This window comes from Trichosurus vulpecula, chromosome 5 (assembly GCF_011100635.1).
Source record: "Trichosurus vulpecula isolate mTriVul1 chromosome 5, mTriVul1.pri, whole genome shotgun sequence".
Lineage (NCBI taxonomy): Eukaryota > Metazoa > Chordata > Mammalia > Diprotodontia > Phalangeridae > Trichosurus > Trichosurus vulpecula.
This window is the reverse complement of record NC_050577.1, coordinates 221639519-221927876: the sequence shown is the minus strand read 5'-3', so window position 1 is coordinate 221927876 and position 288358 is coordinate 221639519. Positions and strand designations below refer to the sequence as shown.

General features: G+C 39.5%; 2 protein-coding genes across 2 annotated transcripts; one reads left to right on the top strand and one right to left on the bottom strand.

The window, feature by feature from the left end:
* The first annotated feature begins 51656 nt into the window (after nucleotides 1-51656).
* Nucleotides 51657-122239, top strand: PLEKHG7 (pleckstrin homology and RhoGEF domain containing G7). Its single transcript, XM_036760713.1, has 16 exons — nucleotides 51657-52355; nucleotides 55492-55514; nucleotides 71010-71137; nucleotides 75132-75172; nucleotides 80265-80360; nucleotides 81931-82074; nucleotides 85452-85547; nucleotides 87842-87943; nucleotides 90313-90426; nucleotides 94691-94865; nucleotides 99259-99374; nucleotides 100502-100595; nucleotides 109471-109550; nucleotides 114268-114421; nucleotides 119238-119335; nucleotides 122010-122239. The coding sequence occupies exons 1-16, from the start codon at nucleotides 51657-51659 to the stop codon at nucleotides 122112-122114; spliced, it is 2265 nt and encodes a 754-aa protein (XP_036616608.1). The 3' UTR covers nucleotides 122115-122239.
* A 5079-nt stretch (nucleotides 122240-127318) lies between these two features.
* Nucleotides 127319-255226, bottom strand: EEA1 (early endosome antigen 1). The gene is made up of 29 exons (XM_036761429.1): nucleotides 255063-255226; nucleotides 231466-231558; nucleotides 212108-212226; nucleotides 209707-209761; nucleotides 209544-209609; nucleotides 206619-206658; nucleotides 205343-205456; nucleotides 204449-204570; nucleotides 201811-201966; nucleotides 195382-195498; nucleotides 182308-182646; nucleotides 176500-176649; nucleotides 172432-172551; nucleotides 171288-171491; nucleotides 168827-169027; nucleotides 163784-163897; nucleotides 162445-162600; nucleotides 160096-160235; nucleotides 157842-158172; nucleotides 154666-154761; nucleotides 154231-154425; nucleotides 148862-149044; nucleotides 141131-141316; nucleotides 140068-140199; nucleotides 138994-139179; nucleotides 133721-133959; nucleotides 133327-133447; nucleotides 130759-130857; nucleotides 127319-130239 (listed from the first exon to the last, which is right to left on the bottom strand). Exons 1-29 carry the CDS (start codon nucleotides 255084-255086, stop codon nucleotides 130117-130119), a joined length of 4221 nt encoding a protein of 1406 aa, XP_036617324.1. The 5' UTR covers nucleotides 255087-255226; the 3' UTR covers nucleotides 127319-130116.
* Between the last annotated feature and the right edge of the window lie 33132 nt (nucleotides 255227-288358).

Below are 288358 nucleotides of genomic sequence, written 5' to 3'. Positions count from 1 at the left end.
GTAAGTCACTTCACAGGAATTTTTCAAGGGAGAGAGAGACAGATACAGAGAGATAGGTAGAGATAGAGAGATTATAGATAGATCTGGTGAGATGTATATGTATATGTATATGTATATGTATATGTATATGTATATGTATATGTATATGTATATGTATATGTATATGTATATGTATGTGTATGTGTATGTGTATGTGTATGTGTATGTGTATGTGTATATGTATATGTAAAACCATACTATGCATGCTTCCATTTATCAGTTCCTATTTCTAAGTATGGAACCTCCCAAATGAAGCTAAGGGAGAAAGACTGCTCTATGCTTGGATTCTCTTCAGTGTTCTCTGTCTCTCGCTCTCTGTCTCTGTCTCTCCTGTCCCTCTCTCTCTCTCTTTTCATCTCTCTCTCTCTCTCTGTGTCTCTCTGTCTGTCTCTCTGTCTGTCTCTGTCTCTCTCTGTCTCTCTGTCTTTCTCTGTCTCTCTCTGTGTCTGTCTCTCTCTCTCTCTCTTCACCTCTTTCTCTCTCTTAACCTCTCTCTCTGTCTCTCTTCACCTCTCTCTCTCTCTCTCTCTCTCTCTCTCTCTCTCTCTTTGTCCCCCATCCTTTTGGGAACATGTCCGCACTTAAGTATCCCATGATACAAGGACAAGCCTGCTACGGAACACTTAAACTGCTCAACCTTGGGCTGAGCACCCCCTGGGCATTTTCAAAGTCACTCACACACAGCTGGAATCATCGCCTTGGTTACTAATGAATGGGCACTTGTCGCATAATTGAAAACAATCCTGACATGCTCCATTCATTACTGTCCGGGGAAAAGAAAGAAAGGAGTGAGAGCAGCATTTTACAAGTTGCCCTGGTCAATTTCCCTACATAAAAACTGGCCAGTCCCTCCACAGCCACTCCATCTTCTGAAGCTGTTTCTCCAATCAATCCCTTGGCACCGGAGATGAAAGGATCATTGTAGCAGCTTCATCCTGGAGGCAACTTCAGCAGGCAACACTAACTGGGGAGGAGGGAGAGTCTACTTCCCCCCACCCCTGCTAAAAACAGGTGGCAAAAGCCCCAGGGCACAGCTGGGAAGCTGTACCCCACCTCCCCAGTCCATGACCTTCCTCTTCAGCCCATGCCCCCCTCCCCAGTCCATACCCCACTCCCCAGTCCATGACCTCCCTCTCCAACTGACAAGAGCTATTCTTAGGCTTCCAAAGAACAGAACTCGATGCTACCATTGCACCCTGGAGGAGATATTGGCTGCCTGGATACAGCCTGTTGAGAAGCATATAGTGGCTCCATCCTACCCCTAGAATGAAGAGCAAGCTCAGCTGTTGGGCATCTATTTTCCCAGCTTTGCTGCACATCATTTCCATTCATGCACTCTATGTCCCAGCTAAACTAACCTACTTGCCCTTCCCCATAGAGGACATTTGATCTCTGACCTCTATGGGTTTTCAGAATGACTGCTCTCTTGTCCACAATGCGCTCCCTCCTCACCTTTGTCTCTTACTCTAGCTTCCTCCAAGACTCACCTCAAGTATGACCTCCTAGTCAGTCAACAACAATTCCTTAAGCACCTACTACATGCAAGACACATAGGTATGAGGTAGCTAGGTGGCTCAGTGGATCTGGAAGACCTGAGGTCAAATCTTGCCCCAGACACTTAGCTGTGTGACCCTGGTTGTTTGTTGTTCAGTTGTGTCTGACTCTTCATGAACCCATTTGTGGTTTTCAAAAGGTACTGGAGGGGTTTGCCATTTCCTTCTCCAGCTTCATTTTACAGATGAGGAAACTGAGGCAAACAGGCCAGATTTGAATTTAGGAAGATGATTTTTCCTGACTCCAGGTCTGGTCTTCTATCTACTGAGCCATCTAACTGCCCCATGTGACCCTGGGCAAGTCACCTAACATCTGTTTGCCTTAATCCACTGGAGAAAAAAATGGCAAACCACTCTAGTATCTTTGCCAAGGAAACCCCATGGTATTGGTCCATGAGGTCACAAAGAGTTGGACATAACAGAACAGCAACAATAATGGGCCAGATATTCTGCTAAGTGCTAGGGATACAGAGGAAGGCAAAAAGCACTAGGTCCATCCCCACTCCCAAAATTACTCTTGATTTGATTTCTATGTATTTGCTATTGACTTGCTTGGGTACATGTTATTTTCTTCCTCCCCCTAGACTAGAAGCTCCTCAAGGACAAGGACTATTTTTATTTTTGTCTTTGCATTCCCAGCTCCTATCACAGTGTCTGGTATAATAAATGTGTGAGAAAGGAAGGAAGGAAGGAAAGAAGGAAGGGAGGAAGGAAAGAAGGAAGGAAGGAAGGAAGGAAGGAAGGAAGGAAGGAAGGAAGGAAGGAAGGAAGGAAGGAAGGAAAGAAGGAAAGGGAAGGAGGGAGGGAGGAAAGAAGGAACTTGCTCTCACTGAAGAGCTTATAGAGCTTCATTTTTCCTTCACTCCTATCAGTGCCATTGCTTGGACATCCATTCTCCTTGTCAGTTCCCTGGGAAGTCTAAGAGGAAGCTTGATTTTTCCCCCACCCAGGTGGAAAACAGTCAAGAACCAGATGCTTTAGATGCATTGTCTACCTGAGCTTTCTGGCACAGATATATAAGCTCAGTGCAAAACATCTCCCTCTCAGGTCAGGCCAGTCAAAGAAAATTATAGTCTTCCCAGCTGTTTGGATTGATGTGGCAGGCATTTGCTGTAATTAACAAGTCCTACTGACTTCTTTGGCTGAAAATCTGAGGCTAAACTTTGGGCACTTATAGAAAACCCAATCCTCTCTTGCTAAGAGATTTAGTTGAGAGGCTCCATTGTAAGGGTGCATGAGAAGAGACATTGAACATAAGCTCAAACATCCATTGGAAAGCATCCAGGCCTTCCAGTCCCAAATCTCTCCACAGCACGATGTTTGCTTGCAAACGGAGCATGGAGATGAGTCGGACTAAAGTCCTTTCTCCACAGAGAGCTGTTCAAAGTATCCAGATCAGACCGATTTTTCTGAAGCAAGTGCTCCCAAAAGGAATGAAGGAAAACTAAGAGAAAGACTTAGCAGAAGTCTGGGGAAAGACTGTGCTGACTGGCACAGAAGAATATGGTTTTCTGTTTTCCAGAGGTACAAGTCTCTTTCCAGGGAAAGGATTCCAGAACCCCAAAGTTTCAATTGAACCTTTTATGGAGATCGGTATAACATCCCAGATGTACCTAGGAATTCAGCCAACTTTTAACACTCAATTCTTCTACAGCTACATTGAGTGGTGGCACAGATTTAACCAAAAGAGCATTGGGGCACTAGTCATCAGTCCTAGATTTTAGTCCTGGCTGTCAGTGACTTGCTGTGTGACCGTGGGCAAGTCACTTAATATTTCTGGATTTTCCCATCTATAAAATGAAGGATTTGGTTCTCAGAATCTCTACAGTCTGTGATTCTACATACCTCCAAATAGTCATAGGATTTAGAGCCAAATGGGACATGAGAGGCCATTGAGTCCAGCCCCCACCTTCTACAGATGAGGAAACTGAGGCACAAAAAGATTAAGAGATGTGCCCAGGATCATAAAACTAATAAGTTTTACGGGCATGATTTAAACATAGGTCATCCTGACTCCAAGTCCAGTCCAATCACACACATTGCCTTTCACAAATTATTCATGACATAGAGTCAATATCTGCCATCGGTCTCTGACAACTATAGCCAGAATCATGTTAAATAAAAAGGCCCAGGGTAAAGACACAGGATCTAGAACTGGAATGAACTTTATAAGTTATCCTGTCCAATCTCCTCTCACTTTAAAGATGGGGAAACTGAGGCTGGAGATCACAATTATTGTGCAGCAAAACTGGAATGTGAACCCAAAATTCCATTCCAGTGCTTTTCAGGGGCAGCTTGACATAGTAGATAATCTTTGGAATTTACAATCAGAAGGTTTGAATTCAAATATGGCCTCTTATAATAGGTAAAGCTCACGAGCTGAGCCATGAATATAGTTAGGGATTCCTACAGATGGAGATGGAGTTGAGGAGGAAGGGCATTCCTGGCATGAGGAACAGCCTGTGCATAAGCATGGTGGTGGGAAACAGAATATCATGTACAAAGACTAACAAGTGGACCAGTTTGCCTGAAATGAAGAGTACATGAAGAGGAAGAATGTGTAGTCTTCCTAGAAAGTTAGACTGGGGCCAGATTGTGAAGGGCTATAAGAGCCAAACAGAGAAGCATATATTTTATCCAAGAGACAATAGGGAGCCATTGAAGGCTCTTGAGGAGGGAACTAAGCTGGATAGATTTATAATTTAGAAATATCAATTTGGTAATGTCATGGTTGGAATGGAAAAGGGGAAAGACTGGAGACTAATTAGGAGGGTATTACATTAGTCCAGTTGAAAGATGATGAGGGCTTGCTAGGGTGATAGTATATGAGTAGAGAGAAGGAGACAGGTAGTAATATGGTTGGGTAGAATCAACAAGACTTAGTGGCTGATTGACCATGGAGGCAGAGAGGGAATAAAATCAAACATAACTCTGAGGTTGCAAACCTAAGTGACTAGAAGAATAATAATGCCCTCAACAGAAACAGCAAAGCTCAGAAAAGGGCTATGTTTGTGGGGAAAGATGGCAAGCTTGCTTGTTCCCCACAAGTTTCAGAAATCTTGGCTTTTACCCAAGAAGCACTTGGTGAGGCCAGGCTGGGTCATCTGTGACTACCCTCCCCTTTTAGAAATGAGATACAGAAAGATTAAGTGTTATGTCCAAGTTTGTACATTGAGTGGCGAGATTCCATAATGGTGCTTCCATAACTGATATCCTCCCTAGCCTACACTCAAAAATTTTACATGATTAACTAGAGAATCAGATCAGATCAAAACAATATATTGGGAGAAATCCAAGAGAAGGATAAGACCCACCCTGCTACAAATAGAAAAGGGAACTGCCTTTGTGTTCTCTCTTCTCGCCTTTGTTTTTTCCTTTCCTCTTCACTCCCAATGGTTTTCCCCTGTTTCTGATTAAGCTAGCTTTCTGTAGGCAGGGACTGAGGCTGATGAGATAAATGGGATCCCTGAAGGACACCCACTCCACTACCCAGCTACTACCCATTTAAGGGAAAGCCATTGCTCACAGTCATTGAAAGCTGGCACAGAAGTGTTTATTTGTATGTGGTTAACATGGGCTAAATGTGGTGAGTCTGGAGCCAGGAAAATGAGGCAAGATATTTAGTGGAGGTTTGCAGATGTTTTAGCTATCAACCCATTGACCTATGCCCAATCCCAAAGAAATAGAAACTCCAGCGTTTTAAATAGTTCATAACAACCAGCTATTTCACAGGGAGGGAGCCTTCCCTCCCTAAAAAAAATTATTTTGTATTTGTGCATTTATTTTGTATGCATTATGTATATGTTGATATGTTTTCACAAGGAGGAAGTCGTCTTTCCCCACAAAAAAAATTATCTTGTATTTATGCATTTATTTTGTATGTATTATATATATATGTATGTTGATATATTTTCACAAGGAGGAAGCCTTCTCTCCTCACCCCACCCCCAAAATATCTTGTATTTATGCATTTATTTTGTTTGTACTATATATATGATGGTATATTTTCACAGGGAGGAAACCTTCCCTTCCCCCAAAAAAAATTATCTTGTATATTTGCATTTATTTTACATACATATATGTATTGATATAGGCACAGAGGATTGTAAGATCATAAATTCTAGTTAGAAAAATCCTTGAAGTCCAACAGATTCATTTTACAGATGAGGAAACTGGGGGTCATAAATGTTAAGTGACTTGCCTACGTTCACTAGGCTAGGAAGTACTTTAGGCAGGATTCTAATCAATCAATAAACATGTATTAAGCACCTACTATGTGCCAGAACCTGTGTTAAGTGCCAGAGATACAAAAAGAGGTAAAAGATAATCCCTGTCCTCAAGGAGCTTCCAATCTAATCTCTAGGTCTTCCTGGCTCTGGGTCCAGCACTATTTACTACACAACACATTCTCTCCCAATAGAACATTAGCTTCTTGAGGGCAAGGGCTATTTGCTTGTTGTCCTTATGGCCATGAGTGACTGACTCAGTGCTGAAGGGCTTATGCTTTTAAAATAATGAAGTAATTCCCTTATTGACCATTGGGCAGGCAGAGTCAGTGAGTGATTGGCTAAAGAAAGTGACCCACCCTCAACCACTCACTTCTCCTTCTCTTCCCAGCTTCACATGTGGGAACCCTTCAAGCCTCTCATGCTGGTTATATAAGCCACCACATCCATATGGAAGCGAGAAGAGGGGGGTTCAATTAGGCGAACTTGATCCAGAGCCTCCTTAACTTTTCTGTTCTGTGTTTCTTTCCTAAGAACAAGGAACTAAACATCAACCTTGAGATGGATGTGTTGAGATTTGGAGTTGACCTTGTGTGTTCAAGAGTTCCAGAGGTACTGGTCCATTGGATGGAGCTGATTGGTAGGAAGGGGAGCATCTGCTTTGGAAAAGGTCACCACCAACATGAGCAGAAGCCCAAGCTCTGGCCTGGATGGCCAAGTGATACAAAGACTTCAAGGAGTCAGTATGGAGCCAAAGTGAGATGCGACATTACTTATTCTAGTGAGGTTAAGCGTCAGTCTCCCAGGGCAGGCTAGAGTGTCAGGCCTGGAGTCAGGAAGACCTGAGTTCAAATCTAGCCTCAGATACTTCCTAGCTTTGTGACCTTGGGCAAATCATTTAACCCTGTTTGCCTCAGTTTCTTCATCTATAAAATGAGTTGGAGGAGGAAATGGCAAATTATTCCAGTAAATTGGCCAAGAAAACCGCAAATGGGGTTACAAAGGGTCAGACAGGACTGAAAATGACTAAACAACAAATCAGCCTCCCAGAAGAGCACAACAGTAATTATAAATTAAGTTACTGAATCTTATTTTAAGTCTTCCAACAATCGAATGGTTATGTCTTATGTTAGCATTTCTTTTGTATATAGGAAATCAATATTTGCCCCTTGCCTGATTCATAGAATACCTTTCTACTCTTCCCTTTGGGGAAATCTTACACATAAGCTCAAAACTAAGCTATAATCATTCCCAGAGTGCCAAGGTCGGAGTGTAATGGACCAAGGAGCTTGAGAAAAGGTAACCTAACTCCCCTAATGGAGGCCAAGCTTGCTCCAGGATTGAATCTGGTCACAACATTCATGTGACCTGAGGGGATCCCCTTAGTGCAGAGGGAATGGATGACCACAACACTCCAGCTCCTCAGGCCCAGGAATGGTTATTATTGTTGGATAAAACTACCCAAAACAAATATAAGAGAATTGTTAGTGGAAGGGCATTAGCAGCTGACATATGAGCCTCCATTTAAATATTTGAAGATACCTAATGAGTTTTTTCTTCTCCAAATTAGACATTCTCAGTCCTTTCTACTGATCCTCATATGGTTTGTTCAGTAGGAAAGTTGTATTGTTTTTAAAGGGACACTCAGTGAATGTTATGTTGTCTGCAAGTCAAGTATAATGAATTTCAAGTCCCACAAAGAACAATATTGAGTATTCTCCTGCCTCTCTTACAATCCGAACTCTACCATGATTTTAGTCTTTCCTCTCCAGTGGTCTCAAAAGTAGCCAGTGTTTCAGAGGGGAAAGGCAATAAACAGAAGGCCCAGAGATTAGGTCAGCACATATCTCATGTCAAAGGCCAAACTGAAGAAAGCAAACAAATCTCCAGATATAAACTAATTAACGTATTTAATTAAAATTCAATTTTCACCCAATGGATTCTAAACTTCTGGGGGGCAGGCCCTGCTTTTTTAAAAGTTTTTTGTGGGGGGCAGAGCCAAGATGGCAGCTGGAAAGCATGGACTTGCCTAAAGCTCTCCCCCAGGACCCTCCAAACACCTATAAAAATGGCTCTGAACAAATTCTAGAACTGCAGAACACAGGAAAAAGCAGAGGGAAGCAGGGTTCCAGCCCAGGAAAGCCTGGATGGTTGCTGGTTAAGGTCTATCACACCGTGCTGGGAGCGGAGCAGAGCCAAGCCCAGCATGGGCTGCGCCTGGACCAACCAGACCAGGAGCTGGGAGGAACAGGCCCTAGTGCCCTGAATCAGTGAGCTGTGGCAGTTATCAGACTTTTCAACCCACAAACACCAAAGACAACAGAGAAGGTTAGTGATAAAATCTGCTGGGACTGAGTGAAAGGAGTTCACGGTCAGCCACCACCCTGGGGATGGAGGAGGTGGTGCAGCTCTGAGGCTGCTTATAGAGCTACAGCTGCAGTTGCTTCCAGCCCCAAGCCCACCTGGTGGGAGGAATTAAGTGGCAGATCAGAGCAGGAGTGCAGAGCCTGCTTAGATCTGAGTCGCAGCCTCAGTTGGCAGTTCTTGGGGGTGGGGGGAGGAGCACTGGTGTGGCAGAGCTTGCTGTGTAGAAATAGCTCTGCAAACAATAGCCCAGCCCCTCAAGCTTGGGACAAAGTACTCTCTCCTCTACAATCAGTCGTACCCTGATGAAAAACTCAAGGGTCAAGTAGTTGGCTGGGAACATGGCCAGGCAGTGAAAACGTACTCAGATTCAGACTCAGACTTTGGAATCTTTCTTTGGTGACAAAGAAGACCAAAACATACAGCCAGAAGAAGTCAAAAAGGCCAAAGAGCCTACATCAAAAGCCTCCAAGAAAAACATGAACTGGTCTCAGTCCATGCAAGAACTCAAAAAGGATTTGGAAAAGCAAGTTAGAGAAGTAGAGGAAAAATTGGGAAGAGAAATGAGAATGATGTGAGAAAACCATGAAAAACAAGTCAATGACTTGCTAAAGGAGACCCAAAAAAATACTGAAGAAAATAACACCTTAAAAATAGACTAACTCAAATGGCAAAAGAGCTCCAAAAAGCCAATGAGGAGAAGAATGCCTTGAAAGGCAGAATTAGCCAAATGGAAAAGGAGGTCCAAAAGACCACGGAAGAAAATACTACCTTAAAAATTATATTGGAGCAAGTGGAAGCTAGTGACTTGATGAGAAATCAAGATGTTATAAAACAGAACTAAAGGAATGAAAAAATGGAAGACAATGTGAAATATCTCATTGGAAAAAGCACTGACCTGGAGAATAGATCCAGGAGTGATAATTTAAAAATTATTGAACTACCTGAAAGCCATGATCAAAAAAAGAGCCTAGATATCATCTTTCAAGAAATTATCAAGGAAAACTGCCCTGATATTCTAGAGCCAGAGGGTAAAATAGAAATCAAAAGAATCCACTGATCGCCTCCTGAAAAGATCCCAAAAAGAAAACTCCTAGGAATATTGTCGCCAAATTCCAGAGCTCCCAGATCAAGGAGAAAATACTGCAAGCAGCCAGAAAGAAACAATTTGAGTATTGTGGAAACACAATCAGGATAATACAAGATCTAGCAGCTTCTACATTAAGGGATCAAAGGGCTTGGAATATGATATTCCAGAGGTCAATGGAGCTAGGATTAAAACCAAGAATCACCTACCCAGCAAAACTGAGTATAATGCTCCAAGGCAAAATATGGATTTTCAATAAAATAGATGACTTTTAAGCTTTCTCAGTAAAAAGTTCAGAGCTGAATAGAAAATTTGACTTTCAAACACAAGAATCAAGAGAAGCATGAAAAGGTAAACAAGAAAGAGAAATCATAAGGGACTTACTAAAGTTGAACTGTTTTGTTTACATTCCTACATGAAAAGATGATGTGTATATTTCATGAGACATCAGTATTAGGGGAGCTAATACATACATATATATATATATATATATATATATATATATATATATATAGAGAGAGAGAGAGAGAGAGAGAGAGAGAGAGAGAGAGCGCACAGGGTGAGTTTAATATGAAGGGATGATATCTAAAAAAATGAAATCAAATTAAGGGATGACACAGCAATATATTGAGAGAGGGAGAAAGGGAGATATAGAATGGGGTAAATTATGTCTCATAAAAGTGGCAAGAAAAAGCTGTTCATCAGAAAGGAAAAAGGGGCTGGTGAGGGGGAATGAGTGAATCTTGCTGTCATCGGATTTGGCCTGAGGAGGGAATAACATACACACTCTATTGGGTATCTTACCCCACAGGAAAGAAGGAGGAAGGAGATAAAAAGGGGAGACTATAGAAGGGAGGGCAGATAGGAGGAGGAGGTAATCAAAAGCAAACACTTTCCAAAAGGGACAGGGTCAAGGGAGAAAATTGAATAAAGGGGGATAGGATAGGAAGGAGCAAAACATAGTTAGTCTTTTACAACATGAGTATTGTGGAAGGGTTTTGCATAATGACACACATGTGGCCTATGTTGAATTGCTTGCCTTCTTAGGGAGGGTGGGTGGGGAGGGAGGAGGGGAGAGAATTTGGAACTCAAAGTTTTAAAAGCAGATGTTCAAAAAAAAAGTTTTTACATGCAACTAGGAAATAAGATATATGGGCAATGGGGCATAGAAATCTATCTCGCCCTACAAGAAAGTAAGGGAAAAGGGGATGGGGGGAGGGGGGTGACAGAAGGGAGGGCTGCCTGGGGAATGGGGCAATCAGAATATATGCCATCTTGGAGTGGGTGGAGGGCAGAAATGGGGAGAAAATTTGTAATTCAAACTCTTGTGAAAATCAATGCTGAAAACTAAAAATATTATATAAGTAAATAATAATTTTAAAAAATCAATATACTCAGAAGATTAAAAAAATAAAAATCTTTTTTGTCTTTGTATCTCAATCTCTAGCACTGTATCTCTCCCATAATAGGTGCCTAATAAAGGTATATTGAATGAAACTGAAATTTGGCTAGCCAAGGTTTCTGTTACATATGCTTCTCTAAAGCTTAAGATTAAATTTAGAATATTGCTATCCTAACCATGAGATCATGTTCTGGGCATATAGGTCCCCTCAGAGCCCTTTGCCTATCTGATTTAGAAAGTTCCCATGCTAAAGATGGCACTTCTTCCCTTAAAAGGTCTGACATGCTCCTCTCAGACAATCCAAGCCCCTCATAGTCAAGACTGCCAGTGCCTCCAGACCAAGATGAGACCTCCCAAAGAGCCCTGACCTGTCCCCATTAAAAGGTTGGCTCTTTTCCTCCTTCTAGGACAAAGCCTAGTGGTTGACTCTGATCTCAACCTAGCCCACTGTTTTATCACTTTTTTTCTCAGTTAACAAGCATTTATTTTCCTTCTCTTTCACCTCTCCCCACTCTTAAAAAAGAAAAAAATTCTTACCTTCTCCTAACCCAATTCATCCATGGACCAGTAACCCCACCATCTGTCCAGTGCAGACTCTGGTCCCTCACAGACCTGCCCCACCTAGGCTTTCTTTTCTCAGCTGAGACATATTGGAAGATTAAAGCATGGTAAGATGTATAATTGATATCATATTGCTTTCCTTCTCAATGGGTGGGGGAGCGGCTGGAAGGAGGGGGAGAATTTGAAACAAAAAAATTTTAAAGAATGCTTAAAATAAAAAAATAAGAATTTTTAAATAAAGACATGCTTAGAATTAAAAAGTAAAGATTTTGTAGAGACAAAAGATATCAATAAAAAATTCATTTAAAAAAGTATTCATCACAGAAGGTAGATTCCCATTCTTCATTTTGTACACATTTAGTAAGAATTTAGTTTGATTGTATCGAAGACACTCTGTTTATTCTCTAAGTAGCAAAGAAATGGCAAAAGAACCCTTCAGATAAGAATCTTGGATGTTATAGCTTTATAAAGCAATATAGTTTGAGAGACCTGAACGGATAGTATGCCCTATACAAGCATGTGTCTGGCTGGTGTTAACACGTTTTCCAATAGTTCAGATACAAATGAAAGATATTAACTAGACTTGACAAAGCTAAATTCCCTCAACTCAGGAAACTAAACACTGAAGAAAATATTTCCACATTATATTCAAGGATGGAAATGATTCCAAGCTTGCTTTGCTCACAGATCCTTTCTAATAGCCTAGAAAACAGGAAAGGCTGGAAATTAGTAACACCTTTTAGAGGATGAAACTCTGTAAATAAATAACAGTAGGCAAATTACAAGATTGCAACCTGTAGACTAAAAATTTTCTTTTAAAAAATTTTCTATTGAGATCATCTTTTTACTTTGCTTTGATCTCCAAAGAGACCCCTTCCTCTTCCTCTCCCTAACAAGCCTTCCTTTGTAACAAAGACTGGAGAGAGGGAGAGGGGAAGAGAGAGAGAGAGAGAGAGAGAGAGAGACAGAGACAGAGACAGAGACAGAGACAGAGACAGAGAGACAGAGAGAGACAGAGACAGAGAGACAGAGAGAAAGACAGAGAGAGAGACAGAGAGACAGAGAGACAGAGAGACAGAGACAGAGACAGAGAGACAGAGAGAGAGAGAGAAGCAGTTGATCAAAACTAGACATCAATTACATATGTACAATGCCCCCCACCTCTTCAGAGAAAAGAGGGAAGTCCATTTTTTCCTCTCTTTTGGGCACAGGGCAAACCTGGTCCTCATGATCACACAGCCTTCAGTTTCAGTATTTGTGTTGGGGGGGAGATTTTTCCTTTTAAATTGTCACATTCATTGTGTTTATCATTTTTGTGATTCTATTCATTTCTCTCAGAATTGAACTTTCAAAGTACATGTTAACATCTTAAAATATCTGAAGATGAGCCTAGTCTAAATTATGAGTAATCAAAAAACAAATAATAATCCCAAAGCACAAATAATGAATCAGAGCTCCCTCCCCACAACATAGGGAGGGACCAAATGTTGTATTTATTGGCAAAAGCTGTGAAAGTATCCTGTTTTTGCTTAATTGTTTTTCTTTGCTAAAGAAAAAAATTGTTGGGTGTGGGTCTGGAAAGGACATTTGCATTTCTACAAATGATTATGTTAAAAAAGGCATTAACAGTTTTTAATATATGAAGAGTAATAATGAAAATAATAAGTTCAAAAAAAGTTAAGTCAGAATTGAATAGGTCCAATAAAACTAAGGGAAGGATTTTGAGCAGTACCCGGATCTCTCTGAATTGTCTTCTAAGAGTCTCTACAATGCATATGTTCTTTCCCAGGCATTCTATACAGTATATTTCCCCATAACAATACTGAGGCCAAAGGAAGGGAGATTGGGTAAACATGATGGTTTTTTCCTGATGCCCATCCATCTTAAATGAAAGAAGCCCTTCCTCATTTCATCCTGATTTACAGATGATCTGCCCTTTTCTTTTTAATTCTCCCAGATAGAGAGCCAGCCTTAGAGTCAAGAGGTCCTGGGTTCTATTCCCACATCCAATACCTAATGACTGTGTGATTGTGGGGAAGTAACTTTACCATTCAGGGCACTAGATAACCATCCAAGACTACAAGGAAGAAGGAATTGTTTCACTAGGAGTTAGTTGCCTGGACCTATAAAATCTTAAGTACATATATAAATGTACATATGAATATGTGCATGTCTGTATATGAATATATCTATATTTTTGTTCAGTTGTTTCCATTGTGTCTGATTCTTCATGACCCCATTTGGGGTTTTCTTGGCAAAGATACTGGAGTGGTTTGCCATTTCCTTCTCCGCCTCGTTTTACAGCTAAGGAAACTGAGCAAATAGGGTTAAGTGACTTGCCTACAGTCACATAGCTAGTAAGTGTCTGAGGCCAGACTTGGGAACTTGGGAACTCTGGGAGCTCCCAGAATTTGGGAAGATGAGTCTTCCTGACTTCAGGTCCATAACTCTATCTACTGTGCATAGATAGATAGATAGATAGATAGATAGATTAGATAGACAAATGATAGAAAGAAAGAAGGAAAAAGAAAGGAAGGAAGGAAGGAAGAAAGAAAGGAAGAAAGGAAGGAAGGAAGGAAGGAAGAAAGGAAGAAAGGAAGGAAGGAAGAAAGGAAGGAAGGAAGGAAGGGAGACAGACAGAGACAGATAGCTATAGACAGACAGAACACAGGAATAAACTTCAACCTTAAAGAATTTCATTCAGTTGTCCATAAAGGCTCAGAATGGGGCAGAATATCAAGTGAATAAAATGACTCTCCCAAGAGACAAGTGAGGCAGTCACTGCAGGCTTCCCTTTCCTGCTCCATGAAAAAATCATCTTGCACAAAAACAGTGCCTGGTGCCAAGCTGAGCCAGCTGAGTATGTACATAGCTTTGGGATGAAAACTGATACACTGGGGAAAGGGTTCAGAACAAAATACATAAACAAGAGAGCACTTCCCTGAAGTTCTGAATTGTGTCAGCCCCGAACTGAGTTTTGTGAATTTCTGCCCTTTGCATGGCTCTGTGATCCCGTTGATAGATGAACGACTGAGCTGACTGATTAATTAATTAATTAAAAGGCATTTATCGTATTTTGCAAAATTCCAGCACTCAATGTAGATTGTGACCCATCCCATCCCCACCTTCTCTCCCATGTGTTTTGGTCATCATTCTATTATTACGATTTCCAGAGTTTTCTTTAAGTAAATAAGGATTCTTAATGACCTCAAGGTCTATCGCTTTTCCCTCTTTTGATTTTTAGGAACTCCTTTACTTCCTCCAATCTTGGCCTAGGGATGATGCTATGTATCACTCTTGTTTATGTTCTCTCTTAAAGCCTCCATAGCTGGCCAGTCCTATTGCCCAAATAAGGCTTTTCCCTAGAGGCGTCGCTATTCCCTGAATAGCAATGGAACAAAAAAACCGTTCATCCGTTGTCCCTCTTTCTTGCTTTGTGACCAGCCCGTTTTCATTTCCAGTCGCACAGATATCCCTCCAATCCTTTTTATGTTGCTTCTCTTATGCAAAATTTCACAGACAGCTTGGTGATGCTATGTATATAGCTCCAGGCCCCAGGGTCAGGGAGACCTAGGTTCAAATTCAGCCTCAGATACTCACTAGCTGTGTTACCCTAAACAGGTCACTTAATCTGCTTGCCTCAGTTTCCTTATCTATAAAAATAAGGATAATACTGACACCTCTCAGGGTTGTTGTAAGGTTCAAATGAGCCTTAATTATAAATAATGATTATAAGGTGCTTAACCCAATGCCTGGCATATAATAAGTACTATATAAATGTTAGCTAGCAGTAGTAGTAGTGACTTGCTTTGTATATATTTGTTTTTACATTGTCTCCCTAATTAGATTGTAAGCTTCTTGAGGGCAAGGACTGTTTTTTGCCTCTTTTATATCCCCAGTGCTTAGCATAGTTCCTGGCATATAATAGGTGCTTAATAAATGTTTATTGATTGATGTAGTAGTAATAGTAGTAGTTGTAGTTGTAGCAGTAATAGTAGTGGTGGTGGTAGTAGTGGTGGCAGTAGTGGTAGTAGTTGTAGCAGTAATAGTAGTGGTGGTGGTAGTAGTGGTGGTGGTGGTAGTGGTAGTAGTAGCAGTAATAGTAGTGGTGGTGGTAGTAGTAGTGGTGGTAGTAACAGTGGTAGTAGTAGTAGTAAAATGTTGCAGTGTCCTCATACCCACCATTTTTTTAACCATACCTGTGATTTCATCCCATTTAGGAACACGCCAGTGAGGAGGTTTCTTTACTTAAGCTGGTCAGCACCTTCTCTTTAACTTACAGTCTCACCAGAGAGGCCTAGTTCACCGTCTGCAATCCCTCAGCCAGCATATGTTGCAGGTGGGACTCAAATTCCGGACTTCCTCATTTTTAAGCCAGCTCTCTCTATCCCTTGCTACAACATGGCCCCTCTGCAGCCCATCACATACTTCTCTTTCACCTTTCCATTTCATACATATTCTTTTTCAATCGATCTCTACTCACATATTTTGTTTTTAGATCACCTGTATTTGCAAAGTTAGCTAAGTAGCACAATAGATAGAGAATCAGGCCTGGATTCAGGAAGACCTGAGTTCCAATTTGGCCTCAGACAAATACTGGCTGTGTGACCTTGGACAAGTCACAACCTCTGTTTGCCTCAGTTTTCTTACCTGTAAAATAAGGCTGATGATAGCATCTATCTCCCAGGGTTGTCGTGAAGGTCCAATGACCATATGATTGTAAAGCGCTTAGTACAGGGCCTGGCACGTAGTCAGTGCTATATAAATGTTAGCTGTTTTATTATTTTTTTATTTCCTCCTCTCTCCCTTCCCCTCCATATAATAGCCTTATTCCATAAACTGGATTCAGTCAGGTAGGACCTAATTCATATCCTGCCTCAGACACTCACAAGCTGTGTGACCCTGAGCAAATTACTGAACCTCAAACTCAGTTCCCCTGACTGTAAATGGAGAAAATGGCATCTTCGTAGTTTTGTTGAGATTTATTCAGATGATGATTTTTTTAATAAAAGAGTGCATTAATGTAGGGTATTGAGGTTCATAAAACAGTTTTTTTCCCATATCATCTCATTTAATGCTCACAAAAACACTGTGAGGTTGATGCTATCTTATGTCCATTTTACAGATGGAAAAACCAAGGCTGAGAAAGGATAAATGACATGCCTAGGGTCTTAGGACAAGGAAGTGTCTGAGCCCAGGCTGGAACTCAGGTCTTCCTGATTCCCAATCCAACACACTATTCATTGCCACCAGCAGAGTTAATATATGGAAAGTACTTTGCAAATCTTGAGCGCTATAATAACCCTTAGCTCTTACTGTTTTTATTATGATTAATTTCACTCCCTGTAAATTACCTTGATGCCCATTTTTCTTCCAAAACGATCCTTCTTTTCCTTTAAGTGACCAACGACATTTTGAGCTGCATAATTCAAAGGGGAGTGGGCAGAACCTACTGAGCTTATCTAGGATTGATGGGCATGAGTCATCTGATCTTTAATCCCTGGGCTGGGTATCACCCAGTGCCAGCCGCCACATATCATTCTCTCCCACATGACTTTGTAGAGGATTCAAGCCCCTACCAGGTCATCATTTCACCCTTTCAATCTGGAAAATTGGTCCTAAGACTGTTGTCCCACATAGTTACTCCAGTCTCTGGACACCATACTCTCAAGACATATATGTATCTGGGGTTGGGGAGGGGGTGTGGACAATATATCTGAGGGACATTGTTTTTGTGATTCAAAATAAATCAATTCCAACCACTATTAATATAGGGCTTCCTACACATAGAGCCCTGGAGAAGGAAATGACAAACCACTCTGGTATCTTTGCCAAGAAAATCCCATGGACAGTTGGTCCACTGGGTCACAAAGAGTCAGACAGGATTGAACAACACTATATATGACAGGTATACAGTACCTCACTAGATGTTAAAAGGTTTATAAACGTGGCTCCTGCTCTCATGGACTTGACTCTATATTAGACAGCCCGGTATAAAGGATAGAAGGTTAGACTTATAGACAAGTTCTGAATCCTACCTTAGATAATTCCTGGCTGTGTGATCCTGGTCAAGTCTTTTAACCTCTGAGTGATCTTGACACCTCTCTATAAATATGAATTGTAGAATAGTAGTTATTCTGTCTTGGGAGGGAAAGTTCCTCACTGGTTGTTCCCTATACCTATGAAATCACACAAAGGCAGGTTAGGGCAGCTAGGTGATGCAGTGGAGAGAGTGTAGAGCCTGGAGTCAGGAAGACTCATCTTCTTGAGTTCAAATCTGGATTCAGACACTAGCTGTGTGACCCTAGACAAGTCCCTTAACCCTGTTTGCCTCAGTTTCCTCATCTACAAAATGAACTGAAGAAAGAAATAGCAAATTGCTTCAGTATCTTTGCCAAGAAAAGCTCAAATGGGGTCACATAATCACACACAACTAAAAACAGCTGAACAACAAATGTCTTCTCCCCCAAAAGACACCTATCCAATTAAACATAACATAAGTTCAAATACGGGCATTCAAAAAACAATCATGTGATATGCCTGGTAAGTTCCATGAAACCTAATGACATGACCCCTGCTTCAATCCCCCCCCCACTCCTACTCCTTCCCCCAATGCATATACATACAGAGGACTGTGTTAAATATCTAACTGTGACAAAAATGAAAAAGAGAAAACTGCCTGAGAGACTGGGGGGTGGTAATTTACCAGCTAAATGGTTTTCCAACAGCTCAAAGAATACCAATAATGACTCTATTTTTTTATTGGTATGTTTCTATGATTTGTATCAGGCTGCTAGTCCTTTCAATTTCCCCAGCCTCCATTTGCATTTATTCTAGACGTTAATGGCATAAATATTTTGGGTTTTAGTAATTATCTCAGTAAAAAAGTACATTCTTGTTCTTCAGAGGAGCAATAAACAAATGCCCCATCCTTTGCCGTCTTGCTCCAGTTACATCAAGCACACATGTGGGAAAAGGATTTAGCATAGATGGGGTAAGAAGTATAACACATTTTGCCTTAGTCCTAGCTCTGGGGAAAATTAGATTATTGAGAGAAATATATTTTATGAGTTTAGCCTATTTCATTATTTGGAGTGCCCTTTTTTATCCCCCAAATGAATTTGGCTCTTGTTAAAGGAGGTCCTTGGCAAATAGCCAGCGTTGGACAACTAGCAGAAGATCCTCAGGGGTCTTTAAGAGACATTGTTCGGTAATGCAAGAATGATAAGACATGTGACCCTGAAAACTCACACAGCCATCCAGCCGCACAGTAGGCAAAACCTGAATGAAAAGACCACAGATGTTCTGACTACGGGCTGCCTCAAAACCCTTAGGGCAGTTTTCAAGCATTAAAAGCTTTTAACCCCTAAGAGCTTAAAACTGCATTAAGACTCTAGGAACATCTGCCTAGGTCCTGGTTGTTTCCCCACTGCTTAGAATGGAAGCTCCCTTCCAGTAGAGAATGCTTCATTTATTATGTTTGCATCTGCAATGCCTCAGACATAGTAAGCAGTCAGACAATAAACATTTGTTGCTGTTCAGTCGTTTTTCAGATGTGTCCAACTCTTCATGACTCTATTTGGGATATTCTTGGTAAAAATACAGGAGTGGTTTGCCATTTCCTTCTCTTCATTTTACAGAGGCAAACCTGGTTAAGTGACTTGCCCAGGGTCTGAGGCTAGTTTTGAATTCCCATCCTGACTCCAGGCCCAGCACTCTATCCAGTATGCCACCTAGCTGCCCATCAGTAAGCATATATTAAGTACCTACTATGTGTCAGACACTGTGCTAAGCACTGGAGACACAAAAGGAGGCAAATGGTAGTTCCTGCTTTTAAGAAGCTCACAATTCAATGGACTGACCAACCAGTCAATGGACTTCAGCCTTCTCTGAGGACAGACCACTGTGAAAAAGGAGAATTATAATAAAAATAATGACAGCCATAGTAGTAATGACAATAGCTGGCATTCGATTGTCTCAACAACCCTGTGGGGTATTGGTAGCTTCATTTTGCAAATGAGGAAACTGAGAAGTTAAGTGACTTGCCCAGAGTCACATAGCAAGTAAGTGAAGCAAAATTCAAACTCAGGTCTTCCTGACTCCATATTTATGATTTCATCCCATTTAAAGACATCACAGTGAAGAGCCCTCTATCCTTTATATCTTCTGTCTACTTCAAGAAGGAAGAAGGGATTGATTTCCCTGGTGATTCTGCTGTATTTGGTTGTAAGTGTGATGATATTTTGGGTCTTTCTGTCTTTCACCAACAGGTCTCAGAGCAGAATTCTGCCATAGTGAGCACTTTCTCTGTTATTGCTAGGTCCCAATTAGTGGAGGGCTTCTCTTGGCCCTTAAAGGAAAAGTAGCCTAGTCCATGTAAAAGAGGTTTCTCTCCTACCACATTCCTCATTTTAACAATAAGGAAATAGAGACAGAGTTTAAGTGATTTGTTTAAGATTATTTATGTAAGTAGAAGAGTCAGGAGTTTTAGCCAGGTCCTCGGAAAATTCTACTTTGCCATACTGCTTTCAACAAATGAAGAACTATTATTATTTTTAGAAAGAAGAAAAAAGGTAAAGGGGAAAAAAGGGAGTGAGAGAGAAAGGGAGAAAGGGAGGAAGGGAGGGAGGAAGGGAGGAAGGAAGGAAGGAAGAAAGGAAGGAAGGAAGGAAGGAAGGAAGGAAGGAAGGAAGGAAGGAAGGAGAAGAAAAAGAGAGAAATAATGAAAGAGAAAGAAAGAGGGAGACAGAGAGGGAGAGGGAGGAAAGGAGGAAAGATACGTTTCTTTAATATTTTATGATTTTCAAAAGCATGTTAAACACATTTCATTTGGTATTCACAATAACTCTGTCAGGTACGGTACATTAAACGAATATTATTTCTAAATTTTCAAGGTACTAGGATAGGTACGAGATGGTAGAGATACTAAATTTAGATAAGACACCATTCTCTTCCTCCATGCAGCATGCAATCTAATATGAGTACATAACCCACACCTCAAAGATCATTTTCAAGGAACTCTTCTCATTGGAGGTGCTTGTGTGAGAGGGTGAAATTAGCAAAGACTTGAGAGAAGAAAGACTCTGGTCTTTTGGTTTCCAGTTTCAAGTGGGAAGATTCTCTTCAGGTCCCTAAAAGGGAGATGAAGACTCCTTGAAGAAGGCGACATACAGAGTTGCCTGGAGAGAGCAAGTAGCTTTATTAATGATCCTTCATTATTTCTTTTTTTAATACTGATGTAACTTGCACATGGCAGGCTAGCAGGAAGAATGGGAAGCTTCTGGGTAGGATAGAAAGAAGCTTTGTGATACTTCCTCAGTGCTGGGTCTATGGGACATACAGTGAACATAGAGTAGATAGAGAGTGTAATGGAAAGGGCATAGAACTCAGAGTCAGAATTCCCAAGTTCAAGTCCCAACTCTAATATTTACTCATTATCAGGAACAATAAGCATTTATTAAGCACCTCCTGTGTGCCAGATACTATGCTAAGCACTGGGGATACAGAAAAAAAGTAGAAACACAGTCCCAGCTCTCAAAGACCTCCCATTCTCGTGTAAGAGACAACATGCAATCAACTATGCACATATAAGGTATACACAGGATAAATGGGAGGAAATCTCACAGAGGAGGTTTACTAGCTACGTCATTTTGGGGACATCATGTTCCTCCACAAGACAATCTCTAAGGTCCCTTTCAGCATTAGCATTCTATAATTTCAGAAGATCCATAAACTTAGATGAGAAAAAAATTACATCTTGTTTTTCCCACTAACCTCTAAATGAAATTTAGCATTTCCTTCCATCATGACTTTTTTTTTACAAAACAACAATATTCTGAAAAGGGTACATAGGCTTTGCTAGATTATCCATGACACATGCAAAAAAGAAGATATTTGTAAAGTAAAACAATATATAAGTGCTTATTGTTATCATAAATCCTAGAAAGTACACAGCAGAAGCCTCATAGCCATGACATTGTGGGAAAGGCTGGAGATACTTTTCAAAAAGTAACATCGTTAATTTCTTTGCATCTCAATTCTTTTTATCTGCAAAATGAGCTTTGGGGCAGATGATCACTGATGTCCTTCTCAGCACTAAAATCCCATGATTTGGAAAACTGTCAAACTGCCTTGGCTATGCTGGGCTGAAATACATACCAGGGAGCTGGAGATGACTTTGTGGAATGATGGTGGGAGATCTCACCCAGCCACATGACTCTATGCCCAGAGCCTCCCTAGGTCCACTGATTGGCTCTGCTCATGGCTATTTCCCCCCCTCCTCTCCCACAAAACCACATCAAAACCCAGCTGATCAAAGGAATCCTGGGCTTTTACTTTTTCCCTTATTGACCTCTAAGCCAGAGGGTCCTGGCCTCTAAGATTTCAGCCAGTCCTTTGATCTCCCAAGAGGTTTTACAGCCAATAGGGGCTTCCCAACACTCCAGGTTTTCAGTCTTTATCTATGGGATGCAGCCACAAGTTCAAAACACAGTCATGTAACTGCCAAGAGGAAGAGAGAAGAGAAGAGAAAAATAAGTCATGTAAATGGTATGGTGGGAGGGTGTGAGTAAGAAAGATAGAAGCAGAAACAGAGAGATTCAATGAGAGAGACAGAGAGAGGCAGAGAATAAGAGACAGACAGAGAGATAGAGACGCAGAGAGAGACAGAGAGACAAAGACAAAGAAAGAGAGATAGAGACAGAGACAGAGAGGAGAGACAGAGACACATAGACAAAAAAAGAGAGAGACAGAGACAGAGAAAGAGAAGACAGAAAGACAGAGACAGAGAGGAGAGACAGACATACAGACAGACAGAAACAAAAAAGCCAGAGATAGAGAGACAAAGACACAAAGACAGAGAGAAACAGAGAGAAGAGACAGACAGAAAGACAGAGAGGGGGGAAGGGGAGAGAGAGAGAGAGAGAGAGAGAGAGAGAGAGAGAGAGAGAGAGAGAGAGAGAGAGAGAGATTCAATGCAGTTGAATCCAGGGAAAGTGCTATTTCTAACCAGGCCAAGCTTGGCCTTTGCCCTGAGTTATGTGTTCCCTCAGAGGGCACTCACTGTACTTTCCCCTGATGTCAGTGGATTCAGGGACCTAGTGTTTCCATCCCTTAAATCACATGAGTAGAAATCAGGAGCTCCAGAGAAAGATTTGCCGCATCATAGGCCCCTGGCCTTGCAGGTAGTATACCATCCCATTCACTCTGTAGTAGAACGACAAATACATCTATAGCCTCCTCAGAGGAACCAATAGGAAAAGGCAAGATGTTTAGCTTAGATTAAGACTCTCACACCTGATAACTTATGTTTCCGATGTGCTTTCAGAGTATTGTCTCATTTGATTTATTTTAAAAAAAATTTTAAGTGAAGGAATGGACAAAGAGTGGCCTCAGATTTAGGAAGACCGGGATTAAATCCTTTCAGCCTGTGACCCCTCCTGGCTGTGTGACCCTGAACAAGTCATTTCTAGGGCCCTAGGAAGTTCTCTGAGACTTTAAGTTCCAGAGTTTCACAAACAGTGCTCAGGGAATTTCTTAATTGGGAGTTCCCTGTACCAATGAAATTAAGGTTTAGATAACATAATATAGATAACATTAATGCTACTAGTAATAGTTCAAAAAGGTAGCCCTAGTGGATAAAGAAGCAGGTTCAGAGTGAGGAAGACCTGAGTTCAAGACCTGCCTCTGACTCATCTGGATTGTCTGGGAATCATTAAACCCCTCAATGCCCCCAGCAAACCTCTAAAGACACAATTTGAAAAGCAGTTGTCAGTCTGCATTGATAGGTAGATGGGATTTTCTCACCAAAAGTTCCTAAAAATACTAAATCACATAATAAAATAAAATAAAAATAAATAAAATTTAAAAAATACTAAATCACAAATCCAGCAGAGACAAACTGACAACAGAAGTAGATAGATAGATAGACAGACAGATAGATAGACAAGAAGACAGATAAATAAGCAAATGAATTCATTAATAAGCTAATGTTTATATAGCCTTTTAAGGTTTATAAAACACTTTCAATCAGGATCCAAACAATGACCAAGTGGGCCTTGGCCTGGGACCTATTGTTAGCCAATCAATGAGAGCCAAAGCAATTTGGGCTTAAGGTATGGTCTTTAAGAAAGAAGTCTAGCCCTTAAACCCCAAGATATCTTGCAAGGTTTCAGTGATCAGAATTTGCATTCCTTTGAGCAGAGCACCTGCAGGGAAGGGTATGATGCCCTATATAGACAGCAGGAAGGGAAGGAAAAAAAGAAAGAGAGAGAGGGAGGGAGGGAGGGAGGAAGGATGGAAGGAAGGAAGGAAGGAAGGAAGGAAGGAAGGAAGGAAGGAAGGAAGGAAGGAAGGGAGGGAGGGAGGGAGGAAGGAAGGAAGGAAGGAAAGAAGGAAGGAAGGAAGGAAGGAAGGAAGGAAGGAAGGAAGGAAGGAAGGAAGGAAGGAAGGAGCTGTGTTGCCCAATTGGCCAGTTCCATTTGGGTCCCCAGTGGGGCAGCTCCTACTACTGCTCGCAGAGGTTGTTGTTTGTCCTTTGTTCTTGAAGAAGAAGACCATGACATCAGGGAGGTAATGCCATGACAAGAAAGTGAATTGCATTTAAGTGAGGGAGGGCTCTGCAGAGTCACCAGCCTCACTTTCTCCTCCAGAGCCATCTGGGTCCAGTGGGCAGACATAGATCAAGATGACTAGAGATGACCCCAGTGCTGTGGGACACCTTGGCCTTTTGAAGCTAAGGTCTTTCCCAGGTCTCAGTTTGACTGAGACAACACTCAATCAGTGATTAAGGCCAGGTAAGTCCAACCCAGGTTGGAGGAATGAGGCCAGAAAATGTACTATAAATACCACCAAAGAGATGTGTGATTGAAAAAGAAGATGGTGGGCAGCTAGGTGGCATAGTGGATAGAGCACTGGTCCTGGAGTCAAGAGGACCTGAATTCAAATCTGGCCTCTGACACTTATTATCTGTGTGACCCAGGACAAGTCACTTAACCCTGATTACCACCAAAAAGAAAAAGATGGCCTAGTCACATGGTGAGAGCAAGGGACAACCAAGTATACATTCGGTACTTCAAAAATGTACAGAGAAATTGAGGAAGTTCACCAGCATGTTAGGTCAATGCTCCAGGGAAATCTTATAAGACGACATGAGTGAGGAAAAGGACAATATATAATCTGTATCACTGGAGTTAATGTCCATACTAAGATTACAAATGCATTTCTGTAATACCCTGTCTTACTCAGATGGATCATAGGATTTAAAACTGCAAGGGATTATAGGATCATGCAATCATAGATTCAGAACTGGAAGAGATCATGGGATGTTATGTTTGGAGTAGGTGGGGACCTCAGAGGCCAAAGAATCCAATCCCCTCATTTTACAGAGGAGAAAACAAATACAAATTGGCAAAGTGAATTGCCCAAGATCATATAGACAGTAAGTTACAGAATTTGGACTCAAACCCAGGTCCTCTGGGTTAGGGAGATATCTTTTTTTTTATTGCAGACAGCAGAACAAAAGTAAGACATAGACAAGCAGGACAATTTTGAAAGCTGTCTGTTGAATTTATTGTGTTCTTTAAAAGAACAGTAAGGTATAATTAACATAAATCTCTAGTTTCATGTGAAATCTTTTTCTGTTCTGTATATGCAAATACCCTTGGGGACATTGTAGATGTTTGTTAAGTTCAGAATAAAAAAAAAATTAGTCCTCTCACTCCAAATTTAGTGCTCTGGTAAAGAAAACCCTTTTTACATCTTAAAACACCATGCAAAGTGGGATATCAGTAGTCATATAGGTGTATTCCAATTTTAGAGATGGTAAATCTATGCTCTAGAAACATGAAGTTAGTTGCCAAAGGCCACACAGTCAGTTAAGAGACAATGTTAAGGCTCAAATCCAGCTCTTTTGACTTCCTATTCAATGATCTTTCCATTGTACAATCTATTGTGGGGTTGGGGGGGAGAATGGCAATACCTAGGCCACCATGTAATATGTAGGTGCTAGCCACAGCATGAAAGGAAAATGGTGACACTTAGCTCACATCAGTTTCCTTTAGAGAAGCCTTCTAAAAAATAATATTATTCCTTCAAAAGTTAATGTTTTGAATAGAGAACAGGAAATTATCTATTTACTGTCTTAACACAGCTGCCTCTCATTCAGGAGAAAGAGGCCTGAAGCCAGCAATTCCAGCGGTAGTAAGCCATCAGGGAGATGTGGCGGGTGGGGCCGAGCCTACGTGTCCTTGTTTAAAAGCCCACAGATGTTCCAAGGCAAAGTGAACAGAGCAAACTGCTTTAGGGTCTGTGCCCTAACCAGAGGCCTCTTTAATTTCCTCCATCTGCCTCTCCCATCTTATTCCTTCCTCCCCTCCTCCATCCTTCTCTCCCATCATCTTTACTCCCAGTTTCAGCCTCCACTTTGGCTCTTCACTAATCCTCTCTGCCCTCTCCAGTTACTACCTAATGATTTGATCAATTCACTGTGTTATACAGACACACCTTTGCTGCCTCCCCCCTGCCCCCAGGCCCTTTGGATTCTATCTTGGCCAATCTGTTGCTAACCTCTTTATTGTGAACAAGTCTCAGCTACTGCTAGTTCTTCTATCAGCTGACCCCAGACCCATACTTTGAAACATTTAGCTGACATGCAGACAGGCTTTTGGCCACCCAACTGGGCTAGGCCAAGCTGAGCAAAGACAGAAACGGAATTCCTCTGGACAAAGGGACAAAATAAATCAATCAAGTGACCTGGAAATTGCTTCCTGTTCAGACTGACTCAGATCTTATCTTGGGGTACTGGGACCTTTCTGGTACCCCTGTGACGAAGGCTGATATGATACTCTGCTCCATGTTTCACTATGAGATACAGTAAAAGCTAGAGATTTGTTTTATTCTCTTCTAGAGACTAGAAATTCTCCTGTCTTGCTGCAGATGGCATTCTCTGCTGGCTTAAAATTGGGATCAGTGTCTGGTAATAATACAGCTAAGTCTGAACCTGCCTTCTGGGCTCTGGAAGAATTTGGGTTCTTTCAATATGAGATATGTCACTTAGAGAAACTTCCTCTCAAAGGCAATGTATACATGGCAGGGTAGGGTGGAGGGGGAAGGGGGATTTCATTTGCCATCTCCTCTCCTCTCATATCATCCTATGAGCCTAGCAATGAATTTGCCTTTTAGCTTTTGCATGTGACCAGCACAGTCTTACCTACTGCCAAATGATCAGTATTCAGTCTCTTCCTAACTTTCTCATTTCTCTTCCTTGTAATTCTGCCTGTGGCAATGCTAAGTAGATGGCCTAGAGCCTGTTGGGCAGAGATGCTTTGGTAATGGGATAGTTATTATGGCAGATTTTTGAGGATTTTGTCAGAAAAAAATGAGTGAAAGTACAGCTTGTACATAGAAAATGAGATGACTGAATATACATAGAACTGGGATTTGTTTCTGGAACATACCTCTGAAGAGACTCAGATTTGGAATCAATATGTATACTTAGGGAGAGAAGAAAGCCTTAAATCTCATTAGTTTCATGTTCACCAGAGCCTGGAAGTGGGTGAGTCAGACAATTCCCATCTTCTTCAGCACTTCCCAAATCCCCTTGGGTATATGGACTGTGGGTGGGACCTTCCTGTTTTCTTACTGGTATTATACATTTCAGAAGCTGAGACTCCCAGTGTACCTCTGATTTTGTGGGTCTGAAAACATCTTCTACCATTATTGACTTTATTCAGCATGGTATATTGAATAGAAAGCTGTCTTGGGAGCCAAGAAGACCTGGGTTCAAATCATGCCTCTAGTTGGGAGTGGGACAGCATGCCTTCAACCCCCGCTACTGGGGAGGTTAAGGCTGATGGATCCCTTGAGCCAGTCAATAAATCTTTATTAAACATTGAGTGTGTGCCAAGCACTATGCTAAGAGAGAGAGAGAGAGAGAGAGAGAGAGAGAGAAAGAGAGAGAGAGAGAGAAGAAGAAGAAGAAGAAGAAGAAGAAGAGGCAAAGAAGAAGAAGAAGAAGAAGAAGAAGAAGAAGAGGCGAAGAAGAAGAAGAAGAAGAGGCGAAGAAGAAGAAGAAGAAGAAGAAGAAGAAGAAGAAGAAGAAGAAGAAGAAGAGATAATTCCTGCCCTCAAGGAGCTCACAGTCTAATAAGGAAGATATGAGCAAACAAATATGTACAAACAAGCTATGTATAGGATAAACAGGAACTAATTAATGGAGGGAGGGAAGGGACTGGAATTAAGAGGAATTGGGAAGGGCTTCCTGTAGAAGATGAGAAGGAAGTCAGAAAATAGGAGTTAGAGAAAAGGGACCAGGACAGAGCCTTGGATACTCTCACAGTTATGAGGCTTGAAATAGATGAACAATCAGCAAAGAAGACTAAGAAGGAGTGGTCAGACAGGTAGGAGGAGAGCCAGAAAAGAACAATGTTTTGAATACCCAGGAAGAATAAATAAATAGCCAGTAGGAGAGGGTACTAAACAGAGAAAGGAGGATGAGAACTGATTTGTTCTTGGATCAGTGGATATTTTCCATAATCTCAATCACAATCAAGCAGAAAAGTGCCAGAAAAAATATATTTCTACTTCCTATGGCATCCATGCTCTATCTCAATCTTTTCCTGTTGGGGATGAGTAGTGGGGATGATCCCCAGGGTAGTGATCCTATCCCCAGAGTCTGATCAGTCATGAGGGCTTCAGAGCTAATGAGAACATTCAGTCATGGATTTCATCTCCGGCAGTGGTCAATAATCTTAGAAATGTGTGCTGCTGCTAACTGGAGACCAGGAGAGAGAGTGTGGATGGCTCAAGCCAAGCCTATCCCCACCACTAGAAAAGGACCAATCTCAGTGTCCTGTTGATGGCAGGCTGGGACCACCTTTTTCATATATGCTGGGCAGCAATAGTAATAATAGTGTTTATATAACTGTCCTTTAATTCTATGGTATTTTGGTAGATGAGAATACTTTTTAAAAAACTACTGTTTAGCCGATGGAGATTTAGGTTAGTTAGCTTCTTCAGCCTCTACACTGTTCCAGCTACCTTGTATCTCAATAGAGAGAAAGGGAAAACTTGATTTTCCTGTACCGGACAGCTACAAAATAATGTTAAAGCACATCCGGCAACAGTGTATCTTCCTCCAGAGTAAGAAAAAACAAAAAACTAGATCACAGTCTTTAGTCAGTTACTGTCATTTCACCAATGGTAGTACCTGCTAATAAATTTCATTTTAATTTCATGACATGGAGAAAAATTGAATGGCATAGACTTCACCCCAGCCTTGGCCATCTGCCATGGAAATTGGTCACAAGGAGAACTGGGCAAGAGAGTGTTGATGACTCAGTGCAAATTCATCCCCAGGCCTGCTAGAGTGGGAATAGCCCAACTCATCCAAGTTTTTCTTGTAGACCTTCTGGGAGGGAAAATCTATTGCCTTCCAAGACTTTGTGAGTGTTGTAACTCAAAGCACATGACGTGCCGTGGTGGCTCATGAGGACCAGCCTCATATATAAAGAACAAACACCTATTTACCATAGGGAATCCAAACTCTGCTCCAAAACAGACCTGCTCTTCCTTTTCTTGTGAGAGAGCGCCTCCCTTAAAAAGCCCTTTAAGCATCTCAAGGACCTTCAAAACACAGCTTGACATGGTTTCATACTTTTGTTTTATGTTTCTGAGTATTATTTACAGAGAAACAATGGGGTGTGATGAATAGGACACTGGACTCAGAGTCAAGAAGACCTCAGTTCAAGTGTCATCTCTGACACATATTGGCTGTGTGACCCTGGAAAAGGAATTTAAATCCTTGGTGTCCCAGCCAACTCTGAGACTGTAAATTCAGTATCCTTATCCATAAAATGAGAGGGTTGGTAGCTGGTAATCTGCATTGATAGAGGAAGTGCCCTTGGCCCATGAAATCATGAGCCAGATATACTATACCCTGGTTATAAAAAGATGAAAAAAAAAAAGAAACACCCTGACCTTGAGGAACTTATATTCTGTTGGGAAGAAATAGCATGTACACATGTAAGTAAATAAAATGAAAGTTCTAGGAGGAAGCAGTAGCATATGGGTAGGAGGGGTCAAAAAGAGAACTTTGAAAAGGAAACTAGGGATTCTAAGAGGGGGAAGAGGAAGGAGGACATTTGAAGGCATGCGAGTCCATCACAAAAGGGACAAGGTATCCACAACACACAACAATGAAAAATCAGTGACAATGAAACCATCCAAGGCAGTTGTCTAGCTATGCCCATGGACTCAACAGCCCAAATAATTTTCCTAAATCATCTCCTCCTCCACCTTGGGTGTACAACGTGGAAGAAGGATTAGACTTTTTCCACTTGGCCCCAAAGGGCAGAATCAGGAGCCATGGGTAGAAGGTGAAAGGGGTCAATTTAGCCTTGATGTCAGGGGAAAGTGCCTAAAAATTAGAACACAGAGCAGGCTGTCTATAAAATGTTGGATAACCTCTTGCTGGCCAATCCAGTAGACAGTATTCTGATGATCCCTATTGTGCTTTCCAACTCTGTGATTCTAGATTCAGGTCCTGAGTAAGGAAAGGGGATGGAATCAAAGGTAATGCAGAGGGAATTGCCTAAACAAGAAGTTGGTGATACTTCCATGACTAGAAGGATAAGAGAAAATATACCTGGTGTCCCAAAATCTTAGTACAGTTTTCTGTCAAGACTTTAAAAAAATTTTTTTTTAGTAAGTCCCTTGCAACTTCCGTTTCTTGATTTTTCATGCTTTTTCATGCTTCTCTTGATTCTTGTGTTTGAAAGTCAAATTTTCTATTCAGTTCTGGTCTTTTCACTGAGAAAGCTTGAAAGTCCTCTATTTTATTGAAAATCCATATTTTGCCTTGAGCATGATACTCAGTTTTGCTGGGTAGGTGATTCTAGGTTTTAATCCTAGCTCCATTGACCTCTGGAATATCGCATTCCAAGCCCTTCGATCTCTTAATGTAGAAGCTGCCAGATCTTGGGTTATTCTGATTGGGTTTCCACAATACTCAAATTGTTTCTTTCTGGCTGCTTGCAGTATTTTCTCCTTGATCTAGGAGCTCTGGAATAAGAGAGAGAGCAGACATGGGGTGAGTTAAAGATGAAGGGAAGATATCTAAAAGAAATAAAATGAAATTAAGGGATGAGAGAGCAACATACTGAGAGAGGGAGATAGGGAGAGATAGAATGGGATGGATTATCTCGCATAAAGGTGGCAAGAGGAAGCAGTTCTGTGGGAGGAGGGGAGAGGGCAGGTGAGGGGGGAATGAGTGAACCTTGCTCTCATCAGATTTGGCCTGAGGGGGAATACCATACATACTCAGTTGGGTATCTTACCCTACAGGAAAGAAGAGGGAGGAAGATAAAAAAAAATAAAGGGGGGGGGGATGATGGAGGGGAGGGCAGATGGGGGTGGAGGTAATCAAAACAAACACTTTGGAAAGGGGACAGGGTCAAGGGAGAAAATTCAATAAAGCGGGATGGGTTGGGAAGGAGCAAAATGTAGTTAGCCTTTCACAACATGAGTATTGTGGAAGGGTTATACATAATGATACATGTGTGGCCTAGGTTGAATTGCTCGACTTCTTAGGGAGGGTGGGTGGGAAGGGAAGAGGGGAGAGAATTTGGAACTCAAAGTTTTAAAATCAGATGTTCAAAAACAAAAAAAGTTTTTGCATGCAACTAAAAAATAAGATACACAGGCAATGGGGCATAGAAATGGGGAAGGGAAAAGGGGATGAGAGGGGAGGGGGGTGATAGAGGGGAGGGCTGACTGGGGAACAGGGCAACCAGAATATAAGCCATCTTGGAGTGGGGGGGAGGGTAGAAATGGGGAGAAAATTTGTAATTCAAACTGTTGTGAAAATCAATGCTGAAAACCAAATATGTTAAATAAATAAATTTAAATTTAAAAAAAAATTTTTTAAATTATGATGACACTGAGTTTGAGGAATGGAAACCGATCATTGTCACTATACTCCATGCAGAATACACCTATAACAAGGAAAGGAAATCTGGATGAGGTCCAAATTCAGTCTTGGAAATTGAATCACAGAGAGGTTAAGTGATCTTCCAAGGTTTTCCAGCAAGTAAGTGCCTGAAGCAGGATATCAATTCGAATCTCCCCAACTCCAAGTCCAGCTATCTATTCACTAACCTTATAAATCCTACACAAGTGGCACCCACGTCATCCTGGGGGCCTTTTTTGAGGAGCTATCTGCAATGAAGTGGCAAGAACACTATATTTGGCATCAGAAAACCTGGATTCTTAGATTTGCTACCTTCTACCTGTTTGACCTTGAACCATCATTGGGCCTCAGTATCCTCATCCATAAAATGAGAGGGTTGGTCTAGATGACCATCAAGGGGCCTTGCTGCTCTGACTTGATGATTTTGGGGTTTCTTGACATTGTGAAGATACCAATGGAACAGTTACCATTGACCTACACTACAAGACCAGCATACCTCCTTTTCCAATCATACATTTCTTCAATAACCTATGTTACACTGCTTTTGTTGCACAGTTCCTCACTGTGCATCTGCTACAGCCCACTCATACCCATTCCGAATCTCATTTCCCTTTTAGGTGAACTGAAACCTTCATTCATTGGAGACTATGGCATCCTCTGCTTCACAGACATACGGTAGCCCTGGAAGGGAACATTAGTGTTAAAGCTTGGGTCATCATTCTGGGGCGAAGCTTCCAGTCACTCTAAGTACTATGTCATCTCCCCAAGGCAATCCACTGGGCCAGAAACCATGTCACATGAGGAACTGTTGATGGAGTTGGGAGTGTTGATCTTGGAAGAGAGAACTTCATGACCATGCACAAGAAGAAGCAAATTTCTCCTGTGTTCCTTCAGAAAGAAGAAGTAGAACCAATGAAACTTGTAGTGGGACACAGTTCAGCTCAATAGAAAGAATGGTTCACAACAATTAGGGTGGTCCAACAAAAATATGAACCACCTTGGAAAGTAATTGTGTTCCCATATCTGGAAATGTTCGAACAGAATCTGCCAGGGTGTTGGAAATAGGAATCCTAAAACAGGGAGGCTTTTGAGGACTTTCACAACCTGGTCCCAATCTCTCTTTCTTTATTGTGTAATACTCTCCTTCTTTCACTCTGTGGGTCCACCCGACTTGGACAACTCTCCTTCTGTTCTTCACACACACAGCACCCTATGTCTCATCTCTGTGCTTTTGCAATGACCATCCCCTCCTCACCTCTGCCTCATAAAAACCCTCTTTTCCTTCAAGACATACTTCCTACCACTCTTTCTCCTTGATACCTTTCCCAATCCCCTCTCCAATGCTTTCCCTAACAATCTTGTATTATATGTGTGTGTCTATCTGTGTGTACCTAGTATCTCCCTCACTCAACCCCAAGAAAATGTTAACTCCCAGAGAGTAGAGATTATTTTATTTGTTATGTCTGTATCCCTAGCATTTGCGCAGTGCCTGGCACATAGGAGTTTCTTAATAAATGTTTGCCTATTGTTTGAGAGTCAGACTAGATGACAACTAACTTTCATCCAGCATCTTTAAGTTTACAAAGTGCTTCATGTAATCATCTCATTTGATCTATTACTCTAGATTTGTGGATGGGGAACTTGAGGCCTGAAGTAGATACATGATTTGCCCACGGTGTCAGAGGGAGGATTCGAAGCCACATCTTTCTTGACTCTGAAATCAGCACCCTATCCACTGCCTCACCCAACCCACACTCTCCCCTCTCCTTTAAAATCTTATGACTCTCTAATTCTCTGACATGCATTGCATTATGCTAAGTGTTGGGAGGAATATAAAGATGAATGAAATATAGCCCCTGCTTTCGATGATCTTAAAATGTAGCCATCTGTGTTGTCCAAGTGAATAATTTCCATTGCTGTCATAGATTAGTTCTCATCCGACTCATTCACAATTTTCCCAAGAGACTCAGAAGACCTGGGCTCTAGTCTTGACCAACACTTATGCTACATGACCTTGGGCAACCCATCTAATATATTGGAGTTTCACACATCAGTGAAATGACGATTGGACAAGATTTCCAAGGTCCTTTCCTAGCTCTATGATATTATAAGTTCTGTCTTTTCATCAAGAAGGCTCTCAACATCAGGATGGATGTAAAGGCTCTTCTCATTGAATTAGGTTTAATTCAATTCAGCAAGCATTTGTTAAGTCCCTATTTTCATGTCCCAACTCAGTACCTTTGTGCAGGTTACCCTAAATAGATGAAATGCATTTCCCCCTCACCTTCATTTCTTAGAATCCTCATTTTTCTTCAAGGCTGAGTTCAGGTACCACCTCCTCCAGGAAGCCTGTACTGATCATTCTTCTCTCTCCTTCCTCAAATACTACATATTTATTTGTTTAAATCTATTCACTCTAGAAGAGTGTAAGCCCTTCAGCAGCTATCATGTTTGGGCTTTTGACATTTCCCAGATTGGAATGGAATGTTACTGTGCTGTAAAATAAATGACTATTATTAATACGGTGAAGTATTGAAAGGCTTACATGAGTTGATACAAAGTGAAGTAAACAGAGCCAAGGAACAATTAAAAAATTAAACCCAACTACAAAACAATCCAAAATGACTGTTGCACAATTGCAAACAACAATTCTAGCCCCAAAGAAGAGATATGAAAAATACCTACTCCCACTTCTTTGCAGAAGTGGAGGGACAATGAGTACAGAACATCACATAAATTCTTGTGGGGTTGTTGTTGCTGTTTTTTGTGTATTAATCAATCTCCTAGGAGGGGTTTAGGTTTGGGGACATGGGGGAAGTTTATGGGTATAAAAATTAGTTTTTAAACTTTTAAAAATATATATAATTTGTGGAAGTAGAATTGACACGATGGCAATTAATTGGATGGGGGGTGGTGAGTGAAAGAGAAAGGTGAAGATGATGCAGAAGTTAGAAATGTTGGAGATTGAAAGGATGGTGGTACCCTCAACAGAAATAAGGGTGAATAGATAAAGCATTTATTAAGTGCTTACTATGTTCCAGCTTCTATGCTAAGCATGAAGGATAACCTTGCAAGTTTCTAACCATAAAGAAAAAAAGGAAGGAAGGAAGGAAGGAAGGAAGGAAGGAAGGAAGGAAGGGAGGGAGGGAGAGACAGAGACAGAGATAGAGACAGAGAGTAATGAAATTCTACTCATAAATTAATTGAAAAAAATTTTAAAAATTAAATACATCATATATCTTTCAACCAGAATCTTAGAGCCACTTGATGAATTGGGATCACTACTGTTAGAGCCAGCTTTCATCGGGGGTCTCAAGGACCTAGCTAGGCCAGGGATGACAGAGTGAAACCAGAGCTACTTTCTTAGAAATGAAGTCATCTGGCCTCCCCACACTAGTTTTACCATTTCTGGCTAGAAAAGAGGCACAAAAAGTGTTAGGTCACAGAATTTCCTGATGGATTTTGATGGACTAAGAAATACTGTTAAATAGCCAAGTTTCCAAATGCTTGTCTAAATAGAACTTTCTATCATTCCATAGACCTACACAAAATCTCTGCAGGGGCAATCAAAACTGAAGCATATGGCCCAATCCCTAACTCCTAGGCCTTCAGTGCTTCTGCCTGTAGTTTGTAGGAATGCGGGGATCTGGTCCAAGCCTGGTGGGGTACCAGAAATGAGCTTTTACAAAAGAGCAAACAAAGCAGTGAGTGGCCAGACTGAGCATCATGCATTTGTCCTTATTATATATGGGTTGAAGTGGATGCACTTCTGTAGGGTCTTGGTGACTTTATCTTGGAGGATGGACAGCTCCTTTGATGATAGATGTTCTCTGAGGTATTCTCCTCATTCGTTAGTTTCTGACACTAGATTCTACTGCGGCCCCTTCCCTACCTCTCCACACACCCCCAGTGGGCAGCATAGAGTCCCAGTCAGAGGAAGATTGAAGGAAATGCCTTACAGCTGGTAAGCCTTGCCTCTGACACTCCTGGGTCAAGTCATTTATCTTCTCAATACACTAGAGAACTCTCAGACTATGAAGTGCCAAGTCTGTATTGATAAGTTTTCTCATCTAGAAGTTACCAACACCAGTGAAATAATATCTCCAGCCCCTATTCCTATCATTCATCCACTACTGAGAAAGGAACTGTTCTTATAAGCCCACAGGGACTGCAGTATGCCCCAGCCCCCTGTTCTATACCCAACCATACAGGATGGACTAGTTCTATTCTGGTGAGCCAGCTTCTCATGAGAAAGATAAAGTTCCTCTTTCTTAGACTCATTGGCTCATTAAATCTCCCATGCAAATGACCTCTGGAATGATTTTAATCATAGTAAATTGCATCATAGCCCTCAATTCTAGGGGTTCTCCAAAACAGGAAGAAGTTTTTTTTTAAAAAAGTACTCAGGGCAAGTCCTCACAAGGTGGTCAGAAAAAGCAATAAAAGGACATGTTCAAGGTCTCTCTTAGGAACTTTGGTATTGATTGTGTGACATGGGAGACCCTGGCGCAGGGTGGCTCAGCATGGCATGGCCTCATCACAGAAAGTACAGAATTGAAGTAGCTCAAAAGAAATGCAAGATGTGCAGATTTAGAGAAATCACCCCAAATGTGGACTATTTGTGCCCAACCTGTGGTGGAACATTCCAAGCTTGTATTGGTCTGATCAGCCACAGTCAGACACACTGTGACTTGATTCTAACATAGGGATGCCATGTGGGTCCTCTTCAAGAACAAAGGACAACAACCAACCAACCACCCAATGTATAACATGAATCAAGTATGAGACAAGTAATTTATTCCTACACACACAAGAAAAAGCTTTAAAAAATCTTTGTGAAAACATTTTTTAAAAAGCTTCATAAACATACATTAACAGAACACAATTCAGTAGCTTATAACTGTGCTTTAAAGCAAATGATAACCATTATGGTGCAATCTGCTGAGAAGATAATATGTAATCAGAATGTAAAGCAGTTTGTTGAACTGCTAATCAGGCATTTTACATTTCACCTCAAGTAAGCACTGTCCAACCACTCCCTTTACACATCTGCTGGTAAAAAGAGACCAGGCTTGGGCCAACTTTTGTCTCTAATGGAGACAATTTCACAGCTGTGAGCCAGCTCCAACCCAGAAACTCGAGATATTCTGAACCCACAAGGCTGACTCCAATCCTGTACACATCCTCTCTGGGATGTTAATTTGCCTATGATCAAGAAAGAACAAATACCAAAAGGACAAAGGTAGCTTTGCCTTTGTCCTAGCTAAGTCCATGTTCCATGTGGGGTGTGGCAGGGAGGGCTCCTTGGTATCAGGCTGGAGAAAAAATCACCCTTCCTCACCTTTCACTGGAGTCACATGATGCCACCAGGAAAGTTGCTGTCAAAAAAGACAGCTTTTTGTACATCTACTAAATCACCAGCTCCCCCATATCATTCTTCATTATCTCTTATTGCAAAACCCTTAGCAATGTGTCGTGCATGGGCAAAAGCTGCCTGCCCTTCCCCATCTCATGCCTTCCCCACCTTCCCCAAGTTTCTACACGTTTCCCTGGACCAGGAAAGACTGCTCTATAAAAGGAACCTTTAGGCTAACTCAAACTCATTATATCCATATTTATGTTACCCTCTGATAGGTTAACCACATGGCAGTGTCCTTTAGTGCCTCAGATACCTATACTTTCTCCTCTGGCTTATGTTATATTTGGTAAGATTCAATGAAAAAAAAATCCTTCTATGTTCTGAAACCCCATCACTGAAATGTCATATTGATGGTCCTTTGGAGAAATGGTACAGAGTAAGTCCACTGAACTTTCCTATAAATAAATGTGATCCACACTCTAAGCTATGAGGCATAAAGCAGGAGGCAAAGATATAAAGGATCTAAAGAAAACACTCAGCAATATTCGTTCCCAAACCCCAACTCATTAATCATATATGGTTATTTTCACTTTTGCACGATGTAATAGACCTTGATTATTTAAAGGTCATCAGACATCATACATGCAACAGTGAATGATCTTACCATGGCACAAATCAATTCTGTAAATGTTTCAACTTCTGCCCCCATTCCAGACCTTTAGACCCTCTTAGCTAGGCGACTGCAATCTGTAATCTGGATTTGTCTCCCTGACTCCATTCCCTCCTCTCCAATCCATCTTCCATGAAACTGTTATTTGGGAACTAATATTCCTAAAACACAGATCTGGCCACATCAGTCCTTCACCCCAAAATCTTTAGTGGCTCTCTATTATATATGTCTAAGGCAAAATACAAATTCTTCTGTCTGGCATTGAAAGGTCACCACAATCTGGCTCCTGTTAACCTTTCCAGTCTTGTTTCATGTTTGGCCTATTCATGCACTTTCCTTTTCAATCAGGCTGCCTTGCAAACGTCCCTTGTACAAACCATCTCATCTCCTACCTCTCTACTCTTATATAAGTGCCCTCCCCATCCATGGAATGTACCCCATCCTTACCTCTGACTGTAGACTCCCCAGCTTCCTTCATAGCACAGTTCATATGCCATCTCCTACATGAGCCCTTTCCTGACCCCTACTCTCTAGTCCTCTTACAATTACTTTATATTATTTTTTGGTTATGTATAACATATATATGTATATATATATATATATATATATGTTATAGCTCACCCTTCCTTTCCCAGTAGTATATAGCTCCTCTTTTGTCTTTGAATCCTCTTTGCCTAGAACAGTACTTGACTCATATTAATGACTGGAATATGTCTGTGGAATTGAATTGAGTTAAATTCTCCTTGGTAGCAATCAGAGAAGTGTTTCTGTGGCCTCTGAGCAAATTAAGTCATAAAATCTGGTGTTTAACATGGATGATAGCAAAAGGCAAGAGGAAAACTTTTTAAAGATGAAGAAATAAGATGAAAATACTTCATGATGACAACAACTATATTAGAAAGTAAGCTTCCCCTCCCAGATCACCACCTTGTCATGGCAGAGGAGCTTGTGTAGCTCAATGAAACAATGAGCTATGATGGACAGCGTCACCTACGATGGTCGGATTATACTGGAGAATTCTGACAAAAGATGATCCACTGGACAAGGAAATGGCAAACCACTCCAGAGTCTTTGCAAAGAAAACCCCATAGACAGTATTGGTGTACTATGGTCCATGGTACAAAAGTTGGACACATCGGAATGATTGAACAACAAGTTCTCTAAGGTCAAGGACTGTTTTGATTTTGTATCTGTCTCCAGCGTGGAGTACAGTATCTACCTGTAGTCAACACTTTTAATAAATCCTTGTTGAATTAATGAATAAATGAATTGAATTAAAAGGTAACCTTAGATAGTATCCGTAGGCTATAGATTTGTTCAAGGTTAAAAAGAAAAGAAAAAAGTGTTTCTGAAAAGAATAAATGATATTTGACATTTATGTAACATTTTAAGGTTTACAAAGTATAATATACATGTACATGTATACATATATAATACATGTATGTGTGTATATATACACACACATACAATTTGATCCTTACGACAACCCTGAGGTAGGTGTTATTATCCTCATTTTACAGATGAGAAAACTGAGGCACGAAGCAGTTAAGTGACTTGTCCAGCATCATAGAACTAGTAAGTATCTGAGACAGGATGTGAACTCAGGTCTTCTCGACTCTAAGTCCAGTCTTCTATCCATGTGTTCTCAAACTGCCTCCTTCAATTCAATGTCTTCAGGGTATTATTGCTAATAGGAAGTATATGAGTCCACAGTCTGGTGAGCAAAGTGTATGCATCCATATGTACCTGATCACAGGACCATGCCGTTTATCAGTCATACTACTTACATCAAAGGGCAAAGTCGCCTCAGAAAACCTGCCTTTTGACCAAAGCTGTTGCAGTATGCCTCCCGACCATTTCAGGGATATTCCCCTGTTCCCTGTGTTCCAACTCCATTTTAAAATTCCCCCATTTCCTCTTTCTTGGTCACTTCTATGCCTCCTGTGCCTTCCTCATCCTGGGGCTGTACAGGAAGAGCAAGGGTGCTACATTCCTCACAGCCCACTCTGCCTTCTGACTTACTGCTCCCCCAAACCTATAACCATTAACTGCATGTCAGGCACTGGTCTAAGGGGGAGAGGGGGGATAGAAAGAAAGACAAAAGCATGGTCTCTGCCCTCAAGAAGCTCGTAGGTGACTGAATGCTTAGAAGACATACAAAGAACACATGAAGGTTATCTGAGAATGGACAAAGGGACCTGAAGATGCCTCCCGCAGAGGGTGGGGTATGAGCTGAGCTATAAAGGCAGAGTGAAAAGGCATCTCAGGCATAGAAAACAGTCAATGTAAAAGAAAGGAGATGTGTACTTAAGAAATTTCTATTCCTAATCTGCCCCAGCCTGTGGTTTACAATTACATCTCTCTTTTCCCAGGAGGTTATAATTTAGGCTAGGTGATCTCAGAGTTGAAAGGGACCTCATAGTTCCTTTGGAGCCACTTATGCCTGGCTATACATCCCCTCTACTACATACCTGACAGACTATGGTCATCCAGCTTTGACTTGAACCCTTCCTCAAAGGAAGAATTCACCATTTCCTAAGAAATCCCATTTATTCTATTTGGAGATAACTCTAATTCTTTGGAATTTTTTAAAAATTTTATTGATATCAAGCCTAAAGTTACTTCTTTTCAGTTTCCACCAATGGCTTTTGGTGCTGCCTTCTGGGGCCAAAAAGAAAAAACCTAATCCTTCTTGCATCAGATGGTTCCTCCAATATTTGAAGATAGTCCCTCCCTCTGCCCAAAGTTTCCTCTTATCCAGACTAAATATTTCCAGTTCCTTCAAATGATCTTCATATGCCATATTTTCAAGGTCCTTCATCATCCTAATTGCCCTCTACTTGTTATGTTCCAGCTTGCCAATATCTTTCCTTTAATGTGCACCCCACCAACACCTCCAGACAGAACTTTGGAGTGGGCACTCTATCACTCTCTTAGGTTCTCATCCACCTGGCTACACTCACCCCTTGACTCCAACCATTCATAGATAGTGTCAACTTCTTACGTTGGTCCAGAAAGCATCTGTACCTTCAAATCCAATCTGATTATCTCAAAGGCCCCTACCTACTGCCACTCTTATCCACCAGAGGGCACTGGGGCTCTTTGATCTACCTCTATCAATGTATTTCAGAAAAGCATTTAATCAAGGTAAAATAAATATTAATTCCAAATTCCAATCCACTTCAAACATTCCCAGATCCTCTCATCACCACCACCACCACCACCCCAAGTGGCAGGCAGGGCCCATTAGCCCTAGCTAAGAGCAAATAGTGGCTTCTACTCACAAAACTCACCCCAAAATAATCATGGATCAGTTTCACAACAATACAGTGCAGAAACTCAGAGTACACTCAGTGGGCAGGGGTATAGGGGTCTTCTAAAGATGGCATGGTTTGAGTAAGCAGGGTGCTACTGGGCTCTGGTTCACTTCCAAGACATCATATCTCCATCCAGCTTTCCTTCATGGTTTGCTAACAGATTCCTTTATTTAATTGAATTTTTATACTTTTAATTTATGACATGGAACATAAGTTGCCTGGATATCACAGTCCCTCCAAGGAACAAGGTGAGAGGTATTCCCAGGTCATTATAAGTTTGTTTTCCATTTCCCCAGTATCTCTCCCCAAGTTCAAATTCCAGTTTTAAATTTTCCCCATTTCCCCTTCCTTGGTTATCCCTGCCTCTTGTGCCTTCCTCATCACTGGGACTGTACAGGAAGGGCAGGGGTGTTACATTTCTCAGATACGGCATACAGAAATGAACATAATACTACAACTGTGGTCTAAACTGAAGGAATATCACTGACAAAAAGTTCCCACTGCCTGTTGGAGAGGATGACTAAACCCCTTACCCCCTCCAAGTTCTCCAGCAGGGACCGCAGAGACTTGGAAGTATAGCAACAATTGGAGCAGATCTCCAAGGAGTTGGCTCCTTTCCAACATTCATTTGAATTCCATCAGTAGCTTTAATCAGCTAAAAGCACTGTCCTCCCCACTGAGAACATTCTGAGTCCATCAAACTCTTTTGCCAGAGCAAGGAGAGGATCACTTAGAGTTCCTGGCCCAGGGCAAAGTGCTCATGAACCTTTAGCTAGTGGTGTGCTGGTAAATGTTTAACAAATATCTCTCTGAAAAGCACAATACACTTCTACATTTTATATTCATTTTTAGTATTTTCTCCATCTCTTTCTAAAATCTAGACAATTAACAAAACAACCAAGCAAGCACAGTTTTGTGAGTTGCCATTTCTGAAGAATTGACAGTTATGTTTCTTTGAATATTTAATTTTTCACACTGAATATTTAACAATTGGTTTTTGCAAGCTTGTTTGAGCTGACTCTATCATACTCCTACCGCTAGCCCAAACTATTTTTTATAGCCCAGACCACAGGGGCCTCCATTATATTCCATCTAATGGAGCAGCCTTCACATTATGTTGCCCCCTGCCTTATAGAAAATAGTCCCCTGTTGGACAATATGGAAGCATTCCTGAACAGTTCAAGACTTTTGGTACCAACTCCCGCCCCCCCCCCCATTTCAGGTCTGAGATGGCCAACAAATGAGTTCTCTGGTGCCAGCAAGAGCAATGGACCTTGGCAAAATTCAATTCAATTTGTTATCATATTAAATGTCTACACTATGCCAGTCATAATGCCAGGTGATGGGAATGCAGAGACAAAAATGAATAGTCTCTGCCCTCAAGGATCATACATTCTAATGGGGGGAGAAATACATACACAGATGAGTAAAACCAGAAAATAGGCAAAGTGAATATGCAGTATTTGGGAAAGGAGGGAGGAAGCACTATGAAGAGGGATCATAGAAGACTTCCTATAAGGGATGACACAAGAGCCAATATTTAAAGAGCTCTTGGGATTCCCAAAGACAGAGGAAGGGACCAAGAGCATTTTAGTCATTCAGAGAGCTGGTGGTCTTGGGCAATTCTGAGTTATCTTAGCCTTTGTCCATTCCAATATCTATAACCTTTTGCTTCACTGGAAGTGGGAAAAATTGCTTAGCATGTGGTCCAGACCTTCTTTATAGCTCTGATTGTATGGAATTTGCCAGTTCCCTCTTGACCCTGTGTCACAACTTAGCACAGGATATCCCTGCCCTGTTAAATCAATGTTTGGATACCCCTCCAGTCTATGATGAACTAGCCCAGGGAGACATAACTATCCATTTTGGAAGAAGATGTATGCTTAGTGGATCAAGTGCTGGATTTGGAGTCAGGAAGACCTGAGATCAAGTCCTAATTCAGACACTTACTGGCTGTGTTACCTTAGGCAAGTTACTTAACCACTCTATGCCTCAATTTCCTATTCTATAGAATGAGAGGTGGGACTTGATAACTGTTGCAACAATTTGGCTAGCAGCTGCTGTGGGGGTATAAAACCAACAACAACCAGCTCACAGAACACTGCAAGCCCAGGTTCTTTTGATCTGTTACTAAGGAATGCAACATTAAGGGGTTAACAATCTTACTTTAATCCAGTATACAAATATCATTCACTTAGTTCAGGGGAAAAAGTCAGCACCCTGAACTTCAGAGCAAATACAAACAAATTACAAACATCAACAGATAGACCTTGTCTGATTCCAATCTCAATGCATAGTTGCCAGAGTTTAACAAAGTCCAAACATCTGGGTTTACAAGCTGGAGGGCTCTTAACTATAGCTGCCCAGAGTTTCCATATCAGTGCACCACCAAGAGTGAGAGCCCTAAGCAAATAGTTCTGTCTTCCCTTTTTATGCACTCATTAGCCGTCATCAAACGGTCATCTAAGCCACTAGAATTTAAGCTCTTACTATTGCCTCCAGTCTTAGCAACTCTCCTTAGGACCCTGGGGGCTTCACACCCACATCGGCTTAGGGGTAGCTAGCTAGGGGTTTTGGGCCTACTTGGGAGCAAAGATATAATCAGACCTCCCTTCATTGGCCCCACCTTAGTTGCCAATGCAATAACATTTAGAGTCCCTCCATCTCCAGGGTCTATAATCCTATGATCAATCCATGCTCATCTAGCAAATATATAAAGGAAGTCCTTTCAGCGGACACCAATACTGTATGTAACATTGTGGAAGACCCTGATGCAACCCTTCCCCCATTCCTGTCCCATGCTGGATTCACCTCATGAGGTAGTCAGTTCAGTTTGGGCAGGGGGTCAGAGTGGAGGGAACCAGGACTGACATATACCTACCAGTCAGTCACCCACGTACCCAGCCTGACAACCACCATGTATAATGGATTTTGCAAGACCCTCTTTTCTACTCATCCCCATACTGACCAATCTTCATATCTTCTCCCATATTATACCTATTTCTGACCTTCCAAATGAAGTCACCTGACACTGAGTATGGAACTTTCCAGCAATGATGGTCTTGGGGGCCTCTGCAAACTTTATTAACTCAAGAGAGTAAGGACCCAAGAAATGTCATGCATTCAAAATGTCCAATAGGTAATTGGCCATGGAGTACTGGAACTCTGGAGGAAGAATAAGGCTAGATATATAAATCTGGGAATCCTTGGCATGGAGGTGATGATTGAACCCATGGGAACCAAAGAGATCACCAAATTACTGTACTGAGAGAACACAAGAGGGTCCCAGAATGAGTCTTGGGGTAGAGCCATAGTTAAGGGGTAGAATATGGTGATGATGCACAAGCAAAGCAGACTAAGAAGTGGCAGTCAGGCAGAGAGGTAAACTGAGAAAAACAAATGTATTGAAAACCCATAGGGAAGAGAGAAACTAGGATCAGAAGATGATCAACAGAGTCAAATGCTTCAGAGAGGTTGAAAATGGTAGGGACTGAGAAAAGGCTCTCAGATTTGGCCAGTGAGGAATTATTGGTATCTTTGGAGAGTACAGTTTCAAGTAAATAACAAGGTGGGAAACCAAATTACAAAGGATGAAGAATGGCAAGGCGGGAAGTGAAGGCAGTGAGAGGTAAGAAAGGCTTTTCTAAGAGTTTGGGTGTGAGAGAGAGGAGCGATATGGAATAGTAGTTTGGGGGCATGTAATCTATTTCCAGATTTTTTAAAATATCACTAACGTTATCCTACATATCTAATAAATCCTTTCTCCCTCACCAATAGTACAAAAATATCCAATTCAAAATGATCACACCTGCCTCACAAGACTGTTGTAAGGAAAGCACTTACCTTAAGGTGCCATATAAAAAATTTAATTATCATTACATTGTGGCTGCTATTTTCAATATTATTGTGGTCCACCCTTGTGATTTCATTGATGCTAGAATTTCTTTTGGGAAGACTTTCTCGATCAATTTAGATCAACAACTGCTTGGCCACTTACAGGTTTAGAGGGTTGCTTAAGGTACAGAGATGTCAAGTGATTTGCCCAAGGACTCGGCCAGTGTGTGTCCAGAGTGGGATCTGGACCAGGTTTTCCTGACTCCAAAGCTGGCTCACTCTCTATTACATAATATTTGCCTCCATATTTATCATTGTCATTGTCATTTTATTCTGTTCATCATTTTTAATGGAAATCAGATGTTAAAAGTACTGCATCATGTAGCTTTCTTGTTATTCTTTTATCTTTAATGTTTTACAAACTATTGCACAGGTGGAAAAAAAACTGCCTGATTTTGGTAATTAAATAAAAGCATCGGAGTGTATGCTCATCTTCTATGAGCTCGCTGGAAGCATCTTTGGGACGATTCCAGTAGCAGGCAGGATCATTCCGGTCCCACATAGTTATGATTCTTTCCACTAGGTCCCTATAATTTTGGAAGCTTTTCATTCCACATAGTCTGAATATTTAGCATAGAGACATCTATTTAAAAACCATTTTTCTTCAATGTTTGTGGGTCAAAGTTATGCCCAGGTAATTATGAGCAACAGTCCTGTCTGTGATTATCATCACTGCTATTATTTCATTATCATAATTCACATTCATATTATTACATCCTCATAGAATGCAATTCAGAAATAAAATTCCTAGAACAAGTCCATACCTCTCCATTCTTCTATATTTAAAGTTCTGTGGGCTATTTCATGTAAAATAATTGCTTTTGCTAATTGAATAAAAATGTTAGGATGTGTTTTTTACCCATGGGATCTGATAGAAGACCAAATGGATGGAGAGAGAGAAGACAAGAGGGTCCAAGACAGCCTTGGGGTATACCCACAGTTAGAGGATGGAATATGGACAAGAAAAGAAAAACAATAAAGGGTCATCAGCAGGTAGGTGAGCTCCCATGGGCCCAACTTCCGTAGACCCATTTACAGCATCCTCGGTATAACTCTCCAGAAGCAGACAGGATAATAGGGATATCGACCTCATCCTTGTCCCATGCCATCTTCAGTTCTTCCACTTGACTTCTATCTTTTGAAGGTCTTTTATTCCAAACAGTTTAGATGTTCTAAATATGTGCCCTCCAGATCCAGAATTTGACCCCTTATACTGCATTGTCTCCACAGCATTACCATCCATCATTATACACACAGCTAAGTGGTTCAGTGGAGACAACACTGGGCTTAGAATCAGGAAATCTGAAGTTCAAATCCTACCTTTATTTATTTAACCATCTTTCCTCATCTGTAACATGGGGATAATAATAGCACCTATCTCCCAAGGTTGTTGTGGGGATCAAATGAGATAATATTTGTAAAGCACTTTGCAAACCAAAAGTATGTTTGTATGTGTGTGTATATACATGTGTGTGAGTGTGCGTATATATACACATATGCATATATATGCTGCTATTCAGTCATTTCTGAGTCTCCATGATCCCATTTGAGATTTTCTTGGCAAAGACACTGGAGTGGTTTGTCATTTACTTCTTCAGCTCATTTTATAGATGGAGAAACTGAGGCAAGCAGGATTAGGGGACTTGCCCAGGGTCACACACAAGTGTCTAAGGCTGGATTTGAACTCAGAAAGATGAGTCTTCCTGACTCCAAGCTCAGCACTCTATCCACAATGCAGTCTAACTGTGATCGATTGACCAATCCATCTATCTACATACACCTATACACACACTCACACACATACATACATGCACACATACACATATATGTATATGCTATCATTATTAGCTATTATTAACATATGATAGGTCTTATTATTACAGGTATCTCCGAATAAGTGGGATCCAAATTATGTAGGCTTTGCCTTACTTTGAATCCAGAACTCTCACTTACTTAAAAAGAATAAACAGGATCAAACCCCAAGACAATCTCTCTTTTCAAACTCAACCCTTGAAGGTCCACACTGATGACTAAGAATATAATATGAGGGAAATAAAAAGTCAGGCTAGCATTGCCCACCCGGTATTGACCATTTTTTCAGATACAGATCCCTGGTGAGAAATTCTCTCTACCAACCAAGATCAACATTTATAGATAATGGCCACGGAAAATGAGAGGTTAACTGACTTGTCCAGGGTCACTTAGCCAGTAGGAGTCAGAGGTAGGACCTAGGTCATCCTGATTCCCAGGTTTTCCCAGACTGCCTTTCATTTTCCTTTAATTAGTAACAGCCATTACCACCCAGTGAATAATAAAAATCATCTGATCTATTTTAAAAAAAAAAAGCTGCCTTGGAATCTGGAGTCATTTCCCTGAGGCCTTTCTCATAAACAAATATCTAGAATGGTATTGAAGAAGGGAAAAGGCTAGTTCCTCATTTCAACAGCTCATCAAGGTTGCTTGCATTCAACAAAGCAGCAGATGCTGTGTCCGTGGTGGAGCGGGTTAACTGTGGTGAGTGCCTGGAAGCTCATTCTTTGGATCTGAAAACTTTCCCGAGGCTATCAGGAGACACCAGGGCTGGTGGCATGCTCTGAGTGTGCCCACCTGTCAGGTACTTCAGTCAGGGTGGTCAGGGAGTAATCTGTTTCTCCTGTTGACAATTTCCTATATACAATCTGAGTCTATTGCTTCGGGCTGTGGTTGGATGTGGTCACCTGTTATAGACCTATCTTAAGGCTTAGTGAATCATTAACTTGAGTAGCTTGCCTTAAGGGACAGAGAGACAGCTTCTCTCTCAGAGTACTATAGTGTGCATGTTTGTGTCCTTTCAGGTTATGGATCAACAAGGTAGGTGAATTTCATTTTTTGTGGCTTTGTTATTGGGTTGTTCTTTTCTGCAAATCCCAGGGATGGGGAATCTCTGAGCAACAGCTGAGAAAATCAAATTGATTCTGTTGACTTTCAGATTCATTGCCAGAGTCCCGGTTGATTTCAAATGCCCTGCCTATACAGTCCAACCTCCTCCTTTTACAAAGGAGAAACAGGACCAAAGAGATGGAGTGAATGGCCCAGGATCACAAAGCTAACGAATGTCTGGGACAAGATTTGAATAGAGGTCTTTCTGACTGAATCCTGCTCTCTGTCTGCTATATTCTGCTGTCTCATTTTACAGATGAGGAAACTGAGGCCCATGGAGGCTGACTGACTTGCTCTATGTAATACAAATATCGTGTCAGAGACAGGATATGAAGCCAGGCGCTCTGACTCCAAAGGCAGTATCCCTTTCATTACAACACATTTTCTTCCAGTCAAAGGAGCTTGAGAGGAAGATGGATTTCCAGGGATCCAGGGAAGATAAAGGAGTGACTGGGTTTTGTTGTTGTTTAGTCATTTTTTCAGTTATATTTGACTCTTCATGACCCCATTTGGGATTTTCTTGGCGAAGGTACTGGAGCAGTTCACCATTTTCTTCTTCAGGTCATTTGACAGATGAGGAAACTAAGGCAACCAGGGTTAACTGACTTGCAAGAGTCATACAGCTAGTAAGTGTCTGAGACCAGATTTGAACTCAGGTTTTCCTTTCTCCAGGCCCAGCGCCCTAACCACTGGACCACCTAGCTGCCCATGTGACTACTAGATCAGTGGATATAGTATTTCAGCTTTTGGGGGAGTGGGATGTTATGATTTCAGTGATGTGCAGAACTCCCCTAAATCAATCTACAATATTGGTTCATTACCCACCATGTGCCAGTCACTATGGATGCAAAAACAAAAATGAAATTTCCTTGCCCTTGGGAAGCTTCTATTCTAAGGAAATGTTCTGAACTCCATTTTAAAACTTCTCCACTGATACAGATCGATGTCTTATCCAAAAATTAAAATTTTCAGAGCGAGTTGCCTAGGCAGGGCTTCTTAAACTTTTTCCACTTGTGACCCTTACCAGCACTTCTTAAACTTTGAGTCATAACCCCATTTTGTGTGGAGACCCACAGTTTAAGAAGCAGCAGGGCACCAAAAGACAGGGCCAGCTAGGTGGTTCCATAGTGGATAGAGAACCAGGCCTGGAATCAGGAAGACTTATCTTCTTGAGTTCAAATCCAGCCTCAGACACTTGCAAGCTGTGTAACACTGGGCAAGTCACTTAACCTCGTTTGCCTCAGTTTCCTCGTCTGTAAGATAAAGGGGTTGCACTCAGTGGCCTTTATGGTCCCCTCTGGCTTGAAAAAGTCTATGATCTAAATTCTTTACAATATACTATCAACATCCCAAAGCATTACCATCTCTTCTCCCCATTAAAGGGAAGGATTTTGTCTGGACTTGGAATCCCAAATCCTGGGTTCTAGTCATAGTTTAGTCACTAGCCAATAGTTTGGCCCTGGGGAAAATCACTCAGCCTATCTGAGCCTCATCCTTTCCTAGGATTGTAGACAAAGTGGGAAGGAATCTCAGAGATCATCTGGTCCAATCTCCTCATTTTTCAGATGAAGAGACCGAAACCCCAAGAGATAAAATGACTTGTCCAAAGTCACATAGTCACTGGCTGAGATGAGATTCAAACACTGGTCCCTCTGACCCCCAAATCAGCATGCTTTAGACTGTATTTCCAGACCTAAGACTCAATGTCTAGTTCGTTGGGCTTTTTTTCCCCTATATACAGTAAACACTCCCTTTAAGGCGACAATAGGCAGTTAAGACAAGCCCAGGCACCCAGGTTATCAACACTCCTATTTGTTAAACATATTTGTCAAACTAAACATGACATGATGCCTAAATAAATAAGCCAAATGCCTTTGGCATTGTCCATGTGAAGAATGTGGACAAGCAGACAAAGAAGGAAAAGAATGAAGTTTCTGGGGAGGGAATCCACAGGAAAGTACTTCCCCTCTGAAGTCCAGCTGCTTCTTCATAGGGAGAACAGGGTCTTTTCTGATCTCTTAATGAAATCATCAAGTTTTCAAAAACTAATATTTGCACACTCTGTGTGTTCTTTTTAATAGTCGGAATGGGGGAAAAGTTGCTGTGATTTTCAATTTCCCCCTCAGGAAGGTGGGTACAAATGAAAAATATGGGATATGAATTTTTTATCCTATTTTGTTTCCCCCCTCCCACCCACCAAGTTGTATGTATGTATGTACATATATATATACACATACACACACACACACACACACACACACACACACAGAGGAACATATATCCCTATATATGGAAGGTGATGCCGTAATGCATAGAGCACCAGACTTGGAGTCAGGAAGACTCATCTTCCTGAGTTCAAATCTGGCCTCAGACACTTCCTGGTCGTGTGATCCTGGGAAAGTCACTTAACCCTGTTTGCCTCAGTTTCCTCATATGTAAAATGTACTGGAGAAGGAAATGGCAAACCACACCAGTATCTTTGCCAAGAAAACCCCAAATGGGTTCACAAAGGGTTGGACATGACTAAAACAACTGAACAACAACATATACCTATATGTACCTCTGTGTGTATATTTATATATGTGTATGTACATATTTTATATAATGTGTGTACATGTGTGTGCACATATATGTATTTATATGTGTATATACATATGTCTGTATGTGTACATATACATGTACATATATATTCATACATATCCAATAAACATTTATCAAACTACTACTATGTTCCAGGTAGGCACTGTGCTCAGTGCTAGGGATACAGTTAATAAAAAGATACAATCCCTGCCCTAAGGAACTTAAAATCTAATGGGGCAGAGGGCGGGGCATGGGGGCAAAACCCTAAAGGAGTCAGGAAAGGTCAGGGGGAAGACCAGGGATATGTGGAGCTGAAACCAGGCAGAGCATGTAGGTTTATATGTATCTGTGTGCATATGTGCATATGTTTGTGTCCATATACATGTTATATGTGTACATATAAAATGCTAGATCATAAATTCTTTCAAAGTCAGTTCTCAGCTCAGAACACTAAAATGCAAACTTAGCAACAGGAATTTCAGGCTTTTAAACAAGAATAAGCCAGTAAACTATACTCACTGTTTAAATCATGCAATGAAACTTTATCTGTCATTTTCTCCTATCTGAATCATATCTACAAACTATGAAGTAGAAGGGGAGAGAAAGGCTTCTTGAACTGGTAAAATAGGTGCTACCAAGTATGTATTCTAAAGGTTTTGTTGTTCAATTGTTTCAGTCATCTCCAACTCTCATCTGTAAAATAAGGGAATTGAACTAAATGATTTCCAAGGTCTCTATTCAGCTCTAAATCTATGGTCCAATGTTCTACAGGGGTAGGGAACCTGCAGCCACTTATATACCAGAGAAGGGGGCACAAGAGTAGATTTTTCATGTGTCAATATAGGCTCACCTCATCCCATCGAGGACTGAAAGTAACCAAGAATTGACTCTTGGAATAATTTTTATTTTCTTTAAATTTTTCTATGCACCATTCTTTTTTTTTTTTGACATGGAGTTATAACAGAAATGGTGAAGCCATTTCAAAATTGGCCTGAACTAAACTTTGTTTTGTGAACGGGATATATGCCTCTTCCTAGATTAGTTGGGGTTAAGGGGAATAGGGATAAGAATGACTTAGTAACTAATAATCATTGAAAACAGATCTCTAATTACACAGGGATGAAGAACATCCGGTGAACTGGTGGGAGGGGGGGAGTCCACTCAAACTATTTTCTTAAAATCAGGATTGATAAGATCACAAATGTGTTTAATAATGCTTTTCATCATAATCTCTAAAACCTTCCATAACTTAAACCCCAAGGAAAGTTCCCTGGCTTCCTTTGTTTATGTGTCCCTGAGAGACACTGGTGAGGGGAAGGGTGTACTGCATTTAAAAAAAATACCCACAACATCAGAACCCAAGGGAAATTAAATACATCTTTATACACTTACAGTGGAATCATCAACAATATGGGTTCCAAAAAGCCTCCTCAGTATCTTTATAATTTTTTTAAAGCTTTCTTCTTAGAAACAAGAAGGCATGTGATGCAGGCAGTAAATAGACTTTAATAACCATAGAATTTAGATCAAAATGGTGGGATCCCAAATGTTAATTATGGTGGTGGTGATTTTTATTGAGATGGCAATCTTACTATTTATCTTTCCATCTAGCAATGATGGTGAATCAGAAATTCCAGGCCTTCCCCCATGTCCCCTAATCTGACTCTCCAATATTGACAACAGATTCCAAGCTCTTGGTCCATCTCGTTTAAAAAAAAAATGCAACGGCATTCTCCTGACAATGCTCTGGAACCAAATGAAGGAGTTCACTTGTACATGGAAAATGAGGAGGTAGATCACAGTGAAAGCTCTTCAGAGAACAGCGATTCAGAGAGCATCCTGTGGACTCCCTCTGAAAATATGGACCTTGCCTCTAGGCAGGACAAAGAGTCTTCCGATACATTGATTCAGAGAAGAGGTCGTCGGGGTCCTCAGAACAAGTCTCCAAAGAGTCCCTCAGCAGAGTATGGCAGTGGCCAGGGTAGCCTCTTCCAATTTGATAGGCAAGCGCCCGGGCGGATTTCAACCTCTCCCACCTTGAGGCGGCTCAGAAACAGCACCTCTCAGCTGCCCCCTCATCAGGACCCTTTGGAAACATCTAATTGGGGAAACTGGAAGGGGGGCCTGGGTTCTCTGAGTTCCCCTTATGGAAGTCTTCCCAGAAGCCCCAAGGCTTGCTCTCACTCTCTGTCATACTTGAGCCTTAGTCCCAAAGCGTCTCCCCACTTGCAAACAATTACTTCATTCAATTTTACGAACTTCAGATCCAGTTGTCCATGTCCAACAAACAGCCACACAGACAACAGTGCTTGTCCTGGGCCACAGACCAACAATACCGCCCACTCCAACCATATTTCTCTACCTGGGAAAGAACATCAGCCTCAATTTGGATCTCTGACCCACGACAAATGGAATCAGGTAAGAAGGCTCAAGAGGAAAGGTATTTTACCTTGTCTTTGAAAACTGCTCAAATGTAAATAAGCCCCGTATCTCTAACCCCTGGACCTTCACTCAGTGATTCACTGTCCCCGGGGTAGACCCCAGTGATGCCCTTTTCCAGGGGCAGCATAGTCAATAGTCAATAAACATGAATTAAGCAACTGTTATGTACCAGGCGCTGTGCTACAATATGATGGAAAGCATACTGCATTTGTACTCAGAGGACCTGGGTTCAAAGTCTGTCCCTGTTACTACCCGTATATTTCTCAGAGCTCCATTCCTCACCTGTAAGACAAGCAGGTTGAACTAGATCACCTCGAAGGTCCCTTCCAGCCCCAGCCTTATGATCTCATTCTTCTGGAAAGCAAAGATGGTTCAAGCACGTATGTTTTCAGAGGATACAGGAGGAGCTGTAGGGGAAAGGAGGGGTGGTACAATCCCAACATTGAAGAAAGCAAACAGACCCCAGAGGGAAAAGTTTCCATTAAGTCTAGACTTCTGCTCTTAGTTACTGCTTCCATTTTTAATGGTTCCTATGAATCCATGGCTGTCCTGACCTGCCCAGTGACACAGCAGGCACTAAGCCATGAACCAGCCTTACCTAAAGTCCATATTATTTTGCTGAAGTAAGTGGTGCCATAGTGTATAAAGCACCCAGCCTGGAGTCAGGAAGACTCCTCTCCCTGAGTTCAAATCTGGCCTCAGACATTTCCTAGCTGTGTGACCCTGGGTAAGTCACTTCAACCTGTTTGCCTTAGTTTCCTCATCTGCAAAATGAGTTGGAGAAGGAAAGGGCAAACCACTCTAGTATCTTGGCCAAGAAAACCCCAAATGGGGTCACAAAGAGTTGGACATGACTGAAAAAGGACTAAACAACAAGATAAACATGAAAATTCACACTGGATTTGGGACATCCATTTGTAGCTTGCTAGAGTTGGGAAGCAACAAGTGACAAGCATGTATTTATTTTTTAAAAACACCCACTATTTGCTGGTCATTGAGCTAAACATCAGCAATAAAGCCCTTCCCTGGTCCCCAATGAAAACAGTCCCTGTCCTCAAGCAGCTTCTGTTCTACTGGGGGTGAGAGTGGAAGAGCATACCAGGTACACAAATATATACAGAGGAATTTCCGGGGTTGGATACTGGCAGTTGGGTCAGGACAAGTGTAATTTCAGAAGTCATAGTTGAGCTGAGTCATGTGAAGAGAGATGGGGATTCTATAAGGTAGAGATAAGGAGAGAACACACCCAAGGGAGGCTGTACATTGTAATGGAAAGAACGTTGGCTTTTGAATCAGAGGGCCTGGGTTCAAATGCTGACTCTGGTGCTTAGGACTATTTGTGTACCTTAGGCAGGTCACTTAACCTGGGCAGCTCTTCCTTTCCTTCTCTATGCAAGCAAGCGGTTGTACTAAATGGTCCCTGAGGTTTCTTTTAACTCTGAATCTATAATCCTTGAGGGCAGAAAATGGTTAGGTTTTTTTCTTTCTTTGTATGTATGCATAGTGCCTAGCATACAGTAGATGCTAAATAAATGCTTATTGGTTGATTGGTTACAAGTCAGAAATGGAATGCACGGGAACAACAGTCAGGCCAGTTTGGCTGGGATGCAAAGTAGAAGAGAGGAGTCATGTGAAATAAGACAGTAGATGTGAGAAACGTGTTTTGGGGGATCACCGGACTTCCTGAGCAGGGCCAAATCCCTGAGGAAGAGCCAGGTGATGGTCCCTTAGTCTATGGGGATCACAGGACCTCCCTAGGCAGGGTCAGGCACTGAGGAAGAACCACAGGATAACCCCTAAGGAAGGCTGTGCAGACCATAGGACTCCCAGAGGAAGACCAGGTGGTAGTCCCCCTTCTAACTGTGGGGATCACATGACCTCCCTAGGCAGGGTCAGACTCCAAGGAAGAACCACGTGATGGCCCCTTAGAACAGTTGCGGGGATCACAGGACTTCCTAGGGTTGGACCCTGAGGAAGACCCGAGTGATAACCCCCAAGCAAGGCTGTGTAATCCAGAGGAAGACCAAGTGGTAGCACCCCGCCTCCTTCTAACTGTGGGGATCACAGGGCTTCCTAGGGGTTAGACCCTGAGGAAGGCCCAAGTGATGGCCCCTTAAGAACGCTGTGCAGACCACAGGGTTCCCTGAGGAAGTCCCAAGTGGTAGCCCCCTTAATACCACTGTGGGGATCACAGGATTTCCCAAGGCAGGGTCAGGAAGTAAGCCCAAGACATGCTGTATCATTACTTTCCTGGTAGCATAACATTAGGAAGATTCATGTGATTTGACCATTCTCACCCAAAGAACTCAGGACCAGAGTAGGCAGAGGAAGGCGTTTATTACACTCCTCTCAAGAGAAAAGGTGCAGTGCTCACTAGGAGCACTCACACTGATACAGGAGCAGGAGTGAGGGTAACCAGCTCCTCCACCCCTGTTTGAGTTAGGGTTAGTTTATATTCTTTACTTTTTTTACATATTTTTCTTAACTTACACAGTTTACATAGGTAGGATAGTAAGGATACAGAAGCAAAAGTGAAGTTAATTTGTTCTATCTTCCTTGTCTGAGTTAGGATTAGTCTACATTCTTTACTTCGCTACCTTTCCTCTTTAACATATGCAAATTGTGCAGATTAGTAGACCTGGACACTTGACCGGGACCTAACCCTTGAACTGACGTGATAAGCTTGGACTGGTTCAACGCGTTTAGCCTCTCTAGCTTCCCTGACCCCGGCATGGCCATTGTCTTGGTAGGTAAACTTTAACTCAGCTATATGGATAGCTCCTGTGGGAGCAAAACCAGATATCATACTATCTTTTCTTACAGTCAAGATAGTCTGGAACCAGATTGGGAAGGCTTTTGATGCCACAGAAATGGTTTAATTTCATCCTAGTGGTAACTGGGAACCACCGAAGCTTATTGAGCAGAGGAGTAATGTAGGCATAACTGTGCTTTAGAAATAGGCTTTTAAAAAAAACCTCTTTGAAAATTCCAACTGTAACCAAAATCCGGATTCAATAATTCTGGTTGAGGGGAATGTGATTTTTCTTTCAATGCCTACTTCATAATCTGGAAGACTAAATTTGATTAAAATTAGCATTCCTTTTCATTTTAGGGAGAAGAATCTTACCAGTCTAGGTATGTACATATTTATTTTTCCTGTGCTATATAAGCTGTCAATTACTGTTTTGTTTCTGGTTTTTTTTTTAATTGTGTGGAGTTTTAAGATGTCAATTTCGTTGAAATGAATGAAATATGCATTTAATAAGCATCTCCTGGGTGCCAATTCCTGCACCAAGATATTATTTCATTTGATCTTCACAACAGTGCTGGGAGGTAGATGCTATTATTACATTCAAGCAGATGGAAGTTAAGTGACTTGCCCAGGGTTAACAGCTAGTAAACATCTGAGGATCTGGACTCCCATTTCCTGACTCCAAGCCCAGCATTCTATCCACCAAGCCATTTAGCTTGGGGGAAAGGTGAGGAAAAGGCTGTAAAAAAATTGTGATACCGTTTCATAAGTCTTGGTCTCCATGAAGATGGAAACAGCTAGCACATTATAAATAATAAAAGGTTGTTTTGCGAGCTAAGTCATTACCCTTGCTTGTAGGTGGGGATTTATCTCCCACATGCCTCTTTGCTACATTCAGGTGTGTTAACCCCATTTCAGGGAGGCCATGGCAGTCAGATGCTGTCATTGATTTAATTTTAACTACTCTGGCTTAATGACCACACCCGAGTGACAGGGTTTATTGGTTTAAGAAAACAAAACGTGCAAAGATCTCAGAGGATATTTTGATGTCTCTGTGGTTGGAAGGCTGGTGTTGTCCAGCGGAAGGACAGAGTGTTGAACTTGCTGATATAGGTCCATAGATTTAGATTTAGAAACACCTTCCCAAGTCATTTGGGCCAATCCCTTCTTCTTACACATAAAACACCTTGTAAACCTAAAGTATTGTATGCAGTAAGTATCCGTTATTATCTCATCTATCTGGTAACTCCCCACCCTGATACCAATCAAAACCCACCTATGTCTTCTTATGCTGCACTATTCTTGTCAATGGATTCCCCCCATGGTGCTAGAGACCTTCCCTTAGGACTTGGTGGCTTCAACCCCAAATAGAAATGGGTCCCACAGAGGCACATTAACTTGGAAAACCACAAATTAGCATTATCCATATTGCATTTAATTTTTATTTACTTTGTTAAACATTTCCCAATTACATTGTAATGGGCTTGCAGCCCCTTAGCCTTGAGTTTTGACACCTCTGACTAGGTCAGTTATGGATATCTTAGATAAAGGTAACGCCATGATAACACTCAGGCTGCTCATGTGTGACTCTTCATTCTAACTTGGTGATTCCTCTTCCTCGTTATATAATGTCTCTTTATGCTATTTGAGGTTGTGTGTGATTAATCATTAGTAATATGTGATAGAGGATGCTAGATGGTGCAGTGGATGGCATACTGGGCTTAGAATCAGGAAGACTCATCTTCCTGAGTTCAAATCTGGCCTCAGACACTTACTAGCTGTGAGACCTTGGGCAAGTCACTTAACTTTAATTGCCTTGCCTCCACACCTAAAAAAACAAAAAACAACAACAATAAATTTTCTTCCCCTCCTTCCTCTTCCCTCCTCCCCAAGACAGCCAGTAATCTGATATAGGCTCTACATATACATCCATATTGAACATATTTTCACATTAGTCATATTGTAAACAATGATTAGAACTAATGGGGGGAACCACTTGAAAGAAGAAGAAGAAGAGAGAGCGAGTGAGAGAGAGAGAGAGAGAGAGAGAGAGCAAATAGATCTGCATTCAGACTCCATAGTTCTGTCTCTGGATGTTGATGGCATTTTCCATCATGAGTCTTTTGGAGTTCTCTTAGATCCTTGCGTTGCTAAGGAAAGCCAAGTCTATCAAAGCTGGTCATTGCACAATGTTGCTGCTATTATGTACAATACTCTCCTGGTTCTGCTCACTCCACTCAGCATCACTTCATGTAAGTCTTTCCAGGTTTTTCTGAAGTCTGCCTACTCATCATTTCTTATTGAACAACAGTATTCCATCACATTCATATCCCACAACTTGTTCAGCCATTTCCCAATTGATAAGCATCCCCTCATTTTTCCAATTCTTGGCCACCACAAAAAGAGCCACTATAAATCTTTTTGTACATGTGGGTCCTTTTCCCATTTTTATGATCTCTTTGGGATACAGACCTAGAAGTGGTATTTCTGGGTCAAAGGGTATGCACAGTTTTAAGTAGTCTTTCCCAATCACAAAACCTGGGATTCATCCAGAGTGACAGAAAATTCAACAAGCAAGAGCTAAGAAGGACAGTCTTCTTCAACTAGTTGGATTTCTTCATAGTATATGTGTCTGGCCAGCATGATAAGCAGTAGATATTCTGTCACAGAAGTCAGAGGATCACAGCAAAAAAAAAAAAAAGTCGTATCTATGGCCACACCTGTCAGAGCCTCTTGTCTGATCTTAACATACTGTGATATGCATCTTAGGAGATGAAAAGGGCACTTGAGGCTCTGGATTTGGCTCTACCAGGTCAAATGTTGCATTGTAACTAACAACCAATATACTCAGTGGGGTCTTTGATACCTTGAAGTGGAGGGGTCAGTTGTGTGCCTGGGAAGATGTCCTCTACTATTGAGAAGGATCTTGGTAAGTCCTGCTGCCCCCTTCTTACTTTTGCATTGAGGTCATGCTTGATAAATGTGTAGACCATTTTCATAAAGATTTTAGAAAGATGAGAAAGTAGCAACCTCGGTCATTAGTTGCTATCTTCTTGGGCACCTTTTGGGATAAGGACTAGACCCGTGATTTCATTAGTATAAGGTACTCCCAGGTGAGAAAAATCCTTTTACCTCTCCAGGTCAATACCTCCTTGGCAATTTATAGAGTTTCAGAGAGTTGCTTCGAGCACTGAGAGGTTCAGTGACTTGCCCAGACTCCCACAGCCAGTAGATATCAGAGGCAGGATTTAAACCCTGGTCTTCTTGGTTTCTAGGCTGGCTATCTTTTCATTAGAAGATGCCTCTTGTTTTTAGTCATTCTTTTGGAAATCATGCTCTCTTTGAGATATCTTGAAAATCAATCCTTTATTAGAACAATTAAAACAGTGACAAAAAACTGACCTGGGTATGATTATAATTACCAAGGTTTGTCCTAAAGAAGAGGTACCTTCCTTCTTTCTTGGCAGAGAGGAAGTGTGGCACTGTGGATAGAGGGCTAGCTCAAAGCCCACAAGATCTGGGTGGCTGTGTGAGCCTGGGCAAATCATTTAGCCTCATAGTTGTTATACTTGCTGTTGCTGTTCATCTCTCAGGTCTAGAAGAGGACCAATGTCATCACAAGGGAGATGTTCTGATTCACAAGTGAATAGGGTATACGTGAGGCTGAGATGCACAGTCATCAGTCTCACTCTGTCCAGAGTCATAGGGGTCCAGTGGCAAAATAACAGCTATACCAATTAAGGGTTGGCAAAGCCCTTTCCACCTGTCATCTCATTTGGTCCCCACAACAATCCTTTAAGTCCAGTGCTACAATTATTCCCATTTTACAGACAAGGAAATTGAGGCTAGGAGAAGATAAGTATCTTGCCCTGAGTCACACACTCTTCAAGACTTTAAGGTACAGAGTAAGCATTAACCTTCATTGGTTTAGGGAGTTTCCTCATCCAAGAGTTTTCTATATCAATAAAATCACACATACAATCTTCTTTCATTGCTAAGATGGAGTACTAAGAGTTTAAAGATGGAGTACTAAAAGTTTAGAACATTTTATGCACTCTCAGACACAGCTGGAGTATTGGTTACCTTTGATGAATGGTTTTTTTTTCTCTTTTTTATTCCTCGCTATAGTTGGTTGGTTCTTCATTATAGTTGATGGTTCTTTGGGGAAAGGAGGGGGGAAATGTTCTTGGAAATAAAGTGGTTGTAAAAACAAACATCTGTAAAAACAAATTAAAAGAAAATAAATCCATAGTGCCTATACAATTGCATAGGATTTCCTCTGTGGCCAAGTCAAACTGTGCTTCCTGAGTTCCTTTTCTTGAATGTCATCATCACTGTTTCACCAAACTGTTCTGATCTAGGTCTGATTAGTGTGAATAATGACTCCTCTGAATAGATTGCATGTGTTTGAAATTGCACTATTCAAAGTTATAACTATGTAAAATATGGTCCTAGGTTCCAGCTCAGTGGAAATATGCAACATGAATCCAAATAATGCAATCACTTCTGATTTACATGTGTTCATGCCAGTGTCATCAATGAGATTGCTGTGGAAATAGGCAGATTTGGTCCATTTTGTGTCCTTCTGGCTTCATCTCTAAATGCTCTTGGGATGATCCCATTAATTGGATTTCTTACCATGTTTTCCGTAGGTTTCTTTTTCCCTACAATGTATTTCATGGTTTTGTGAAAAATTGTAATCTGCCTTCATCTTCCCCCATAATATTTTGGAAATAAGTTTATGCTCTAAAGCAATGTTGCTCTTGGCTGCCATGATTCACTGCTTGGCAAGCTCATGAAGTGTTTGCCTACTAAGGTTTTGTCTTTTTCTTTTTTACTCTGCTCTTCTGGCTTCCTCCTTGTGATGATTTGATAGGTCAACAACCATTAGTTAAGCATCTAACTCCATGTTGGGCTCAAAGGAGAGAAGCTTCACAAGCTTGGAATGCTTTCCTTCTTCATCTCTACCCCTTGGAGCCCTTTGCTAGATTCAAGGCTCAATTCAAGTATCCTCCTCCCCCAGATTCCCCCAGTTTTAGTATTTGTGTATATAACCTGCCTTTGCTTAGCTGTAAACATGGTGTTTCTCCCCCCATAGAATATAAGATCCCTGAGGGTTAGTACTGTCTCACTTTTGCTTTTATGTGCTCAGTGCTTGGCATAGAGAAACTGCTCTAAGAAATGTCAGTGATTGAAAAAAAATCTTCATTTGCTTCACTTCTCATCAATTTCTTTATTCACTTTTCTGAGAAATATCTTCCTATTTTGCAGCAACTTCTTTGTATCTTTGGTTTCATTTGTAGGAAAGTTGTCAATATAAATGTGGTTCTGGACCTCTAGTGGTACATGAATCTGTTGTTAGAGAAAAATTTCAGAGTATCTAGAGTATTTGGGGAGGGGGTGTGGTCTCTGGACCCATGATTTCACTATTCTGTGCAGGGAACTGTTGTTGAAGAAACTCCCACTCCCAAAGCAGATCCCCACTTAATCTGCAGCTTCTAGGCTTAGAAAACTGACCAAGACACTGAGAGGTTAATATCGTCAGTGTGTGTCAGGACTTGAACCCACACTTTCACTAGAATATAAGCTCCCTGAGAGTGGAAAGGGTTTCACTCTTCATATCCCCTGGTGCCTGGCATACCAGCAGAAACTGCTTGATTGATTCATTCATGACCCCAAAGCTGACTCACTTCAGACCAGTGCTTCTTAAACTATGGATTGCAACCTCACATGGGGTTGCATAACTGCATGTGGGGGTCTCATAAAATTTGGCAACAGTGAAATGTTTCTAAATGCATAATGACCAAAATACTGGTATCAAATATTCCAAGATCTCTTAATCACCAAATCTAATGACTTTTTCTCAATTCCACTTCTTTTTTATTTCTTTGAAGCATTTGACACTGTCGACATGACTGCAGTTGTCCAAGTATATGATTAACAATAGCTTGTAGTATTGGTAGTGTAGAAGTGAGCAAAGTGAGCCTTCTAAGCAGTTGATCTAGGTTTGATTCCTAGCCTCTGCAACTGAGTATTTTGAGAGGCAGTCTGGGATAGATCACTGAATTTGGAACCAGGAAGACCTGGATTCGCATCCCACATCTGTAACTTGGGACTCTGGGCAGATCACTTCATCTCTATGAACCTCAGTTTCTCCATCTGTAAAATATGGGGGTTGGACTTCATGACTTCTCAGGTCCCTTCTAGCTCTAAGTCCACCTGAGGTCCTGTGATCGGTACTAGGCTGCCTATTCTTTTAATTTTTTGGTTATATAGATTACCATGGTGAAAGAATTCATCTCTAAGTAGGCACCCAACGAGTGATGAGCCTCCCTCCAGCAGCATACAACAGATTTGGAATTGATGGATCCAAATTTTACTTCTCATAATTTTCACCCACATGAAACTAGGAAAACTCTTCACCTCTGAAGTGAATCTCTGCTTCCTTATCTGTAAAATGAGGCAGTTGGGCTACATGACCTCTGCGGACTCTAAATCTGCAATCCTAAACTATGTAACTTCTTGGTACTTACCTAAGGTAGTCCTAGGAAAACAAAAATAGCACGCAAGGCGGGGGTTTTCCAGCTTAAACATTAGTTTTACAGACTTCTTTAAAATGCAAATGTCACCTGAGAAGGGCGATTGTCTGTCACAACTCCACATGAATTCACAAAAGACTGGGAATTTTGGTTCTTGGTAAGGGAGGGTTGGGGTGGGTGGAGCTTTACATAGTCAGAAAGCAGTTTAAGAGAAATGAGCTCCTGGGGAAGTGGGAATAGGAAGGAGATGTGAAAGAGGTGAAAAGAGGAAGCAGGGATCAACTGTAAAATTTGGCCCAGAGTCATTGGCTTTCTGGGTACTAAGGGGTACCTCTGAAAACCTCTGAACATGTCTAGTAAACAGATGGACTTTTCCTTCTATGCTGGCTATGCTGAGAGAATTCATCCCTTGAGCAATATAGCTGCTAACTCCAGAGGCTCTTTGAGAGCCTAAATTTCTATCTGCAGAGTTTGCAGTAACATCTGTATCTTTCTTCAGGTAAAGCACAATGTATGTGATCACAGATCTGAAGGTAAAAGAACCTTTCCTGATGTTCCCACATGTTCATGCCTTCCCTATGTTCCCCAAATCACTTTCGGTTGATTTTGTATATGTCCTATATTAGAAGCAGTGTGGTATAGAGTCAGCAAAACCTGGATTCAAATCCTGTCTCTGACCCATAATGGCTGTGTGACCTTAGGAAAGTTGCTTGACTTCTCTGTGTTCTAGGCAGGTTTCTAAGAATATGAGTTGCAGAGAAAATACTGATCTTCATTAGTAGAGGGAGTTCACTCACCTAGGAATTTCCTATGCCAGGGAAATCCCAGGTCCACTCTCTATCCCCTATGCCTAAATGCTGTAATCTACTAATCTCTTAATATGTTGAAGCTCCCTAGTAGAAGATCAGCTCCTTGAGGGCTTACATGATCTCATTTTGGCGTTTGTATTCCCAGAACCTAGCAGAAAGGGAGATGCATAGTAAATACTAGTTGTTGCTGATTCCTTTAAGTTATGCCCCATTCTCCATGACCCCCTTTGGTGTCTTATTAATGGTTTGCCATTTCCTTCTCCAGCTCATTTTACAGATAAGGAAACTGAGGCAAACAAGGTTGAGTGACTTGCCCATGATCACACAGCTAGTAAATGTCTGAGGCTGGCTTTGAATTTATGGAGATGGGTCTTACTGACTCCAGGCCCAGCATTCTATAGCTGCCCCATATCTGATGCTGAAAAAGGCAGGGGTGGCCATTATGATCTCAGACAAAGTTATGGCTGAAATAGATTTAATTAAAAGAGATAAATAGGGTAACTACATTTTGATAAAAGGTACCATTGACAATGAAGCAGTACCAATACTGAACCTATATGCACCAAATACTGTAGCATCTAAATTTTAAAAGAAAAGTTAAATAAATTACAGGTGGAGATAGATAGTACTGATATAAGAGTGGAACTTTAATCCCCTCCCCCACTTCAGAACTAAATAAATCTAACCAAAAAATAAAGAAAGAAGTCAAGGAAGTGAATAGAATTTTATATAAGCTAGATATAATAAATATCTGCAGAGAACCAAATGGTAATAAAACAAAGTAAACACTTTTTTCTCAGTAGTTCATGGTACCTTTACAAAAACTGACAGTATATTAGTACATAAAAATTTTATAGTCAAAAGCAGAAATGTTAGAAGTAGATACTTAATAAATGTTTTATTGAGCCACTGACCCTTGGAAGTCTTTGAATCCCACCCCTTCATTTTATGTGGGGAGGGGGGGAAACAGGCAAAGGGGGAGATGGGAATAAGACCTAGGTGTCATTGAGTGACTTACTTAGGTTCATACAGGTGACGTATGAATAGTCAATATTTTATCCATTATTCCTGACTCCAAATGCAGCACAGTTTCTCCTATGCCCCATACTACTTTTAAAATTAGATTTAACTCTATTCGTAGTAGACAAAACTTTGACCAAAATAATATATGCTCTTTGCATTAACTTGTTAGTCAAAATGGAATATAAGCATTATGTATAATTTTGTATACAAATATCTAAATGACATAAATTAAAATGTGCAGCCTTAGTCATGTCATTTAACAATCTTTCCTTCCCTCAACCACACCAGCAATAGAAAAAAAGATCTTTGAGAACAGAGGCTGTTTCACTAATGTCTTTGTATCCATAATGCCTAGTGCAATGTCTACCAGGTAATACACATTTCACGACTACTTACTGAATTAAAGTCCATTAACCTAGGTTCAAAATGGCAGTCACATTTAACTCTTCCTTATTCCTCACCTCCATCTGTCCAGTCAATTGTCATGTCAGGCCAATCCTCTCTTTCCATTCTCTCTCACATCATTTTCTTCCTTTTGACTCAGACTGATACCGCCCTAGGTCCTGCTTTCATTACCTAAGTCCCCCTACATCTAGCCTCCCCCTTTCCAATTTGTCCTTCATAAATCTGCCAAAGCAATCTTTGTGGTGCAGAAGGGTTGGACAATGTCAGTCCCTGCTTGAAAGCTTTCCATGGCTCCCTATTGGTTAAAAAAAAAAATCTGCTTTGCTTATAATAAGGCCTTCCAGGTAGCACAGTGGATAGAGTTCCCGAGCCTGGAGTCAGAAAGACCAGAGTTCATATGTGACCTCAGACACACACTAGCTGTGTGACCCTGGCTAAGTCACTTAATTATGCTTGCCTCAGTTTCCCCATCTGTAAAATGAGTTGGAGAAGGAAATGGAAAATCTTTGTCAAGAAAATCCCAAGTGGGGTCACAAAGAGTGGGACATAACTGAAACTGCTGAATGGCATAATCTAACTCTGACCTAATTTTCAATCTATGTCTCTCTTTTCTAATATTCATACTCTTTGTTCACCCTATGTTCCATCCAGTTTAGTTCTACTAGCTGTTCCCTGATCTTATCCAGTCCTTTCCCATTTCTGTGTATTTGTATTCCCTCTATTTCTCCAACAATTTAAATATTTCTCTTTCTTCAATGTCCAGCTAGGGTCTACACTATAAACATTTTTCTCCATCACTTTCTTAAGATGATCAACAAAACAATAAATCAAGCCCTGATATGTAGCATTTGCTGATTTCCAAGGTATAAACGTTCACACTGAAAATTTAATATTCTGCTCTCCCAAGCTGGTTTGAACTCTATCCAGTGCACCCATGGGGTACCTTAGAGATCATCCAATCCACAGTATCTTGACCCCTTTGTGTCAGGGTCCTCCTCTTTGGAAATCTGGTGAAACTTATGGGATCCCTTCTCAGAATGATGTTTGTTGCCTACATTCATAAAGGAAAGAAATGCTCGATTTCAATGAGAGGTTAATGAAAACGAAGATAGAATGTTTTCCCATCCAAATTCACAGACCCACTGAAATTTGTCCAAAGACACCAGGTTAAGGACACCTGACCTAGTTCAACACTCCCTCACTTTACAGATGTAGAAGCTGATCTCCAGATGAGTGAAATGACTGACCCATGAGAACTTGAGGCATAGGAAGAGAGGTAAGGTTCAAAACTAAGGTTCTCTTGACTCCAAACCCAGAGCTCGTTTCATTGCACATGATACCCTTTCCTTTACCATATGTTTCTTCCCTCCATGATTTTTTTTTTGGAAAATATCTACAAGGACTAATTCTTCCTTATTAATTGTATTTGAGGGTGATATCTTTTGGTTAGAGGTGTTGGGGGGATGCTTTCTGTTGCTGACCTTCAAGTGATGTCTTTCTCTCTGTGTGTGTGTGTGTGTGTGTGTGTGTGTGTGTGTGTGTGTGCATGCGCGTGCGCACTTCATCAGGGTGGGGAGGCATTCCCTGGATTCCCAGAATTGTCGCAGTCACCCACCCACACATCAGAGCTTAGATATTTCAGCAAAGTACAGAAAGGAAAAGAGAAGCTGGTGACTCTGGGACTGAGACCAGGAGATCCTGACCGGTAGCATGGGAACTGTCCGCTCTGATCTGTCAATGTCCCTGCAGCACAACTCAGGGTCAGTGAAAGGGGGCTATGTTTGTGTCTGTGAGTGAGGGGTTGAGAGGGGCTTTTCATCTGAGAACTGGGGCATGACTGAGAGCCCTGATGACCAGGAGTCTTGCTCATACACTTGGGTTTAGGACCTGTCTTGATCCACAGCATAGAATTGGGGCTTGACTGAGAGCTCTGATGCCCTGGAGTCTTGCTCACACACATGGGTTTAGGACCTGTTTTGATCCACAGCATAGAATTAGAGCTGGCAGAGACTTCTGAAGCCATCTAAGCCAACCCCATTTTAGAGATGGAGAAAGTGAGCTTCAGACATATTCAGGGGCTTGCCCAGGGTCCCACAGCTAACAAATATGATAAGTGGGATCTGAACCCCAGAACTGAGTCCTAAACACCAGATCCTTAGTTATGTTTTCCAACCAAAATGAAAAAATAGAGAATGAAGATTTTTGTCTTTGCATTGGTATTTATTCACTGGATGTTCTCCAAGCATTTGACCAAAATGATCAGCCCATCCTCTAAGAAACCTTAGTTTCTTCAAGATTCTGCTTGAAGCACCAACTACTTGAAATCTCTCTTGATTCTTCCCCAACTAATGCCCTATTCTCCAAAATTACTTTGTTTTTATTTTGTGTATATATGTATGCATGTATGTATGGAAAGATAAATGGATAGACAGTTGGATAGATGGATACATTGATAGATGGGTATGTTAATAGATGGATGGGTAGAAAGAGAGAGAGAGAGACAGACATATAGACAGACATGGATAGATGAATGGACGGATACATTGTTGCCTACATTGCATACATAGTGTATATGTGTGTACATATGTATATTTGTATGGATGTGTATGTATGTATGGAAAGATATCATATATGTATGCTTGCATATATGAATATTTGTATATATGTGTGTATGTATATATGTATGTGTCTATGTATATATGGGGAGAGAAAGAGAGTGCATTAGAGACAGAAGACCTGGATTCACATCCTGACCCTGATGCATACTGCCTGTATGACATTGGTCAAGTCACTTAAAAGAAGGACCAGGCATGTCAATTGTTACAAAAAAAAATATTTTTGTTGTAATGTATCCTATCTGTGCAAATGCCCTTTAAATGCAAATAATTTCACATAGATATTATAATTTTGCTTTGAAAATACTTTCAACATACTATCTCATTTAAAAATTTAAAAAATTTGTCAATCAATGCAGCTTGGTCCTTCAAGGAATCCTAAAGTGGCAGTCCTTCTATTATCTTCTCCAGACTTCAGTTTTCTCAAGTGTAAGACAAGGGGTGGACTAAAAGGCCTTTGAGGTCCCTGAGGGCCACAGACCTGGAATCCTCTGATCATAAAGGAAATGTTTCAGTTTTGTGCTTGTTTCGCTAGTGCCTACCGTAGTGCACGGGACATAGTAGGTTCTTAAATTCTTATTGATTTCCTACCCCAGTCCTCCTTTAAGATAAGTAAATATCAAGAGGTAATAGAGAACCACTGCTCCACTATCCCACACATTGTTCATGGATGGATTACTGAACTACATTGAAGGCCACTGGGCAACTAACACATCCAGAACTAGAAATGTGGTAAACTAGAAAGAACACTGCATTTGTGGCACAAGACCTGGGTTTGAACCCTGACTCAGTTAATTGACTGTCAAGTGACCTTGGGTAAGTCACTCACTCCATTTCCCATCTGAAAAAGAATTGAATTAGATGAACTCTAAGGCAGTGGTGTCTAGGCTGCAGATTGACTTAGAAAACCATAAGTCTACATTATCTATGTTGCATTGTATTTTCATTTATTTTGTTAAACATTTTCCAATTACATTTTAATCTGGTTGGGGGCACTGGGGAGTGTGGCAAACCATGTGTCTGACACTTCTGCTCTATAGTATTGTCAGGCTCTACATCTAGTCCATGCTGGTAGAGGCAGTTTCTTCCTGGAAACTCCTGCCACTGATAAAATCAAAAAGGAAGGACAAATAAATAAATACATTTTGGTCTCTAAATTCATTGATTTGCTCTGCCGTTAAAATATCTCATTTCTGTAACATTTTTAACATTAGGAATGGCAGAAATGTGATCGACAGCAAGTTTCTGGCCAGAACCAATGACCAAATTCTTTCTTTGTTTAGTCCATTTTTTCATATTCACAGATAACCCCATCTCCCTGTACAAACCCAGCCAACAAATTCTGAGACAATTCCTTCTAAATAGTCCCAACTATCCATCTCTTTCTCTTGTTGATTGATTTTCCTGATGAATCAGTCTGCTAACCTTGTCAAAAAAGGAGGGGAGATTACTCTGACATGACCTGCTTTTTTAAAGAACCTATGGGGGGCTTTGTGATCATCACTTCATTTTCTAAATTCTCAGAAATCATCCTTTTAATAATTAAAAAACTCTATAATTTTTCCGGGAATCAATTTCAGGCTCATTGTCCTATAGTGTTAATAGTTCCATACTTCTTAAATAAGGCAACATTTTCCCTTCCTCCAGTACTGAGACACTTCTCCCATTCTTCATGGGCTTTTAAAGTAGGGTAATGAAGCAATGAAGGTGGCTGAGAGGCAGGGGTAATTTCAGTGTAAGGATATGCTTCCTAACAACTAAGAATAATCTCAAAGATTAATGGATGATTTAGGGACATTGCAGGCTCTTCTTCACAGGATGAGATGACTTCAGACAGAAGCTGGATGATGACTTTTAGGGGATGTCTGCTTAGGTATGGGTTAGACTTGGCTATTTATTTCCTCAACCACAAACAAATGCTTAAAATACAAAAGACACATTGACAAATACTTAAAACTTGAAACAGTAACTCATAACTCCTGTCAACTCAGGAGGTTAATTATGATGGTGGTGGTGGTAGCAATGATAACTGGCATTTATGTAACACTGTTTTTTGGTTTGGTTTGGTTTTGAGGAACTGGAGGTTAAGTTACTTGCCCAGGATCACACAGCTAGTAAGTGTCTGAGGCCAAATTTGAACTCAAATCCTCTTGACTCCAGTTCTCCATCCACTGCACCACCTACCTGTCCCTATGTAACACTTTAATTTGCAAAATATTTTGTATACTTAATTTTAGCCTTACTACTACTCTTACATAGGGGCTATTATTATCATCCCCACTTAACAGGTGAGGAAATTGAGCCTTGAGAAGTTGTGACTTGGCCAGGATCCTACATCAAAACATGAAACACTTTTTGGAACTGCTGAACAGGCATTTCTACTTTACCTCAGATCAGCACTGTCCAACCAATTCCCTCAAGGCCCATGTCTTTTGGCCAGTCAGGGCATGGCTTGGCCTTATCCTACTGTTGGGAATCATCTTATCTGAGAAGCATTATAGTAGCTATAAGGACTATCTACTGAAAGGCAGCCAACACTAAGAGAGGAATCCATGAATTCCCAAACACTCATGGCAGCCATCAAATCTGAAAACTCTTTCAAGAGCACAGATCCATCTCCTGAGCTCAGGCAAAGAAAGACAAATGAGTTAACATTAATAAAGTGCTTTGCACACTTGAAAGCACTACACAATGCTATTTATCAAAAGAGGCTGCTAGAGTTTGGGGATGCAGTCTCATATATGGTCTCACTGCCATGTCTGAACAGCTACCATAGCTGGAGAGGTGGGGGAAGGGGTATAAAAGAGAAATCTCCTCCCTCGCTTCATGAGAAGCATAAGAGAGGGCTGTTAAGAGTCCCAGCTACATGTTCAGAACAGAGGAAGAAGAAGAGATGACAGAGGTTTGCTTACCTTTGAAAATCTACTGGTTACTATCAGCAACACAGCCCTGCCCCAACCCTTCCCACCACTAATCCATTTCTCTACTCTCCCTCTCTGCTAATCTTGAAAATATTGTCTATATTCAATACTCCCACTTCCTCGCCATTCCCTCTTTCCAACTCCTTGCAATCTAACTTTTCCCCAGTGCCTCTCCTACACACACTTATATGCTTTACTGAAGCTTCTCTCTTTAAAGACCAGAGGGATGAAATGTTTACCCAAAAGATACAGGTAGTTAAGTTAGATGAGCTGGAATTTGGACTGAAATCTCCTGATTCAACATCTTGGTCTTATTCCATTATACTCTGATACCTTCAATCCAGGAGACAAATGTTTGCCCTCCCCCCCAAAAAATAATCCTTTTTTTGGTTCATCAGAGGAAGTGAGGTTAGAATTTTGACATAGAGAACCTGGGTTCAGACTCTGTTGCTATCAGTTACTACCCATGAAACCTTTGAGTAAGTCAATCAATTTCTCTGGGCCTCTGTTGCTTCAAAAGTTAAATGAAAAATGTTGGACTAAATAACCTGTAAGTGTCCATCGAGGTCTAAATCTATTTTCCTGAAGTGAGACATTTACTAGTTATGTGACCCTGGACAAATTACTCAACCCTGTTTGCCTCAGTTTCCTCACCTGTAAAATGATCTGGAGAAGGAAATGGCAAACTACTCTAGTATCTTCTTTAAAAAAAAACTCCAATTGGGGTCACAAAGAAAGTGAGATTAGTGTCTCTAGTCTAGGATTATATCTGCTAGAATAATCTTGTGTGAGTGCTATCAGTCAGCATCTCTCATACACATGGGTTCATGAAGTTATTTCTTTGAAGCAAATCTGAAAAATCATAAAAAAAAAACTTCAAAAGTAACTTCCTAAAATCCTGATGGATAGGAAGTACTGCTTGTAGGGACCAGTTTCAATGCATTGTAACTGAGCCAGTAAAATACCTTAGTAGGCCTGAAAAGCCTTCACTATACTCTGGAGGCCAGAAAAACACTCAAGATGCCAAGGCATCTGGCAATTTACAAAGTGAATGAATCCCTGTTAATCTCTGAGAATGTGGGGGGAAAAGTGAGGGAAGTTAGCCCACAAGTCACTAAGACAATATCCAATTGTCCTTCAGTATTGTCCTACCCAATGTCTTAAATATGCCATTCTCTTTTCTTATGAATTCATTATTAAAAACAATTCAAAAGTTATGATTGATTAGAAATGAGAGGAGGAAGAGACCCATCTCTTACAGCATAAACATTTCTAATGGTATTTATCTGTTTTCTTTCCATAAAATGTGCTAACAGAAACAACAGCTTTAGGAACATTGATATCCAAGTATCATACCACGACGCTTTCATCCACAGGGTGATTTGCAATAATTTGCATAAATATGCATAATTTAGGTTCATCTTAAATATTCTTTTAAATCGAAAGAAGCAGGGTTGATATATGTTGTCATTTCTCCTGAAGAAACTGTATCTGGTTTTTTATTCAGGCAAAGCCTAGACCAGCAAGCAAAGTACTAAGCTCTCCCCTTTCCTGTCTTGGGTACAGGTTGTACCAGCACAGGCGAAGTTCAGTGGTCGTGAACCTACCTGGACTTGAGGTGTTCCCTGGAGATCTCCTGGTGCCAGATGGAGTGGCCAGCTACCTGTGCCACCCAGCCCTGCTGCTGAATTCAGGTCACTGTCAGAAAGTTTTGGTTTTTTTGAAGTAAGAACCACAGGACTTAAACCTAGCAAAGCCAATTCATAGTATTTGAAAGCAGTCATTCAGCTTAGCACTCGCCCATCAGCTATAGCTTACAGACATTCTCTGTAAGGCAGGGCAGTTTGCCCAAATGGGTATGGAGGATCTTTGACCTGGAAAGTTCCACTGAGTCCAATCGCCTCATTTTATAGATGAGGAAAATGATGTCTCAAGACATTGAGTAATTTGCCCAAGTTCACACAGGTAGGAAGTGAGAGAAATGGGAATGAGATGAGCCGTTTGTAAAGACTGACCCTCAGTGACTGCCACCACTACCATTATGCTAGAGAGACAGTAGAGTATATTGAATAGACTGCTGGATATGGAGTTAGGAAGACCTTGATTCAAAGCCCACTTTGGATGCTTGTTAGTTGCTTGATCCTGTGCAAAGCATTTAGACTCTGTGGGCCTCAGTTTCTTCATCTGTAAAATGAGAAAGTTGTATTCTTAAGATCCTTAGTGTCCTTTCCAGTTCTAGGTCTATGATTCTATGATCTTAGGATCAAACCCTCCATCCTTTGTCTTACAAGTTCCCTTTGGCCAACCTCCCAGGGTCATGCCATCTGTGAAACTGAAATGATTGAACATCTACTAGATCTGATACCAAGAGAATCTTAGGGAAAATGGTAGAGGTCTTGGAACAGGTCTGTCTGCCTGAATCCCATGTTAACAACCTGGATCTGCCACTCGCTACTATGTGACCCTGGAAAAACCATCCCATTTCTCTGGACCTCAGTGTTTTCATCTGTAAAATGAGAAAGAAATCAGTGATCCTAAAGTCCAGCCATACAAAAAGGCCTAACTGTGATCTTCAAATTGAGTTCCCTATATATCTGAGAGTATTCAAATCATAGAACCTTAGAATACTTAAGAAATCACTTGGCCCAAGTCCCTTATTTTCTATATGAGAGAAAACGTCACAGAGAGGCAAAAGGATGGACCCAAGCCCATACAGCTGGCTTGTGGCAGAGCTTGAACTAGAATTTGTCTCCTGATTCCTAATCCACTATTCTTTCCATTAGACCATAGGCTGAAGGTTGTGACATATACGTATGAAAACCACAGCAGTGTTCCGTATACCTAATTCCACTCTTGGAAGCTATCTAAACCATTTAATTTCCATAAAAAATTTCTCCATTGAAGCCCTACCCTGATGCCTCCTCATGACATGGAGGTGACCCCTTGGTTCTTGAAGGCCACAACAATAGAGGATAGGCTTTGGAAAGTCTTATAAATCTGGAAAAGTTTTCAATATAGCCAATGATGACTGTATATCTGTCATAAAAGAACCATCCATGCTACTTTCACACAGGCTCATTCCCAGCTTGGCTACAGGATGATTTTTTATTATTATCACAGCAACTCACGAAGACAGAGAGAGGTTGCAACCTATATTAGCATATGAAGTACCACCACCAATGGAATTACTGATCTTGCAAATGCTAAAGAACAAACTGCACCACAGTTCCTTTGTGGTGCATACCTAAAAGCTCAAGCCAACAAGTCTCTAATATTAGCACTGAACTAGGTACCATGATGACTGAAAAGATGTTTTCTTTCCTCAAGTAACTCAATCTAATTCATGAATGGAAGGAAGGAAGGACGAAAAGAAGGATGGAAGGAAGGAAGGAAGAAAAGAAAGAAACCAGATACTATGGTTGGGGACTCATACAAAAGCAAGATAATTCCTGGCCTCAATGAGTTTACATTCTAATAATGAGAGGCAATACCTATGGGTGAGGAATGGTCAGGGATGGGATTTGGGTATAGGAAGTCAGAGGGATGATGAGTTGATCCTTAGAGCAACAAATTAATTAACATAACCTTTTCAGAAGGAACATTGGCATTGACTTGATTATTATGTCCAAAATCAGAAATGGAACAAATGCTGTGTTTTCTTCCAAACAATATCATGTAGCTAAAGGTGGAGGTAAAAAAGGGCAGAATTAATGGAAGATTAAAGATATGAGATGTCAGTTGGAAAGTTTCTATTTCTTGAGTTATCCAAACAAAGGTCAGCGCGTCACATGTTAGCAGAGGCTCAAAGGTATATTTTCTTGGTCCATTATCATAATTACACAGAAAGATGACTTCCTTCACTCTAGAGGAAAAATTGCAATTAGTGGAACTTGATGAATGCCAAGACAAACACCTTAAAACACCAGATAATAAGCAGTTAACATTAATGCTTACCTAGAGGAAGTGTAACTCACCTTCTTCTTTATGAAAATCAGTGAGATGGCCAAAGCCAAAGGGAGGATATTCAGCCAGAAAAATACCTCCCAATGGCCCCATTGAAAACACACTGTGAGGCATGTCATTAGCAATAAATTGCAGCCCAGATAATTACCTCCATTCTACTGAATTCAAAGACAGGCCGATTTGATGAATTTGATTAGAAGGAGAGATGAATGTAAGCAGGGCCTATTTCATTCATTTTATTTGATGAGCTGTCAGCTCATGCCACCTAATCACAGGAGTGTCTTCTTAGCCCTTCCAGAGGTCCCATTTACACTTGCAGTATTGTTTCAGCAGTGCTCAAAGAAATTCATCCAAGTAGGGAGGGCAATATATAAGAACCAGAGAGCCACCTTGAATTCTAGCTACTTGAAAGTCAACAATATGAACATTTCCAGGCAGATGAAAGTAGCTAGCCTCCTAATGTCATTTTGGTTCTCACTGCTATTCCTTCCAAATTATGGGTGGAGCTTGGTTTATATAATCTCTTGGGCATCAGTATTTGTCAGCACATATCAAATCACATATATTGGGGTGGTTCAGGGGTGGAAAACCTGTAGCCCTCTAGGTCCTCAAGTGTGGCCCTTTGATGGAATCCAAACTTCACAGAACAAAAGGTCCTCAAGTGTGGCCCTTTGGGGAATTTGTTCTGTGAAGTTTGGATTCAGTCAAAAGGCCACACTTGAGGACCTAGAGGGCTACATGTGGCTTCAAGGCTACAGGCTCCCTGAGCCCTGGTTATATAAAAGTGGTGCCAGATCAGATGACCTCACAGAGTCCTTCCATCTAAGACTTTGTGTATTTCATCAGTTACTGAATTTGTTGTACCATACCTTATGGAACAAATGGAATATCCTCTGAACGAAGGATGATGATATTCTAATAAGGTCGCCCTAATTCCTACTCAGTCTGAAAGATCATAGATTTAGTTATGGAAAGAGCCTTTCTTCCTTGAAGGAAGGTTCCTTGGGAACCTGAATCAAGTCTAGCCTCCTCATCTATAGGGGCCTGCAAAGGTTAAATGACTTGACCATTGTCATATAGATAGCAAGTGACAGAATAAGATCATGGTATCACTGGAAGGGACCTTAGAGGTCATTTTATTTTATGAATGGTGACACTGAAGCCCAGAGAGATCAAATGTCTTACCCACAGCCATTTAAGCAGTAAATCGAAGAGCCAACATTATAATATTATAGATTTATAGCTGGACCATCAGGACCACAAGGATATCGCATCCAACTCCTCATTTTCAAACAGTAAAACCGAAGCCCACAGAGGTTAAAGGATTTGTCCACGGTCAGAGAGCTAGTAAATGGCAGAGCTGAGATCATGGCATTATGGATTTAGACCTTGGAGGACATCTAGTCCAAGACTCTTATTTTGGAGAGGAAGAAATGGAGGCTCAGAGAAACCTTTTTAGACATTAAGCAAGTAACTTGTTTAATGTCATTGTTAGTCACTTATTTTCTATCAGAAGTGGCATTTGAACCCAACCCCAAGTCAAGGTTTCATTATATAATTTGAACAAATGTAAATTCTCATTTTGTTCCCTCAAGAGGGAAATAGAATTAAAACAGGAAAATTTGGGTTTGGCTCATTATTTAAAAAAAAAATGTTTCAGGAAGCCTCGTGATAATCCGTCACTTGTTTATAGAATAATACCTTTACTTTCATCTCATTTAGCAGAACCCAAAAAGCCGAGATGGCCGTTCTCCAAGAAAGGCATGGTGAGTGTCATTTAATATAATTCTTCTTTTAATTAGAGCTCCAGCAGTTCAGGACAAAGGACCAACCCCTGAAGTATTCCTTCCAGCTCTTCCTCTTTATGTGGAAACAGGTGGCAGGTGAAATCTAAATGATATTATAGAAGTGGGATTGGTGAGAGAGCATGCCAAATGGGGCTTTGGGCATTGAAACAATGCCAAATACCAGACATTAAGGTGCCCTGCCAGGAACAAAGCTCTTTCCCATGCCTTGGGATGCCCTCTCCCTTCCATACTGTTGTGCTTTAACTTTCTAAATCTATAACCACATATGCCATCGTCAATATTTCATTTGATGATATGGGAGTGCTTATGTGACTTGTTGGTAGGACTAGGTTGTTTTAAAGCATTGCAAAATTAATGAGCTAGTCCAAAGAGGGATTCCAGAAATGCATTTCCATTTCAGGGAAAGTGAGCTGGATTTGAATGAGTTCTTGATTGTGTTCTGTTAAATCTGTTCAGAAGTGCATTCATTCAAGACACTGGTAGCATGTTTATTTGCTAGAGTAGAGCCTGGCCACCTTTGAAAGAGGGGTTGCCATGGTCAAAATCCTTTTTCTTCTGTGTTGGGGGTAAAAGGACTAGTGTAGTCAAGAGAAAGAACAGCTGACTTCTGGTGATTGAAAGAAGGGTGAACAACTGAAGGAGTGAGAAGAGAAAGATGTGTAATGGTAGCACCAATTCTCCTGGTTATAGTAAGGAGTAAACAGATTGATGAAAATTGTCCTGTTTTTTTTTTCATTAAAAATGAACCTGTCTACCAGCTTATACAGCTAACCTGTCTTAACTTATCTGTCTGTATACACACTAATTGTAATGGGAGGACAAAAAAGTAAAATAACTGGTTATTTTAAAAACTGATTAATTCTCATAGGATTTCTTAGTTGGTAGGGATGATAGGAATCATTTAGTTTAACCCCCTCATTTTATCAAGGAAGGATAAGATCAAAGATTTGGTAGCATATAGGCACCTTGAGGGTAGGGACTGATTTTTATCCTATTCTTGTATTCCTAGCACATAAGAGGTACCCAATAAATGAATTCTCCATGCTTTGCAAATAATAATAATAACTATCATTTATGTAGCACATTAAAGATTCCGAAGCACTTTGTGGATGTTATCTTGTTTGATTCTCCCAACAACTGTGTGAGGCAGGTGCTATTATGCCTGTTTTACAGATGAGGAAACTGAGGATGTTAAGTGACTCACCCAGGGTGCATTGTTAATAAATGTTTGAGGCATAACTAGGCAGACCATCTTCCTGTCTCCAAATGCAATGCTCTAGCCCTCCACCACCTTAGAGGTCATTGTCATTGGGGGTTTTTTTGTTTGTTTTGGTTTTGGTTTTTTTTTTCTGCATTTCCTGATGTCTCCAGTTCTGGCCCACCCCACACAGCTCAAAATCACTTTGTACTTACTTGTATCTATTTTGCATATGCTTATTTTCATGTGTGTTGTTTCTCAAATAGAATGTAAATTCCTTGAGGGCAGGTGCCATTTTGCTTTTGTCTCTAGATCCCCAGTGGCCTAGCACAGAGCCTAATACAGAGTAGTTATTCAATAAATGATCAATGAATTGAATCTTTTCCTGTTACAGATAAAGAAAGGTTAGGTGACTCGTCCACAGTCACTCAGGTAATGTAAGTGGAAAAGCCTGGATTAAAAACCCAAGTCCTCTGGCTCCACATCTAGCTTCCTACCACTACCCCCACACTGTCTATCAATCCACATGAAGACCCAGATTGCATTAAGCTGGAGAAGTGTGATACACATATGGAGTTCATTATCCCAAGCAACAATTAGATTAGTCTTTTACTGGGAAAGTGAAACAGAAAGAAAGGTAGGCAAGATGGCACCATTAAAGGGGAACCATAAGAACGCCTAATTTCTTTGAGGTTTTCTAAGTCTTTTCCTCAGAACAACACCGTACAGTGGGAAAAACAAGGACTTTCAGCATCATAGGTTGAAAGTTTCAGGGAACCTTAAATATCACATCCATAGTTTTACATATGGGGAAACATCCCATTTTACCAATGGAACTAACTTTCCATTACCTCAAAATGATGTTTTACTTTAAGCCCTTTTTTCAAAACCAGTAGTTCTTACTACAATCTTGCTTTAAGTTTTCAATGAAGGTTTTTCGTTAGTTTTTGTCAGAAATCCCTGGCATATATTTGATTCTATTTAGCAAATATTTACTAAGTATCAATGTAGTATTGTTGGTACTAGAAGGAAAAGATATAGAAGACAGAGTCCCTATTCTCTTGGGGGGTCACAATCTAATAAAGAGGAAATAATAATAATAATAATAATTAATAGCAATTAGCATTTGCATTGCACTTTAAGGCTTCCAAAGCATTTTACATACGTTAACTCATTTAGTCCTTGTAACAGCCCTTTAAGGTATGATGGATGAGGAAACAGGCACAGAGGTTAAGTGATTTGCCTAAGGTCACAGAGCTAGTAAGTGTTTTAATGTCAAGTCTTTCTGACTACAAGTCTTCTGTTTATCCACTACTCCAAATAGCTGCTAGTATACAATGGAATCGGGTAGCTAGTTGGGGCAGTAGATAGAGTACTGGGCCAAGAGTCAGTAAGACTCATCTTCCTGAATTGAAATTTGGCCTCAGACATTTACTAGCTGTGTGACCCTGGGCAAGTCATCTGTTTGCCTCAGTTTCCTCATCGATAAAATGAGCTGGAGTAGGACTGAACAACACATGATAGAGAGTTGAATGTTTGGGAAAGGTGCAAATGAAAGGTATGAGTTTGAGAATAAAGGCTTTTATTTCATTCATAGGTAATAATTACATTCTTAGGTAATAATTGAGTAGTAATAAATCCTAAAATAGTATCATAGTCCCAGCTATAGTGGATTCAATTTGACAAACATTTATGAAGCACTACTATGTAGCATGCAATGAGGATACACAAAGAAAGTACCTACCCTCAAGGACTTTACAATCTACTGGGAAGATGCAAAACATACATAGAAAATTCAGGGTGATTTCAGGGGGGGCAGAGTAGGGATCCTGGGAAGTGGTGGGGTCAGGAATCTAAATGTCTCTGGGCTAACTCACAAGCCTCGGTTTTAGAGCAATCTTGCCCTTTGGGGTGAACTATAATGGTTTTGGTGAGTGGCTAGAGACCCTCCTCCCCATTCCCTAAGTCAAGAAGACCTAGATTAATGTCCTGACTCTGACATATCAATCATTCAACCAACAAGTATTTATTCACACTCTGATTGCCCACACCTCTCGATGGCTGGGGAAAATCTCAAAGATGGGAGTTCTTAAGCTTTTGTGTTTGTCATGGAACTATTTGTCATTCTGGTGAAGCCTATGGACCAAAATAATGTTCCTAAATGCATAAAACACACACGATTACAAAGGAAACCAATTCTATTGAACTGTTTTTATATAAAATACTAAAAACCTAAGTTCGTGGATCCCATGATAAGAATCCCTGCTTTAAGATTATAAGTTGTAGGACAGTTGTTGATCTGCAATGGTAAGGTTTCCTTACAGCAAATCACAGATGCAGTACACACATACACACACACACACACACACACACACACACACACACACACACACACACACACAGACACACTGCTTTTTATAGCCTTGGAAATGATAATATAGCTAAATACATCTTAAGATTATAAGATCTTAGATTTACAAATGGAAGGGGCTTCAGAGAACATCTAGACCAACTCCCTCATTTTACAGATAAGGAAACTGAGGCAAAGAGAGGCTAAGTGACTTGTCCAGGGTCACATAGCTAGTAAGTATCAGAGGTAGGATTTGAATGCAGACTCCAAGTCTAGAGCTCAGTAGTAGCTACAATGCCACAGCCACCTAATTCTCTGAAAGCGTTAACATAACTGGAGGAAGGGAGCATTTTATGCTTCTTCACCAAGAGACCTCCTGGTATGGGCTCTCATGGTTGCCAAGTACTTAGAAGCTCTAATAATTGCAGAACCCAAGATTTGCCAACTGGTACCTACTCCCCCACCACTCCTACGGCCCATTGTCTCACTGGGTTTCTTTTCTCATTTGATATACTGGTTTCCACAACAGTTCGGTTGCTATGGTTTCAGACATCAACAAAAAGCATAGATACCAAATGCTGTAGGATCACACACACACACACACACACACACACACACACACACACACACACACTTCAAAATGCTTGGTGACTATGGAAGAATAAAAAGGCTTCCTTCTTTGGCATCCAAGAGAACACCCATTATCTTCCTTGCCATTATTCTTCATGGGTTTGGAAAATGAGAGCAGGCCCTCATCGAAGAGTCACTATTGATGCTGGTGACAGGAGATGATAACCTGTTCCCGTTTTTGTCCAATATTATAAATGTGACTCACTCCCCTCGCCCCCACTGGCTGCTTAGAAGCTCTGCCAGCAGCACACATGCTGAGACACAGAAACAAGTTGAAAAATGATCATTGATGAATGCTTATTTGGAATGCAGTCAAATTGGCTTTAAGACTCTCATACATTATTTTTCTTTTGACACATCCTTCCTGGTTAAATTGCAAAACTGAACTGTTTAAAGGGGCAGTTCCATTCAAGGCAAAACTCAAGAGGGTAGTATGTGGACATATCAGAGACAGGACGTGAACCCATGTCTGCCTGCCTACTCTGTGTTCTTTATGCAATGCTACCTCTCTAGCTTATAGTAAGATGTTAATAAATATTTGTTGAACTGAATTTTACAGATGAGAAAACCAAGGCATGGAGGATAAATGACTTGTCCAAGGTCACACAGCTATTAATTATTAGAAGTCAGATTTTGACACCAGGGCTTCCTCATTTTATTTCTAGTATTCCATCTACTTTATATCCAACCTGTCTACACTAGGCTTGGTATTGATGCTAGATATTTCAAGGACCAACAAGAAAATATATGTATATATATATATATATATATATATATATATATATATATATGTATGTATGTATATTGAAGCTACCATTGTTGTTTATATCTTTAAGGAATTAACCTACAGGTTTTATTTTTTTTTTAAGCAGAGCAAAGACAAACAAAAGCAAGCATTTGACCTGAAAAATTGCCTTTCCACCATTAAGATTACCGACTGCAGTGGATATGAGTTTCACAGCTTGAAGGTATCAACTCAAGTAAAGGCCTCCCCTTGCCTCCTCTTTATATTCCATTCCTTCCTTTCTTAAATGGAATCCCATTCAAATTAAGGTGGGGGTTGGTTTCCACTAGCCTTCTCTGGGGGACCAAGAACAGGGACTACCAGTCCTTATTTTAGGATTGCCTGGTTTTCATGATGGATACATCTTCAACCAATTGGAGCATTGAAATATAGCCTAAGACATGTCATAAATTTCCCCAGAGTACCTCTATCTAATACTTCAATACATCCAGGATTCAGGATTTCATCAGAGTAAAACCAATACAGACATTCATCCTCAATCCCTCCATGCCTTAGTAGGTGGCTTTCTTGAGTTGCTGAGGCCAAAGAAATTCACCAACCTCCTGTCGTCCTTGGCAATGAGTGTCTCTGTTCTTACCTAGCCTGATCTTCAGGTGGTTGACATACTGGGACCATTATCAGACTCATACCTGAAGGCCCACCAGTTGGAAACGTTCTGCAGTATTTAAGTTATGATTGCATAGACTTCAAGAATGCAGGACTGTAACCAGGCCATGAAGAGGCTCCTGAGAACACAGGTAGAGACCTCAAAACAAAATTAATTCAATTCACTTTCACTTTAAAAGTCAGCATAAATGGCTTAGCATCTCTATACTCCCAGGCAACTCTCTAAGACTCTAAGGTGATCTGCATTGATAGAAGAGTTCCCTATACCAATAAAATTTGCCAGTTCAGTCCAAAACCAAAGTAAACCATGTAGCTCAGATGTGGTAAGTAGTACCATTAAAAACTCAACTACTCTTCTCAACTCAGCAAAAATATATTATGTGCTAATTCTATGAAAAGTAGAGGGAAAGGGAGGGAGGGGCCAGGCATTTATTAAGCACCTACTACATTTGATTTAAAGGGATGTCACAATGGATAGAGGTCCAAGTCTGGAGTCAGGAAGACTCATCTTCCTGAGTTCAAATCTAGCCTCAGACACTTCCTAGCTGTGTGACCCTGAGCAAGTCACTTAACCCTGTTTGCCTCAATTTTCTCATCTGTAAAATGAGCTGGAGAAGGAAATGGCAAACCAGTCCAGTATCCTTACCAAGAAAATCCCAAATGGGGTCACAGAGAGTCAGACTTGACTCAAATGTCTGAGTAGAACACGGGCCAGGCATTCTGCTATATAGCTGAAGAATGACTGAACAACAATTTGCCCTTTGTGTTACAGGAAATAAATTGATAAGCAATACTGAGAGCCATCAGTGAGAAAAAGGCGATCATAGACCATAGCTCTAGAGTTGAAAGGAACCTTAGAAACCACCCAATCCAACTTTCATTTTCCAGATGAGGAAACCAAAGCTCTGGGAGATTGATTTACCCAAGGTCACACAGGGGATAAGTATCAGAGGCAGGGTTTGAACTCACTCTCTCTAGCTCCAGAACTCCTTCTGTTGTCTGTTGGCGTATTCTTGCATGTCCCCTGCACCTCCAGGATCCCCACCACTGCCACCCCAAAATAGCAACAAGTCATGTCAACCAGGTGAAATGAAAGACTTTTCTTCTTTTTTTCTCATCATGTATAGGATAAGACCTGGGAAGAAGTTCTGGAAAGACATGAAAAGCTTCCTAGTGAGCCACCAGACTTGAGAAAGCAGCAGGAAGCTGTGTGGGAACTCTTCACCAGTGAATGCACCTATTATTTAGACCACTTGCTAGTTCTTAAGATGGTAATGCTCTATTTTGCTTCATTAACAAATTCAAAATGTTCATTTTGCTCCTTGGGAGTCAGTTTTGCTATTACAGAAAGTTAGGTAATTTCATTAAATCTGGAGAGGATTTATGGTGCCTACAGTGTGCATGGCACCACATGAAGTGATAGGAATAAAACATTTTCTGAACTTAGGAACTCACATTACATGGGGGTACACAACTCAGGTTGGTAAATGTAAAATACAGAAACTCAATACGGAGTAATTTTGAGGAGAGAATTCTAACTGCAGTCGGTTGGTGCAGTGGATGGAGCACTAGCCCTGGAGTTGGGGAAGACTTGAGTTCAAATCCAACCTCAGACACTTACTAACTGTGTGAGCCTGAGCAAGTCACTTAATCTATGCCTGCCTCAGTTTCTTCATCTGCAAGATGGAGATAATAATGGCACCTACCTCCCACGGTTGTTGTGAGGATCAAATGAGCTAAGATTTGCAAAGCCTCTTGAGAACTTTAAAGCATCATGTAATTGTTAACTATTCTCAGCTGAGGAAATCAAAGACAATTCTTTGTAAGAAATTACATAATCTAAGCCTTGAAATCAAAGAGATATTTGAAGCAGTGTGGCATAGAGATTAGAAATCTGGCCCCAGAATGAGGAAGATCTGGTTTCCTCTGACACAGACTGACTGTGTATTCCTGGCCAAGTCATTTAACCTAAGCCCCCGAAGTAACTCTCTGAGGCTGTAAATTGTAAAGGAAGTTTCCTCTTCCAGGAGTTCCCTATCCCAATGACATTATAGGTCTAGGTCTATCCCTAAGGATTTAAGAGGTAAAATGCAGGCGGATCAGCCTGGGCTAAAGCATGGAGAAAGGAAATAGAATGTCATATGCTGTAAACAATAAGTACCACTTGGAGCCTCAGCTTCCTCATCTATAAAGTGGGGATAATAATACCTACAATACCTACCTACATCCCAGGCTTACTATTGGTACCAAAGGAGCTAATGTATTTAGAAAACTTTGTAAAAATCAAAGTGTTATATCATTAATATGAAGAGGAAAGCAATGATAACATCCTAGATCTAAGGCTGGAATAACCTTTGAAGTTATCTGGTTTAATTCCCTCATTTTACAGGAAAGGGATACTGAGTTCTGAGGAGGTCAGTGACTTACTTTGGGTCCCACATGAAGTAAGTAAGAGTGCTGGAACTGGAACCCAAGTCCTTCGAATCAAAATCCAATACTTTCTACTGTTCCATGTTTCCTCAAGGTGATGTTGATGGAGTCTTTGGGAGAGAAAAAAAAAGTTTGGTCTTTTTCATCTTTTATCTTACTGCAATAGAATATTATAGCTGGAAAGGACATTAGAGGTCACCCCGTCTAAATAACCTCATTTTACAGATGAGGAACTGAGACCCAGAAAGGTGAAGAAACTTGTCTAGGGCCAAATGTGGTGTGAGTGGACTCACTAAGCCTCAAACTTAAGTCTGTGTCTCTAATTCCAAAGTTCTTTCTACTGTACCAAACTGCCTCCTTTTTTCATTCCAATGGGGACTTTTGAAGGCATCTAGTCCAACCCCTCCATCTTACAGATGAAGAAACTGGAGATCCAAGAAACAAAAGTGACTTGCCCAATATCACAGAGGGCTAACTAGCCAAGCTGGGATTTGGACCCAGGCCCTGACTCCAAATCCAGTGCTATTTCCGTTATACTGTGCAATAAAAACTCAAACTTTACGAAGAACTTTGTTGTGAAACAATGACAGCTGTCATGCATTTCATTCAGAGAAGTATTCAATAGAAATCTCCACAAGCTCATTTGTAATAGAGGCCTAAAGGAGACGGGGGAGGGGAAGGAGAAGAAAGAAGTCCTTCTTATCTTTTTCTTTCTTATCCCTGCCAGTACATAAAGGGCTGGATTTATGACTGCACACCAGGACTTAGGGACAGTGTGATTCAGGGATCAGTGAATTCAGAGGATTTGGCTCCTCTTTTTTCTGCTTGAAGGTATAGCATCCCATTAGAGTGAAAGAAGAAGAGAAAGGTAGCTTGCTTTTATCACTAAATTAAAAGGAATGGAACTCAGAAGACAGCTAGTTCAAATTTCTCATTTAACATAGGTTAAAACCACATAGGTTATCCATGGTAGAAAAAAAAATTAAAAACTGATCTTTTCCCTTCAAATCCAATGTTCTTTGAATTATAATACCCACAGCTAATGTTTACATAGTGCTTTAAATTTTATAAAATATTTTGTAGGTCAGCTGGGTGGTACAGTGGATAGAGAGCCAGGCCTGTATTCAGGAAGACCTAAGTTCAAATGTGGCCTGAGGCACTTCCTAGCTTTGTGACCTTGGGCAAGTCATTTAACCCTGTTTGCCTCAATTCCTCATCTGTAAAATGATCTGGAGAAGGAAATGGCAAAGCACTCCAGTATTTTTGCCAAGAAAACCCTAAATATGGTCATGAAGAGTCAGATGGGACTAAAAAATGATTAAACAACAACAAAAGTATTTTATATTCATTATTTTATTTAAACCTTATAACCCTTTGAGATGGGTACTTTAGGCATTATAAATCCCATTTACAAATACGGAAATTAAGGTTAAGTAGCTCATGATCACAAATTTGGTGTCAGAGGTAGGAATTGAATTCATGTCCAGGTCTATCATACCCCATTGCATTAATTGGGTGAAATAAAGTACGCATGAATACACAAAATATATTTGGTTGTTTGAAAGGCCAATCATATGGCAGTTACTTATTTTTGCCCTAGTATTCATTTCCTTGAGCATTGGTACAATGGAAAGAAAACGGGATTTGGAGTCAAAGGATGTGGGTTCAAATCCAGACTTTGCCACTGTGCGGTCATGACCCTGGGCTAATTATGTTATGGCTCTGATCCTCAGTTTCCTTATCTGTAAAATTAGGGGATTGGAACCAATGATCTTTAAAGTCTATTCTAGCTCTAAATGTAGGGCATGCAGAGAGGATATTTCCTAGTTCATAGGCAAGGGAATGAAGAGAAAGCAAGTTTATATTCTTCCCTTTGGACTTTCCTCAGTGATGGATACAAGAAGAAATCTGAGGTGGCATCTGCTAGGGACCTAAAATCCTAAAATCCCTTCCCTTTTTACTTGAGAAGACCATCAGCCAGCCCCCATTAGCATCCAGATCTCCATATCAAAGAGTAGCATTCGAATGTGTTCCATGATGCTGAAATGAGACAGAAGGGGCCACTTGAATGCAGTATCTTTCTGAAATCCTGAAAACTACACTTCTAAATTATTTTCTAAGGCAATGCAGAGGAAGATGAAGAGCAACTGTCTCTCAAAAGGGAAGCTTTGGATGTATAAAGCAGGAATAATGGGCATTTCTCTGGGGTTTTTCTTAGGTCTTTATGAATACACTCAAATACCTGCAAAACTATGAATGCCTCCTGGATGTGGATTTGTGGAGACTTTTTGCAAACCTTGAAGAGTTAAGTCAGGTAAGGAAATGATGGGGAAAAATTGACTCCAGGCAACCTGCAGCATAAAGACAATTTGTTACAACTCATGAAAATTACTTTAAGTGTTAAGCTTTTGTCCATTCCAATGGATAGAATTCTGGCAAGCTAAAATACATTCCACAACTCTCTTCTTTCCCTGAAACTGTGTAGCACTACGGTTGCAAGATGTGGCAGGCATGTGTGATTAAATCTTGTTTAATCTTTTTTCTTTGTTGCAAGAGCAGGATTATTGACAGGAAGAAGGGAGGGAGAAGTTTATACAACAAAAAGCAATTATTACAAAAACAATTATTTAAATGATTTAATTTAAATTTAAAGGCATTTATTTAAAAAACAAAACAAAATACAAAACAAAACAAAATAAAACAAGAAAATACAAACAATATTTCAGCCTGCATCATTATACAGGGATGACCAACAATTCCCAATCTCTTCTAGCAAAGCAATGGGGCTGAGTGCCACAAGGATATGCTGGTAAATGTTTAACAACCAGCTCTCTGAAGGGAAAAAATACACTCGACACATTTTAAGTTTAATCCGCATTATTATCTTTTTTTCCATCACTTCCTTAAGTCCAGACAATCAACAAAACAATAAATCAAGCCCTGAGTTGTAGCATTAGCCAATTTTGGAAACATAAATGCTCACACTGAAAACGTAAAAATCAACTCTTGTGAGCCAGTTGAAGTAGTGAGCCAGCACATCATTGCATGGGATCATAGAGCTAGAAGGGGACTGAGAGTCTAACCTCCTCTTATTACAGAGAGGGTAAAAAAAATTCACTAACATGCCCAGGGTCCCACAGTTAATAAGGCACCATCCTGACTCCAGGCCCAGACCTCTATCAGTTTAGACACCTGACTAAGAGGGGCAGCCAAGTGGCTCAGTGAATAAAGAATTGTATCTAGAGTCAGGAAGACCTGAGTTCAAATCTGACTTCAGACACTTACTGGCTGTGTGATCCTGAGTAAGTCACTTAACCCTGTTTGCCTCAGTTTCCTCATCTATAAAATGAGCTAGAGAAAGAAAGGGCAAACTACCCCAATATCTTTGCCAAGAAAACCTCAAATGGGGTATTAAGAGTTGGGCATGACTGAAAAGAGCTAAACAACAATAACACGGTTCTCTTCCTCCTCAGTTTTCTATATGCTACATACACTATATGTATGTTATATAACCTCTGTCGAATGAAAGCTCCTTGAGGGCAGCTGTCCAGCACAATGCACTGCATATTGCAGATTCTCAATAAAAGTTTATTGTGCTAACAAATTTATTGGCCATAACTAATACACAATGGGGTAGGTAGGCAGCGCCATAGTTCACAGAACGCTGGGCCTAAAATCAGAAAGATTCATCTTCCTGAGTTCAAATCCAACCTCAGATACTCACTAGCTGTGTGGCCCTGAGCAAGTCACTTCACCCTGTTTGCCTCAGTTTCCTCATCTGTAAAATGAGCCAAGAAGGAAATGGGGAACCACTCCAGGATCTTTGCCAAGAAAACCCCAACTGAGGTTGTCAACATGAGGAGTCAAACATGACTGAACAATAACAGCAACCTGCCCAAGAGCCTACTAAGTGCCAAGGACTGTGTTAGATACTAGGAATATAAAAACATAAATGAAATAGTTCCTACCCTTAAGGAGTTTGCACTGAATATACAATATGTGAAACCCATACATTGCTATGGGAACAGTATTATAAATATTTATATTTATAAGAGCAGTTGAATAATTAAGTCTTGTGATTTGACAGTGGAGTCTGATACTAAGGAAACAGTGGTTGGTTTTAGAAAGCTTGTGAGGAGAGGGTATGCCTGCTCCTCCCTTGCCCCTATAATCTTGGGAATGGGGAGATTTAGGAAAGCAAGAAGGGAATTGTGGTGTTCAGGTCTCATGGAATTCTGTTTTCTGAGATGGAATCCATAACACAAGACTATATTAATTACCCTTTTTCTTGAGCTTATTCCATATCCCCATATTTAAGTAACTAGAAACACATCCCAAAGATTTCCATCACACATCAAAAGACTGTATTCCTAAGTGAATGAGCTCTCTTAAAATAGATCTTTCACTTAAAAATAAATAAATATACAAGATCAAACACTGCTGATTTCTATCACTCCGTTATGCCTTGGAGTGGAAAACTACCCACTGTTGTCTTGGCAGGAACCATCAAGAAGGGTTACTTCCATTCGTTGAATTTATATTCCTTGAACCTGAGCTTCAGGTCATGAGAAGGTCGAGGTCATTGTCTATTTCTTTGTCTTCCCTCAGGTCAGTCTCAGCTTCCTGAGCTGTTTTTTCAGCACCATCAAGGACTACATAAATTCATCTGGCTCTGCATCCTCCATGGATTTCATCTCTGTGCTCTCCAAGGTAAAGTATCTGAGAAAGGCCTTGACATCCCCAACCCTACCACAACGGAGTCTCCATGTAGACCCTTCCCCTCTTCCCTGAGAATTGTTTATATTCCTGGATTTTTCCAGAGTAGGAAAAAAATCACCCCATCCCCACCCCCTTCTCCCTAATCAAAACCACCAAATGAAATCTGCAGACAGGTTCACATTCCCACTGAGTGCATCTTTGGGGTATATTTTATTAACACACAAATCTGAGTGCTTATAAAAAATATCTCTCAGTTTATGAAATGACTTCAATTTTGAACAATATTCAGGGCAAGAGTTTGGAACTCACTAATTACATGGTTCACTTGGTCTTCTGAGAAAAGTGGCAGCTTCTCCCAGGGAAACAAAACATAACTTCAAATCCATCAAAGCCCCTGGTGATTCTGCTGTTCTGTTTAGTGTAGAGGAGGAAAAGGAAAAAATAAAAGAAAAAGAAACCATAACTCTACCTTTAAAGATACTCTTGGTTTTTCCTAAGCAAATCCTGAGAACACACACACACATCCTTAATAATAATAGCTAGCATTTATGTAGCAATTTAAGGTTTGCAAAGCACTTTATAAATATTATCACATTTGATCCTCATGATGCTATGAAGTATGCGCTAGTTATTATCCTTCTTTTACAGGTGAGGAAACTGAGGCAGAGAGATTAATTGAGTGATTTCACTGGGGTCTTGTAAATATAAACATCTGAGGTGGGATTTGCAATCAGGCTGTCCTGAATCTGGTAGGATTCTCTATTCACTGAGCCACCTAGCTACCCAAGAATGTTAAATATAGTTCTTACCTAAGATTTTATTTTTTTAAAAAATATTCTTTGACGAGCTGGAGGCAATTAGGACAGTGGAAAGAGCACTGGCCAATCACAAGCCCTGGTATACAGTAGGTACTTAATAAATGCTTGGTGATTAATTGAATGATTGGTTGGACTGGGAATCAGAGGCCCTGGGTTCTGATCCCAGTTGTGCTACTTAGGAGTATGTTGTCTTGTAAAATAAGGATCTTGGGGCAGAGACAGCAAGGTTGTAGTAGAGGACAGAGTGTTTCACATGGAGTAAAGTAGATCTGGATGAGAATAATGCTTCAGATGCTCCACAACAGGCAAGCCACTTACCTCTCTGGGTCTCTGTCTTCTTAACCATAAAATGAAAGACTCTTAATGTCAATGGTGCCATACATCCCTTCCAACTCTTTATCTGCGATCCTATGAACTGCTCAAAACCATTGCCTTTACTCAGACCCCAAGTGTTTGTAGACTAAAATCCTGGAGTCATAATAATTCCCTTCCTTTTTGTTAGTCAGTCAAAGCATTTGTTAAGCACCTACTATGTGTCAGGCACTGTACACATAACTGGGGAGACAACATGCAAACAACTAAATGCAAATAAGCTTTAGACAGGAGAAAATGGTGTTAACAGAGGGAAAATATTAAGCACCCTCTGATCTCTCCTTAGATGACAGGGATGACACCAAGCTTAAAACCTGGCTTCTGTTGGTTTTCACTATTCTCTGCTTCCTACTCTGGCCAGTTTCATCTTCCTAACCCCCAGGCCAGGACTTAGCCATCTTGACTCTCTCATTGTGCCTTGAGCATAACAAACACTTAAGTAAACATTTACTAAGCAAATGGAAGGACTGACTTTTTTTTTCAAGGTAAAGTGCCATGTTTATTGATATTTTCTTTTCTTTTTTTAATTTTCACATTAGTCATGTTGTAAAGAAGAATTAGAACCAATGGGAGAAACCATAAGAAAGCGAGAGAGAGGGAAGGAGAGAGGGAGGGAAGGAGGGAGGGAGGGAGAGAGAGAGAGACAGAGCACAAATTGTATGCTTCGACCTACATTTAGACTCCAAAGTTCTTTTTCTGGATGTGGATGACATTTTCCATCATGAGTCATACGGAGTTGTCTTAGATCCCTGCATTGCTAAGCAGAGATAAGTCTATCAAAGCTAGCCATGGCACAATGTCGCTGTTACTGTGAAAAATGTTCTTCTGGTTCTGCTCACTTCACTCAGCATCAGTTCATATAAGGAAAGAACTGATTTATATAGCCATTTGAATCTGAGGGCCAGGTTGTTTGGAGTTTTCTTTGGTTTGGACTTGTGGTTTAATTGGCAGAGAGAACTCCCAGTAAGCAAGATTAGCCACTGTTCTCCGGGTTCTAGGTTAGAAAGTTGCTTGAGTCATCAAGAGGTGCCAGGAGTTACCCAGGGTCACACAGCCAGGATTTGGACCCAGGACTCTCTGTCCAGTTCTCTGTTCACTCTGTGATTCTGCCTTCCCACTGTCATGGATCATTTGTTCCTGAAACTTAGGTTCTGCATTTTGCTCTTACAGCATTTCCGAGGGCGCCTCTGTCAGAGCCACCAGATTTACTGCCTTAATTACACTTCCGCCATCTTCTATCTCGAGAGCTTACGACAGAGAGAAGACTTTGGAATCTATTTAAAGGTGATGTAAGCTTTATTTTTTTCTTTCTGCATTTTCCTTCCTTGTTCTAAGATGCTTTGAGGCTGACTGAAAATGGGGATTGATTGTAACTATATTTACTACAGTTGAGGAGAAAGGAATTCAGATAAATAAGCCAAATACAGCAATAAACCATAAGAGAAAGGAAGGAGAGAAAGAAAGGAAAGAAGGAAGGGATGGAGAGAGGAAAGCAGGAAGGAAGGAAGGGAGGAAGGGAGGGGGAGAGGAAGGAAAGGAAAGGAAGGAAGGGAGAGATGGAGGGAAGGAGGAAAGGAAGGAAGAAGAGAGAAAGGAATGAAGGAGGGAAGGGAGGGGATGAAAGGAAGGAGGGAGGGAGGGAGAGAGGAAAGCAAGAAGGAAGGAAGGGAGGGAGGAAGGAAGGGAGAGAGGAAGAAAGGGAGGAGGAAAGAAAGAACAAAGGAAAGTAAAGGAAGGGAGGGATAGGGGGAGGAAGGAAGGATGGATGGATGGATGGATGGATGGATGGATGGATGGATTGATGATGTCTCAGGCAATGGAGAGACTACCATCTAAATTGTCTCCTGAATTGTAGACTGCAATCTCTCTCCCCTCTCCCTCTTTCTCTTCTTCCCTTTTTTTCTTCTTCTTCCCCTTCCCCCATCCTTTCCTCTCCCCAGGAAAACAGTAAGTGGAAACCCAGTTCAAACCCAGGTCCTTTGACTCTAAATCTATCACTCTTTCCAGTGAACTAGTAGGATCAAGCAAGGAGCATATTGCCTGATTTAGAGTTGGTGCTTAATTAATGCATTTTGATTGATAGGGACTATCTTGTTTCAGTCCTTTGGAATGCCCTACATAAGTCTGGGGATACATTTGGGAACTATGGGCAGGAAGGTAGGAGAAAAGGCCAGAATTACATCTGAGGACAGAGTATATTGAAGATGTGGTAAATGCACAACTGAGCAGAGAGAATCCAGATCTAAGGGGCCTACAGTGATCTTCCTCCCCATTTTCCTGGACTCCTTCAAGACAGCTTAAATCTCATCTTCTGCAAGATTCCTCTCCTGGTCTCCCCAACTCAGTGCCTTCCCCTCTTAGATTGCCTTCCATCTTCTCTGTCTGTACCTTGTATGAGTCAAGTTTTTTTTTTTTGCATGTTGTCTCCCTCATTCAAATGTGAACACTTTGAGAATGTGGCTATGTACTTTCTTTATATCCCCAATATTTATCATAGTGCCTGGCACCTAATAAGTACTTAATAAATGCTTGTTACCTAACTGGGTCTCCAAAAGTGTGGGTTTGAACAGGCAAATGATTCCAAGTGCAATCTGGGCAACTGAATATTGGGATCCCCAGAAGAATGGTTAGGCAGGGAAGAAACCAGGAGACACTGAGGCCAAGTTCAGGGGAATGGGCAGGGACCTGGTCCTAGGAGTATCTTACTCTCTTGGCTTGCTGCTTCCTTCCCTGTTTGCTTTTCCAAATAAGGGTTCCAGAACATTAGGGGAAGACTGTTTCCTACTAACAATGGTTAGACTTTGTGGAATAGTAGACCTGAAACTTTTAGGGGCAGCTAGATGGTGCCATAGTGGATAGAGTGCTGGGCCTGGAGTCAAGAAGATCTTCCTCAGTTCAAATCCAGCCTCAGACACTTACTAGCTGTGTGACCCTAGCCAGTCATTTCACCCTGTTTCCCTTGGTTTCCTCATCTGTAAAATGGGCAGGAGATGGAAATAGCAAACCATTCCAGTACCTTTACCAAGAAAACCCCAGACGGGGTCACAAAGAGTCAGACACGACTGAAACAACCAAACAACAAAAGATCTGAAGGTTGACATTCTCTGGCTTCATTTCCCCTATATTTTCTCTAAGTTTACAGAGTGGTTTGCCAGTGCTGGGTCAAAGGCCTTTTGTTGGGTTTCATTCTAGGAGTGGGGATGGAGGTGGGGAAGGGAGGGCAGACAGGAGGAGGAGTGATCCAATGCTTTCCAGAAAAAAAAAAGCAACCCTCCCCTGCAGCTGCTAGAAAGCCTTTGCCAAAAAATCACCTTGGAGACTTGAGGGGAGGGAGGGAGAAAGTCTTCTGCCATTTGTTGAGCTATTGATGTGCTGAGAAACCCTCTGTGGATTCATGGAGCCACAAGAGGAGAGACCTCAGGAAGAAACCAGACCCTTCCTTCCTTCACATTCACAGCATTTCAAGGACTTGACAGCTCCAACCAAGGCCATTAGAGTTTCCCAAATTAGAAATGACATCATCCTGCCGACAAAATTCTCTCCTTGGTTTGGCTGCTAGAGTGCAGCATTTGCTCAACCTTCCAAGCCAGGGTTGAGAGCCTCATTGAACAAGCCCCCCACCCTCAACTGATTTCCAAATCTCCTTGAAAGCTAGCTATTGTGGGGTCTCCAAGGATCACAGGATGACAGATTTAGAGCTGGAAGGGCCGTTAGAGGCCATCGAGTCCATTTGAACCCAACCCTCGTTACATTTTATTCTGTTTCTTTCAGAGGAGGGAAGCCCAGAGCTTGTGACAATATGAAAAGGTGGCTTCTCTATTCCCCATCCATAGGATTTTAGAGGAGGTGAGGAGGGTAGAGATGTGATAGGAGGATTATGGGTAACATTGCCAATACCTTAGTGGCAGCTCTGGGGGCCCAATCTATGAACTAGTTAATGTCCAGTTGGAGAAGTATCACAGAAGGGCTGAGGAGGATTCAAACCCTACTTTAGACACTTATTAATGATGTGTCCCAGGGCAGATAACTTAACCATCTATAAGACAGGGATGATAATAACACCTTCCTCACAGATTATTGTAAAGATCAAATAAGATAACATCTGTAAAGGGCTTTGAAAACCTTAGAGCGCCAGGCCTTGAGTCAGGAAGGCTCATCTTCCTGAGTTCAAATCTAGTCTCAGACACTTACTAGCTGTCTGACCCTGGGCAAGTCACTTCACCCTGTTTGCCTCAGTTTCCTCATCTGTAAAAGGAGCTGGAGAAGGAAATGGCAAACCATTCCAATATCTCTGCCAAGAAAACCCCAAATGGGGTCACAAAAACTCAGATATGACTAAAAAGGGACTAAACAACAACAGGATGGAAGGAATAAAGTCATTTGTTTACATCTACAATATAGTGTTAATTTATATGAGCCCTGCATCCATAGCAGATGTAGGGATCTGAGCCCACCCAGGATTTCATTACAGAGGAATGTATTGTTCTTGGGCTGTCTCCCATGCCTGGAATGCTGTCCCTCCTCATTTTCTCTCAGTTTCTTTTGTAATATTTCAAGGTCACTCAGATCCCACCTTCTGCAGAAAGCCTTCCCTAGTCTCCTTCACTGCCACCCCATCCCCCCTACTACTAGGGCCTTCCCTCTGAGATTACCTTCCAGCCACTCTGTGTGTATGTGTGTGTATATATAAATATATATATACATATATATATATGTATGCATGCATATATATATACATATATATACATTGATTCGTTTGTTTGTTTACATGTTGTCTCCTCCATTAGAATGTAAGCATCTTGAGGGAGAGGAGTATTTTGTTTTTGTTTCTACTCTCTTTGTATACCTAGCGCATAGCACATTGACTGGCACAGAAATGGCCAACTGACATGTAGATCCAAGAAAGCATTTTTATCCTATTTTAGAGCAATTAAATTGGGAGAGGTGAACGCTCATTCTCATATTTGATCTAAATACCAATTCATCAGTCTTGGCATCCCTAGCTGTGCCCCTAGGACATGGCCAACTGGAGTCATGATCCAGGGTCACATACTCTGGGGGCCTTCTCATCTGCTTCAGGAAGTGACCACAGCTACAAAGAGATGCTTGAGGAGAATAACTCAATTTGATTCACGCAATATTCATTCAGCAGGTATTGTGCATTTTTGCAAGGCAGTTGGCGAGGGGGAAAGAACAGTAACTTTGAGTTCAGAAGATGGAGGGTGAAGTCCCAGCTCTCATTTATGACCAGTGTGAATTTGGCTGAGTCACTTCTCCAGGTCTAAGTTTCCTCATCTGTCAAATGAAGACATTAGAGTAGACAGCCTCTGAGGTCCCCTCCAGCTCTAGCATCCTATGACCTGCTAATCTTTCTAGAATAACACAAAGAGGGACCTGTAGATGCTAAGATACTCTTAGAGCAGATAAAAGCTAGAAGTTCCTCCTGTTCCCCTTCAGTCAGCGGGGGCTCCAAAGAGCTTCTTCCAGGTGCGGCCAGGCAGGGAAGGGATGTTCTGATCAGCTGCCCTCCCCACTTTGTCTTCTGCAGTGGTGTGAAAGGCATGATCAGTGCAAACGACTCCACCTCCCTGAACTGCTGGTGACTCCCCTGCACCGGCTGACCAGGTACCCGCTGCTCCTGAAAAACATCTGGAGAAGGAGTACCGACGCCAGGGAGAAAATTACCATCTACTCCCTCAAGGAAAAAGTGGAGAAGGCAATTCGTAAGTACCAGGGGCTTGTGCTAACAGGAAACTGCTTGAGCTCTGTAGGGCTGGGTGGAAGAGAATTACCAAGGAAGGACCCCCCATATTTAGAATGAGCAGACTTGAATAAAAATTCTGACTCTTACCATTTACTATCTATGGGACCTTGAGTAAATCACATCTCCCTGACCCTCAGTTTACCCTTCTGTAAAATAAAGGGATTGGGCTAGGTGGTCTTTGAAGTCCCTTCCCATTGTAAGTCTATGACTTTGATCTCTATGGGCCTCAAGTTTTCCATCTGTAGAATGATAGGGTTGGACTAGATGGTCTTTGAAGTCCGAAGGAAATGATTATTAAATAATCAATTATTGAGGAGATCTGGGGTCTTTTTCCTTTTTCCTACTTCCTCACTTAAAGTCCAGTCTTTCAAAGAGATCTCCAACTTTGCCCCCAAAATTTACCCCACTTAGACCATCATATCTAGATGGAGTAGTTGCCCACCTGACTAGAAAAACTTTACAAATGTAATCTGAGTGAATTCCAGCCCACTGTGTTCTACTCAGTTTTGGGAATGGGGGGAGGGGTTAGATACTTTGTCTAGATTGCTCAAGGCTGGAGATGGTCTGACAGTAAGTGACACAATCAAAGTTAGGTCCCCTAGACTCTGATTGAACTAGGTCTACCTCTCATTATAATATTCATTCTTCTCATTATTTGTTAACCAATCAGAGTTAATTGATGCCTATTGGGAAAACTCACTCTTGCAAGAGCATATAAGCATCAAGAACCCAATATAATCCATCTTTGGTTTCAGAAAGACAGCCAAATGACCCTTTTATTATTTATCTTCTAGCCATAATTAACAAAATGACTGTTACTTACCCAGAAACTATATCTCTCAAACTTTTCATACAACACAAGTACCTTCTCACCTTAAGGCTATGACTTTGACCACCATGGATCTCATTTTCCTCATGACTAAAATGAAGGGGTTAGACTAGATGGCCTTTGAGGTCCCTTCCCATCTTAAGTATATGCCTTTGACTTCAATGGGCCTCAGTTTCTTCATGTGTAAAATGAAGGGGTTGCATTTAAAGATCCTTGAGTTTCCTTCTGTCTCTAGAGCTGTACTCCAATGGACTCCAGATAGCATGCTCTCCATTTTTTCAGAGGAAATAACAGAAGCTCAAGGAGGCAAAGGGAGTAAGTGTTTGAGGGATGATTTGAATCCAGGTCTTCCCAGTTCTAAGCCCAGAACTCTATTTCCATGGCTCTAGACTGCTACTTTCTGAGGCAGGGAACCGAATCCTGGCTCTTGAGCTCACTTTCCCTACAAGAGAAAGCCAGTGACTTGGGGGTCATTTCAAGCAGGGGAATTCCTTGGAGCTAGGAAACTTGGATGGAAGTTTGATCTCCTTATGAATCAAAGATGCTTAGAACAATGGGCCTGAGTCACATCCTCTCTAACCCCATAAGAGCTCAGGCACCACATTAGCCAGATGGTTTGATCCTCAACTCAGATTTTCAGATGTGAATGGAAGCAGGAAAAGCATCACTTCCCAGAGGATTGACGGTACTTTGTTTATAACTTCCAAGTGCAAACCCTGCAAAGCCAGTAAGAATCAAGAGCTCTTCCTGGGGATATAGCCTGCTTTGTCATTTTGCTTAGGTCATACAATCCAGGACTGGCATGCAAACAATTTCAAATCCTGGTTTACCCTTGACTAAAGTCTCAGGATGTGAACTAACCATCCAAGACACCCAAATACATTCGTAACCTAGAGCTGCCCTCCCTTTCTCAGACTACACTCCCTTCTCAGCATCTATATTCGAGACAAACTCAACTACTCTCTCTTCCCCATAAATATATCTCATGGCATGGACCCTATTTTACCTAAGACTTAACTAAGTCTAAGCACAGTGCCTGGCACATAGTAGGTGCTTAATAAATGCCTATTGATTGATTAATTAATAATGTATCTAAGGGTTAGCATAGTAGCTGCACGTAGTAGGTGCCTGATAAATACTTACTGAGTAATGGTGTCTAAGACTTAGCACAGTGGCCTGGCATATAGTAGGTGCTTAATAAATGCTTATTGATTGGCTAATCATGTATCTAAGGCTTAGCACACTACCTGGCACATAGTAGGTACTTACAAAACTCATATTGATTAATTGACCAATGATGTATCTGAGGCTTAGCACACCATTATAGTAGGTGCTTACTATTTATTGGTTGATTGGTTGTCTACCTCAAATGCCCCTAATACAGCAGCAGGACACGGTATAGGCACTCACTCAATAGATGTTTGCTGATTGAATGATTAATTGACTGATTCTGCCTTTGCTCATGCTGTTCCCTTAAGAGAAAATGAGATATGGTGGAGAGAAAGCTGAATTTGGAGATGGAGGACCTGAGTTCGAATCTAGTTTCTGACCCTTGTTACCTGTGTGATCTTGGCCAAACCACTTGACCTCAGTTTCCTTATCTGCAAAATGAGAGGATCAGACTTGAAAACCTCTAAGATCCCTTCCAGTTCTGACTCGATAACACTATTTTGGGAGCGTGAAGACCTGGATGTCATGTTCTGGCTCTGGTATTGATTTGTTCTAGGACTTAGAGAAAGTCGTTTGACCTCCATGGGCCTCAGTGTCCCTATCTGTGCACAACAAAAATATACAGGAAGTTAAAAGAGATGCACTCTAAAATTCCAGCTCCAACGTTCAATGATTGCGTGGATGGAATGAGTTCCTCCTTTTTCTTCAAAGCCCAAATCAAATGCCACCTCATCTAGGAAATGGTCCTTAACATAGGCTAAGCAGGCAGGCTGGTCATGTACCCAGAGTTGGAATCAAATGAGACCCTTGGACCCTATCAGCTAACAAAAAAGAGGTTTCTTTGGCCATTGAAGGAGGACATTCAGAGCAGAGAAGAGCTATTCAGTGACGACATAATTGATTCGGGTGAGCATAGCTCCTTATGTTTCTTTTCTCTTTCTTTCTTCTTTTGGAGGCAATCAGGGTTAGGTGATTTGCCCAGGGTCACACAGTTAGTAAATGTCTGAGGATCGATTTGAACTCAGGTCCTCCTCCTGACTTCATGGCTGGTGATCTCTATACTACCTAGCTGCCATGTAATATACTCCTCTGTATAAATGTGTGTTTTATAGCTCTCTAATAAACTTGGGTAATATTATATATTCTAAACAATTGAGTCTTATACCCTTCTAGTTTGTATGTGCCATGTCCTAACTAGATTCTGTGCCTATCCCAGTGCCTAGAATGGGATTCTGAACATTGTAGACCATTAAGAAATATTTATTGAGTAAAAATAATTTGAATTGAACCAAACAAGATAATGGCTTGCATCCTCATTTCTATTTTCCATAATGGTAAATTCTGAATAAAATGAAGACATTCTGAGTGATTTATGCTAAGTGCATTATATGTTTGTTAGTCTCTCTCAGGAGTATTCCAATGGGATATAGCTCTCCAAAGTTCCCCAATTAGCTGCTATGCAAAGTTGCTGTTACTCTTATCCTTCATTCCTTTTGAGAGCTACAAATGAAAATTAGCAAATTATTTTTTTCTAATCTTGAAGATTTGTTTTCTCTTTCTCTCTCCAAAGGGTCCAAGGGATTGGAATAAATTTCATCCAGACAAGAAACAAAAAGAAATTTGTCAAGATGTTGTATACTACTAGTAGTTCATAAGAATATTCTCATATAAATGATTCGGAGAGGTTTTTGAGGGAGATGCCAGACCTTTCTCTGAGAGCCCCTTAACATACGGTGATTTCTTATTGATCCGATATTATGTCAAGTGTAGTTTTGTCCATTAAAAGTGGTTTCATCTCACCAGAATGATGAAGCAATCTCTGAAAGTTCCCACTAGTCTTATGGGTCAATGAGTCTATGAACTGTCCTCCATCTCTCCAAATGAGTTTACATCATCCCATATCTTTAAAAGCAATAGAAATGGAGTCTTAAGAAATGAATATAAACACACAAGGGACAAAATAATGGATTGGTTTCAACCTGTTATCCCCCTCAACATAAAAATATCAATTGCCTCATTGGCTCCAATATTTGTATTTCTCTAATTTGGGGCAATGTTCTCCCCCAAGGGAGAGCAGATAGCCCCTATGGAATTACATCAGTATTACTTGAGTAACAATATATAATTCATCTCCCATTTGCTGAACTGTGTTAGTGAAGGCTTATTGCTCTCTACAGGAGACTAAGTTTAGATCAGCAAGTTTCTTCTTTGGACACATAAAGAGCAATCAGCATTCTGAAGCTGCAGGAAGTGGCTTAGGCAGAGATAACCGTGAAGTCCAAGTAGCAACATGTATCGTGTCCTTGGATGTGAGGTACACATGTAAAAAGGGCTGGGTTTTCTCCTCTTTTAGGTGACCTTGAAGGAAAAGTGAAATGGCTTGACAATTTCCAAAAGTTTCGGCACCTCCAGGAGATCATAGTGTGGCCTCCACTTTGGGATCGAGATAAAAGGTTCTTCATACCAGAGGTATGCCCACTGGGATTGATGTCCCTTCTTGTGAGTTTGTCTTTCTAGGGAAAAATTCTCCATTAGTCTCCTTGCTACCAAGGAGTGAAATGGACAGGACTGTCCCCAGGAATTTCTATACCCAGGCAAGCATCCCAAATCATGTCTAAGGCATGCTACATGAAAGATACTCTCGTTGGCTGATGTGGGACATCACATCATTATTGGAAAACAGGGATTGGGAAGCAATGTGGTATAGTGAAAAGATAACTGATTCTGAAAGTAGAGGACCTGAATTCAAACCCTACTTCTATATCTTAGTACCTGAGAGCCATAGGCAAGTTTTTAACTTCCCTGGACTTCAATTTCCTCATCTGTAAAATTAAACTATTGGATCAGATCAAGGTTCATAACCTGGGGTCCAGAAACTTGTGTTTTTTTCTAAAATAATCTGAAACATATATTTCAATATAATTTGTTTCCTTTTTATTTCTATTTATTTTGTTTTATGAATTTAAAAACAAGATTCTGAGAAGGGGTCCATAAGCTTCACCCAACCATGACTCACAGGTATCTGTGGCACACACAAAAAGTTAAGAATCCCTGGACTAGCCAGTTTCTGAAGACACTCTAGCTCTATGGTCTTCTGTCCTCTGGCATAATGTCACTGCTAGGGAACTGGCCACAGAGGGTTGAATGGGGGAGGATCCCACTGTAGCAAACCAAAGCACTTCAAGTGCTGCCAGCACCCTATAAATATGGCACCCTGGAATAAAGACCCAGGTGCCCTGTCCTAGTTACAATTCTGCAGGAGAGAATTCTGGGCCAGTAGTATGACTTCCATTTAAAGGTTATCTTGTATAGAGAGCTTATATATTATGCTTATACGCAGAGAGCTTATAGGCTTTATTGAATGTGTGTTTCTTTCTGGATTTATAAGACCACTGATCAACAGTCCCCAAAAGATGACATTTGTAAAGCACAGTGTCTGGTATTCAGTAGGCACTTAATAAATTCTTATTCCCTCCCCCCTTCCCCTTCCAGAATATCCCAACGTGCATGGTTTGGTATCACCCTAGCTTCAGTTTATGTGGTTGGTGTGTTCCTCTTCTACAGGCTTTATATGAGTCTCTCTCTTGTTTTTGAAGTGCCTGAAACACATTTTTAAGGAACACTTGGCAGAAAACATCTTGTCACCAGCCAACAGACACCTCCTTCATGAGGGGAAGTTGACTCTTGCAGGTAATGAACTGTTTTCCTTAAACTGCCAACACTTTCTATTTTGGAGCTGGTAAGAAAATCTGGTTTCTTGGTTTGGTCTCCATTTGAGGAAGAAGAGAGATAGAGCCTGGGCAGCTAGGTGGTGCCATAGTGCACAGAGCACTAAGGCTGGAGTCAGGAAGACCCGAGTTCAAATGCAAACTCAGATGCTTAGTAGCTATGTGACCCTGGACAAGTCCTATAACCCCGTTTGCCTCAGTTTCCTCATCTGTAAAATGAGCTGGAGAAGGAAATGGCAAAACACTCCAGTATCTTTGCCAAGAAAATCCCAAATGGGGTCACGAAGAGTCAGACATGACTGAAAAACAAGAAATAGAGCCTACCTGTTTCTCTCAGAGAGATGCTGGGTAATCAATCCACTGAAACTGGAGTCAGGAAGACCTAAGTTTAAATCTCACCCCCAACATTTGTAGTTGTCTTCCTCAGTTTCCCCATCTGTACAATGAAAAGGGAGGTAGACTCACTGTTCTCTAAGGTTCCTTCCAGCTCTCAATCTCTCATCTGATGAATTGAAATCCAGCACTTTGTGGAACTCTGAGGATTCAAATCTCATCTTAGATATTTACTAGCTGTGTGACCCTGGGCAAGTCACTTAGCTTTTCTGTGTCTTAATTCTGTCAAGTGTGAGGATTGGACTTGATGGCATCAAAGCTTTCTTCACCACCTCATTCTGCCTTTTAAAAAAAAATTTGACCTGCATTGATTCCTTTGATTATAAATCTCCAATTTTCCTTGGATATTAGATATTAAAAGAAAACAGGGGAAAAAAGTTTAGAAAAATAGCTACTACATTAACAGCTATATCTTAGTTCACTGTTCTTGCAGTGAGGGGGGAGAAACAGGGACCTAAAGATAGCCTTTGGGACTTGGAATAACCTGGTGTTAAATCCTGTGTTGAGCTTCCTGCAAGAGTCCTAAGTCAGGACTGAGAAGCCGACAGAATCTGACCAGCTGTGGGGGACCATGACCACTGGGGACCTCAGGAGGGCGTTGGCCTTTGATGTCTACAGGTCCTCTTAAAAAAAATAATAGGGCTGTAGCAAGAGAAAGTTCTGAAAGTGAAAGAAATAACACCTAATAAAAGTCTGGGAAGATTCATTGCTGATTTTCTGGTTTGCACCAATTCAGACCTTCGGTGGTGAAGAGTGTGACCACTTCATCCCTAGGTTTAATAAATGAATTGAAAGAGCAGGAGTTTTACAAGCCTGAAAGAACAAAATGAATTTTCAAAGATTTCTTCTTTAATGTGATAGTTAATAGGGATGATCTCAAGGGTTAGAAAGACCACACAGACTGGCTGTGTGATCCCAGACAAGTCACTCTAAGGCATCTCTCTGATATTCTTAAATTACAAAGAAAATTCACTCAGACAATGAAATCACAGGTTCAGACCCCTTCCCTCCCTTCCCCCAATTATATCTCTTCAATTCATTTTATCCTTGCTGGCCTGACTACCTGATCATTAACCTTTCAACATTTCCCTCCAAACATTCCTGACTTGGGGATCCTCCGGTCTCCTCTGAGTTTCCTCTTTGTTTCTTGAAGACGTCTAGCATTTCTTGAAATGTAAAAAAAAACAAAAAAAAACACTTCAATTTTTGTTTCTAACACTGTACTTCCTTGTTAGCATTTGTATTCAGTTAATCCTATTTTAACAACAACAAAGCAAACAAACACACAAAAATGTTCCCCCTGCAAAGGCCTCATGGAAAGGAGGGAGCCAGCCACAGAGCCAGGAAGACCTGGCTTCACATCCAGCCTCTCATACATTCTGGTTGTGTGACTCAGGACACATCCTTAACCCCTCAGTGACCTGATCTGAGGGATTCCTTTTTCTTTGTCTCCTTTCATTGTTATAGGTAACATTTCTAGCACAATGTTAAATAACAGAGGGGATCATGGCCATGCTTGTTTCACCCTGATTGTGCTGGGAAGGCTCCTTTTTAGCTTATCCCAATTATAGATAATGCTTGCTGATACTGTTAGATAACTATTACTTGTCATTTTAAGGTAAGATCTACTTATTCTTATACTCTCTAGTGTTTTTAATAGAAATAGGTGCTATGTTTTGTCAAAGGCTTTTTCTGCACACATTGAAATAATCATATGATTCCTGTTGTTTTTGTTATTAATATGGTCAATTATACTGACTGTTTTCCTAATATTGAACCAGCCCTGCATTCCTGGTATAAATCCCACCTGGTTATAATGTATGAGCCTTGTGATATATTCCTATAATCTCTTCACTAGTATTTTATAATTTTGCATTCAATATTCATTGGGGAAAGTGGTCTATTACTTTCTTTAGCTGTTTTGACTCTTCCTGGTTTAAGTATCAGCACCATAAAAGGAATTTGGCAGGACTCCTTCTTTGCCTATTTTTCCAAATAGTTTATATAGTATTGGGATTAATTGTTCTTTAGATGTTTGGTAGAATTCGTTTGTGAATCCAGATGGTCCTAGCGATTTTTTTCTTGGGAAGTGATGGCACGTTCAATTTCTTTTTCTAAGATTGGGTTATTTAGGTATTTCATTTCTTCTCTTATTAATCTGGGTAATTTATATTTTTGTCGATATTCATCCATTTCATTTAGATTGTCAAATTTATTGGCATACAATTGGGCAAAATAACTCCTAACAATTGTCTGAATTTCCCCTTCATTTGTGGTGAATTCAGCCCTTTCATTTTTCATACTAGTAATTTGATTTTCTTCTTTCCTTGTTTTAAGCAAATTAACCAATGGTTTATCTATTTCAGTGTATTTTTTCATAACAACAGCTTCTAGTTTTATTTATTAGTTCAATGGTTTTCTTACTTTCAATTTTATTAATCTTTCCTTTAATTTTCAGGATTTCTGATTTGGTGTTTAATTGGGGATTTTTAATTTGTTCTTTTACTAGTTTTTTTTAGTTGTATGCCCAATTCATTAATCTTCTTTTTCTCTATTTTGTTGATGTAAGCAATTAGAGATATAAATTTTCCCCTAAATACCACTTTGGCTGCATCCCATAAATTTTGGTACATTGTCTCATTGTTGTCATTTTCTTTAATTAAATTATCTATTATTTCTATGATTTGTTCTTTCACTTACTTTTTTTAGGATTAGATTATTTAATTTTCAATTAATTTTTAATCTCTCTTTCCATCGTCCATTATTGCATTGCATTATGATCCGAAAAGGGTGCATTTACTATTTCCACTTTTCTGCATTTGGTTGTGAGGGTTTAATGTCCTAATACATGGTCAATTTTTGTGTAAGGGCCATGTACTGCTGAGAAAAAGGCATATTGCTTTCCATTCCCATTCAATTTTCATCAGAGAGTTATCATATCTAACTTTTCCAGAATTTTATTCACCTCCTTAACTTTTTCTTGTTTATTTTTTGGTTAGATTTATCTAGTTCTAAGAGGGGAAACTTGAGGTCCCCCACTAGTATAGTTTTATTATCTATTTTCTCCTGTAACTCATTCAACTTCTCCTTCAAAAATTTAGATGCTATATCATTGGGCACGTATAGGTTTAGTATCGATATGACTTCATTGTCTATGGTACCTTTTAGCAAGATATAGTTTCCTTCTTTATCTCTTTTAATTAGATCTATTTTTGTTTTTACTTTGTCTGAGATCATGATTGCTACCCCTGCTTTCTAGGCTTCAGCTGAAGCATAACAGATTCTGCTCCAGCCCCTTACCTTTACTCTGTGTGTATCTCTCTGTTTCAAATGGGTTTCTTATAAACAACCTATTGTAGGATTCTGGTTTTTAATTCATTCTGCCATTTTATGGGTGAGCTCATCCCATTCACATTTACAGTTATGATAACTTACTATGTATTTCCCTTCATGGTAGTTTTTGCTTGTTTATCCCCCTTTCGCTCTCTTACTCCCCACCCTTTGCTTCCTCATAAGTGCTTTACTTCTGATCACTGCCTTCCCCAATCTATGCTCCCTTTTATCAGTCCCCCCTCCCCCTTCCACTATCCCCATCCCTTTTGACTTCCTTACAGGGTAAGATAGATTTCTATATCCAACTGAGTGTGTGCGTTATTCCCTCTTTGAGCCAATTTTGATGAGAATTAGGTTTAAATTTAGCCCATTCCCCCTATCTTTCCCTCCATTATAAAAGCTCTTTCATGGCTCTTTTATGGGGAGTAATTTACCCCCATTCAATCTTCCCCTTCCTTTTTCTTTCAGTGTAATTTTCTTTTTCACCCTTTATTTTGTTTTTTGGTGGGAATCATCCCATTAAAGTCACCTCATATCCACACCCTCTGTCTATATATATTCCTTCTAATTGCTCTTATTGTAATAAGAGTTACAATTTTAAATTTTACAAGTTTTAATTTACAAATTTAAAATGCTAAGAGTTGCAAATGTTATCTTGCCATATAGAAATATAAACAGTCTAACCTTATTGAATTTCTTATGTTTTCTCTTGTTTCTTTTTAACCTTTTTATATTTCCCTTGAGTCTTGTATTTGGAGATCAAATTTTTTTATTCAGCTCTAGTCTTTTAATAAGAAATGCTCAAAAATCCTCTATTTTATTAAATGTCTATTTTTTTCCCCTGAAAGATCATATTCACTTTGGCTGGGCAGGTGATTCATGGTTGTAATCCTAACTTCTTCGCCTTCCAATATATCATATTCCAAGCTTTATAGTTCTTTAATGTTGAAGCTGCCCAATCCTGTGTAATCCTGACCATAGCTCCGTTATATTTGAATAGTTTCTTCTTGGCTGCTTGGAATACTTTCTCCTTGATCTGTGAGCTCTGGAATTTGAATATGATGTTCCTGAGAGTTTTCATTTGGGGATCTCTTTCAGGAGGTGATTGACAGATTCTTTCAATTTCTATTTTACCCTAAGGTTCTAATATATCAGGGCAGTTTTCTTTGATGTTTCAATTTTCTTTGAATTTCTTGAAAGGTGTTACCCAGGTTTTTTTTTTATCATAGGTTTCAGGTAGTGCCATAATTCTTATATAATCTCTCCTAGATCTATTTTCTAGGTCAGTTGTTTATCCGATGAGAAATTTCATATTTTCTTCTACTTTTTTATTTTGTTTTATCACATCTTAATGTCTCATAGAGTCGTTAGTATCCACTTTTTCAATTCCAATTTTTAAGGAATTATTTTCTTCAATGAGCTTTTGTACTTCCTTTTCCATTTGGCCAGTTCTATTTTTTAAGGAGTTATGTTACTCATTAAATTTTTGTATACCTGTTCCCATGCTATTGACTATTTTTTTCATGATTATCTTGCACTACTCTCATTTCTTTTCCCAATCTTTCTTCTACTTCTCTAATTTGCTTTTTAAAATCCTTTTTAAGCTCTTCCAAGGATTCTTTTTGGGCCTGAGACCAAACTACATTTTTCTTTGAGGCTTCCCTTGTGGCTATTTCAACACTATTGTCCTCTGCTAAAATTATGCCTTGATCCTCCCTGTCACCACAGTAACTTTCTATAGTCAAGCTCTTTTTTTGTTTGTTTTTGTTCATTTTTTTCTGCCTTTTTTTTGTGACTTGATGTTTTTATGTGAGAGTTGGGCTCTGGTCCTGCACTGTCCCAAGCTTTTGGTGCTGGGGCTCTGGGTCTTACTGCTGGCTTTCACTAGCTTTCGGGGTTTAACTACTTGCTTTCTCTGGAGGGTAGCTTCCTTTCTGGCTTGTACTAGGGGTTGAAGGTCTCCCTGTTGGCCTCCTCTGGTTCTGGGGTTTAGCTGCTGGTCTGCCTCAGGGTGGGGCCCTGCTTCTGGGTTGCTATGAAAACAGGGTCTCTGGGCTTGTAGGCCCCAGGGGCAGGGTCTTGCTTTTGGCCAACCACAGGGTAGGGCTTTACTACTGGTCAGCAATGGGGTCAAGGCCTTTCCGGTGCCATGTGCTGGGATGGAGCCTTGCTGAGCTGCACAAACTGCTCACTTGTTTAGGGGGCTGCTGGTTTGCAGAAGGGCTGGGCCTCACTGGTGGGTTGCCCCAGGTTTGGGCCCTTGCTGTTGTCCCCCTGGCTGTAGCTGCTGCTCTTGGCCCTTGTCCCCTCCCACCCCAGTGAGACAGATCTTTCCTTCAGTGCTGATAAGCTTTTTCCCTGCTCCTAGACTAATTCTGAGTCAGTTCTCTAGTTGCTTAGAAGGGAATTTGGGAGGTCTTCAGAGGGTTCCTTCCTCACTCTTCTATCTTGGCACTAGAAGTCCTCTAGAGAATTTAGACTTTTCTAAATTAGAACCACAAATTCAGAGCAGGAAAGGACTTTAGACATTATCTAGTACAACCCTTCATTTGACAGATTGGGAAACTAAGGTTAAGAGAGTTTAAGCACTTTTCAAGTCATACAGGCAGTATGGGGCCAATGAGGGATTTGAACTCAGGACCTCTGGATCCAAAGTCAGTGTCCTTTTCTACTCTATCACACTGCCTCCTTTTTTTAGAGATAATATAGATGAGCTAACTTCCCTTCCCTGGCTAAATACAGTGACCACATCATCTGTTGCAAATATAAAATGCAAACAGCACACAAATTTGAGCAGCTGGAGGTTTTAACCACAAAATATTGTGTTTTCCATGATGCTGAGGATGCAGACCTATTTCCAGATGGCCCTATTGTGAGTCCTGCCGGAGGGATTTTGCTTCAGAGATTTTCTGAGACTGAGACTCTGCTGTCTAATATTTTTTATAAAAATAAAATTATGGATATCTTTTATTTTTCATCATCTTTATATATTTGTATATATAAATATGTATATATGTATACATGTATTTAATGCTTCCTATGTGCTAGGTACTTTATAATCATTATCTCATTTGGTCCTTAAAGCAACTCTGGCAGGTAGGTGCTATGATTATCCCCATCTTGTTGTTCAGTTGTTTGCAGTCATTTCTTATTCTTTGAGACAGCTTTTGGAGTTTTCTTGGCAAAAATACTGGAGTGGTTTGCCGTTTTCTTCTCCTGTTCATTTTACAGATGAGGAAACTGAGGTAAACAGGGTTAAGTGACTTGCCCAAGGTCACACAGCTATTAAGCATCTAAGGCTAGATTTGAGCTCAGATCTTCCTGACTTTGGGCCTAGTGCTCTATCTACTGAGCCACCTACCTGCCCTCAGGGAATCAGCAGAATTTCTCCTAGTATCCCCCTCCTTCACTCTCCTGGCCATCCCATAACAAAGAATATTTTTAAATTGTTCTGTAAATTTTTCAAGTAACAAACTTCTTTGCATCAATCATATTTGTCTTTTCAAATTGCATGATAATATTCCATTATTCATGAGCCACAGCTTTAGGAGAGGGAAACACAAACAGATACTGTCTTTTCATCAAGGGCTTCCTTCAGATGTAAGCTTAGTGGTGGAATCTCTGGGTCAAAGGGCTTGGACAATTTAGTCACTATATTTGCATAATTCCAACTTGCTCCCTACAATGGTTATAATGTTGCACAACTCCACCAACAATGCACCAGTGTGCCTGTCTTCTTACAGTCCCTTCAATACTGACCATTCTCATCTTCTGTCACCTTTGCCAAATTGCTGGGTATGAATGTAGTAAAACCCCAGGGCTGTTGTGATTTGCACTTTTCTTATTATTAGTGTTTTCTTTCGTGTGGTTGTTAACGATTTTTGATTTTTCTTTGGAGAAGCGCCAATTCATACATTTTGACCATTTATCTACTGGCAAATGGCTAATTAATATCTCTTAGTTATCTATATATCCTAGATACTAAACTCTTAGCTGAAAAATATAATACAAAGATTTTGCCCCATTTGCTTCCCTTCTTAACCTAGATCCATTCATTCTATTCATGCAAAAGTTTTATAATTTCATGTAATTATAATTCTCTATTTTACTTTTTGTAATTTGTAATTGTCTTTATTCCTTGTTTGGTTAAGTCAATTGCCCATTCTGATGGAACTTGTTTATATGGTGCGATTCCTTACTTACTGATTCAAAACTACCAGAAATGTGATGTTGGAATCCAATGAAATACACCCTCACTATTAATAACCAAAATCACAGGTAGAGTGACTTTCTAGCTGGGTACCAATATGGATGCAGAAAAGACTGGTGATAGTGTCCTAAAGTATGGATCAAATCTCTCCAGAAGTAAATAAATGTTGTGCCATGTCTGAAAAACAGAAGTAAGCTCTAACAAAGGCATCCTGTTACATAGATGAGTGAGGTCATTCGTCTGTCAACCTGAGACTCTCCATTGCACGTATCTTGCTTTGTGAGCTAAAAGATACACATATATAAGAAGAATCGATGATGGGGATTTCTTGTGTGGGAACTTCTTCCACCAGCATAGATAGCAACTCACCAACCAATATAGATAAATAAATCCCAGGGTCATTGAGGTTGAGTGATTTCCCCAAGGTAACAAAGCTAGTAAGTAGCAAAAGTGAGATTTGAACTCAGGTCTTCAAGTGTGGAAACCAGACCTCAAAGAAGCTAAGGGACTTGTCCAAAGGAATACAGGGACTAAGTGGCAGAATCTAGATCCTCTTACTCCAAATATTCACTCCAATATTCCATCCATTCCATTCCATCCATTCCATCCATGACACACTCCCTCTGCTACCTAGGACATGGGATGGGATGAAAGGAGATCTGTAAAAGAAACGGAAGTTCCCATTAGGAAAGTCCTTGTGCCAATACAGATCGGCTTCTCCTCTGCAAGTTTTGGTCTCAAAGAGTTACCTGCAGGCACTGAGGAGTTGAGTGACCCACCCAGTGTTACACAGCCGGTATACATCTCAGAGGAAGAATTTGGGATCAACAAAAACATACTTTAAATAAAAGCTTATGTTCCTGTTTCTTGCCCCACCTCTCCCTTCCCTCTCTTTCCTCAGAGAGCACCAGATTCCTAGATGTCTACCTGTTTCTGTTTGATGACTTCCTATTAATCACAAAAACAAAACACAACAAAAAGGTAATAAGCTATTTCTCACTTTACTGAGTTGTTATTTTTTTCTTTTAAATAAGTATCTGTGGTGGTGGTGGTGGTGGTGATTTTTAAACAGAGATACAAAAGTTTTCACACCATTGAGTCTAACCCCCTCATATTACAGACAGGGAAACCGAGGCTGAGGAGATAAATGCAGTTTTCAGTTCTGTAGCTCGAAATCAGCAAAACAGATATCCAATCTATCCAGGATTTCCAAACTACCATGATTAATTTGTGGAACATGGTGGTATTCACCAAAGAGGAGAACCCAGAGTACCGGGGTAGGGGGTTGGAGGGGGAGAGAGCTGCTAGGTGGCACAGTGGATAGACCACTGGCCATGGAGTCAAATCCAGCCTCAGACACTTGATACTTACTAGCTGTATGACCCTGGGTCAGTCGCTTAACCCTGATTGCCCAAAAAAAAGAGTACCCTGGAGTATTCTGCAAAGAAGTGATGGAGAGGTAGAGGGCAGGTGGAATGGGCTCACCTAGGGCCACCATCTATCAGCTTATTTTAGCTAACTGTTCTTAGTAATAGGTGTTAAGCTCTATTATTTCTTTCACCAGCACACACAGCAACTCATAAATAGCTTAGTAGATAAATCCCAAGGAGTTGGCTGAGGGTCATCAGGGTTGAGTGACTTGCTCAAGGTAACATAGCTAGCATGTGGCAATGGTGGGATTTTAACTTGGGTCTTCAAGTGTTGAAACTGGACACCTGTTGCCAAAGGACCATTTTCTAAATTCTATCCTGGGGCAGAGTCTTGCTTTCCTGAGGGCTCTACAGAAATACCAAGGGAGGAAATAAGCATTTATAAAGTGCCTACTACGTGCCAAGAACTATGCAAAGTGCTTTTTACAATTATCTCATTTGATCCTTACAACAGCTCTGGAGGATAGTTGCTATTATTATCACCCCATTTCACAGATGAGGAACCTGAAGCAAACAGGTTTAAGTGACTTGCCCAAGGCTCACATAGCTAGTAAGTGCCTGAGATTTGAGCTCAGGTCTTCCTGACTCCAAGCCCAGCACTCAATGCACTGTCATCAACTGCTTCAGAAGAGGTGCCTTTTACAGAAAAGGTAATTATGTTGAGAGCCAGGAGGTAAATGTTGAGCCTGATGCCCAATTACAGCTTTTTAATTCTATTCCCAATCAGCACTGGTTGGCAGAGCTAGTGAGTCAGGCTTTTTAAACCAAGGCAGGACAAATGTACAGTAATTAGGGTGGTTTCCTACCCACCCCAGCTTCATATGCCAAAAGCATTCCAGATCAAGGATGGGAGTCCTTGTTTTTAATTTGTCTGTTTCTCAACCTTCCTAGTAGAATTAAGACAATGAAGAGCAGGGCCTGATTACAGTTTTTGTCTCCATATTCTGAAATGCCCAAGAGTGTAACATGTAGTAATTGCTTGATAAATATTTGTGCAATTGAATGGAATGGGATTGATTGAATGGAACTGCTGAAGACTCTTTAATTGGTCTTTTTTCTGGCACCAATTAACTTGAGATAACAAAGATCTCCTGTACTTGATTTTCTAGGGCACATGTATTAGGTTCAGGACTTCAAAGAAAAGAGACGGCCACATCTACCTAAAACTCAGTTTTTGTTGTTAATGTTGTTCAGTTGTGCCTGACTCTTCATGACCCTATTTGGGTTTTCTTGGCAGAGATACTAGACTGGTTTGCCATTTCCTTCTCCAGCTCATTTTACAGATGAGGAAACTGAGGCAAATAGGGTTGAGTGACTCACCCAGGGTCACACAGCTAGTAAGAGTTTATTGAATAACATACACCAGCTGATGGGGTGGAGTCTATTACCATTATCCCAACCACTGACCCAGTCACTCCTTTGAGCTTCACCTTGCCCACAATATAGTTACAAAAAAACCCCAAAACACTTTTGCTCACTTCTGTGTTAATTGCTGCCTTTTGCCTGCTTGAGCTGCTAACACAATTGTTCTAGGACCATTTCATTTTCTGTATTCCTTCTCCACTATTTTCTCTTTCTTCTATCTTCTGTGTTCGTCTTTCAAAAATCCAAACACCCTACAAGCTGTTTGCACCCAGCACACATCTCTCATTTGTAATCCTGTTTCTTCTGGGACCCTGCTGTTCCATTCAATTACCATTTTAATATAAAGAACCTTCTTAAATCATTTCGTGTGTTTATAGGAAGCTGACTGGTGTCATGGAAAAACCATTGGACTGGCAGTTAGGGGTGGCCATGAAAAGTTCCTTCTCCATCTGTGGGACTCAGTTTCAACTGTAAAGCGAGAGGGCCCAGCTATATGATGTCTGAGGTCCTTCCTACTCCTAAAATTCTATTATTCCGTGGCATGAAAAAGGCTCTAATCTGACTCTCCTAAACATTGTAGACTTTTAATTACTACCAGTAGTCCAAGGAGGAGTGTCCTGTAATCAAATATGGTTTTGATATCAATAAAAGAAACTCATAGATGTCAGCCAAACATGTTAGTTTGCCAAAGAACTATACCCTGGAAAACATGGCAATATTTTCCTTCAGTCATCACCTCAAAAAAGATAGCATGGGATAATGCATAGAGAGCCAGCCTCAAGGCCAGCAAGATCTGGGTTCAAGTCCAAAGTCTTACACATACTGGCTGTGTGACCTTGGCAAGTCACTTAACCATTTTCTGTCTCAGTTTCTTCAACTGTAAAATGGAGATAATAGGGTTGTACAATGATCAAATGAAATAACATTTATAAAGAGCTAAGCACAGTGTTTGGCACATAGTAGGTGCTCATTCCTTTCCCCTGCTACCTCCCCCAACCAAGCCAATGAAATCACAGAAGTGGTCCCAAGTCTATGGCCACCTCAAAGAGATTGAAAATCAGAAAGTCCATAGTTTTATTTGTCCAGCTGCCAGACTCCTGCCTAAAAAAGAAAGACAGGCCTTCAGGGATAGATGGAACAATTAGTAGGAGGCAACTGGTTGATGAAACCACAAGGTCCCTCAGGGAGTGAAGTATTTACATAGCTTGACCCTGTTTTCTGACTCCAGTTTCAGGGTACACCAAGAATTTCCTGTCTGATTTCTATCTTCCCATTTAATAAAGCATCCCCAGAGCTTAAGCTGGGAGGTGAGAGAGGAGAAGAGGGGAGAAGCTCATGATCTCTTAGATAAAATGTCCTTTTGGAAGGAAAAAGTGGGGTGACATCAAGGAAAGGAAACTATATCTTTAGGCAAGAAGATCTCAACCAGCTGCCTACCCTCCCCATTTTGATTAATTGGTTCCTTCCATATACCTGCCATTGCTCTGGGCCCTGGAAATACTGTGACCAAAAAAAAAAAAAATGAAACAGTGTCCTGCCCTCAAGGAGCTTATATTCTGTATGTATGGAAACCAGTGCAGTAAAGTGCATAATTTATGCAAAGGAATTTGACAAAAGGAGAGGACTAATCATTTCAGAGATTAGAAGGGTCTTTGGCAGAAGGCAGAACATGAGTTGAGCACTGAAAGGAACTGGGGCTCCAAGAGGTGGAGATGGAGGTGTGGAAGTGAGGAGATAGAGATGAGGAGGTAAAGAGGTGGAGGTGTGGAAGTGGAAGTAAGGAGGTAGAGGTGTGGAAGTGTAGAGGTGGAGGTGAGGAGGCAGAGGTGAGAAGAACATTCCAGCTATTGGGAACAGTCTGGTACCAATTAACCAGTTATTTCTATACAAAGGCATAGAGATACAGTGTCTGTCACATATGAGGGATAACAAGTAGACCCATTTATCTGGAATTTCAAGTACATGAAAGGGAGAACTTTAACAAGCAAGCTTTAACAGCAGATTGGGGCCAAACTGTAAAGGACTTTAAACGCAAACCTATGACATGCCAATGAGAGCCAAAACAAACTGGACCTTGAAAGAAGCATTATGGCCAAAATTTTCATGCCATGGAATCATCCATAAGCCATACCATTATTTTCTAGGCAAATTATTTGCTGTTCTCTTGTGCCGTTTTGCATTTCATTTCCATTATGCAAATTAGGATCATTTACATCTCTTTTAAATTGCCTCATCTCTTATTTTAAAAACGATTGCAATAATTTGCAGACTCTAGGGTCCAGAGTTTATCTGGAGTCTGTGCCATTTGTAGCATCCGTCGTGATTGGATCCCAAATGTAGCTTGGCTGGATTCATTCCTTCCTTCTTCATCCTTCCATCTTACTCCAAAAAGGATCAAAATATTGGGAAGGGACACCTCAATCTTAAGTGTAATGGCGATGAAGATCCAGTAACCATGGGTTTCAAAAGTGAATGAATGAAGAATATTTTTTAATCCCTGCAAATGTCCATATGGCTGGCACTCTGTTAAGTGAGGAGGGCACAAAGGAAAGCCAAAAAGCAAACAAAAAGAAAAACAAAACACAATGACAAAAAGAGTTCCCTGCCCTCAAGGAGCTCACAGTCTAATGGGAGAGACAACATGCAAACAACTATGTACAAACAAGATATTGGCCAGCTACATTGGAGATAATCTCAGAGGAAAGGCTTTTTGTAGAGGGTAAAATTTTAGCTGGGATTTAAATTATTGGGAAATTATTTATTCTCAGGATCCAGGAGGACCATAGATAATATTTTGAGATGTCACCTAAATGGGGCTTTTTACAACATAAAGACATCATGGATTAGATCATGGTTTGTGTTTTATTTTGAATTTATTGAATAATTTCCTCCTTTTCTTTCAGAAACTTGGGGGTTCAGACGCAAGTTTAGTCTGTCCTTCCCTTACCCCTGAGCTACAGGGGATGATTAAAGAAGGTGGTTCTTGTACAGTACTCGATCAACCCATTCCTTTGGACCGGCTGGTGGTTAAAAATATTGACCCATTCCACATATCAGGTAGACTTCTCCTGCCTTTGTGGCACTGTTTCTGTTTGTCATCTAAGTTTCCCATTGCCCCATTAGTTAACAGCATATTGGCCGCACCCAAGTTTGACAGCTGCCATAATATGAATCATCATGTTACTGCATATAATTGGATTACATTCCCTTATAGAAAGAACTGGGCAGCCAACTGAGTTTTTCTTTTAATGCTAATGTGATTGACACATATTAGCATTAAAAGAAAAAGATACATCTTACAAGCCTTACAGGTTAGTCTGAGGAAAGAGAGTAGTAGTGAGGAAAGGGGAAGTTCTGGGATCTGTAGGTATACAAGTGTGAGGAATGGGAAAAAGAGGTGGATTAGGAGTCACTTAAACTGATATCGAATCCGGAATCTGATGCTTTAGGACCATAGGATCACTGATTTAGAGTCAGTCAGAGACCATCTTTTATTTTTCAATGACACCCAACTCTTCATGAAGCCATTTTGGGTTTTCTTGGCAAAGAAACTGGAGCGGTCTGCCATTTTCTTTTCCTGCTCATTTGACAGATGAAACAAACAGAGTTAAGCGATTTGCCCAGGGTTACACAGCTAGTAAGTGTCTGAGGCTGAATTTGAACTCCCAAAGTCAGGAAGACTCAAGTCCCAGCACTCTATGCACTATGGTGCCACCTAGCTGCCCCTAGAGGCCATCTAGCCAAACCCTTCAATTCAGAGACAAAGAAACTGAGGCTCAAAGAAATTAATTAATTGACTTGGCCAGGTTGGATAGCTAGTAAGTATCAAAGATGGGAATCTGAACCCAGCTGTTCCAGACTCGACATTCAGCATCACAGTTACTATGCCACATTGCCTAGTTTAATTAAGTTATTTCTCTTCTCTGGGCCTCATTTTTATCATTTGTCCTATAGGGGCTAAGGATGAAAAGTAGCATGGTGCTGTGAATGTTTCAGTGACGTAGAAATCAGGAAGTCCTGGGTTCAGCACTCTGTTCTGACTCATATTCTGTGACCCGGGACAAGTCCACTTATTTTTAGAATATGACCTTATTTATCTGAACTTACTGAGTCCAGGTAAGTCTGGGCCTGACTGTGCACTCTATCTTACTCTCTATAGTATTCTACCCACAGCATTTCTATTAGTCCAGCTTTGTCCAATGGGATTTAACACCAGAGTTAGCCACCAGGTGGTAAAAATTTTGACTATATAAACACATCCCTCTGGTAAGGAAGGCTTTGTAATCTACATCAACGGCAGCGGTGTCTGCACTGGACAAATCGCAAAGCCTTGATGGTTGAGATGGGACCCAATCTGGTTCAATAACCCAGATGAATGAGAGGGGATGGCTCTGGAGTGTTTTTCCTATTTATGAGAAGGGCTAGACAGGGAGGGAGTGGGGAGATAGCTACTCACTGTATGAGCTGATATACTTGGACCTCCCTAGCATATAAAAAATTCCAGGATGGTATAGGACTTTCCTCTGAGGACTTGGGAATTCCTTGTTTAAACTAGACCAAGATGGTCTAGATCAGGGGTGGGGAACCTGCAGCCTCCAGGCCACATGTAGCCCTCTAGGTCTTCAAGGGTGACCCTTTGATTGAATCCATACTTCACAGAACAAATCCCAATTTTGTAGAGGGCCCCTGGGACTCTAGATTAAACAGGAGACTTTAAAAAAAAAAGAGGACTGAGCAGCTAGGTGGCACAGTGAATAGAGCATGGACCCTGGAGTCAGGAGGATCTGAGTTCAAATCTGACCTCAGACATTTACTAGCTGTGTGACCCTGGGCAAGTCACTTTACCCTGATTGCCTCAAAAAAATGAGAACCAAATCAGTGAAGTTGAACCATCCCCATTCCCCAGGAGAATGGCCCTCAGACTGGTTTTTTTGGGGGGTTTGTATCCCCAGTACCCATCGACAGAAAGCACTGTATAGGAGATAGTGTCAGCCTCAGGAAATGGCTCAGGGAGCCCTGGGTTCAAGCCCTGCCTCTTACATTAGATGTGTCATTCTGGGCCTGTCAGTGGGCCCCCCACCCACCCACCCACCACCACAACTCCCGGCAAGTCTCTGAGACTCTCAGGTGCAGAGCAGATGCTGATATGTAGCGGAAGAAGGTTTCTTTACTTGTAAATTCCTACACCAGTGAAATCACAGATCTGGTCCAAGACAAAATCAACCAGCCATACCAATTAAACTACCAAAAAAAATTTGATAGAGCTGGAAAAAAATGACAACAAAATTCATCTGGAAGAACAAAAGGCCAAGAATATCAAGGGAATTAATAAAAAAAAGGAAGGTTGCTTGGCCATACCAGATCTACAACTATATTGTAAAGCAGTAATCATCAAAACCATCTGGTACTGGCTAGGAAATAGAGTGCTGGATTAGTGGAATAGATTAAGTACATAAGACACAGTAGTCAGTGACCATAGTAGCCTAGTGTTTGATAAACCCAAAGACCCCAGCCTCTAGGATAAGAACTCACTCTTTGACAAAAACTGTTGGGAAAACCAGAAAACAATGGGGCACAAAATAGTATAGACCAACATCCCAAAACAAAACAAACTAACCCAGTACCTTACAGTCAGCCAACAAATATTTATTAAATATTTACTATTTGCCAGGCACAACACTAAAACATAGGGGGTGTCAAGAAAAGCAAAAACAGTCCTCCCTGCTGTCAAGAGTATACTAGTGGGGGGCATCTAGGTGGCTCAGTGAGTAAAGCACTGGCCCTAGAGTCAGGAGGACCTGAGTTCAAATCCAACCTCAAACACTTGACACACCTACTAGCTGTGTGACCTTTGGCAATTCACTTAATCCCAATTGTCCTGCCTTCCCCCCTCAAAAAAATGATAATTTAAGAGAATCACCCAGAGTAACATGCCAGAACTGGGTCTTGAACATAGATCTGGATTACATTTCAGACTCCAAGACTAGTCCTCTATCCAATATACCATATTTCTCTTGCTCATGGTATACACAATAAATGTGATGAATTAAATTGGAGGGCATTGTATATAAGATGAGGAACCACATACCCTAGTCAGTAATTTACTTAATATTAGGCCAGTTAAGATTTTTGATCCATGTAAAAATAAGATTCTACAAGACGCGTTGGAAGCCATGAGAAGAAGAATTCAACCAGACTATCATAAGAACAAAGGTGATTCAATTCCTGGGCCTTGACTTTTAATGGAAATTGGTCATAATTGGTCACACTGGGACAACTGTGTACATACTCCCTTTTGTACCTTATTCATACGTAGCAACCCCTCCTTCTGCCATATTTCCACCCATTGGGTGTTTTTCTTTTTAATTCAGGAATGCTACTTCTTTCTCTTTTGTCTTCTCTCCCCTCCCAAGATTCCAGCTGATCAGACAGGATACATAACAAAAATGGACCCTTAGGTATATATGCTTCTCTACTCCATCATTTAGAAAGGCTATTTTGTAAATTCCCTTTGCTCCCCGAGAAAGCATCATGTCACCATGTTGTTCAAAATCTACCACTTACTTCAAATCAGAGATGAGACAGCCAATTACATTTTATAATGGAAATCAATATTCCCACTCAAAGTCAGTCCTGCTGCAGAAAAGTCCCGTCATCAGTAAATTTATTGTATTTAGTCAGTAAGAGTAAAGACAGGGGAGCAGCCCTGGATTAATGATCAACTAAGAAAACCACCAGTCTTCCATCAGCCCCCTGTGACTGCACTCATGCCTCTTGAGAATCCAAGGACTGGGCCTGCTCCCTTAGGTTCTAAAAATAAATGGACTACAAAGAATGGATGGGCTGAGAGATTTATATGTGTGTATATATATATATATATATATATATATATATATATATATATATATATATATATGTATATATTTCCCCATAGCAATAATTCAAGAGAGGCATTTTAAAGACTTCCTGCTGTGTAAAAGGAATCTGCTCCCAGAATAGAATCATGCATGGTCTTTGACACACCAGCTGGGGAATAAAATGGTCTATAACACATAGGCTCTGCCAGGGCCGTTTTGCCTTCTCACATCTGACTTCATTTGTGTGTATGTGTGATTCAGGAGGCAATGGTGTGAGCCTTATTTTCATGCTTTATTTTGATAACTACTTTTTTCTTAAGAAAGCAAGGGACTGAGATGGGGAGGGAGAACCACCTCTATCCCTCCATTGATTGTTTCCTGATGTAACATTATTTTTATCATGGAAACTTAGCCTTAAAATATCTACCTTGTTCCATGAAGAATGGACCATTTCCTATCATTTGCATGGATAATTTGGGAAGTAATATGGCATAATGGAAGGAGAACCAGTCATCTTCTGACTATTTGAACTCTGGTTCTGCTACTTCCTACCTGTGTGATCTAAGTCCAGATAGTTAACCTCTCTGAGTCTCAGACTCAAATCCAAAATGAGGAGGTTGGATTAGAGGGGTGGAACCTGCAGCCTCCAGGCCACACGTGGCCCTCTAGGTCCTCAGATGTGGCCCTTTGACTGAATCCAGTTTGGATTAGAGGGCTACATGGATTCAGCCAAAGGGGCCACATGTGACCTTGAGGCCACAGGTTCCCCACCCCTGGACTAGAGAATCTCATAGGTCCCTTCCAGCTCTAAGTCTGTGACGCTATGAATGACATTTCTTCAAGACTCAGACATCATTCACAGTTCTAAGGTGACTTTCCCTATCTGTGCCACCTTGAAAACCTTCCACCATACCCAACTTCCCCCAAACAAATACCCAAAGGAGCAACCAGGAAACTATTCAGATATCATTACTGAATAATGAGCTAAACATGTCACTGTAAATGTCTCTTTCTAGTCTTTGGGCTCAGAAATGCTTTCCTTCTACAACACAAAAACCGTTATCAACAATGTATAGCAGCCTTCTTGTTGCAAGCACAAACGGAAACAGCCAAAGTAAGTGCTTCACTTAATTATTATTAATTAACTTAATAATTTAATTATTCACTTAAGTACTCACTTCTGATTTTCAGATTTTACATGAGGAAAGAATCCAACCAAAACATTTTTATCTTAAAAATTATGAAGAACGTAAATTTGGCAAGGGGATGGAAGGGCCCTTTTTTGTTGATTTCAATTCTGTGTTATACAGATAGACCATAGTGCCCTACCCACTCAAGTCAGTTCCCCATTCTTGTAAAGTTCAAGAAACCCTCCTACAAATGGCCTCCTACTGCTATCTTCCATGCAACAATGAAGACACCCAGACTGCCTCTGAGCTCGGCTCCCTTGGTTTATCTGCTCACCACTTAGCAAAATCCCATCATCCCAGTAACTGACCTACCTCCAGATAATGCCAAGTGGTGGTTGGGTTTCCAGTGGGAGAGATATAGGCTTAGATACTCAGCTGTATAAGAACTCCTACAATAGAAAAACAAATCCATTATTCATCAAAAATCAATTTCTTGACATTACTGCCAAGTCCTCATTCACATTAGGATTTCTGTCTCTATTCTCTTTCTGTACCATTCATTTTCCTAGCACTTAAAAAAAAGTGTTTTTTAATATTGCTTTCTCCTTGTGATCTGCACTGTAGAATTTTCAAATTTACCTACTTTGCATGAATTTATATTTACAAAGGGCTTCTGTGTTATCACAACACATCACATTAAGAAGATGTGAAATGGACTAAGGGAAAGACAGCATAACATAGTGGGGTGCATAGCTAGCCTTACTGTCAAGAACTAGGTTCAAGTCCCACCTTTGACCCGTAGGGACTGTGGGACCTTGGGTAAGTCACTTAACCCATCCAGGCAACTCTGTTTCAGTGAGAATGGCTCTCCTGCAACGGTGTGTACCTAGTATCCCCTACATGGATGGAATCATAGGTCCAGACCAAAAAAAAAAGTGCTACTATGCTTAGTGTGTATGGTTTTAAAGTAAAAATAGGAAAATATAGATCCAAATAAAAATGTGAGACTGCTAGCCTGACCCCGTTTAAAAAGGGTTTGTTTCCTTACTTTTAAAAAAAAATTTGTTACATTTTAATTTCTGAACCATTTCCCTCCCTCCCTCCCCATCCCTCAGTAGAGAAGGCCATTTCTCACACTCACACACACACACACAAACACACATGTGTGAATATATATAATATATATATGTATAAAACCATACTATGCATACTTCTATTTAACAGTTCTTTCTCTGGAGGTGGACAGTCTCTTCCTTCATTCCTTCATGCAGTTGATTTCAATTATAATACTCAGAAGAACTTAAGTCATTCACAGTTGTTCTTTGAACAATATTGCTGCTACTGCATATAATGTTCTCTTGGTTCTGCTCACTTCACTCTTCATTATTTCATGCAAGTCTTTCTATGTTTTTCAAAACTCATCCTGCTCGTCATTTCTTTTAGCACAACAGGATTCCATCATGATCAAATATCACTTATTCAGCCATTCCCCAACTGATGGGTATCCCCTCAATTTCCAGTTTTTTGCCACCATAAAGAGTTGCTCTGAATATTTTAAAACGTATAGATAGGTTCAAACAGACCTAATAGTGGCATTGCTGGGTCAAGATGTATATGCAGTTTTATAACTGTTTGGGCATAATTCTAGATTGTTCTCCAAAATGTTTGGATCAGTTCACAGTTCCACCAACTGTATTAATGTCCCATTTTTTCCACAACCCCTCCAACATTTGTCATTTTCCCCTTCTATCAGTAGCTATCTATGGTTGGGTTCCTTCTCTTTTACTTAGCTCAATTTTATTTTATTTTATTTATTCACTTATTTTATTTATTTTTGCAGCTTATTTCTTGGTTGTTAACTTTATGTTAGGGTCATGCTCTCCTCCCGGGATGTGGGGATAATGTCTCAGGTTTTTCATGCTTTTGTTTTCTGAGTGCTATCTGGTGGTCTCTTACCTCTTGGAGCTTCCAGTGTTCTAGAATCCAAGGCCAGATGTGGTCACTGCCCCTCCCCACTCACTCCTTGGTCTACAAAGTGACCTCAGGTACTCTTCTCTGGCCCCACACCCAGGCCAGGGCCCCAAGCACTGCTGTCACCTCAAATGCTCTTCTCTCTTCAGCCCCTCCATTGGCTACAAGCCTCAGCTCACCCCTCTGCCCTAGAACCTAAACCAGGGACTTGGCTCTCTGTGACCACACTCACCTACGTGTGCTCCCCTCCTCCTTGTCCACAGCTGCACCCCAGGACCATATCTGGTCAATGCACCTGGGCCCTGTGTCCAGTGCATTGGAGGCCCTCCCTGCCAGTCTTCTCGTGATCACCCTCTGAGCCCCATACCTTCTGCTGGTAGAAAGTCTACACAGTTGCCCCCAGGGCTCCTTGTTTGTTGATTCAGATACCCAGAGGTATCTGCTCTTCAACCAACTACCACCCTGGGTGTGTGTGTGGTTGGTGGGGGGTGGGGGGGGGGAGGTGTCAAGTCTTTCCAAACATCTTCCCAAGTTGTCTTAGGCTGGACACCAACTTTTAGTTCTGCTACTCCAAAAAAAATTTTTGAGGCACTATTGGGGAATTTGGGAGAGTCAGGTAGATTCATTCAGCCATGTTCCCAGAATCCTCCTCTGATGAAGCAGTTTTTTTTTTTTCCATTCATACAGAAAACATGGATGGTACAAATAAGAATGGCAACCTCTTGCTTCATGAAGAGATATGAGACAAAGAAATCCTCCTACACTTCGCCTGCAGAATCCTCCGAGATCTAGGGGCCAGAATACAATGACTACATTTACTATCACTTTTTAGCTAGTGATAGAGGCTGCTCTAGTGATTTCATTGGTATAGAATGAGGACATGCCCTCCACCTGCTCAATACCTTCTCCATAACTTGAAGTCTTAAGAGGCTGTCTAGGGCTCTGGGGAGTTTAAGTGACTTGGTCAGTCATGCAGCCGCTATGTGTCCCCCCCCCCCCCCCAGGGTTTCCTGGCTTCAAGGTCAGCCTTCTACCCCCTACAGCATGCTTCCTCTAACTTCTTACGTATTTAGGTTTAAATTATAATTTTTACAAAGCTATTATAACCTGCACACGATGATCAACTGTGAGGATATAGTGGTACTCTGGAATATGAAGATTTGACTCTAGAAAATCACCAGAGTAGAGGTGAGGAGATGGAAATATTCTGCGGGCTCCTAGTGACAAGCATTCTGACTTTCAGAATATTTGGTAATATTTCCATTAGCCTTGAACTATGTCCGGGTAAGATGAAAAATCGAACAGTACAACATGAGGAAATGGTGGAAGCTCTTCTGTCTCTAAACCAGGGGCTCTTAATTTGAGGTCCATGAACCTGTGTTTCTTTAATATACATATTTTGACAACTATTTCAGTATAATTGGTTTCCTTGGTAATCCTATGTACTTTATGAATTCTGACAAGGGGCCCATAGTCTTAACCAGACTGTCAGAGCAATCCATGGCACACACAAAAAAGGCTAGGAACACCAGGCTTCTTCAGATTACACTTTGAGGACTGCTGGATGGTGGGAAAAGGCCTAGAGTTAGGAGAGACTCAGGTTCAAATCCCATTTCTGGCAGTGGTTTACTGACATAAGTCACTTAAAGTCTTTGAGCAAAAGTTTCCCCTCTATGCTTTTATTTTGACTAGCACTTTTAAACCGTGAGTCATGAGTAGAAAAAGTTTAAGAAGAGCTGATTTTGACCACCCCTCTTCTAGCACAATGGATGACTAACAAAGGAATACTACTCATGTCCTTGCTCTGCAGTACCCTCAGATGTCTTTTTGGTCATTTTTATTTTAAACTTAAGAGCCTTGGCTATGAAAAGCTAAACAAGGGGGAGGGGCCCACATTTTCTTACCTAGAATTATATGGATAGGCAATTCTCATTTTTCAAAAGTTGCTCACATTTATTTATTTTGTGTGTTTTAGGTTGTTTTAAAAAAAATGTACCCACAATTAGGGTCCAGTGAAAAGGATCCCTGGCCTTGGGATGCAGAGGACCTGGGTTCTGCCACTTTACACTATGTGTGAACTAGGGCAAGTCACAAGTTTTCTAGGCCTCAGTTTCTTCACCTGTAAAATGAGGAGATGGTGACCTCTGAAGCCCCTTCTATGACCCCAATGAGGGAATGAGAAAACTGAAATTACTTCTCTTGAAAGAATATCGTTTTTCAAGCACAACTTGTTCATGTTTTCCCCCGTGTCAGGAAACTCTTTTGATCACTTTCAAAGGTCATCCCAGCATATTCCTTTTATTCAACAATAGCTTCATTTTGCTTTTACTATATAAAAAAAAAGCTTCTAATTGTTGACCAGTTACTTTTTCCATTTATTTTATAGGCCATAAAAATTCAATTACACCAAAATCAAGAATCAAGAAATGTACTTGGAAACTAATAACTATAATAAGTTATTATTAGTAATTAAAATCATTAATATAATCATTAGTAATGGTCCCTAGCATTTATAGAGTGCTTTAAGCCTCACAAAGTGAGAAACTGAGGCAGAGGTTAGGGGACTTGCCCAGGGTCACACAGCCAGTAAGTATCTAAGGTTGGATTTAAACTCAGGTCTTCCTGACTCCAGGTCAAGGACTCTCTACACTGTGCCACCCAGCTCCCTTGGGGAGGGGGCACAGTGTGGCACATTTCATTGGTATAGGGAACTCCAAGTGAGAAAAATCCCTCTAATGCAGACTGGTCTTAAGAGAGTTTGAGATACACTGATATAAAATGAAGACACAAAAACATTGGAAAGTTAAAGACAGGGGCAGCTAGGAGGAGCAGTGGATAGAGCACTGGCCCTGGAGTCAGGAGAACCCGAGTTCAAATCTGGCCTCAGACACTTGACATTTACTAGCTGTGTGACTTAACCCCATCATTTAAGCCCTACTGCCTCGCCCAAAACCAAACCAAAACAAAAAAGTTAGATACACGTTCCACAGGTGTCTTAATTCAGGGCATGGCACTGTCACAGTGGGTTTGTTGGTGACATGAAGGAAGTTGGAAAACTAGATAGCAGATAGAGTTGAAGACCTGGACAGAGATGGCTAAGTTTACTGTGGTCTCTGTGGAGTAATTCACTGGGGTAAAAAAACAAAACAAGAAACTTCATACATATAAAATGGCATATAGGTCTAGCTGTGTACCCATGAAACTGATTTGTGGGTTATTGGTGGATGCTAACTTTATAATTGATGTTTATATAAACGCATTGTCTCATTTGATTCTCATGACAGCACTGGAAGGCAGTAAAGATGTTATGGTCCTTTTACAGATGAGGAAACTGAGGCTCAGAGAAATTAAATAACTGAAATCAATAGACTGTTAGAAATGGGATTTGAACCTGGGGCTCTTCTGACTTTAAGTCTAGACCTCGTTCCACTATACTGGTGGGTCTCCAGCAAGTATTGTCTGGGAACCCCTAGGGATTCCTGAAATTCTTCTAGGTGGTCAGGAGGGTCAAGTCGAAACTTTTCATAACATTTTAATTTATAATGCAGCAAATAGATATAATCCATGTAAACTAAAGCTCTCTGGGGTCCTCAATAATTTTTAGGAGTGTGAGAGTCCTAAGCCCCAAAAATTAAGAGAACCATTGCATTATATCGTGGTGTCTCTCACGTAACTGTTTAACAGAGAATCTTAGATGAAGGAAAGCAAGGTGATGCAGGGATTTAATACTAGTAACTGATATACATACAGTGCTTTAAGTTTGTAAAATATTAGGATGTATATGTATGTGTGTATATAAGTGCATGTATACACACCTACACACATCTCATTCCATTATCTCATTTGTGCCTTACCACAACCAGTTGAGGCAATTGAAATGGGAAAATGGCATGTAAACATTGCATTTCAAAGCTGTCAGGCCTTGACAGTTTTCAGTATCTGGACCCATCAACTGAAAATAGAAAAATCTAGAGAACAGCAATGATTAAGAGAAAAAAAGGTGCTAAATTTATTCAGAATGAAAAAAAAAAGGGAGAAACAATGTTCAAATATGTAGAGATGTTGTGTGGATGGTAATGGGAGGTTCTTCTGTATTCCCTGGCAGGCAGAGAATATAGGAATACACTCCAGGCTGTAGAGTTTGGACTCGCTACCAAAGAAAGCTTTGAATTCTTCATTGGAGATTGTTAAGGAAAAGTATAAATGTACTTACCGCTGATGAAACAACTAAAATGTATCATTAAGGTACAGGCCTACCCAGAGAGAGGGCAATGTACTGATCTCTTAAGGTCTCTTCAAGCCCTATGATTCTATGAATCATATATTTATGTAACATGTGAAGGGGTGGTTTTCCCAATTTAATTCCATCCATAAAGGGGAAAATATATGTTTAAAAAAAAATCTAACTTTTCAGGAACAAGTTGTACACAAAGACTTTTGAAAACCCCAAAATGGCAATTCTAACTTGCTTTTAAGGAATACTGGGGCCAAAAATCAGGAAAATCACGTGGAAAGCAGCCATGATCTCCCTTTGGGGGAAATGATGTCTCAAAACATGCTGGACACAGTGAGAAGCAACAGGCACTGAGTTTTCAAACAGAGGCAGGCAAATGGGTGGCAAACTTACAGCATGAAGTGAAGATTTTTCACTGATTTCTTGGCATTTTACACAATGATTCATGGGGGAAAGCAAAAAGCACAAAGCAGAATGGGACGGATGAACTGTACAATGAAAGAAGTTAATCATGCCTCTTAAAAGCATGCATTTAACTTCTAGAGTTAAAACAAAAACCACCAAAACCCCAATGCTGACCTCCAAGTGTACTATGTTCCCATTCTATTGGTAAATAAACTAATTCAAACTGAATTCACTACTGTCTCATTTTATCAAGATGGTTAAAGACCATGTGTTATCATAGACCATGACTGCTAGAAAGAGGGTTTTTATTAATATTCTTTTAACAGATTAAAAAACAAATGCAACAAGCCTCCTTCCAACGCTCTTTATACAGAATTAGGTACCACCATTTGGGGTCACCGGTAGGTACAATTAGAATCAATTGCCATTCAATCCTGAGTTCAGGTAATACAGTGCACACTGAACTAAACTCTTCCACAATATAAGGCACAAGCACATGATCACAAGTAGTAAATACAACACAAATTAAGAAACAAACAAAAAAAATCAGATAAAAAATTCATGCAAACCCATCTACATATAATGAGTATGATCCAGTTTCCAGAAGTACATGTCATGTACACATAACTGCATCGTGTTACCAGTCTGTACACAGCAAGAACTTAGTTATTTCCAATTCTATTTTATACATGTTTACATAAATTCCATAGGTCTATGCACAATATTCACATCTGCAATGATAATGAAAAATTAGAATCTAGGCAAATGGCAATTAAGACAGGATAATGTGTGGCACGTTTTCATTACAGAATACCATTCATCAAGCTCATGTCTAGGAATGCTAAATTAATGGCACATTTAATCTTGTGGATGATAATTATTTGTGGCTTAATAACCAAAGTGCACATAAAATTATCTGTGGTCACACAAACCATAATTATCAAAGTGTGTGATAATAGTCTGCTCTTTACTCAAGGAAAAAAAAAAACGTCTTAATGACAGGTTTAAAGAAACAGAATTAGCTTTACAAATCTCAAAACTGTACAATTTAAAAAGAATCACCAAGAATCACCTCTTTCAGGGTAACGGGATACAAACAATTTCGGCAATTATTATGTAACACTACCGCGAGGAAGCCCTACTCAAAATTAGCTCAATTCCACATTGAGAGGTAGTTGAAACAAAATGCTATTCATATCCTGCATTGAGGTCTTCTGTTTATTTCCCCCCACCCACCCCAACCCCCCTTTTTTTCCTTACAAAAGAGACAAATCCTGTACAAGCAGCATTTTTAGTCTTCTTTCTACAAAAGTTCTATAGGTACAGTCTGGCGTACACTAGACCAGCAAGGCCTGCCTTTTTTTTTTTTTAATATCTCTTCTGTGTCTGGATTTGAAATTTTCCAGCCTGCTTTGCATTAGGGCCAAGTCACAGATCTGGACCTGCCAGTTCTAACTCACAGACACAAGAATGGAGCCTAGCAGCCGCATTTGAAATATGCAGCCTAGGAACATATTTTCATTTTTTTTAAAGGGAAAATGTCCTTTTGTTTCCAAAACAACTTAGGTTCATGAATTAAGAACAGAAAGCTATGTGGCAGTGGTAACAACTTCAGCATCACTAGCTCGGAGAAAGCACGGAGGATCTTAGGACATTGATGGAAACGAGAAAAGCAGTCAGATTAAAGACATAACAGTATTTCTTTAATAGTCTCCATATGACTTTTCCTGTGAAGAGGGAAGAGAGATTCAGTGCATCCCACAGCAAGGGAGGAAGGAAACCAAGAATCTAATCCTGAGGAATTTTCATGATATTTATTGTTCTAAAAACTATGCTAACAGAGATACTGTGTGCTTCCGTTTGCCTTAAACACTATAAACCAACGTCACTGTGTGTATTGGTCATAGAGATCCAAAGTAAAACTATCTGGGAAATTTTCAAAATAAAAAGGGTCTGTTATAATTTTAACTCTTCAGAGTACACAGTTCTCTAATCAATCTCTCTTTCACGATAAGCAATTCATTTTGTCATCCCTGCCCAAGTGCTTATGCTTGTCTCCTTTTCAGGGGCTTATTCAATATATTTAAGTACTACTGACCAAAGGATTTACATGCATGATTCCAGTAACAACTGCACAAAAATAGACTCCTTTATAGTGTATACTTCAGATATATGTAACATCATTGATGGCATGATATTTGAAAACAATCCTAGAAAATATTGACCACAAAAGAAAAACTGCTTAGTTCTAACTCATCCTAGTTATCAATAATTTACCTTTTTTCTGATTGCTACATATTATAGGTTCATAGATTTAGAGCTGGAAGGGACCTTAGAAACCACTGAGTCTAAGCCCCTCATTTTATGAGAAACCGCAGCCACAAGAGGGTGATTTGCCCAGGGTCACACAGCCACTAAATGTCGGGGTGAAATCTGAACTCAGGTCTTTATGGTTTCAAGTCTGGCACTCCACCCACTGTGCTCATTTCCTTTTCTAGAAAATGTCAGTAACTGAGGCTAACTTCAACTTACTTTGGAAATTCCATAATTTCCAAACTCATTAAAATAATATAATAAATTGTCCATTGTCAGTCTCCAAAGTACTTCTTCTAGGCATGGATCAATCTTAAAATCAGCAAGATCATCTAGTTCCTCCTTTTTATTTTACTGGTAAAGTCACAGAAGCCCAGAGAGGCTAAATAACTTGCGTGAGCTCACCTAGTAGACCGTCCAGGGGCTGAGCTGAGCTCGAACCCCAGTATCTACGGCAGCTGAGCATCCTCTCCACTATACCCTCTGCTGCTTCCTATTTCAGCTCGGGTTATAAATTTTGGGACTTTCTGAAGTACTTATTCGGGGCAATAATATCTCTCTCCAAGATAGCCATAAAGCATAAAAGATTTCTCGGATCAATTGGAGAACTAAATTCTGGATCCAAATTTGTTGGTATTTTGTCACTTCCAAAATTTTCCACTAATTCACATGAAGAAAATAGGAAATAATTGAAAATTTCCTTACCACTTAATCAGTTGACTTATTTTTCAATAAATAGGCTAACAATATCAATTACCAGTTTTAAGATGCAAAGTCACGAATCAGTTAGACATATGCCTAATTTATAGTTTTGGGTGATTATATGAAATAATATATTTTTAGAAAAGCTGAACCATTAAAGAATCGAGAATTTCCTATTCCTTAAGGGAAACATAACAAGGGCAAAGTTACATGAAGTGGCTATTCTCAGAAGACCAAAGTGAAAGTAAACGCAATGTAGTATGAAAATATCATATATTCTCTTCAACAATTAGTGACAGATGATTGTGAGATTCTTATTTAGGGAGAGGGCAGATAGGGGAGAAGAAGAGCTAAGAAATACAAAGAGGAAAAAGAGACAAAAATATGTTTTAGACAAAAAAAAATACTCAACTTTTCAAATATTTCCCCAAGGACACAAACTATTACAAAATAAGCAATTGGTTTCACAGAAGTCTATGAAATGAGCATAATAGAAGTGAATCAGGATAAAACAAAAACCAGCCTTGAATTTGTGGCAAAGAATTTTCTTAACATACAGTGTATTTAAAATACCCAAGCAACATTCTTACAACATCAAAATGGTGCAACTGGGCTATGGTACAAATGATACAAGAGTAAAAGGGTGTTGGCAAGTTTTATGGTGCTGTGCATGATTTTGTAGAGAAGACGTTTAATGCCTACAAACACAGGAGGATGTTAACGTGCAACAAAAACAAACATTTGCTATATTGAATCCTTGTACATTTCTGTAAATTAGCTTTTGGAGAAAGTAGAAAAGAAGCTGTGAGATTACATAAATGTTTGTGAGCAATGAAATTATGTTTTAAAAAAATACATTGATATTCTCTGTTCAAAATTTATTTACATTTAACTAGATAATTCTAAACTAGGCATGAAAGCTGTTTTCAGGGTAAGTGGAAAGAAAGCAACAGGTGATGAGCCCAAGTCTCACAAAAATAGAAGAGTTTTACTTGATATTAATAAACATTTCAAAATATACCAATTTTGCCAAGTATTACAACCACTGTCCAAATCAAAGAGTAGTCCAAGTACTCTAGGAAGTGCATTTATTAAAACTCTAACATTAGTGTAATCTTGTTTGATGAACATGATAACTAGTTATCCTTGTAAGTCATTGAAACACGCATCACAGACACGAACAGGCTTCTTCGAAGAAGGAGTTAAGGCATTTTTGGCTGAACATTCAGCACAAAAGATATTTCCACACTGTCTACAATGATGCTGTGAATGAGAGAAACAAGAGAGAGTAAACTTCCAACATAAAACTAGCTAGGCCTCACTAAGGGTGCTGTCACATAGAGAAATCATTTCTTTCACATCTTCATAAAATGTGAAAAAAGTTTTTTTTTTCTTTTTCATACCACGCAATTTTATTTCTGTTTAATTCAGAATCACAACCTAAACTTTCTCCCAAATAATGCAATGAACTAAAATATTATTCCAGATAGGCAAAGGGATATTGGTTTTTACCTTGGAGCACAGGCTCAGGAAATGTTGGGACCAGTGAAACACAATGAAGCAGATAACTGAATCTGGACTGCCAAAATCCTAGTCTATACCTCGAGATCATGTGAATGGTAACAGGGAACCAAATCAAATATGTAGACACTGATGAGAATTTGTCAGTAAATTTCTGTCTAGATGTGCCATCCAGATACAGGACTATTTTACTGACTAAATATTATCACTGAGGGGAGGTCTCCTGACACTCATCTATATACACACAGTTCCTGTACGTACCCGTCTCACTGTGACTGAAAAGCCTTTCCCACAGGCCATGCAGTTCTGTACCTCATTATCTTCAGCCCATTTTCTATTTAAAGCTTGTGTATGTTTGATCTAAAAAAAAATCATACATAAACATAAACAAAATTATAAATCATTTTCAAGAATAGATTATTCCTAAAAACCTATCTATTGTAAAAAAAAAAACCTACTTGGATGTGTGTGTGTGTGTGTATGTACACACATATGCGTATATCTTTCTCAACAAATATCACAAATCACATTCACACATAATAGATGATTCCTAAAATTGCTCAGTAGCATATTGACAACTGCCAACTCATTCATTCAGTCCTTCATTCAGTCCTTCTCTATGTGCAAGGGGTGGGGAATATACAAAGATAAATAAGACAGGGTCCTTCCCTTCAAGGTTCTTACAACCTAGTGAGATTATATGTATGTATGTATGTATGTATGTATGTGTATGTGTGTATATATATATATATATCCACATATATGATGAACCAAAATTAGAATATAATCAAGACCATAAGAAGAATATAAAGAACTATTATGAGATCAGATAAGGGAGTAATTATTCCTGGTTTGGGAAGGAGCAGAAAATCAGGGAAAGCATCATGGAGGAGGTAGTATTTAGGCTAGACCTTGGAGGATGGGTAGAATTGTCAACAGGTAGGAAACAATACAGGGCTGAAAGTCCAGAGGTTAAAATAACAATGAATAGATCCAGGAGGAGTGAAATTGGGAGAGGTAGGAGGAAAGTAGATTGTGGTCAAAGAAGAGAATTTCAGGGTTTAAGATCTTGGGGGTATATAGAAAAGTCTGGGATGTACAGTTCTATAATACAACCCATACAGAACTAAACTTCAGGTGGTTTATGGGTTAAACAGGCATCTGTAAGCTGCCCTTGAGACTCAACCATTACACAAAATATTGGCTTTATATGAGCAAATGTGTTCCAAGTGCCAAACAACCAATTTACATGCGAACATTTAGAATACAAACTATCTCCCCCTTCCGTCCACTTTTGTCATTCACAAATTGATTCCTGGACATAACATCATAGGAAAGGAAGTATGGAAGGTAGGCAGGAAACAGGTTGGGAAGAATGGATGTTGCTAGAGGGGATCACTACAAGATGAGCATCTAGGAGTTTACCCTCCTTTTTCCATCACCATCAGTTTTATCAGATCCCACATTACTCTCTGGAATGGCCCTGGGGGCAAGGTAAGACATGGCGACAGAATGTTCCATTGCAGCAGTGGCAGCAGCAGGCTGAGGGGAAAAGGCAAGAAGAACACAGGGATGGGGCAGAGTAATACCTATTTCTGGCTGGGGTGCCTGCTCTGGAGTGGCTTTTCATATGCAAGAGTCTTATGTATATTGAGAATGTTTGGTCAGGATCTGTCTGAATATGCATGAAGGAAATCAGAAATTCAACTTACCAAATTCTATCCCAGATCAAAGCTAAGACTGACTAATTAATATGACCTATCTAATCTCAAGTTGAAAAGATGGCCAAAGGAATTCAGAGAACTCAGAAGAATTGCTCCCCTAAGCCTTGTCTTCCCACTCAAACCCAGGGCCTGGTTGCCTATTCTCCCTCTGCCACCAAAGCAGAGTTTCTCAGCTTACTAGCCTGCTCTAGAAGAGAATGTAGCTTCACAGTTTCCCTTTCATTCTCTCCTATGAATCATCACTAACTGTCCCCTAGCCCTCACTTGGCTACTCTTGCTTTGCATTGTCCTAAATCTTTATGTAGGGGACCTTGATGTCTGAGGTAGCAAAGTATGGTAGGTGCATGCCAGATTGGCAGAGGGGCCTGAGCTCCAAGCCCTGCTGGCCCACGAACTGGCTACAAAACCCTGACACTGGGTCTCGAGTTCCTTTGCTATCAAAAGAGAAGGCTGGACCAGAAAACTCTTCTGGAGGCCTCCATCTGATCTAATTTTCCAGCACTCACAGTGCTGAGGGTACTTTGCATTGGTCAGAACTTGAGGTTTCACTGGGACTGGGAACTCCTAGGGAGTTATCAATGCCAATCTATGGCTCTTTGAGAGCTGCCTAGGCTGTGAAGTGAAGTGATTGCTCTGGGTCACAAAGCCAGAATGCCAGGGGCAGAACTTGAAACTGGGTCCCCTAACTTTCAGGCTGGCTCTCTCCCCACTATTAGGCCATCCCCACCAGATGGCCCAGAGATGTTAGGGGTCATGTGAGCTTTAAAGGGAGCCAGATAGTGCTTCTGATAAATGCACAAGTCAGTTAAGGCTAAAAATACAAAGATTCAGTAGAATTCCTTGGGAATCACAGTCTGCACTAGTGGATCACATGTCACTTTTCCTCCTCTGGATAAAGGGACTGATTTAACATGCCCGGATCACTGTCTCATCTACCCACCTAAACCATAAGCTCTTGAGGGAAGGCAGCATTATCCTTCTGAATCCCTCACCACACTTAGCACAGAGCAGATGTTCAATGTGTTGAATGGATTTTCAAACAGCAGGCAGTGTGTAAATAGTCTCATGTCTGTGCAATCAGCAGGAGTGGCCCAACTTGACTTACCTGTAACGACTGGTTTTCTCGGCCTAATTCCTGCACCGCTGCAGTTGTATTGTCCAGTTTTCTCTGCAATTCTAGTACTTTGGCTTGAAGCTTCTCTATTTCCCCCTCACTTTTGAGACACCTATGAAGATATAATTAGACAGTTATGAAAGACAAAAGAACCCATGAAACAGAAGAGACTCCTGAAGTAACTAAAAATAGTTGAAATTAAACGTTCATTATTTACTCCAAGTTATTTTTAGTTTCCGTGGTTTAATATTAGCAGGGGCTGTGAATCTACTTAACTCTTATTTGTTGGGGTTTTTTCTCCAGCATAATACAATTAGAAGATGACAGCATATTCATTTTAATCAATCATAAAGTACATCTCCTTCAAATATTATAATTTAATCACCTTTCCAACAATGCTCTCCTTTCATCTTGATTATTTTGGATAGTTGCTTCCAATACTGCAATTTCGCCCCGTAAGTCATCTATCTGCTTCTCTAGTTCACTAACTCTCCGTTGGCTGGCCTGCCATTCTTTCTTTACTGTGCCCAAATTCTCATTCAAAGCTGTCACTTGCATGGCAAGCCTTGTCTCATTCTCTTCATGTTTCCTAATTTTCTCTTCCTTTTCTTTTATTTCTGCATGCTGAAAAAGAAGAAAACAAATATACATGTATACACACACACACACAATTTCATATTACAATCGTAGCCAGATATGGATTTGAGTGCCTTCCTCATCAAATTTCAAATTTTAGGACTATGCAGTATTATTTTTATGTAGGGTAAAGTGGGATAAATAACACTGTTGGCTTATAACAAGAGACACAACAAGTATCTACTTAATCTAAATTAACTCCAAGTCTAGGGATCTAAAATAATGGCTAGCTTACAATTTCCAAGTTCCTTTCAGAGTTTAAAGTGGTCTTTGGGTTCTTTTTGAAAAAGACTTATGAAGAGTGAAATGAGCAGAATCAAGAGAACATTTCACACAGTAAAGCAATATCATTCTAAGAACAACTTTGAATGACTAAGTCATTTTGAGTACTATAAATACTCAAGTCGACTATAAAGGATCTATGAAGAAATATGCTATCCACATCCAGGGAAAGAACTGATAAACAGAAGTATGTATACTATGGTTTACATGCACACACACACACATTTGTGTCTGATGGCAGCCTTCTCTAGGATGGGGTGGGGAGAGAGAAAAAAATAAAAAGTACACAGCAGAGAACAAAAGAAAACTTAGAAGGAAGCACAGAAGAGCCAAGTATGTCGTATTTATTATATAGTACATGTATATTACATAGTATATGATATGTAGTATTTATTAAGTTTTTTTTTAAGTAAACAGCAAAATAGAAATTCATGGTTTTGTACTGAATCCTCTTTTTAAGTACGTGTTGTGCTATGTACATGGAAATGTTCTTTTTTTGTCTTTTTTGTATTTAAATTCAAAATGAATAAAAATTAAAGAAAAAAAGACTCAGAATCTCAAGGGAGTAATGTGAGGTATGCAAAATATACCACTCTGCCCTTGGGTTATTTCCTTTTTCTACACAGGTCCCATACTCTCTCCTACTGACCAATCAACAGGTAACTTGGACATGATTTAATTTGTGGTTTGAATGTGAAATTACAATCTTATAATAACTGAATTTTAGAATTAAGAGTTATATGAGCACATCTTGATTTAATTCAAAAGATGCTTCCCATCTAGTACATAACAAAAGGAAAAGTACTGTGGCCTTTGGTCATCATAATTCTAAAATGAAATGCCATTATACTCTATAAATGTTTATTTTGCCTTAATACTTATAACATGACAATCAGTGAACTTGTTTAAAATAACAAGCACATGTTTTCTAAATTAGAGCTGACGCTAACGTCCAATAAATCTGTGCTTTCACCAGCATGGATGATCCCCTCCACCAATTCAGATTACAACCCCATTATGCCTTCTAATCTTGTGCGTGTAATTCTTGCTTATGTCTTTCTATAATTCTTCCACCGAGGAGCCACCAGAAGGCCTTCTTTTAGTTCTTTTAACAGTTCAAATGTACAAATATAACACTCGGATTGTCCACTTGTTCTCTCTTATTACTGCTGGCATGAATTTAGGGTGGTGACCATATGAGCAAATAGGAAGGAAGCAAGATGTAGTAAGTGAGGATGAAATGTGGGCTAAAAAAGAAAAGTGTTGAGGATGATTCTAAGTTTTCAAACCTGGATGAATGCTATCTTCCTCCTCTTCAGCCACGAATAAAAGCATCTGGAGAAGTTCATCATCACTTGGAATTTTTCCTTTGTTTGAACATTGTGCTGTCTACCTTCCATATGCTTGGTAATCAGAATGCATGCCTACCTTGGGTTTAATTACTCTATCACTGAGCAAAGTTATTTCCATAGCTGTATCTATTACAGTGTTGTAGAATTCTAACATATGTTCAGGACTTACTAAAGAAGGCCTTCAAGGCTGTATTTTATTGTACTGGGTCAATTGCTTCTTTAAAAAATATCAGAGAACAGAATTATATATTTTCTTAATCATTTCAGTAAGAATTATGAGGACAAGATTTTATCTGTTATAGAAAAAGCATCTGAGAAAGCATGTCTGTTCTTAACTCGTGCTTTTATTGTTGTTATTACTCAGTCATTTTAAGTCATGTCCAAGTCTTTGTGACCCTGTCTTTATCTTCTAGAAGCTAAACATACTTAGTTGTTTCAACAGATGCTTCTAAGTGGCCTAGTTCCCAACGCCTTCACCATCCGAGCCACCCCTGGGTCATGTGCTCCGTTGTGCCAGTGTCCTTCCTAAAACGCAGTTTCCAAACGGAATTTGACACTCTAAGGTGGGATAGGGTACAGAATAGGCAAGTGACCGCCCCCTGGCTTTGGGTACTGGGCTTCTGTTAAGTCAGACTAAGAGCATGTCAGCTGTTTCAGCTGCCTCTCGATGTACACTGAGATTACCATTTACTAAATCCTCCAGATCTTTCTTACATGAACTGTTGTGTTGTCATACATTCCTCATATTGATCGGTGCAACTGGCTTTTTTTGATGCCAAGTATAGGACTTTAAATTTAATACAGATAAATGCAATCTTCATTGTTTTAAGTCTTAAGAGATTTGGGGATCCTAGAACTGCCATTCAGTGTGTTAGCTCTGTCCCAACTTTCTGTCATCTGCACTTCCATTCAACTTAGAAAATTTCCTAACTTAGATAACGTCATACCATTTTCTTCTTGGTTACGAAAAGTAAAATCTGTATTTTTTTTCAATCTTCTGAAATCTTTCATTCTTTGAGATAATTTGAAAATCCCTTTAAAAATTGGAATGTCCACAGCACCTGTCTTTAGGCCAGACTATGTCTCTCCTGCAATCTTATCTTAAGTGCCATTGCCATGAATTGTAGAGCACTTAGCATGGCGCCTGGCACATAGTAGGCCCACATAAATGTGAGCTATTATCTTAGCTATTATTGTTGCCTACTTTCCAGTCTCATCCACAAACGATCGAGCACAGCTAAATCTTGTGCCAATCTCTATGAAGACTCATTTTCTCAAAAAAAAAAAAATGTTTTTTGCTATTTTAAGGAGATACTATTAGAAGACTATAGTCTTCTCTCATACTTCCCTATAATATATGCAAATGTATTCCAAATCAATGTTGCCTTTGGCTGTCTTGTCTATCCACTTGGTAAAATGATTAACTCACTGCTAAGAGAATTGGTTCCTGGATACCACTGCTTGTTCTCTGTGCTATTTTGCATTATTTCAGTTTTCTAGGATCCATTTTCCTTTTTATGAAGTTTGTAAATAGGTCAAGCTTATAGCTGCATGAACAGGGTTGTATACAATGTCTTCATCTTTATCTTCTCCTGCAATTTGGCCTTTATGTTGAACTGTGCTCTAACCAGATAATGATCTGACTGCAGAGAGAAAGCTTATTCTGAAATGATTGCAATTTCTTTAAACAGTCCTTCCTTCTGGTGAGATATACCCCATTTCAGACTTGGTGAAGTCATGTGGTACTCCCTGTATCCAGTACCCTGAACCTGTCTACAAGCCTTTGTCTTTCCTGGATTCTAAGCCACATTTTCCAACTTGATCCTTCTCATCTGTGACCACTGCTGCACTGACACTATTCATCACTAAGACACATGGATTCTGACAGCTTAGAAGATCTTGTCATGCTCTGTTATGGGTTACTACGGAGGAAGAAGCAATCAATCAACTTCTTGGTGGCTTGCTTTGCACACTGTGAATAGTGCAAGGTGAGATGATCCCCTCTGGTCGCTGCAGGGTAATGGTGAAACAAATGCCAAGGCCTTTATTCAACCCTATGAGGGCTGAATACTGGTTTAGCTAAAGGGAAAACATCAGTGTGGATTGGATTCAGTCTCTTTATTAGTGTCTCAACTAACAGAAAAACTTGGCTAAAGATTACAGGTGAAGAATAGAAACAGTATAATGACTATCTGCATACCATCTAAGAACTGTGACTCTTAGTAACCTCTTCCCTTTTTCCACTTGTTTTTTATCAGAGCCCACCACTGAGCTAGCTGAGAGCAGCAGATGATGGGAAGCTAGCATACACTGGTGACTATGTAGATAGAGGGCAGGAAGATTTCATTTTCCTGAGTTCAAGTCTGGCCTCAATCACTTTCTAGCTGTGTGACCCTGGACAAGTCACTTAACCCTGTTTGCCTCAGTTCCTAATCTGTAAAATGAGTAAAAAAGCAAATAGCAAACCACTCTAGTGTCTCTGCCAAGAAAATCTCAAATGGGGTCATGGAGAGTTGGACATAACCAAAAAACAATTGTCTGAAGCATGCATTTGGACCAGATCATTTCATGGGTCACACACAATGGTCAGAACAATTCACTATCTGGTAGCTAAACTTGTCAGGATGAGCTTCTCTGGAAGGCACTCATCTGGTGCTCAGCTAACAGACACAGTCTAACATTAGGTAGTTAAAAGAACCTTTTGAGCTTAATAGATGACAGAGTTTGTGCTCTAATGATATCACCTTTAGCATAACCAAGGGCCACCTCCAAGCCAGGAAAGGTATAGGAATAGGATTTGCTTTCTCTCAGTTTTATTTTTTTAAAAAATCCTAACATTGGTTAAATTAGCATAGCTATTTACAAATACCATTCTTTTTCATTACATTTTCTGAATAAAAATTAGCCTAACAGATGAACAAGATACAAATAAATAACCAAAATACAAAATAACATATAATGAAGGCAGAAAAGATTTGTAAGAGTACTATGTGAGGCTCAAAAGATAAGGTTGTTACTAACATAAGTCCAGATAAAGCTTCACGTGAAAGGTGCCATTTTAGGGTGGACAAGGACTCAATAACAGACGAAAGGGAAGAAGATTCCAGGAAGAAGAAACTACACAATGGCAAGAAGGCAGACAAATGTTTAGGAGCTGAAGAGTAGTCCCGTTAGGATGGAGTATACATCACATATGTGATACGAGCTAAGGTTGGAAAGGTAAAGTAGTACCAGATTATAGAGGACCTTTACTGTCAGACTAAAGTGTGTAAACTTTACTTAGCGGTAACAGGAGCCATTAGGGATTTTTGAGCAGAGGAGTGATATGAGCAGATCTATATATAAGCGGTGGTATAAAAAAGGACTGTTGGGAAAGAAACTTACTAACCAATTTGGCTTCCTTCTCAGTGAATTCTTTCTTCAGATCATCTTCAGTCTTTTTCAACTGATCTTTCACTTCTTGTTGGTTCTTCTTTTCCTGTTCAAGAGCTGACTCCAGGGCATCTAATTTGCCCTGAAGGTCCAGTTTCTGCTGAATCAATAACTGCTTGGCATCCTTTAGATTTGTTATTTCCTGTTAGAAAAATATAACGCAGAACTGAAAATTTCAAAATACATCTACTAGTTATCTGTAATTAATAATCTAACAATAATGATAATAATAACAACCTATCATTTTGTTTCATTATTTGAGGAGGTTGCTTTCCTTTGTTTTTCAGGCTTTTAAACTCAGCCTATTCTCATCTCTCTTCCCCAGCCCTTTTCAGAGGAAATAATATTTTTCTCAGTTATAAAAACTTGGTAGACAAATATAAGATTATGCATAGTGACCCAAAGCTGCTATCGTTAAGGCCAGATATTTCCAATTTTCTGTGGTATGGAATGAAAAAGAGGTCAGTCTTTAAAAAAAAAAAAAGTATCTGGAAGCTAACTTCACAAGTATTTCATCTTTTCAGATGACTATAAATGAAATTCCTTCATCAAATCTCAACAAAATCAAAACTCTTGGTTTGCCTTGTTTTTACTCAAGTGGTCATAAATGAAAGTCTGATACGGTAAATATGCAAAAGTAAAAGGATGTCCTAGCAGCGATTATTTCATAGGCTCAAAGGATCACACAGACTTAGAACTAGGACTGCAGAGGACATCTAGTTAAATCCCCTCATTTTACAGAGCAGCAAAGTGCAGGGAATGACTTGTCTTAGGTCACATAGGCAATAAGCAGGACTTGACCCCACATCTTCCAAATCCAGAGCCAATGCCTTTTTAATGTCCTTAATCTTGGAAAATCTAATTTTTCCTTGTCTTTTAAAAAAAATCTTAATTCTTATGTTTTCTCATTTAACTTTTAATTTCAAAGAAACCTCAGTATTTAGATATAGAACATCGGCAAGGTAGTCCGGCAAGCATGGTATTTGTTCACAAAAACATGCTGTGTCAGAAAACAGACGTTCCAACTCACCTTCAGGCTTTCTTGTTTGCAGGACCCAAGTTCTTCACTCAATTTGGAAATTTCTTTTTCCTGCCTACCCTTAACTTCTTGTAGTTCCATCAGTTTGGACTTTTCATTAGCTAGTTCTTTTTCTTTCAGTGACTAGGGAAAAAAATTTTTAATCGCAAAGTAGTCAATCCAGAATCAAAACATAAAGCTACATTTTTTTTATTCACAAACTTATTTAACTTACAGGTAACTGAAACACTATATAGTTTTCAAAATTACGCCAATAAAACATAAAGGGCCTATCACAAAACACTGCCTGACCTTCCTATCAAAATACCTTTCCAAATTGAACATTACTTATACCAGGTCTCTTCCCCTTTTTACATTTCAGATAAGCTCTATAATTTGATGATAGATCATTATTTGGTTATTAAACCAAAAATGACAAGTTTCTTCTCATTTTGTGTGAAAGAGTATGTATTTCTCTGCAAAGAAAAGAACTAAAGATAAATGTGGTTTAAATTTTCTAAGCCACTAAAAGAAAAAGTTGATATTTTCACATTCATAGCCTAATAACATGCCATACATTTTACCTTATTAAAACTGCAATAGCACTTCCTACTACAAAATGCTAACTTTTAAGTGAGGAGACTTAATATAGTTCAGAATGGTTTCCAGACTCTTTTTCATCCTGAATACGGGCAAAGATCAAGTAATATGATAGCTGGCTAAAAAATTAGGAATTTTTAGCCTGGAGAAGAGATGGACCTGATGCACATGAGAGCTCTTCAAATACTGGGAGGGATCTAGAATGGACAAATGATCAAGTATCCTGTAAATTCCAGAAGGTCGACAGATGGGAGTTACAGGGAGGCAGATTTGGATTAACATAGGGAAGAATGAAAGTCTGAAGGACACAAAATGACCTAGGTAGTGAGCTTCCCTTAGCTGAAAGTGCTCAGACACAGGATGCTGGATGAGGAACACTGTAAGAGGGATCCTTCTATCGAGTGAAACTAAAAACCCCAAGAGTCCTTTTGGACATCAGAGCTCCAGGTCTAGGAGAGAAACAGAGAAAAGTTACCTTGTCTTTTTGCATAGACTGTAGTGTTTTGCTCTGCTCTTGCAACTGCTGCTCTTTTCTGGACACGTCTTGCTCCAAAGAGGCCTTGGCAGTCTTAAGTTCTTGAATCATTTTATTCTGGTTTCCAAGTTGGTTTCGGTTTGAAATCAAGTCCTCCTGAGCCAGAGACAGCTTTTCTTCTACAGACTAAGAAAAAAGATTTACCAATATTTGTTAATAAACACTGTGAAAAATACAAACTCTTCCAACCATACTTTAATCAGAACAAGTAAGAGGAAGAATTCTCCATTAGGCTGTCTTGCTTAATTAAAAACAAAAGTAAGTCTTGCCATGCTAAGTTTCTAAAATTTTAAGAGCAAAAGGATGATATTTTGAAATATATGGAATCAACAAGAGTTTACTGAGTCTTTCCTAATACTATATTCAGCACTCTCTTAAGTGCTTTGGGGGATGGGGACATAGAGAAAATATTTGACTTCATCCCTGCTCTCAAGGAGTCTAAAACCATATTGGAGAGACAAAGGTAACGCATAAGAAATAGCAACCATGATATAGCAACTAGTTTAGGAGCTAAAGTGTGAGGTTCAGACTAACGCTGGAGGATTTAAAATAAGCCTTAATAAAATAGAACCTTTAACAAAAGGAGAGTACTTTTGCAAAGTGACTTTATTACACATTAGTCATTACAGGGATACAAAGGAAAAAAGAAGAAAAAGCAGGTGAATAAAAGATGAAGGGAGAGGATGGGAAAAGATTCTTCTTTTCAATGCTTGGCTAAGGATCCAGGTGCTAGCTATTTCTCATTTCCATAGAGACTTGGCCCTAGCACTAAGCAGGCTACCCCTCTAGCTAGGAACTGTGCTGGCATGAGGAGTAGGAAATCATAACCACTTAATGGTCATCCATGAAATTCTCAAAGGGGCCTGTATTAAGAAGCCATACTTGGACATATAGCGAACATAAATACACAAGACCAAGAGCCATTTCCCAAAAGGCAAGTGGTCAAAGGATATGAACAAATCATTTTCAAAAGCAGAATTGTAAACTATCAACTAATCACTAATATGAGAAATACAAATCAAAACAGGTGAGGTTTCTTATAAACACAAATTAGCAAAGATAACAGGGTGAAAATGGTCAAAGTTGAAGAGTCTACAGAAAGACAGGCATATAGTTTGTAGAGCTGATTTGGTTCAACCATGCTGTGCAAAAAAATTGTGGAATTATGTAAGAAGTCACTTGACTGTTCTTACTCTTTGACCCAAAGATTCCACTGCTGGGAATATATAGCAAGGAAGTTAAAGAGAGCAAGACTGATTCCACATGTGACAAAACATTAATAATTTATGACAAAAAATGTATAAAATAATTTTTTTTCTGGTAGCAAAAAACCAGAAATAATGTAGGTGCCTGTGCCCGAGAAATGGTGGAATAAATTGTTGTGGCAAAATCACAGCTCTAGAGCTAGCAGGGACCTAATAAGCCATCTGGCCCAAGCCCCTCATCTGACAGTTGAGGAAACTTATCTATGACTGTAACAGAATGTCACTAACAGCAGAGACTAGTTTGTTTGTGCTTGCATCCCCAGGACAGTAGGTGCTTTATGAAATGCTTGTTGAAGGAATGATGTCACAAAAAATGATGAATGAATGAGGAATCCTAAGAAATACAGCAAGATAGGAGAACTGATGCAAATCCATATGATCTCTGGGTTAAATTTGGGATTTACTGTAATAATTTAAAAATTACTTATTTAGTCTGTTTTCTTTCAGTAACTTCCCTCAAAAAAATCATCCTCATCAAATTATCCGTTTTTACAGAAAGAAAAAAAATGTACTCAACACAATATTTTATTTTTATTTAGTATTTTATTTTTCCCCAGTTACATGTAAAAACCATTTTTAACATTCCTTTTTAAAACTTTGAGTTCCAAAATCTTTCCCTTCCCCGCCTCATCCCACCTCATTGAGAAGGCAAGCAATTCAACATAGGTTATACATGTTAACACAATATTTTAAAGTAAACCTTTGTAAGAAGGTTTTTTCCCCCTCTTTTTAAAAAAGTAACCCTGTTTAATGTCTGATGGTAGGAGGTTGAATAGGGATGGTACTCGGATTCTCAGAATTTATTTTAAATTCCAACTGCTACCTTTCTTTGAACACGATCACATAAATAATTCAAAGCACAGTGTTCATGGTTAAACCTCACTTCTATTTTTACTTAACAAAGGACAGAATCTAATAGACATTCCATTTAATAGTCAAATTAAAAGTGATACTTCATCGATATTCCAGCAGGTGGTGCTAAAAGCACAATTTAATTCTGACCCTTCCTATTCCTACTGGAGATCATGTGGGTCCAATCAATCCAAACAACAAAGAAGATTGTGAGATTTGCTCATTTCACAGAAACAGAAATAAACTATGATGGCTGTGGGTGACTTCTGTGAAACGGCATAATCTTACTTTGGCTGGCTTGTTTCTCATCAGGCTCCATTTCAATGTCCTACTACACCATTTTTTTTCTTTGACAAAAACAGGCAGAAATAAAATGTAGAAATTATCTACCTTATACCTTCTCAAAAAGCATTCCAGTTATTTCACAACCAACATTGTTTTTTGTAAATGCCATTCACATGTAAAACACTGGACAGAGGGCTGAACTGGGAGCCAGAGAGACTCGAATCTGAATCTTAACTCAGATATTTACTAGCTGAATGGTTTTGTTCAGTTGGGTCCGACTCTTTGTGACCCCATGGACCACAGATTGTGTCCATGGGGTTTTCTTGGCAAAGATACTTCAGAGGTTTTCCATTTCCTCCTCCAGTGGATGAAGGCAAACAGAAGTTAAGTGACTTGCCCAGGTGCACACAGCTAGTAAGTGTCTGAGGCTAGATTTGAACTCAGGTCTTCTTGCCTCCAGGCCGGTGCTCTATGCACTATAGTGCCACCAGGTGACTTGTCTAAATTCATATAGCCAAAATATGTCAAAATTAGGATTTGAACTCCCATCTTCCTGCCTCCAGACCCAGCACTCCATCCACTGAGCCACCTAGCTGTCTCTACTAGCTGAGTCACTTCATCCCTTTCAGCTTCAGTTTCCCCATCTGTACACCAGAGACGACAATAGCACCTATCTCAAAGGGTTGCTGGGGCAGGGGGGGGGGGGGGGGGGGGAGGGATAAATGAGACAATATGTGCAGGGCACTTTGCAAACCTTAAAGAACTACAGAAATGAGTTATCATTCTTACTAGCTTACATAATGCACCCACACGGATATTATGCACTAATATAATTCCAGCCGTTATCAAAGCAACACATTAAGAGACAAGGTCTTAGTTGTGGCTGTGCCCATGACTTTGACACTGAAGAAATAATCCAAATGAGATGCATCATCCCCAATTTTACAAGGATATAATAAATAGCAATTCACAAGCCATTTATAAAAAGCCGTTTGAATTCTCTCAAAGTACTTTAGAGTTCAGGTGTCTAGACTTAAATCATAGGATACCCATCCTAAATGCAGAGTGATAATGAGAATCTCCTGGTCCTTTGACAAGTATCTAGAAATATTACCTTCTGTGAAATGCTGTCAGATTATGGAATTCTACAGATCCTATAGAATGACCAACTAGGTCACGCAAAATGACAGCTGGGTATCACAGTGGACAGAGGGGCCAAGCCTGGAGTCAGAAAGACCCAAGTTCAAATCCAGCATCCTACACCTACTTGTGTGAATCCTGGGCAAGTCACTAACCCATGTGCCTCAGTTTCCTCATCTGTACAATGGAGATGATAATAATAGTGCCTCTCTCCTGAGGTTGTTGTGAGGATGAGATCTCTGTAAAGGATCCATAATTTCATTAATGTGGGTTCTCCCTCCATCAACAATGACGGCAAGTCCTTTAGACTTGTGAAGATGATATTTAAGGAGCCCAGGGGGGAGGTTTTTTCTGCTTAGCTAGGCTGGCCCTAACACAAGACACACAAGCCAACACTGAGCCATACTTGAAACATTCCTGGGTTGGCAAGGCCTGCCACAGCCTTCCAGAAATCAGGACCACCCGGGGAAAGGACTTCAGTCAAGGTTTACTATTCTTGTCTGGCATCCTACATAAAGTGTTCCTTATCAGATGAGGCACCTGCATCAGTAAGTTCCATCCCTGATCTTTTTTTCAAACTACAGCATTTCTGGTCTGTGATTCCTATTTGAGTCCCATATAACTTGTACTACGCATTTGGGGAAGTAACTCACAAAATCCTCCTCCAGGGCCTCGTCATGCTTTTCAAAGCTATGGCAACAAAACAGGATCTCAAGCAGGTTCTTCCAAACTGGCAATGATTTGAACATAGTCCTGGCAACGTTTCCAAGGATGGTCACAGCCAGGGTTAGAGAAGCTCACACTCACAGGTTGCCACCTGATGAATTATTTGGCCATGGTAAAAAATAAGACAAAATAAAACAAATACAAAATGGCCCTTAGAACTGGGTAGCCCTTTCCAAGGGTGCATGGATGGTAGCAAAATGGAGGAAGGGGGAGCCAAGGGTGCTAAGAATCACAGTTTTTAGATTAGCCACAAATATTAACTTAACCATCGGTACTTTTAAAGGCAGGGAGAGTTCAGTGATCAAGGAGCAAACATGTTACTCAAAGAACTGAATTATGACAATCTTAACATTTACAACATAAACAAAATCAGAAGACAAAAGTTGCTGCTAAACAGAAGGATAGTTTGCAGATTATTCTTGACAAAGGCAAATATTATAGTGGAAATGACGTGGGACAAGAGAAAGAACACTGGCTCCGGAGCTCAAGGACCTGGGTTCAACTCCTGAGCCTTACTACCTCTGTGGCCTTGAACAAGTCACTGAACCTCCCTAGGCATCAGATTCAATATATGTAAAATAAAGAAGCTGGACTAGATGGCTTTTGAGGCCCATTCCAGCTCTGGTGCTATGAGCCTAGGACATACTGAAGTTGATTTTAAAATTGTCCAAGGGTAACAAGAAACACTCCATGGGACATTTTGTCAGTTCACATTGAAGGGTTTCAAGATAAGATTTTCCGAGAATATCTGTGTGAATATTATGAACTAACATTTGTTGCAGAGGAAGAGGTAGAGAAATTCTAAAAAGAACATGACAAGAGTATCCAAATTAAATCAGTTAATTATCAGTGATTTCGATGTAAAGGTGAGCACAGAGAAAGTGACGAAAAATATGTTGGAAAACTTTGCTCAGGAGAGTAAGAAATGAGAGGTCAAAGGCTAGTATACTCTCGTACCTGTGAATCATAAATATTTTCTTTGAGAAGGGAATTATAAGATCCTGAACACAGCGGACACCAAATAACATCATAAAAAAATTTGCCTGATTACATTTCAATAGAAAAAATAACTGGACCTGCATGGGGAGAGTGAGGCAAGTCACCCACCTATCAACAATATCCAAAGTGTAAAAATATGGCATAGACTGTCTAGATTCTTAGTATTGCAATAATCCATTCATCAAACAATATCTAAGGACGATAATCTTGGTGTGGATGGCTAATAAAACTAAATTTCCCGGCATAAATCATAGCAGCCAAACTGGTTCATCTCATTATTCCAAATGTACAATAATTTCACTAGTTACCCTATATACCTTTCAAGGCTTATTCAACATCAAGAGTTCAGCTAAATCAGTTTTCGTGCTGTTCCTCACACACAACATAGTCTTTTTTATTTCTAGGCCTTTGTACTGGTTGTCCCCCATGCCAGGAATGCCCTTCCTCCTCTGCCTCTTAGAATCCTTTCATTTCCTCCAAAGCTCAGCTCAGATGCCACCTCCTACAGAACACCTTTTTTGACCCTTCCAGCTACTAGTACCAACTATCTCTCTAAAATTACACTGAACTTCTCTGTATATAATTATAGGTGTACGAGTCCTCTCGGGGACTATTTCATTGTCTCTGTATCCCCAGTACTTGACAAATGGTAGGTGCTTAAGTTACTAGTGGCTACCATACACATCAAATTTGTTTCTGTAGTATATATTTCCAATTACTATTTTAGTGCTAATTGCCCTATCCTAAATTGTCAAGCAATGTGAAAACTGTACATATCTTAAGACCACCTATCAATTGGCAAGTGGCTCTTAAACAACAACAACAAAAAAAATCAATGTCAATTCCTATAGATTTGAATGTCAGACTTCTATCAGAGGTTCAATATCTCTGGTAAATATTTTCCCCCAATTTGTATCTTTTCTTCTAATTATATTGAGTTCATTTTTGTAAAAGCTTAATTTTATATAACTGAGAATCTTTTATGTTTTATTTCTTTTGTTATTAACGTGACTAATTATGTTTAGAGGTTTTCTAATGTTGAACTATCCTTGCATTTGTATTTCCTAGTAAGGTCTATAATCATGTAAGATTTTCACCTAAAAACCACACAGGATCTTGCAAATGATCACGTTTCATAACAGAACTGCAAACAGTAGCTTTAATAAATGTATTTGCTAATGAATATTTCCTAAAGACTAAATTTAATCAGCGCTAATTATATATAACACAGGATTTATTTGTATATACTTCTATTACAACACTATTTTTCCAGTATTATAATGACTTTTGTGTTTGCATTCTTCCATACTAAATTCTAAGTGTCTTGAGGGAGATGCCTATATCATAGTTGCTTTATCTCTCCTCTTGCATTTGACTCAAACATTGTTAAATGAATTGATATGCAGTTACAAGAAAAAATACTTAAAATTTTTTTCAAAATTTAAACATGTTTCTACTCATATAAGTACTCAAGCTCTTCTACTTGTACAACCTTCTCTTCCAAATTTTCCTTATTTGTCAAAGGAACCACTATTCTTTCAGTCGCCCAGGTTCAGAACTTTGAAATGATCCTTGACTTTTCATTCTTCCACATTCTCTTCCTATGTGGAATCAGTTGTCAAGCTTTGTAGATTCTCCCTCCTTAACATCTGTCCTACTCATTGCCTCCTTTCCCCTCACAGGGTAGCAGCTAGTTCAGTGCTTCAAGACCTTCCATCTGGATTACTACAATGCCCTCCTAAAAGAGTCCCTAGAATTCTCTCTATCCTCTCCCCTCCCCAATCACACCTCCACTACCTGCCAAAGATATGTTCCTCAAGTACAAACAAGTCTGACCATGTCCCTCCCCAGTGCAAAAGGCTCCAGTAGCTCTCTGTTGCCTCTAGGAAAAATGATAAAATCCCATTTGGTCATTTAAAATGAGTTCTAGCCTATCTTTGCAGGTTTCTTTATATGTTACTCAACTCCACATTCTAACCACTAGTCAGCCCTCTCTTCGTCATTCACAAAGGTCCTTCCTTCCATCTCTGGGCCTTTGTATATGTCTGAAATATGCTCCCTCTTCAAATCTCCTTTTTGGAATCCCTAGCTTCCTTCAGAGATCAGTTCAAGTGCTGCCTCCTACAGGAAGCCCTTCCCCATCCCCCCAACTGTCATCCCTCCAACCCCCCAAAAACATACACACCCAACCTATGTACATACGTATTTTATATCTGCATTGTATCTATTTTGTATTTCACTATATATGTACATGTTGCTTCCCTCAACAGAACGTCAGCTCCTTGATGTCAGGGAGTACTGTGTGCTTACTCTCATTGCCCGGCACAGGGTAAGGTGCTTAATACATAAATGCTAATTTACCGAACAAACGCCTATTGAATTCATGTCACAGAGCTCACCATACCTTGAGATCCTGTCTTGTTGCCAGCAGCTCAGATTCTTTCCCGTAGAAGTCAGACTGAAGCTGTTTAAGGTTTTCCTGACTCTTTTCATAAGTGTTCTGTAACACTGAAAGTTTGTCTCTCTCGGCTGCAAGGTCCTGGGATGACAGCATTATCTGCTGCTGTAGTTTATTCTCAAGCTCTGTCTGAAACACACAAACAGTGGCTTAACAATTACAAGTCAGAAAAGTAGCAACAAAACTGTACAACAAGAAGTTGAATTTATTTGGGCATTAATTTGTACCCTGGTCCATTGAGAGTGATATGAGAAAATGCCAGGCTGTATATAGCTTTGTGTTCTAAAATTCTATTTCTTTTGAAAAAGAATTTAAGTTTGGACCATAATCTTATTGCAGTGATTAAAAAAAAACTACAAAAAAAGCTGTTTTCCTACTTAATTTTTAACAGTGATTAACAAAGATATAAAAAATAAAAAAAAAACAAAAAATCTAGTCAAACAATTAACTATATTTTATGTACTACATAATTTGAAAGAGTACTGCCTCTAAAGACCCCAAGTTTAAAATATCCCCTTTAAACTTACTTCTGTGCCCTGGGCAAATTGCTCTACCATCTCTAGACCTGAATTTCCTCATCTGTAAAGATCACTGGCCAGCTAGGATTCTGAGTGGTCCAAGAAGGTGACTTATGATTAAGATGCAGAGACTAGTCTCCTATGAAAGACTAATAAAATTATCTCTGCTACAGAGCAGAAACTAGAGCTAATTTGGAATAATGTTGTAGGCCCAAGTATGGAAAATGTTATTCTGGATTTTTTTTTTTAGGAAGTACCTTCAAATGGACTATGCTTAAACCAGGAGTTTTTAACTTTTTTTGTCTCAAGATATACCCTTTTCACAGTCTGATGAAGCCTTTGGGTCCCTTCTCAGAATGTCTTTAAATGCATAAAATAAAATACATGTGAGTATAAAGAAAACCAAAGGTTAATGAAAATAAAGATGCAATTTTTTTTCCATTTAAGTTCATAGATGCCCTGAAATCTATTCATGGACCCCATGAATTAAGAGCTCCTGGCTTAAACCATCTCAGACAAATGACCACTTAGCCATAGGCTCTTACACAACCTCCCTCGGTAACTCCCCCCTCATGGATTTCTTGGATGGAACCTGACTCACTCATGCTGTACTTTTTAGCTTTGTTTTCTTTTTATATGGTAATTAGAGGAGTTATAGATCAGTTACCATTACCACCTTCCTGTAAGAGATTTTCATGTATTTGGAAACTATTGCTAGATTGTGGTTTGGAATTAATTCCGCTCACCATGCCTTTGACTTTTTTTCTTTGGCCTTGTTGTCCTTCACTCCCAAGTTCTCTATATGAAGACTCCAAAACTGAACCATCAAGAGAGAACAGACACTAACCAGTGAAGATCATAAAGAATGATGGCATTACCTCATAGTTCCTGCATTCTATACTTCTTTTTACATATTAGAAGGTTGTTCATTTAAAAAATTTGGACCCATATTTCTGACATACCATTGGCTTGTTATTCCTTGTATTTTGAAATATTTTTATATAAAGCTTATATTTCTCCCCAAAGTATATCTACCACTCTATACTTGACTATACTCTATACCTATCATTCCCATCTATGTGTCTAGCCTCTTTTCTAATTTGCCAAGGTCATTTTAAATTTGATTTCTTTATGTAAAGGCTAGCTATTCCCCTGCCCCTGTCAGAGTCGTCTATAATAAGGTTAGTAAACATGCTATTTGTTCCATCACACAGTTCACTGATGAAAATGTGAGCTAACAGAAAGAAATATTCTCGTGAATCTAAAAATCCTGGACTAGACTAGCTAGTACAAGATTACACCCATTAGCCAAAGTTTTAAAAGAAATATCTGAAAGTTATTAACCTCAAAAAAAGACTAATAAAAATAATTTTGTCTTTCTTGCATATAATAAGTAGAGCTATAGTACTTGAAGGGGGAAAAATCTATGGAACTGTTTGTACTAGATTTTTTAGACTGCGATTCAAAAATAAGATTTCAAAACCTAAATGAAAACATAGTTTTATAAGTATATTTTGTCTTTTGTCATTGTTCACATTTATACTATAAATAATAGTTTTATTTTGACCCCATGCCACTGAATTCTTAATACATAAAACACTGTATCTGCTTTTAAATAGCAGTAATATTAATTCAGTATCTTCCTTAAAGATTTAAGTATTCAAGCAAAAATAAAAATAGCTACATCACTAGACAGGGAGAAAAGCATGTTTTTCAATTAAGAAAAGATCCCAAATAAATCTCTCCTTTATGATGAAGATGACTCTCAGTCCATATAAACATTAGAGTATACAGAAGAACAAAAAGGAGAAAAAAAAAAGCCTGCAGTGGTACCTAGAAATCAATTTAAAACAGATCACAAAATGAATGTTCCTTATGGTTACACTTAAAATAGAAAACAAAAGTTTCTTCTAATTATATGAAACTTGACACTTCTGACATTTCTAAATGTTACTTAATTTATGGGCCTAATTTTTGACATTTCCACTCAAAATAATGCTTTCCTAAAAATTCTCAATTCATTGTCTAACATACTAGGATTATCTAATCTTGCTTTAGATGGAATTAAATTCAATGAAAAACCTATTGCTGTGTGCAAAGAATTATGGCAAGAGAAAAGGTCAAATAAGAAACAATCCTTGCTCTGTATGGGTTTAAATGTAGTCCAGAAAAGATGGAAGGAATGTAAACAAGAACAAAGGGCTTTATGATAAACATGCAAGTACAATGGAGAAGAAGATCAATGCTAGCTAGGATTGGTGGCTGGAGAAGCCTTTGTAGGGGTCAGTAGTATTTAGCCAGGAAGGATAAGGAGAATTTCAAAAGGCAAACATGGAGAAGCGTATGCTCCAGGCACAACAAAGGTAGGAAGGTGAGAAGATAGGAGATGAGGAGAAATGGATATAGGGAGGCAGATGCATTGAAGAGCAAGTAGCCCATTCTGGCTGGAGGGTAGCTGAAGGAGGCTGAAAGCACAATGGAGAGGAGCTTGAATGCCAAACTAAGGAGCTTAGACTTTATTCTACTAGCAATGGAAAGTCATTACAATGTCTGAACAGGAAAAGAACTTGAGCAGAACTGTGCAGAAGGCAGATTACTTTGCATGAGTGAGTAAGATGGACTGAAGGAGGGGAGAGACTGAAGTGGAAAAATCAGCTAGAAAACTGTAACAATTGTTTAGGTGCGAGGTAACAAGGGACTGAACTGAGATGGTGGTAGTGGAAATAAAGGGGATGAATTCAAGAAATACTGTGAAAGTAAACTCAATAGGACTTGATAGATTATATATGGGACACAAAGGAAGGAGAGGTAACTAAGATGTTCCTAAATTTCAAGTATAGATGCCTAGAAAACATAGTGGTACTAGTAACATTAAAGAGGTCAGAAGGAAAAGCAGGTTTGGGTAGGAAAATAAAGAGTCTGGTTAAGATTAAGAAGAAAGCCCTACTCTGGAGATAGATACACAAGAAAGGAATAACTAAATCTATAGGGATGGATGTGATTATCAGGGTAGAGAAAAAAGAGGCTCAAGTATTAACTTTGGGGAATGCCTACAATAAAGGAATGAGAAGAGGAGCCATGGAAGAGGGCAGGGAAGACAGCCGGAGAGGTAGAAGAGGGTGGAGCAGCTACAAAAACCAAGAAAAAGAGAGTCCAGATTTGGTGACGAGGTTGTCTGATGACCATAAAGAAGAGCTTCAGTGGAGCAGAAGAAGAGGAAAGATTATGAGGGATGAAGGAGTGAATGAGGGGTGACAAAGTGGAGGAAGTGAGTTTAAACTGCTCGTCCCAGAAGGCTGAAAGTAATAGAAAGCAGAGAGAGATAAAGGGGCAGCAGGGGCAGAAGGTGAGTTGTTGGGTGTTTTTAACAAAGGGTTTACCTGAGTGTGTTTGAAGGAGGAAAGGAAAGATCGGTGAAGAGAGAGATACTGAAAATACAAGAGAGGTATGGGGATTATTGGTACTGTTGTGTCTTGTTTTGTTTTTTGTTTTGAAGAGGGACATGACATCAGGAAGATGACATGACTTGCAGTTGACTCAGAGGGAGGGCTGTGCAAGGTCACCAGCTTCACTTTCTCCTCCAGAGCCATCTGGGTCCAGTGGCCTGATATTCACCAGGACGACTAGAGATGGAAAGTCCCCAGTGGACTAAATAACAAGGGGGGGGAATTATCTTTGGCAAAAAAAGAAAGCCACCTCTCCTTCTAAGATAGGAGTCGGGAAAAGAATAGAAAAACAAAGAGGTTTGAGGAACACAGGAGGGAAGTTGAGGGAATTCACACCTGATGGACTCTCTCTCCTCAGTAAAGAAGTCAAGTATATCTGCCAAAAGTAAGGAGGGTTGGAAATGGTTTGGGAACTCGAGGAGAATGGAAAAGGTCTTAGACAGTCAGTCACCTTTAGATGCAACAGGGAATCAATAAGAAATAAAGAATTAATTGAGCAGCAATAAAGATGAAGTTAAATAACATGAATTTGTCACAGACTTCATCAACATAGCTTCGTGACTTTTTTTAGTTATAATCAACTACAGAGGGGTGTGAGCTGAGAGAGCACATGGTGAAGGCAGCACTGAAGTTACCTATTGATTAGGGGAAGTTAAAAGACTGAAGATTCCACTATGAAAACAAAAGATGGATTCAATTAAGAGTGAGATGGACAAAGGAACAAGAGGACGCTGTGATAAAACCAATTTCAGAATTTGTGAGGTAATGCTACTTTACTACTACTACTACTACTAATAATAATAATAATAAAAATAACTAACTTAAAGCACCTACAATGTGCCAGGCACTGACTGTGTTAAACGCTTTACAATTATAATCTCATTGGATCCTTACAACCACTCAGGAGGGTAGGTGCTGTTCTTAACCCCATTTTACAGATGAGGAAACTCAGGCAAACAGAAGTTAAATGACTCGCCCAAGGTCACACAGCTAGTACATTTCTGAGGCTGGATTGGAACTCAGGCCTTCTCAACTCCAGGCCTGGCACTCTATCCACTGCCTCATCTAGCTGGTGCAAAAGGGTGACAGTTATATAAAAGGTAAAAAAAGAATGTATGCAAGCTAATTATACTTCTTGACTTCAAAAAAGACAAAGTGATTCCAAAATCATATTTAATGTATTTCCATACTAAAATATTTGCTGCAATGTTCAAACTTTCTATAATTTTAATGTTGAAAACTTTCTTATCACATACGAACCACTCACTGATGAGGAAATCATTAATTTGCTTACTTTATCATGCTAAACCCTGCATTATTTTACACGAGGGGCAAATGAACAGTGTCAGACCTTCTGGGAAAGTGTAGTTTTTATTTCTTCTTGAAGGTCTTCAGTCTGCTTCTTCCTCTGCTCAAGTAACTGCTTTAGTGAATTTAGTTTCCCATGAAGTTGCTGTTCCTCTTTTTCCTTCTCTTTTGAATCATTCTGGACATGTAAGACTTGTTCCTTTGCAGAACTGGGGTGCAACTTCAACTGCTGAGTAGCCTAGGAAAGGAAGAAAAGTATCAGCAGCTTTATCCAGTGGTCCAGGAACATTCTGCCCAGTTACTGAGGTACATGACATTTATCACAGTAACACATACATGACACTTTCGTTCACTATCTTTCAAACTGAACAAGTCGTCCTGTGTCCTAAGCTCCTCTGCTGAAAATAATATGGAAACGTAAAGGCTTTATTTACATCTTTTTATAATTCTTACCATCACAGGAAGAAGAAAATCTTACCTCCTTCTCCTTTTCAAGTAACTTCTTCGATTCCTTCTTTTCCTTAATGGCACATTCAGTCTGTACTTGATGTTTCAGTTCCTTGCAAATTTTTTCCTGTAAGAGTTAAACAAGATTATCCAAGGAGCATTTTTTAATAAAAAATTCAGGTATTCTATGAATATTTCAAGATATATACTGGGCCATGATGAGAATCATTAAACTATCCCACCATTTCCACCATTCAAAGGGTCATAACCCCCCCTACACACACACCCATACACCCCCACGTGCACATGTACACACAAACACCAACACACACGGACATGTACATACACACACATGCACATACATGCATGTACACACACACAATAGGGTATAAAGAACAACCTGTCTTGCAATGAAAAGGAAAACCGAATAACAGAGGTAGCATTTACATAGCACTTCAAGGTTTGCAAAGCACTTTACAGGATCCCTGAGAGCCTCAGTGAGTGGCCTATCCACTCTGCCTAACTACCTCACTGAAACATGGACTAGGTAGGATTTAGAGTTGGAATGGATCTTGGAGGTCATTTAGTCCACTCCCTTCATTTTATAGATACAGAAATTGAGACTCAGAGAAGGGGAGTGACCCATGTGTGGTCCTATGTATAGTGTGGCACGAGCCACAGTCTCTGAGTCCAATTCCAGAGATTCTTCGGTATATACAAACACACGGCCTTCTGGATGAAGGAGATTGTGTGAAAGAATTCTGGAAAAGGAGGTTGGATCCAGACTATAAAGTTTGCATTTTACCCTAAAGGTAAAAGAAGCTACTTAAGTTTTTTGAGCAAAGGAGTACCATGATCAGGCCTGAACCTTGGGAAGGTTATTTTGGCAACTGGACCTGCAGGTTGGAGACCCCTTAGGAGGCTCTCAGAGGCAAACGGTGACTCAGACTTGAACTAGGATGGTGACCATGGGTGAAGAGGAGATGAATGTGAAATATGGTATGGAGGTATAATCAAGGAAAGATGGCAAATGACTGGATATGGAATGTAGGAGAGAAGGAAGAGCCAAAGCTATAGGCCTGCTGAGGTCAGGGGTAGGAGGGACCAGAGGGGAGACTGGCACTTAAGGTGAAAGTTTGGAACAGCTCCTGTGGCCAGTATGATGGCAACTCAATCAGGGAAGAATAACAGAACTGCCATGCAGCAGGGAGGGTCAGCAGAGATGACAGAATAGTGGTCCAGCAGACACAGTTCCAGAGACTCCCTCCAAAAGCCTTCTGGCAGCTCTGGAGTAGGAAAAGATTTTGAGAGTTGAAGACTGACAGGGTATGAATGGTGGTAGGGCAGAAAAGCAAGAGAGTAGAAGGTGAAAGCAACCTACAAGACAACTTACTCATCTAGGGAGTCAAACTAGGGAGGAAAAAGTGGCACCCAAACAATGGTTGCTGGACTGGAAGAAGGGTCCAAGATTGTGAGGAACTGAGGTTGCAATGGTATGAAAAACAGATTTAGGAAGAGAGGGGCAGGGGACGAGAGAGAAAATGAGAGACTATGGTAAAAGAGTGAGCTGGGATAGACCATAATGTCTGCAGAGGAAGCTGAGGCTGGTGGCTCCCCTTTGGTGAAGGAATTCTGAGCAAGAGGCCAAGCTGATCAAGTGTCTTTACTAAGTGAGCCTTGGGTGCCGGGGGCCACCACGCTGCATAAGGAGGGCTGACCTGGCCCATGTCAAAAACAGAGCAGGCCAAAGCTCCTGGGTCAATCAGTAGTGGGGCTGGGTCTCTGAGTGGCTGCTATACTTCCAGCCAGGGTGAGGCAAGGAGACCCAGTGTCAAAAGAACAGAAAAAAATCAAGACTATGGTAAGACAGGGTAATTTCAGAGTTCAAGATCATGGAAAATCTAACAGTTTCAGGCAAAAATGAGATCTAAGATTCTAACATTCCTGCAGGTAGCTAAGGAAGAGCAAGGCCAGATGACCATTTTAGGGCTATTTTACAGAGGAATGTCTTGTTGAGGTACTGGCTGGCTTAGGTGGTCTCTGAAGGAGGGCAGAGAACAAGGGGCCAAACCTGGAAGAGCTTGTTTAAAAGTTTGTGCCATTTCTCTGTCCGTCTTAGATTCAAGACAGAGTTCATGGCACCTCCAAGATTATTCCTTAAAAAGAACATGTTTTATTTTATTGCTTTACTTGGCATCTGTAATTCAAAGAATGCTGAAGATCTTAGAGATAATCTAGAACAAACCTCTCATTTCTGAGATAAGGAAAACAAGGCAGATAAAGGAAAGGACTTGGCAAAGGTCACAGAGGTAAGTAGCAGAGCCCATTCTTGAAATCAGGACAAGGGCTCTTTTTAAATAACCAAAATACAGAAAAAAGGAACTAGATGAGGTTTCAAAGGGTCATCTGATCTAATTTCTTAATTCAATCAGGGCCCTGGATATATATGCCTTCAGAATCAAAGGATTTTAAGAGTTGGAAGGGACCTTACAGCTGTCCTCTAGTCCAGTCATGTCAACTGAAACAGAAATGAACAGAAGCATATTGACTTTAGAAACCGCAAATTAACATAATCTATTTTGTACTACATTTTTATTTATTTTGTTAAATATTTCCTAATTATATTTTAATCTGGTTCTGTCATACTGGGAGGTTTTGCTCTTTCCCAGCTGAAAGTTTGATACCTCTGATCTAGTCCATCCCACATTTTACAAATGAGGAAACTGAGTCAGGAAGGTTAACCAATTTGCCTGAGGTCACAATGCTAAGGAGCAGTACTAAAATTTGAACCCAGGCTTTTGTTACCAAATGCAATCCTTTTCCCAAATAGAAAGTGCTTCCTACCTGCTTTTGCAAAAAATGGTTGTCTATTCAAGTCTTAAAATTTTATTTTCTGGATATGAAATTGTATAATCATTTCCCAATTTGTTTTATTTACATCCAATCTAAATGTTCCCTGCTTTTATTTGGATCTATTTTATCTTATGTGGTTCTCATACATAGAAAACGATTCGTCATCACCCCCTCATAAAAATCCTTCAAAGAAAACAATTAAGTTTCTTCCACGCCCTGTACCACTGGTCCTCAAAAGGGAGTTAAATGAAAATGCAAAAGAATACAATAAGTTACTGAATAAAGACTTTAAAATAATTACACAAAATGTAAAATAAGCATGATTTCCCAGAAAAGTAAACAAGCATAACTAACCAATTCTGCTGAAGCTGTTTTTCCACTCTGCTTTTCCTTTTCTAATTCATTCTTTGAGTCTTTCAAAGACTCTGAGGTTTTCGCTAATTTGTCTTTGGTTGTAGAAAGTTCCTTTACTAGACGGTCTCTCTCCACCTTCACTTGCTGTAAATCTGTCACTGCTGCTTGCATCTTGCCATCCAATTCCTTACGTTGACTCTCTGCATCTTGATGTAATTTCTGAAGCTCTTGCTTAAGGTCAGTTTTTTCTTTCTCATGTTTGGAAAGCACCTGTGTTGCATGTTCAAGGGCATCAGATTTTTTCCGTAGATCCAAATGGGCATTAGAGACGCTAAATGTTTTGTGAAAAAAAGTTTAAAACCTTTAAAAGCCCATATTAGCAGCATACAAATATATTATCCACAATTTTTTTTCTTTTGTAGTCCATAAGTGAAATTAATTTAATGATATGATTTTATAGGATAATAGGACTGGAAGGGACTTAGGAGATCAAATGATCTAAACCCCTTACTTGACAGAGAAGGAACCTGAGATTCAAAGAAGTTACATGACTCACCCCAAATCACAGAGCTAGTGACAGATCCAAGCCTAGGATCCAGGTCTCCTGACATGCAGTCAATGCTCTTTCCATGCACCTGGAAGGGAAATCTCTCCTTCTGCTAGCCCCTAAGCAACATAAGGGGCTTTGCTACTTTCCTTTTTATGGCAAAGCATGAAATACATCATATGAACAAGTTTTGACTATTAATGCAACACCTGAGTTAGCCCAGGCCTACAGAAGTGAAGAAAAAGTATTTTCTTTCTGGAGTGGGGTAGGAAAAAGTATTTGCCAACAAATTGTTCTAGAACCAAGAAGCAACTCTGGAATATTATCACATTTACTCTCTCTGTAACTTAATGAGTTTTTAAAGATTCTTTGCCAATAGAAGAATAAATGTGTGACATTTTCAACATCTCATAAACTATATGACATGAACTAGGTAGATTAAAACTAGGCTAGTTCAGCAATGGAAAACTGCTAAATTTTCTAGGAAAGAAATATTCATACATACTTGGCTACTTGGTTAATATCACTTAGAGCCCACATAAAGGGCCACAGCAGAGGGGGAACAGACTTCTACCTCATCAACGTGTTCTTTTGGGGATTTCTTTCTTTCATGGATGAGACAGCCACTGAGCTCCCTTGCAGCAATTCTCAAATTCCACAACTGTGTGTGTGTGTGTGTGTGTGTGTGTGTGTACATGCATGTGTATGCACTGCATTTTCAGTGTGCTTTATGATCATTATAAATTCTAAAACATTTCAATAAAGAATATTCTCATTATGATGAAAGATGTATAAGCAAGATGCTTAAGGCTAACAGAACTTAAAATTTTCTATCTTTTGATCCTTTGGATCACATCACTACCACTCCTTTTCCTTCTCTCATGAAGATTTTAGAAAAATAAAGAAGCTGAGCACGTGGAAGATTAGAAATGGTAAAATACTAAATTTCACTAATGATAAAGTAGATCTCAAAGTTAGTAACAGGGTTTAAGGCCATTATACCCCTACAACCAAAATAGTTTTTAATAAAATAGTTACTAAATCGTTTGCTAAAATAGTTAGAATGCCTCCCAAGCCACCCTGAAGAGTCACGGTCAGGTGTTTCCTTTGCATGCCCCTTAAATTTTCCCCAGATTATCCATGGCCCTAACCCCAGGAATAGAGCAGCAGCAACCAAAGTGACTGGAACAGAACCATGAGCTGTGAGACTGTGCCAAGCACAGGGTTTCTAGGGAGAGCCAGGGCGTCCCTTTGTGTCCTCTATGAATGCCAGGTCAGCCATTACTCACAGCAGTTTGGGCTGCTGCCAAGAGAAGACTCCCTGCCCCACTGGCTTACTTGTGTACCCCTCCCTGGGGCTGTGGCCCCAAGCAGTCCCCTCTTTTGTTAATTCCACACGGTCTTACTAAAATTTGTGAGTAATTGTGGGCAACTGCTTTACCCCAGGCACCTAGACAGATGACAAAAAACCAAACCAAACCCATGTCACATGATCCAATTGATATTTTTCTTACCCTGCCCAAAAAAAGCAAAATGGCTCTACTGGATTGTGATAGGTTTAATTTCGATTTCATATGAACATTTCCATACATGGATTCAACACATTTAATGTAAACATTTAATAAATATGAAATAATGTCAACAACACGAAACCTTTGTGGAAATAGCAAAATAGACAATATCCACTTTGAAAATATGTTGGCTTACACTTCTCTCTCAGCTTCCAGCTGTTGACTCAGCTCTGCAGCTCGGAGATTTAGCTCAGCATTCTGTTGCCTTTGCTCTTGTAGATCATGTAAAATCTGTTCCTTACTTGCTTTAGCTTCAAGAATATCAGCCTCCAGTTTCTATGAAACAAAAAAATTCAACTTTACTGGGCACTTTAGTCTAATTAATTGAGAATCTCCTATTACATAGAGTCCACATTATTCCACTTTTGTTTTCTTGGGCCAGTCTTCAAAAACAACCATGAAATACTCCTTTAAATTATAAGAAAAAAAAATTCTGAATAGGAATTCTAAACAATAGGAAAAAAATTTACATGCCACTTTTGTGTGTGTGTGAAAGTGAGTAGGTCTGTGATGTCATCAGTGTGGAGAACTCCTGGTGCTAAAAAATCCCTCCACTGATGCAGGTCCTCAATCATTCTTAGAGAACAGCCTGAGCACCATGAGAGTCAGGGATCTGTCCACAGCCAGAACATGTCAGGGGCAGAATTTAAACTGGTATCTTTCTGACTCCACTTTACCATGCTGCCTTTTCGGTAGAAATCAAAAAATTCAAAGCCAAAGAAGAAATGAAATTCCAAATTTATAATTAGAGAAATATTATCCTTCAGAATGAACAAATGACATTTTCAGTTTAATTATTCATGCCTGAAATTATGTCATCTATTCTAATTACTGTAGTGATTTAGTCTGATTGAACTATTTACAAGATGTTATTATTGAAAAATTCCGTTCTTTCTGCATACAGCACAAGAAATACACATAAGACCACTTACAGTACTGTTTGAATAACTAGACACATTTTAACACAGTTCTGTACTTGCTAAATACAACAGATAACTTTGACGTGTGCACATACACACATGCACACACACACAGTGTCCAAAAAGTCTTAGTGCAGTTTTAACAGCTCAAACTATTACTAGTGTTTAATAGCTTAAAATTGCAGTAAAGCTTTTGGATTACCTTGTGTATCATTATGTTTAAAACATTCAGAAAAGAAAAAATTTCTCAAACTATTTTATACAACTGAATTTAATTCTTAAAAAATTGGCAATAAAAAGCACTAGCATATTTCCTAGGATTATTAACTGTACCTCATTGGACTCTGGAGAGCCTGCTGGTGAGGTTACAATCTCCCAGAATCTCAAGGTTATGAGGAACATTTTTTTCCCAAGCATGACTCACACAGGAATTTCTTTTCTCTAAGTACTTAAACAGCCTCTACCTGACGCCCCGAGTGACAGGGTTCTTATTACCTTCTGACAAAGCCCATTCTCTTTACTTTGGGACAGCTCTTGTCGAGAAGATTTTTTTTAAAAAATACACAACTTTTTTGCAACTTCCACCTAACTTAGCCCTCCAAAACCAAACAGAACAAGTGTAACCACTCTCCCAAATGGCAGCCCCAGGACTTTTCAGCATCCTTAGTTGGGTCACACATGACTTCTAGTTTCCTCACCATACAGGTTACCTTCTTTTAAAGCAGTCCTAGTGTGATGTCCTTCCTAAAAAAAATGAAACCCAGAACTGAATACAGCAGCTACTTGATACAACTGAATCAATGGGTTTTTATTCACTCCTCTGAAGACATGCCCAGTCCAAAGCAGAGAATCCCTAGACTAGACCCCCATTCCCCCTAAAGAGTGGGTTCCTCTAAGGCAGCCCAGGATGCCATTTTCTTTTCTGCTGCAGAATCACACCCTGTTGTTTCATGCTAAGCTTAAAATCAACTCAAATCTTTCTCAAATCAACTGCTGTCTCACTGCACGCTGGCTCTCTTGCATACTTGAGCAGCTTAGTCTTGAGCCCAACTAGAGGACTTTCCATTTATCCATACTCAGTTTTATTTATTATTTGGTCCATTCGTTAATTTAATCTATCAAGATCTGTTGGCCCCTCCAGTCTATATTCTAACATAGTAGCTATCCCTCCCAGCTATCATATGAATATCTAAGCATGGCATCCAAATCAGAACTATAAATGTTGGACAGATAGGTAGGTTTATGGAACACTTCACTGGAGAGCTCTCTATATGCTGACATCAATCACCATAATACACTGATCAAATGGAAGGTTCTGGGACAACTTTGCTACCTGCAGGCTAATCAGAAAATCCCTGTCTTTCTTTGATGATTCTTGAATTTTTAACATCCCAGGGTAATCATTAACAATATCAATTTCCATCATATGAAACTACAGATTAGAATGTGTAGATGATAAGAGGAATTTTATAACAGAAAAAAATTTGGTAAGACAATGCTTCATAGTTGTCTTTTTAAAAAAATTTTACAAATGTACAAATTTTTACAATAGTTTTATCACAAACCTTTACTTGTCCCTCTAGTTCTTCAGCTCTCTGTTCATAAGACAGCTGCTTCTCTTTGAATTCCTTAATGAAGGCTTCCAGCTGAGTGCAGTGCTCTTGCTTATCATGGAGCTGGGCAGTTACTTCATCCAACTGATTGCTGATTTTATTGAACTCCTAAATAAAGAAGAAAATTGAAGAGTTTCAGTCGGGCTAACCTACTTTTGCCTCAAGGTTTAGATTACATAAAAGTAATCAGTGCAATCAAAAATTAGCACTTCCAGGTTCCATGATTTAAGAAGTAGAGGGACATCAACCCATATCAAGGGTGGGGAACCTGTGGCCTCCAGGCCACATGGGGTCCTCTAGGTCCTCAAGTGCTGCCCTTTGAATGAATCCAAACTTCACAGAACAAATCCCCTTAAAAAAGGATTTGTTCTGTAAAACTTGGACTCAGTCAAAAGGCCACACCCAAGGACCTAGAAGGCCATATGTGGCCTGCAGGTTCCCCACCCCCAACCCAGATCATAGCTTTCCTCCTACCCTCTCCATATTTTCATTTTCTCAAGTTACTGTGGCTGTAAAAATGTATAACTGACAATCCTTCTGGTAAGCAGCTTGTGGTCTGTACGCTGAGGAAGTGTTCTACTTTCAATGATTTTCTGATTTTTTAAAAAAAAATGCTTTTCAGGGGAAAATTACTTTAGGAATCACAATGATTAAACTAAGGAGAATAAAATATGTTTTAATATTTTAAGGACATAGGCTTTCTTCAGCATGGATCATAACACCGCTATCTCTTAATGCAGTTTCTCAAAATGTGGTTCAGGGGACTCCTGGGAATCCATGAGGTCAAAATTATTTTCATAATACCAACAGATTTTAATTTCTCATGGTAAATATTTGTATCTATCTATCTATCTATCTAAAAACCTACATAAACAAAAGTTTGGGTGATTAGGGTCAATAATTTTTATGAGTGTAAAGTGTAAAGTGTTGCCTTCATGAATAGACATTATGAGTTGCTGTGGTTGAGGAAAATTTATCATCTGACAATAACCCTCTACAAACTTATAAAGGCTAAAGCTGATCTTCAGACATGTGCTCTTTCACTGCGCACAGGCTAGAAACTTCTCCAGCTGGATGGGCTCCCCTAAATCTCCCACTATGCTGGGAGAGCCTCCAAGCTAGGAGGGTGTGGTGGGGAACTTTAGGGGCATTCATACTTTTTATAACTGTGATTAAATGCTCTGAATCCTCACTAGATGCCAACATGTATGCAGATATAACATGTATCTCTGCCAAATCATCTTTTCAATGTGGATCAGTTTAAGGTATAAGGTCATTTTACTTTCTGTACCTGTTGCTTGTCTTGCAATGCATTCTGAGCTGTGTCCAAGTGATTCTGAAGATCTGCTCTTTGAGCAGTTTTCGCTGCTTCAGCAGAAAGCAATAATTCAGTTTTTGCTTTAATCTGAAATGAAATGAAAAAAATCTAATTTATATTCAGAATAAATCTTGTTACTTCAAAAAAATTTTTCTTTCTTTTTTTATTTAATATTTTTAGTTTTCAACATTGATTTCCACAAGATTTTGAGTTACAAATTTTCTCCCCATTTCTACCCTCCCCCCCACCCTAAGAGGGCATAAACTCTGATTGCCTCATTCCCCAGTCTGCCCTCCCTTCTGTCACCCCACTCCCCTCCCCCATCCCCTTTCCCCTTACTTTCTTGTAGGGCAAGATAGATTTCTATACCCCTTTGCCTGTATATCTTATTTCCTAGTTGCATGTAAAAACAACTTGTTTTTTTAAAACATTTGTTTTTAGAACTTTGAGTTCGAAATTCTCTCCCTTTCTCCCTCCCCACCCACCCTCCTTGAGAAGGCAAGCAATTCAACATAGGCCACACATGTATCATTATGCAAAACACTTCCATAACAGTCATGTTGTAAAAGACTACATTTTCCCTCCATCCTATCCTGTCCCCCTTTATTCACTTTTCTCTCTTGACCCTGTCCCTTTTCAAAAGTCTTTGCTTTTGATTACCTCCTCCCCCAATCTGCCCTCCCTTCTAGTGTCGCCCCGCCCTTCTCCCCTTCTCCCCTACTTTCCTGTAGTGTAAGATACCCAATTGAATGTGTTATTCCTTCCTTAAGTCAAATCCAATGAACGCAAGATTCACTCATTCCCCCTCACCTGCCACCTCTTCCCTTCCATTATAATTGCTTTGTCTTGACACTCTTATGTGAGATAATTTAGCCCGTTCTATCTCTGCCTTTCTCCTCCCAATTCTTGTTTTTATTTTACCTTACATCAATGTATATTACAAACTCTTTTCTGAAGAACTTCTGAGATCATATTGAAAATTATTAGATCAGAATCAAATAAGAAGTCAGAACCTCTCAAAGATCATATTGAAAATGATTAGATCAGAATCAAATAAGAAGTCAGAACCTCTCAATATTACTTAATCTCACATATCAACATATCAGCACAGTCACAATGTTCACACCTTTGGGTCAAATGCAACAAATAACTTGAAACCAAAACTGAGTATCAAAGTTAAGTCATAGTAACATGTTATCTTTAGATTTCCTGGATCTGATGTTGGAAGCACAGCATCTCCCGCCCTTTCAATTCCGTCAGTTTAAAAATATGTACTCCCAAAACAAAGTCAAGGAGATAGAGCACACAGCTGAAAAGTTCAGTACATTTAGAGTGTACCTACTCCTTCCACTTCAAGTCTCCCAGGGAGTCACTGACATGGGCTCTCCCCCAACCAGTGCAGACAGCAATCCAATTATACTCTCTCATCCTGGGTGGTTGTCATCTGAGTCTTTCTGTAAAACTGCCATGGAAGTTCCATCCAATACACTGGCCTCTATTAATGATTCTTTTCACCAGCACTCCTACTACTGCAGTTACTTTTTTCATTTCAACAATGTTTCTATGGTGATTCATCTCCAGGATTTTTTTTTTTTTATAAGGCATCATCTATGAGAAAAAAGGCCCTCAAAAGCTGCTCCCTGAAAAGGAAAGCTGTGGTGCTTTCTAGAGTCTGCCTATTATCAGAAACCAAGGAGCTAAAGCAAACACCAGTGAAGAGATCCCCAGGGACTAGAACTCTGGAATACTAATGCCTCTGAAAGTACGAAATTTCAAAAGAATAAATTTGAACTACTTTGCGCTAGAGTTCGATAATTTAACAAATTTTCCTTTTAGCACTTTCCCCCGTGATAAACAAAAGTTAGAGGGAAAGTATGGAATGGTGGAAAGAGAAAGTCTGCCTCCCAGTCAGAAAGAACTGGGTTTAAGTCCTTCATTTGATACCAGCTTTGTGACCAAGGGCAAGTTGCTTACACTCTCTACTGGCCCCCAGGAACTCTAACACTTGAAGTTACAAACAGACTAGCTGCCAATCTGTATAAGTAATCGAAGGCCCTTAAGACCAAAGAAAAGGTGAGACAAGGGGGAAAAAATCAGGAAACAGAATTTGGAAGAAAAATGCATCAAGTTATCAAGGGAATGAAAAAGAAATACAAGGAGACTGAGTAACTTTCAAACTTTGAATAAGAAAAGTCACAATTTAGAATTTATGAATAAAGGATAAGAAATAAGGGCCTGCACACTAACATGAATATTCATATGGAATAAAAATTATTGAGAAGAATAAAGAGTACATTTATTTTTAGTCTTAAAGTACACAAACAATAAGCTAAAAAATTAAAATCTGAGAAGGATCAAGGGGTTTTAAACATAAATTTTTAAGAAATCTAAATTATTTCACATAAAACCTGATTATCTGCTAACAGAATACAGAACTGTTACATTAAGGAAAATGTACTTACTTGAGAGATACATTATATGACTTAAAAATCTTTAAAATTTACACACTCCAAAACCTGTATTAATAAATGTGTATTAGTTCTAGTGACTTAACCTAATGTCCCATAAAAACACACTTTCATATGCACATTAAAATTTACCTGTGTGTTTAACAATGAAAAAATGGCCACTGGGTACCATGCATGCTAGGTACAGAATCACAGGATGTTAGAGCAGGAAACGCAAAGAGATTATCAAGTTCATACCTGAATTAGCTAGTAATAAGAAATGCTCCTGAGCAAAGCATATTTTGTAAACTAAGTTATTTTCCCAATGACATACTTTACAACTTCATAGTTGTAATCCTTGGAAAGAAAATGTTTTGCATCATGCAGCTGGTTCCTCTAAGGTCCCTTTCAGAAAGCTAAGTACAGGCCTCATAAGTACTGTCATGAGACTATTGGCAGGTCTTCATCTGAATTCTTAGAACAATCGTAAAAAGTCTAACTTTGAATGTGTGCCAAATCAATCAACAAATATTATAAAGTTCCTACTATGTGCCAGACACTATAGTAGGCACTTGGGGGAATACAAAGACAAAAGTGAAATCATCTTTGCCTTCAAATAGCTATGAGTGACTAGCACTTTACATATCTCATTGGTCTTTATGATACCTCTACAGAGCAATTGTTATCTTCATTTTATAGATGAGAAAACTGAGACTCAATGGCTTCAGTGAAAGACACTAATCAAATTTTAGGGCTGGAAGGGACAGAAATCGCCCAGTCTAATCTTCACAGTTTAAGATAAGGAAACTGGGCCCAAAGAGGCAAGTGACCCCCAAAAGCAGGCAATGAAGAGCAGCTGAATCTAGATGGGAGTCAAGTTCTTGCACTCCAAACCCACTGCTCTTCCCATTCCACCACTATGCTGGGAAATGATAATCACAATAGGAAATAAACCATGAAGTGGGTGTAGAACACTAGTCTGTTAGCAAATTGGGGTTTTGGACAGAGAGCTAAAGGCACTTCCCAAAGTGTTGCCTTTAAGGGCCTGCCCTTTAAAAGGATGCATTGCCGTAGCTCCTGCCTTTAGCCACTGCTCTCTTTTACCATTGTTTTAGGCCCTGCCCCTTTTAAATGTTATACTTACCATCCCTGTACAAGGAGAAATTTCTTTTGGGAGTGGCTGGATCTAGGTGACAGTGTCATAGAACGTATGTCAGAGTTCTGATATTAAAAAAAGTAGAGTCATGGGTCTGTTTTTTTCATCATATGCCAATATGCTGGCATTCTGGGAGTGGCCTCCTTCTCCTGTTTCAAGCTTAAAGCAACGGTAAAGTAGCTCCAGGTTTCTCAGCACAGAACGTAAGGAACTGCACTTGGAAGGCTGGCAGCTAACAACACCTTGCTGGATAGGCAACCTGTGACCTGCCGGCTGAGCAGCCTTCAAGGAAAGCTTCAGAAGGAACAGCTGGGAGGGGTGGAGTGTGGGGCAGATAGCTTTCACAGAATGAGCAATCCTTCGATGCAAAAAGAATCACAAACTTCATCTACCTACTTTTAAGTTTGGATTGTCACTGACTTATAATATTCCTATATATGCTGTTCATTATACTGAAAATAACACATGAAAAATATATTGGGAGCAGCAACCACTCACCCTTCTATGGCACATTACTTTTTATAAAGTGATATAGGCAGTCTTGGATCTCTGCATTCTGATATGTTAACTATTTTGCTATTTAACTATGTTGGAATTCTCTATGCAATCCTAGAGAAATAAGCTAAATCAAATCAAAGGTTATACAATTTTCTCCAGGAAACATACACCGAAGAAGCTTCAAAAATGTGTCTCAGTTTCTAAACCTATGCTTAGTGTATTAGGTAAAACCAGCTCTCTTAAATCTCTAGGTATCTTAGAAGTAAATCCAAGGTAAACACATCAAATATTACATTTTCAAGGCCTTTTAAAGAATAAATCTTATTTTAAAAATCTAGAAGCAAAGCCAAGATATAATATAAACCTCTGAAACAGAAACATGATGGAATAAAATCAAACTAAAGGGATTTTTTTTAATCTACTAAATATAACTCGCCTAAAATGAGTCAAAAAAAGGAAGTCTAGCAAAATTACATAGATTTCAGGAGTCTAAAAGGTAGAAATAAGGATTAGAGCAAAGAATTCAGCACTTTCTAGATGACAGCCTTGGTTCTGTTAATTTGGCAGCTCATTCTGAATGGACTCATTCAGCAGGGTATAGGGGAAGGAAAGGACATGCTGGGAGGAAGTGGAGAGTGAGGAGCATTTCATTAAAAAACCTAGTCCATTAGTTTCTAAAGTAATTTAATTTGGCTTCAGTTGTCAATTAGTTAAAAATCAACAAGTGAAAATACATAATAAAGAAGCTGTAATTTAAAATTAATGGACCAAATATATACATTGAAGATCAGTTTCTTCTAGATTCCTGATGAAACTGTGTCGTTACTCAACAAATCAATAAACATTTATTAAGCACTTATTATTCGCTAAACACTGTGCTAAGAACACTAATTAAAAGAAAAGTACAGCTATTACCTGTAAGTCAAGTTGGGAGACCTTCTCCTTACTCTCATTTAGCTGACTGTTCACTTCACTAATGTTGGCTTCTAGGGCAAGAACTCGGTCCTGTGCGGCTCGTAGGTGTGCCTTTTGCTCCTGCACCTGCTCATGCAAATTCTCCTGAGCCTGTTTGTGGCTTTCCGATTGATTTTTCAGCTTCTCCGTGAGTTGAGTTACCTATTATAATAGCAAGACACTGGAATGTTCACTAAAAAGATGACAAGAACTAAACCCCACGCAAAAAAAAACCAACCAATTCTGAACTTAAGAACTAGAAAGGCATTAAGCCAATCTACCTTAACAGTGATAAACTGTGTTAAATTTTAACAAAATTGTTTCTTTTAAACATTCATTTTTTAATTCTGAGCTTCAAATTTTCTCTCTCCCTCTAGCTTCTTCCCCCACTGATGGAGAAGGCAAGCCACATGATATTCCTTACACATGTAAAGTCAAGCAAAACACTTCCATGTTAGCCATGAATTTTAACAAAATTATAAATATTTTAAGATATCCTTAATAAAATACTTATGTGCCCAACATCATTATAATTTTTTAAATGTTCACATCTCAGGAAGATATTTCTTTTCACAGACTTATGCCCAGCAGTTTCACTGCAGAAAAAGTTGTACACAGATTTGAGTCTGAGTTGAACTTCCAACATGTTATTCCAGCAGACAACCAATCTAAAAAAGTCTTCATTTAAAACTGGCAACTGAGGTCATTTGTGAAACTTCAGAAAACAATTAGGGGTACAAATACAGAAAGTTATTAACACTTCATGGCTTAAGAGAAAATAACTCCATCCTATATCAAAATTTATTATATTATCTACTTATCAAATTTGGTTTTGATAAGCAGATCCCCTTCCCCTTAACAGAAGTATCATTTATGAATTCTTTTAAAATAACTCCAACCCCTAGGGGCAGCTAGGTGGCACAATGAGTAGAGCACTAGCCCTGGAGTCAGGAGGACCTGAGTTCAAATCTGGCCTCAGACACCTGACACACTTACTAGCTATGTGTGACCTTGGGCAAGTCACTTAACCCCAGTTGCCCTGCCTTCCCTCCTGCAAAAAAAAAAAAATATCTCCAACCCTAACAAGTTTCCTGGAAGTGCAGAGGTGTATTACATATTTCCATGTTTGTCCTTACCCCCTTAAGTCCACACCACCTCTCACAACCCTGTACCTGACACTCCTCAATTTCTAGGAAAAGTACCACCATTCTACTAGCTACCCCAGTTCTAATTTTAGGCATCTTGGACACCCCCTCAAACCTTAATACTCACACATGCAATCTAAGGCCTCATCAATTCTAATTCTTGAATATCTCTTACATATATCGCTTCCTTCCCATTGCCCCTATCCAATACCCCAGAGGTTAGACACTCACCACCTCTTGTCTCAGATTGGACTCACCATTGTAATAACCTGCCCCCTCCAATTCCTACCATTTACTGCTGCCAGATGAGGCACATATGCTAGCAAAAATGTCACTTACCTGCTTGAAGCTCTCATTTCTTCTCCAAATGCCTACCAATAAAAGCCAAATTCCTTAATCTGGCACTCAAAGCCTCCCACAATTTTGTTCTAATTGTATTTCATCTCTAATCTCTCAAAAGATTTTCACAATATCCTGGGAGGTAGGCAGGACAGGTAATATTGCTATTTTACAGGTGAGGGAGATAAGGTCGCTGGCATTCTGCCCTATGTCATCGTCCTCAAAGTGACCACCATCATAACTGATTCTGTCCAACCACTGTCTGGTCAGCATTCACACTGCAGCCACATTGCCCTATGTGTCTTTCCCCATAGATGCCAGCCTCTCATCGCTGGAATCCCTGCCCCATTTCAACGTCCAATTCCAACGTCACCTCCTACATGAGGTTCTTCCTGATCCTCCAGTTGTTAATGTTTTTGCCTTCTCAGGAATTACTTTCTTTATATCCTGTATTTACTTGCTTGTAAACATGTTGTTTTCTCCCAGTAGAATGTAAGCTCCATAAGAGTAAGGGCTATTTCCTATGTGTTTAATAAATGTTTACTGAATTGACAGACCTTTCTAGATGTGCCTTTCTGTTCAGCAGGACAATCTACTATTCCCTCTACACATAATTGCCTGCTTTCCCACTACACCTCCAGGAGCTGTAATTCTATCTGTCCTGGCTCTTCCATGCAACTTTGCCAAATCCCTTTAACCCCAAATCACACTTCCCTTCTTTGAGTATATTCAATTTATATAGTCCATATATCCAACAAATTAAAAATTTAACATTCCACATACCAACACAAAATACTCAGAAATCTGTTTTAAACAAAAGATATCCACACACAAAAAAAAAAAACCAAGGAAAATGAAATGCAGAAAGTCAATGGAGAAGATTTTTTTAAAGTAGTAATGAGTTGAAAACTGGTAGAAAGCACATGTGAAGATCTTACCTGCTCTTGTAATGTATGGTTTTTCTCTTGTAATTGGTTAAGAACAGCAGTCTCTCCCTCACCAGCTTGAATTTTTGCATAAAGATCTTCTCTCTCTTTTTCAAGTAATGTAATGTTCTCCTTACTCTTCTGTAGCAAGGCTTCAAGATTTTGGATCTTTTGGTCCTTATCTCCAATTTGACGCAATACTTGTTCCAAATCATTCTGGAACAATGGAAAATGGCTTCCTTAAGGACTGAGACCTTAATACATAAAATGCTAGATATCAAATTTCATAACTCATTCTTGTATTCATCACATCACAAAATGGTAAGTACAATTAATCTAGTGACAGCCTATATTTTTATAAACATGCTTTATTTCCATAAAGAGTAAATTTCTGAGTAATCATAACTCAGTTAATGATATTTCTCTCCCCTCTTCTTTTTTTAGGAGAACATGAGCATTAAGAAAATAGCTTAGTTATTTTTTTAAAAAATTTTAAACCGACATTCCAGGGCATATCCTGAAATCTGTATATATTCAACTTCCCCCTTTACCTTTTACACCTAGTGGTTTGAAGTTACAATGAAAGAGATTCCAACATAAAAAATTTTCTTTTAGTTAGCGCTGTCCCAGAACAGAATAGATTGCCAACAGTCCAACACCAGAGGTTTTCAGGCATAGACTGGATTGCTACTAGTTGAAAACAGTGTACACTGGATTCCTGATTTGGGTAAAGAATACAGCTAAATGACCCCTGAAGTTCCTTCCTACTCTGACTATAGGACATGACTCCTATAATTCTATCAATTATATTGGTATTATGAATGCTGATTCCAAATTATTCATAGATACTTCATCAAGAGGTACTTGGGTCTAGTGTGGGAGATACAGAATATGCTCACGCTACTGTATTCTTTCTCTTTCCCTCCATATCCAATCTGTTACCAAGGTCAGCAGACTTTACCTTCGTAACAAGTCAGGATTCAAACCCAAGTCTCCCAGCTGGGGGCTCTTTCCACTATACTCTGCCATTCCACCTCAATGTAACCAGAAAATGAAATCAACCATAAAACTCATTTTTCTCAAGTATTCTGTTCAACCAAATTGTTCCCAGTGGCTCCTCTTTCACTGCAAGGAGCACCTCCCCCAGGGCCTTTACCTGGGCTTCCCGAAGCTTGGCTGTTGTGCTCTGCTGCAGGGCCTGCTGATCTTGATGCTGCTGCCTTGTTTTATCTAACTGATGCTGCAGTTCAGTGGAATTGGTTACTTTTTCCTTCAACTTGAAAGAGAAAAGTTGGACTGTTAATAAAAAGCAAGAGGCATAATGTAGAAGTTCAATGCTAAAATTAAATTCAACAAACGTTTATTAAGGATATAATGTGTTCTGTTAGAGGAAAAACAAAATAAATAAGACACATTACCTTCATTCAAAAGGCTTACAATTCAGAAGAGAGGATGAAACATAAAGGTGAATAACTATGATACAACTTAGAACACGATTTGGTGCAGTGAAAGTGAAGTGAAGGCACAGTGGCAAAAGAAATTTAAAGGGGAAGATTTGAGGAGCTGAATCATTTTTAGTTCAAGAAACTAGGAATAACTAAAAAGAGAAAGTAGCACCTGGGCTGAACCTGTAAGAAGAGCAGAATTTCAACAGAGGTTGCTATGATGTGAACAGACCTCATTTAAGACACCCCAAGTGGGCTGGGTGTGGTGGGAAGGGGTGTGATGGATGCAGCATGTAAAACGACTAGAAGCGAAGAGAACAAGATGATATCAAGGATAACAAGTAGCTTAGTGTGGCTGAAACCAGTTACCTAACAAGCATTTACTAAGTGCCTACTATATAAGGAGATGGTGGTTAAGGAAGGATCTTAAAGGAAGAGAAGGATTCTACGAAATAGAGGTAAAAGGAGATTGTTTCCAGGCACGTGGAATGAACGGTCAGTGCAAAAGTAGGGACAGGAGTCGCAATGTCATGTATGAGGCGCACAGAGGCCAGCTGAGCTAGATCTTAAGAGCGTGGCCAGTGAGGATATAAATTGGAATTAGGCTATAAAAGGCTTTAAAAGCTAAATGAGATGTTTATATTTGATCTTGGGGGTGACAGCCATTAAAGATGACTGAGTAGGGAATCCATGGTCAAATACATGCCTAAGGAAAACCATTCTGGCAGTTATGTGTAGACTGGACTCAAATGAGGCTGGAAGACCAATGAGAAATGAAGTTGTAATAATCCAGGTGAGAGTTGAGGAGGACTTGAACTAAGGTGGTAGCTGTAAAAGCACACAGAAGGGTTGTATGTGGGATATTATGGAAGAGAATACAGGAATGGGAACAGTATCAAATAAATGATAGAGAAATAAAATAAGATGTACCCAGACTACATAAAGTCCTTAAGGTATTTATATTTATTCAATAAAAATGATGAATTATTAAAGTTTGTTTTTTTAGGTTTTTTTAATTGATCAATGACATGATCAGGTCTGTACATTAAAAAGATGATTTTGACAGTAGTATAAAGAATGGATTGGAAGGCAGGGAAACTAGAGACAGATCTGTTAGAAGGCTATTAAGAAAATAGTTCAAGCAATAGGTAATAAGGTCCTAAAAATGGTTGGTGGCAGTGTGAGTAGAAGGAGGGGACAAGACTTGGCAACTCATTAGATGTCGGATGTGAAGGAGACTCAGAGATGACTGAGTGAAGAGAGGTCAGAGGCTATGATGTTGCTGTAAGAAAGTAGGACAAAAGTAAATGCCTTTAAAACTCCTCTAGCCAGCACAGCAGTTGCCATTCACAAAGAAAAGAGAGGTTGCTGGGGTGAAGAGAAAAGTTTCCTTATCACAGAGTCTCTGGAGTCTCTTTTCATTTAAAGAAGTGGCACCATAGGAAGATTACTTCAGCCAGAGGGAATAAGACCTAAAAACAAAATGTATTTCAAACTATTAATCAGGTAACATTTGAAGTGAGAAATGCAAGGAAGACATTAGCAGACAGAGTAATTCAATTGAGCCAGGAGTTTAGAATAGAAAAGATTAACACACAAGTTCTAACAAAAGCTCAAAGGACAGACCAGATCAAAGCTGAGGCCTCTGCAACTCTTGGTGCCCCCTGGATAAAAAACCTGTGGCTAAGTAGTCCAATGGAGAGCTGAAGCAGGCTTCCTAGCTAGCTGGTGGGGCCTAAATGCAGCCTTCTCTGCTGGGGAGAGACTTACTAATCACAGCACCTCCAGGAGATGGAGGTCTGAGTTGCTGAAGGCAATCTAAAGATAGCACCTCAGCTGAAGTCTGTAGCTGAGTTATTGAATGAGCAGACTAAAAGAGAGGAATGAAAGGGCTTTACACCCTTTCCCGTATCAAGAGAAATGCTTAATCACTACAGCCCTACTCGGGGGATAATACAGGAGGCTCATAATATTATAGCCACAGCATCTCTAGTGGACGCTATTTCAGGTCATCAGTTGACCCTCAGAACAGCTGGAGCAGACAAACATCCAGCTTTCAGGTGGTAGAGAGAGGAAGAGAAGCCAATCTAGCAGAGAGCAGCAAAAGAAAGAACAGCACCTTGGTAGAATCCCAAGTGAGAGTCGCCCCTCTGTGCATGTGTGTGCCCTGGTCACACAGATTCTCTGGGCGTGCATCTCGGCCCCAAGTGCCCCCCATCCACATGGATTTCCAGCATAATTCATAGGAAGGCAGGCTCCTCCTACTAAATGTGTGTGTATTTATGGAGAGTGAGTTCAAGGCTCATGGCAGGATATGTTATATTGTTACTTTATTTCATCTGCTATTGAATTAAACCTTTGTTAAACCAAAACGTGCTCTATGTCTGACTGATAAAATATCAGTGGAAGCTTATGAGCCATAGGCTGGAGAGGACTCGGCCCCAAAACACACCTAGAACCTAGGGAAGCTAACTGGAAAACCCAAGGGCTACATAAGATAATTTCCTCAAATCCCACAAAACTTAGGTGTTATGAAAGATCTACATTAGAGACTGTTACAATACTATAACAGAAGCAAATTGTGAACAACAATTCTAATCCCATGATGAATAAATCTTTATAAAAAGAATGCTCCCCACAAAAAGGATACATTTCTAAGAAACTTTTCACTAAACTCTCATTACTTGTTTATTATTAACTAGTATCCTGAAGTTAATTCTTCACCCATCAGATATCTTAAGCACTAAAAGCATCATTAAGACAAAATACCAGAATACCTTCCTTTTTATTATAATAACTGTACTTAATCACCTGGTTTCAAAAAACAGAAGGACCACATAGGACCATATCTAAAATTCTGAGTCTAGATACCTAAAATTGAGAGGGCTGCTGGCTATAAAAACTGCATTTCTTTTTGCGGCCAAAAGGGTTTGGCTCTTTCTGATAATATGAAGCCTTTAGCAAATCTTACAACAGGTGAGGTTTTTACTAAAATATGCACATCATCTTTCTACAAGAAATAATCATGATTCTTGGGTGAGTTCTCAAGGTTTATATAAACTGCATAAATTCTGACTATAGTAAAGAAATAAGATATCTAAGATAAAATTTTCACTATGGCAAATCCTCATTCTTCCTAATCTTACAATTTCATTAATGTCTCCTTCTGTTTCAGACCATAAATCTCAACTTCTTCTCAACAACTTCATCTAAGTCTGCCTGCTCACTCCAAGCCCTGGCTTTCTGTTTGAGGTTATAAGAAAACCTTTCTATGGAGGCATTCAACAAATATTTGTCAAAAGAAAAATGAATACCCACCACTGCAAAAGAAATATTGCTAATTCCACTGTACATAATTTCATTCTTAAGACTGTTTGGAACCACAATGAATAAAGACATAGTATTTAATGAAGATTTATTTTAAAGGTGTAAAAAGGTTGAGAAGCATAGCAGCTATAAATTAAACATTTGAATAAACAATGTTCTCAAAAATAAATATTTTTTAAAATCAGTGAAAACTATCAAATTCAAGTACAAAGTCCTTATGGCAGAGGATCTTAGCCTGAGGTCTATGAACTCTTTTTTTGTAATATTTTGATAACTGTTTCAATATAATGAGTTTCTCTTTGTAAAGCTGTGCATTTCATTTTAGGTATTTAAAAATCTTATTGTGAGAGGGAGCCCACAGATTTCAGACCACCAAAGAGGCCCATGACACAAATAAGGTTAAGAGTCAATGCTCTAGAGAAAGGACAGAATGATTGGAGATATTGACCCACCTGTTCTTCCAAACGAGAAAGCTTTAACTGTAGATCAGCCACTTGTTGTTCTTTATCCATCAATTTTTCACTCGAGAGCTGTCTCTGTTCTTTAAGCCTGCCATGGGCCTCACCTAGCTGCCGTTCCGTCTCCAAAAGTTTGCTGTGTAACTTTAAAAGAAAAAGTACTTAAATTTCCCACTTATTACACCAGATTTAAGGGCTAAATAAATACCAGTGAGAAAACAATATTTTAAATCTCAGCGTTTTTGAGAATAAAAATGAGCCATGCAACAATGTCTCTTTTCTCAAATTCCTTATGGATTTTAATTATAATTTAAATGTTTTGAGTCTTTAAAATGCCTTACTCACATGCCTTTGAGGATGCTCATTTCAAAAAAACAAAAGAGAAAATTTTCCTTATATAATTCTCACCTACCAACTAGAAAAGAAGAGAGGTGAGGAGAGAAAGGGAGGGGAGGGGAGAGGAGGGGAGGAAGCCAGCTGGTCAACAAGCAGGTGCGTATGAAGAACTTACTTTGTGCCAGGCACTGTGCTAAGCTAATACCCTGTCTCTAAGCTTATTTATTCATCTGTAAAACAAAGATAACAAAGCTTGTAACACCTTTCTAACAGGGCCTGCTGAGAGTTTCTGGTGAGATAAGGTAAATAGAATGCCTAGTGAACTGCCCACTACTATCATTACATATGCAGCTAAAATATAGAGAGATATATAGAGTAAAAAGGAAAAAGGAAAGATCCAGACAAAGCTCTCCAGGAAATTTGAGGAGGGAGAAAACATAATTTAGAGGTTCCAAGAAGGCTTCACAGAGGAGCTGGCACTAAAAAATTTAGATAAGGTTAACACTTATCCTAATAGAGATTACACTGTGATAGGGAGGATAAGACATCCTATGTCATACTGTCTATTCTTGTGCTCTAGAGTTATTAATGTGCTACATGAGGTAAGAGGAGGAAATGTTGTTAGTGACTTGAAGGAGGGAGAGGCATGAGGGAGAAGCCTTCCTGGAGAAGATGGCATTTAAACCACACTTTATGGATGGACAGAAATTCAATAGATGAAGAAAGAAGACATCTGAAATATAAGGAACTTTGTTAGCAAGGGCAAGGAGGCAGAACGGTACAAGACATAATCACAAAACAGAGTAATTAACCCCGGTTGGGAGGTGTGGAATACCAGAAGAAATGGGACATTTTGGAGATTCTGAACTGAAAAGTAATGTGACCCGACTTAGGTATAAGAACAATTATTCTGGTAGCAACATAAAAGCCAGACTAGGGAGGCGATATGTCTATTGTAGAAGGCAGGCAGATGGTGATGAGGATGTGCCCTTGTAGGGTAGCAGTGGTAACCTAGGAGGGGGAAGATGCAAGGTCATGACCATGGTGGAACTGACTCGATTTTGTGATTAACTGCATAAAAGAAGTGAGGAAAAGAGAAGAATCCAAGTTAACCCTGAGATTACAAAAAGAGACAAGCAGGTGAAGAGTGATGACAGAGTAAATCAGTAAAGTCAGAAGGAGGAACATATTCAAGAGAAAGATAAGCTAAGGTTTAGAGGTGCTAAGTTCGAAGACGTCAATACATCCAGTGTACATACTACATACTTCCATAATAGGAAGATGAAGATACAGGACTAGACTTTGGAAGAAAGGCCTAGACATCTAGATTTGGGAACTATCTGTACAGAAGTGGTAGTTGAAGCCATGGGAGAGAACGATATGCCAAGGGAGAAAGTACAAAGAAGAGAAGCATAAGAAGAAAAAAACCTCTGAAAGACTTCTGCATTGTTGCTGTTACTACTGTTGTTGGTGGTCCTTCGTTCTCAAAGACTACCAATGACACCATGAGAGTTGACTCTCCAGTAGCTGCCCAAAGTTGTCAGCCTCACTCTCTCCTCCAGAGTCCAGCGGCAAAAAAACAAAAGTCAAGACTACTGATGATGGCCCAAGGATCATCATAGAAGTTGGTGAGAGATGGAGATTAGCAAGGCAGGAGGCAAACACATACAGTAGGAAGGCATGATCAACTGGGTGTGTCCACAGCTATTGAGATGTTAGAGGATGAGGACTAAAACAAGTCAGTGAGTTTGGCAATTAGGTCATTACTAAGGTTTGAAAAACTAGTTTTGATAGAGTAGTGGGAGCGGGAGGCTCAACTGCAACACCTGAGAAGACAGCAGATTGTGAGGAAATGGAAGGATCAGGTATAGACAAAATTTTTAAAGTGAAAGTGAGAAGTGAAATGAGGAAGTAGGTGGAACAGAAGGGGCAAATGAATTTTTTTTAGGATTGGCAAGAAATATTTTCTGCATGTACACAGATATCCAAGGCCATGCATTTTATTGTGGTCCTTTTTTCCTGTAAATTACTGTTTCACTGCTATTCTTCCTCCTAAATTTTAGCTATTCTCGGTGGTATCTAGTGTGCTAAGATAGCAAATGACAGCTCTCTTTCTGTCTCTCTCTTATTGGCTTAAAGCCCTTTTGATTAGATTTGCAAGACTCCTGTTCAAATATATTTGCTAAGTGCACGCTATCGCAGGCTCAGGCCCCATCATTTCTACATTTTATGCCATGGCACAGAAGTCCTGTGCCCACATATCATCTCCATAGCCAGCAGTTCACTTCCCATTAATCTGCCTTCTCTTCTAAATCCCTTGCCTTTTATTGACAACAAAAATGGGAAAACCCCCTATGCACATTAGGCCTTTAGTTTCTTGTCCTGGTCTTTCTCATCTTGAACAAGACTTCCTATACGCTCCTCTCACTAACACTCATCACCATCTGTGGGGTAGAGGTCAAAGATCAGGCAAGTCTTAGGCATTTCATCATGTCCTAAATGCAGTCCTCATAACTGTTAGTGTTAACATGAAGCAGGAGGAATGTTAGCTGAAAAGTGTGAGGTAGGGAGATTCACTGAGAATAAGAAGGATTGCAGTTTTAGGATAGGATCCACTTCGGGGATCACAGTTGCAAAGAGAGACAGGCGGGAGATGGGAGGCTGATTAAAATAAGGCTAAGGCTTCCTAAGGATACAGTATGGACATGCTGCTTCAGCTCATTAATATACTTCCCTCTTCCAGATTTCTCTATTATTATCCAGGGATCCACACCATCCTTCCAGGTTCACAACCTCAGGATGGTTCTTGACTATTCCCTCTCATTCACCTTAAATATCCAAGCACTTGCCAAATCTTGTCATTTCTAGTTCCACATTTCCTCTTGAATTCCTAGCCTTCTCTCTACCCACACAGCCACCACTCTTACTCAGGCTCTCATCACCACCTCTCCCCCTGACTACCATAATATTAGTCACCCTGCCTCAAATCTTGTCCCACTCCTATTCATTTTCCACACTGATGCCAAAGTGATTTCCCTGACAACACCATTCTTCTTAGCACTCCCTCTGCTAACTCTACCACCATCACACCAGAAGTTCTAGTCTCCTTTGTTCCATGCCCAAAGAAGTCATCATCAAGTGGCATCTTACTTATGATAAGCATCTGTATTTAGTTAGGTTAGGACTCAACATAGATTGTTGAGACTGTAGTAAAAGCCTTTCTAGTCTGATAGAACCTGCCAGACCTAAATGTGGTGGCACAGCCTTCAACAATTTAGGGCTCATTTCCATGCCATGATGAGGCAATAAATTTAGAACAGAACTTTAAGAAGACATCACAGTGTAGTGAATAAAGTACTGGATTTGGAAACAAGAAGGCATGGAGTTCAAATCCCACCTCCAATATTTACTAGGTGTCTGACTCTGGAAAAGCCACTTATCTGAGCATCAATTTCCTCATCTGTATAAAAGGGTCCAATATTCTCAGTGCCCACTTCACAGCACTGTTTGTGAGGCTCAAATGAGGTGATGTATGTAAAGCACATGCAAACTTCAAGGAATATAAATATATTATTTCATATAAATATATTTCATGTAAATATATTTATATTCAATATAAATATAAATAAAAGCATATAAAAGCATAGAGGATTGATCAGGAGAGTTCCCAAATCAATTTGATGAGGTTAGCATGTCATAAGTCTTTGTTTGGGACTTTGTGTCTCACTGAGGAAAAAATAAAATGGTTTCAGCTATTGTGGGTCCTCTTCAGTCCCCTGTAGTCTGGACGTCCCTCAGAAGGAAAAATGAACTTGAGGCTACTAGAGAGGCAACCCACTTTTCATCAAACCTTAAGTTTCAGAAGAATTTAATCACATGGGCTTTTATGATATGCCCACATCATGGACTTAGTCCTTTGTACAGGGGGAATTTGTTATCCTCTTCCCTCCCATCTCCTTCCCCACCCCTTCCTTCCAGGCTGGCTGTTCAGGGAGGTCTTCTTTATCTTTCTAAAAGATTATATCATAGGCCTTTCCAAGAACTCAATATTGTCCAAGAAATCCATCTTTCTCTATCTAGGGATCCAGGGGATTCAAGCAGGGGGTTGGGGGTTATCTAGTCTCCTCTCAGGCAACATAAGTAGAGCACAGGTAACTTACAAAGCTCTCTTACCCTTCGATAGTCATTAACAGCTCTCTAAGGGAAAAGGAGGTGAGGGAGAAGGCTGTGTACATGCAAAGTGTTCCCCCTCACATCCACATCCTGCCCAGACCATAACCTAGAGTATGCTTAGCTTTGCTGCTCTCTCAGAATCTCCCCAGAAAGTGAAAAAGAGTTGAAGGAACAACTGTGCAAGAGATCTTCTTTTTTACAGGCTATCACAAAGAGGTGGCTCCCAACCACGACAGCCCAAACCAACCAATTCATTCCCAACTGATAAGATCCAAAGTTTACCACCCTGTGAGCTCAGAGAATTCCCTGATAAACCTTTAACAGAGGCAAAAGGCTCTAGCCCCTACAAAAAGAATATTGCATTAGACAGACACAGTCAACATATCATTTAGTTTGCTAAACTGCTTTTCCTTTTCTAAGCTTTGTTACTACAAAGGATGGGTTCATTGGGCAGCAGAAGGAAAACAAATATAGCAAAAAATGAATGTGATATAAAAACAAAGTCTACCAAAAAAAGACAAAATGAAAAATAATACCATACAAAGGATTCTTAAAGGTTCCTAGGCTGGTAAATTACAAAGTAGTTAAAGAATCTACAAATATAGCTGTTCTGCTCACAGCAAATTCCATTCACTTCATTCATCATCCACTATATGCAAGGTGCTATGCCAGGCACTGATAAAAAAAAAAAAGGCTAAACACAAGCAGGAGGAATACTGAGGTTTATGTAAAAGAGACCTTACCTCTGAATTGTCAAAGAAGAACAGAGAGTCAAGGTGGCAGAAACAATGATGATGGGAAAATGTGGGAAGAATAGAGTTTATAAGACCAAAAGTCTAGTAAGTCAACAGGAAAGAAAGGACCTAAGCTAAGAGACAGCTCAGGGCTGGAGAAAGAGATTTGGAAGTCTTCAAACAAGAGAAATTATCAGAATTACTGACTTTTCTGAAGGCAGGTACAAAGCAAGAAGAGCTAAACCATGGAAGAACTTGCTTGGTAAGAGGTTAGATGCAAGAAAAGGAATTGGCAAAACAGGCAGGTAAGTAGAGAGGTGAGAGCCCAGCAGCCTAGTCTTAGGGAAGTTGTATGAGAAGAGAATTCTAAGGCAGCACTCAGTGCCAAATGTTACAGAAGTTAATGGTGTTAAGGCCAGAGAAAAGGCCACTGGATTTGGCAACAGGCAGTGATTTCAGAAGCCCGTATTTACAATTATGATTCCAGTGCAAATGCTAGGGAAGAGAGGATGTAGAGTCAACTGGATCCTATAAAGTAAGTACCAAGAACGTCTCTTACTTGATTAATCTCACTTTGAAGCTGAAAACCATGCTGCTCTTTCTCCTCTCTTTGCTGCTGGAGTTGTTTGAACTCCACCTTGAGATGCTGATACTTGCTCTCGATTTCTGACAATTCCTCCTTGAGTTTCTGGCTCGCCTCCCCCTTTTCCACAAGCTCTCCCTGTAACCTCTGCAGTGAAGCTTCCGATGAAGATAATTTTGATTGAAGCTGTTGACAATCAAGTTCTTTCTGATGAAGGTTTGCTTGAATATTCTTTTTACAAACATGCTCTTCATTTTGTTTCTCCTCTAATTGAGTGTAATCTTGTTCTTTCTTCAATAACTTTTCGGTCAAATTCTGAAAAATCAATTGAACATTTCATATTAAGTAAATTATTATAACAACTTTAGAAGAAGCTTTATATTAATAAATTTACTAAGTTTAAAAGCAAGTCAGTTAATAGATATCACAATAAAGCAAAAACTAACCCAGGCTTAGCACTCACCAGTTTTTAAAGCCATCTTTTATTAGTGGCTCTACAAGATGGTTCTCACTGTGCAACTCTGAACCTACAGTGAACAGTTTTTCACTGTAGGATGAAGTTGCTCAATGAGATAAACGCTCATTAACAAGGACAAGCTAATATTCTCCTTACATTTATGCTGAGAATAAAATCTACCTGTGGTAGTTTGAATAAACCTCTGGATTTTTTGGGCCTCTTTGACATCCATAAGGCCTCTGTGAGACATGCTGCTTCTGCTTTAGAAAAACCCTTTCCTCCTGAGTGGAATTTCCACCCTGTCGCTTTTTGAAACTCCTCATATGTGGGATCTTCCATGCTAAAAATTTTCAACCCTAGGCTGTTTTTGTCAACCAGAACTAACTAACCAATCCTTGCCTGGCACCTGCCTGCCTATGACATCAGAGGTGGGAAAACAATCAGACACCTGAGACCTTAACCCTCCCTATACTACGGCCCTCACCAGTTTTGTTTCTAACCACATTAACAGGTTGCCCAAGCCTGACCTGGTCAGTGTGAGCTGTCTTGGTATGCAGAACTGCCCTGAAAGTGGCAGGGGAAGGGGGTATGATATCTCATGGACCTAGAGTAGACACTATGATCCCAGCCACGTCCCATGATGATTAAGAAGAAGGGTCAGAGAACTGAATGAAGCTCTTGGCAACCTGCCATGACAAAGCAGAAGCCTCTATGCTAGACCACCAATCTTCTCTCTCTTGCTGCCAGAAGGCCTTAGGACCAGCAGCTGCTATGGCTGTTGCCCCTGGCCATACCTTACTCCCTGGCTTGTGCTCAAGATCCCCCAACGAATTTCCTTAAGCCTCAAATCTTTCTTTGTGTGAGTTAAAATGCACAAAATTAAAGGTCTCTTGTTTTTGGACTGGCTGGCCTAACACTTGCAAAAGACCAAAAACCACTCAACTGACTCAGATGCTAACCCTTCTGCAAGAAATTATTTGGAAAATAAGGATTATATTAAGTGATTTCTAATTTCTTCATCTTAGAGATATACACAATTCTAGATTACAAAGAAGCTCGGTGATTTTAAATTTTTCATATGCTTAATTTAAATATTGTAATCTTAAAAGAACCTGGCTTCTCTAGTTCAATCCTTTTCCTCTTCTTAGTATAAGAGCTTAAAGTCATGGATTTAATACGTACTCAGATTTTAAACTGGGACAAGTTATACTCTAAAAAGTCTGCTGACCAAGCTACCAGTTTCTTTTGGCTTTTTGGTTGGTTTTGGGGGGTTTTTTTTGGTGAGGCAATCAGGGTTAAGTGACTTGCCAATGTCACATAGCTAGTAAATGTCAAGTGTTTCGAGGATTTTTACAAAGGTTTTCCTGACTCCAGACTCTGAGCTCTATCCACCGTGCCACCTAGCTGCCCCCAGTTTCTTTACTGGTGACATTGACCACCAAGTTGCAAATAAAATATGAAATCAAGAACTTTTCCTTAGACTACTGGCAATCTTGGGTTTCAATAGTTTCTCTCTTTATTGACATTTCACAGTTGTGTGCAAACTCACTTGAATCCATGTCATGTGCACTGGGTCTGGAGTCAGGAAGACTTGGTTCAAATCTGACCTCTCAGACATTTGCTAACTGTGTGACCCTGGGGAAGTCACTTAACCCTATTTGCCTCAGTTTACTCATCTGTAAAGGAAGAAAATGGCAAACCACTCTAGTATCTTTGCCAAGAAAACTCCACAAGGAGTCACAAAAAGTTGGACACAACTGAAATGACTGACCAACACATAAGCTTAAGAATAAATTTTTAATGAGTAAGATTAGCATACTAACCTAGCATTCACTGAGTTGACTGTAGCTAATAAATATTTAATGTACCCCTGTGTAAAGGGCAGATGAGGAAAAACAAAATCAAGCATTCTTAACCATGGACCCTTTGAGGGTCTACCAGCATAAATGAGGATAAATTATATCTTCATTTTCACTAAATTCACAAAGATTTCTAAATAAAATTAAGCATTTATTTCAATTATTCTGAGAAAGGAGGGAAGAATCCATGAGCTTCAAACTGCCAAAAGAAGTCCATGACACAGAAAAAGTTAGGAACCCCCTCTAGCTGTGGGATGGAAGTAAAATGATAGGAGTCAAAATTATGGTCATTTGCTGACAACAAGCATAAAGAGGATGTTTAGGTTAGAAGAAATGGCAAGAGCAAAAAAGCAACAAACACAGGGAGCCCAGCTAGTGATGTGTGTGCGAGACATGTAAACAGATGAGTTTGGTGGTAACAGGGGCCAGCTGTGAGATGAAGGAGGAAGGTACAAAGCTAAGCTCCCTAGGTGGTGGAGATTTTGAATTTCATAAATTAAGGAACAGGAACATTACAGGTTCCTACACAGAGAAGTCAAAAGGACCAAAATAATAGTGTTAGATAAAGATAATCTGAGAAGCTAAATGGATCAGATGGAATGGAGGCTGCAGCAGCACTTCATGAAGCCAGCAAGCTGATAGCCTACACTAAGTCACGGTCATGGGAAAAAAGAACTCATCCAGAGAAGAATGCTTTCCACTGAAGTTAGTCATATTCAGCAATTAAAAAAAAAGGTCCCTGACAATTTCATTACATTTACTCATTTTGGAAACAGAATTTATTTAGATCTAGTAAATTCAGTGACCCTTAGTCAAATCACTTGACCTCTCTCAGTCTCAGTTTTCTCATCTGTAAAATGGTGCCTCCCTCCCGAGGTTGTTGTAAGGATCTAAGGAGGTAATGTTTGCGAAGTGCTTAGCACAGTCTGTTGCACACAGTAAGTGTTACATAAATATTAGCTATTATTATAAACTACATTTTAAAATTTTATAGTTTTTCTCAAGGACTCTGAGTTAGAAGAGTTCTTATGCCAAGTTTATATCTACTGAGTAACATGGGTAGGATGTATTTAACAAATTATGACTTAAGAAGTTGATGATTCAGTTAGCAATGACTATCCCTCTGAGTATAGGTTAATAATAAGTCAGTATAACATCAGGCTATTCTTTTTACTTAAAATGCATTTGTCTTATTATCCAAATTAGAGGCATGTCTGCCTTGTTATAATGAGTTGCAGTATTTTCTCTGTTCTAATTTATTTACCAAGTGCCAGTTGTATACAAAATACTATACTATGCCTACATTAAAATGGTTAGCTCATACTGACAGCATGTGTCTGTGTCTCTTATGAGTTGATGTTACTGAGAACAAAATGAACAAAATTTCTTTGCTGTTATTTTAAGGGCAAAGCTCTTTCCATTAACTCAAAATGTGAATACAGGCAAACCTTGCTTTATTGCACTTTGCAGATATTGTGTTTTTTTACAAATTGAAGGTCTGTGGCAGCCCTGCCTCCAGCAAGTCTGTCGGTGCCATTTTCCCAACAGAATGTGCTCACATCATGTCTCTGTCATATTCTGGTAATTCTCACATTATTTCGGACTCTCATTATTATTATATCTGTTATGGTGATCTGTGATCCATGATCTTTGATGTCACTTTTGGAATTATTTTGGGGGTGCCATGAACCACACCCATAAGGATGGTAAAAATGGAGAAACGTTGTATGTGTTCTGACTGCCTCACTAACCAGCCATTCTCCCAGCTCTCACCCTCTCCTCAGGCCTCCCTATTCCCTGAGACAAAACAATATCAAAATCAGGCCAATTAATAACTCTACAGTGGCCTCTAAGTGTTCAAGTAAAAGGAAGAGTCACATGTCTCTCACTTTAAATTAAGAACTAGAAATGATTAAGTTTAGTGAAGAAGGAATGTTGAAAGCCTAGATAGGCCAAAAGCTAGGCCACCACCCTGGTCAGTCAATAGCCATCAACACTGAGTGAGGCAAGACCTTCCACCAGCATAGGGATTACAATTAGCTGAAGACTCAGGTGATGGTTAGCATATTTTTAAGCAATAAAGTAGTTTTAATTAAGGTATGTACATGGCTTTTAGTCATAATACTAGTAGTACTACATAATAATATTAGCACTATAATAGTATATTCACGCATATTTATATATGTATATGTGTGTGTGTATATATATATATATATAGCATAACAGTATATAACAGCCTACAGCATAGTATAAGCATAACTTTTACATGCACTGAGAATACAAAAATTGATATGATTCACTTTATTGCAATATTCACTTTACTGCAGTGGTCTGGAACCAAATCCTCAATATCTCCAAGGTATGCCTGTACATAAATGTTGAGGAATAATTACTTAGATTGGTGTCCATAGCTGTTGATATACACTAGAAATATGACATTGTTATTACTATCGTGTTAATTTGTTATGACAATGCCAATATAACAAAAGGTTCCATTACAGTCTCATCTCATCATACTTGGCCTCCTGGCACCTCTTACTCTATGAAAAAACTCACCCTGATCAACAAAATTCTTCTCAATTAATGCTTTCTATTTTCTTCCAGTTTGCTTCTCTTCCTTTTTTCATTGCCCATCCAATTTTTCTAAAGTGAATTGTATTAATTATGGGCATTCAGGATCCCTGGACCTAATTAGAGTAGGGCACCCATTCCTGTGAATTTGATTAACTATGTATGTGGAAAAAGCTGTGCAAAAATGATTACTAATAAGTATCTCTGTTAATCATCGTTGATTCAGACTTGTAACACAAGCTAACAAATATTGTTTTCTTTACTTAACAGATGAGTAAAGCATGGCTCACAAAGGGTAAAATGACTTGACCAAGGTCACATGGCCAGTAAAATGGTAGAGACCAAGGTCCCATGGCTAGTAAAATGTGAGGTCCAGAACTAAAAAGAATCCCAGATCTCTTCATTCCTAGCACTCTTCAATACTCTAGAGTGACTCTCAGAGAAAAGATGTTAGAAAAGTGAGAGGTTTGTGTTTGTTCGTAAGGGTGTCTAAACAAAATTAATTTTAATAATCTCTATGGCTCTCGTTTTCAAGGAAGCTAAGGCTCAAACTATTCATATTAGCAAAAACTGCAATTTAAAACTAGATGCCCTTATGCAGAAACAAAAAACAAATCAATGTTATCATTTCCTGTAATACAATTATAATTACAGCTATACAGAGTTTCTACTGAGTCACACATTTTCTGAAGGTACATTATATATAGCTCAGCCAAGAAAATTTTCTTTAGAATAAGAGAATTGTTAATTCTGGCTAACCAAAGAGCTTCAGAATATATACTAATTCACTTGAATTAAATTTAATAATAAGATAGTTCAAAAGTTAATGAGGCAGAGTATAAATCTGATTAACACTGACTATGAAATTTCTTAAATATTTTTGCTTATTTTGCTTTTAATTAAATTTAAAAGTGTCCAAGAAAATCCCTCGAAGAGTACAAAAGCAGGAATAACAATAGAATAAATCTGTTATTAGAATTAATAGATTACTTAAGAGAAATTCCCATTTTACTACCCTTACAGATGTCATACTATGTCATGCAAATTAATGAGAGTGAGATGATACCTAAGGTGAATTGAAAAGCCTTACCTTCAAAAGAGCCACTATATTATAATAATATAGATATTAATGGGAAGTATAGAACTTTTATTCGGTTAGCAAATATTGAACACCTACTTAATGTGACCATCTACAACACTATTCATATTGTACATTCACTATCCTTTTTGGGTTCTTTTTTAATCTATAATGGCTATATGATCAAGTAATTTCAGGCTGTGAATTTCCAACCAGATAATTTCTTTCTTTCTTTTTTACCCAGTATTACTATGTCCTAACAGACATACTCACAACTGACGATTATCTGTCATAATCATTCAACATCTACTAAGTACCTGTGTGGCAGGTACAGTGATATGGGCAATATGGAAAATCACCAAGAAAGAGACAAATAGGAAGGGCATTATCTCTGGAATCAGAGAAGCCTAAGTACAAATCCTACTTCTGAGAACTACCTGTGTGTCTGTCAGTCACCTTGGGCAAGTCTCTCAGCCTCTGGGGTCCATCTGGTCTCTGATAACTTTTCCAGGTCTAGATTTTTGATCCTGTAAGCCAGAATCTGTTTCTTAAACTAGAAGTTGTAAACTTTTTTTTTCATAAGTGGATTTTGTAGAATTTGGTTTCTTTTGTAACCCTATGTATTTTATGTTAGGCATTTAAAAATACTATTCTGAAAAGACAGGACCATGCTCATTGAATTGAGTTTTCTTTCTTTTAAATGTCTGTAATTATGAAGAACCTAAGAAAACAAATGCTACCTACCTCCAGAGAAAAAACTGATGGAATCTGAATGCAAATCAAAACATACTTTTTTTTACATTTTATTTTTCTTGCGGTGTTTTTTTTTTTGGGGGGGGGGGGCTGTCTTTGTTTTCTTTCACAACATGACTAACATGGAAATGTTTAGCATGACTGTAGGTGTATAATCCATATCTAACTGCTTGCCATCTTAAAGGAGAAGGTAGGAGAGAGGGAGGGAGAGAGAGACTTTGGAACTCAAAATTTTTAAAAAACAAATGTTAAAAATTGTTTTTACATGTAATTGGAAAAAATATATTAAAATTTTCCAAAAAGAAATAAATGTCCTTATTTACATTGTCGTCATTGTGTATACTGTTTTGGTTCTCACCAGACTGTCAAAAGGATCCAGGACACAAAAAAAGGTTAAGAACCCTTGCAAAAGCTTGATTTACAGGAACAAGCAAAAAGATAAATCTTAAGAGACCCTGTGAAAAGGGAAAGAAGAAAAGTGAAAGCATGCTGTGGGAAATTTTTTTAAAATTTAATTTCCCTTCTTGAACCACTTAAGGCATAGAAAATGGTAAATTTTTGGCAAAAGATGTGACAGAACTTTCTTTTTCTCCTTTTGGAATAATTATGTCTGAAACTTTTAAGAAATGTTTAAAAGTCTTAATATTAAGTTAGTAATAATAGTAAATTAATGACTGAATTCTAGGAAAATAAAGAAGAAACTGTATTCATAGCAGCACTGTGTATGATAAGATAAAGATAAAAAGAGAATGTGTCCAGTGGTTGAGAAGGGCTGAATTGTGGGCATATGAATACAGAGCGTTGTGCTGTAATGAATGACAGAAATGTCCAGAGACCTAGCAAAAGTCAGAAAGGAATCTATCTAGTTCAACTATGAGTTTACGAAGGAGGAAACTGACAACCAGAAAAGTGACATGACTTTGTCCAAGGCCACAATGGTGCTGCAAACACAAAAACAGGGCCTGTCTTCAAGCACCTTATGTTCTATTAGAAACAACGCTCAGATCTAATACAATGGATGAGTATCATACTGTTCAAGTTGCAGCATGTAGCCTTCCTTTATGTTAACACTTGATAAACTACAAGAAGAAACTGGGATTCTAATTCTAGTAATTACAGTAACTTGATTGTGAAATGCAGAAGTACTCCAGATAAAAACTGGTTATCAACCATGGCCACTAACCAGAAAGAAAGGAAAAATAATTCAGGTTCCTTAACTATAAAACAAAAATCTTGGACTATAAATGCTTTCTCAATTGTCTTCTAGCTATGAATTCTATGACCCTATAAAGGAAAGGAACCAGGGATTTATTTGTCCCCCATATCTGGAATGCTCTCCCTCCTTGTCTCTGCTTCCCGGCTTCCTTCAAGCCCCAGGTAAAATCCTACAGAAAGCCTTTCTAATTCCCCCTTAATGCTAATACCTTCACTCCCTTGATAATCTTCCATTTATCCTGGGGAGAGGCTATTTGTACATAGTTATTTTCTTGTAGTCTCACCTGAGCGCCTTAAGGGCAGGGTCTATCTTTTGCCTTACAAGGTGTCCTCAGCACTAAGCATAGTGCCAGGTGCACAGCACGTGCTTAATAGATGTTTACTGACTTCAAAATCCAGGGAGAACCAGCATAACAGAAAGCCCAAAGACAACTAGAAGCTCAAAGAAATAAAGCCAGATCATATACAAATTCCAGAGGCCCTTCTCAAATATATGTCACCCAGATGGCCAATAGATCTGTTTCACCTAGCAACATGAGCCACTGTCTAAAGGAAAATAAAGGTAGCGAGTATAAAAACCAGTAAAGGGTCTTACAGACCTTAATAAGCATTTTTATATGATTCCAGAAACAAATGAAAATGATTACAAGGCTCTCCAATGACATGATTAAAGAGATTAGAGCAAGATTACTTTAATGTTCCAGACAAGGCAGAATAGAGTGGGAAACAGACAAAAGTAGAGAAACTGGCAGGAAAATCAATTTTGTAAACCAGGTGCAAAGGAAGCAGGAGCTTATATTAGAATTATGCCTGTGAGAATCAAGAGGAAGGAGTAAATATGATAACTATTAAAACATAACATCTAGATACAAATATAAAAAAGCTAACTAACAAGTACTGAAAATAGTTTCCCATGTTTTGATCATTTTAAGGAAGGTGTATGACTCATATTTTGAGACAGATGTGCATTTATCTAAAAGTACTGGCAATAACTATGTTTTTTTAATTATAAAATAAATCAGCTACCTGATTTCATAAAAATTCATAGCATCAAAATATTAATATTCTTATGACTGATAGGAATGGCAAAGTGCATAGAGAGCTGGCCCTTGAAGCCAAGAATATCTGACTTGAATTGAGTGCTCTGGATAACTCTCTATGACTAGAAGCTGCAGAGAAAGTGCTGACCTGTATTGGTACCTTGAGTTACCATTTCCTATGAAATCACATGTCCAGCCCCTGTTTCTATGACTTATAAAGTAAGATAGCTTATCTTTTTCTTCAATAAAGTAATAATAAATAGAAAACATTCTGTGTTCTTTTTAGTTCACCAATTATGTGAATAACAAAATGTTTCATTCTAGTAACATGCACTATGGATTATTCACACATCTTTGATTTAAAAGATATTTTACTTTAAATACACTAAATGGATCTCTGGTCTCACCCATGTGAAGAGATGCAGATTACAATGCATTCCTTCTTGTCCATCTGACACTAGACTATATCACTCACTCACGTCCTCCCAAAAGTTCACCACAGAAATGTCCACCCAACATACTAAGGGCCTTTTCTCATTTTCTCTTTATATCAAAAGGATACCGGGGAAGTACATGGGCTGTCCATTGTTATCCCTTCCTCTTCTCAAGTGACCAGTCGATTTATTTATTTTTTGGTCATGCTTTTCTTTGACAACATTTTTTATTCCAAGTCTCCTTCATGATTCTGGCTTCCTAAAGTTAGGCAGCCATATGTTTTCCATTGCCCTCTTAATGATATTTATTTTCAGTCCTTAGACGAATATAGCATTCTGTGACTTACCATGAATGCAATATCTCCATAGGAAAAGCAGAATACCAGTATTAAAAAGACGGGTCTTTAATTAAAAGGTCGTGGTAATTAAAGAAGGTTTCACTTTCTCCAAGGCAGTCCAGATTACTTTCTTCCTCCTGTTTAACTCACTGTGCAATTGCAGCATCCACCCATGAAGCATATTGGTGGACAAACTCTGTAAGTTGCCAGCCTAACTACCTATCACAGTTCTTCATCCACTTGTTTTTTCCTAAGTAGATAGATGGTTATGGATCTCATACGGGAGACTCGGCGATGTACCAATGTTCCAGGGTGTAGATACAGTTAGCAACAACAGACAGCATACCTGGAAGACCTGACCGTCTATAGATAATCCTTCAACTTGGACTATGAGCTACATTTCTCCATGACTAGGGAAAACACCCTGCCTGAGAATAAAAAGAGAGCCAAACAACGTTGTCTCTCTTATATGTTTCAATAAATTTTGCATAATTTTGACATAATTCTAGGAGTCACTTTCCTAGAAGAAAGTCTTTAAGGTGATATTTTGCTCTATAGTCAAAAGGTTTTTGGGTTTTTTAAAATCATCTACATGAGACCTTTCCTGATGCCCTCAACTATTACTGAGTATCCCTCCCATATTACCTTAAATTTATATATTTTTATTTTCTGTATTTATTCATATACATATATTTTTGTATATATATTTATATATACACATGTGTATATGTGTGTTTGTACATGTATTGTCTCTCTTGCTTTGAGGGCAAGAACTATTTCACTTTGTCTTTGAATTTCCTGTGTCCAGCAGAGTGGCACATTGTAACTGCTTAATCAGTGTTTGCCAACGCTAATGAATCAACAATATTGAGCAAGTAGAATCTTACGTTCTCTACATTTCCAGGTAATTCAATTCAATAAACATTTATTAAGTGCCTAATATGTGCAAGGCATTTGTATTAAGCCCTGAGATACAAATAGGATAAAGAAAGATCGTTCCTGCCCTCAAAGGGGGGGGGGGGGGCGGGGGCGGGGAACAACACATAAAAAGAAGCTGGAAGTCGAGGAGGGGAGAGATAGAGACACCAGAGCAGGGGCATTTTGGGGTTGAAACCAAGTAGAGCTGCAAATGGAAGGTGGAGAGCTGTAAAATCCAAATCCTGCCTTCATTAAAGGAAAGCTTTGGGAGGAATTTGGTGCTCCACTGCAGCCCTCCAAACAGAGGGGAGGGAAGGCCACCAGAGATAGCAGCACAGTGATAAGATCACAAGGGATCAGCTTATCTTTGGGTGCCATCTTGTTCTTTAGAGTTGAAACCAAGGAGATCTGCAGACAGAAACTGCCCAATGGTAAAGAAGTCATCTACTGTGTGGAATACTGCCAGCAAAAGCCTTCCTGATTTGTAATACCCTTGTCCAGGGGATTTTCAATGAAAATACTGAGTTTGACACACACACACACAAAATCACCTCAACGTACATGTGTGCGTGTGGGCTGGGAATTTTTGCTGTTTTTTTCAGCTCCTTTTTTCCACATCTCTGGTATACTCTCCTTCAGATAACCTAGAAGTTTGATCCCTCAGTGCCCTCCCAACTGTATTGTCTCTAACACCAAACATCTTGACTCATACTTGGTCAAGCTGCTTTTCCCCCATCTGTGCTCTTCAGTGTCACTTCTTACCCGCAATGGACCCTTCTATCCAGGTGAACACAGCTGTCTGCATACTTGTAAAGGCAATCAGTGATCTTCCCCACCCATCTAAGTGGGCTTTGGGGGCGGGGCTCTCAGGGTCCTGGGGGGAGTGGCTAGGACTGCAGTCAATGGAAGCTTGTGGTGGGAGGAGCTTGCTGAACAGTTGGAGCAGAGCTAAGAGGCAGTGGGTGAGAGCAGTTGAGAGCTGAAGGAGAGAGGAAGCAGTCAGCTAGCTGGAACACAGCTTGGAGATTGCAGTGGAAGCAGCAGCGCCGGTGGCAGGCGCTACAAAAAGCAGGAATGACCCTCGTGGAGACCAGAGAGTGCTGAGCAGGGGCTTGAGGCCACTGGGTGGTCTTCTTGCTGGAGGGCCCTGGCATTGGGGTGAGGTGGGGTGGGGGGGGGGGGCGGCGGGGGAAGCACCAGTATGGCTTGGCTTGCTGCCATGTTTTTCTGTGGCCTCCTGGTCACTATTGTGAGATGGGCATACTGGTCTTGGAAACTTCTTGCCAGGATGTCGAATTGGGGTCACTGGTCCGTGGGTCTGCTACTTCTGAGTTTTAATAAATACTTTAACTCCTCTGCCTTCTACTTAGAGAATTCCTTATATCCTGCGGTTCTGGACCATTCAGGCATATTCATGGTTATCTTTGAAGTCATGAATTCTGTCTTACTGATATAATACTGCCTCCTCCATGGATGCGAAGCCCTTGAGGACAGGTACCACTGTTGTCTTTCAGTGTGTCTCAGCTCTTGACTCAAGGCTTTGCCCACAGTAAGCACTTAATAAATGCTTGTTGAGACTAACTGACATTGAATCCTGTGATGTGAAGAGTCTACTATCAAAAAGTTTATCATTATCATGACAAAAGTTTATCATTTGCATAATAATATACAAAAGTGTGGAATATTTAAAACGTATTTTAGATTTTTTAAATTGTCATGCAAATCATGTAAGGATTAGTATAAAATAATTATTTTTAAGTTAACAAGTGAATTATAGTGTCCTTTCTATAGCTATTATATTACTTTATACATTTGCTCATAATGTCAAGGTGTAATATTTTTTACATTTTCAGGGAAGGGGGTGGGAAGAGGAAGGCCAAAAAGTAACACACAGTAAGTTAAGAAGGAGACACTCAGGCAAGAACCTCTAGCTTACCCACTATTGTTAACAAATAAATACATTAGAGCACTAGCAACATATTCAAACTGGCCAAGGCAAGTTTTTCCATAATCAATTTGATCTACTGTATTTTTTTACCCTGCTGGTTTGATTTTCCAGCTTGATTTTTCCCAGATTTATACCAATGCAGCAGATAATACAAGAGTCACTGAACTACCATTTTATCAAATGCCAGTTTGAAACCTGAGGTTCTACAAGAACTCCCCACAGTCCTGAAAACTGCTAACAACAACAACAACAACAACAAAGAGTTCAATCTTAAACATTATTCCACGTTCTTTTATACTAAAAATACTTTGCTAGGAAATAAAAACTGTTAAAAATTCTCACAACCATCACATATATCAAATATCTAAGTCAACTCAAAAGTTTAAAACCATAAGCTACATAAAATCATTTACTGCCAAACAAAACAAAGAAGTCTCACCTGATTTTTTTGAGTTAATTCGTTAACTGAACTTTGTAGTTTCTGCAGCTCCTGTACATACACGGCAACTTCCTGGGGGCCTTTAGAAAGTTCACTTCTTAACTGGCTTATTGTGACCTAGGCAGAAAAAAAAAAAAAGGTCAACAAAATGAGATGGGGAATAAATTACACCCAAAGGTTAGGATTGTAGAGTTTGTTTCAATGTAATAAAACTTCCTACACATCTGTACTGCAAAAATTATCTAAAAACAGCAACTGCGGGGCAGCTAGGTGGTGCAGTGAGTAGAGCACCGGCCTTGGAGTTGGGAGAACCTGAGTTCAAATCTGGCCTCAGATGCCTGATACACTTACTAGCCATGTGACCTTGGGCAAGTCACTTAACCCCAATTGCCCTGCCTTCCCCCCTGCAAAAAAAAACAAACAAAAAACAAAAAAACAAAAACAAACAAAATCATTTGGGGTAACGAGGTGGTGCAGTGAGTAGAACACCAGCCCTGGAGTCAGGAGGACCTGAGTTCAAATCTGGCCTCACACTTGACACATATACTAGCTGTGTGACCTTGGGCAAGTCACTCAACCCCAAATGCCCTACCAAAAACCAAAAAAAAAAAAAAAAAAAAAAAAAACCAGCAACTGCTTTAACTGTTTGATATGTCATCAAATGTAGTATCAATTCAACTCAACTCACTTGCTTTCAACTTTTACTCTGAATCTCTCTGATATTAAAGGACTAGAGGTCGTATATACACGTACTTTTTGCCCAATTCATAAAACAAAAACTATCCAGATACTTAAATTTAAATATATGTTTAAAGATGTGTAATACAGTATAATAAACTTCTTTGCCAGAGTACTAACTGTGAAGGCTAAGAGAGGGTTCCAAAGGTTAAGCCAGAAGAGTGAAAGATATTAACCATGTGTTGCAATTTCCACTAACTTCAGCCTTCAAAATACTTGCACGATGATATAGATAGACTGTAAATTGTGATACTATCAATAAAAAGGTCATTATTTTTTCCCAATTAAAGAATTTTTCCCTATGAAAGAAGACTACAAGAAAACAAAAGCACAGGCCCAACCTCTAATCCTTGAGGTGTTCCATAGAGGATATTAAACTATTAATGACTACTCTTTGGGTCTGGTTATTCATCCTATTCTGAATGCACCTAAAACTATATTATTTAGGGTACAAAATTAGAGCTATCCTAAAGACAAAAGGCCTCAGGAAGCAGTGGATTTCCCCTCACTAGAGGTCTTCGGCAAAGGCTGAATGAATACAAGACCCCTTCTAGCTGTGAATAGAGTTGTGAACTGATCCAACCATTCTGGAGAGCAATTTGGAACTATACCCAAAGGGCTATAAAACTGTGCATACTCTTTGACCCAGCAATACCACTTCTAGGTCTGTATCCCAAAGAGATCATAAAAATGGGAAAAGGACCCACATGTACAAAAATATTTATAGCAGCTATCTTTTTGTGGTGGCAAAGAATTGGAAACTGAGGGGATGTCCATCAATTAGAGAAGGGTGAACAAGTTGTGATGTATGAATGTAATGGAATGCTACTGTGCTATAAGAAATGATGAGCAAGTGGACTTCAGAAAAACCTGGAAAGATTTATACGAACTGATGCTGAGTGAAAGGAGCAGAGCCAGAACAACATGTACACAGTAAGAACCACATTGTGCAATGTCTGACTTTGATAGACTTAGCTCTTCTCAGCAATGCAAGGATCTAAGACAACTCTAAAAGACTCACAATGGAAAGTGCTCTCCACATACAGACAAAGAACTCTGGAGTCTGAATGCATATGGAAGCATACTATTTGCTCTCCTTTCCTTTTGTTGTTTTGTTTTGCTCTTCTTTCTCATGGTTCCTCCAATTAATTCTAATTCTTCTTTACACCATGACTAATCTGAAAATATGTTTAATATGAAGGCATAAATAGAGCCTATATCAAATTGCATGCCATCTTGAGGAAGGGGGAGGAGAAAGAGGGGGAGAAAATTTGCAACTCAAAATCTTATGGAAGTGAATGTTGAAAACTAAAAATAAAATTATTAATTAAAAAAAAAAAGAAGAAATGGGACAGCATCCAAAAGTCAGCTATGATGGGGAAGGGCCTTAAAATCACACCTTGGCAGGGTGGAGCCAAGATGGAGGCTGGAAAGCAGGGACTTGCTTAAGCTCTCCCCCAAATCCCTCCAAACACCTGTAAAAAATGGCTCTGAACAAATTATAGAACTGCAGAACCCACTAAATAGCAGAGGGAAACAGGTCTCTGGCCCAGAAGAGCCTGGATGGTCATTGGGAAGGGTCTATCGCATGGTGCTGGGAGCACAGCACAGTCTAGCGCGGGCCACGCCAGGACAGACCAGACCTGGAGTCAGCCAGCCAGAAAAGGCCTTAGGGCCATGAGTCATTGAGCTGTGGCAGTTACCAGACTTCTCAACCCACAAACGCCAAAGAGCAGGTTAGTGGGAAACTGCAGGATCAAGTTTAGAGCAGTCCGGCCCCAACCTTGGGGGTGGTGGAGGTGGTGCAGCGGTGGCAGCAAAAGGAAGCTCCTGAGGCTGCTTCCTGAGTCCCTGGCTCACATGATGGGAGGAATCTAGCATCGGATCACAGCGGGAGTGCAAAGAGCACTTTGTGGGCACAGAGGCAGTTTCTCTTGCTGTGCCCTCTTTGGATCTGGATTGTGGTTCTTGGGGGAGGAGGAGCACTGCTGTGGCAGAGCCTGCAGTGATGGTGGAGTAGAAGTAGCTCTGAAAACAACAACGCTTGGACCCTAAAGCTTGGGACAAAGTACTCTCTACTCTACAAGCAGTCATACCCTGACAAAAAGCTCAAGGGTCAAGTAATTGGCTGGGAACATGAACAGGCAGCAAAAACAAACTCAGACTCAAACTCAAACTCTAGATTCCTTTTCTGGCGACAAAGAAGATCAAAACATACAATCAGCAGAAGTCAACAAAGTCAAAGAGCCTACATCAAAATCATGCCTTAGGAGGATCAATTAAAGGAACTAGGAGTGTGAAGATTGGGGAAGAGAAGACTTAGTGATGGAAACAAGAAAGTTGGTTTCAAGCACTGGAATAGCTGTTCTATTTAGGAAGCATTAGACTCGTTCTGCTTGGCCCCAGTCAGCAGAACCAGAAGTGGCATGGAAGTTACAGAGGCAGATTTGGGTTTGCTACAAGGACTACAGGCTCAGGAAACCCCACAACTTATCTGCTGGGTTAAAGATGGATCACAATTTGCATCAGGAGAGGGAGTTTTCATACTGATAAAAATCATCTAAGTCTTACTGACGTTAGGAAAAACTTCTGCAAAATTAGAGCTATCCTAAAGACAAAAGGCCTCAGGAAACAGTGGATTTCCTCTCACTAGAGCTCTTCAGCAAAGGCTGAATGAATACTTGACAAATATGCTGTAAAGAGGGGTCTTGCTCATCTTGGAGCAGACAGCCTCTGAGGAAACTTCCAATGGTGAGATTCCACAACTCTGTAAACATCAAAAATGCACACTTAACCTGCTCAAAAATGTTTCTTAAACTTCTCTTTTGGCACTATTTTAAGTGATTAAAATCTTCAAAAGTGATAAATAATCCTTTGAGGGTAGATCTGATTCTTGGAAATAGCAGGCCAAGCCCATTGAAGAAGGTAAGTGGAGAGAATTCAGCAATACCATGTAGGGCCAAAATTAAGGCATGCCTACAGAGTAACAGCTAGGAGCAGCTAAGTGGCACAGGGAGGGAGCACCCTCTTCATGAGTTCAAATCTGGCCTCAGACACTTACTACTAGCTATGTGATCCTGGGCAAATCACTTAACTCTGTCTGCTTCAGTTTCCTCAACTGTCAAATGAGCTGGAGAAGGAAATGGCAAATGACTCCAGGATTTTTGCCAAGAAAACCCCAAATAGGGTCACAAAAAGTTAGATATAACTAACAGACTAAGTAAGAAATTTACCGATTCTAGGGGCATCTAGGTGGCGAATTACATAGTGCACTGGGCCTGGAGTCAGGAAGATTTATCTTCCTGAGTTCAAATCTTGCCTCAGATACTTACTAGCTGTGTGACCTTGGGTAAGTCACTTAACCTCATTTGCTTCAGTTTCCTCATCTGTCAACTGAGCTGGAGAAGGAAATGGCAAACCATTCCAGTGACTTTGCCAAGAAAACTTCAAATGGGGTCAGAAGAGTTGAATGCAACTGAAAAATGACTGAACAACAACATAAAGTAACAACAATGGTTTTCATCTGTGGCTCAAAAATTGATTCTGAAGCAGTTCTGAAGGTGAACTTCTGAAATCAGTGGAGCAATTACAAAATCACTAAAATATGTACCCGCAGTCCTACAGTGATGACTTTGAAACAGAATACTCATGTAGGAAAAAAAAATTTCTGAAATGTTTTTAAAAATGCATCTTATTATAAGCACCTTGTGTAGGCATTATAATAAAATGGATGCATACTTTAGTAACTGATGTAAACATAATGAAAATTATGGTTAAAAAATAGAGTACATAAAAAAGTTCAAAATGTCCACTATCTATGCATTTTTGAGAATGATGCATGTTTCTATGCTGACCCTTCATTTTACCCATCTCTTCTAAGCAAATGAATATCTTCATAACCTTTTCCTCAAACTATCATATAGTCCTAAGATAGTTACCAATGTTGGTAGCTTAGTTTCAAATTCTTGTAGCCAATGACATCTCCACTACTCAGTAAAAAATTTCATATTCTACTAACACATTAATATATTGATAATAACCAGATATTAGATACGATTCTCCCACTTCACCTTTTTTGTCCATATTGCAGTTAAATGACACACTCAGCAATCCACACTAGTGATCTCATCAAACAACAGTGTAAATTACCATATTTGTAAGTGCTATATTGATATACAAAATGTATATAGGATTTATTGAATCTGCATTTCCAATTCAATATTTATAGGCGCCTTGCAACTAAATGTAATAAACCAAGTAAATAAAGCTAATGGTTTATCTTACTAATAGATAAAGAGGAAAGAAAAGAGCAAAATTTATAGGGAGAAAAAATGTTCCCCTAAATTTTTTGTTATCTACTCATAATTTGAAAAAGTGAACTTAGAAATAAACTGATAGTCTAACACCTTGCAAGTAAGGAAACTAAGCCCAGGGAGGTTAAATCATCTGCCACACAGAAAAAGCATGGCAGAGCAAGGACTAAATAATATAAAAAGAAGAGAAGTATGCAGTGGGGGCACACTTCTAAACCAAAATAAACTTTTCTCCAGTGTAAACACCAAGTGTCATTTGCTTTGACAAGTTCCTAGTTACAATACAGTAAAGGAAAAAGAGAACTAACTTTCCACTTGCCACTAGCATTTAAAAACACAGAATGACTAAATTACCAAGATGAGTTGACTAACTGAATTAATTCCCCTACAAAGGGATAAAAACATTACATTCCCTTATTCCTTCCTCAGACTGTCAAACCCACAAAACACTGTACTTGTCTTCTTTAGCCACAGCATTGAGTGCAAACATTTATTACAAAAAGAAAACCACAATAATGAAAGGTAACACTGCCAACAGTATAAATAATAATCTACTGTTTAATACCGTATTAAGCTACCACCATCAGTAAGTGATCATTTATAGAAATTGCTAACTAAACTATTTGCTTGATTAACAAAGCAAATAGTTACATGTCGAAGATTATGAAATTACTGTGAAAGAAAATTACAATGCTTTGGGAAGATGTAACTTTAAATAAAGAGTATTACTATTATTGGAGAGTTTTCAGAAAATACATTACCTCAAATTTAAGTATCTCCATTAGAAAGCAAAAAAACAAAACACAACATGATGGATGAAAGGTGGAAGCCAGCACTGACAAAAACACCCATTAAACCTATCATTCATTGAAATATTCAGTCAAATATTGCCAAACCATGATATGCCTTATGTAAGAGTACTTCCAAAAAGTGTTTTTATAAACTAAAAGGAAAAAAATCTGTATAATTACTATCTTGTAAAATCCAAAATATTTGTAATTCCTTGTCTCTCATTCTCACTTCACTGATTTTTTTAATAGATGGGCTCCCACGCTTAATTTGGTACATGGTATTTTGAACTTAAAATATACTGATAGCACCCATAACTCTGGCACATTTTATTTGGGGGGAGCCACCAATAAAGAACTAGAATTTTCTCATTCTAGCAGTATTTTCCTCAAGCATTAAATGTAAAATTATATTTAAAATATAGATTACATGTGGCATATAAGCTTAACTTTTTCGAATTTGCTCCTAATACTAGTGGTTCTACGGAAAAGAAAAATAGAAGTTTCCAGAAGCCACACATGCATAAATATAACATATGTATACAGAGTGTGTGAACTCATCATGATTAGGTATCTCAGAACTTCATTACCTCTGAGTTAGCACAATCAGCTTGTAGCTTTCTACACTCCTCTTTGAGTTTCTCCGACTCTTTCTCACGCTCCAAAGTCATGTTGTCCATTAAGGTCTGAACCTGAACCAGCTCCTTCTTCAATACGGCAACATCTTCTATACCAGGTCTTTGAAGCTATGACCAAAGAAGCAAAACTAATCAAAAATTATAATGACTACAATGAAACATGTATTTTAAATCGTTTCACTAAAAAGTAATCAATATATGAACAATTCTTATGGAAGTAATTTTTAAATTACTGCTATTTAAAAATTCATGTACCATAATGGAACCAGTGAAAATTTCCAATAGAATTAGGAATGAACTGTGTAGTGATTATCTTTTTGACTAATGCTATGCAGGAGTCCTGTGACAAGATAAAATGGAAGTATACTTCATGTTTATAAAAGTAAAATAAAACTTCAAAGGGATATTCTGAAGACAGAGGCAGCTAAGTAACACAGTGGATAGAGCGCTGAGCCTGACGTCAGGAAGATTTGAGTTCAAATCCAGCCTCCGACACTTAAAAGCTGTGTGACCCTGCGCAAGTCACTTCACCTCTGCTTAGTTTCCTCATCTGCACTTACCTCCCCAGATTGTTGTGAAGATAAAAATGACAAAATATTTGTAAAGTACTTCATAAACCTTAAAGCGCTATCCAAAAGCTGGTAATTGTTCTTTCTCATTTATTTCATATGTAGGAACTTATCTGAATATATTGTGGTTCTCAATATTCATCTGTGATTCAATACTCAGAATTGACTTTCCAAGCAATTCAGAAACTCATCAGGTACATAAAGTATAATCAACTGAGTTAAGACTGCTGATGAGCCTTCAACAGAAGGCTATTTGGTAAGTAATAAATATTTTCAACATGATGCACACTCCGCAGCATAAGTTATATGAAGTAGACTAGGAAATTATTATTGGTGATAACTTTATAAAGTTAAAAGAACAAAAACAGATTTTCATAAACCGAGGATGGTTTAATAATGTACAAATATGCTACATTTGATGTGACATTTAAAAATGAATAGTGTCACATAGTGTTCCATTTGGTGCGTTAGCTCCAATTATTCTGTCACTTTAAAAAGTGGACAAACAGAAATATTCTCCAGGCTCAATGCCATGACAACAAACAACCATAGCAACAAAATGCCAAGGTGTAGAACAGATCCTGGGACTGGACTTATGATTTCAATGATATAGGAACCTTTCAGATGAGCAAATTCTCTCTTCTTACCGATGCAGGTCAGCACCTTTTCTGTAACTTGAATCTTAGAGAGTTATACAATCTCTCAACTACCACTGAGATATATTAAGTGACTTGCCTGGTCACATAGTCAGTACGTGTGAGAGGCGAACCCAAGTTTTCCTGGCTCTGAAACCATCTCCATCCACTAAACCATGCTGCCTCTCCTCAAATCAAACAGTTACACAAATTAGGTAATGTTCTCTCTTTTTTTCTTTCTTTCTTTTTTTTTTTGAGGGGGGGGGCAGGGAAGATTTGATGGAGAGACCCCAGGGTAGGATCCAGACCTGTGATTTCATGTGTAGAGACCGCTCTATGTATAAACCACCTCCACCGATGATATGTAACAACTTGTTTATAACTTTTAGTTTTAGAGACTAGCCAGCAGCATTGTTTTATCTGTCCAGGATCACAGAGTTAATGTGTGTGAGGCAGAACTTGAACCCTGATTCCAAGGCCTACCCTTTCTCATTCCTTACTTCATATTGCCTGTCAATTTTCAAATTACAATCTTAAAAAGCGTAAATAAATCCTATTACAAATTAGATTTCTAACATGTATGCTTTATATAGACAGCATACATACTTTATAATGATACTGGAAGAACAATTTTCAAATTTAAAATGATGGAAAATTCTCATTAAGATATAAATAGGTTTCCAACATACGACACCTTGAGATATATATGACTTAATCCTCTACCTCTCAGGCAGGGATAGTCAATCAAGCACAACACACATTTCTTGACTACTGAGTGCCCAAATCTATGCTGGAAATTACAAGGGATGTAAAAGGAATGTAAGACATTACCCTTTCCCTAAAAGATATTAAAGCCTTGGGGAAATAATATTTATATATGGGAAAAATTAGAAAAGTAATAATAAAATGCTAAATTACGTGGTTGAGACTGTAAATACTACAAACATTTGTGGAAATGAATCTAATTATGAGAGTTCAGGAAAGAGTCCTATGTGGATGGAATGAAGCTGAATAGATAGGACATGAGTTGGCCCTTGAAGGATGGGTGATTCTCAGGTAAAATGTAAGTGGGGAAGATATCTTAAGCAGCAGACCAGCATCTGCAAAGAGACAAAAGATAGGATCAGGATACAATATGTGGGAGAAGCAAGTGCCTGCTGGAGAGGAGAGGTAGAGATGATAAATTTGGGTTCTGATTTGTCAGCAGACACATAGGTATGTGGAAATACTGGATTAAAGCTGGAGCTGTAGATTAAAGTCATCTTCATACAACTAAGCCAACAGTGACATATACGTTGTTGTCTGGATAAAAAGAACCTCCCTGAAGTGTTTTGTTTTTTTAAAGTAAGAAAAAAGGAAAAACTTCTACCACATGATCTAAATTACCAATTCAGTCTTTAGATCTTGAATTACAGTCGTCTCTTTCTTTAGCTCTTCTGTCAAGCTTGTCACCTTCTGTTCAGCAGCTTCTCGAAGCCCTTTTTCTTCATCATATTTTGACTTTATATCTAGTTACAAATATAGTTACACAAAAGCTATTTCTATGATTTTTAATTCTTTGATTCAAATTCATTCTTTCATCATACAACCATATTGATAAATAACTATAAAAAGCTTTTTCTCAAGATAATGAATTTTAAAATAACCTAACCTGGCACTATCTATTTCAATTCTAAGTCAAACTAAGTTATTACGTAACAGCACTCAATCAAAGAACATTAGCACTTAAATCTTTTTCAAATTATCTAAAATAAAAAGGAAAATATAGGTTAAAGTCCAAATTTACCTAAAATTTCAAAAAGAAAGGAATGAGCAATTTCCATTTTAAAATGTTACACTTTTTTTTGTGCTCCCAGTAGGGAATAAATCAGCAACTGATCTGTAACTTCAAATTTCAGAGATTTACCTAGGGACACTGAGACATAGAGTAATTTTCCCCAGATCATAAAGTATGTCTCAGAAGTAGGACTTAAGCCTAGATCTTTCTGACTCCAAGGCTGGCTCTCTATCCACCATTCATGTCACTTAATTGATTTTTTTCAATTACATTTTATATAGTTGCCAATCATACTTAGGCAGAACAAATATCTTTAGGCAGGTAAAATAAAATTCTTTTGTCAAATGAACCAACAAAAGCAGCCACTCCAAACAGAAATACTGGTTCATGTCCACTTGTTACATTCTAGAGAAACTGCTAAGTGAGGCTAAATCAAACTGTAGACAAAGAAAATAGAGTAACGTAAAGACATATTTTCTGAATATCCAATTCTGACAACTTACCTGCAACTTCTGTAGCAAGCTGGGCTGCTTTCTGCTCAAATAAGTCTTTCATTTGTTTAATATTAAAGTTTTCAGTTTGGGCTTCATCTAATTGTTGTTCCAGTGACTGGAGTTCTAGAAAAAGTGTAATATTTTCTCAAAATCGATTCCAATCATAAGAGCACATGATGTCATTCTTACTGGTAGTGATAACATGACCTCTGCTACACTTGATTTTCCTGACACCATCCTATTACCTAGGAGTCAAACTATTTCCAAACTCCAGCGTCCTTCAAAAATCAGTTCAGATTCCCGCTATTACCTCATCAAGTCTTTCCCGATCTCCTCAATTTACTAGTGCCTGCCATGTTCCAAAAACCCTACTTTGAAGACCTTTGGGGTTTACTTATCAGTATACATGACATCTCCCTCCTCAATGAGGCCACAATGGAATCTAAGTTCCTTGAGGACAAAGGTTGTTTCATTTTTGTCCATCCACGGTGCCTGGCACAGAAGAGGAACTTCATAAAAATTAAGTATTTTGAATCATTCAACATAAAAGCCACGGTATCTACCAGTTTTCAAAATAAAAGAAAAATATAGATAAAAGTCCAAAGTATTGGTAAGTATTTCTGCTTAAATTTATTTTGGTTCCACATTTGGAAACTTTTGCCCTGTATTCCTAACTCACACTATTCCTCCTTCCTATCAGTACTCTCTCTACCCTCAAAATGTTCTGTATTTACTTATCCATTTACAGGTTCTCCCTCTGTAGAAGATAAGCTCCTTGAGGGGACTATTTTTCAACTTTTCCTTCATATCTCAGTGCCTAGAACTGAATTCTGTACATTTGTTTCAAATCATTAGCTATAATTTTTTAATGAAAAAAATACGTAATATAAGATTAAAGCCTAGGCCAATCATCTACTCCTAATGTTCATGGAGAAGAGTTGATGGCTAAATTAAGTGTAAAAGCTAACTCTCCTAAACATAAATTTAGCCATTAATTTCAATTTCCCCAGACCTAAAGCTTTACAGAATATATTTGCAAGCAACATCTTGGTTAATTTAGATAGATTAACAAGGTCAAATCAATGAGTTAATAAGCATTTGTTAAGCACCAACTATGTATTTATTAGGTACTCTGCAAGGGAAATGGTCTCCACCCTCTGGGAGCTTACATTCTACCTTCAACATGTACATATATATTTGAACCCAGTGAGAGTCAATAGTCTTAATTCACTATAATAGAATGAAATTTTTATTTAAGCAAACTATCACATTTAAACAAATTTACCTGCTGAAGAATCTGCTGCCAATCCATCAGGTTTGAATTCCTTAATGAAAATAAGACAAACATTAGTAGAAGGCATAAGCAACACTGTCTAAAAAACTGTCACATAATGTCTGACTTTGTATTGTAAAGGCCAGATGCTACTGAGGTAATAAGGTTCTGCTGAAAAGTAAGGAGTGTGGGAACCTCCCTCAGTCTTTCAGTGCACTGACATCATTTAGCAGAATGCTAGTCACCTGGGTACAAGTCCTTGCTCTTAGGCCTGGGGCAGTCACTTAAACACTTTGAATTCATTTTCTTCATCAATAAAAATGTGGACAATAACATATTATCTACCTTGCAGAAATATTATGAGGAAAACATTCTGAAAATCTCAAAGTGTGGTGTAAATATGAAGTATTAAGGGGTATTCAATCTCCTCTGATGGCTCTTGATCTATGTCATACTCACTAACTGTGAGGATTCCCCAAGGGTCAATTTTTCCTATCAGTCCCCTCATCGGCTTCTAAGGGTACAATTAATAACCTTACACAAATGATTCTCAGATGTACCTATCCAGCCCAAGTCTCTCTGTCACCAACTATCTTATCTATTAGGCAGCTCCAATTAGATGTGTGTTGTACATGCATTTCAAACTCAACAAGTTCAAACCAAACCCTTCTCTCTTCCAAATTTCCCTAACTCACTAATATCGTTTTAGTCATCTGGTATCATCCTCAGCCTCTCATTCACCCTACAAGTCCAATTAGTTGATAAATCTCATAACTTCTCTCTCTACAACTACTCTCATATCTGTCTCCTTCTCTCCACTCACGCAGCACAAGCCTAGCTCAGTTTTTTCACCTGTGCTTTCTAACAGCCTTCTAACTGGACTCTCAGCATCAAGTCTCTTCTCACGCCAATACATCCTCCGCCTGACTGTCCCTGAAGCACAGGTCTACCCGTGTCAGCATAAACTCAAATGGCTCCCCAGTACCCATAGGATGCTGTTGGGCATTTAAAAGCTCTTCACAACTTGGTCCCTTCCTCTTTTTCTAGTCTTCATACATGTTATTTCCCTCCACACACACCGGTTCAACCATACCCCCCTACTTGCTGTTCCTCACACATGATCATTCATCTCCTTTTGCATGTAGGCTGTCCCCCAGACCTGGAAAAAGTTCTCCCTACAAACACTCATCTTTCAGGATCTCTGGCTTCCTTTAAGACTCAGCTCAAGGACCACCCCTTGCAAGAAGCCTGTCCCAGAATCTCCAGCTGCTAAAGCCTCCCGTCTAGGTTTACCCTGAAGTTATTTTGTGTGTATCTTGTATGCACCAATTTACTTAGATACTGTCTTCTCCACTGGAATGCAAGCTCCTCAAAGGTAGGGACTGTTTTTGCTTTTTCTTTGTATTCCCAGTGCTTAGCACAATGCCTGACACATAGTACACATTTAGTTAAATGCTTCATTGATTAGTTGTTTATATTTCTGAATTAAAGAACTAAATTTTTCTCAAGCACCTTCTTAATTCACCTAACAGAACCTACCATTTGACTCAATCTTAGGCCATTGTGTATGTTGTGCAGAACTCTACCATGGATAAATATCTAGAGCCAGCTTGGCACAAGAGAAAGAGCCCTGGACTTGGGGTTGGAAAGCTTGGGTTTGAGTCCTCACTCTGCTATCTCCTAGGTGTGTTGCTGGCCAAAAGGCAGCTAATCTCTCTGTCTTCAGTTTCCTCAGTCACCAAGCACTTATTAAGTGTCTACTCTATACATCCTCCAGTGCAAAATAGGTTATAATTTTTCACTACCTATCTTACAGAATTATTATGAGGCCAATGAGAATGTAAAGCACATTAAAAATGTAAAATGTTATGGGAAGGTCAGCTATGCTAACACTATGATAAGTGGCTTTAAAGCCATTTTTTACTTTCAAGGTAAACTTTTAAAATAACTATAGCATTATGAAACCTTTCAAAGAAAGAACAATAAAGTTAATGAGGTTTTTTCCCAAAACTTCAGTGAAATACTTATTTCATGAATTAAAACATGTACTACTCAAAAATTATTTTCAGATTAAGAAAATATCTATTTTTACATCTAGTACAATCGAACTAAATGGCACTAAATACTAAGAATCATAAAAGTTTTTCTATCATTTTATTTCTTAATTTTTTCCAAAAGTAAATTTTCTACTGCTACAATTACCTATTCCCTCTTAGAAAAATTATTTTCAACATGAGATAAAAAACAATTTTTTCTTTAAATATAGGAAGCCAATACTTCTCTATTTGCTTTGAGATACAAACCATGATACAGAAAATGCTTGATTAGCCACGCTAATAGCATAAACAAAGAGCATGAATAAATGACATATACAATCCAAAAATCCTTATTAGTTTCAAAATCCTTCCCAATTAAAAAAGCTGACTTAGCAAAAGTGATATTTTATTCCTTTCATTTTTAAGTACAGACGATAACTCTCAACTTAAAAGACACAACACAAACATCACACTTAGAAGAAAATAGCCCAAATAATACTCAAATTGGACAATCGGATCTTGAACGATTAATTCGACAATCAGCTCTTGAATAATTTGAGGAACAAGCTGGTAGAACCAATTTTAACCTAATTTTCCAAGTATATATATATGTGTTATGCCCTTACCAAGTGGAGAATATCTTTTTATGTTTCTGGTTAAATTCACTGTTCTTGGATCTACATTTTCTTTTTACTTGGGTTTATATTTAAATAACCAAGACAAGACTTTTAAAAACTCTCCATATACCATTCATTTGAATTAAAAGGAAACAGCACACTTAATATTACCCATAAGGAAGAAACTTTTCAAGTCATTTGTATCAGGTCATCTGCCTTACAATTTCTATGGTGAAACTAAATAGCTTCTTGTAAACATGCTTCAAGTATCTGAAAGTAATTACTTGCTGCCGCTGCCCTTGTAATTTTTCTAATTCTTTCTTCAACTCTTCTGAGTACCATTTTTCTTCCTAATAAGAAAAGGAGTTGTTTTTTAGCCCACAAGCTTTTAAAATTGTTTATCTAAAACACTGAAAATAAGTAAATGCAAAACATTTTCTTTCCAACCTTCAGTGAAGCCTGTAAGTCTTGGACCTCTTGTCGAAGTAGTATCACATCTTCTCTGAACATACATGGAAACAAAAGGAAACAATAAGCAATACTTGCACAAGTATATTCAAAGAGATAACAACTAATCTTGTCTATTAATAAAATATCTGCCAAATCACTGGACATTAACATGTCAATTCTCTCTATCCTAAAAATACTCTGGTATGAGATTCTATATACAAACAAGTCTCCAACTGATGAAAAGGGGTGTGTGTGTGTGTGTGTGTGTGTGTGCGCGTGTGTGTGTGAAAAACTGGTTAAGTTGGCTGGTTGGCATTCAGAACACATTCTCTCATAGAAACACTGCTATAAATTGGTTCCCAGGTTGGCATGTAGATGCCTATTTAATCCAGCACACAGTTAAACTATAGCACCAATACTTCTATAAAACCTAACTGCCACTTAAAACAATATTTTCCTTGGAAAATGTATTTGAGTTTTTGATCTGGAATGTCAGGCAATACACTAACTGTAAGTCATAATCCACTGGCAGCATTGGCAAAAGAAAGCTGAGAGATAGTACGCTAGCATGGGGAAGGGCTAAGAATACTGGGTCAAGATTAGTTATGGCAATAAGAATGGATAACTCTGCCAACAGGACAGGGGAAAGAGGAGATAATCTGCTGCAACAATACTAGGCAGAGGAATTATATAATACAATGAGGGACGTGAGTCCTTGCCTAACAGCTATTTGTAAATGAGGGTTGTTTGTATGTCAGACATGCACATATTGGAAAATAACTGGGCCTATTTTTTATTAAACAAACTCAGACTCAAGAGTTAAACATGAACACGTGTATGTCTTTTTTAATACTGACTACATTTTTTATGTAACATTTTAACTGGCAAAATACCAAATGAGAACATTTTGTAAATGCTTTCAAAAAAACTCAAGTTTTAAAACACATAAAAAACACAAAAATGCAAAAATTCATGTAAGAAGAAAGAACCATTCCTCCTTACTTGTCATAACCAGAAATACTGTGAGACAACTCTGTTAAGATTTACTGAGCTTCCAAAAATACAAAATACATGTGCAATTTCATTGGGAGAGGAAGCCTACCAGGCAAAGATCCAAAGCACCATGTCTAGTTATCACTGGTGCTCTTATTCTTTACTCTTTTTTTCAAAACTAATAGTCTGAAGTTTCACAAATTACATGCAGATTTTCAAGTTCAAATAGTATCCAAATCATTAATAAAATTATTCTAGGGAGTAATTTACCAAGGACTAATTCAGAGTAATCTAAGCTTTATAAAGGAACTTCCTGTCAAAACTAAAGATGTCACCAGAAATGTATTAGTGAAAAGGTCGCTACAAATTAGAATAGGTGGGCTCAAGATTCAACATTCTTAGGTGGCTGCAGTTTATCTTTGTGATAGTCTTGAAAGAGACCTGGGAATTTAGATGACACAGGAACTAGAAAAACCAAGTTAAGCTAACAATATTTTATGGTACCTCCTTACATTTTATGATATCTGCTTATCACGTAGAAATGTTCTTAATGTTTTCCTTTGTGTGTGACCATGTGCTTAATTTTTTAATATTTATGCTAAAAATATTTTTAAAAAATATTTAACTACTTTATGAATATTTCAAAAGACTTGTAGTTTCATAAGTGAGGGTACTACTCCCAAGACAGCTTATAACCCAGTTGAGTTGCTAGAGTTAAAAAAACAAAATCACCTGGTTAGCCAAGTTTCTGGTGACAATCACCTAAGCAGCCCCTCCATCCTCAAATAAGTAAGGAAACTGTGATGACAACTTATATTATATTATAAAAAACAATGTGAACTCAAGACTAGATTCAATAGGAAAAAATACAACAAGAATTTTCACAAGCAGCTTGAAAAAGTGAATTTATGCAGTTAATCCTTTATTTTTAATTGATTTTGCCTCATTTTTAAATCCTCAAATTGTGTAATGACAATTTAGATTTGAAGATCTTTCCCACCCATTAACAGGCCCATGTATTTTGCAATACAGAATTACATAAGTATATTCACAATTATCGTCGATGTTGTGTCTATTGCCTTCCTAATACAAATGGCTATGTATATTTGTTGCATTTAGTTTATATAATCAAGTTTTAAAGTTCTACTAACTTGATTGACTCTTAAATACAGAAGAAAAGCATATGTTCAAAAAAAGTAATTTTTTCCAGTTGTGCTTTCCAAAAAACACAACAATCACAGGACAGCCTCCCACCAATCCATCCCAATATCAGAGAGGTCAAGGACAGCAGGAAGGCAGACATCTTCATGGCACTATCTATAAGCATACATGAAACTGGTTTTCAGCCTGCATGTAAGGTCAAAAACATCATCAGCTATTGGCCTACAAATGTATTCCACTTTACCGTTTTAGAGCCTCTCCTCCATGACTTGGTTCATTACCAGAGTCATGAACTGCCTGATAATGTTTGAAAAGCTCTTCAGCAGATCCATGAGATTTCATACACTGCGGACATATGAAGCCCTATTAAAACATAAAGGAAAAAAATCTTGAGTTTTTTGCATTGTAAAAATTTCTTACACATTTCTAAGCAACACTAAATATTTCATTTACACTGTTATCCAATAATTGATCATTGTGACACTCATAAATTGACATTTTACAATGTAATTATAATATCCATTCTGAGTAACTACTTCATATAAAAAAAAACAATATGTATCTTAAAGACTTTCCAAGCAAGACACTTTGAAGCACACAGTTCTTTCTAAAAAAAAAAAAAAAAAAAGAAGAAGAACTTAAAAAAAATACCTTTCTGGCAATTCTTAATTGGCCACATCAATTTTGTTCTATAATAACAATTATTATTGGCAGCCTGGTATAGTGAAGAGCCAGCAAAGCCTGGGTTCAAATCCCTCTTCCAGCACATACTGCCTGTGTGATCCTGAACAAATGACCTAATCTCTCAATGATCTAGGCAACTCTCAAGCACTACAAGCTCCAGAGGGAAAAAACAAATTGCACAGGTAGAGAACATTTCCTTTATCTGGGAGCCCTTTATACCAAAGAAATTACAATTCCATTCCATATTTCCTAAGAATAACAATACCAAAAAGGGGATTCTATCTTACAAATCGGAAAACGGTATCACAGGCTCATAGGCCTAAAGGAAACCAACTTCTGATGTTCACATCTGATTCTTGTCTAGCTATTTTCTACTTTCAGATTTAAGGTTGTTCTGACTGGTTTAGGACAGCAGATATCTGATAGCCTTATAACTTCTGTACTTTTTTTTTTTTCAAAGCCTCTTCTTTTTTTAAAAAAATTTTTTTTATTTAATATATTTAGTTTTCAGCATTGATTTTCACAAGAGTTTGAATTACAAATTTTCTCCCCATTTCTACCCTCCCCCCACTCCAAGATGGCATATATTCTGGTTGCCCTGTTCCCAAGTCAGCCCTACCTTCTGTCATCCCACTCCCCTCCCATCCCCTTTTCCCTTCCTTTCTTGTAGGGCAAGATAAATTTCTACGCCCCATTGCCTGTGTATCTTATTTTCTAGTTGCATGCAAAAACTTTTTTTTTCGTCTTTGAACATCTGTGTTTTAAAACTTTGAGTTCCAAATTCTCTCCCCTCTTCCCTTCCCACCCACCCTCCCTAATAAGTCAAGCAATTCAACACAGGCCACATGAGTATCTTTATGTATAACCCTTCCACAATACTCGTGTTGTGAAACACTAACTATATTTTGCTCCTTCCAAACCTATCCCCCTTTATCCAATTTTCTCCCTTGACCCTGTCCCTTTTCGAAAGTGTTTGTTTTTGATTACCTCCACCCCCATCTGCCCTCCCTTCTACCATCCCCCCCTTTTTTTATCTTCTTCCTCCTTCTTTCCTGTGGGTTAAGCTACCCAATTGAGTACATATGGTATTCCCTCCTCAGGTCAACTCTGATGAGAGCAAGATTCACTCATTCCCCCTCACCTGCCTTCTCTTCTCTTCCTACAGAACTGCTTTTTCTTGCCACTTTTACGCAAGATAATTTACCCCATTCTATCTCTCCCTATCTCCCTCTCTCAATATATTCCTCTCTCATCCCTTAATTTGATTTTATTTCTTTTAGATATCTTCCCTTCATCTTCAACTCACCCTGTGCCCGCCCTCTCTCTCTCTCTCTCTCTCTCTCTCTCTCTCCATATATATATATACATACATATATACATACATACACATTCACTTATATATATACATAAACATATATATATATGCATATTCCCTTCAGCTACCCTAATACTGAGGTCTCGTGAATCACACATGTCATCTTTCCATGTAGGAATGTAAACAAAACAGTTCAACTTTAGTAAGTCCCTTGTGATTTCTTTTTCTTGATCTTTTTCTTGATTACCTTTTCATGCTTCTCTTGATTCCTGTGTTTGAAAGTCAAATTTTCTATTCAGCTCTGGTCTTTTCACTGAGAAAGCTTGAAAGTCCTCTATTTTATTGAAAATCCATATTTTGCCTTGGAGCATGATACTCAGTTTTGCTGGGTAGGTGATTCTAGGTTTTAATCCTAGCTCCACTGACCCCTGGAATATCGTATTCCAAGCCCTTCGATCTCTTAATGTAGAAGCTGCCAGATCTTGGATTATTCTGATTATGTTTCCACAATACTCAAATTGTTTCTTTCTGGCTGCTTGCAGTATTTTCTCCTTGATCTGGGAGCTCTGGAATTTGGCGACAATATTCCTAGGAGATTTCTTTTTGGGATCTATTTGAGGAGGTGATCGGTGGATTCTTTCAATTTATATTTTGCCCTGTGGCTCTAGAATATCAGGGCAGTTCTCCTTGATAATTTCTTGAAAGATGATATCTAGGCTCTTTTTTTGATCATGGCTTTCAGGTAGTCCAATAATTTTTAAATTATCTCTCCTGGATCTATTTTCTAGGTCAGTGGTTTTTCCAATGAGATATTTCACATTGTCTGCCATTTTTTCATTCCTTTGGTTCTGTTTTATAGCATCCTGATTTCTCATCAAGTCACTAGCTTCCACTTGCTCCAATCTCATTTTTAAGGTAGTATTTTCTTCAGTGGTCTCTTGGACCTCCTTTTCCATTTGGCTAATTCTGCCTTTCAAGGCATTCTTCTCCTCATTGGCTTTTTGGAGCTCTTTTGCCATTTGAGTTAGTCTATTTTTTAAGGTGTTGTTTTCTTCAGTATATTTTTCAGTATTTTTCTGGGTCACCTTTAGCAAGTCATTGACTATTTTTTCATGGTTTTCTTGCATCCTTCTCATTTCTCTTCCCAATTTTTCCTCTACTTCTCTAACTTGCTATTCCAAATCCTTTTTGAGTTCTTCAGTGGCCTGAGACCAATTCATGTTTTTCTTGGAGGCTTTTGGTGTAGGCTCTTTGACTTTGTTGACTTCTTCTGGCTGTATGTTTTGGTCTTCTTTGTCACCAAAGAAAGATTCCAAAGTCTGAGTCTGAATCTGAATCCATTTTCATTCCTTGGCCATGTTCCCAGCCAACTTACTTGACCCTTGAGTTTTTCAGCGGGGTATGACTGCTTGTAGAGTTAAGAGAACTATGTTCCAAGTTTGGGGGGATGCGCCAGCTCTGCCACACCAGCACTCCTCCTTCCCCAAGAACCCCCAACCCGGACTGGACTTAGATCTTCAGCAGGCTCTTCGCTCCTGCTCTGATCCGCCACTTAATTCCTCCCACCAGGTGGGCCTGGGGCAGGAAGCAACTGCAGCTGTAGTTCTGTAGCTGCCCCACCTCTGCTGCCCCAGGGCGGTGGCCAAACCCCAAACTCCTTTCACTCACTCCCCAGCAGCTTTTCCCACTAACCTTCTCTGTTGTCTTTGGTGTTTGTGGGTTGAGAAGTCTGATAACTGCTGCAGTTCACTGATTCAGGGCGCTAGGGCCCCCTCCGCCTGGCTCCTGGTCTGGTTGGTCCTTGCCACCCATGCTGGGCTCTGCTCCGTTCCACTCCCAGCTCCATGAGGGATACACCTTACCCAGAGACCATTCAGCCTGTCCCTCCGCTATTTTGTGGGTTGTGCAGTTCTTCTCTGTTGTCTTTGGTGTTTGTGGGCTGAGAAGTCTGGCAACTGCCACAGATCACTGACTCAGGGCGCTAGGGCCTGCTCCGCCCAGCTCCTGGTCTGGTTGATCTGCGCGGCCCGCGCTGGGCTCTGCTCCACTCCCAGCTCTTTGCGGGAAAGACCTCACCCAGCAACCATCTAGGCTGTCCTGGGCTGGATCCCTTCTTCCCTCTGCTATTTTGTGGGTTCTGCAGTTCTAGAATTGGTTCGGAGCCATTTTTTATAGGTTTTTGGAGGGACTTGGCTGGGAGCTCACACTAGTCCCTGCTTTCCAGCCACCATCTTGGCTCTTCCCCCCAACTTCTGTACTTTCTAAGCCTTCTAAATAACTTCGAGATTGTTCTCTTAATAACAGACTTTTCTCCTAAAATGAGAAGAGCTTGAATTACACAATATCACTTTAGTCAGCCAGTACATCTTATGAATATGGATGTTTCCATACAAGTGAATTTTCTTGATCAAAGGGTATGGATGTTCCCATATAAGTGATTCTTCTTGATCAAAAGTATTGTTTATCTTTCTTTCTCAAAGAGGACCATGACATCAGGAAAGTGATGTCATGACTTGCAACTGAATTGGATTTAAGTGAGGGAGATCTGTGCAAAGTGACCAGCCTCACTTTCTCCTTGGAAGCCATCTGGTACTAGTGGCAAGATCAGGATGAATGGAGATAGCCCCAGATCAAAAGTATACAGTCAAAGTGAATACCAAACATGTTTTTTAATTTGACCATATGTGATTTTTTAAAAACTTCTTTAAATGTATGTGTGTGTGTGCTGTATACACATATACACATATTAAACAAGAACTACTGAAAATAGTTTTACCTTATAACCTGTGACCTTAGACAATGCATTCTACCTTTCTAAGTCTCAGTGTCCTCAACTGTAAAGTAAGAGGGTTGGATTGGATGATTTCTAAGTTCATAATACATATGTATACAGTCCTACATCTATACTTCTGTGAACCAATGTTATGCTGTTAGAACAGAATGATGCCAGTAGGAACTTAGAGGTCTAAGTTTGACCAAACATCAAATAGCATCAAACAGAAACTCATCACCAGTAGGCTGGCCACTTGGTGAGTAATTTAGAGCATTTATGTAGTATTTTAAGGTTTGCAAAGCACTTCACAAATATTACCTCATTTTACCTTTACAACCTTGGGAAGTAGGTGCTATTATTCTCATTTCATAGATAAGGAAACTGAGGCTGACAGAGGTTATCACACAGCTAGTAAATGTCTGAGGCAGAACTGGAACTTGGGTCTTCCTGACTCCAAGTATGTGACTCTTATCCACTAAATTATATAACAACCACCTGATGATGGATCATTTGGTGACAGCAACCATAAAACAAAGAAAGATACAAAATGGTCCACAGTCTAATGAAGCCCTCTCTAGTAGAGATGGTAGTAGAATGTGCTAAGAATGAAATGGTTTCTAAACATTTTAGAAACATTAACTTAACTATTGGAACCATAAATGTGAAATCCTTGTCCAGTAACCAAAGAGTAGATATATTATGATAGGAAGCAAATCTTATCTGTTTGACATTCTGTAAACTAAGAGGGAAGACAAAGACACACTGCAGCTAAATGGAAGAATGATTCACTGGTTCTCCTTGAAGAACCCCCCATCCACACACACACCCCAAAAGAAGGAGCAGAAAGAAACTTATAATCGGACATTTGGTCATCTTTTATGACAAGATGAAGAGGTAGAGAAATTCTACAAATAAGTTACTAAGGTCCTCCAAAGAAAATCAAGATACTTTGATTCTCATTACTTCAATTCAAAGGTGAGTGTAACTATGTACAGAAAAATAAACACTTCAGAAAACATGGTTCAGGAATAAACAAGTTGCCAATGATTGGCAAACTATCCAGCAATTTTCACACGTATATGTCATGAATACTTTCTTCAAGAAAAGAAACAGGAGGTACATGACACAGTGGGCACCAAATTAAATCACTAAAAATCAAATTAATTGAATAGATAAGAAATGACTTGTTACTGATGCAACAATCATTCCTCAACTGTCTGTGTAGTCAGACCATCAAATTGTTAAAGATAATATTACAAAGCTAGAAGAATAAAAATGAGAAAAAGATGTATCCAATTCAAACTTTAGCTTGACCTATTTAAACAGGTTATTGATGTCAAAAAATGGAAGAGAACACATAACACCAATTATAATCAAGACATACAAAAAATTTAACATGTAAATCAATTGCCACAACAAGAGGATCAAAAAAAACAACACAAAACAAAAAAACCTATAAACTGCCCTATTGAGCGAATGCTAGTATGGCAGTAAAGGACAATACTTTTTTAGAATATAAACTTATTTGTAAGATCTTTTTCAGAAGGATTGTAGAAGATGATGTACAGAATCACTTTGTCATACAGTGAGAAGCAGGGGAAGAAAGGGGGAAACTAGTGTAAAGAAAATGTAGCAAGAGATATCACTGAATAGTATCATCTAATACAAGTCATTTCCCAACTGATAAATGGCCAAAGGATATGAACAGGCAATTTTCAGACAAAGAAATCAAGGCTATCTATAGTCATATGGAAAAATGTTCTAAATAACTATTGATTAGAGAAATGAAATTAAAACAACTCTGAGGTATCACTTCACACCTATCAGATTGGCTAACATGACAAAAAAAAAAGGAAATGTTGGATGTTGGAGGGGATGTGGGAAAACTGGGATATTAGTGCACTATTAGCGGAGTTGTAAACTGGTCCACCCATTCTGAAGAACAATTTGAAACTATGCCCAAAAGGCTATAAAACTGTGCATACTCTTTGATCCAGAAATACCACTGCCAGGTCTGTATCCCAAAGAAAAAAAAATTTTAAGGAAAAAAAAGGACCTATTTGTACAAAAAATATTTATAGCAGCTCTTTTGGTGGTGGTAAAGAATTGGAAATCAAAGGGATGCCCATCAATTGGGTAATGACTAAACAAGCTGTGGTATATGACTGTCATGCAATAGTATTGTGCTTTAAGAAAAGACAAGCAGGATGATTCAGAAAAACCTGGAAAAATTTACATGAACAGATGCATAAGTGAAGAGAACCAAGAGAATGTACACACGCAATATTGTTCCATGAATAACTGTGAACGACAGCTATTTTCAGCAATACAATGATACCAAGACAATCCCAAAGGACTAACGATGAAGCATACTATCCACCTCCAGAGAAAGAACTGATACTGATTGAATACAGACTGAAACATGCTATTTTTCACTTTCATTTTTCCTTTTACTTGAGTCTTCTTGTATAACATGCCAATATGGAAATGTTTTACATAAAAATTTTTTTAATAAATGTTATCTAGGGTATATTTAAGGATGAAGCTAACAAATAAAAGAAAGGTGGGAAAGATGCACAAAACTTTTTTATATCAAACTCTTTTCACCATCAATGGACAGCCACATTTTGGACATCACAGTCCCAGTGTTTGTGGAACTGGAAATAGCACCGAAGAAAACAAAGATGGGAAAAGTAGACTGGTTAGACCAAGTACACATGGAAGATATCTATGCTGGAGGTGATAGTCTTGAGAGAACTGATTCTTAGCCAGACCTATTTTTAAGGGATCTAAAAGAAGGTGAAGAGAAAAAAGGGGGGAGGGGTAGTAAAAAAAAAGCCTCAGATATTATTACTTCCAAAAAAAGGCAACTTAGAGAATATCAATAACTACTGACCCATTTACCTGTTTTCCCAACTAAATAAACATTTTATGAAAATAATCTGCATAGGTATACTTGTCACCATTGATGACAATACTGAAAAGGTACAGAAAGGCTTTCACAAACAATATCCACAGCAGATTACATCTTTACCATCACACAGATTATTAAAAGATACAGAGAATTCAAGATTCCATTGTGCTTATTATTTGTTAGCTACTGAAAAATATTTGACAGAGCATAATGAGGCTTTCAGCAAGTTATCCATACATAGACATATATATGTACATATATACATATGTATACCTAAAAAGATACAACAGAGATGACTTTATTTGACAACCCTCTCATTGATTAATATAATGACTGCCAGTGAACAGGGAGACAAGATGTTTACCACCATCATGTAAGAGATACAATACAGATTTAAAGACAGAGAAGTTTCAGATAGATAATGAGGACTTCTGGATGATCTTCTTCAAACAATCTCAGAACAATGTGGTCCCCTAAATTACATTCAAAATCTCTTAAACATTTGGTCTAACTATACAGAAAGAAAAAAAAAAACACAAGTGAGTGAGAATGCCTATCATTCTGACTACAAGATGCAGCTGATGGATGGTCTATAGAACCTATTTGTACATTTAGGTCAGACAAAGCAAATGGACAATGATGTAGGTCCAAGACTGAACATGAGGAGAGTCTTTGGGCTTGCCACTGGGAAATGGAACAGTACTTTTAATAACGAAAAACTTTTTCAAGAAACAAAGACTCATCTTTTTAATGCCAATATTCTTCCAATGATGCTGTATGATTGCAAGTCATTGAAAAACTTCGGTCTCCAAAGAATTGAAGTTGAGGATCACACAAGGTGCAATGGAGCAGTGCAGTATCAGAAATTATGGAAAGAATATTACAAAATAAATATATGACCAAAAATTGTAGGCTGCCCACATCTATATGAGTATGAACTAACCATCCTGAGCACTCCAGTGATATCCTTACAATGTCCAAAGAACTTGAGTATAGTAAGGGTGAAGTTATGGACAAACAATGGCAAGAAAGAGAAGCTGTCAGGAATGGGTTGAAATTTTCATAAATGGAAAAATAATCACATCGATAAGATCACAAATTTATTTGTGTATTTCAGTATTCATGTCACATCCTCCCTCAGCTGTTCTTGGGAGCAGGGACTATGGCTTATCTAAACAGTGTCATCTCCCCTAGAAAGCACTCTGCACACACAAAGTCTTAATGTTTCTTAAACTGAACAGACAGAAGTGAATCAAACTTTGGTTTTGTTAACATCAATTCTTTCAAGGAAATATTCCAAAGTTCTTGAAAAAAAATTAAATTTTAGTCAATTATTTTTTTTTAAAAATAGATACACATCATAATCTACTGAAGATGGATCAGGAATAGGGAGAAGGGGTGTTCCCAAATCAAAGAAAGAATAAGACATCATAGCTTCAAAAAGAGACAGCATTATAACATTATTACTCTTCCTATATCACAGCAACTATGGCTTATGCTTTCCTTCCACTCTCAACACACTGACAACATAGCTAGAAGAAGCCTTTTCCTATCATAAAGCAATCAAAACAAATCTTTTTATGGTATCAATATAACTACATATTGACATATATAACTATGTAATATATAAATATATAATATAATGTATTATAATATATAATCTAATAATATATTATATGCTTATATAATATAATATATAGTATATAACATATATAACTATAATATGTAATAACCCAATGAACTTCCTTTCCACTGACAAACTATCATTAAGAACTACAATGCATAGACTGAAAATAACTGCATAAAAGCATTTCCTCCCAGGTTTCATAATGTTCCAAAGGGTACTTATTTTGAGGGAAGTAATTCATACAATGCAAGTATAAGGTTTCAGTTGTGAGATACTTCTCTTTTCTTCAAATCTCTACAAAATATCAGGAAGAAACTGTTTAATCTTACTTTTTTTCCCAAAGAATACATTAAAAAATAAGGAAGACAAATGATCTGCAATCAATCAAGCATGTATTCTTGCTAACTAGCTGTTTCAAACATATCCTTTAGTCAATCACATGAATGGTACTTTGGCTGGAAATCCTTCACTGTGGCAGATTACCAGACCTAGTTCAGTACGTACTTGCACAGGCATACTTGTATACCTTCATAAGACTTGATTGTATGATTTTTATGATTTAAAAGTTACCAAGATTGTAATACTTTTATTAGGGTAAGGAGTCAATGCTATGGTTCATGCTTTGAAAATAACATACCTGTGCCTCCTTCCATGAATTATAAACTTTAAACTGTTTCATTAGGGCCACAATCAGCAAATACTTATTAAGCACTTTCTTAAGCACACTTCATTGTGTCCAGCACTGCGCTAGCATATGCAAAGCTACTATGACATCTCTCAGTATAAAAGCTTCCATTTTAGAGATCGGGCTCTTGAAAGGTCTCAGATCACAAACTTAAAGTTGAAAGGGATCTTGGACAATTACTAAACGAATTCTTTATTTTTATGGATGAAAAAGCTGAGGCCCAAGGAGGTATAGTGAACTACCTCAAAGGCACACAGGTATTAAAAAGGAGAGACAGGATTTGAACTTAGATCTTCTAACTCTAAATCCAATGCAAAGAGTGAGAATCAAGTAGATCTCTTTATAACACTAAGTGCCAATCCTCAGACAGGCATTTAATGAGTAGACTGTTGCCTGACTTACACAGATGCTGTGGGAATATATTAACACCTGAAACTATGTTCCCAAGGGGAAAAAAAACACTCTTTGGAATTGAAAATAGAGGTAATCATCATCATTAAGGACATAGCTCATTTCAATTGCCATGAGATTAATATAGAAGAGAGAGTCTCTTAAAGTCTGAGGTTAAACCTTATAGAAGATTTAATGGCTCTACCATTTGTCTAGGCTCTACTAATTTTTTTTTTAAAGAAACATCTATCTGTCAGGAAGTAAATTTAGCCCAACAAAAGAAAGGTAAGTCTATTCCAATTAAAAAGCAAACCACCATCAACTTTTTAGCCTTGCTTTCTCAAAAGCAATTATCTTCTCCTAGGTCCCCTTGAACTTCTGTCACCTAATCTATATTACCCAAAGGCAAAAACCACACTACTTAATTGCATCAACACCTCTCCCCATACCACCCCAAATCACCAGATGCTTCAAACTACCAACTAAATCAAAATCATTATAAGATTCCTCTTCCTTTGACTTTCTGATTTTCTACCACTTAGCAAAACCCTGTTGTTCTCCTCATGAATCTATATATCCAGGCAAAAGCTTCTGAATGCTGTCCTTAGTTACTTATGTTCCTGCTCAGGCCAATATGAAAGTGTGAAATAACAGGCTCTCGGGATTTGGCAAACTACCCACAGTGACCTAGAAGAGCTTCGATGCTATCTTATCTCTCTTTCCCAGGAGCTTTCTTGCAAAGGTATGGGGTCACACCAGCTTCAAGGATCTGCGATTTTGTCAGTTTAGGTGCTTTCTCAACAAACATAAATCATGTCTCTGGATCTCAGGAGAAATCTTTCACAAATTACGTGGCCAAAAATCTCACTGTGCTGTGGCCAATCTTCAGGCGGGCAATGATCCTCTCTGATGTAGCAATAGCATTACGCTGTGCAAAAATAACCTAGCTATACATCAATTTATCTCCATATTAGTGAGTTCTGTTTCTCAAGGGCTTTGTAAATTAGCAGCATATATATTTCCAAAAAATCACTTATCTCTTTTCCACAATTCACACCTAAGATCCTAAAGTTTTCTTTTAAAATAAGCTACATGTAGCTTATTAGTTTTATACCACGATGAAAATGTAATGGCTGTCTATCTAGTCCAGTCCCCTCATTTTACAGAGAAGGAAAGGGCACACAGTATTTAAATAATCTGTCCAAAGTCACACAGTGAGATTGACAGAATAAAACTCAAACTGAATCCCTTGAGTCACAGGGTTGTTTTATTCTCATTATTGACAATGTTTATCTCTTCCCCCCTACAATCCTACTGCATATACATATATGCACACATATATTGGGCTCTATATACACTGAATATGATTTATCATTTCTGTTCTAGGGAATTTTACTGGTAAGTCTTTTTGCATCTGTGATCCTTTGTATGATCCTTTGAACAATTAAGAGGAATTTTACCTGAATGTGTAATTCCCTCAAAAAGCTTTATTTTCTCAATACCTAGATGGCATAAAGAGCTTCACTTCCTCATTAAAAAAATTTAATAGGTTCAAAAATAACTTTATTTTCTTTTCTCATTAACATATAGCATCACAGTCATTGATTTCACCCTAGTATGGGCCCAAATTACCACTCTCTCAAGACTATTTCAATAGCTTAACTAACTGTTCTCTCCATCTCTAGTCTCCCTCCCTTCTAAACCATACTCTACTCTACCCTGCTGCCAAATTAATCTTCCAAAAGCAGAACTGATTAATTACATCAGCCCCTTTCCCAACCACCGTCAAGGGTGTTCCTCTGTCTATCAGAGCTGCATTGAAGTATGTCCACAATATGGTCCCAAAGTTGCTTCTCCACTATTTCCTTACCTATACCTACTGCCATAGACAAACTTTCTCTAAATTAGCCCATGTGTTTCATCATTCAGTCTCCTCACCTCTGTGCATCTCATTCATTCCACATGGAATGTGGAGAATCCCCTCTACACCTCTACCTGTCACAAGCCAACCTAGCATTACAGGCCCATCTCAAATATCACCTCCATAGTGAAGTATGTCCTGATTCCCCCAAGCACATGAGGTCTCTTACCCATGAGGCAGTGATGGAGGTTTTCATCTGGTAGCCAAGAAAGCTGGTTCTTGTTCCAGCCAATTCAGAACAAGAGTTGGCTGGAACACAGCCAAGCTTGCTCTTCAACTTTAAGCAAGCCATTTCACTTCTGTGGGAATTGGTCTCATTTGTAAAATAATGGGACCAAACTACCGTCTCTTCTAGCTCTAACAGACTCTTCTGAACCAAATTTAGCACCTTGTGGCACTTAAATTACTGTACTATAATTATCTGTATATAAGGCAGCACAGCATAATAGAAAGAATGTGGGACTTTGAGGTAGAAAGATCTTGAGTTCAAATCTTGCCAGTGACACTTTCTGTCTAACTAATGGGCAGGTCAATCCCTATAAAACTTCAGGCAACTCAACAAGACTACAGATTATAAACAGTAGAGATGGGAGAGGTTCTCTCACAAAGGTAATCATAGGTTCTTGCCAGGGTTAGATAGTAATTATGTCTCTGCCTTATCAATCCCACTACTTCGTGAGCTCACTGACAGCAAGTAAGGACTGTGTCCTATCTTTACATCACAGACAAGACCTCATGTAATGCTTTGCACATTACTATGTACAACAGGTATTTATTAAATATAACTCACTATTAAAAATACCTCAATATGTGTTTATTTAATTTAACTGAATAGATTTCTCTAGATGACAGCACCTGTTCACATCAGTGACCTCCTTTTTCATTGTCGGAGGGACAGATAATCTAGAAAAATCTAACACATTCATCTAACTGGATTTAATTAATTTTAACTTAAAATTTACTTATTAATTTATCATAAATATATCATATAATAGAAGTATAAAGATATCAAATTATTACTTTATTATTATGATTGTACTATTAATTATTAATTTAAAATATTTTTTTGGAAAACTGTTACCCTTGCCAACATAAATGAAGAGAAATAGTTTTTAACTCATTCATGAATGAAATTTCATGGCATAAGTTATATGAAAACATTAGCTTAAATCTTTGATACTTCAAAGCTCACAAAAAAAAATCCAAAAACATAAGTAAAAACAGCAGATTTTCCATTTTGCTTATCACACATTGATTATTAGGTATGCATAATTAAAGCAGTCCATAATCCCTTGTACCACAAAAGGTTAAGCAACAGCCAATCAATGGAGAAGGCCAGGTATTCTGGGAAGCCCATCACCCGAGCTAAAACAAAACATTAGGGACCCACAGTTAACAAAGGAGTCATTAAGAAGAGTCTGGCCACCGCATTCTTTCTCCCTGTGCTCCTTCTGGTAATGCTCCAAAAGAACAGTCACAGTTATGGAACTTTTCATGCAAAATGGACAGATAAAGCCCTGTGAAACAACAAACTTTACATGTTACTTTAAAGTCAACTCAAAAATATGAAAGATAGGAAATAAATTAGAAATTTGAAAGAAAAAATCAAGTGAAATAAAATTTGAGTATTGTTAATCCACAAAAGTGAAAAATATACTCAAATTATCTTTATAATTCACCTCTCCCACGAAATTAGCCAAGGTGTAATGTGTTATCCTTTCAATTAAATAATAAGTCCACCTGCTGATTGGCCAGTGTTTTCCTTTTATGAAATGTTTCCATACTTAATCCAAAGCACAAACAAAGGCACAGAGGTATGGGAATCCAGTCTGTACAAATCTCAAGGTAGAAGATAGTCCAGTTTTACCAGAGCAGAGCTCTCTAGGAGAAGAGTAATATTAGAAAAAAGCTCTAAATGTCAGTGGGATAAAAGGTCGGAGGGCCTTCAAATGCCAGAACAGTCAAGTTTCCTGAATCAGCAAGAAAGAGCCACTGAACATTTTTAAGCAAAGGAATGACATGTCCCGATTTATATGGACAAAATATTATCTTGGAAGTGTTGTGTAATATAACATCAAAGAGGAAGAAGAGAGGTGAGATGGGAAGAACTGCAGAACAGCTATTGCACTAGTCTAGGCCAGTGATAATGATAGGCTATACCAGTGTAGGATGGCAAGGAGATAAAACAGGAGGCTGGTTTCAGAGGTAGAAACAGCAGGATCTGGTTACTGATCAAATGAGAGAGGAGGTAGAATTAACAGCCAAAAGATGACACTAAGGTTGTGAAAACAGGAGGTGGGGGTAAAGGGAAGTACTACAGAAAGACACTGTAAAGTCAGAAGGAAAATAGTTTAAGAGCAAAAAAGACACTCAATTTTAGACAGGTAGTACTATACTCTAAACAGCTGGTGATGAAGGTGTGGAATTCAGAAGTCAAAACTAAAGCTATAGATCTATATACAGGTAAGAACTGAAGTTGTGATATTAAACAAGAGGCCACAGAAGAGTAGAGAAAGAAATGTAGAGAGTCAAGGATAGACCTTTGGGAGTCAACTACATCAAGGTGTGAGAAAGAAGATGACACGCCAGCAAAACTGGAACAGGCAAAACTTTTATGAAAGGGTAATCTACTTCGATGGAGAAAGTACCAACATCAATGAAATCCTTATCTCTTAAATGGTGAAATACTGAAATTACTTAGTATTGACATTTTACTCTATGTGGCCTTTCTGCTAAGTCCTTATTAAATACTGGTGATAATGATATAATAGCCTCTCTCTGAGACTACAAACCTGGCATGAGGGATCAAATGGAAAATCTGTTTAATGATCATCTACTAATTCAAGGAATTTTTAGGAGATCAGGAAGGCAGGGTAGTTCCAGATTCCTCCAAGGAAAACAGGTAAGAAGTGATACCATGTGAATTTCCAGGATACCTTACCCAAATCGTTCAAAGCTCTAGGGCTCAAGGTAAAGAATCTGTCTTTTCTCTCTTCCAATAATTATAACAGGGCTCTGCTGGACCAAGCCATTCCTGGATCAGTTTTGCTCTAGAACAGTTCTGTCCTGATTCAAAATCACTTTCCTAGAAGTCTAGGAGGAATCCATAGGATTGCTTAAATTAGAGAAATTATAAAAATTAGTGCTACCCCTTAGCCTGTTTTTTTGTTTGTTGGACTCATAGAGACTTGGAGATACCCAAAGACAAGTAAAGAAATTTCAATGTTTAATCTGACAAAACCAACTAGTTAAGGAGTTAAGTGATACGCATGTACAATGTTCACATATCATGCAATAATACCAAAGACTTGCTAATGTGAAAATATATCAGTAGTTGCTAAAAGAGTGAAATCTGATCTCAGTAAAACATGTTTATTTTGCATTCAAATTAAAATGTACATAGCTAATAATAGCAGTCTTAAAGGAAGAAAAAAAATGTGTCAAGTCTATCTGCTTAAAGTAGCTATAAAATAAAATCTCCAAAACATTCATCTTACTGTTCAATTTAAAATGAACATAAAGTCCATTTCACTGAAGTGAGGAGTTCTAATTGTACATTTAGGTAGTCTAGCACCCAGAAAAATGGAGGCTTTAAAATGTTACAGATTGCTTAAATTCCAATCTACTGATACAATAACAAGATTATAGCATAAGGTCATGAACTTATAAGAAAACCAAATATGGTTAAGTAACTCATTGTTGATCAATATTTTGAACATGAGATATATTAAAAAGGTAAAATAAAAAAGTACTTTATAGCATAGGGGAAATTAATGTGACTGTGTTGGAAAGGCAGTCCAAGTAAATTTGCCTAATAGAATTCGTAAAACAGATTTTACATATCCACAGGTTAATTAGCTAGTGTATGTAATTAACTAGATCTGATCATTATGAGAAATGTCAACAGAAATTAGGATAAATGAACTGGTTCTTATCAAATAACTCAGAATTCAACTGGGTTCCCAAAGTGAACTAAAACCTCTTAGATAATAATCAGTTAAATTATCTTTTCTATTCAGTTTTAACTCTATGTAATTAACTGAAAAATATCTATTTTAGGGTATTAAGAATGGAAAAAAGTAAACTGACAGCTTCTTTAAAAAAAATGAACACTGATTATAAGACAGGGTAGATAAAGAGTACTCTAAGTATCCAAACATTTTTATTACTAAGTAATCAGTGCAGAGAAATAATAAAATATGAAATATCATGCTGAATAATGCCAATCGTTTATCCAGCCCAATATTCTGTCTCTAATAGTTGCGCCAAGGCATCTTTCATATAGAAGATATGGTTGCCTTTCACTGTATCAACATCTAAATGGGGCTATATTACAATTCATCCTTTTCTTCCTTTAACCTATCATGGTACTATTCTCAGGAATCTCTCTAAACCTTTCTTGAACCTATTTATGTTTTCTGCTCATGTGACCACTTGTTACTAAAAGTTTATAAGTTTACTATGGCTACCGAAGGTAATGCTTCCTTTTTATTGGCCTTAAAGTTACCTGCAATGAGCTTCAAGGAGTCAGTTACCTCATGTTAGCAGTCCAGCATTTGCTGAATAAATAAATCCATGTTTTTATCTCGTGTCCTTTATGGTTTTAAGGACTTTAACTGAATCCCCTCTTCATTTTTCCTCACTAAATAACTTTCATTTTTTTTCTCACCTATCCTCAGCTATATACTTCAACTCCTTCATCCTTTTATTTGTCTACAATGTTGTTTAGTCATTTACTATGCCTAAAATGTCTTCCTCCTCATGTCTCCTTGTCAAATTATTCTTGCCCATAAAAAGCCCAATCCAAATGTCCTTTCTTTCATAAAAGCCTTCCCTGAGCTTCCACCCGTAATGACCAGACTCCTCAAACCCCATATAACATTCTGTAATTATAATTTACTTATAATAAAGTAAGTATTTTTGGTATGTCATAGCCCTTTCTCCTAGACTATAAGCTCCATGAGGGCAGAGGCTGTATTAACTATATGTTACAGATAATATATAGATGCCAACTCCTCCAGCACCTTGCATATAAAAGGAGCTTATTAAATATAAAATGACACTTCTCTGGACTACTTGCAGATACAAAAAGCCTTTTGTCAGATGCACTGGCCAGAAATACATGATTATATCATAGGTAAAGTCATACCATGGATAAGCAAATGTATATAAAGACTTTTGAAAAGTACCAAGTCCATTAGAAACATATAGCGTTGTTATTATTACTATTAATATTATACTAGGATAATGCTTTCATTCTCTTCCCCCAAAAAATCTTTCCAGTAAATTCCCTATACTTGGTTGGCCTGTTTGGCTAAAGCAGCAAACTGTCTAGAGAGCTTCTGGGAAAAGTCAACAATGAATCTAGCGTTCCTTCCCTGCTGAAAAGCTGTTCTGCACCAATAAGTCTAGCATGATAGATGTCTAGAAGACATCTAAAACTCAGCATGTCCAAAACTGAACTCAATATCTTTCTTTCTAAATCCTATTCCCCGCCTACCCCTCCCTTTCCCTATTACTTGAGACAGCAACACCATCCTCCCAATCCTCCCAAGCCCACAACCTAGGTATTACAACCTAGGTATGATTTCTCACTATCTCTCACCCCCTATATCCAAGCTGTTGCCAAAGCTGTTGATTTCATCCTTGCAACACCTCTCCTGACACTGCCACCAGTCTAGTAAAAGCCCTCTGGTTACTTCATACCTGAACTATCCTAACTGCCTGCTGGTGGGTCTACTTGCTTTGAGTCTCTGCACACTCCAGTCCATCCTCCATTCAGTTAACAAGCTAATTTTCCTAAATAAATCAGAAGTCTGATCATGTCACCCCACCTATTCAATAACTTTCAGTGGCTCCCTACCACCTTCAAGATCAAATAGAAGATCCTCTGGCATTCAAAGCCCTTCACAACCTAGCATTCACCCCTGCACACACACCCACACACACATACACACACACACACTCTTCCATTCTTCTTATACTTTATACTCCCTCATTTATTCTTCAGTCAGTAATACCCAGCTCCTTACTGTTCTAGGAACAAGACACTCCACCTCTGGGCTCTGGGCATTTTCTCTGGCATTCCTCACACCTGGAACACCCTCCCTCCTCATCTCTATTCCCTGACTCACTTCAAGTTCCAACTAAGATCCCTCCTTCCACAGCAAGCTTTCCCAATCCTTTTCATTCTAGTGCCTTCTCATTGTTAATTATTTCCTTTTTGTCTCATTCATAGATTGTACATATTTGTTTGCTTGTCTCCCTCACTAGCTAGTGAGCCCCTTGAGAGCAGGGACTCCCTTCTGCCTTTCTTTGTATCTGCAGCACTTACCACAGTGCCCGGCACATCCTAAGTACTTAATAAATGCTTACTGACTAATATTTAAATGGTTTTTCTATTATATAACTTTCGACCCCAATAAATTTAAGGTCCTTAAGGGCAGGATCTCCTTCAAATTTCTGAATTCCTACTTCTGAATTCCTAATCAAGCCTGGACACACTGCCTTGTCTAAGTATTTCTTGATTTAGTTTGCCAGTCCTTAATCCATAAAAACCTCCTCCATAATTCTGGTGTTATATATGTACTTAAGTATGTATTTATGTTTTAAGAACCTTTTGGTTTAGAAACTCATCAAACACTTTTGAAAAATACAAGTAAATTACATTCACTAGTTCCTTATCTACATGTTCACTTTCCTCAAAGGAATGAAGCAATAACTGAATTTTAAAAGTTAAATCAATCAGTAAAGTTGACTTCTCAACAACTTCTGAGTTTTTTTTTAAGTCTTTATTTACTTATTACATTAATCTCTTTAGTTACCAACCAATGCTAGCATATTTTCCTTGAATAAAAGCTTATTATAAGAATATAATCCAAATTGCTAATAATAAAAAATGTAAATCAAAACAACTGGTTCCCCTAGCTGATAACAGTATACATATAGTTAAAGAAATACCATACGATTACAAGGTAATTTCTTATAGACATAAAGCTATCATTTCATAAAAGTGAGATCACAAGCACGAATCAAGTCATTAATAGACAAGCCATATTTCCAGTTTCATTTTTCAAAGCTTTAAAAGCACTTACCCAACATCCTTGCCCAAGAATGTGATCCACTAAGCACAGCTGTCCCTACAATTATGATTTCGAAACACATGTTCCAATTTGTTTGGTAACACTATAAGAACCTTGCTATAAGATGTTTCATTTGTTATTGCTTCTTCAAATATTTGCTATTTTTCCTGAATAATATTAAATTTGCTTTGCTACATTAATATTATCATACCTCTGAAGAGCCTTCACTGTTGACATCCAAGGCATTTCCAGGTGTTGCTGATGAATCAGAATCAGAACCTTGAGAGCCAACTCTCCCTGGGGTCTATAATAAATTTTAAAAAGAGGGAAAAAAAGTTTAGATTGAGTCTATAAAACCTTTTATTTGCTTTCAACTATAACCAAAACCATGTAATGGTGGTCAATTACATATTTTGAAGGACACCTGAAAATGCTGTTTCCATCAGAAATAGCTTCCCCACCCCCAACCCCTCATACCTAAAAAATCCCACCAGAGAAACTCACTGCTTAGGGTTAATGTATTTTCTTTTGTTAAAATTAAAACACTCCTGAAAAAAGTAACACATTAAAGCACTATGCCATCAACAACATGGTGCTTATGTGATCCTTTCCTACAAAAGCCCAGAGCCTTAAATGAAAGCAGGTTTACTAAAGCACAGAGTACTATGCAATCTGTCCTTCTGGCCCTCCTGCTCCTTCATTATTTCTATCGATGACATCACCATTTACCCACATTATTATCATTACCTAAGTAGAAACCTTGATGTTACCCTTGACTCTTCCTTCTCTGCAATCTCTCCTACCCAGTTAGTGAACCCTTTTGATTCACTCTACAATATCTTTCCTCTCCTCTCTATTCCAAATGCCTTCACCCTAGTACAGACAAGCACCACCAAGACTTTTAATGGCCTCTTAATTGACTTTTGCCCCTCCAATTCATCCTTCACCCTACATCCAGACTTGTTTTTCCTAAGAATACTTTCCTCATGTCTTTCCTCAATTCCAAACTCTTCAAGGGCTCTCTAATACTTCCAAAGCACAAAATCCAAACTCCATTTCCTGGCCTTCAAAACTCCCCACCCCCACTCCCAGTCTGGCAGCAACCTACCTTTCCAGCTTTACTTCTTCCCGCTCTTCCCACTAGTAAGCCTAAAGCAAAGCCAAACTACACTATATCTTCTGTCCCCAACAAGTCCCTCCCTGTCATTTCCTATGTAGTACAATACCAATAGACCTGGAGTCAGGAAGAACCTGAGTTCAAATCTAGCACCAAATACTTACTATCTGTATAACCCCTGGGCAAGTCATTTAACCTCAACTGTAAAATGGGGATAATAATAGCACCTACCTCCCAGGGCTGTAGTGAGGATCAAGCTAGATAATATTTATAAAGCACTTAGCACAGTGCCTGGCACATCTGCAGACTCTTTATAAACGCTAAGCTCCTCCTCTTAGCCCCTACCGAATCCTACCTATGTCACAGAAAATTTTGGAAAAACTTATACAAAGTAAGAGTTAAATAAGCATAATCACTAAAAAAAAATTAAATGACTACAAGAACATAAGAGACAACAACTTTGAAAGAATTCAGAATGTTGATCAACGCAACAATCAAATACTTTACTGAAGATGAAATAAGCCTCCCACCTTTGATATGGAAGTGATAGACTAGAGGCACAGAATGGGACAGATTTTCAAAAACTGCCAATGTGCTCATTTGCTTTCCTTGACCATACTTAATATATAACCAGGGAAGGCTTCTCTTTGGGAGACTGGAGGAGATGAGTTAGTGGGTAGTGAAGAAAGGCAAAAAAAAAAAAAAAAAGTAAAAGAAAAAACAAGAAAAAAATTTTAATGGAAAAATAAACAAAATTTAGAAAAGGATGAAAATGGGATATTTTTTGCAACTTCCTTCTTCAATTTAATTTGAATTCTAAAAATCTATCCCCAGTGACTACCAGAGGCTTTGCATAAAGTATTGAGTATTTGCTGAGCTGAATAAAAAAGACAAGGACCCACTGATACCAACAATACAGATTGAACTACCAATATAAGAAGCCCAAAAGCCCTTCTCTAATGCAGGGGTCCCAACCTTTTCTAAGTCATGCACCACTCTGGTGATCTAGCAAAACCTACTAGACTCACCAGAATTTTTAAAAATTCATTACTGAAGGAAATGTGAGATTTCAGTTTGAGGTCATTACTGTTTGTCCTGCATTTTGGAAAAGGACCAATAGCATCATGAGGGTAATATCTTGACTTGTGTGTGAATTGGATTTAAGTGAGGCACAGCTGCTTAAAGTTATCAGCTTCACTCTCTTCCAGACTCATGAAGTCCAGTGGCAAGACCAAAGTCAAAATGTATGGTGATGGCCCAAGATAAAGTAGATGATCTTGGCATTTCTAAATTAAGGTTTTTCCCAGGTCTCAATTTGTCTGAGGCCACACCCATTCAACGAACAAGAGGCTAGGTAAGAATTGAGACAAAAAATGGCCCAATTTACCATGACAAAACTATCAATCTAGGAAGGGAAGACCCTTAGAGTTTCTGGCCAGAACACAAAACAACTGCTAATTACATTCATTCTAAGCAATCAAAACCTAATAAAGAGCCACAGCAGCTTGGGCTGGGGACTATTACTGGCCACTGGATGAAAACAGAGTGATTTGGGTTTAAAAACATAGTCAAGTAGCTCCATTTGAAACAATGGGCTTTTTTAAAGCCTGTTTTTCAGAGTTATATTTCAAGAAATCGTAAATTAAAACTGTGTGGGACAAAAAGCAAATTGTCTTGGCTTTTTGAAACCAAAATTAAGAGTATTTTTTTTCAGAACTTAGCCCTCAAGCCCCAAAATATCTCACAGAATAGAAGCATCCAAAAATTATATTCCTATGGACAGAGCACCCACAAGTAAGGGAATGGCACCCCAAATGAAGAAAGGGACCACATGTGGGGGTGAGGGCAGAGGAAGAGGAGAAGCAGGAGAAGTAGACATTGAAACATAAGCAATGAGTCATAGAGTTAGAGGTTAATGAAAATAAAAATGTCATTTTTTTTCCCATTCAAGTTCATGGACCCTCCAAAATCCACCAACAGACCCCTTACAATCCATGGAACCCAGGGTAAGAATCATTGCTCTAATGGATAAGTGGTCAAAGGAAGGGAACAGTTCTCAAAAAGAATTGCAAACTACTAACAATATATGAAAGATTGCTCCAAATCATTAAGAACAGAAATGCAAACCAAAACAACTCTGAAGATTTCACCTCAAACTGGCAAACAAGCAAAAAATAAACAAAAATAAAGGCAAAAGAGGCTAACAAAAGTCAGATACACTACAAGCATTAGTGGAGCTGTGAAAGGCTCCAAACATTCTGGAAAGTGATTTGGAATTATATTTTTAAAATATATATAAAATATAAAAAAGGAAATGTCCATTTCCTTTGACCTTATCATCCCATGTCTAGGTATACACTATAAGGAGGCAAAAGAATTACTGTGCCATAAGAAATGATGAATAGAAACAATTCAGAGAAGGTTGGGTAGACATGAAATGATGAAGAGTGAAGTAAGCAAAGCCAGGAAAACAACAGTGATTACAACAACACAGGAAGACAAGAAATGTTGAAGAATGAAGTAAGCAAACCCAGGAAAACAACAGAAACAATGATTACAACAATTGGAAAGAACAAGAAAAAAATGAGAATAGTGTGTAATTGTAATAATTTGAGTTTGGCCCCAAAGAAGGGATAAGAAAATGCACCTCCCTTCCTTCTTTGAAGAGACAGGGACAAGTGTGGGACATGGCATAGATGACTGTCAGGCACAGGAGAAAAGCTGGTTTGTTTGGAGAAGCTGCTTTTTTCCCCTTTTGATTTTTTCATCTTTGTTAAAAGGATGGTTTGCTGGGTAGGGAGGTAGAAGCAGTTATAGGTGAAAATGAAAGTGACATAAAAACAAAATAAGTTGATGAATAGTTTTGATCCAGACCTTAAGAAGTTTACAATCTGAGACCAAACAACTAGTATACATGAAAAATGAAAGGGACCTCATAAATGAAAGACCATGTGATATTTACCAATAATATACTTGGGAAGAGAGGATTTCAAGGTAGGAGAGGAACAAAATGAATAAAAGCACACAGACAGCACTGATAATTAATAGGATGGGACCCATGGCTGTAATATGGTTACTGAAAGGGTAAATCTTATTCAAAGCTCACTGCCATTAACCAGATAAAGGGGGGATGAATAGAATTGCATATTAAGAAGTTATACCCCCTGGTTCTTGATTTCCACACTTGTGGAAACAATGGTAGAATGTCTCTGGGTTAAGTTTACTGTGGGAGAAATAGATAATAGTGTTGTTGATGTATCTTAGAGACCGTCTTAGGAAGAGATGAGAAATTCAGGGAATGCTCAAGTGGAAGTTTTGAAAAGAAAGGCTTGATACCTTCTGGGTGCACTATAAAGAGATTCTTGTTCAGGTAGGAGTTGTACTAAACAGTCTCCAAAGACTCTTCTAATTCAGATTCTGTGATCAACCTAAGAGAAATGAGAAGCTTCCAAGAGGTAAAGAGATGATGACAGCACATATGGAAAAAGCTAAATACAAAATTTTGAATGGAAAAAAAGGCAGGGCTAAAAAAAAATACAAAGGTAAAGAAGAGAAAGGCACAGATACTGTCATAGTTTTTAGCCAGGAATTTTAAGTCTTATGCGCATCTAAAAAGGTAATACTTTGAGAGTGAAAAAAAAAAAACATTTTCAATGTGAAAAACTAAATGTTTTTAAAGGCCAATCAAATCCAACCCATTTTCCAATCCTAACAAGCTTTAAAGGGTAGCACTCTTCCTACCTCCAATCTCAAACTTAACTACTCTACCTAAAAATACTTTAAAGGAAGCAATAAAATCAATTCAAAGCATCACTTCAAATAAATGATAATTCTATTTAACAAGTTCCTACTGTTGCCACTTTATAGTAATGTACAACTGAAACGTTCAGAGGCCTTCCAGACCTATTATTTCGATGAAAGTTACTATTCCTTTACTCTATATTTTTCTGAGGTGGTAGTTATCTCCATTTTATATACAAAGAAACTAAGCCACAGAAAAAAGTAATTTGTATCTAGTTAGTAAGCACACAATGTATCAATAAAACAATAAAATATGGGTAACAAAGACACCAACAAATACAGGAAAATGCAGGTAATGAAACAGTATAAATAAAATGTTTCACATAATAATCAGAACTAAATGACTTTTAACACATTAAGACATGAAAACTACAAGAACACCTAATGTTAGTCTAACTGGCAATATGAGCCAGATTAAATGGAATATTTTGCATCACTATGAACTTCCAAATATTTTAGGCTTCCAAAACCAATGATTACTGAAACAGATGTGGAAAATATGAAGATTATGTCATGTAAAAGCAAAGCAATTCATATCCTAGGACTGAAGGAAAATAATAGCTTTGTCCACTGAAAAAAGAAGCAATCTCAGTTGTTTTTTAAAAACAAATTTTCAACAAATACTGGAGAAAAGGAATTTTAAACAGTCATATTTGCATCTCTAAAGAACCAAAATATCAAATTAAATCAATATCTGAAAACTCTAACTTAAATCAAACTGAAATGTACATATATAGCATTCCTTAAAGGCCTACTGATAAAAACAGACTTTTTTTCCTCCACTGAATTCAATCCAACTAGTATTTATAGAGGGCCCTATAATGTATCCAACACTGTACTAGGTAGCAGGCAGAATGCAGCAACAGTATAAAAGGCATACAGCCCCTGCCTTCAAGAACGCTGTATCATTGGGCAGCCAGACACATACACATGTTATGATCAACAATCCAAACGATCCAGTTATACTTTCCTGCTTCCTCTTTTCTGTCATCTCACACTCCTAGCTTTTTTTATCCTACTTCTTCCTCCGTTCTTTATCCTAATATTCTCACTACATAATCAATTATTTTTTGTTGTTTTTCTATATTTCTATATTTCCTAATAATGAGGCAATTCTAATACATTAGTAATGGAAACATTAGAGAGCAAAATTCACACTCACATAACAACACAGCACTTTAAGATTTACAAAGTGCTTTACATTTATTATCTCATTTGATCTTCACAACAACCCTTGGAGGTAGGTGCTATTATTATCTCCATTTTACAGATAAGGAAACTGAGGCACAGAAAGATTAAGTGCCTTCCTAGTGTCTGAGGTTGAATTTGAACTCAGGTCTTCCCGACTCCAGGTCTAGTGCTCGATGCATGAACTATTCTCAATGCATTTCTGCAAGCAAGTCACAAACTGTTATTCTCAAAAGTAAAATGAGGGCCTAAAATATATGATTTGAAATCGATGATTAAGAAAAGTTCTTTAATTACAAAAATATGTAGTGACTATCTTTGAGATGACAATGGTACCTGCTCATTGAAAAGACCACTACATCTAACACTATTGAATCCTAATGCTACCAAGTGTATGGTATTATGTGGTACAGTATCTAATGTTTTATGAAGGGTTTTTTTTTATTGGCAAACATCTACATTTGAAATAAATAAATATAATTAAAATGAATTTATTTAGAAGCAAAAATGAGCCCTAAAATGTTCACCCAAGGCCACTTTCTTTTTGCACTTAATAGTATTTTATTTTTTCCAATTACATGTAAAGATAGTTTTCAACATTCATTTTTGTAAGAGTTTGAGTTCCAAATTTTTCTCCCCTCCTTCCCTTCCCCCCTTCCCATGACAGCAAGCAATCTGATGTAGGTTATACATGTATAGATATGTTAAACATATTTCCACATTAGTCATATTGTGAAAGAAGAATCATAACAAAAGAGAAAACCATGAGAAAGAAACAACAAAACAAAAAGTGAAAATAATTTGCATTTAGATTTCATAATTCTTTCTTTGGATTCAGATAGCATTTTCCATCACAAGGCTTTTAGAATTGTCTTGGATCACTGTATTGCTGAGGAGAGCCAAGTCTATCATAGTTGATCATCGCATAATGTTGCTATTATTGCGTACAACATTCTCCTGGTTCTGCTGCTCACTTCACTCAGCATCGATTCATGTAAGTCTTTCCAGGTTTTTCTGAAATCTGCCTTATATGGCTTTATAAGCTTATGAAGTTGAACCATTATTTCCCATCTATTTAAGGAAAAATTATTATGAAAGATGAACTAAAAGAACTATAAAGAGCGTTTAATAAGTGTTCTATTCATAAATAAATAAAAATTATAAACAAAATACATAGTTAAAATTCATTAAAACTGTTTGGTCATATTCAAATTGATCCTCTAATCCAATTAATTTCCAACATCTTTAGTGATACTGACTGAAAAACTATTTAAATACAACACCCTGTTTATCTGGGATCACTTAAGGAAAAGATGATCTTTTTTCTCTTTTTTTTTTAAGAGAGAAGTTAAGTATTATTTCATTAAACAGAATTTAAAAAAAAAACATCTGGGGCAGAAATCTTTCTAAAATCCATTACACATTTCCTTGCCTTCTTAAACATAATAAAATAATCAAGTTTTTTTTCTAAGGGACTCAAGGTCATAATTACAAATACTTATTTGTTGTAATGCAGTGAGACCTTCAGAGGCCATTGAACATACAGCACTATTTGCCCCTGTAGTAGATGGCTACAGACAGGTAAAGGCGAGTTCTGGTTATTTGTATTCTATCTGTTCCCTTAATGTCAAGTTGTCAGCTATAACTTCACCTGCCTCTAACATCACTTCTCCAAATGCTAAATCCACCTCTTACCACTTAATGTTCATCAAATGAATAAATGTATGAGTGAAGGCTTCTAATCTGCCGTCAACTGGGAACACAGCTAATCAAGTTTATTAGAATTGTGTCTAAAATAAATGTTCTCTAAATGTGAACCTAACAAGATCATCAAGGAGTACAGTACAATGACATCTATTTTGGTCACTCACTGGCCTTTTGTTTACTTCTTAGCCCTTAGTGTGTTCCAGATAACTAACTTTACTAAATAAATGGTTTCCATATAAATAATGTATAGTTATTCTTTGAGTCACAAAGACCTGAGTTTATATTCTACCGGAGTCAAATATATTCAAAGGTGGAAAAGAACAGATAGTGGCAGAAAAACAGAGTATAAAAGGAGAAAAGTTAAAGAGTCAGATTTTAAGAAGCCAGGTAAAGAAATCTGGATTTACTGAGTAGGTGATGGGAAGTCACCTACTAAAAAGTTTTTTAGTAGGGAAGAGACATAATTAAGACTGTCTATTTAGGAAGTTATCACTCAAAGTAATAACTATACATTGTTTATTTGGAAGCCATTTATTTAGTAAACTCAATTATCTGGAACACAGTAAGGGCAACTGTGTGTGTGTGTGTGTGTGTGTGTGTGTTACATCCAGGTATGTATACACACATACAAAGGCACACAGAGAGGTTTATGATTCACTGAATGATGGAAAGATTGACAGCAGGAAGAAAAGTCAGAAGGCTATTACAATAATCCAGGCAAGAGACAATGAGATCCTAAAGTGAAGTGGTAGCCACAGAAATGGCATTGTGCTAGATCCTGCAGAGGCAGAACTGAAGGTCTTGAAGACCGTGGCAACGAGAGATGGGCCTTAAGGCAGAAGGGTAAGACATGACTCTAAGGTTTCAAGAAAAAAAGAATTCCAGAGGTAAAGCACTGAGGAGTAAGTAGGTCTTGAAGAGTAAGAGGGAACAAATGTAATCTTTGAAAGTCTGGCAGTGAAGAAGAGGAGATGAATAGGAAAGTCACCTGAGTGACTTTTTTTAAGATAGGAGAAAGAAGCCCTGCTTTGAGGAGAGATTCAAGATTAGGGAGATAATAAATAAAGCAAAGTCTCAAAGGAGATAGAAGGGGATGAAATCAAAGTCATAGACTGAGGCAAGAAAAACCACCTTTTTCTTTAGGAAAAAAAGAGAAAATAAAGGGGAAAATCTTGTTTCAGCAGTGAGTGGGTCCCACTGATGAATACTCCCACGAAAGAACAAAGATATTCTATAAAGAGAGATGGGACTTCACAATGGGTATAATCAGCAGGGACTTGGTACTTATACCACTCGAAAGAAAGGGATCAGAACTCCTTGGGGCAACTGACACACAAAAGAGTTGGGAGGGCACTGATCCACTGCGCTGGGAAAGAAAATGAACACTGGGAGAGTAAAGTTCAATAATCAATAGAAACATTAAATAGTTACATAAAGTGGCAGAAGATTTCAATGTCTCTCTCAGTTTAGGATAAGTCTAATAGAAAGATAAACAAAGGAAAAAGTCGAGAATTGAACAAAATGAAACTAGATCCAAAAGATTTATTTCATCTTCTAAATGGAACTGCTAAAGAATATACATATTTTACAGCATTACATGGAACAAAAACTTAAACATTAGGGCACAAACATGTAATCATCTGCAAAAAAGACACAAACAGTAAATACATCTTTTATACATGACGATGAATAAAAATAGTTCACTTCAGCAAATGCAAAAGACACACATTCAACAGAGACTTAACAATGAAATGTTAAATAATGAGTGAATCAAAGAACAAATAAAAGAAAACAATAATTATGTAAAAGAAAAGAAGAAAAAAGAAAATAAGGATGGGTAAAGAGAGTTTTTTAAGATGTAGAAGAAGGAAGTTAAAAGAAATCACAGTCTGAGATACCTGCTAAACTAAGAAGTAAGGTAATCTTCAGACTGTGGGGGGAATAGAGATAGAAATGGAGACTTGAAAATAGTGGAGTCAATTTAGAACAGCTTCCATAAAGAATGAAAAAGGAAACAAGTACAAGATGATTAAAAAGTTGGCCTTGCCACAATGAGGGTCAAGCAGAGGCTTGAAGACTTGAATTTATAATGGATTCTATCAGCACAACTTCATGACTTCCTCTAAGAGTCTCCAGTAACCAGAAACAAGGAGAAAAGGTGGTTGATGGCAGCTACCCGGGATTGCTAGGCATAAGGAAGGCAGTCAATGATAGCTGAAAGCCCAATAAGAAAAGTTTGGGGGGCAGCTAGATGGCACAGTGAGTAGAGCACTGGCCCTGGAGTCAGGAGGACCTGAGTTCAAATTTGGCCTCAGACACTTGACACATGTACTAGCTGTGTGACCTTGGGCAAGTCACTGCCCTGCCCAAAAAAAAAAAAAGTTTGGTAGGGAGACATATAATGTCAGAACAGCAGTAACACACAGGGAGAATAAGGAATAAACGGTCTTTGAATCCTAGAGGTCATGATCATGACAAAGTACATTCCTTAAGTGTCAGACAATATGGATTCAGGAAAGAATAGTCAAGAAGGGGAATGTTTTTAACTAGGTCTGAAACAGGTAAATATTAATGAATAATATTGAAAAGGAAAACATTTAGACATAATGAATAAGTAGTAAAATGTGAGACATGCTGGCCTAGACCACTCCAAATTCATACTAACTTTAAGTGGTCCCCTTGATGCTGGTTGCTAAGGAGATGAATAAAAGGATTCTCACATTCCTTATAACTGTTATGCCAAACGTTCTCAATTCTCCTCAATCCCCAACTCTGTAGATGATGTAAATTTTTACTTTACTGACAAGATAGAAGATATCAGACAAAATTTTCTCTCCTCTAAATATCACTTTCTCTACACTCACTTTTCTTTCCTCTTCTCTCAAATTAAGGCATCTTTGTCTCCCAGGCTAACTTTCTTTTGTACCCCAAATTTTACTCCGCTTCTCCTCTGGAGCCTTTCTTCAATTCTGCCCTCTACAATGGCTTTTTTCCCTTCTGCCTTTGAACAGAGAAGTTACCGAATCTTAAAAAAAAAAAAACTGCACTATAGCCTTTGATGTCCCCATTAGCTACCATCTTGGTCCTAAATGCTACCCATACTTCAAGGCCTAATTAAAAATCCTGTCTCCTCACTGCACTAAAATTTCAAGGAGAAATGGTGTTTTTTACCTCTGAATTCTAATGGTAGTTACTTTCTGTAAATAATTTTGTATTTATTTCTTCATATTATTAGCAATTTTTCATATATAAGTGCATATGTGTACACACATACCAATTATTTCCCCAATTAGATGATATATTTCTCATGAACAGAGACTATACCCTATGTCATTGTAACCCTTTCAGAGTCCAGCACTATCAGGGACTTATGAATATATGTTGAGTAATTGAACCTGTAAATTATGTGTAGGAAATGCAAAACAAATGAATACATCATGAACAGAGAATCAATGCCAGAGCAACAAGAAATGAAGTTGGTAGAATGAAACAACAGCTGTAGATCATGAATGTTAGCCTGTGATGTATAATCTGATAAGAGTAACTCATACCTGCATTTAAAGTTTATGCTTTCCTCACAACAACCCTGCAAGGTGGGGAGGGTTTTATCTCTACTTTAGAGATGAGGAAAGTGATGAAGTAGAGAAATTAAAGGACTTTGCCATGGTCACAAACCCAATGCATCTGCTGTGCCGGATACAAGATCTGAAATCATCTCTTCTCATTCAAGTCAACCTTTTATTCTCACTATCCCAGCCTGTATTTCCAGGGACCAACCACCAAGACTCCGTTGGGGGCTCTGAATTCCAGGCCGGCTCCCTTTTCCACTCCACCACAATGCCTCACTAGCAAATAGTGATGCAGTATAATAGGTCTTAAACAGCAGGCTGACATGATGAAAGCTTTAATAATATTATTTTTAGCTGTTAGTGTGATACATTCGATTTTTTTCTTTTAACTAGAGGCAGGAAGACCATCTAGGAGCCTGGTTGCAGTAACTCTCTTCACAAGATTAGGCCAAAGCAAGGGCTATAAAAAATAGAAAGGAAAGAATTGATCCAAGATATTTTCTAGAAAAACAATTAGCCAAATATTGTGAAGTAAATATAGAGAGTAAAACAGACTCCCTCTGAAAATATATTAAATCACCACAGTTTTCTGAGCCCATGGCACAAGGAATCTGATGGTGCCATAGGAAAAAATTTGCCAGGTAGGTTAAAAATACAATGATCCAAGCTATCTCCCAAAACATTCAGAACAAGGCTCTCCTAGATCTGAGAATCCAAATAATAATGATAGTAACAACAACTACCAGCCTTTTCACAGAGCTTTAAGATTTACAAAGTGTTTTACATATGCTATCTCATTTGATCCTAACAACCCTATGAGGTAGATGCCATTATCCCCATTTAACAGATGAGGAAACTGAGGCTAGCAAAGATTAAATGACTTGTCCAGGGTCACACAGCTCCCAAATGGCTAAAGCAGGATTTGAGCACAGATTGTCCTGACTCCAAATCCAGCACTCTATCCACTGCATCACTTAGTTGCCAGATCACCATTATCTTTAATTGAAAATCACCAAACACAGGCATGACTAACAGCTGCATTGAAGTAGTATGAAAATACATATGGGACAGCTTACATGGTCTTCCTAAGGATTCACTTCAAATGGTATATTCATGCTGCTTATCCTTAGCTATGAAGCTAAAATAGATCATTCTACCCACAACAATGAAGACTCAAAACATGGTAAACCTCCTTGGAAGGAGAGAGGGAGCTGAAGAAAACCACAATGCTAGGCTTACTATTAAAAGGAAAACAGAGGCATTGAGGGCAGGTTCATCAAGGTTTAGTAGTAGACCCCTAAACCACAGCACCAATCAATCAACTTACAAGCATTTATTAAGTAACTACTGTGTGCCAGAAGTTGGAGATACAATTAAAAAGAGCCAAGCAAGGAGCTTATAATCTGCTAAAGGGATACAATACTTACATGGTGGCCAGAGAAGGAAGCTTTGGTCTAGTCAAAGGAATTGTGAGTGTAGCTGCCCTTTCTATTAGCAATGGTAATAAATTGATCATTGTTCCCCTAGCAAAAGGGAAGGAAAGAGATGCTAGGGAAGGGGGAAAATGGCAAGATGCCCAAGCTAACCAGACCCTGGTATCCTGGTAAATAACTAGATAGTATTAAACAGTCTAGGAGGATCTGAGGCCAGCTAAACATAAGAGGGCTGAAAGAGGATTCACTCATTCACCCTCCATTCTGAGGAACTCCCACCCAGGGATTTCTGAAGCTGAAGTGGATTGACTCCAATTTTCTACAAGCTGAAAATTCACTCTGCACTGAAAATTCATGTTTTATACAGAAAGTGAAGAACCAAGATGAAAAGTTACTTAATGAAAGGAGTTGAAGGTAAGTTTTTAAAAGTAACAACTTTTTTAAGGTATTTTAAAAAAATTGTTTAAATTGACTTTTTTTTGCTTTTTGGAAAAAAAAGTAGTTTTAGTCTAAGAATCAGAGTTGGATCGTTTGGTAATATTAGGCAACAATAGGAAATATCTCAAAAAATTTATCTATGCTCTCTTAATTGCAAAATATAATGGCCTTTTTGCCTCATTTCTAAAATACATAGAGAACTGAGTCAAATTCACAAGAATACAAGTCATTCCCCAGTTGATAAATGGTCAAAGGACATGAACAGGCAGGTTTCAGTGGAAGAAATTAAAGATATCTATAGTCATACGAAAAAATGCTCTAAATCACTATTGATTAGAGAAATGCAAATCAAAACAACTCTGAGGTATCATATCACACCTATCAGATTGGCTAACATGACAAAACAGGAAAATTATAAATGCTGGAGAAGAGGTGGGAAAATTAGAACACTAATGCATTATTGGTGGAGTTGTGAACTGACCAATCATTCTGGAGAGCAATTTGGAACTATGCCCAAAGAGCTATAAAAATTTGCATACTCTTTGACCCAGCAAAACCACTTCTAGGTCTATATCCCAAAGAGATCATAAAAATGGGAAAAGGCCCCACATGTACAAAAATATTTATAACAGCTCTCTTTTTGTGGTGGCAAAGAATTGGCAACTGAAGGGATGTCCATCAGTTGGGGAACGGTGAACAAGTTGTGGTGTATGAATGTAATGGAATGCTATTATGCTATAAGAAATGATGAGCAAGTGGACTTCAGAAAAACCTGGAAAAACTTATATGAACTGATGTTGAGTGAAGTGAGCAGAACCAGGAGAACAATGTACACAGTAACAGCCACAGTGTTCAGTGACTGACTTTGATAAACTTAGCTCTTCTCAGCAATGCAAGGACCTAAAACAATTCCAAAAGACTCATGATGGAAAATGCTATCCACATCTAGAAAAGGAAATATGGAGTCTGAATACAGATTGAAGTAGACTATTTTCTTTTTTTGTTTTGTTTTATTTAATGTTTTTCTTTCTCATGGTTATTCCCATTCATTCTAATTCTTCTATACAACATGACTAATATGAAAATGTTTAATAGGATATGTATATGTAGAGCCTATATCAGAATGCATGCCATCTTGCGGAGGGGAAAGGAGGGGGGGAAGAAAATTCAAAACTTATGCAAGTGAATGTTGAAAACTAAAAATAAATTAACTTATTAAAAAAATATAATGGCCTTTTCTCTATTCTCATTTTTCTTGATGTCTCTGTAGCCTTTGACACTGCCAATCACCTTCTTCTCCTGAACACTCTTGCCTCTCTAGGTTTCTTCCTCCTTCCTCTCTGACTACTTCTCATTTTCATTTTTCTTCACTGGATCTTCAATCAATTCATTTCCAGTTAGCTTGGGTTAATGTTGTTAGTCATTCTTCGTGTGTGTGTGTGTGTGTGTGTGTTACTCTAATTCTGCAGCTCTGAGCTAGAACTTCTCTCTCTAAAGGCTATTTCACTTGATGATGGCATCACCTCCCACTGGTGCAATTATCATCTCTACACAGATGATTCCCAATGCAGACCAAATTCCTCTTCTGAGTTTCTGTTTGGCATCACCAATGGCCTTCGGACCCTCTCAAATTGGATACTGTTTAAGTATCTCAAACTCAGTAAGTCCAAAACATAACTCATTATCTTCTTCCAGTCCTCTCCCCCAGACTCTACCCTCTTCTGAAGTCCCTATTTTCTGCAGCTACACAGGCCTGCAACCCCTCACTCACACTCACTCCACATATGCAATCAATCTGTTACCAAGTTTTGTTGTTTCTCTCTTCACAACATGCCTCTTATATATCCCCTTCTCTCGACTCACAAGGTCATCATGCTGGCACAAGCCCTCAACACCCCATGCTTGGACAATTGCCCTCTGATTGGTCACCCTGGCTCAGGACCCCACTCTAATACATCCTCCATTCAGCCACCAAAGCAATTTTCATAAAGCACAGGTCTGATCATGCCATCCCCCTGCTCTATAAATGCCAGTCACTCCCTATTACCTCCTGAATCAAATATTAAAATCATCTGTTTGGCATTTAAAGCCTGTCACACTTTTCTAGTCTTCTTACACTTTACTCCCTACCACATACCTTACGATCCAGAGACACTAGTCTTCTTACTGTTCCTTACACACCACAATGCATCTCCCCCACTCTGTGTCTTTTTAACAGCAGCTGCACTCCATGAATGGAATCTTCTCCCTCTATCTCTCCCTGATCCTTAAGGACAAAGACTAGTTTTTTGCCTTTCTTTGTACCCCAAAGCCTGACACAAAGTGCTTAAGAAAGGACTCTTGAATAATTCGGTCCTTCTTCATTTCTAATAACAAACAAAAACAGGAAGTAATGCTCGTGGAAAATATGCTACCCCTCCTCCAGTATATCATGCTTGTCTTAGTATACTGAAGGAACATTATTTTTAACAAAAACAATGCTGATCTTTTGCGTGGGTAGAACATTTCTTCAAGGTACCACAGAAGAATGAAATATCTGTAGTAGAAAGAGCACTATGAAAATTAACTTGGAATCTCAAAACCTGAGCTCAAATTCTTGCTCTAACAGAAGGCTGTATGATCTTGGGCAAGTTACTTAACTTCCAAAGTTTTCTCATCTGTAAAATGGCCCTGAAAACCACTTGTTCCTTCAAAGGAGGAATGAATACCTGTACTACCTACCTTACAACAACAAATGAGAATATAGAGCAACTACCATTTCTTGTCTACCATGTGCCAGGTACTGTGCTATGTGATGGTGATAGAGAGGTAAAAATAAAACCATCCCACAGCCTTGGAGTTGCTAATAAAATTGCTGTAGTAAGCTGTAAAAGAACAACAAAAACAAAAGATAATGTTGTACACTCATGAATCAATTAAAAATTCTTTGCTGAAGAAACTCTACAAAAAGAGCAGCAGCTTTACAAATTACTAATGGTAAGCCACCTGAGGTGTAGAGAAAAAAATTTTCAATGTTTCTTTAGACCTCATGGTCCTAGAGATGCTGTAAAGAAGGCCTTCACAAATTCTCTTAACAAATTTACTTTGTGTCACTTCCGCTATGAAAAGAATCTTAAATGTTATAGGAACGTTCAGGATTCCAGAAAAATCACCTCCATCAACTTACATGCTGATGTTCCCTCCAATACCTTTCCGGCCCACCAACTTCTATTTGTACCTTCATTCCACCTCTGCCACACATAGGGAAAGGTCATGTCCTTCATCTCCTGAACCACAAGGATTCTAGCTCCATAATCCATAACTGTGAACTTCCTCTGATTGATGATGATGATGATGATGAGGATGACAACGATGATGATGACAGCACTGACTGGCCCTCCAGCCTTCCATGTTCTCCCAAGCAATTTGCTATTCTGGCCTCACTTTCCTCCTTTCAAAATCTCAACCCTTTAGTTAGCCAGCTAAACCTGCCCTTTGACTGAATCCAAACTTCACAGAACAAATCCCCTTCATAAAAAGATTTGTTCTATAAAACTTGGACTCAGTCAAAAGGCTGCACCCAAGGACCTAGAAGGCCACATGTGGCCTTCAGGCCACAGTTTCCCAGCCCCTGAGCTAAATTTTACAATGTTCTTCATTCTAAATAAAACCCTTTGTACTCTTGTCCCATCACTTCTAATCTCTTTCCAGCCAACTTACCATGAATAACTCCCACTATGGAAGCAATATTAAAGCCTCTTTTAAAAAAAAACTTCAACAGAATATATTAAGAAATAAATATTTCTCCAGTGATCCTTTCCAGATCTACCAGAAAAAAGAAAACCTTATCACTACTAAATCAAACTTCTCAAGAAACAGTGATCTTCACTAAATCCTTTTCTCCTTCCCCCTAGACCAGCAGTTCTCAAAGTGTGGTCAGGGGACCAGGTGGTTCAGGGGGTTCCACAAGATCAAAGCTATTTTCATTATAATACTATACAGTAAATATCAATAGATATAACCCACATAAACAAAAGCTCCTAATAATTTTTAAGATTGTAAAAAGATTCTGAGACTAAAATGACTAAGAAATGCTGCCTTATTCCCTAACCTTTTCTTTTAAGAAAATATGTAAAAGGTCAAGAATGAAAGCTAAGGTTTCAGAAAAGAAACTAAGGGTAACTTGATTAAAATTGGGAAATACCTCTTGTAAAGGTCAATTGCCTTCCCCCAGGCACTGCAAAGATAAAAGACCTGCTTAATAGAAGGATGAAGTCTCTTAGATCACTTCAGTTCTTGGAAACATCTTAGTCCACCTTAGACCAGCCAGAAAGAAAGATCAGGAAGAGAAGTGGTACAGAAGGAACTGAGTGGTTTCAGAGATGATTCTGCATGGGTATATGTGCTGAAAGATTAAGTGACTTCTATTCTCTTTTATGAGGCAAAATGTTAACTATTACCTTATTTTGACCTATGTGACTTTCTTATCATAGTGTGAAATTATTGTTAAATAATGCTATAAAATGTGACTTCACAATGTTCTGCCTTGGAGAGATGAATTAATAAACATCAAGCAGGCTTTGATAAGTGCTCAGGAAACAAAAAGAGGCAAAAGTCCGAGTCACAGCCCTCAAGGAGCAGTCTAAAGAGAGAGATAAGCAAACAAACAGATACAAAACAAGCATTACACAGGATAAATAGGAAGTAATAAAGGCGTTAGAAGGCACTAGAATTAAAAGGGTTTGAGGAAGGATTCCAGTAAAACAAGGGATTTTAGTTAAGACTTAAAGGCCAGAGGAGTTAGTAGATGGAAGTGGAAAGAGAGCATTCCAAACACTTTGGGAAAAGAAGTGAGGGGGAGGGGAGGGGGAGTAAAGTGTAAGAAGACTAGAAAGGTAGAACAGTAGGCTCTGAAAGGCAAGCAGGGGTGGGGGGTGGGGGTGGGGGATATTAGAAAGATGTTATAGGGGCAGCTAGGTGGCGCAGTCAGTAGAGCACTGGCCCTGGAGTCAGGAGGACCTGAGTTCAAATCCGGCCTCAGACACTTGACACAAGTACTAGCTGTGTGACCTTGGGCAAGTCACTTAACCCCAATTGCCCTGCCAAAAAGCAAAAAAAAAAAAAAAAAAAAAAAGAAAGAGAGAAAAAGAAAGATGTTATAAAGGTAAAATCGACAGCCTTTGTTTGGCAACAGTGAGGAGTCCAGGATGACTGCTAGGCTGTGAGCCTGAGGGACTAGGAGGATGGTGTTGCTTCTTCAGTAATATGAAAGGCAGGAAGGGTCTCATTTGAAAGAATAATAAGTTCCATTTTGGACATACTTAGTTTAAGATGTCTACTGGACATCCAGTTTGAAATATCTAAAAAGCAGCTGGAGACGAGAGACTGGAGGTCAGCAGAGAGTATGGAACAGGAGAGGAAGATTTAAGAGTCATCGGCATAGGGATGGTAATTAAATTCATGGGAGCTGATGAGACCACCAAGTGAAGTAGTATAGAGGGAGGAGAGAGGAGGACTCAGGCCTAAACCCTGAGAGACACCTGTTGTTCCAGGGCAAGATCTGGAAGAGGATCCAGCAAAGAAGACTGAGAAGGAACAGTCATTTGGGAGGAGGAAAACCAGGAGAGTGATCAACAAGTGTCAAAGGATGCAGAGAAGTATTAGAGAATCAGCACAGAAAAAAGGCCATTGGATTGGTGACTTTGGAGAGAGCAGTTTTGGTGGAATGATAAGGTCCAAGCTGGAATGTAAAGGGTTAGGATTAGATTAGAAGAATCATTAATTAAAAATTGTCTCTGGCAGGCTTATGCCTACAATGTCAATGTATTATTATTGTCTTTTAGTCTAACACCATTATCTTCTTGTTCCTATGCTGCTGAATACCTAGAATCACACAGCTATGTTGACTGGGTTTTATGTTACTCAATTTCAGCTGGGCCCACCCTGCTACACACTAATGATTTCACCCTTTGCTGATTAACACTACCTCCCTCTCCAAAGAAACTTTTCCAAAACTTCTTTTCTCAAACCACCTACATCACCACCTCCACCCCTTTCTCTTAGCAAAGAAACTCACCTCACATACTTCACTGAAAAACTAAAGCCAACCATCCAGGGTTTCCTTTCCTCCCCAATTCCATACTTCAAATCACTTCAACATCGTCCCCAATTATCTCCTTTGCAGCCCAGTCACTGAGGATGAGGTGGTCCTCCTTGCCAATATCCTAGTCCCTACTTGTACCCTCAATCCCATCCCTGCCCATATGCCCCCAAGGGCTCACCTCTTTGGTAATTCCTTCTCTCCCTCATTTTCAACCTCTCCTAATCCACTGGCTCTTACCAATGCTGCCTGCAAACATACGCAGATTTCCTCATCCTCAATAAACCTTCACTTGATCCTTTCACCCCTCAAGGCAATCATCCTTCCTTTCTAGCCACATTCCTAGAAAAAACTCTCTACAATCCTATACTCCACTTTCACACATGCTGATCACTGCTCAAAATCTCAAAACCTGCCCCTGGACTGTCCAAGGTTGCCGATAATCTCTTTACTGTTGAATCCAGTAGTCTTTTCATGGTCTCATCTTTCTTGCTCTCTCTACTATGTTTGACTGGGATTACCATCTCCTCCATTCTTCCTTGAGTCTTCATGAGCCTGATCTATCATGGCTCTCCTCCTACCTGCTCAAGCATTCCCCCTTGGTCTCCTTTTCAGAAGCATCATCCGTGCAATACCCTCATGAGTAAATGTTACCCAAAAGCTCTGTCCTGGGCCCATTCCTCTTCTCTTTCTACATTGTTTCACTGATCTCAGCTCCCATGGATTCAGCCATGCTCTCCATGCAGATGTCTTCCAAATTTAAATATTCAAGTCTCATTTCTCTCTTAAGCTCTACTCCACATCTTCAACAATCTGCATGAAGTTTCCACCTGCATGTACCAGAGCCATCTCAAACACACTACGTCCAAAACCAAACTCATTATCTTTACCTCTAAACTCACTGCCCCTCTATCCAACTTCCTTATATATGCTGAAAGTGCCATCAATCTTCCATTCACCAGGGAGCAACCTAGGAGAGATCTTGTGAGTGGACTTTTTCCAGTCTTAGAAGCTTATTACCTTGTGGACAATCCCAAATTTGAGCATTGGCAAGTTTGAGAACTCCTGAGTTTGAGTGTTCAAGAGCTGGCCTTCTGGAGAGGTTCACAAGCTAGAAATCATCCTTGGCTACTCATTCTCTCACTCATTCTCTATCCCCTTTACAATTTTCCTGTCTGTCCCCTTCAATCTACTCACCCCACAATCTCCCTAGACCTATCCTGGACTATTCAATAACCTCCTAATTGGTACCCCTGCCTTCATTCTCTCTCTTCTCCATCAATACATCCTACACACTGTGGGTTAGCTGATACACCTAAACTAGAGGTCTGGCCATGTCACTCTGCTCAAGAAGCTTCAGAGGTTTCCTACTGTATACAAACTTGTCTGTTTAGAATTTAGAACCTTCGACAATCTGGCTCCCATCTATCTTTTAGGGCTGATTACATATTATATCCCTCTTGCACTCTACAATCCAAACCAACCAGCTGATATTGCCCACACATAACACTGCATCTCTTGTGTCCAGACCATGGCACAAGCTGTCCCTCACGTGTGAAATGTCCTCTTTCCTCATCTCCATCTCTTGAAACTAGCAGCCCCCTTCAAGGCTCAGCTCAACTATTACCTTCTTCAAGAGGACTTTCTTGATTCTGCCAAGTGTTAATGCCCCCTCAATTAATGTATTTATTTTGAAGATATCCTATATTTATCAACTAGCATGTTTTATACCCTATTAGAATGTGGGCTCTTTGAAGGGAGGAAATGCCAATGTCTGCATTTGTATCTCAGCACCCCACACTTGAGCATGACAGAGCTACTGATGGAAAATGGAGAGCTAGTTACCTGGAAAGTTCTGAACCTTCTACAAAAGACTTGAACTAGAGCTCCTAAGCACAAGGAGGAAAACTGGACCTCATAGGTATCACTCAGACTAGGTGGGTGGGAGGCAACTATGACTAGACTAGGGCTCTGGATAGGTATGGGGGGTGGGAGGAGGGACAGGATCATGATCCATTAAGAAGGTACATTTTGGGAAGCAGCATGGTAAAACGGAAAAGAATGCTGAACCTGGAGTCACAGGACTTGAATTTGAATCCCAAGTAGGCCACTTTCCACTTCATCACATCATCTATAAAGTAAGGAAGCTGGATCAGAATTCTAAAGACCTTTCCAGCTCTAGATCCATAATTCTATGATCCAATATAATTTTGTTAAAACTGCAATAACAAAATTCAGTATTGGAAGCTCAATTACCTGTATGCTTGACTGACTGGCATTATCCCAGATAAGCCATTTCCTAGAACTGGGTAATTTCAAGATGAGTCATTTTAACTTTTCTGGGCCTCAGTTTCCTAATAAGTAAATTAATGAATTAAATGCCCTCTAAGGTCCCTTCCAGCTCTAGATCTCATCCCCTTTTAGTACTTTTTGGGGTTAGGTTCAAAGTTATACATAATAGTAAGTACAGGATTTATTTCTTCTTTTAAAAATGCTACTTAAAGAGCACTCTTCTAAAGGAAATAACAATTGTGACTGAAGTGAAAAGGTCATCAAAGACCACAATATTAAATGATGCATAACACAGTTTTAAAGTATGTGGGCCATTTCCAACATATTGCCTAAACAGTTCAGTTTGTCTAATGTCTTAGTACTTCTGATGAGAAATAACAGGTTGTCAGGGTGGGGTGAAATTAAAATGTTGCCATGTTATACAATTTAAAGATTCAAGTTATACCTGTTCGTAAATACTAACCATACAGCTTTTTAAAAAGGTAAACACTAATTGTATTATAATTATTGTATTCTTATTCAAAAGAATTCGGGCAGTTAAAAAAAGAGATTGTTTCTATGATGATTTAAAATGTCCTTAAGTTCTAAATTACATGAGGGTTACATTTTAATCAAAGTGTAATGGCTAGCTATGGAAACTTTTAAGTTCACAATGGAAATACCTATAATTAACATCAAAAGATTTCACCAACTTGTTCCTCTTGTTTTGACAGCTTCACAAAATACTTTATCTACTTACATAAGATAATCCCAATTTCTTGTTTTCCTTTGGAATTCCCAAAACTATTTATTTCCTCCTATCGACAATGAAAAGCAAATACATTTGCCTAACCTTAATTCCTAACAGTATTAACCAGCACCACTTCAAAGTATCCCGAATTTTCTAGCAGCTCTCTCAATATACCTTTCAGAAGGCACCTTTAAGTCCCTAAATACTTTCTTTTCATCATAAACATTTACATAGATCCTAGGCCAACCAATTTTCAGCTACAGAAGTAACAGAAGAAAAAAAAATCTGAGGCATAAGATAACCCGTTCCTGCAAATTAGTTACATATTACACGTAAATCATACACAGATGTCTTTACTGCTGAACAGAAGACAGGGCATACCCTTGTTATTACTGGACTCCTTTATTAAAAAGAAAAGGGGTTCAGCCCTCCAGAATATCTGTACCAATCTTTTTTTTTAAGAGTACAGAAAACTCTGAAATTTGAACGTATTAGTGCTTATACTTCCCCTTGATATATGACTAAGTTTTACATGACACTGACATCGCAGCCAGCTGGGGAGAAGCTGGAACACTCCCTTTTCCATAGACTCCATGACTCAACTCTCTTCGGTAGCCACCCCGGCCGCACAATCATGGATTTCAATCCCTACTGCTTTTGTCCTCGGAACGGCCCCATAAGGTTTGTGGCTCCCATTTTCCTACAGTCTAGGTCGTCGGGCACGCACCTCCCTCACTTAAGTCTCGGGGTAATGAAGGAGCCTAAGTGCAAGGCAAGTGTACACACATTTAGTAAGCGCCTCCTGTATGCCAAGCCCTGGGGACACAAAAGCGAGGCAGGAGGGTCCGAGGAGACAGCGGAGGGAGCCCCAGGACGGGGTCTGGCCCCGGGACGCCAGGGCAGCGTCCGGAAGACCTCGGCTTCCAAGGACCGGGCCGCGATCGGGGCGGCGGAGGGAGGAAGGAGCACGTGGGCCTCCGGGGCCCAGGGAAGGGACGCCCCAGGTCCCGCGGCCCCGGCTGTCACCCACGTGTCCTGTCCGGAGTGAGGCGGCGGGTGCCCCGGAAAGAGGGACAAGGACCGGGGGCGCCCGACGGGTGGCTCTGGGTCCACAGCCCAAAGGTCAGCAGGGGGTGGGGCGGGGCGAGGTCCCGCCCCTCCTCCGTTCCCCCCCCCACCTTGCCTTCTTCCCCCTGCAGCCCCGGCTCCGGCCGCCACGTTCTCAATGACACTAGTAAATACAGCGGCCATAACGGCCGCCGTGGGAAAGGGGGTCTGGAGCGCGCCCCGCTACCACAAACACACCCCAGAGCGCTTGCGCCCCTGCCCCGCCCCTCCCCCTCACACCTCAGAGGGCGCGCGACCCCACCCCGCCCCCCCCGCTCCTAGGCCTAATCCCGGAGAGTGACAAGCCGGCCCCGGGGCCCGCCGCGGCGACAGCCCTCGGCTCTTACCCGCTGCAAGATCCGGCGGAGCATGGTGGAGCTCGGGGCCGGGGCCGGGGCCGGGGCAGGAGGGCGGCGGCCGCTCGGGCAGCCTCCACGGCCCCTCTCTCGGCCGGCCTTCGAGGAGGGAGCGCGCAGTCGCGCGGCCACTGACAGCGGGGGCGGGGGCGCCACCTCCCGGCCCTGGGCGGGAAGAGGGAGTAGAGAGAAGCCGCCCGGACCCTCCCCTAGGGGCGGAGTCGGAGGCAGCGACCAATCCGGGCCTGCGGGGGAGAGGCGTGCTCCCGTCCCCCCTCCCCTCGAGCGTGGGCGGGCGGCTGACTGACAGGCGAGCGGACGGAGCCTTCCGGCCGGCGGGCCGGACTCCGGGGCGGGGCGCGCGTGCGCTCCCCTCCCTATCCCGGCCCCTGCTGAGTCGGGGGCGGGGCGCGAGACCGCTCTCTGAGCTGACCCAGCCTCGGACCCTCCCGTGCTCGCCCCAGGCAGATTTCGTCCTCCCCTACCGCCAAGGGCTCAGGGAGTCCGGAGCTTAGCAGGGCAGCCTGCGGCGAGCAGCGGCACAGTCTGCGGCCACCCTGCGGCGCAGCGCTGACTGGCACCCCCGACGGAGGACCCCGAAACTGGCCTCCTGCCCCTCCCCGCCGCCCCGCTCCCCTTCCCCTCCTTCCTGCCCCCGGGTCGGAGAGTCCCCCAGCAGCCGAACCCAGGAAAATGGCCCTCCAGCGGGAGACAGTCTGGAACGTTACTTTTTTCGTATGATGGAATATTTTTTTCTTTTTTTGGACAGAATCTGTCATTTCACTGCCCTGGCAAACTCCAACAATGCACATCACACACACACACACACACACACACACACACACACACACGCTGTTCTGTCTCACAGTTTCCTGGGACCCTGAGAAATCAATGACCAGCCTTGGGTCAAGGGCGGCCAAAATGTGTCAGTGGTGGGACTGATTCCAGAAATCTTCTGGCCTTTTATTCACCAAGCCAACCTGCCTCTAATTTAATCCACTGGTGTTCATTAAAATGTTCTGCCCTCTCTGAAACACCATGCTCTGCCTCCTTAGTCCATGATGCTGATATTGCCCAAAGTTTTGTGTTTATCTGCATAATCTTAGGCAAGTCATTAAGCCACTCTGGGTCACAGTTTCTTTTTCTTTCCTTCTTTCTTCCTTCCTTTCTTTCTTAGCAGTTGAACTAAATACAGATAGCATCTCAAACTACTCGAAATTCTAAATATATGAACCTATGAGCTTCTGTGTATTATTATCACACATTCCAAATTCCAGACCAGGATTCCATCTCTCTGAAGACCAGTCAATCATCTTTAATTAAGTCAGTATTTATTAAGTGCAATACAAAGAGTCAAAAAACAGTCCCTGTGCTCTGTGAAGATCATTGCCATCTGGATACTATTATAAGTATTAAAAACTCCACCTGTCTGAAATTGTATTTTCTCCTTCCTCCTCTCCTTCTGACATCATTATTGGTGTCTTTGGCACCCAGTCTCTCATGTTCCTAAACCTGGACTGTCCTCTTCATTTCCTACAATTCCTATGGATTCTATCTACAAAATAATTCTCATATCTATTCCACCAAAGCCCTTTCCTCATTCTTACTTCTTCAGCCCCAGGTCCCCCATTTACTACATAGCCGAGCTGAACTATTGCAATACCCTCCTCCATCCTACACATCTTTCTGCTCTGGTTTCCCCACCACCACCATTATCATCATCATCATCATCATCATCATCATCATCATCATTGCTTCCAAATCACCTTTCACCCCCTTGCCTTTTACTCTCCATTTCTAATGGATGCAAGTTCTGTCAGGTTCTATTAGGTGGCGCAGTAGACAGAGTGCTGAGTCTAGAGTCAGAAAGAAAAAGCTCTGCTAATCTTCAGAACTTTTCAGTGACTCACTTTTGTCTTACCAATTAAGTGTTTTTTGTTGTTGTTGAGTCCTATCCAACCCTTCCTGACCCCATTTGGGGTTTTCTTGGCAAAGATACTGGAGTAGTTTGCTACTTCCTTCTCCAGCTCATTTTACAGGTGAGGAAACCAAGGCAAATAGGGTAAGTGATTTGCCCAGAGTCACACAGCTAGTAAGTGTCTGAGGCTGGATTTGAACTCAAGTCTTCCTGACTTCAGAAGGCCTGGCACTATATCCACTACACCACCTAACTGCCCAATTGAGTATAAATGTTTGAGTATAAAATCAGTAATTGAGAATCCTATGGTATCACCTTGTATTTCTAACCTTATCTCAGCACTTCTCTCTGATACATAGCCTGTACTTTGGTCAAATTGTTTCTCTTGTCATCTCCCATAGTCATTCCACACTCTCCCACCTTTTCATCGTTGCTGGCTAGGATTTTTTTTTTTTTGGTCTTGATTGCTTTTCATCCCATTCCTCCCTCCCCCTCAGTTGTGGGAACCTGAATGCTCTTAAATGACACCTCCTCCATGAAACTTTCACATCCAGTTAGTAATGCTTTGTCCCTCAGATCTCTGTGTAGCACTTTGTACTTCTTTAATCATGTAACATTTTGTGTTATAGGCATTGATTTATGCATACTGTCCCTCCTGGATTATAAACTCTGAAATCTATAAGTGTTACAGTTTCTGTATCTCCCTCCAGCCCCCTGCAGCTAGGCTCAAATGAGTGCTGTGTACCAAGCAATCTCATAATAAATCTTTTTGTTGATAACATTATTCTATTTTATAAATTAATAGGGAAAATGTGGTCACAAGACCACTGAACCAGTTAGACAGAAGGGCAAGTTCTATTTCCTGGCTCTGTCACCAACTAGAATAGCCCCTGGGTAAATCATTTCACTTCTCTGGAGCTTACTTTTTCATGGGTAAAGTAAAAAGGTCTGAAATAGATGTTCTTTAAGATCTCTTCTACTGCTAAAATCTTCTTAATATCAGTAGAGACATAACTAAAGTGGGGGAAGTGGTGTTTTGACCCAGAGTGCTGAATTTAGAGAGCAGATGCAGGAAAGGGGAAAGTAATAAGTATATATTAATTACCTACTATGTGCCAGGCACTGGGCTAAGCATTTTACAAATGTCTCATTTGATCCTTACAACATCCCTGGAAGGTAGATACTATTATGACCCCCTTTTTTATTGTTGAGGAAATTGAGAAAGCAGACAGAGGTTAACTAACTTGCCCAGGGTCATACTGATTTGAACTCAGGTCTTCCTGACTCCAGACCCGACATTCTATCAGCCACCTAGCTGCCTCATAGAATTCAACAGAATTTGCATTCCATTACAAATGCAGAAACTATTACGCTTAGCACCTGATTAACAAGAATAATTCAAATTGGAGGCTCTGCTATTAAAAGCTGTTGAGCTTCTCACCTGCCTAGTCCTTTCACCCTAGCCTACCCTGCAGTAGCCTCACACCAGACTCAGAGTGTCTCTGTCTGTCTTTCTGTCTCTCTGTCTCTCTCTGTTTCTGTCTGTCTCTCTCTATATCTGTCTCTGTCTCTCTCTATATCTCTCTCTCTGTCTCTGTGTTTCTCTCTGTCTCTATTTCTGTCTCCGTCTCTATATCTCTGTCTGTGTCTGTCTCTCTATTTCTGTCTCTGTCTCTAGATCTCTGTCCCTGTCTGTCTCTGTCTCTTGTAGATAAAGTTGCTGCTGCTGCTTTGCATCAGTCAAACTGAAACCTGTTGAAGACCTTAGCTTGCAAAGGCCAAGGTTCCCCAATGAGTCCTGATCTATATCTGGCCACTGGATCCAGTTGGCTCCAGAGGAGAGGGGGAGGCTGGTGATTTTGCACAACCCTCCCTCACTTAAATCCAATTCACTTGCATGTCACGGAGTTTCCTTCCTGATGTCATGATCCTCTTCGAGAATGAAGGACAAAGGGCAGCAAGCAGCAGTATTATTGTCACCATTTTATAGATAAAGAAATGCTCCAAGGCTCCGAGGAATGACTATAAGGGGTTGAGATGGGATGAGAACCCATGTCTTCTCATTCCAAAACATTCCACCACCCCACTCCCACCTTACCTGAAAGAAGCAGCTGCATCAATAATTCAGAACAACAGACAGGACAAAAGAGATTCTGCATGGCAATCAAGCAAACAAGCGTTCATTGCTGTAATACTTTATGTGTGTTTTTGGCTATTCCTTCCTATTTATAGTTTGCTTAGTATTAAAATATCTCCTGTAATTAAAATTTCCTAAGTCTATGTGGCTGATTAGCTGGATTCAACTGTAGAGAGAATGGAGTAGTTGGAGAAATGTAGAATCCAGGGTAGCTGAGAATATTTATTAGGGATTAACTTTTTTGTTATAGACTGTGCTCATTTGGTTAATGTGGATTTACTGTGCTTTATGATGTCCCGAGATATTTCATTCTACCCCTTCTCTTCCACACCCTATGCCCCCAGGGTCAGTTTTAGCAGGACTGTTGTTTGTACTTCTTTGAAAGGCACCAGTGACAGCAGGGATGATGCCTTGTCTCTTTCCTGAATTGGATTTAAGTGAGGTAGAGCTGCACAAAATCATCGCCTCACTGTCTTCTTCCAAAGTCGTCAAATCCCAATGACAAGTCAAAAGTCAGGATGACTGGTAATGCATGGAATGTAGTGAGTGACCTTGGTGTCTTCCATGTCTGACCAAGCTCTAAGCACTGCAAAGCTCTTTCTTCAGCCACCTTCATGGCCATTGGAACAAATTGTCCTCACCTGCCTATTCTGCTGGGGGAGGTCTTCACATGCTTGGGGTAGACACCCTCCTAACTCACCAATGAGTTTGAGGCCCATCAGTTATCCTCAACCTGGTTTAGCCCATGCATGCTAATAGCTTCTTGGATCCATAGGTGAAAGTGGACACCAAAGCAACCCTGAAAAGGGCTCAGCAAGCCCTCACACCAGAGGTGCTAATCCTCCATGATTATCCCACAAGTCCCAGTTTATCCCAACCACCGTGAAGGTGGTTGAAGCAGGCACTGTGGCATTTGGTCAGACATCAAAGAATCCAAGGTCATCCACTGCATCTGGGGCCATGATAGGTCATCATTGACTTTTTGTCTTGCTACAGCACTTTGATGACTCTGGAAGAGAAAGTGAGAGTGATGACTGAGCAGCTCTGCCTCACTTAAATCCAATTCACTCAAAAGTCAAGACATCACCCCACGATGTCATTGGCCCTCTTTGAAAACAAAGGACAAACAACAACTATGAGGCAGGATTCATACTCAGGTCTTCCTGACTCCAAGTCCAACACTACCCACAATCCTGCCTAGCTACCTCATACCCATCCCTTTCAGTCTTACCTCTCCAAGTGTCAACCCATTCTTCCCTACTCTTTCATTTTCCTGGGAGGAACCTGTTCTATTGTCAACAAACTGTCCCTGATATTCTTTCTGGAAATTACTTTGTTTTTCAGTTATGCCTGACTCTTCAAGACCCCATCTGAGGTTTTCTTGATAAAGATTTGAGAGTCTTCATGAGTTCAAATCTGGCCCCAGACACTTACTAGCTGTGTGACCCTGGACAAATCACTTAACCCTGTTTGCCTCAGTTTCCTCATCTGTAAAATTAACTGGAGAAGGAAATGGTGAACCACTCCAAGACCTTTGAAGTGACTGAACAACACAACAAGATGAGTCTTTCTGACTCCAGGCCCAACACTCTATACACTGTGCCATGTATACAAAATTGTTTCTATGCAGTAGAATATAAAGTACTTGAGGGGAGGGACTCTTATTTTATCTTTGCATCCCTAGTACCTACCACAGTTCCTGGAACCTCAGCATAGGGGCAGGACCTATGATTTCATTGGTCTCCTTCACTGAAACTCTTGATTTAGTATCTCACTCTACGGATACAGGCTGGCACCTCCTCTGCAACTTAAGAGTCTTGGAGAGTTCCCTGAAGTGCCAAAAGGTGAGATGACTTACCCTGGGTCATGAAAAATGGTGAAGATGTGTCAGGGATCTCCCTGGATGTCTATCCATGACCACATGCTACCTCTCATAGTAGAGCTTTAATTAAAAAAATGTTTTAATTGAAATGAATTTAAATTGGGATGGTTATTTGGTGAAAGACAGAAATAACCAATGAATAGCTTTTATACTATCAAGAAGATGACAGGAAGGCTCCCAGAAGGTTGGGTTGGCCCCTTGGGATTCCTTGGACAAGACTCACAAAGGATGGGCAAGCATGAATGGTCATCATTCACATGGTCTGAGGGGAACCCCCATAAGTGAGATCCCAGATCCACTATGGTACTGTGTGTATTCGCTATGTATTAGGTGATACAGATGGCCTACAAAGAATACAATAGCACACTTTGATATCTTCCAACAAACCCAGAAATGTTACTCTAACTTTATTTTTCAAAGAAAATATTATTTAATTTTCATACAGTATAATGGATAGCAGTCTCCTGAACAGCCCATGGCAGGCATAAGAACATAGTGTGATTAAAATAACAAAATCCTCTTTCTCCCCTTTTATGTTTGCAAAAAAAAAAAAGAATTTAGTTTCAATTTGCATCTTACTGTTCCATTTTAGGGCCTTTGGCTTATGAGGAAACTCTCTAGTGGAATCTTTTTACTAGTAAAGAAGGATAAATGGACAAGGCTAAAAGCCACTCCTGAAATTTGTAGGATCCAAATCATTCAAATTGGTCATTAGAGGGATTAATTAGTATAGAAAAATAGAAGCCAGGAGATAGAGAGTCTTATTTGTGGGACAGCGCTGGATTAAAGAGTATGTGTTGGGGAGTAAGGCAAAAGAAACCTAGAAAAACAGGAGGGGGCTAGGTTATGAAGGGGTCTGAATGCCAAATATGGACAGTCATAAAGGATGAGGGATGTATCAAATCAACCCAGGCTGGAAGAGGACCAGACAATGCTACTGGGCCAAACAGTAATAGGATTGAGCCCATGAGTGGCCATTGCAATTCCAGGCTCCAAGAAAAGGGAACGTTCTCAAATCGGCATGAGACTTTTATGAGATTTTTAAATATGAGACTTTTAAAATATTTCTTAATGTTTTACCCTTGTGATTAATGTTTTAATGTGATTTAATGTTTCCCAAGTGTATACCACCACCCTTCACCTCCTCACCTTCACCCTTTCTTTTTTTTTTTTTTTCACACAGGTACAAAGTGATTCTTGTCTCAGGGCTATTCAAAGGGAAATCTGGCAACAGACCCAAAGATGCTTGCTCTTGCTGCTCAGATTGGATCCATTCTGTTCTGCCTTTCCCCAGCAGGTGCAGTTGGACCCCTCTATTTCTCCTGGCATTAGGAACCTCCAACTGATATTTTTTTAAGGCTGTACACCTTGCTTTAGACAAGGCTACTGTGTGGTTTATGTTGTAGATTTGTAAATAATTCAGCTAATCAAAGACTAAGAAAGTGAAGGTGACAAGCTCAATCAGGGAAAAAGAAACAACCTTCTTTGTGATGGGTATATTTAAGATTTATATTTTAAAAAGGGGAAGAAGCACCCTGAAGAGAGTCAACAATTTTAAGTTACAAGAAAAAGCAAGGATAAGGAGGAAAAATAATGAATAGAAAGATAATTGAAAATTCTGCTAAGGAATGATTCTGAGTGACTAAATTGTATTTAATGACAATTTGAAAGATAGCCAAACAGAAGCTTGTAGGGGTTGTGTGTTAGGTGTTGATTAGCATATTATCAAAGGCAGCAGCAGGTCAAACAATTGAAGTATAAAGTGCAAATTTGCCATTTATTTTTCATTTGCTCGGGGGATAGATTAACTTCTAAAAGCTTTTTCTAAGGTCAGGTTTATAAATGATATGCAGGATGGATTCAGTTGATCAGTTTCCTCAGAGAACATTTCAAAGAACCATAAATTTAGAGCTGAAAGGGACATCGAAGATGATCTAGCCCAATTCACTTGTTTTTCAGATGAGGAAACTGAGATCTACAGAAGTGATTTGCCCAGTTTCATACAAATAAGTAAATGACAGGGCTGGGATTTGTACCCAGGTCTGCTGACCCCATGCCAGTACTTTTTCCTCTGCCTTGCTGACTTTCCAGTCAGCAATGATATTAAATCAGTGCCCAGTGGGATCTACCAGCCACAACAGCCAATGAATGCTCCCTGAGGTTTCACTGAGGTTGTAATGACCAAGATCAGAGAGGTGATTGTGTTTCTGTTCTGTGTGCCCTATTAGACAACACAGGGACTGCTATATCAACAAATTGGATGTCAAGGAAAATGCCAATGACTTAGCAAATGCCCTTGCTGTTATGCTTATCAAATTTGCAGATGCCACAAAGCTGGGAGGGATTCATTGGGGAGGTTCCATCTGCTTTGAGTAAGCATTGTGAGTAATGCTTTAAGTAAGCATTGTAGAATATAAGCTCCTTGAGGGGAGGGCTATTTTTTGCCTTTGTGTCCTTAGCACCTAGCAGAGTGCCTAGTAAATAGTAAGGGCTTTATGAATGTTTGTTAATGAATAGATTGAGGTTGTGGAGGTGATTCTTGGTCAGTTACAGATTGAAATAGATGGTTTTGGGGATTCCTTTCATAGATTCTGTGGTTGTTCCTATATTCCCACCATGGGGATATGGCCCAATGGATTTAGTTCCTGGCACAGTCTTTCTCTCCTCCTTGTCTTCACACTAGTGAACTTCCAAATACGCAGATTTTCCAGGTCTTTAGTCTACTCATTTCTTGTTTAATAATATTTATAAGGCACCTTAAACACTATGTAAATGCTAGTTGTCATCATCATCATCATCATCACCATCATCATCATTTCTTTTTCTTATGACCTGCTTTCCTCAACTCCACTCCAGCTACAAAATATGATCATCCTCTTGCTCTGGCCATCACCCACATGTATAACCTTTCTGTGTTCGTGAACTTCAAAATTCTGTTATCTTACCATAATCTCTTGCCATTCCATCTCTCTCTATGCCTTGTGACTCTTCACCCTATTCTTCATCATCACCATGACTTTTAATCCCTCTACCTCCTCCATACTTTACCAGACCATCACCCCAGCATAGGCTACACTCTTCTCTCTTTTCAATCTTGACTCTGGTGAACCAGTTTGACTCTACACTATATTCTCTATTTTCAAATTTTTTGATTCATCCAATTGCCTATCACAATTTGCCGAACCTTGTATTACTTATATCTGCTTCCCCTTTTGTTTGCATTCATGTGTTGCTGCAAGAAGCTAGAGGAAATCATGAAATTGTACTGATGGAGTCCATTATATATTTATGCCTTTTTGAAATGGGCTCTTCCAGTAGCAAGGCCAAAATTCTATTCCTCTCTAATTGATTTTCTACCCCATTTACCACAGAGGATGTTCCAAATTTTCTGAGCTCTCATCAAGTCTTCCCACCCTCTCTGTAAAGTCCTGAGAGAAATTATTGTTTTATTATTTATATCATTAAGTCAGAATTCATGACTTCAAAGATAACCATGAATATGCCTGAATGGTCCAGAATCGCAGGATATAAGGAATTCTCTAAGTGGAAGGCAGAGGAGTTAAAGCATTTATTGAGACTCAAAAGTAGCAGACCCATGGACTAGCATCCCCAATTCAACATCCTGGCAAGAACCTTCCAAAACCAGTATGCCCATCTCACAATAGTGACCAGGAGGCCACAGAAAAACATCATGGCAGCAAGCCAAGCCATACTGGTGCTTTCCCCCGCCCCACCCCCCACCAATGCCAGGGCCCTCCAGCAAGAAGACCACCCACTGACCTCAAGCCCCTGCTCTGGTCTCCACAATGGTCAGTCCTGCTTTTTTGTAGCACCTGCTGCCACTTCCACCTCAATCTCCAAGCTGTGTTCCAGCTAGCTGACTGCTTCCTCTCTCCTTCAGCTCTTAACTGCTCTCACCAACTACCTCACCAATTGCCTCTTAACTCTGCTCCAACCATTCAGCAAGCTCCTCCCACCACAGGCTTCATGTCATCATGTGGACCAGAACTCACGTGCCTACCATTGGCTCCAGTCCTAGCCACTCCCCCTAGGACCCTGAGAGCCCCACCCCCAAAGCCCAGTGAATGGGCAGGAAAGATCTTCCCATTCACTGACTGCCTTTACACTATTACACTAATCATTAAATTGGTTAAATTTTATTAAATTGGAATCTAAGTTTTTTCTCATCAATTTTCTCATTAAAGCCCAGCTCTTTTTAAAAGGTTGGTCTCTGAAGAACGTGACTGATTGATGGAATTACTCTCACCCTCAAGGAACATGTTCTTCCATCTTGGGCAGGAGTCTCCTACTGGGAGACCTAACTTCCATTTAGAGTATAAACAGAATCCAGTCCAGTCCTTACTCTGAGGGAAAGAGCCCCTGTCCTTGTACCCCATCATTAGAATTTTGGGTGGCCCAACTCATGAAAGAGAAAACCAATCAGAATGGTCTGGATAGAGATGGATTCCCTTGTCAAGATTGCTGGAGGTGGCTGAGTCTCATGATCAAGCCATGGTCTCAGCAGGAGAAGCTAAAGACTTCTAGTCCATCTCCTCATTAAATGTCAGAGGGATTCCCTTTCAAAAAGTATTTAAGGCTTTCAGGATATCCATGGGCTTGTCTTTGGTTACCAAGAGAAACCACTGATCATCAGTTTATTGATTTCCAGCTAGAATAATTAATAAATTGATTATTAATTACCCAGAAACTCTGTCTCTTAAGGTTTCTCATTTATCACAGACCTCAACTCGTATTTCACTGAAAGAAATTGAGGCCATCTGCTAAGACCTCCCTCTTCTCTCTTTCTCTTCATTTCACACCCCTCTGTCATCCTCTTCAAATATTGCCTTCTCCTTGCCAAGGCTAGTCTTTTTACATGCACACTTGATACCATCCCTTCCCATCTTCTCCAGCAAATTGTCCCCACTCTCAATAATTTTCAATCTCTCTCTACTAGCTTCTTCCTTGTTCAGTTGTGACTAACTCTTTTTGAACCCATTTGGGGTTTTCTTGGCAAAGATACTAGAGTGGTTTGCCATTTCCTTCTCCTGTGAGGAAACTAAAGGTGAATAGGGTTAAGTGACTTGCCCAGGGTCACACAGCTAGTAAGTGTCTGAGGCTGGATTTGAACCTAGATCTTCCAGGTTCCTGGCCTGGTGCTCGATCCACTGCACCACCTAGCCACCCAACTCTCTATTTGTCTCCCTGCCTTGGTTCTCTCCTCACTTTAATGCATTCTACACACAGCAGCCAAAATGGTTTGCCACCTACAAACAATATCTTTCCCATCCTTCCTATCCTCCAAAAATGCCCACTTGATCCTATCAACTCCACTAACTATTGTCCTATCTCTTTATTTTCTTTCTCTGCTAAACTCCTTGAAAAAGTCATCCATAGTCAGAGCCTCTTCTAAACCCCTTGCAATCCTAAAAATGGTTTCTAATCTCATTACTCAACTCAAACTATTCTCTCCAAAGCTGTCAGTGATCACTTACATGCCAAATCTAGTGGCATTTTCTCAACCCTCTCCCTTCTTGATCTCTCTGCAGCATTTGACCTTTTGGGTCACTTCCTACTGGCTATTCTCTGCTCTCTCTCAGTTTTCATGTTACTCTTCTATGTTGGCTTTCCTCCTCCTTATCTGGCCATTCCTTCTCATCTCCTTTGCAGGATCTTCAGCCAGGTCACACCTCCCACCTGTAGGCACCACCACTCCCAAAATTCTGTTCAGGGCCCTTTTATGTTTTCTCTCTATTCTTTCTCACTTGGTTATCTCAGTAGCTCTCATGGGTTCAATTATCATCTCCATGCAGATGATTCATAGATCTATTTCTCCAGCCCTGTCTCTCTTTTAAGCTTCAATCCCTTATTTCCAACTGCCTCTAGGACATTTTAAATTAGATGTTGTGTGGGCATCTCAACTTCAACATGTCCCAAACTAAATTCATCATTTTCCCCTTCAAACCATCCCCTCTCTGAATTTCTCCTTTTTGTCACTACTAATCAGCCAGGCTCACTTCTTTACTGTTATCCTCAGCCCCTCCCTCATGCCACCTATGTAGCCCACTGCCAAACTTTGTCATTTCCACCTTTACATCTTTTGTATAAATCTCCATCTCTCTACCACCCAAATAGCCACCACCCTATTTCAGACCCTCATCACTTTTGCCTGGTCTATTGAATTAACCTCCTAATGGGTCTCCCTGCCTCAGTTCTCTCCTCACTTTAATCCATCCTCCACACAGCTGTCAAAATGGTTTTCTTAATTTGTGGGTCTAAATATGTCACTCCTATACTCAATAAACTCCAGTCATTCCTTATTACCTCTAGGATCAAATGTAAAGTCATCTATTTGACATTTAAGGATCTTTACAAACCGGTCCCTTCTGACTTTTCAATCTTCTCACACTTTATTCTTCTCCATACACTATATTATCCATTGATATCAACCTACTTGCTATTCCTCGAACATGTCACAATCTCCCATTGCATTAGCAGTCTCCCATACCTGGAATGCCTGCCTCTTGACACCCTTCCTTTAATGCTTACCTCAAATCCCACATTCTGCAGGGGGCCTTTTTTGGTCCTTCAAGCCACTTAAGCACTCCACTCATATTAATTTCCATCTATGGTACATACATACATGTCTTGTATGTTCTTTTATTTGTGTCAAGTCAAATCAACAAACATTTATCAAGTGCCCACTATGTTCCAAGAATTGCATTAAGGGCTAGAGATACAAAAAAGAAGTAGAAAAACAGTTCCTGCCTTCAAGGAGCTCATAATCCAATCAAATATCAAATACCTTCCCCTGCTCCCCCAACTCTAACTTGAAATCTGTTGGGCATTTTTTTCCTTTTATTATTTTTTTGATAAATAGTATTTTATTTTTTCCAATTATATGTAAAAATAGTTTTCAATATTCATTTTTATAAGATTATGAGTTCCAAATTTTTCTCCCTCTTTCCCTTTCCTCCTCCTCCCCAAGACAGCAAGCAATCTGATATAGGTTATACATATGCAATCATGTTAAACATATTTCTACATTAGTCATGTTGTGAAAGAAGAATCAGAACACGAGGGAAAAACCATGAGAAAGAAAAATCCGAAACCAAAAAAAATATGAAATTGAAAATAGTATGCTTGGATCTGTATTCAGACTCCATAATTCTTTCTCTTGATGTGGATAGAATTTTCTGTAACTTCATTCTTCAAAAAAAATATTATTTCATTTTCAGACAGTATAATGAATAGCAGTCTCCCAAACAGCCCATGGCAGGCATAAGGACATACTGTGATTAAAATATCAAAATCCTCTTTTTCCCCTTTTATGTGTTTGCAAAAAAAAAAAAAGAATTTTGTTTCAATTTGTATTTTACTGTTTCATATCAGGGCCTTTGGCTTATGAGGAAACTCTCCAATGGAATCTTTTTACTAGTAGAGAAGTTTAATTGGAATTGTCTGATCACTCTAACAATGTTGCTGTTACTGCATGCAATGTTCTAGTTCTGCTCACTTCACTCAGCATCAGTTCATATAAATCTTTCCAGGTTTTTCTAAAGTATGCCTGCTCATCATTTCTTATAGAAATCCATTACAATCACATACCACAATTTGTTCAGCTTCTCTCCAATTGTTGGGCAATCCCTCAATTTCCAATTCTTGGCCACCACAAAAAGAGCTGCTCTAAATATTTTTGTACATGCAGGTTCTTTTCCCCTTTTTATGATCTCTTTGGAATACAGACCTAGTAGTGGCATTGGTGGATCAAAGGGCATGCACGGTTTGATTGCATTTGTTTTTTATTTGTTGTATCCTCCATTAGAATGTGGAGTAGACTTTGGAATGCCCTTTAAGGGCAAGGGCTGTTTTATGGTTTTTCCCTCCTTTGTATCCCCAATGTTTAACATAGTTCTTGTCACATAGTAAGCACTTAATACATGCTTATTGAATTGATTAATTGATTAATGCCTGCATCTTCCTGACTTTGCCCTTGAGGGTTCACCAAATTGATGCCATATTTAGGACTCCTTTGGCCTAGCCCACTACAGCTAGGAACTTGTGAGAGCCACAGGCCTCAGCCTCCCAGGGAGTGGAGATAATAAGGCTAATCTTAATGTTTTAAAATTTGTTATATGGTAAGATCACAGATTTAGAGATAGAAAGAACCCTAAATCTAATCTGGGCCAATCCACTCAGTTTATCCATGAGGAAATTAAGACACAGAAGGACAACTTACACAGGTTGACCAATCCAAGGACACATCATAAGTATGCAGAAGCAGGATTTGAACTCTGAATTTAAAGTTCATCTATCTAGTCCAACACCCTTGGTTTTCAGATGAGGCTGGAGAGGTTAGACAACTTGTTCAAGGTTAATTAGGAGGGGAATAGGAACTCAAGTCCTTTGGCTACAGAGCCAGCACTTGTTCTATATGGCAGACTATCACACACTAGATTTGCAAGCCCTGGAGCACACACACTGTCTTATGTCATCTTTGTATTCCTTGCACATACTACTTAGATTCTTAAATGGATCTAAGGTCTCATTTTGTAAGGGTACATCCTCTGGTGCAGATTGCAACCCCTCAGGTGCCTTTCCATTCTATAAGATTTTTATCTGTCCATCCAGATGTTTCCAATAAAGGGTTATCACTAGGAAGGAAATTTAAGTGTTTGTTTAATTGTTTAGTCAATGTTTAATGAATCATTGAAATAGTTATTATTGATGAGAAGAAAAATTAATTACCAAAAACTAAGCCAAAGAGACTTTTGGGGAACTAACGTGATCAAGCAGTCAATCACTTATTAAGTACCTGTTATATCACTGTGCTGGGTATGCAAAGACAAAATACTCCTGCCTTCAAGGAGTTTACATTCTTTTGGGAGGAAACAATCTAAATAAAATATATATGTATGTGTGTGTGTGGGTGGGTGTGTATGCAGAGAGACTAAGACAGAGAGAAACAGAGAGAAGTGGGGGATGGAGACAGACAAATAGACAGAAAGAGACAGAGATGGATAGAGAGACAGAGGAGGAGGGAGGGAAGGAGAGAGAGAGAGAGAGAGAGAGAGAGAGAGAGAGAGTCTCTCCTTTGGGATGGACCAGGAATGGCCTCATATAGGAGATGTCACTTGAACTGAGCTTTGAAGTGAATTAGTAATTCTAAGAGGCAGAGGTAAGGAGGGAGGATGTTGCAAACATGGCAGACATCCATTGTAACAGAGATGGAAATGGAGCATTGTATGTGAGAGCAACAGCCAAATGGCTAGGTTTCCTGGATCATAGAATGCATGAAGTGAGTAATGTATAATTGGTCTCACAGATTATGAAGGGCTTCCAATGCCAAGCAAAAGAGTGTGTACTTTTTCCTAGAGCCTATAGGGAGCCATTGGTACTTTTTTGAGGAAGGAATTGATGTGGTCAGATGTATACTTTTGGAATATCTCTTTGGCAGCCATGTGGAGGTTGGATGAGGGTGAGGAGAAGACTCCAGGCAGGGAGATCATTTAGTAGTCTTCCATAATAGTTTAAGGAAAGATAATGAAGACTTGACGTAAGATGGTGGCCCTGTGAGTAGAAGAAGGATCCAGATATAACAGAAATTCCATCAATCAGCATTAGACATGAAAAAAAAAACCAACCCAAGATTTTCAGGCCAGGTCTAGGAGGGAAAGGAACTTGTCATTTATTTCTTTTGTATTGCTCCCTTCACTCCCAGGATCCAACCTTCCACAACTGACTAGATCCTCAGCAGATGATGGATTAGCATCTCTATTGGAAGCATTCCTGCTTTTCCTGATCTTTCTTCCAAATTAAACCAAAGAAGTTCTTTGCTCTTTTAGATTGCCCAATAAAACGAAAAGGAGCAATCAGGTCATGTGAACCCATCAGCTAGATTTGTGCAAGACAATACTGGTACAGGGGGGAAAGCACTGAACCTAGGATGTGGGGAGAGGGTTCAAATTCCAGATCTGACACATTTTCAATGCATGGCTATGGGCAAATCATTGAACGCCTCTAAATTTCAGTTTTCTCACCTATATAAATGTGAATTATAAGATTCATGCTGCCTACCTCACAGAGTTATTGTGGGAAAAACATTTTGAAAACCTTAAAGCCCTATATAAATGGGGTTTTATCATTCTGTAGAGAAGAGTTTCTAACCATGTTTCTACCCATTCCACTTTGCCTTCTCTGCCAGAATTTTAAAAGTTCAAACTATTTCTTCACATTGTTAATTTATATGTGCTACCACTTTAGCTCACGTGAGTCAAAGCAGAACCTTAAAAATTCATTACAAAAGTGAACAAGCTACTAGATTGTGCCTATGTCTCTCTAGTGGCAATACAATCAGTGAATTAATTCAGTCAGGTTAGCTAGAAACCTAGTCAGTTTAATTGGAGAAGATGGGGTGGAATACAAGATTAAATGCATAAAGAGATTATTTGGCCTCAAGTAATGATAACTTTTCATTTGCATCATTTTCTTACTATCTATCTGTGTGACACCACAGGCTGCACCTTGCCATCAGCTCTGATGCTGCATTCTTCCTCTTAGCTCTGAACATCTTACCCTGGAACTCTCAAAATCCTTCTTGGTGAATGCCCCATTGCCCTTTATATCTAGTTGGCGCCAGCTACACTTCACATGTCAACCTCCCTGTTTTCTTGCCACCTCCTCTGCCTACCACTATGATCACTGGACCATTGGATCTTGCCATCTTCCCAGCTGCTACACAAATGCCATCACCCACCCACCCTGTTTTAATAACCCAGCTAGCAGCTTCTGTGGGTGTGTAAGATCCCCCCCACAGCCAGCACCCAGGGGGCTGTCTGCACCCAGGAGGCTGCCGGGATGCCGGGAAAGCACAGGTTCTTTTTATCTGCTTAAACAAGGAAAGCACGGTGAAGGGGTTGACCAGCTTACTTTAATCCAGCATTCAGTTAGCATACAGACAACATTCATTTAGTTCAGGGGATAAACTCCAGCATTCAGTTAGCATTCAGTTAGTTCAGGGGGGCAAAGAGACAAGCATCAAGAGACAGACTAAATACAATTTCATTCGCTTACTTCAGGGGAAAAAACCAGCACCCTGAGGTTCAGAACATTCATTTAGTTAGGGGGAAAACAACCAGCACCCTGAACCTCAAAACCAAAATACAAACAAATTACAAATATCAACAGACAGACCCAATACAATTCATAGTTACCAACATCTGGGCTCAGCCCGAGAGCAAGGGCTGGCCCAGAGTCACACTCCCCACCATTGCTGTACCAACTGGAAAAGGAAAGAGAGGTCTTCAAGCTGTCCTCTCCCCTCTTATAGAGTTTTTGACATCATCAAGCACCACCTGAATGACCAGGGCCGATTGGTTCTTGAGTTGGCCCCTTCCCCTAGGTTAACTACTAGGTTAACACCCAACAGGGCGTGGCTCTGGAGTCAACACCTCCCCTCAGCCAGCCCCATGACTCATCACACAGGAAATTCTCTGCTTCCAGGCATGGGTTTCTGGGCTTCCTGCCCCAGAAGAGGTCACACAGGAAGTTCTCTGCTCCCAGGCATGGCCCAGCAATGCTCAATGAGATAAACTGAGTCACTCAAAGAAAACAAAGACCACTCTGGCTACACACCTCCACCCACATACACACCTTCTAGTTAGAACTATATCTAATTAACTGGAATTATAATCAAATTAATATTGCTATTGCTACTGAAAAGGCCAGTCAATCATTTCCTCCATGGCTCTACTCACCATCCCTATGACTTCCCAAGCCAATATGTCCTCCTTGGGCACCACTCATCTCTATATATTGTTTCTCCTCATTAGAATGGAAGCTTTTTGAGAGGAGAGTCTTGAATTTTGCAAATGCAAAATTTATGTCCCCAGCACTTAGAACAGTGCTTGGTATATAGTAAGTGTTTAATAACTTATATGACACTTACATGAGCTTAGATGCTAGCAAAGCACTTGGCATGATATTATCATATATGAACCTCATAGCAGATCACACACAGGTATTAGTATCATTCTTTGATAAAGAAGTTGAGGCTGCATGTGCTTAAGTGACTTGCCCATGATCACAGAGCCAGTAAATATCTGAGAGCTTGCTCCTGCCTCTGACTCCACTGCTCTTTGCACCAAACTCAAGGTTCTTAACCTTTTTCCAGGTCATGGACTCCTTCCTTTGGCAGTTTGGTGAAACTTAGGGGCCCTTTCATAGAATAATATTTTTGAATGCATAAAACAAAATACATAAGATTACAAAGGAAAACAATTACTTCAAAATACAGGTGTGATTCCCCCCTACCCCCAAATCCAGGTTAAATAGAATATATAGGATTATAGAGGAAACCAGTTGTAGTGAAATTAAGATATACATTTTTCCCTTTCTTAGTTCATGGAGCCCAAGGGGGTCTGTGTACCACAGTTTAATAACCCCTATGCTGCTTCTCAAGTAGATAAGTGAATTTGTTTCTTAGAATGTAGTGTCCTTGAGAAATCTCCAGCATCTAGCACCACACCTGGTACATTATAAGAGCTTAATAAATGCTTGTTGATTGATTGGTTAATTGGCTTGTTCTGTGGCATTAAAAAAGTTCAAGAGGGGGCAGCCAGGTGTTGCAGTGAGTAGAGCACCAGCCCTGGAGTCAGGAGGACCTGAGTTCAAAGCCAGCCTCAGACACTTGACACACTTACTAGCTGTGTGAACCTGGGCAACTCACTTAACCCCAATTGCCCTGCCTTCCCCCCTGCAAAAAAAAAGAAGAAAAAAGTTCAAGAGACGTGACTTCTGGCTAATTTAATCATTTTATTAATAAAGTTAGCATGTTTATTAATAAAAAGAGCTAAGTGGCACTCTGGAATGTCAAAAGGCCTCTTATGGTGGTGGTTTCACAGTTTATATGTTCTTGGAAGAGTGGGTGTTCCCGAGGGTGCAATCAACTCTGATTGGTTAACAATTAATGAGAAAATGAATATTATAATGAGATGTGGGCTCATTCTAATGTGGGTCTTGAGGTAAGTGACTTGGATCACCCAAGTCTTAGTCAAAGAGACTTAGCCACTTCCATATCACCCATCTGACAAAAGGCAGAATCCATACTTTCCCAGAACTGCCTGAGTAAACAGAATGATAGGAATCTTCCCATTAGCCCAAACTTAGAATTTCTTTTACTGTCTGATTAGATCTTGGCCTAGGTAAATCTTTGCCTAAGATTTCCCACACTAGTTGATTTCTGAATGAGGAATTAGGAAAGTAGAAAAACCTTGGTCTCAATACAGTTAGTTAGGTATTAAGAAAAGAAAGAAATAATCATTTCTCTCAGTTCTAATCAATTGTGTTAGAACTATATAAGCAAAGTCTGTCTTCTTTCTCATAGCTACCAGGGCTGTTACAATGTACCTGGAAAATCAAGTACCTGGAAAATCAATGTACCAAGGAAAAGCAAGGCAGAGGAGAAAAGACAGCTCATCTGTACTTTGAGTGGGAGGTGGGGTGGCCTAAATGATCTCTGAAGTCCTATCCAATTCTGGGATTCTGTTTCTCCACAAATTCCATCCTCTGCTTCCCATCTTTGACAAGTTTCTTCAAGGCAAACAATATGTCAGCTCTCCAATTCACTTCTATGGGGGAAGAACAAAATGCATCAGAGGGGCTACAATAATATCAGGAAGATTAACAGGTTGGCTTGTTCGTTTCTCAGAATTGGAAAGTAAGATGAGTTCCCCAGATCTAATGCATACTTCCCATTTCTAATCCTTGTGATGATGAAGCAAGAAAAACAAAAAACTAACACCCTACTGGATTCCAACAAAGACATTCCAGTTACTAAGAAGATTAAAATGTTTCCTGGTGAATCTTGATGGTTCTTGTTTCAGTGTTCTTACAAGTATGGGATTATTTATCATTTTTCTCCTGGCAATTTTTCTTTCTCATTTTATGATGCAAACAGCACAATTCCTTTGTTTTGTGAATAATGCTTGGCAAATTGATCCTCAAAAAAGATTAAATCATGTTAATGTATTATTGTCGGCTGCCTGTAAGTCAGGTCTTCTTAACCTGAAGTCAGGGAACTTGGTAAATATGTTGGTTGTGATAATTGTATTTCAATAGAATTGGACTTTTTGGTAATCCCTTGTGTTTTTATTTTGTGCCTTTAAAGATATGATTCTTAGAAGGAGTACATAGGTTTCAGCATACTGCAAGCAGGTTGCAGAACCCACAAAAAGTCTGAGAACCTCTGCTTTAAATCAAATGTTGAATTAGAGCCTACAAAATGAATAAACTCTTCTCTCTGTATGATTAATCTTTGTGTTCTGATTTTAGGGGAAAAAAAGGCTCAGACTCTAAAGCTTTGGGAAATCTTTTACTCCTTCCCGCACCAGTAGGACACCAATAAGCATGCTCCAACTGAAGTTTACAGGTCAAACTGTCACAACAAATGCCATTGTAACTAAAATCTCTGTATAATAACAACAACAAAAAGAATACTTTCTGTCTCTGACCTTTGGCCCCCAACCATTTGAACCAACTTTCAATAAAATAAACTGTATTTCAATTCACCAAATACACACACATGTATGTATGTATATATGTGTATACACACACACACACACACACACACAGCTTAAACTATGTAAAAGACTACAGTAGTTGCTAAAGGGGCTAAAAACATTGAATAAAATGTGGTCCCTGACCACAAGGATCTTGCCATCTAGTTGAGAAAGAGAAGTAAGACAAGTATTCATGGACAAAAGATGGAACAGTCAATGCTGGAGGGACTATTGAAAGATAGGCAGAGTAATAAACTTTTGGTAGAGCTCTGAATTGGTCTGACCATTCTGGAAAGCAATTTGGAATTGTGATTTTCAAAAAAATGATGAAGATGTTCACATGCTTTGATCCAGAGGTCCCATTACTAAGCATAGATCACAAGGAAGTAAAAAAGCAAAGGAAAGGACATTCATATATCAAAATATTCACAGCGATGGGTATGGGCTTTGGACTCCTCCCCCTTTGAACTTTCCCCTGAATTCCAGGAACCCGTATCCTGAACTCAGATCCCTGGCATTCTCCTGAGGTATCAGCTCTGGGCCATTGTATATAAGTGTCCATCCTACCCCCATTAGATCACTCAGATTCCTTAAAAGTCTAGCCTGGTTGTATTGGCATCACAAAGGCTCAGATTCTTAAAATCTCAGCCATCTGAACACCTGTTTTAATAAACCTTGTCTCTGAATGAAAGAAGGCTCAAGTGGAATTCTTTTGAGGCAGGACCCGCATCTTTTGCCCTTGAATTTCGGGATTCCCAGCATCCCTAGACTGCAACAACAGCACCACATTTTATAGTAAGAATGATAATAATAGCTAACATTTATATGGGGGTTACTATGGCCAAGGATTGTGCCAAGCACTTTACAACCGCAAATTCATTTGTTCCTCACAAAAACCCTATGGGGTAGATGCTATTATTAGCCCTATTTTACAGATGAGCAAAATGAAGTTAAGCAACTTGCCCAGAATCACACAGCTATTAAGTATCTCAGACAGAATTTGAACTCAGGTCTACAAGCCCCTAGCTCCTTTTATTTCCTGATCTTGAAGAATATTTTCCAATATGGTTTTCATCCTACGCCCATTTTTCACACCAAAATTATTAAGTATTGAGACAAATGTTGACTTTGTATGGAGAATCTTGTCAAAAGCTTCACAAACTTTCTTTGCTTTTGTGTGCTTGACCATAGATGTTGTTGTTGGAATCCACCAAGGACAGGATTGCCACAAGGCAGTGATTAGAGAAACTCCGAGGAAGAAGAGGATAATTTTGTGGGTCTTTTTTTCCTTTCTAATAGTATTTTATTTTTTCCAATTATATGTAAACACAATTTTTAACATCCATTTTTTAATTTTAATTTTAAATTTATTTATTTAACATATTTAGTTTTCAGCATTGATTTTCACAAGAGTTTGAATTACAAATTTTCTCCCCATTTCTACCCTCCCCCCACTCCAAGATGGCGCATATTCTGGTTTCTCTGTTCCCCAGTCAGCCTTCCCTTCTGTCATCCCACTCCCCTCTCATCCGCTTTTCCCTTCCTTTCTTGTAGGGCAAGATAAATTTCTATGCCCCATTGCCTGTGTATCTTATTTTCTTGTTGCATGCAAAAACTTCTTTTTTCATTTTTGAACATCTGTTTTTAAAACTTTGAGTTCCAAATTCTCTCCCCTCTTCCCTTCCCACCCACCCTCCCTAAGAAGTCAAGCAATTTCAACATAGGCCACATGTGTATCATTATGTATAACCCTTCCACAATACTCATGTTATGAAAGACTAACCATATTTTGCTGCTTCCCAACCCATCCCCCTTTATTGAATTTTCTCCCTTGACCCTGTCCCTTTTCGGAAGTGTTTGTTTTTGATTACCTCCACCCCCATCTGCCCTCCCCTCCATCATCCCCCCCGTTTTTTTAATCTTCTTCCCTCTTCCTCCTGTGGGGTAAGATACCCAATTAAGTATGTATGGTATTCCCTCCTCAGGCCAAATTTGATGAGAGCAAGATTCACTCATTCCCCCATCACCTGCCCTCTCCCCTCCTCCCACAGAACTGCTTCCTCTTGCCACCTTTATGTGAGATAATCCACCCCATTCTATCTCTCCCTTTCTCCCTCTCTCAATATATTCCTCTCTCATCCCTTAATTTGATTTTATTTCTTTTAGATATCTTCCCTTCATCTTCAACTCACCCTGTGCCCGCTCTCTCTCTCTCTTTATATATATATAGATGTATATACACACACATACATATATACATACATATATACATACATACACATTCACTTATATATATATATATACATAAACATATATATATGCATATTCCCTTCAGCTACCCTAATACTGAGGTCTCATGAATCATACATGTCATCTTTCTATGTAGGAATGTAAACAAAACAGTTCAACTTTAGTAAGTCCCTTGCAATTTCTTTTTCTTGTTCTTTTTTTTGATTACCTTTTCATGTTTCTCTTGATTCTTGTGTTTGAAAGTCAAATTTTCTATTCAGCTCTGGTCTTTTCACTGAGAAAGCTTGAAAGTCCTCTATTTTATTGAAAATCCATATTTTGCCTTGGAGCATGATACTCAGTTTTGCTGGGTAGGTGATTCTTGGTTTTAATCCTAGCTCCATTGACTTCCGGAATATTGTATTCTAAGCCCTTCGATCTCTTAATGTAGAAGCTGCCAGATCTTGGATTATTCTGATTATGTTTCCACAATACTCAAATTGTTTCTTTCTGGATGCTTACAATATTTTTTCCTTGATCTGGGAGCTCTGGAATTTGGCGACAATATTCCTAGGAGATTTCTTTTTGGGATCTATTTGAGGAGGTGATCGGTGGATTCTTTCAATTTCTATTTTGCCCTGTGGCTCTAGAATATCAGGGCAGTTCTCCTTGATAATTTCTTGAAAGATGATATCTAGGCTCTTTTTTTGATCATGGCTTTCAGGTAGTCCAATAATTTTTAAATTATCTCTCCTGGATCTATTTTCCAGGTCAGTGGTTTTTCCAATGAGATGTTTCACATTGTCTTCCATTTTTTCATTCCTTTGGTTCTGTTTTATAATATCTTGATTTCTCATCAAGTCACTAGCTTCCACTTGCTCCAATATCATTTTTAAGGTAGTATTTTCTTCAGTGGTCTTTTGGACCTCCTTTTCCATTTGGCTAATTCTGCCTTTCAAGGCATTCTTCTCCTCATTGGCTTTTTGGAGCTCTTTTGCCATTTGAGTTAGTCTATTTTTTAAGGTGTTGTTTCCTTCAGTGTATTTTTCAGCATTTTTTTGGCTCTCCTTTAGCAAGTCATTGACTCGTTTTTCATGGTTTTCTCACATCCTTCTCATTTCTCTTCCCAATTTTTCCTCTACTTCTCTAACTTGCTTTTCCAAATCCTTTTTGAGCTCTTCAGTGAGACCAGTTCATGTTTTTCTTGGAGGCTTTTGGTGTAGGCTCTTGCACTTTGTTGACTTCTTTAGGCTGTATGTTTTGGTCTTCTTTGTCACCAAAGAAAGGTTCCAAAGTCTGAGACTGAATCTGGGTGTTTTCGCTGCCTGGCCGTATTCTCAACCAACTAACTTGACCCTTGAGTTTTTCAGTGGGGTATGACTGCTTGTAGACTAAATAGTTCTATGTTCCATGTTTGGGGGGGATGTGCCAGCTCTGCCACACCAGCATTCCTCCTTCCCCAAGAACCCCCAACCGGGAGTGGGCTTAGATCTTTAGCAGGCTCTTCACTCCTGCTCTGATCCGCCACTTAATTCCTCCCACCAGGCCGAACCGTGAACTCCTTCCACACCCGCAGCTTTTCCCACTAACCTTCTCTGCTGTCTTAGGTGTTTGTGAGTTGACAAGTCTGGTAACTGCCGCAGCTCACTGATTCAAGTCGCTAGGGCCCGCTCCGCCTAGCTCCTGGTCTGGTTGGTCCTCGCTGCTCCCGCTGGGCTCTGCTCTGCTCCGCTCCCAGCTCCCAGCTCCCAGCTCCGTGTGGGATAGACCTCACCCAGAGACTATCCAGGCTGTCCTGGGCTGGAGCCCTGCTTCCCTCTGCTGTTTTGTGGGTTCTGCAGTTCTAGAATTGGTTCAGAGCCATTTTTTATAGGTTTTTGGAGGGACTCAGCAGGGAGCTCACACTAGTCCCTGCTTTCCAGCTGCCATCTTGGCTCCGCCCCTAACATCCATTTTTATGAAACTTTGAGTTTCACATTTGTTTCTCTTCCTCCCTAAGATAGTAAGCAATTTGATATAGGTTTTATATGTGCAATTATGTAAAACATATTTCCATATTAGTCATGTTGTAAAAGAAGAAACAGACCAAAAGGAAAAAAAAAAACAGGAAAAAAATAAAGAAAGTCCTATGCTCCAATCTTCATTGAGATTCCATGAGCTCTTTCTCTGTGTATGGCTAGTATTTTCCATACTGAGTCTTTTGTAATTGTTTTGTGTTGTTGTGTTGCAGAGAATAGCTAAGTCATTCCCAGTTGATCATTGCACAATGTTGCTGTTACTGTGTGCAATGCTCTCCTGGTGAAGAGGGTAATTCTTGTTTGAGAAAATGGAGGTCAGGGCAGCTAGGTGGTGCAGTGAGTAGAGCACCGGCCCTGGAGTCAGGAGGACCTTAGTTCAAATCCGGCCTCAGACATTTGACATACTTACTAGCTGTGTGACATTGGGCAAGTCCCTTAACTCCAATTGCCCTGCCTTCCCCTTCAAAAATAAAAAAAAAAAGAAAGAAAATTAGGACCTCAAACTGAATCCATATGCAGTCTAGTTCTGTAACCTGCTTGGCAATGGGACACCTATATCTAAGGACTGAGACAAGCAGATGAACTGGTACCAATGAAAGTCTGAAGACCAGGGTTCAAGGTCAAACTTTTTTGTTCTGCGCAGCTTTGTAAGGGTTTGCAAGATGCTCCCCCACCCCCCAGATCTTTTGTGATTTCACTAATATAGGGAACTTCCATTAAGGAAACTCTCTCTCTCTCTACCAATATAGATTTCCACCTGCTCTGTAATTTATAATCTTAGGTGCCTGGGGCACAAAGTTTAATGGGTCATAGCCACATGTGTTAAAGGCAAGGCTTGAACCCGAATCTTCCGGACTCCAGGGCCTGTTCCCTATCTGTTAAGCACACCCAGACTCTTTTGTCAAAGTACAGGCAGTGCCATGGAGTTAGGTGGCATCTAGATGGCACAGTGGACAGCATGCTGGATTCGGGATCAGAAAGAGCTGAGTTCATATCCTGCCTCAGATGCTTACTAGCTGTGTAACCATGGGCAAGTCATGTGATATGTGAGCCTCCTTAGCCTCTGAGGTCCCTTCCAAAGCTAAATATACGGTCCTATGAGATAGTTTTGTCCAGGCTTAAAGGTGTTTCCCCAAGACTTGAGTCTTTTCACTGTGGAGGCCATACGTGCTGAAACCCTGCAAGGCACACGTGGCCCTGGGCAGGGCCCCACTGACTTCTTTCCACTCAACCATCCCCACACAATCGCAGGCTTCTTAATTAAGCTGCAGTTCTTTTTAACAAAGTAGTTTCTTTGCTTGTATTCACAGTGAACACTAGCTGAAAAGGGAAGGGGACCATATCCCCCTGAAATGATGTTGCCTTTGGGCTCAAGATGAAACCACCTCCTACTTCTTTATTTGCCTCTCTGAAGAGAAGCTATGGAATCTCCTCTGGGCTTAGAGTCAGGAAGACCTGAGTTCAAATCTGACCTCAGACACTAGTAGTATGACCCTGGACAAGTCAGTTAACCTCAGCCTGACTCAGTTTCCTCCACTGTAAAAAGGGGATGATGATGACAGTAATAATAACACCCACTTCCCAGGGTTGTTAGGAGGATCAAGTGGGATGACATTTGAAAAGGACTTAGCAAAATGCCTGGCACACAGGAGTTGTTTAATAAATATTTTTCTTCCCTTCCCCTTCTCTTTTAGCTGTCAACTGCTTTCTGCCTTCTGGTTCATTTATGGTGAGAACATTAACATGGACATGGATGGGTTCCTCCAGTAGCATATTAACTCATTGGACAAATATTGCATAAAGAGGGGAATTCTTGTTTGTAGATTGCCCGAGACTGATATGACAGCTAACACTTCCATAGGCCTTGAAGGTTCCCAGAGCATTTAACACGCATCTTATTTGATCCTCCCTACAGCCCCAGGAGGTAGGTGCTATTGCTATTCGCATTTTACAGTTGAAGAAATTAAGGCGGACAGAGGTTAAGTGACTTGCCCAAGGTCACATAGCTAGAAAATCCATTAGGTCATAGAAATAATAGATCTAGAGCTAGGAGAGGCCTCAGAGTCAAAATACAAAATGATGGCAGCTAATATTTACATAGTGCTTTGGGGTTTGCAAAGCATTTCGGACATATTTTATCCTTTTGTCCCTAAAACAGCCCTGGAGCTAGTTAAATCAAGTCAAGTATGCAAGCTTTTAGGTAGCTACGTGGCACAGGGGATAGAGAGTGCTGGACCTGGAGTCAGGAAGTTTCTGAATTCAAATCTAGCCTCTGACACTTACTAGCTGTGTGACCCTGGACAAGTGACTTAAACCTGTTTGCCTCAGATTCCTCATCTGTAAGATGAGCTAGAGAAGGAAATGGCAAACCACTCCAGTATCTTTGCCAAGAAAACCCCAAATGGGGTCAGGAGAATGGTGAAAAAAAACCTGAAAAAAACCCACAACAACAAAAACTAAGCTTTTATTAAGTACCTGCTATGTGCTGGGTGAGTACTGTGTTTAACCTTCAGGGATACCAAGACAGGCAAAACAGTTCCTGCCCTTGTAAGAATTTTACATTCTAATGAAGGAAAACAATTCTGATACTGGATAAATCAGAGATAATCAACAGAGGTAAGGCACTAGAATTAGTCAGGAGGGTCAGCCCAGGTGGGTGAGAATTCCAGGCATGGAAGACAGCCAGTGAAAATTCCCTGAGCTGGAACGTGGAATGAATTCTGCAAGGAACAATAAGGAATCCAGTGTCCCTGGAGGCTACATCTCGGCCTCAGAGTTCTAGGGGAGCTCCTGAGGGGTTAGGGTATCTTTCTAACGTTTTGAAGGGAAAGTCCTAGCAGTAAGAGGGACCTGGAAAGGCTTCTAACAGGTAGATGCACTATTACCCCCAATTTACAGAGACAGAAACTGAAGCCTAGAGAGGTACATGTCATTCAGTGTGTGTGTGTGTGTGTGTGTGTGTGTATGTGTGTACAGGCACTTATGTATTATATATGTATGTTTGGAGAGACAGACAGATAGAGAAAGAGAGAGAAAGAGAGAGAGGGAGAGAGAGAGAGATGATAGATAAATGGATAGATAGATAGTGACTCTAAGGCTGAGATGCAACACAGTATGGATCATTTCTCTGCTGCTTGTGCTAATTTTGGCCTAACAATTAACACCAAGAAAACACAGGTGCTCCACCAGCCAGCACCACATCATCCATACATGGAATCATCAGTTATAGCAAATGGAGAAGTTTTTAATGCTGTGAATAACTTCATTCATCTTGGCAGTGTACTTTCCAGGGACATACATAGGTGGATAGATAGATAAATAGATAGATAGACAGATGTATAGATAGATTATATATAGATGCACATATAGATGTATATATAGATGAATATATATAAGATGTATACATATACGTGTGTGATATATATATATATATATATATATATAGATAGATAGATAGATAGATAGATAGATAGATAGATGTAGATGTAGAAGTAGATGTAGATGTAGATGTAGATGATGAGGCTGATGCATGCATTACCAGAGCTAGGTTTGTGTATGGGATGCTCTGAAGGAAAGTATGGGAGAGAAGAGGTATTAGACTGATCACCAAACTGAAGGTCTACAGAGCCTTTGTGCTGACCTCATTGTTGTATGCCTGTGACAGTCGACCAGTGCCGTGCCAGGAAACTGAATGGCTCCCATTTGAATTGTCTTGGGCAGGATAAGTTACCAGACACTGAGGTCCTTTCTCAGGTTGAAATGCCAAGCATTTAAACTCTACTGCAGAGAGTGCAGCCCCCATGGGCTGCTCATGTTATCTGAATACCAACTAAAAGACTGCTTTACAGAAGACTCACACAAGGCAAGTGTTTACATGCAGAACAGAAGAAGTGATAACTCTCAAGGTCTCTCTGAAGAACTTTGGGATTAATTGGGAGACACTGGCATAGAACCACCCAGCATGGTGTGCCTGCCTCAAAGAATGTCCCATGCTTTATGAGCAAAGCACATTTGCAGTAGCTCAAAAGAAATGTGAAATGCACAGATTTAGAGACATTTCTACTCCAAATGTTCATATGGAAGATTTGTGCCCAGCCTCTGGTAAAGTCTTCCAAGTTTGTATTGGTCTGATCAGCCATAGTCAGACATACTGTACCCTGAACCCAACATAGCGATGTCATTTTGGTCCTCTTCAAGAACAAAGGACAACAACCAGACCTGACCAAACCAAACAGACAGATGGCGGCACAGTGGATAGAGGGCCAGGCCTGGAGCTCAGAAGACCTGAATTTGAATTTGATCTCAGACTAGCTATGTGACCCCAGGCTAGTCACTTAACCCTGTTTGCCTCAGTTTCTGTAAATGAGCTGGAAAAGGAAATGGCAAACCACTCCAGTATCTTTGCCAAGGAAATCCCATGGGGTCATGAAGAGTCAGACATGTTTGAAACAACTGAATAACAACAATAATATGTATATTATATATATATGTAACTATATTTCAATATAATCAGTTTCTTTTGTAAGTCTTTACATTTTATTTTGTGCATTTAAAAACATTAACCTGAGAAGAGGTCACATTGCCAAGAGTACAATGACACAGAATAGATTAAGAACCCTTTCACCAGAGGAAAGAATCACATCATACGATTCTTTAAAAAAAATCTAGAAGTCTCTCGGAGTTAATCCCATTCTAACAAATTTGATCTGTGTCAGGATCAAAAACCACCCCTCTCTTTTTACTCCTCTCTTTTACTATTAGGAGACCCCCTATTTTCCAGAGCCAAAGCCCAGCAAGCAAGCCATGCCCTGAGCTTGGCATACCAACAATCCTTTGCGTTAACCTTCTGGATCAATTCTGCTGCAACTGAATCACAAAACTGATAGTTCTTGAGCTCAGGCAAGAACCAATAGGCCCAGACATGAAGCCCTGCTATGAATAGACTTTTTTGGTCACTAGAAAATCTTACTTCACTCATGCTGTCATGCCTCACAGCTGTTATTACACTATACTATTTGATTCTTTATCTAGCCACAAGTATAGAAATCCAGGTTTAGTCCCACTGCCTTTTCTCCTGCTAGAGGAGGCCCTAACATATGTGTCTGATTTCTCTCCTCCAACGTAATTAAGAATGTTTTTTGCTTTTAACCCATGTGAGCTCTTTGGTATTTTTGGAGTGAGCCATGGTTGCAAAACCTCTGCGACTCTTAGGTCATTTGTTACCACAGTTGACACTTGTAATTGGTTCCCTGACACCTTGAAACAATTTGGTCCATTATCTTATTCTTTTTTTTTAAGAGGCAATTGGGGTTAAGTGATTTGCCCAAGGTCACACAGCTAGTGAGGCTGGACTGGAACTAAGGTTCTCCTGACTCTGGATGGGAGCTTTATCTACTGCTCCACCTAGAAGTATATTGGGAAAGACAACAAAATGAAGAAAATTTGAATTCTAGTTAAATCTGTCTTCTTGTGACCTTGAAAACAATAAATATTTATCAAGTCTCTATTATCTACAAGGTGCTCCCCTAGCCACTGGGAGAGAGATTAAGATTTAGGTATCTAGGCTAGGTTGAGGCAGAATGGAACAATGATTAGAATGTTAGCATAAACTCACAAGCCTTTGGGTCAAATCCTGGAGGCCCATGGGATGTGACTTGATGCTGAGTCTTTTAAATTCTGTATGTCCCAGGCCCTTCCCAGAGCTTATCTCTTGAATCATAAACTGTTCCAAGCTGTATTTATAGGATCATAGCTCTAGAGTTGGCCTCAGAGGCCAACCCCTTCATTTTAGAGATGAGGAAATTGAGTCCCAGGGAGAAGTGATTTGCCCAAGATCACATATTTCGTAAATGTCAGAAATGAAACTCAAGTCCAGGTCCTCTGACACTTACAGCCATTACTATTTTCAGTGCCTCACATGGTTCCTTCCCTCAATTAAAAAAAAAAGCATTTATTAAGCACCTACCAGGGGCTAGGCCCTGGGAATATGAAGTAATCCAATCTGTTCTTAAGGAGTTTAGGTATCAGATCCAACATACAGAAAGATTAAGTAAATATAAGCCAAATGAAAAGTAAATGTGAAGTCATGGGGGAGGGAGCACAGGGATCATCACATTCCCCAAGAGCCATCATCATCTGCTTTGCTGCTGTATCCCAAGGACCATGGGACCTTTCCACTGGCAGCTGAAACCTTTCCTGAATTGTCTCCTCCATGAGAACAATAGCTCCTGGAGAGCAGGGACTGCCTGCTTTTTCTATTTTATCCCTAGCACTTGTGGTACAGGGTTTTAAAGTATTATTTAATAAACATGTTTTGTTGTTTAGTTGTTTCCAGTCATGTCCAGCTCTTTATGATCCCATTCTGGGGTTTTCTTGGCAGACATACTGGGGTAGTTTGCCATTTACTTCTCCAGCTCATTTTACAAATGAGGAAACTGAGGCAAACAGGGTTAATTGACTTGCCCAGGGTCACACAGTTAGTCCTCATCTGAGGCTGGATTTGGACTCCAGTCTTCCTGACTCCAAGCCTGGTACTCTATCCACTGTGCCACCTAGCTGATGCTGGGCAAGTCACTTAACTCTGTTTGCCTCAGTTTCCTCATCTATAAAATGAGCTAGAGAAGGAAATGACAAACCACCCCAATCTCTTTGCCAAGAAAACTCCAAAATGGGGTCATGAAGATTCTGATAAGACTGAAACAACTCAATAATAAGAACAAAAAGTCTTCCTACTCAAAACTAGGAAGGAAACGTTTTCAAAATTCAGATTTGGGTTCAGGCAACTCAGGGACACTTTTTCACACTAAGATGGCCAGTTAACAAATGGAAACACTGACCTCAGACCCTTTTCTGTCTTGCCTATGAGAAAGAGAGAACTGCTAGCCATTGGGGGAGAAGGGGAGAAGGGCAAAGAAGCAGGCAGGATTGCCAACAGCCAATCCAACTCTCCTTTCCTCAGGTTGGCCCAGATCAGTTCTGTTTGCCTTCTAACACACCTGGACGAGTTGAAGGATACACAGAAGCATCTTTGTCATGGAGGATAGAATGTGTCTTACCGGTGAGCCCTATGACATATGCTCACTCTGCTTGGTGTGATTTATGAAGGTTTTGGTTTTTTTTAATGACTGACTTCATTATAAACACATTTCTTTGCCAGGAGATTCATTAATCCAGATATTATTGTCCATGCTAAACCAAGCTTTTAATAGTTTCTAAGATCATTAGGTCCACAGTAATTCTATTTAGCTGTCATAATTTGTAATAGTCCCAATCAATTTATCTGTGCCACTTGCCTCTTCCTAGACAGAGAAGAACAGAACTCAGATTCCTCCAGGGACATAGTCCCCAAAGTCAAAAGGAGAAGGAAAGAAGAAGCAAAACAAACCTCTTTTATTATTATATCTATTTTTGGCCTGTATTCACATTTCCATTTTAGCCCTTCTACTATGTTTTAGCTTGAGTGCATAGGAAGCTAAATTTTTAAAATCTGAACTCAAACAAATAAACATAAATGTTCTCCCAGTGACTCTCTATGGTTGCAGGCGTGTTCAGGGAGGACTAGCCCTTCTGGTGTGAGGGCTGATGAGCCTTTTTCAGGACACCTTTGGTGTCCTCCTGGCACTCAACTTTCATGTATTGCTCCAAGAAGCTGTAGCATGCACAGTAGCCACAACCCAGTAAACCATCTCAGTAGTTGGGTTGAATCAGGTTGAGGGTAACTGACATGCCTCAAACCTGTTGGTGAGTTGGGGTTAGCATGTGAAGACTTCCCCCAGTGGAGTGGACGGATGAAGACAATTTTTTCCAAAGGCCATTATGGCAGCTGAAGCAAGCATTGTGGAGTGCTTAGAGCTTGATCAAATGTCGAAGATACCAAGGTCATCCACTGCATCCCAGGCCATCACCAGTCCTTCTGACTTTTGTCTTGCCATTGGACTTCAATGACTCTGGAAAAGAGAGTGAGGCTGATGACTTTGTACAACTCTGCCTCACTTAAATCCTGTTCATGCACAAGTCAAGATCTCATGATGTCATTGGTCCTCTTCAAAAACAACTGAAGGACAAATAACACAAAAACATGGTTACAAATCTTGCAAGGCCACAATTTACCAAGAATCAAAATTTCAAGTGACCAGAAGAGTCATATTGGGGTACAGAGCACTCCAACTCTGGGCATTTTCACTGGTTGTCCCCCATGCCTGGAACACTCTCCTTCCTCATCTCCACCTCCTGGCTTCTTCCCTGATCCAGCTAAAATCCCACCTTCTACAAGAAGCCTTTCCTGATCTCTTAATTCTATTGACTATTCTCTATTCTCTGTTTCCAATTTATTTCCAATTTATCCTGCCTATAACTTGTTTGTGCATAGTTGTTTGCATGTTATCTCCCCCACTGGACTGTCTTTTGACTCTCTTTGTATCCCTAGAGCTTAGCACAGTGCCTGACACACAGCAGGAGCTTAATACATTGTTACTGACTGACCAGAAGGGAATTTAGAGATCTAGTCCATCCCACTCCTTCTAGAATGAAAAAACTGAAGCCCAAA

Excerpts from the sequence above, each read along its gene's own strand:
- PLEKHG7 (XM_036760713.1), top strand. The coding sequence starts at position 51,657 with ATGCAACGGCATTCTCCTGACAATGCTCTGGAACCAAATGAAGGAGTT. Across the intron at positions 82,075-85,451 it reads ACTTGCTAGTTCTTAAGATG|GTCTTTATGAATACACTCAA; the intron begins GTAATGCTCTAT and ends GGTTTTTCTTAG. Across the intron at positions 85,548-87,841 it reads ACCTTGAAGAGTTAAGTCAG|GTCAGTCTCAGCTTCCTGAG; the intron begins GTAAGGAAATGA and ends GTCTTCCCTCAG.
- EEA1 (XM_036761429.1), bottom strand. The coding sequence starts at position 255,086 with ATGCTCCGCCGGATCTTGCAGCGG. Across the intron at positions 204,571-205,342 it reads GCTTGCTACAGAAGTTGCAG|ATATAAAGTCAAAATATGAT; the intron begins GTAAGTTGTCAG and ends ATTTGTAACTAG. Across the intron at positions 154,426-154,665 it reads TACTTGAAAAGGAGAAGGAG|GCTACTCAGCAGTTGAAGTT; the intron begins GTAAGATTTTCT and ends TTCCTTTCCTAG.